The sequence below is a fragment of the Rhipicephalus microplus genome, chromosome X (genome assembly GCF_043290135.1).
Source record: "Rhipicephalus microplus isolate Deutch F79 chromosome X, USDA_Rmic, whole genome shotgun sequence".
Lineage (NCBI taxonomy): Eukaryota > Metazoa > Arthropoda > Arachnida > Ixodida > Ixodidae > Rhipicephalus > Rhipicephalus microplus.
In genome coordinates this window covers 418,986,962-419,275,319 of record NC_134710.1, presented here as the reverse complement: position 1 = coordinate 419,275,319, position 288,358 = coordinate 418,986,962, and the positions used below count along the sequence as shown (strand labels likewise).

At 43.6% G+C, this 288,358-nt stretch overlaps 1 protein-coding gene, 1 long non-coding RNA gene and 1 pseudogene across 3 annotated transcripts; 1 reads left to right on the top strand and 2 right to left on the bottom strand.

Moving 5' to 3' along the window:
• Positions 1-32,038: 32,038 nt before the first annotated feature.
• On the bottom strand, positions 32,039-40,094 carry LOC142776518 (uncharacterized). 2 transcript variants are annotated; one of them, XR_012887601.1, is made up of 3 exons: positions 39,994-40,094; positions 36,509-36,718; positions 32,039-32,360 (listed from the first exon to the last, which is right to left on the bottom strand). It is a non-coding gene; the product is annotated as an uncharacterized LOC142776518 (long non-coding RNA). The 2 variants fall into 2 exon arrangements; XR_012887600.1 differs by lacking the exon at positions 39,994-40,094 and having other exon boundaries at positions 36,509-36,890.
• Positions 40,095-85,749: 45,655 nt separating this feature from the next.
• Positions 85,750-186,211, top strand: LOC119161894 (adenylate kinase isoenzyme 1). The gene is given in 9 exon segments (XM_075876880.1): positions 85,750-85,796; positions 104,405-104,577; positions 113,793-113,812; positions 143,542-143,630; positions 152,890-152,918; positions 164,871-165,034; positions 171,856-171,972; positions 174,581-174,766; positions 183,508-186,211. Coding segments are annotated over 9 exon segments (915 nt in total). The 3' UTR covers positions 183,598-186,211.
• A 725-nt stretch (positions 186,212-186,936) lies between these two features.
• LOC142775474 (uncharacterized) lies at positions 186,937-209,567 on the bottom strand (annotated as a pseudogene).
• Positions 209,568-288,358: the final 78,791 nt, after the last annotated feature.

Below are 288,358 nucleotides of genomic sequence, written 5' to 3'. Positions count from 1 at the left end.
ATTTTGAAACAGTGCCCCGAGCAATGCCCGGTGTCACCCTGAAGTGGGGGGGGGGGGGGCTCCTTAGTTCAGTAACCCTCCGGCTCCTACTGTCCTCTTGGCTCTGGTGACGAGTTGTTGTTGCTCTTCCTCGAGGGCGAGCTTCGTTCGCCTCCCATGTTTCGGTTAGGTCTTTGTTCGTCCGTCCTGCTTCGTTATCAGTCGTGTGTTGTTGCGGATTACGTCTGGCAATACACTGGCATGCAAGAAGCAAGTGCGCCAGGGTGTCCGGTACGTTGCAAAGTGGGCACATAGAGCTATATCTCTTTGGGTAGAGACGGTGCATTAGGGCCCCAAGTGTTTATGTGCTGCTTTGCAGGCGTCTCAGTATTACGCTTTCCTTTTTTGTCAGTTTTGGGTGTGGTGGAGGGTATACTCGTCGCTCCAGCCTGTGATGCTGGACTAACGACAAGTAGGTGTTTTGAACAAGTTTCGTCTCTTCAACGACGGGTAGAATGTCCGATGGGCAGGGGGCAGCCCGGCTGACGTGCTTGTGGGCAGCAGCGTGGGCCGCTTCATTTCCCTGCAGACCCTCGTGCCCTGGCACCCATAATACACAAGTCTATGGGAGTGGAGTGGAGCGAGAGAGAGAAAAAAAAGCTGTCGTGGAGAGGCCTGCTTTCTCGGTGCCGAGGGTAGCAGCAGAACGCAAAGGGAAAGCGCTTTGCACCGCGGCGTCGCTTCTCGGTCATGTGACCAGCTCAGCGCTTTCTCAATCCTCTCTGCTGGCTTTGTGAGGAGAGAGGCTTCTCCGCGCGGGGCATGGCTATAAGGTCGGCGCTGAAGTTTTTAAAGAGCCGCACCCAAGAAGGACGGAAAGGGAGGAAAGGCCCTGACGTCACTCGTTGTGAAGCCGCGATGAAGCCGGAAGTGGGCCATAATAACTGGGCAAATTCTCCTCTCTTGTTTACATCCGAATGTAACGCAGAAGGCACATTTCTCTCTCCGGCTCGGAAAGCACGTCAGCTGCGAAGCGCGCGTCGTGACGATCCAAAACTAACGGAATGGGGCTCAACACTCTGGGCCAGCGCGACACCTTCGGCGAAATTATTTCGTCCCAGTATTAACAGCGAGTAACAGCTCACCGACAACGAAGCAAGTACGAGAGAATGCGCGCTAGATGCACTGACAATGGTGAGTGTTTTCACGTCTTTAATTCAGTCACTGTACAGACAACGCGATCAGTCGTGCGCCTTCTACGGTTGCATTCCGCCATGTGGCCGACGCAGCGTCCGGCCTCTGTGTCCGTGTTCCGCGTGAAACTCACAGGCGTCAGCACTCTGCGACCGTGGTGACTTTGAGCATGGTGCAAGTGACAGTTGAACGCAGTTGCTGTTACGTTGAGATTACATGCAATGCTTGGGGAGAGTATACGCAGCAGAAGAGAAAGGGTGTTTTAATGCGCACATGCAAGCAGTTACTGTACACACACAACATGAAACTACGTATCTGCACATGGTTCTCATTGCGTCTTGCTGGGCTCAACAGCGTCGTCCGTTGTCACAAGCAGGAGCACTACCCAACCGTCACTGACCTACAAGGCATTCGTTGTCATTGCGCTTCGTCATTGGTGCCCAACGAAATTTTGCTGAACACTAATTGCTTCATCCGCGTCATCCTCCACATGACATGAATATTCACTCGTTTTACACACTGTTGAAACCCCGTGATCGACAAAAGGATTTGTAAACGTTGCTAAGAGTACAGTAACTCCCAGGAGAACACTGCGTTAACAATAACGTGGCCCAGAGCATGGATATTGATCGCAACGGTTCAGCACTAGACCTGGGGAGGAACACATGCCACCGCCAGCCAAGGCCGCTCGCTGCTAGACCAGCTCCAATGTGCAACACGTAACCATAGCAACGCCGCCATTGTGCCCAGTGAATATGGCCGCCATGATGTAATTTTCTCCACGCTTTTCACGCAGCACGCCGGCTGGGCTTGCCCTCTCTTACCTTTCCTTCCTCCGTGGCTGCGCCAAACAAGAGTCCAACTCCGCAGAAAACGATATACTTATTAACACACTACGGTCGGTTTTTTGCAGAATATTTGATAGACTAATTTAGTTCGTTATATCCATTTACCGGTCAAATGTACTTCGTTACAACGAGGTTTAAAATGCATGGTTCTCAATGGAGTTTTCAAGGGGAATTTTATTTACTTTGTTACATCCATTATTTCATTATAACGAGGTTTGAGTGTACTTCAATGGTGTCAAATGCTCGTTAACTCGAAAAACTCTGAAGACGGCCATCAGGACTTCGTGCTTTGAGTCGCGCAATCTCGGCAGTTTGGAGGATCAAATACCGCTTGCCACAACCATCGGCAGAACCCTATAGTTTTTGAGAAAGCAGCAGTGTGTGATCATTATGATAGAGAGTGAGGGGGAGGTGGCTATGTGGTGCTTGTCACCACCTGGCGGAAACACTTTGGTTGTCGGTGCATTCAGTGTATACTAAAGTGCACGATGACGACACGGTTTTCATTACGTGGCATTGCAATGTGCAGGAGGCCTCCGAAACCCTCATTATCCTTGGTTTATGCGACAGGCAGTGTGCGCAGCACCAATTGATGGAGTTGAACTGTCATTTTAGCATAAATTCTGATGACGAGGCAGACACAAATAAAGAAGGTTTTCATGAAATAAAGTTTGTGCGTACAAAGTATGGTATTTACTCGCATAATAGACGCACCATCAGTAAGAAGTTGGAGTAAACTTTTCAAAAATTCTTTCAACTCTGTTCTTGCGTTTTAAATCTGCACATTTGTCAAGTAAAAGGCGGCATTATCGTTTACCAATTAATTCAGAATAAAGCAACTATACCTACATACCTTTTAATGAACAGGCGAGAGCTGTCAACTGCACACACAAACACATAAAATTTATCAACACAAAAGTCGTAGGTGTTCTTTTTTCCTATCTTGAGTCCGAGAGCACACATTCATCCTCGCCGAGCGGGGACTCGTTTTCTGTGTCCAAATCATCCTCACCCCACAACATGTCATCCTCATTCGCATCCAGTGCGTTCGAGATACCAGTCTTCTTGAAGCTTTTCCTGACGACTTCGTCGGGGATCGCCGGCCACACTTCCACGATTTAAGCGCACAGCATTTCCGCGGGCCGCTATTTAATCTTACACCAAGAGTCAGCTGATTTTGTCCTCAAGCCATCGATGTGGTGTACAGTCTTTGAACATTCTCCTTGAAAGGCTTATTCAAGGACACGTCCAAAGGCTGCAGTATCGATGCAAGGCTGCCCGGAATCACTGCCACAACTGTGCGTAGCTCCTTAAGCTTATCTCGTACGTGGTCTAGTAGGTGGCCACGAAATCTATTCAGGACAAGCATGGACGGGAACAACAGACCACCCGGCCGCGCTCATTCAACCTTTTTCCTGGACTCTGACGTTCATGTCTTGAGGGAAATTCGCTTTTCGGAGCGTCTTACCTTTAAAAATAACGTAAGGCCGTAGCTTGCGCCCACCCAATGTCACCGCTAGCATTAATTACGGTGCATCCTTTTTTTCAGCGCCAGATGTTCCAACGATGACGCTCCATGCACCTTTCTCCTCCACTGTCGTGTTCTACGGCATATATCAAAGCAAAAAGGGTCTGATCACCATTGCTGATCTCGGACAAAATGAAGTCTTTCTGCTTTCGGAGCTTTATAACAAACTGGCGGAAGTCCACCACTTTGTTCTCATATGCTGCTGGCAAACCCTGGCACAACGTGGTCCGCCTTTGCAGTGCGAGGCCATGGCGCGGCATGAAACGAGTTGTCCATCCGGAGCTGGCTTTAAACTCTTTTGCTTCGATGCGCTGAGCTAGGGCTATTCTGCGCGCCTCAGTCTGCACATTATCCAATGACTCAGCACAGCCGTCTTGTAGCTCCCGCATATGCCGTACCAGTTGCTCTTCGACGTTCAGACACCTGTCGGTCTTGGCACTGCAGAAAGCCCGTCGTGTCTTCTTCATCGCTTTAAGGGGGGACGCGAGTTTGGGATCACGAAAAATGGTAAAAATATCGATTTTTTGAAACTCAAGTTATCAGTTTACGGAACCCTTTTTCTATCTGGTTCCAAAATATCTACACTGAGAACTGCACAGAAGTGCTTTGGAAATTTCGTTTCACCCACCTAGGTGTAGCAAAACCTTTTCTAGAAACGACGAGAAAATAGCGATTTTCAAAAAATTATAGCTTCGCGATGCTTGGGCCGGGAGCCGGCTTCTTAGTCTCATCAAAAAGAGCATTTCTCCGTGTTTAATTTTCTCGCCTGAGCTGGCTCCTCCCTTTAACAAAAAGTGCACAAAAAGCAAATGTTTGAAGCTTGTTTTGAGACCCTTGATTGGCCATGGCCGCCATGTTGCCTCAGCTCGCCTTGCCATTGGCCCGATGCTCGCTCCGGGAGATCGTCGTCTGCTGCTTGTGCGTCGCGAGAACATGGCTATCAAAAATCACTACTTCGTGACGTGTTTGAGGCTTGATGATCACTTAAGACATATTTACGCTTTAGTTACGAGCAGTAAGTGGATGCGCGATCAGGTTAGTACGAGCGGGAGCGTGGTCTACGAGCGCCGCGCGTCAGTGGAGTTGTCTTTAGCCCTGACTCCGCCGACAGCGAGACTGCGGGCTGGAACGACGGGCTAGTGCATTCGTGGTGACGTGCTTCTTCTCAAGCAACGAAGCTGTAAGCGGCCGCACGATCTGAATACCACGAGTGGCCGCACCGGATGCACGATCAGATTACTACCAGCGGGCGCGCGGTCTACGAGTGCGACACGTAAAAGGTGTCGGCTTTAGCCCTGACTCCGCTGACAGCGATACTGCGGGCAGGAACGATGCGCTAGCGCACTCTTGGCGACGAGCTGCGTCTCAAGAAATGTAGTACATCACTCGCTAGCTCCTCTGAATTACATTCAGGCATTTTACGCATCGGCAGCGGACAACACAGTCATGCTTGTCACCTCCCCCCCTTAAGTGCGAAGGATTGCTTGGAACAGCGGCTAGCAGTTTTGCGCGTCGTCATTTGAAAATGCGATGCCAAGTGCAGTGCGTGCCGAGTTTTCGTCATCGTAGTTACACATTTTGCGCATCGTCACCTATCGCCGCCGGCAAGTGCATTACGTGCCGGCGTCACTGTCCACGTGGCCGCGCACTCCACGGTCATATGGAGTGCTGTCAATAAGCTTTTGTGATGTGATTCAGACGTGCTTGGAGCCGTGCTTGATATCGCCACGAACGTCTATGAATGTTCCGAAATGAATGAATTGCTGAAGATTAGAGTTTCCGCGACTGGCTTTATGATGATGTGTTTCACGGCTAGAGCGGCAAAAGAGCATGAATGAATCAGGGGCACAAATCTTTATATGCCCCTTTTGCATCATTAATTATACTGCTAAAATTACGGTGCCCCCATTCTTCTACCCATAACTTTGTTATTTGGAAAGAAGGCACAGGCCGTCATGGTGTGATCGATTTTTCTGATGCAATGAACCTCTCTCTCCAAATAAAGAAAAGTTCTGTGAATATTTGTAATCAAGTACTTAATTAAGCTACTTATAACTTCAGAACAAAAAACATATGTAATAATTTCAGTATATGGTTTTATTCAATTACAATCTTTTCTGTCATCTCTATCACACCACTCCTTCTTTTAAAGAACTTGGTTTGAAATCCACACTTGTTCTTTGTAAATCATGAAAAGGAGTAAATTATGAAAACAAGTCAAATATCACAAGACAAACCTGAAATCACAATTTTTAGGTGTCTTAGAGACGTAAAGAAAAGTTGAAACTTTAAACAAAGCTTTCTCAATACTGTTTTTTTTACATTACGCTCAGCCCCTCCCCATGGTTCAATAAAGAAATAATTTGTCTCTCGTAAAGTACTCGTGGTATCGCTTCAAAATGTTATGAAAGCATTGTCAGGTCATTCTTAGTGTCTGTGCCAATTTTCATCAATATTCAACGAGAAACAAAAAAGTTCATCTACAAAAACCTGTCAAAAACTTCGACAGGCTTTTTCTCACAAGTGTATTTTGGACATTGTGCATTGCTCGTGGAAAGAGTATCACAGGAATGACTGGAGCAATTTTGATAGTTTGTTTTCCTGAATCCCTGAACACTGCTTGTGGGTACAGCAAACTTCAATTTCTCTTTTATGGCCCTGTTTTTTTCTAGACGATGATTTGTCCATGCCACTGTTTCTGACAATATGTCGGCAGCCATGATGATCTCTAAAAAAAAGGTAACTGATTAAAGAATTCTGAGAGTGCCATACCCTGTAGCTTTTTTTCGAGTAAAGATCAACACCATTCGGAGCTTCCTGGTATGTCTTAATACAGCGCTAGCGTTTCCACGAGGAGACCATGTAAATGGACCATTTAGCACTTTGTAACTTGAGACCTACTGAAGGTATCTTGATGAAACTGCACATTTCCTTATTCGAGACACTTTTTAATATGCATGCCAACTGTTATTGCTGTAGGTCAACGAATAAAAAAGTTATTTTCAATGCCACCTCTCCCTTTAAGTTTTTCTTTTTGATCCGTCCAGTACCGAATATTGGTTTCTCCAAAACCAAAATGCTTGCTTGCAGCCCTGTTGCCGTGCTCCAGCGCGTACTGCACTGCCTTCACTTTAAATCCAGTCATGTAGCTTGCGTACTTCCCCATGTTGGAACCAAAGTTGAATACACGGCCGCAACATACACAACCGCTTGCAAAATGGTGTTTCTTTTTCTCTGATGGTGGTAATGGCGATGAAGCGCACGGCGTTCTACAAGTGACCTCCAGAGAGCATGGCGATTTGGAGGGTATAAGTAATTGATGAAACAGCCGTTTTTTTTGCTCATGGACGCTTTTTTTTCATGTTTTATATCGACAAACACGTTGGTTAGGTCATTGCACTTTGAATTTTTGTTATTTGCTCGTCGATTTGCCTTCTTTTTTTCTTCAGAGTACGAGGGCCACATTCCAACTGTACTGCTGAGGGGTATAATTGTTTATGATCGCGGCCAAGTTTGGGGTGTGCCAATTATGCGCGGAATAGAAATAGAATTTTCCGCCACAAAACTGGAGGGGGGGGGGGGTTCACATATTATGCAGGTGTGCCGAATATGCAAGTAAATACGGTACTCATTTTCTTTTTGTTTGCATGGTTCATTCAATCATCCGATAGTTCGAAAACCTCTTGACATTTTCACCCGTCACGCGACAATCGGGTTAACGAGGTTTTACTGTAATATGGCTTATTGGTTCCTTTACTTTGTTGTGAATACGGTTATATCATTTATTACTCCTAGTATGCCTAACGTATGCACCTATCATTTATCAGGGATCCCACGACCTTTTTTGCTGCCTTTGGTTGATATTGTCTTCTGCATTTTTCAGTTTGCAAGCTCAGCGGAAAACATACAGAACACTCCAACAGTGACGAGATTCTTACAAACGAGAGACTGATCCGCCGCTACCACAGGCAAATTCAAGAGCTCAAGGAACAAGTGAAAGTATGTTTGTATCACTTCTTTTTTTGGGTTGTTCAGCAAGTAAGAACAATGCAGTGCCTCAAATATAAAATGCTGCTGGGGTCTTCGTATAACCATATAGCCTGACCTGAATGCTACCTATATTTCACGGTGTTAGTAACCAAAAGATATTAATGGTGTCGCATTAGAAGCGGCATCATAAACAAAAACGCGCGGGAAAAGTGTGCACCGGTTGTCGTATCACTGCCTCCAATGTATAAAAGGAAACTGAAATATGAAGCAGTAGTAATTGAAAAATGAAGAGAAACAAAGGAGTACAGTCGATCCCAGATATATCGAACTCGAAGGTTATCATAAAATAGTTCAGTATATCCATGATCCCGTGAGCTGCGGGTGAATTGAATCCCGGCTTCGCCGGCTGCATTTTCGATGGAGGCGAAAACGATGTAGGCCCATGTGCTCATATTTGGGTGCACGTTAAAGAACCCCTGGTGTTCAAAATTTCCAGAGCCCTCCACTATTGTGGCTCTCATAATCGTATGGTGGTTCTAGGACGTTAAACCCCACATATCTATCTATATCGATAATTTAAAATATAAAATATGTTCATTTAAGGGTTATGTTGAAGCGCCGAGAGTCTCGGAGCTGTTTCCAAAAACTGTGTTAAGCTTCCGCTTTAAGACTTTCCCAGAATATTAAAAGAAAAACACAAAATCCACCGCACTTTATTTGGGATGAAAAGAGTCTGAGCTTGGCTTGCTTCTTTGTCTGAGCCAATAAATTCATGAGGCCATCCTCAATATTGTTGATGATTTCTACATAGGCAAGCCCGGCACCTTTTGAAGCACAACAACAGCGGCGAATAAGGCTAAATGTTGACGCAAGGTCTGCAGCGGTACAGGGTGCGTAGAGACTTCGTCGGCATCATCGTCGCTGCTCTGGTCAGCCTCATCGGCACCGGCGATGTCAGTCACGATTTCTGCATCGGTGCGGTCCGAAACGCCTTGCACACCTACATCAGCACTGACAAAATTGCTCGCTGCGGCCCCATTAGCGATGGCACCCGGAAACGGAGAAAGCTGGTGAAATTCATCCTCGAGGGGACTATGTCGTCATCTGCTGTGACATCACCGTCGCTCCCAAAGTCGTCAGGTGAAGCTAGAAAGCCAGCTTTACCGAAGCAGTTCACAATTGTGAATTGTTTGACATTATTTTCACGCTCCGGTTACCATTTGTATTGCTCTGAGGAGATCGGTTGACAGTTCGACTTTTATGGAAGCAACCCAATCACATTCTTGACGCGGGCGCACACGATAAGGATCCGTAACTATTTTGAAGGGCGACTGAATAAGCGTTGTGTGAACTTGTTCAAACAACGTGATCACCATTCCGACGCGCGCACGAAAAGGGTCTGTAACTCTCTTGGATAGAGACTGAATTGTGATTAGTGTCACGGCTCCAGTGCAGCGCACCGTTAGATATATGGAATATAACGGCGTACAAGTGTTCGATATACGCGCACCTGTGCCCTGTACTTTCACATGTGTTTTTTAAGGAGATTTTTGTCTGTTTGATATAGCCACTAATTCAATATATTCAAGTTCGATATACCCAGGACCGACTGTAAAAATTAAAAACTTCAAATGCTCAAGCATCAATTGCTCGAGAACTGAACCAAGGACCTCCATCGCAGAAACCTCCTACTGTAGTGGTGTGGGTACATTTTAATGAGGTACGTAGGAGGCCTTTCTGAATTTCCCTTATACTAGCTACATTTACTACATTGCCATTTATATATTTGTATCAGTAAGCATAGGCCCAATGCTTGCCTATGAGTAACTCTCTTGCTGTTGGGCGCCATGCAATGCCCCACCAGTCCATAGTGCAGCCAGTGGTAAATGGCAGCAAATTTGAGAGCATTTTAAGCAAGCTTGAGAATTTTTAGTTTGCTAACCCGTACGCAACTGAATTTTTACACTTTGCATTTCTGGGCCGTATAAATCTCCGATAGACAGAGTAGGCGGTAATGCATTACAAGGTACAGCATGACCTGTAATGCATTACTTTTTTTCATTAACATAGTAATATAATTTTACTTTTTCTGCACTTTAGTGGGTAACATACTTCAGCATTTTTAGATTTGGTGAGGTGTCACATTACTCATTAGAATTATTCCAGTTGTCCTGGGATCTTTACAAAAGGCTCCGTCTCATAGCCTCAATTTCCGCAATGCTTGCCCAAGATTTTCAAAAATAAATTCTTTTGTTGCAGCAGCATACTGGTGCCTGCCTCTAGGTACCGGCCAATTTGTCTGTCAATCAGTCAATCAATCATTGTTTATTGGCATCAGAAATATAATGCATAGAGTATAAATATGCAGGAGGAGGTGCCTAGGTTACAAACAGCAGGTGGGACCTCCTGTGTTAATACAAAGAAAAAACTAAAGTAAGAACCAAGAAAGCGTTTTTTTTAAATGTTACAAGTAACAAGGACATTTCGAAGTGTTCAAATACGCACTTTAAAAATTGTTTCTAAACAGGGCAACGATAGGAACAGAAAAAAAGCAGCAGTTATACACCAAATAAACATTTTTTCAATTTTGCCTTAAAAACAATGCGCATTGTCTTTCAAATCATGTGATGGTGAATTCCACAATAAAATTGAAAAATATAGTTCCCAGTTACGAAAGGTTTTGGGAGATTGCGTTTGTAGATTTATTGGGATTACTAAACAAGGCAGTAGGAAATATGTCGATAATAAGGGTGAGGTGGAAAACTTTGAAGATTAGAACGCACACATAATAAATGTACATTTGGAAGATGGGTAATATGTCAAGCTGGCTGTCACACACTTCGGGTGAGGCCCCGCGGATCCGACGTCGACGTGCGGCAGACTCGCAGGCTTCCACTTTACGCTTCGGCCTGCGACGCCTGAAAGGCCTCGAAGTGGCACATTTCGAATTTATTTGCGGGTTGGTCGACCCGTGCGGGGTTGCACGTGTGGTGATGTGTGAGCCTGACCGACGCACTCATAGAGCAGACACCGAGTTTGATTACACATAAACAAGCATTTAATTAAAACAGGGGCAAAGGCAGGAGATTACAAAAATAATAAAGGAGGAAAACTGATACGCACGATAGAAACAACAGCTATATAACAAAATGTGCTAAAATACTACAAAAGATATAGGCTAAAAACAAATATGCGGAATGTTAAACTAATGACATGAATCAAAGGAGATACAAGGCAATAATTACAGAATGCTCATGGTGGCGCTTTTGAATTTCAACGTGCGACGCAGCGCAGAAAACTACAAATAAAAACAAAAGGCTGGTTACAATAATTTAACAGTTTAAAAAAAGTCACAATAAAAAGTTCCATACGGACCAGGCCAGCTCTTGGTGCACGTAGGGGAGTTGACCGGTGCCGCTGAAGGTCTCGCCGGCTTGGTAGACGACGAGGGTGCCCGGAATTGCAGTCGTCTCAATACGTTGCGCGGGTCACTCCATGCTCGCCGCCTACGCGCGACTCGCGAGACCGACGACCGCATTTGTTGCTGGCTGTACGTCAACTGCCCTTCCGATCCAGTTCAAACCACCTCAGGGGCGTACACGCGTTCCCGTCTCATCTGGGAGTAATTTTCCTTGTTTAGATCGCCTGTGCCCCTTCCGGTACCGGTGCAGGGAAGACAAGCTGGCGCCACGCTGGGTCGTTATAGTCGCCGGATGTCGTCCCCCAACACAAAAGCACCCTTCCTTGGTAGGTGGGGCCCGCGGATGCTCCGGAAATTGGAGTCGTTTGTGACACAGCCCCCTTTTCAAAAATATTACTGCGTAATGTTCAAGAAACTCACAAACGCGCAATGTTCGAGAGCTTGCAGTGTTCCTGTTGTGCACCAATGCGTTTTCTTTTTCGCGCACCATTTCACTGACGTGGACGACATCGCAGAGAACACCTGACACACTACGCTTCACGGTCACCATAAGATGAAAGTCATAACTCGCGCACAACGTCATGGCCGCACACATTCGAAAAGAAAATCACAAAAATACTCTACACTTCCAAGCTAAGGCACGTAAGCATCCTTTGATGCCACATATTAAAAACAATACACGCTTTAAGCGGTATTGAAAAGTCACTTATTGACACGCAGCTTTAGAAAAAGATGAATAAGAAAGAAATCGGCATGATCGCCTGTACGCAGTTGTTTGAACCTGCTGCACACTAAAGCACTTCATTTCGAAATGATAATTACAAGGAAAGTTGTGAAGAACATGCACATAACGCCATGATTATCACACATGCGTACCGTGATAGACTGATTATATGACCAACCAGTCTCTTTAAAAAAATTCAACTAAATGAAATAAAAATTTCCCAAAACAGAGCTTCCCTAACTTAACGTGTAGTAAGTTTGAACAACAGAACACGTCAACAAACGCACAGACGACACAAGCAAACCAAAAGATTAACTAAGCTATTAGTCCCCCCATTTATGGAATGCTCCTAAATCGAAAAACAAAAATGAACATTGTTTCAAAAAACAAGTCATTTGCCTTTAAAGTTACCTTTGAGTTCCTATGTACGCAACCTTTATCCGTGCTCGAGGTGGCCGCGCTCTTGGGGGAGCCGTTCGAAGCAACCAGGGCAGAGAAAAGCGTGTACGGCCGCTACATGGATGCCTGTTTCCCGTTAGTCTACCCCGTGGCAGCAAGCCATTGTCGACACCGCGTTCTGCGGAAATAGGCCTTGCAACCACGTCGCGTCGTCTAGCCATAATGCGCTCCTTCCCCGTGCATTCTGCTCCTCGAACATAAGAACGGAGTGGTGGGGGTTGGCTCCTCGGAGCAGCAGGTACACTTGCCTGTCTGACCCCCCTACCCTTCGGGTGTTTTGGGGCATGGGGACGTGCTCGCCTCGCGAATGTCACAACGCGCGAACGAATCTTTCGTTGCTTTGTTGGAACTTCAGCAATTCTCTTTTTTTTGGGTGGCTTTGCACCCTTTGTTTTCCTGTTGCTTTCGCGGCGTCTTTTTCTCTTTGCCCACTGCCCCGTGATCACTTTCGAGAAGTCTGCTTGCATCATTTGCAAAGCAGAACTGGTCTCGTCTGTCTCATCTGCTGTGCTGTCTATATAACCGGGGTCTTTCTCTAACTTACGGACACCCTGACTTACGGGGAACTTGGATGAATGCTGAGCAATGGAAGTGTCTTCCTCGGGGTTGCACCGCTCGCACCTGGAAGAACTACTTGCCCAAACATTGCCCAGCTGACAGTGTGTGTCAACACACGCCTCTGTCCCACTGTCTGTACAGGGGTCCTCGTCTGCCGGGCCGGTTGTACTGTGAACATAACAGTTAGCCGCCATGGCGACGCGCATACAGGGTGGCTGTGCCAAGTCAATCACAGATGGCATTTCTGTATCGACAAGACTTTCCAGGCACAGCGCCTCGTCGCCATCACTGCGGCCTTCAGTGGCCTTTGTGGCCACAACAGGACTTTCAGCAGCTAACTCAGTAGGTTCACTCGCGAACGTGATGTCCGCCTCAACAGTACAGAATTTTTGTCCGGCTCTCAGCGGTCTGGCACCTACGGTCTCTTTGCCCCTTTTGTGCCTTGCATCCCAGGTCTCAACCATGCGTCGCCTATTTTCGATTTTCTGGCGCAGTAGCTGCACATGATCTTGGTAAGACTGCTTGTTCGGGACACGGTCGGTCACGCTACTGGGCGTTCTAGCGGCTAAGCTGAGACCCGACTCCGTCGCACACAGTCCCAGGCGCTTTTCTCCTTCGGAATTCGGAGCCGGGATTTTTCCCTTTCTTGCTCCATCTCGAATTCCGCGAGTTGTCTGAAATATGCGCGTTCCGCATCACGCTCCTCTTTACGCTTAGTGCGCTCTCCTTCCACGAAATCGTACAATTCTCTGCCCTCAAAGCCAAAACCCTTGCCCTGTTCAATCAGCTTATCAAACTCCGTGCCGTCCAATGTTAAAACAGTTGTTCACCAACAAAACAATAAAAGGACGTCTACATATCACGCTCAGAGTTACGTCAGTCTTTCAGACACCACCACGTGGTCGGCCAGTCCTGTCGCGCGGACGCTAGATAATGTCACGCACAGCGGGTGAGGCCCCGCCGATCCAACATCGACGTGTGGCAGACTCGCAGGCTTCCACTTTACGCTTCGGCCTGCGACGCCTGAAAGGCCTCGAAGTGGCACATTTCGAATTTATTTGCGGGTGGGTCGACCCGTGCGGGGTTGCACGTGTGGTGGTGTGTGAGCCTGACCGACGCACTCATAAAGCAGACACCGAGTTTGATTACACATAAACAAGCATTTAATTAAAACAGGGGCAAAGGCAGGAGATTACAAAAATAACAAAGGAGGAAAACTGATACGCACGATAGAAACAACAGCTATAAAACAAAATGTGCTAAAAATACTACAAAAGATATAGGCTAAAAACAAATATGCGGAATGTTAAACTAATGACATGATTCAAAGGAGATACAAGGCAATAATTACAGAATGATCATGGTGGCGCTTTTGAATTTCAACGTGCGACGCAGCGCACAAAACTACAAATAAAAACAAAAGGCTGGTTACAATTATTTAACAGTTTAAAAAAAGTCACAATAAAAAGTTCCATACGGACCAGGCCAGCTCTTGGTACACGTAGGGGAGTTGACGGGTGCCGCTGAAGGTCTCGCCGGCTTGGTAGACGACGAGGGTGCCCGGAATTGCGGTCGTCTCAATACGTTGCGCGGGTAACTCCATGCTCGCCGCCTACGCGCGTCTCGCGACACCGACGACCGCACTTGTTGCTGGCTGTACGTCTACTGCCCTTCCGATCCAGTTCAAACCACCTCAGGGGCATACACGTGTTCCCGACTCATCTGGGAGTAATTTTCTTTGTTTAGATCGCCTGTGCCCCTTCCGGTACCGGTGCAGGGAAGACGAGCCGGCGCTACGCTGGGTCGTTATAGTCACCCGATGTCGTCCCCCAACACAAAAGCGCCCTTCCTTGGTAGGTGGGGCCCGCGGATGCTCCGAAAATTGGAGTCGTTTGTGACACTGGCAAAAAAATACGATGTAATAGCGTATGATGTGAAGCGAAAGTTATGAGTCGCATGGCTTGTTTTTTCAGTACCAACAGCCAAATGTGCACTGGATATGAATTACACCATGATGTTATGCAATAACAAAAATGGCTGTGAATGAATGCATAATGCAGTGCCTTCAGATTGTCGATGTGAACACATTCGTGATCATTGAAATCATTTCACAAATAAAATTATGTTGGTGAAATTTTAAATGCAAGCTCATCATAACTGTGTGTCTGGTTATGTACATTAGGAAAGTAGGGGATGTTACATGAGTTAATTATTATGTAAATGTGAAGAAAGAAGAGTGGATAAAAAGATAACTTGTTGTGGGCAGCGATTGAACCTGCGACCTTGGAATAATGCATCCGATGCTCTACCAACTGAGCTAGTACAGTTAAACCTGGATATATCGAAATTGATGAAGGCTGAGAAAAATTTGTTAAATAGAGAATTTCGTTATATGCAGGTTTGGTATAAAAAGTTTGGAAAATAATTGTGCAAATTAAACGAGAGGGGTACTGAAGAATAGCTGACCGAGAACACCTATTTTACAATAAAAAGACTGCGTTATTATTGCGATAGCAATTACATGGATACACTCCGCGGGTTTTTTCCATCGCCGCCATGTTCTGTAACAAGTCCAAATTTATAACATACCCCGCACATCGTAACTTTCACGAACGGGTAAAAGCGCGCGAGCGCTGCTGAAGCAGAGATTAAATCAGTCGGCCCATTCCTAACATCTGGAAAGTGCCTAAGATAAATAACCCCGCGTGCTCGAACTGCCGTCGAATTCTCAGAGAAAACCACCCGTCTTGAGTGAGCATGAAACAACACGGGGAGGGCGGGGGGAAGCGATCGAGTAGCATTAATGAACTTAGATTTGAAGGGCAGTAGCGATCGCTTGAACACTTGCTGTCTCGGCGAGTATCAGTGCGGTTTCAACGCGAAGTGACTGTGTGAAAACAGCACTTCTTCCTGGAGAGGGAGTATTCGCTCACACCAGCATTTTGTAAGAGTTCCGCGATATCCGATCCAGAAAAGTTGGCTGCAGCCTTATTTCATATACCATTACAGTTTCTTGCTATCGCATTCATTGCATTTCATTCAACGCTACGTCGTGTTGCCAGAACTAATCAGCTAATCGTGAAAGCTACCAGCCTGGTAACTCACGGCGCAAGACGAAAGCACATGACGAGTTCACCTCCAAGGAACCGTCTTGGAGAGTTTCCATGAACGCCTCATCTGACATCCCTTCGATGACGACGACACAGTTGTCTGAAATTAAGAAAAGTCACAGTTTTGTCGCAAGGGAAAGCAAATAATTACTGTAAAAGCAATAACTTTTGTTGGAAAAGAAAAGGAATAAACTTTTGAAGATTAGTACTGCAAAAGAAGTAGAAGTTGAAAACGAGAAAGGGCGTTCGGTCTGGTTTCTTCGCCGATCGGTAGTTTTCCTTTACATCGTGGTGCCGAAACCCTTGTGCGGACACGTCTCCTTTATCGCACAACTCGAGGGGACCTTCTACTCGGCCGCGTCATTTTGTGGGCGGCGAGGACTAAAACGAATCGTTCCTGATCGGCGTAGACCGGACTAGACTTCAACACCGAATCCGATGGATCGCCTCAAGACCAAGCGCTCCACTCGACGAGCCCAGAATACCAAGCTCCTGCAAGAAGCAACGTCACTGCTAAGTGACCCTACCGCGGACAAGCCCAAACTCACAGGTATTTATGACCGTTTGTCAGCGAGCAACAAGAAGCCCTGAAGATCAATGATGCGCTCTAGGAGCACGTAGCGTACGAGGAGCTCGAAGCTGAGCATGTCGCGGCAGCAGAGTATAACGACAAAGCTATAAGCATGCTTGCTGAGATTCGCTGCAAGATAGACGGTTTGCGACATGGAGACAGTACAGCAGCGGCTGCTTCGCAGAACGCAAACACATCACCATCTGACGTGCCAACCGCAATTGGCTCAAGGCTGCCGAACTTTGGCATGCCAACATTTAGAGGTGAGATACATGAATGGTTGGCTTTCTGGGAGCAGTTTGAGCAAACTGTCCACCTGAACAACGCTTTGTCAACAACGACGAAGTTCTTCTATCTACGTCATTATCTTTCAGATGAAGCGGCAGCTGCGATATCTCGTTTTCCTACCTCCGAAGCCTGTTATGCAGACGCCATCGAGTTATTGAAGGAACGCTTCGGAGATCGAAAACGGATCGAGCAACACCACCTATCAGCGCTTCGCAATCTACCTCACATCAAGTCGGGAAGCGACGTCCACGGCCTTAGGCGACTTTACGATGCTGTGCAGCTGAATATCCGTTGTCTAACTGCACTTAATGTTCCTACGCGTAGCTTTTCCGCTATGCTGATTGACATTTTACAGGAAGCCCTACCGTACGACATTATTGGCCTACACACGTGCAAAGCGCAGTCAGGCACTAAGAGAAAATGGGTCTGCCGCCAATGTTTTTGACCCAAGCGTGGCAGCTGTTACATCTGATGCGGAGTTAAAGGAGCTGCTCACCTATACACGTATAGAGCTAGAAAGTCGGGAGCAGTGCAAGCCCTTTGATGACTGGCTGCTGGATGACCGTGCACAGAGGACTCGAAGCGGCAGCACCAGCACGGCTTCCGTACTACACAGCACATTGAGCAGCTGGGTTGAGTGTTTTTTCTGCAAGTTGAAGAAACATGGCACCCGCGCTTGTGATGCGAACCTTGCCATCGATTGGAAGAAAGGAATACTTGCGAAAGACAACCGATGCTATCGATGCATGTCCCGAGGACATCAGGCACGTTCTTGTCGCGTCAAACTCATCTGCTCGAGTTGCCACGGGAGGCATTCGTCAAGTATGTGCGACCCGCACTATACATCGAACCAAGCAGCGACACCTTCTCGTCCAGTTGACTCCTCCGGCAGCACAGTAGAAATGGTGTCGTCACAATCAGTTATGCTGTGTGAGAAAGATTCACTGAGTGGGGGCACAACAAATCACGGTGAAATATATCTACAAACGTTTGGCGCCTTTGTCATCAAAAACGGCACAACAAGGTATTTCCGAGGGATTCTCGATGGAGGGAGCCAGCGATCCTTCGTGACGGAAGATCTCGCCAATACATTACACCTACAGGTGCTGGAAGAAACTCGAATTGCGCTGAATACGTTTGGCTGTTCATCACCAAGTACTGTGGAAAAACGGCAAGTGGTAGAAGTTCCTCTGCGTAGCCAACATAGTTCTGACACCTGCACGCTGCGCGCAATCGTTGTTCCAGTTATCTGCCACGATATTGCTTCCCCGAAAGCTGACAGCCATTTCTTTCACAACCTGCGTCTTGAAGGCAAGGTCATTGCGGACGAAAAGAAGTTTGATGCGGAAACGGCAAATAGCCTCAGCTTGTTGATCGGTGCTGACCTCCTCTGGCAAATCATCTCGGGACGCATCGTCAAAAGTGCAGAAGTTCCAGGACTGGTAGCAATGAATACAGCTTTTGGATGGACGCTACAAGGACCCAGTCACCAAAAAGCCTTTCTTGACTGCAGCTCTAGCCAAATGGTCTGCATTCTGAAAGTGCAAGCAATTGGTGATGACGAATCAACCTCGCAGACCTTGCAATGTTTTTGGCAACCAGAAGCAATGGGCATCGCAGATTCAACGAAAACTTCCTCCCATGAGTCCGTTGCACGATTACATGAAACCATTAGCAAGAAAAGCGACACATACGCTGTGGCGTTGCCTTTGAAGGAAGATAAGAAACCGCTTCTAGGGAACAACCGGGAAATTCCGCTATCACGTCTACAAAGATTAACGCGAAGGCTATCAACGATGAAAGGAATGTTGCAGCGATATGACAGAGTAATCCGGCAATATCTGGAGTTGGGTCACGCGGAAGTGGTGCCTAAGGATACTCCTCGGGATCAAAATAACATACTATATTATATGCCACATCGGGAAGTAATAAGAGAGGAATCGTTAACTACCAAACTGCGTGTAGTGTTGGACGCATCGTCACACACACAAGGTGTACCATCCCTTAACGACTGCTTGGATAAAGGAGTGAACCTTAATCCAGAATTTCTGCAAGTCCTTCTTCGCTTTCGGTGATACCCTGTCACCATCAATTCCGACATCGAAAAGGCAGTCTTACAAATTAAAACTCTATTAGACTCTATGTCCGTAAGCCAACACCGTAAGCTCGTCAAATGGCGCATGACACGGTGTGATAAGTGAAGAAAACGACAACGACGGAAGTGCGGGGCAAGGCGCGTGTAATGTGCGCGTGAGTGTCAGCGAATCAGCTGATGACCTGTGGTGGCCCATAGAGGTGGCGTGCCACGATTGGGCCACGGGCGACGATGCGTGGCAGTGGGCTTTGTGGCTGGGGACGAGCCGAAGGAGCGGCAGACGGGAGACAGCGGGCTGAAGCGTCGGACGCAGGCGAGCCAGGTTCCGGCCAGGGAACGCGGCCGTCCACGCTGCTGCCGTCCAACCACCAGCTGGGGCGGCATTGCCGGCCCGAGTACGGCATCTCGAGGCGCGGCCTGGCCTGCTGTTCTCTTCCTTGCCGAGGGCATCGCGGATCTCGGCGAGGCGTCTCCGCGGTCCGCCGTTCAACACAGCGATGAAAGTGGCCTGGCTAATGGTCATGGTTGCGTCGAGCATCGCGTCTCGGCGCACGCTCTTCGCTGGACGGGCTGGCCATTCTCCGCTTGGAGCATCGCGTCTCCGATGCGGGTTGACTGCTCCGCAGTCGCACTCATGCCATCAAGCGCCGGTGTCACCAGAGCGTCGCACATCGGCAAGAGAAAAGCGAAACGTTCTGCCGGGCGAGACGCGGGTGTGTGCACGGACCACGGAGCCGTGCAATGTCCAGGGTGGCCGAGGATCCAGATCCCAGGGGAGTTGTGGCTGAATCGAGAATCGCTGAGCAGTGCCGGGCCATACCGAGCGACGCGCTAGACTCGGACGCGGGCCGCGAGCTCATGAGCTGCAGTGTGCACCCGAGGGTACCTGGCGGTGCCCTGTCCAAGAAGGAACGTGCGGAAAACAGAGCTCGAGGGTGGAGGCCACGAAGGCAGAAGAAGCGGTGCGCCGCTCGAGAGGACGAGTTCCTGGCAACGTTCCTGGGCCGGACATGGTTCCCGTACGTGTTGGTCAGGTCGAGCACCGGTGTGTCTGTTCGGGGTCGAGTCCGTCAGCCTGTACAAGGTCCAAGGACGGGGCCTGCTGAACGGCTCCTGCCTGGGTGCAGTGGCCGGGACAGGTTCGTGGGCGAGGCCTACCGGGTGTGGTCCTCGTGGACCGTGGCCCGATCCTGGACCTCCGGAGTTGCGACCCTGACTGCTGGGTTGGCCGTGACGTCTGACTCAACGGCGCTGCACACGGTAGCGTATCCGTGCGCCGTCAGCCGTTCCACCCATGCCATGAAATAAAAAGTTCATGTTAATCCTTTCTCGTCCGCTATCAACAAACATAGTGACGAACGTCCCTTAACCATCATAATACACGGGTATTGTTTGGATCAATGTCAAGCCCTTTCTTGCTCATGGCAACTATTTACTGCCATTCAGATAACGCAAGTAAAAATAAAGAGCTCGCTTCTACATTAAAGAAGGGATTTTATGTCGACAATTTATTGGTGGGTGCGGAGACATTCCATTAACGTCGGCGCATCTATGAGCAGTCGAAAGAAATCATGAAAGATGCGGGCATGAAGCTCAGAAAGTGGAAGACCAATGACCATCAGCTGCAGAACATTTTTGACAACCAGGAGGAGCAAGTAGAAGGAGCATCCGGAGAAGCAGGTGCAGTCTTGGGGATGCGATGGGATATAGAAAATGATTACTTCAAATTTTCTTCCAAGTCGGTGGCCCAGTATTTAGTGGCTGGCCAGCTCGACACGAAACGTACCCTACTAAAGGTTGCTTCTCCAATTTATGACCCAGTTGGCATTCTATCGCCATTACCCATCACTGCAAAGCTTTTGTTTCAACTGCTTTGGGTTTTAGGCCATTTCTGGGATAAAGAACTGCCCGCAGAGATCAAGACGCAGTGGGCAGCCTGGTGTGCAGAAGTAATACAGCTCGGCCACATAAAGATTCCGCGTTTCGTGAGAGACGGACTGCATGGAGCACTTATAGAGGCTGAACTGCATATATTCGTCGACGCCAGCCTGAAGGCTTATGGAGCATGTGCCTATTTGAGAGCATTTGATGAAGGTGGAAACTCCGCTACTTCTCTGATAGTAGCGAAGTCAAGAGTGGCACCTATTAAGACATTAACTCTTTCAAATCTCGAGCTTATGGCCACGGTAGTGGGAGCCAGATTGCTAAAATACATTTGCTCCTCGTGGGATTTCAAGCATTTCCATTGCGTCATGTGGACTGACTCCATGGTCACACTGAGCTGGATCCGCGGAAACCATAGCAAGTGGAGTCAGTTTGTAGAGCACAGAGTGACTGAAATAACGCAAGTTACCGAAACAGCGTTATGGCGCTACTGCCCTGGCGAAGACAACACGGTGGATGTACTGAGTAGAGGTATACCGATAAGGACTCTACCTGCATGTCGCAGTAAGACGGTAAGTCGGGCCAGTTGGTTAGGATCCATTGTGAACTTTCTTACAGCGCAACACCAGAAAAAATACAGGACAGGGAAGGAGTAGAACAGAAAGAAAAGACGGCGCTGACTCACAACTATTGTTTATTGGAAAAAACGGCGTGAAAAAAATATTGGCAATATATATAGGTCCCGGCAGCCTACACCACAACATGCGCAGAATACGAGGTGCACCGAGGTAGCGTTATCACACTCATGGCAATAAACAAGCTTGGCCTAAATAACTTAATTCTTTTTCATGCAGTGTGACGATGGTTCACTAACGCACTTGCTACCCCTAATCTTTATATGATATGCCTCAGCGATTTCTCTAGTTATCTGGTTAGGATGTTTGAAGATGATGGTGGTTCTCTCAAAAATGGGACGCCAACCGCATGACCTGCAATGTTCCGGCAGATGAAGTCGCGCGATCCCTTGAAGAGATAACTCATGCTCTCTTAAACGAACATTCACACATCGTTTTGTTTGTCCCACGTACTCCCTGCCACACGATAATGGAATTAAATACACAGCTTTCTTTACGCATGCGATGTACTTGTTTTTATGATTCACGGCGCATTTCCCTTTGGCCTGTTTGTTCCTCAGCGCATTATCAACCATCGGGCAAATGCGACCTACCTTATGTTTGGCGGAAAAAAGAACGTCGACACCATACCTTGAGCCTACATTTTTCAACCCATGCGCCAATTTGTGTACATAAGGAAAAACTGCTCTTTTTCTTTTTCCATCAGAATTTTCTTGAGCTCCTCTGCGTTTCACGAGCTTAACGCTCCGAACCATAGACTCACACACAGACGAAATCACCTTGTCGGGATACCCAGCATCTACTAAGCGTTTTACCTGGTTATTAAAAGCAGTATTCGACACGTGCACACAGGAGTTCCTGAGCGACGCATTTAAAATTGTCTTGGCTCATATTTCCAACACAAATGATCTTTACCAAAAGTTAGCTTTAGGTCAAGAAACTGTAGCTCGTAATCCTTACTGACTTCGTGGGTGAAGGTGAGGCCTATACCATGCTGACTGAACAATTAAAGAATGTGGTCAATGTCCTTATGGTGAATTTCATTGTGGGAAAAAATTACAAAATCATCGACGTAACGAAAAACAGCACTGCAGCATTTACTAAGGTGACCTTCCAGCTGCCTGTCAATGTAGCCTAAAATAATGTCACTAATAATAGGGGCCACGGTGGACCCTATGCAGACACCAGACTTTTGTACATAAAGATCCCCCCGCCACGACACAAAGGTACTTTCAAGGTAAAATGACAAAAGTTCAAGAAATGATTCTAAAGAAATACCACAACCATCGATGAAAGATTTTTCATCGTTGTCAAACACAATGCAGGCTTTTACGCATTTCATAACCTGGCAATGCGGAAGGAAATAATATAAATTTTCCACGTCAACACTGAAGGCACTACGTAGGCTCATCGAGTTATTTTTGAGGTACTCGCACACAGAATCCGAATTCGGTATGCGGAAAGGGTCAACAATATTCAGGCAAGCTAGGTTCTTTTGCAGAAAACGTGAAATATCTAACTGCCAGCTACCTTTTTCCGAGACTATGGCCCGGAAAGGCATGTCTTCCTTGTGCGATTTCACCGTAAAGAAAACTTCTAACTCCAGGTTTTTCGCCCTCTTTACGCTGGCTGCCAAACATGCATGTCGTGCATGTCGCTATTGGTGGTAAGGACCTGAATGGTAGTCCCAGCGAAAATCAGGCTGGCCTCCAGAACCTAACCAGTACAATTTGATAAACGAAGAGGCAGAGATTGAGACGCAACATGTATTTCTTCAAGTGTCGTCCAGAAACTTACACCTGGTGATCGATATAAGGAAGCATAAAGACCCACAGAAGCTCCTGCGCGTCACCGCCTGGGTCTTTCACTTTGTGAATCGATGCCGTGGACTTCAAGCTTTGCTCAGCGAAACAATTTTGGCACGGGAGGTAAGCAAGTCTGAAATGTTTCGGGTCCGATATGTTCAGCTGGAAGTATTCGCGAAGGACGTCGAACAACTGCAGCTTGCACACGCTCTCCCCAAACAGTCTATCCTTGTTGAGTGAAAGCTCAAGACGGGAAGTTTTTCAAAAAACCAGTTCAGAAATTGTACAGACTGGAATTGAGCGACGCTACTGGGGGGCGGGAGTATGTTGGAAAAGAAAAGGAATAAACGTGTGCAGGATAGAACTGCAAAAGAAGAAGAAGAAGTTGAAAACGAGAAAGGGCGTTTGGTCTGGTTTCTTCGCCAATCGGTAGTTTTCCTTTACAACTTTGAATATAATGCTAAGAACGGAAAGCAGATTGAATGGTACAACGTGCTATCACGCACAAATGACGCAGAAAACAATTCACGGGACGAGAGCAAACTAACAACTTTTACCACTCGACACTTAATGCGCCGTTTAAACAAAAACGAGGCTTGAAACACAATCATTGGTACAGATATGAGTAAAAACTAACAAGTGCCCCAGCTGTTACTTCACCAAGTTAGAAAATCGCACTCTTTTCGCAAATGGTGCCTGTCCAGCGAGCGAAGTAATCTTTGTGCACCTGGCAACTAAACCTAATCGTTCCAGTAAAAGTCGAAGGTGCTATTTTCCCCTCCGAAAATAAGCGTGCGTGCACAGGCATCTAACGTGGCCACCCCCTTCCCTCTGCGGGGCAAAGTATGCGGGGGAGATAAGCGTGCGTCAGCGAATCGTGACGGGCTGGGTGCCAAGCACGGGCGACTTTTTTTTTTTTGCTTGAGTTTTCATATTGGATACGTACTTCTACGGGGAATGACGGTGGCGACGGCAATAAACAGCCGGGACTTTCCACATGAATGCTATGGTAATAAAAAAAACAGCAAAGCTGAACGTCGCCAGGGGCCACACCTTGCACGCGCAATAAAACTATGCACACATGCACGGCGTCGAAAACGAAGAACGAACGACACGAATGCCGAGAAAACTATTCTATAAATCACCCCCATATGCAGCGCGGCCCCACATATATGACGCTAACTAAAGCGGGGCACTGCCAACCCGCAAAAGTAGTTTTTTTTTGTTTTTGTTGGGAGTGGGTGGGAGGCACACTCGCGCATGCGCCCGCGGCGACGAGAACGGCAGGCCAGCCCGCCTCGCGCTCACCCGCGTGCAATAACGAGCGCTTGCTCTCCCTGGTGCGTCGTGCGCCCTGTGTCGCTTCGCGCTTCGTCAGCGACGGGGCAGCCGCGAAAGAAGCATGCTCGTAACAAAATGCAGAGCTCAGTTCCTAAATTGTCCGTGGAAAAAATTCGTTATATCAAGGTTTTCTCTAGCTGTTACTTTGTTACACAGAGGTTGCAAATTACATGGAGCAATGTGGGAGAATAGAAAAACGTCCTAATATCGAGAAATTCATTATATGGATGTTCCCTTTAAGCAGCTTTAACTGTATCATAAAAAAGATAACTGCACTACACTGTGTAGCGCAGTTCTGCCTTTTCCTTGGTAATATGCACCTACTCACCCACCAACAAGTTCTTCTAAGTGCAGCTTAAACACTGTTACATAAATGCTGGCAATATTTATGTCGAATATACTGGTTCAAGGGAGAATACTGTATATGTGTGCAAATATATCTTCCCTGAAACTAAGTCGTTAAAGCATTTCTTTAAGACCGCAATACGTATTTGAGATCCTGTCTCCCTGGTGTAGCAAGGCAGATGCATCCAGTCCAAATTTCTTCCATATTTTAGGTAATTGTAACAAGGCACTACATGTTACTGTTGCAAGTGATGTGCAAGGCTGTTCCATGTGCAGCAGTCCATGCCTGAACACCCCAGGCTGTGCTCTAAATGTTCTCTTCTTTTGTACAGTAAAAAGAAGAATTCAACAAAACGTGCTGCTAGGCTAGTTGGTCCATACTTCGAAGAAAGAGACGGCAGCGCACAGAGTACACATAGCAAAAGAGTACAGGGATGAGCACAACCGTGTTGCGCTTGTCCCTATATTCCGTGTCTATGTGTAGGTTGTGTACAATCATCTTTTCCTTCCCAGGAGAACAGTGCTTCACTTAATTATACTTGCAGGCCATAGAAGAGACTCAGTTGACAAAAGCTGTTGAAGAAAAGAACATCCAAATTGATCAACTCAAGAGCGAGGTTTCATCACTGCAGAAGAAATTGCTCGTCTCCACCCTTCCTTAGGCAAGCTCTTTTATAAAACTCAGTTGCTTCTTACTGTGCAGGTTTGTTGTGTCAAGACAAGTATGCCAATATTCGTTATAATACGTGATAATATACTACAGTAGAACCTCGATGATACGAATTTGAAGGGTGCACGCAAAACATTCATACCATCCAGAAATTTTACGTACCAAAAACAAATTAAAGCTGATATTGAAGATGAACAAGAACTTTATTGGCAACTCCCTCTTTTTAAAAAAAATGCCTTTGATTTTCTTTTGCACTTTCCTGCTTTCCCAATCTCTCAATAAAGTGCCCCGGTTTCTTCAATCATGCTGCTAGCATGACGCATTCACACGTGATATCAAAAGGAGTGAAAGTGACGAAACTCATTGGAAATGCCCTCTCTTCGCATTCACATGTGATATCAAAAGGAGTGAAAGTGACGAAACTCATTGGAAATGCCCTCTCTTCGTCGTTGAAGCAGCTGGAAAACTGCGCCGCGAAGAAAAATTATTCCTGGAGAATTCACGCTAGAGAATTCAAGCGAAAAACGCCAGAGCGGTCGGAAAACTACATCCGGGCCCGTTCAAAACGTTCACGCTAGTTATTCCCCTCGTACTTATGCCACCACTACTTGAAAATTCATTCCATTTTGCCCGTTTTCTAAGGATTTCTGTTCGTACAGAGTTTTAGTTATGCAGGCAAAGCACTAATAGGAAACAGTTTACCCCTTTACAAACGTTGTTTTGGAAGGCACACCAGCAGAAACGACGTAAGTGGACGCAGTAGCGGTGACAGATTCAGCCGGCAGTGAATAAAAAAAAAAGACATGTTAGGGCATGCTAACTTGCTTGTTGCAGCACCATCTACTTCTGGTGTTCTCAGCGATCGTAATCCAAGCCAGACTCTCGATGAACCCGTCCTTGTCAAGGTAGTGAGCTTTGACCTGCGGCACGAGTAGTTTGCGATAACGCCGAAGCAATTCACTGCTGACGCCTTTGCCGCCATGTTAAATTAGCGGCTGGTTGTTTACATCATAGAGTTTGCTATAGTTTACATGACGATGTTTGAGAGTTACAGCAGCCGGTGTAACCAAAGCCGTCAAGCAAAAAGACGACTTGGTGTCGCGTGGCGGGAAAATCTGTCTCGGGTCGATTTTTCTCGCGGCGTGTTTTTCCAGCTACTAAAGTAAGGAAAATTCTTGCGACTTTTGCCACATTCACTTCCTTCAAGGCCAAAAGTGAACGGGCCTTCCTCCCACAGACAAGCCGCGTTGCGTCACGTGCGTGCAGTGGTCGATCGCACATTCGTATATTTCGAGGTGGCTGGGAAAACTGACTGTATAACATCCATTCACGGCGTATTTTATATAATGTAGTCCTTCTAAAACAACCTTAAAATGCACATCATCACGAAATTGCAACAACCGTAATCGTATCATAAAGGTTCTACTGTATTTCAATTTGGTTTGAAATTATTCATCGGAAATTTCTCTTCGCTTCGAACCTTAAGTTCACTATTCACACAAGCCTAATCTGTACTGACTGCCAGTGTGACTGAAAAGTGGATGGCGATTAGAAAATATAAATTTTTTTTCCCACTGTAATGTTCCGTCGTTACTGAGTGGGGTGCTTCAGAAAAGACATTGCTTGAGACCAGTGATGTTAGTGTAGCTGATGATTATACAGTCAAGCCCACATGTAACGGCTCCACTTAAAACGAACTTTAGCTTAAAACAAACAATATACACATGACCGTGAAAATATACATTGGTTTAATGGCACAAAATCGCACTTACAACGAACGACTTCGAGTGCCGCTGATCGGTTATAGTGAACAGAGTCAGGGGTCTGCCAACTTCCTGGGAAACCACTTTTGACCACCAATCAGGCATCGGCATGGTGCCCATACATTCTTATTGTTAAACGCCGACTCTGCCTCCGTGACCCTCTAGTTGCCGCTCTTCCCGACCCATGGAGAAAGGAAAGCTGCTTTCACTCCTCCATGCCCCGACTGCTTTTTGTTAGGCACCCCTCCATCCTTTGTCCCCCTGCTACTCTGAGCACCCCACACCGCCAGACGAGGCCTGCGTTTTAACACTGCCACCGATCCTTGGAAGACCGGTCGGCCATCTACCCTGTTTTTGATCTCTGGTAGTGTCGTTGGCATCGCTGGCCTGCAGTGACAAGACCCTTTGCCAACATCGTCGCCACCGACAGTCTGCGTCAAATGCCCGCGTGTACGCTACCCCACCGACTCTGATCATGTGCGATTCGTTTCGTGTTTAGGACTTGTTCTCGCTCACTTAGCTCTCGGCTCAGCATGCCTTCCGCGTGCGTGCGGAAGCGCAAAAATGGCTGTTAATTTGCGCAGAATGAATCGTGAAATATCAAAGTTCGTGAGGCCACGCAAACCTGCCGGCGCAACAAAACGATTTTTCGACCACGGCCGCTAATTCTTCGAACACTTCCGCGCGCAACGATCCAGGCGGCTGTGCTTTCACTTCTGCGCGTGCAGGCACTCTTTCAAGTTTTTTTACATGCGAGTTTGGCAGACCTTTCAAGCAAGCTACCCAACCTACCTCCTTCCCCTGTGTTTTGGTTTTCAAGGTCACCCTCCCACCGCGTTCTCCCCTCTCTTTACCGCAACTCCTTGCCCTTCTCTGGCAAATCTGCACCCCTCTCTTGATCACAACCCCTTCAAAAAAAACGTCGAAAGTGTCACTGCTTGGCTTGAGTGTAATGCGCGCGTTAGGTGCCGCGTTAAGTGCCGCGTTGCGGAGCGCTTGCTCCTAGCTTTTGACCACCTGTAAGCAAATTTGCCGCTTCGGGCGTCCCAGTATTCAGCTGGGAAGATGGTGAATATTTTGTGGGCGGCATCGACAGCTACATGCACGTGAAACTGTTTTCGCGAGGCCAACTTCGTTTACACTGGGCCCGATGCCAAGCCTGAAGCTGCCGAACAGGGCCACTGCGGCAGTGATTTGTCGCAGTGCGTCGTCGACTCCGACCTGGGAGAGCGGGTGGGACATCTGTTGGCATGGTTTAATTACGGCCGATCATGATGATGAAGGGAGGAGGGGGTAGGGCTTTCCTTCTTGGCTATGGGCCAGGTCAGATTTGTACCTTATTGATTAAATTGCGGAGTTATAAAACAGCAATAACAATGGCTGAGATATAGACCAATGCTTCAATTCAATAGCGTTGATAACAGGGGAGTCGTTGTGAGTAACATCTACATCTTCATTTATGCAAGCATTGCGAATCTCGTGTCCATTCGGATCTTTCGAGGTCGCCTGGAATGAAAGGGGTCACTTGCCCCTTTGGCAAAGATTTTTTACACCGAAAGCTAATATGAGATTCCAAATCGGATCACACGTGGCACCGTAATTGTCCTCCACCGCGGCCGCCGGTGCCGGTAGCCACTATCGCACAAAATAGAAACACAGTACCAAGGACACAGGAAGGCTTGAATCCGGGTCCGCTGAGTGCAAGCCCAATATTCTACCACTGAGCCACGCAGGTACGTGGGTCTTGTTCGCAAACTTGCCTTAGGCAGGCTTGAGGTCGGGAAGGAATCGCGTTAATATGAGTAGTAAACCATTTTAGAACAGCGAAAGAACAACCAGGCGTCACGTAGTGTGAATAGCGTAACAAGTGGGTCATCCAATGCTCCAACCCATTAAAAAATCTTGTTCTTGATCACCTATTACCTGTGGCACATACCCACTTGAAGCATAATTCCTTATCGTCGGCAGCTGCTGCATGGGCAATTGGCCAAAAATGCCTTACAAGTGTTTAACGGTTACCACGCTTCTCTGAAGAATGACGAAGGAAAGCATAGCGATCGCCGGCATACAACCCAGAAATTATTATTAATAATGCCGTAGTAGGTACCCAGCAAGTGTGCTAGCAGCAGTTACCCAGTGAGTGTTTTGAAAAGGCTCTGAGAGGCCGCTGTTGTAGCCTTCACTCTGACTGTGCTGTGCCTTCCACGCATGCCTGGCGTGTGCGTTTTTTTTTCTTTGACGAAAAGTGTTTTTGTTTTAACCATGCCGTTCTTGCATTTTTTTGCACGAGTGCACATATATACGCACATACTAAGTGCACGCCCAAGCCTCTGTCAACGCCACTGTTGGGAGTAACTTGGGAGGGCCTTCCAGCGTAACATTGCTTCCAGCGCTCTCACTGAACGTTGAACACACCAAGGGCACGTCATTCAGCACTTTTTAGCGGCGAAGTCTTAGAGTAACATAGTAAACGTAGAGCGGACACTCTCATTGAACCATGCGGCCCACATGACTGCTTGCACTCCTAGCGGCCAGCATTAAACTGTGTCAAGGTTCCTTTTCCGGCCTCGCCATCACGCCACAGTGGTGTAAGTTTTGGTTTGAGCATTCTTGTGCGAAAGTCGGGTGTTTCTTCTACTGTTATTTGGGAGTGCTTTAATCAGCTGCTTTTTTTAAGGTCAAACAGGCTGCGGTCACGGCTATTGCATATACATTGATCTTTTGGCAGTTCTTTTTGGTAAAAAAAAATGCACGCCCATTTAACAAATGAATAGTGTTTATTCAGACAGCACTACTAAACAACCATTATAAACAAACTAAACAGGAGTTTTTAGGTAATCCATTATCACTCTATTGGGAATCAATGCATAACGTTTAGTACTTATACAAACTGCAGTGTATTGAGCTTTTTCTGAAATAACATTTCTATGTAGAAAAAGCACCATCGCATCGAGCAAGCCGTAAAAAAGGTACACAATATTCACAAGCATATTCATTGTCAACACGAGCATTTCAACCACTCAGTAAAAAGTCAGAAGGTTGTAAAAAGTTTATCTATTTATTTTATTTATTTATTTACAGGTACTGCTGGTCGATTGAGCCGTTACAAGGATGGGGCATAAATCTAATCATTGTTTACATGAAATAGCAAGAAAAATCTCACACAAAAAATCTAAAAACCCCAATATGTTATTACCTATAGACAGTGAAGAAATTCTGACATAATAACTATCATGTCAAGCATAAAAAAGCAATGCATATGCAAAAAAAACACAAGCATTTTCAAATCACAATATTTTACTCCACCACCTGCATTATCCGTACATCATTCATCACAAAACATTAACCACCACAATACATGCCACACGAAATTTGTGTGATTCGGTATATTCAATGAAATTTCAAAAAAAGCTAGCATTCACAAAGTTTTATTTAAAAAATTTTCTATAGTCTTGAGTCCGAATTTTTTAACGTTTCACAATTCCGTACAGTTTTTGTGGTTCTAGGAAAATAAGAGTATGCGTATGTGTTCATACGAGATTTGCGGATGTGAACGTTGCTGTGTTAGTCACTTCGTACGTTCTGAACAGGGCGCGGAACGAGGTACTGCGCCACATCAACGTTAAATTTATTTTGAGAAAGCAAAAACAAGAGTTTTTGCCTGGCTACATGCACGACGGTGCTCCAAAATGGTGGGTAAGTTTAGTTGTTGCAAGATTTCTGTCACAGAATTAGTTCGAGAGTATCTTGAAAGAATAAACCTAGCCGCTTTTCTTTGTACTGGCTCAACTTTATTGATTGATATGTAGCATTTTGTATACGTCCCAAAACCAACATATGATTGTGAGAGACGCGGTAGTATAGGACTCCGGAAATTTTGACCACCTGGGGTTTTTTACCATGCACCCAAAGCTGAGCACATGGACCTACAAAGTTTTCGCCTGCATCGAAAATGCAGCCACCACAGCCGGGATTTGATCCCACTACCTGCTGGTCAGCAACTCGCTCAACTTAATTGATTAGTCCTTTCTGATAAGGGTCCCATATGATACTTGCATATTCTTATGTAGGTCTTACTAGAGCTAAATAGGCTGTTAACCTTACTGAGCCTTGATGCAAGAATCAACGTGAATAATCAGACAAGTTTTAAAGAAAGCAACATGAAAACCAAAACTCCATGAGTATTGCTCTTAGAAACGATCTAGCTCTCAGCCCATGACAGCAAGGTTATAGCAATGTTTAATGGTGTAGGCGTCGTCGTCCACAGAATAAACTCCTACTGCTTGGCCATAGGTGCGCTGTAGCTCGATGACTCCTTGTTTCCGGCGGTTTAGGTGAAATTCAGGGTGGGTCTCTACTGAAACGTTCCGTAAGATGCGGTGACCTCACATACGGAATTATTGGAGTATGGAAGACGTATGATGCGGGCTCTGCATAAGACGTATGATGCGGACTCCGCATCTTATGGAAAGACGTATCTTGCGGAAATTACTGAAATGTGTGCATGTTACATCTGAATCTAGTGCAAAGCAATATATTGTGTAAATTGAATAGACGTCCACATCTTGAGTACATGCAATACTGTGTACAAATCACAATATTTCCTAAATGTGCATGATGAGGGATTGAATCATCGGCATCTTACTAATTGTCGTGATGCGGAAGCAAAATTTCCTTTTAAATAAAATACATTACAAAACTACTAAATTAACATGCTAGCGATCATAAATGGTGGTTATTTGCAACACATTATTGCAGTGTTCTATGCAAGACTTAAAGAACTTATAAAGTTATTATTATCAATAGAGAAGCATTAATATACACATCAGCCCTGCTACAATCAATATGTTTTTTATTTGTCTGTATGCTCCAGCTGTGAATAGTGACATTGCAGTGTTGATCGTACACAAATGAGGTGACTGCACCGCAATTTCACGAGCTCCACCTAAGCCACAGGGTGGTGGCACAATGTAACAGCAATTTTAGAACGAAATCTTTAAACATAAATAATAATCATAGCACTGTGAAAGTGTGGCGCTGTGTTTATCTCATGAATGCCTTGTGGAGATCGGCGAAATGCTGCTTGAGGCTTCGGCACCACTGTAAATTTCGAAGGTCACTGTGATAGAACTTATGTGACCTTCATAGGCACCTGGAAATGAAAATAATTGGCACAAATAATGTCAGAGACACATGTTAGCACAATAGTTTACATGCACAAGAAATATAACACACAGAATGAAACTGAAAATTTAAGGCACACAATCCTTCATGGTATGCATATGAGAATAATAGAAGGAATGAGTGTATAAATTAGTTCTGCCACATCAAAAAAAAAAACAGCATGCTTATCACAGTGAAAATAACTAGGTTGTCACGATTTTCAATGGTAGAGATGATCGATTATTATGTCCTTATGAAATTATAATTTAAACGCTTCCTGCACAGTAAAACTTTAGGAACTGCAAGTGAAAGCTCTCAATGTTCATTTAATAGTGTGTGCATGTACATCTGCTGCCTTTATACTATACAGTTTGTGCACAAAATTGGCATCTTGAACAATTTTGAGAGTTAAACCTATGCAACTTATGAAGGTTAAAATCACCATGAAATCAAGCAGGACCAGGCACGTGCCATTAAAAATCTGTGCAAGCCAGATAACTATAATCGAAATGCACACATATAGGGAAGCAAGAGTAACAGAAATTCGGCTGCTGACCCGCATGTCGCGGTATCAAACCCCGGCTCCATTTCCTATGGAGACAGAAATGCTGTAGGCACGTGTGCTCAGATTTGGGTGTAGGTTAAAGAACCGCAAGTGGTCGAAGTTTCCAGTGCCCTCCACTACGGCGTCTCTCATAATCATATAGTGGTTTTCGGATGTGAAACCCCACATATAAATCAAGAATAACAGAAATAAACTGCCAACAGAAAAGTTGGGTGCATATGCTATCTGTAAGTGCTTACACCTTACTACATACAGCATGCTCATTCCATTTTAAATACCGATATTGAAAATAACTGCTCTATTAGGAATGTAAAAGGTAAGTTAGAACTGAACGACTCTACAAAAAGTGACCCTATTATGACATCACGTTTTCTTATAACAAAATTGACTAAGACTCTCAAATATCATTATGCAAGGAAAAAATCTTCAGAAGAACAATCAAGTTTGAAGTCATAATTATTTATATGGCTACTATGACTATAACCAAGAAATCGACCTCAATATGGCTAATGTTAGTTTTAAGGCCTATGTTCACTAGACAATGAACTATACCACAAAAAGCACAGCATTCAGGCAAAGCACCACACAAAAAAAGAAAGCAGTCCTTTTTGTTATTACCTACAATGCCTTTAAAATGGTATTTTTACCTCTACTTTCCGCTTTTTATCTAAGTAACTGGTGTGAAACAAGTTAGCTGAAAATGCACTGTGCCTCCAAAACCTGTTGGTTGAATCTGAATTTTTAAAAAATGGTGAAGCTTGCACTAAATTAGGCTCCACAAGCCTTGGAACAGTGAGACTACATGACTCTTAGGACTACTTTAGTTACTTGTGTTTTGTTTCTGGGCCTAAGCATAAAGACAAGGGCTTAACTGAATTGCTGCTAACAAACAAATGCTTTCGAAATTGCCCGAGCGTCAAAGGATGCTCAGCCATTTGTTGTTTTTTGCACTGGGCTATTCCACACCAAACATACAAACCATACTGCCTGGCGACCATCACAGATGTATAGTTTAAAAATGATGGTAATTTACTCTTCTGAAAATAGTTATTTGCGGAAATGTTTTGAAGAGAAAAGAGTAGTGGTCACGTGGGTACCTTCAGAATTTCGCAGAATGTCGTGCGGGTGTTATTTGTGAGAAAAATTTCAAAGTACCGCTTTTTCTTGCCATATCATATTTGATCTACATATTAGGTAAAGATGCTTCTTAAAGTATTTGAAGTCAAGTAACATTAGTGCAATTTTTCTGCTACATAGGCTTTGAAGAATTCAGCCAAACTGTTTATCGTTTGCATTTCTTGTATGGCAATACTGCATTTTGTATGAATATTTGAGCCACAAATACTCACTGCACAGAAGTCATATTTTACAAAAAAAAATAATGTTAGGTCTAGATTACAAATATCACTATATAATCGTTTTTGTCTACATTGAGATGCAATTTGAGCTGTGTGTTTATCTAATTGAAAATTACTTTTATATGTAAGTTGAAAGCAAATAAACAGTTCTTGTTACATGGCAAGTGTTATCATTACAATTTCTATTTAAATGAGGAAAATGATTTTTGAAGTCTCCTATTGAGAGCCATGGGGAACTTCGGAACGGAAGCTGTCGTACATCAAATGCAGAAAACAGCCATCATAAGAAAACTTCAAAAATTCATTTCTACTTTAAGACAAAGTGTAATCATATAACTTGCCATATAAAGAGAACTGCTTCCTTGCTTTTGATGTGGCGAAAAAATTGCACTAATATTACTGAGCTTCATGCACTATACACAATCACCTTTACTTAATACCAAGACCGAATTTGGTGTAGAAGAGGCAGTATTTTTGAAACACTTTACTTTTTACAAACAACACCCAGACGACATCCTGGGAAGTCCAGAAGGCACCAACGTGGCCTAATATTTTGTTCTCTGCGATATACTTTAGCATTTTGCTGTTTTTAGAAAAATACAGTAAACGAGCACAATATTTTTTTTTCAAAACACATTTAGGGCGGTTGGCAAAATGGCTGGGATGTTTGATGCGTAATTGCCTCACTGCCAGCATTTATTCTTTCGAAGCTCAAGCTATCACCTCTCTGTTACTGCCTCCCTCACATACAATGGCTGCATAGGAAAGAAAAAGAAAGGCAGTTCCGACAAAGTTCACAAGGCAAGATATTTTCATGTTGGATAAATTCATTACCATAAACACCAGCAAAATACCATTCATTTTGAGTAGTCCAAGACACAAGCTATATACCAGCATACTAAGAGCCAAGCACAAACTTTTCAATTGAACATGTGTGGTGATAGACAGGAAGCACTTATTGCAAGACTGATCAGTCTGTAATTAACTAAATGAAGTACAATGCACTGTTCAATCCAACACCACATAGGCATCTTTGCTATAGCAAAGCCATGTGTCATTGATTCATGCACTAGATGGGACATTGCAAATGTAACAAAAAAGGTGAAAAAAGAAAACAAGGAAAAAAAAGAAGAAAAGGGGGATGCAAAGTAGGAGCAGTGTAGCACTACTTTTACTTTGCATTCCCCTTTTCTTTCTTCTTTTTTCTTCTTTTCTATCATTTATCTTTTTTTTTGCTTCCCTTACCCCCAACCTCTGATAGGAGAAAACTTTGTATCAGCGACACCTAACTTGAAAAGAAGCAAGGGCTGCACTCTTCTGCGTTATAGGTTTTTTTTCAGACAAACATTTCCAACAGGCACACACGCCTATACCAAAAGATGATGTCATTACTGACCCCATATAAACTACGCCAAGGATGATAAAGTGACTTCTAAAAAATAGGTCCTCCTATCGCAACATTGGCCAGCCTGTCTGAAGCACTTCTACTGTTCACCCTGATTACCCCACTAGATGTTTCCATCTGTCGACTCACATCTTCATTTTGGATAACACTAAGACGAGCTTACATTGATGAATACGCACGAAAGTTTAGTGATGTATCATGTATCAGATTAAGCAACTCTGTTATAAAATTATTGATAGCTTGCTTCCAGGCTTTTTATACTGTAGCCTGAAACTTCGTAATGTCTTCTATGCACATGAACCAGATTGACAACGTAATGCACAACATGCTTAAGAATACTGCGAAGAACAAGATAACGACAAAACGACCAGCCACCCAAAATTTTCGCTGTACATGTTTATAAAATGTTCATGTACCCCAAACGAGGTGCTTATAATACAAGCTGAAAAAACCTACAAGTAGGGCCTTGGAGTCTTCTGGAAGTAGACGTGTTGCATTTTTTCTGTAGACGGCTTTACACCCATAAGTGAGGAACATAACTCTTGTATAATGAAGAATGTTGGCAGCTATCAGTTATAGAAAAACCTAATGCAGCTAATCTTCCCCGACACATCTGTACATTTAGAGAGGTGACGTAGCTTCTGTGATTGTGGCAGTAACTCCAACAGGACCAGTGCAAAAATTGGCACTACTTGGCTAGACAAATGTCCAAACATGCCTGCCCGACTCCCTCTAGCCATCCCGGCTGAATCTGACACATGATTTCTTAACTGCTGGCTGAACAAAAACAAAACCACTGAAGCACTCACAATACACAGCGTGAAGTTCCTCTGGAGTGGTCAACTTCGTCTTCTGCGATGAAAGAGCAGCACAGTGTACTGATAAGGCACTCCTTGCAATGGTTTTCAATGCCACACAGTGACCTTGCTGTTCCTGTCGAAGAGAGCTTCGGGAACTTGGAGGGTGCTTGCTCTTTTCTGGGGGCTGCTGCCGCTCCTCGTTTTCTGCTCAAGGTCAACCTGCGTAAAGTTGTAGACGAGGCTTTAAGAGTTGTATATAATGATATACAAATTTTCGCTGAACACACATTTCCTCGTGGCACACTGAGGAATTTCTTATAAAACTTAAGGCCTCGCATATGCAAACATTTACAATCGATCCGAAGATGCACTCGACTCTAAAGAAGCAAGTTTGTTATGTAGTGTATAAAGAAAGGTCATTCAGCACAACCACAACTACAGTTGCACACGAAAACGACATTTTACACGATCCTGTTTATATACATGGTCCATTTTATTTTATTTACACGGTCCACTTTACACGGTCCTGTTTTACACGATCTGGTCTGCATGAACTCTTCAACCGGGAACCATATAGGTTGAAAGACACACACAGACTTTGAGACAAACCTAGTTTCCCGTGGAGCATCCTCTTGCACTATAACAACACACCTCAATCTAGTTAGCTGGTCAGAACGAGGTGAAAACAGCTCGCACTTGAAAAGCACGGGCAGAAGGAATGATGCCTGCACCCTGTGCTTTCTGTACATTCTTGTTGAGGGTGCAGTTTTCACCTTATCCTTATGCCATTTCGCATTTATAACATTGTTCGCTGCATAATCTCTGTGGCGTTAAAGTGTGTGATACCGTCATGTGTATCCCATGTAATTTATAAATATAGAATACAAGATCGCTTGATTCAAAAATAACAAAGTGCATCCAGCGCCATGTCCTGTAGCCATTCTTTAGGCAAGTGGCAGAATGATTTATTCTTCAAAACATATCTTACTTGTAACTACTACAAAGAGCTAACTCGTACACTGGCACAATCTGTTTGCCTCTTCAGAATATAAGGTACCTTTTTTACACCAGAATATCTTCAAGAAGAATAGAAGTGTTGTAATTATGAAGAAAGAAAAGTAGAAGAAAAAAAGATAACCTGCCCTGTACAGCGACCGAGCCTGCGAACTTCGAATAACATGTCCGATGCTCTATCAACTGAGCTACCATGGCGGCTATCCCTCTTCCATTTTGTACGGTATATATGTGCATTTATACATGGAAGAGTCAGTCAGCGCTGCCTGTTACCATTATGGCGAGTGTGCGACACCTTTTTTTTGTCTACTGGTAATTCCATTACGATTGCAATTACGTTACAATTACTTCCAATATCCCTATACTTCTTTGGCAGAATTATGCATCTGTCAGTTCTCAGAAAATCTGCTAGTCAAAGGAGGAGGCAATAGTTCGCCCTCCCACCTAAATGCATGTACTTGAACACATGCACAACTGATCAAAAAAAAAACAAGTCATACACCGCTAAGATTACTGAGATTCACTGTTTCAGATTCATGAGTAAAGGAAAGAACTATAAATTTAAGGGTTTGTTGTCTTTGTTGAACACATTATAATGAGAACTAGCAGAAAATGATGCCAAACAAACTATAGGGGATGTTATCAAAAGTAACTTTAACAAAATTGTGAAAAGAAAAGTGAACAAAAACGTAACTTGGCAACGTTTTTTGACAATTGAATTGACATTACTTTTTATAACATCCCTTTATTTTACTCGGTAATGTTGTCGGGTAATTCTCATTATTAGAGTGGTGAGTAGGCTGACAAAGAAAGTATATGGCATTGATACTTCTTTTGAACACCTAAAAGTTTGAGGAACTTAAAAGAGTGGAAGCTACTTTGAGTAGACCAGAATATTTAGTTGGAGCGAAAAAAAACGTACACACATTTTTAAAAGGCTTTTTAACCTATTTTGAGACATAAAAGTGTATGCTGCCAGTAATGTTAAGTACCATTACTTTTGTCACACTATGCACTGTAGCAGGTGTAGTTAGAGTGGTGATAGTGAAGGATTAATCAAGCACGCTACCAACAGCGTTCACATCAATTGTCGCGTATTTTAAAAATAAACCTGCTGTATAGTAAAAAAAATTTTAGAGCATTTATGATTTTATCCAAATCAAGTTAAACCGACAGGGTAAGCAAACCATTTGCATAAAATCAAAAGGCATAAAGTGATTCATGTATTACAACTATGTGAACAATTTCAGCAATGCAGGGCAAAGTGACAACAGTTCTATTAAAAACCCCTCTCATTATAACATGCATGAAAAGCACCACACCAGAATATTTTATAGTGCATGTAATATCGAGACTACTAGACTGTCTATTGACCTTTTAGAAGAAGGGTATCTCCTTCACATTCAAGGGGCAACCACTTAGCCTTTTCCTGAGCTTTTCTGTGAATATTTCCTGAATTTCAGATATCATTAGGATTGATTTAGAGTAAACAGATTTTGCTTACGCATTGAAACCTAGTTCTGTATGTAACTGCAATTATGAGTGCCAAACCATCTCCAATTAATTTTTAACATTTAACTCATTTTTTAACTGCAGCAGCACAACTAGCTATGGGTGCCCAAAAAGTAGCTAGAAACAATACCTTTACCTCTTTGAGCCTTTTGGAAGTGTTCAGCTTCTCAGTGCTCACCTTACAACATTTTTTTTAAATACGTGTTTGTATGCCCACTGCTCTTGCTCCTTGTACAGTGAAAAGGAGCACATGGCAAGAAGAGACAAGAAAGAAGCATAGCGAAAAAAAGCGAAATAAGCGAGGACCTCTTTTGTATCGTACAATGTGTGTAACATTACTATTGCGACAACATATAGACAAATTATCACGGCTATGTATCCATTGTAGATTCATACACAGCTGCAACACCACGACTAAATTTCAACCTTGTGTTGGTTTAGGATCCCTTTATAGTGGCAAGCTAATGATATCTGCATTTGTTTGGCACATATTAAGATGCAGTGAAATGCGATATGGTAATCTCATTTAGAATGCACGTCATGTGGCTTCATTGTATATGTTGCCACAAGTAACTCTGGCTGCAAAGCAATATGGCAGAGCCTAAACAGACGTCACCGACCACTCCAATCTGAACTTGCCTTTGCTACTTGCCCATTATCATCCCAGCAAAAAATGAATGATTGAATCTGCTACAGATATGTGCTAGCTTATGCTAAGCACCAAGTATGAAGAATGTTTTGTCATTATTGAGATCAGTTATTTGTTCAAGAACACTTGCTTTCAAGCACAAATACATTGCTGTCGAAGCATCAAGACTCAAATATAAAGCAAAAAGAAGTGTCTCTTTAAAAATTACAGGCCATAAGGTGCAAGATAAATATTTGACACACTTGGGATGTAAGGCACGCACAAGAAGTGCTGCCATATTATACTTTTCCTTGTGTTGAAACCTGCTTGTTTTACTCACCCAACACATTTGTAAAGATGCCGTGAAAACACCAAGGAGCTGATGCAGCAAGGTTGAACACATGTCTAGGGATTTCACCATTCCTAGGCAGCCCTACAGCCTCCACAGTCCTGCAACCATATGTAAGATAAATATAGTTCTACCCAAAGTTCTTGGTTTACAGACACACATGCAAGACGCATAACCACTCTATAGGAAGTTTGCATGATAATGCGCTGGGTAGCAAAACGGATGCCAATATCAAGTATCCCGGCCTGCCGCTTCTTTCTTTCCGTTCTTAATTAATCAATCCATGGTTATTAAATGTTCCCCCAATGTGAAGTGTACTGGCAGTCCGGTGAAGAATTGCAATGTATTTAGAACACAGTCCAATTCATGGCAAGTAAGCATGCAATAGCGTTTTGTCTGCTCTTCGAGAAAAGAGCATGAACTTTAGCTATAACCCATGTTTTTTATACACACCATTCAATTTGATATAAAAGTTGTGAGCATTATGTAAAGGAACACGGATTCATGTTTAATCAAAAATTTTTTATAATGTACTGATATGAATGCAATTAACTGAATATGAAACGATAAATTTTGCTCGAGAATTTAGAGTTATGAACACTATCGCACTTGCCTGCTGCATCTTGTTCAAAACAGCGGCAAGATAGGCTAGTTTGTGTAGGTGAGTAGTAATGAGCAGTGCAAAGTACCAACAAGAAACACCAGTAACAACAGTATGGGGCAAGCACAGACTGCCAACTGTATAATTTATTACACAAAAGTTCGCCTGAATATCAGTCAGACAACTTGTGCAAATGAAGGTCCAGTTGGGCATTAACAAGTTACGAAATCAACAATGCCTGCTTTCACTAACAGGAGCCTCATTCACATAAAGTATGCAGCGATAGGCCCCTTCCTACTGAAACGTTTCGTATGAAATCTTACGGAAAATATATGGACTCCGTAACATTTCCTTATGCTACATATGGAAAACCTAAGGAGTTTTATGGAAATATACGGAAGGTGTATGGCATTTACGGAAAGCTTCTTATGGAGTATACGGAAGGATAAGGAAATTGTATGGCGTATACGGAAGGCTTTTTATGGAGTATACGGAAGGATAAGGAAACTTATGGAGCATACGGAGAGTCATTATGGAAGATATGGAAGGATAAGGAAAGTATATGGAGTGTACAGAAGCTTTCATAAGGAAAATGCAGAATGTAAGGTCTTACAGAAATTTACAGATTTTGTAAGGTGCTTACGAAAATGTGCAATAGTGTATGAAAGGCATGTGGATTGTTGCAAAAATGTGGAAAGTGTACAGTTGTTTTCACATTTTCATTAGGAAATCCGAGCTCTATAAAGTTTTAAATGAATTCACAGTGACATATATAGTGCAAAAGAATAACGCAGGCTAGTCTGTGTTGTCAGTCACCGCTGTTCGCCCTTTTCCAGAATGAATACAATTTCTTCAGATGACCAGGTGCTAAATTCTGTCAAACGGAAAATGTGTCATTCACAAGGAATGACAATAACTGTCAATTTACTTGCATGCTGTCAAACAAAAACAAATCAAGCAAAAAGCATAACTTCAAGGGCTTGTTTTTTCGTAGAAACAATAATAATGAGAACTAAATTCAATGTGAAAGAACTTGTCAATATTAATGAAACTGTTCTCATTAACATTGGCAAAGAGAAATGTCATTTTAAAATATCGACCATGAGCTTAGCTCTCCTGAGCACCGACAAAAGAAATGAAAATCTATGAAAACTAATTGCATGTAGCCTAAAAATAATTTTTATTGATAGTATGTGCTCCTAAACTATAAATACAGCTATACACAACTTGCCACAGCTTCACGAAAGAAACGAGGTAGGGGCAGAGGGAGTGGTCAGAAAAATAATTAAGTATGAGAGCACAACTGATATGTACGAACATATATTGGTGCTTATTATTGATGCTCGGATGGTCGTGTATAGAGCTGGGTTGTTTTGAGATTTTCAAAAGCATTGTTTCAGACCACCATGCAGATTACGCTTTAATTGTAGTGCTACATAAGACACAATTTATGGGCCAGCTTTAATGAATAAGAAGAATATAGGTTAAAGAAATGCTTTAAAATATATCATATCATGGCTGCATGGACGCATACAAGCTATGTAAAGCGCAATAAAGTGAGGACGCATGAGCTTCTCTTGATGCTTCAGTTCTACATAGATGCTTCAACTGTGCTGCAAAGAAATATAACCAATATCTGTGTGTGCAACATTGTCCATTTTAAACTATCTAAATGTATATATATAATTCCTACTGCGAGTTAAGCTACGTAGCACTCCATAACTCTTCCTTTTATTAAAGGCAATTTTTCAAACAATCGACGTTATTCATTTTCTGTCTCATGACTTCGTGCCCGCAATTCTTGGTTTGGCTCGATCACAATTGTGCAGCCCTTATTTTGGAGAAATCAAAAAACATCAACCAAAATATATTTTGGAACTGCTTCTCGGTGATATCGCCTTCCCTCAGCTGCCACAGCTTGAGATGAGTCATATAGCAAGTCTCGCGCATACCTAGGGCCTACCCTTGAAGAAACTGGTCCGGCTGTGAAATGCTCAGTTTTATCTCAAATAAATTTTTTGGTTTGAGTTATCTCACTTCTCGAGTCCCTTCACAATCAAGCAGACCCAATGTTCCCCTTAGTCCTTACTATTGGTATATTATAAAATAAATTGAAAAATAATAATGAAAATAAAAATACTAATAACTGTTGCGCAAAAAACACAGTTCCACATACGTACTTGAACGCAATATTGCTTTTATTTTGTTTTAGAACCTAAGGCATTAGAAAAGATAGCAGTACAATAAAAACGTTGAAAAAAAAAACCCAAAAAAAATTGACTTGGCGAGACTCGAACCTGCGCCACTCAGTTGAGCTCGTGTACGTGAACTGAGGACGTTAGCTTGCTAAGCTAATCACGGTGGAGGTTGGTCTGCGTTTAAGTTATGTATATAAATTTGCTTTTTACACGCTATGTGTTGGCATATTTATGTACGATATGCGATCGTATCTATTGTTGTGTGCATATGTTTTGTGATTGTATATACGTCACATGCTTTTCGCATGTCTTTCAACTATAGATTGCTGCCCCGCCGCGGATGAAAAGAAGTATTTTTACACCCACACACATGCTTGAGCAGTTGAAGGTTGTTTTCCGGGGCTCTCTTGCGATTGAGTCGGCCACCACAGAGAATTAGAGTGATACGCCTATAATCCCTGCATCTAGCTGTATTCCACTTAGTAGCTCTATCGCTTGATGACAAATCGAGCGCGGGGCGCGACGCTATTGCGCACGACCATGCCTCGCGTAGCGGCGATGTCAGCTGATTGCGCCGGCCGGCTTGCTTCGATTTGCTCCAGAGCAAAGAAATGTCATACCTTGAAAGAATGCGTACTGCACTATGTCAAAATGTTACTGCTTTGTAGCCATCCTATGATTCTTTGAGAGTTGATAACTCTGATATCACTACTGTAGAGCTTTGCGTCGGCGGCACGCACCGAACGTGAAACCGCACTACGTTAGTCGTAGAAGCAGTAGGAGGCTGTCGTCTGCTAGAACAAAAACAAAACAGACCTTTGAAAATATTCATAAGTTGTAACTTGTTTTTTGAATAACCATTTATCACTTTTAAAGTTATTTTGCCAGATAACGTACTTTTTTTTCAGTTTATAGCAACGACCGATGTTTTTTTTTATTTTCCTCACACAGATATCCAAGTCAAATCCATTCACAGCTAAAGCCACATGTTGTTTGTCTTCTTTGTTAACGTAGGCATACGGTTTCGTTGCATCTCTCATGTGTTCCCGCTGCAACACACGAGAGCACGAAATGTTAAATTTACGCAAGGAAGGGCCGTTCATCGTTCGTAAGATGTGCTAAGATTGCGCCCTATTCCCGCGGTTGTTCGAGTGCGGATCAAGTGCGAGTCGTCCAAGGAATCGGCGGGTTGGGCGGGCGCCCAAAGGACTCCGAGGTGACGGCTGACGCCTGCGGTTGCTTCCCTCAGGACAGTGTGAATGAAACTAAAGGTAAGGAGGACACTTTTTTATGTAGACGAAGTATGCCACTCAGTGCAAGTGTGTGTTGCTGCACTCGAACGAGGCGTCGTGAAACGGCAACTTTACGCGCCTTTGCGAGTGCGGTTGCCGATTTGCTTTGACAACGCTAACGCCAGCAGAGCCATTGGGCATCGGCGCGGCCTTACTGGAGCTAATTCGAGACAACTGCGGCAACATGCATGTGTATGGTGATCGATTTTTTCATATGTGCAATGTAGTGAGGAAGACGCACATGGCGCTTGCTACGTTGTTGATTAAACGTAGCCTGCAGTGCCATTTGATGCAAAGCAGCATTTTGTTTACGTTCGCGGGCGATACAATTTGTAACTTGGCTCGATTCACCTAGCCAACCGCCTAAGTGGGTTGATTAGCATGCATTCACGGTAGAGCGTTATTATGCCCCTAAACAGTGGTGTGTGCTTGTTAAAAGATATAATGTGTGTACCTAGTGTAGAGAGAGAGAGAGGTGTTCGTGCAATCTGCATATGTACCTGCAAGACGCTTTTGCTTGTAACTAATAATGTACCGGCCAGCACCTACATTGTACGCCTGACTTTGAAGAAAACTTGCATGCACAATGTGAGATTTTGTAATCTGCCAGAGTTGCTTTTTATAAAATAATACACTGCCAGCATGTTCAAAATATGTTTCGCTGCTGTGTGGCAGGAGTGCGGTTATCACGCTGTTGTGTAGTTGCTGATGCAAGCACTTATAGTTTTGATGCGTTAATATTTCTCATCTAACTCATCAGGTGTTTGGCTGTTTCAGCACAAACAAGATATCTTCCAGCCCGGTGACCCTGCAATTTTTTTCTGCACACAGCGCAAACACCGAGATGTACCCACTCGCAGATGGTCGCGTCAAGCGCATATTTACCTTGACTAAAATGTCGAATCAAGTTTTTTCATCGACCGGTCCCTGCCCTGAGTGCTAACGTCTTGGCAAACAAGACACATTGTTATGGACACTGCACACACCACACACAATATTCACAGATGAACCGATATTCTCAATACCTTTCAATGCACACTACATGCCGCAATCAACAGTGCACATTTTTGAAGGCTATGCCGCTGTTCCTCGCACAGGCCATTACGTGTGTTCACTTCTTCAAGATAAACAGACAGCGTAGCAAATATTTTACCACACAGTTTACCACACAGCTAGACGTTTGCTGACACATACTACAGCTAATGTCGACATTCTAACGTGAAGTGTAAGCTTTGAAAAATTAAAACTTGCCCCAAACACCGCACGACTGTACCGGGCTGAGCCACCAGCGGGAGTGTTTTTCCAGCCACGCCTTTTACATGTGCCAGTGACATCATGCTGTGACGTACCTTGGTAGGGGCCTATCGCTGCATACTTTATGTGAATGAGGGTCCTGTTAGTGAAAGCAGGCATTGTTGATTTCGTAACTTGTTCATTCCCAACTGGACCTTCATTTGCACGAGTTGTCGGACTGATATTCAGGCGATTTTTTGTGCAATAAATTGTACAGTTGGGAGTCTGTGCTTGCCCCATAGTGTTGTTACTAGTGTTTTTTGTTGTTACTTTGCACTGCTCATTACTGCTCACCTACAGAAACTAGCCTATCTTGCCACTGTTTCGGACAAGATGCAGCTGGCAAGTGCGATAGTGTTCATAACTCTAAATTCTCAAGCAAAAATTATCAATTCATATTCAGTTAGTTGCATTCATATCAGTACATTATAAAAAATTATCGATTAAACATGAATCCGTGTTCCTTTACATAATGCTCACAACTTTTATATCAAATTGAATGGTGTGTATAAAAAACATGGGTTATAGCTAAAGTTCATGCTCTTTTCTCGAAGAGCTGACAAAACGCTATTGCATGCTTACTTGCCATGAATTGGACTGTGTTCTAAATACATTGCAATTCTTCACCGGACTGCCAGTACACTTCACATTGGGGGAACATTTAATAACCATGGATTGATTAATTAAGAACGGAAAGAAAGAAGCGGCAGGCCGGGATACTTGATATTGGCATCCGTTTTGCTACCCAGCGCATTATCATGCAAACTTCCTATAGAGTGGTTATGCGTCTTGCATGTGTGTCTGTAAACCAAGAACTTTGGGTAGAACTATATTTATCTTACATATGGTTGCAGGACTGTGGAGGCTGTAGGGCTGCCTAGGAATGGTGGAATCCCTAGACATGTGTTCAACCTTGCTGCATCAGCTCCTTGGTGTTTTCACGGCATCTTTACAAATGTGTTGGGTGAGTAAAACAAGCAGGTTTCAACACAAGGAAAAGTATAATATGGCAGCACTTCTTGTGCGTGCCTTACATCCCAAGTGTGTCAAATATTTATCTTGCACCTTATGGCCTGTAATTTTTAAAGAGACACTTCTTTTTGCTTTATATTTGAGTCTTGATGCTTCGACAGCAATGTATTTGTGCTTGAAAGCAAGTGTTCTTGAACAAATAACTGATCTCAATAATGACAAAACATTCTTCATACTTGGTGCTTAGCATAAGCTAGCACATATCTGTAGCAGATTCAATCATTCATTTTTTGCTGGGATGATAATGGGCAAGTAGCAAAGGCAAGTTCAGATTGGAGTGGTCGGTGACGTCTGTTTAGGCTCTGCCATATTGCTTTGCAGCCAGAGTTACTTGTGGCCACATATACAATGAAGCCACATGACGTGCATTCTAAATGAGATTACCATATCGCATTTCACTGCATCTTAATATGTGCCAAACAAATGCAGATATCATTAGCTTGCCACTATAAAGGGATCCTAAACCAACACAAGGTTGAAATTTAGTCGTGGTGTTGCAGCTGTGTATGACTCTACAATGGATGCATAGCCGTGATAATTTGTCTATATGTTGTCTCAATAGTAATGTTACACACATTGTACGATACAAAAGAGGTCCTCGCTTATTTCGCTTTTTTTCGCTATGCTTCTTTCTTGTCTCTTCTTACCATGTGCTCCTCCTCACTGTACAAGGAGCAAGAGCAGTGGGCACAGAAACACGTATTTAAAAAAAATGTTGTAAGGTGAGCACTGAGAAGCTGAACACTTTCAAAAGGCTCAAAGAGGTAAAGGTATTGTTTCTAGCTACTTTTTGGGCACCCATAGTTAGTTGTGCTGCTGCAGTTAAAAAAAAAGTTAAATGTTAAAAATTATTTGGAGGTGGTTTGGCACCCATAATTGCAGTTACATACAGAACTAGGTTTCAATGCGTAAGCAAAATCTGTTCACTCTAAATCAATCCTAATGATATCTGAAATTCAGGAAATATTCACAGAAAAGCTCAGGAAAAGGCTAAGTGGTTGCCCCTTGAACGTGAAGGAGATACCCTTCTTCTAAAAGGTCAATAGACAGTCTAGTAGTCTCGATATTACATGCACTATAAAATATTCTGGTGTGGTGCTTTTCATGCATGTTATAATGAGAGGGGTTTTTAATAGAACTGTTGTCACTTTGCCCTGCGTTGCTGAAATTGTTCACATAGTTATAATACATGAATGACTTTATGCCTTTTGATTTTATGCAAATGGTTGGCTTACCCAGTCGGTTTAACTTGATCTGGATAAAATCATAAATGCTCTAAAAATTTTTTTACTATACAGCAGGTTTATTTTTAAAATACGCGACCATTGATGTGAACGCAGTTGGTGGCGTGCTTGATTAATCCTTCACTATCACCACTCTAACTGCACCTGCTACAGTGCATAGTGTGACAAAAATAATGGTACTTAACATTACTGGCAGCATACACTTTTATGTCTCAAAATAGGTTAAAAAGCCTGGTAAAAATGTGTGTACTTTTTTTTTCGCTCCAACTAAATATTCTGGTCTACTCAAAGTAGCTTCCACTCTTTTAGGTTCCTTAAACTTTTAGGTGTTCCAAAGAAGTATCAATGCCATATACTTTCTTTGTCAGCCTACTCACCACTCTAATAATGAGAATTACCCGACAACATTACCCAGTATAATAAAGGGATGTCATAAAAAGTAATGTCAATTCAATTGTCAAAAAACGTTGCCAAGTTACGTTTTTGTTCACTTTTCTTTTCACAATTTTGTTAAAGCTACTTTTGATAACATCCCCTTTACTTTGTTTGGCATCATTTTCTGCTAGTTCTCATTATAATGTGTTCAACAAAGACAACAAACCCTTAAATTTATAGTTCTTTCCTTTACTCATGAATCTGAAACAGTGAATCTCAGTAATCTTAGCGGTGTGTGACTTTTTTTTTTATCAGTTGTGCATGTGTTCAAGTACATGCGTTTAGGTGGGAGGGCGAACTATTGCCTCCACCTGTGACTAGCAGATTTTCTGAGAACGGACTGATGCATAATGCTGCCAAAGAAGTATAGAGATATTGGAAGTAATCGTTACGTAATTGCAATCGTAATGTAATTGCCAGTAGGCAAAAAAAAGGTGCCCACACTCGCCATAATGGTAACAGGCAGCGCTGACTGACTCTTCCATGTATAATTGCACATATATACCGTACAAAATGGAAGAGGGATAGCCGCCATGGTAGCTCAGTTGATAGAGCATCGGACATGTTATTCGAAGTTCGCAGGCTCGGTCCCTGTACAGGGCAGGTTATCTTTTTTTTTCCTGCCCCGCCACGGTGGTCTAGTGGCTAAGGCTGCTGACCCGCAGATCGCGGGTTCGAATCCCGGCTGTGGCGGCTGCATTTCCGATGGAGGCGGAAATGTTGTAGGCCCGTGTACTCAGATTTGGGTGCACGGTAAAGAACCCCAGGTGGTCAAAATTTCCGGAGCCCTCCACTACGGCGTCTCTCATAATCATATGGTGGTTTTGGGACGTCAAACCCCACAAATCAATCAATATCTTTTTTTCCTTCTACTTTTCTTTCTTCACAATTACAACACTTCTATTCTTCTTGAAGATTTTCTGGTGTAAAAAAGGTACCTTATAATCTGAAGAGGCAAACAGAATGTGCCAGTGTACGAGTTAGCTCTTGTAGTGGTTACAAGTAAGATATGTTTTGAAGAATAAATCATTCTGCCACTTGCCTAAAGAATGGCTACAGGACATGGCACTGGATGCACTTTGTTATTTTTGAATCAAGCTATCTTGTATTCTATTTTTATAAATTACATGGGATACACATGACGGTATCACACACTTTAACGCCACAAAGATTATGCAGCGAACAATGTTATAAATGCGAAATTGCATAAGGATAAGATGAAAACTGCACCCTCAACGAGAACGTACAGAAAGCACAGGGTGCAGGCGTCATTCCTTCTGACCGTGCTTTTCAAGTGCGAGCTGTTTTCATCTCGTTCTGACCAACTAACTAGATTGAGATGTGTTGTTATAGTGCAAGAGGATGCTCCACGGGAAACTCGGTTTGTCTCAAAGTCTGTGTGCGTCTTTCAACCTATATGGTGCCCGGTTCAAGAGTTCATGCAGACCAGATCGTGTAAAACAGGACCGTGTAAAATGGACCGTGTAAATAAAATGGACCATGTAAATAAACAGGATCGTGTAAAATGTCGTTTTCGTGTGCAACTGCAGTTGTGGTTGTGCTGAATGACCTTTCTTTATATACACTACATAACAAACTTGCTTCTTTAGAGTCGAGTGCATCTTCGGATCGATTGTAAATGTTTGCATATACGAGGCCTTAAGTTTTATAAGAAATTCCTCAGTGTGCCACGAGGAAATGTGTGTTCAGCGAAAATTTGTATATCATTATATACAACTCTTAAAGCCTCGTCTACAACTTTATGCAGGTTGACCTTGAGCAGAAAACGAGGAGCGGCAGCAGCCCCCAGAAAAGAGCAAGCACCCTCCAAGCTCCCGAAGCTCTCTTCGACAGGAACAGCAAGGTCACTGTGTGGCATTGAAAACCATTGCAAGGAGTGCCTTATCAGTACACTGTGCTGCTCTTTCATCGCAGAAGACGAAGTTGACCACTCCAGAGGGACTTCACGCTGTGTATTGTGAGTGCTTCTGTGGTTTTGTTTTTGTCCAGCCAGCAGTTAAAAATCATGTGTCAGATTCAGCCACGATGGCTAGAGGGAGTCGGGCAGTCATGTTTGGACATTTGTCTAGCCAAGTAGTGCCAATTTTCGCACTGGTCCTGTTGGAGTTACTGCCACAATCACAGAGGCTACGTCACCTCTCTAAATGTACAGATGTGTCGGGGAAGATTAGCTGCATTAGGTTTTTCTATAATTGATAGCTGCCAACATTCTTCATCATACAGGAGTTTTGTTCCTCACTTATGGGTGTAAAGCCCTCTACAGAAAAAATGCAACACGTCTACTTCCAGAAGACTCCAAGGCCCTACTTGTAGGTTTTTTCGGCTTGTATCATAAGCACCTCGTTTGGGGTACATGAACGTTTTATAAACATGTACAGCGAAAATTTTGGGTGGCTGGTCGTTTTGTCGTTATCTTGTTCCTTGCAGTATTCTTAAGCATGTTGTGCATTACGTTGTCAATCTGGTTCATGTGCATAGAAGACATTACGAAGTTTCAGGCTACAGTATAACAAGCCTGAAAGCAAGCTATCAATAATTTTTTAACAGAGTTGCTTAATCTCATACTCACTAAACTTTCGTGCGTATTCATCAATGTAAGCTCGTCTTAGTGTTATCCAAAATGAAGATGTGAGTCGACAGATGGAAACATCTAGTGGGGTAATCAGGGTGAAAAGTAGAAGTGCTTCAGACAGGCTGGCCGATGTTGTGATAGGAGGACCTATTTTTAGAAGTCACCTTGTCATCCTTGGCGTGTTAGTTTGAATGGGGTCAGTAATGACATCATCTTTTGGTATAGGCGTGTGTGCCTGTTGGAAATGTTTGTCTGAAAAAAAAACCTATAACGCAGAAGAGTGCAGCCCTTGCTTATTTTCAAGTTAGGTGGCACTGATACAAAGTGTTCTCCTATCAGAGGTTGGGGGTAAGGGAAGCAAAAAAAAAGATAAATGATAGAAAAGAAGAAAAAAGAAGAAAGAAAAGGGGAATGCAAAGTAAAAGTAGTGCTACACTGCTCCTACATTGCATCCCCCCTTTTCTTCTTTCTTTCTCTTGTTTTCTTTTTTCACCTTTTTTTTACATTTGCATTGTCCCATCTAGTGCATGAATCAATGACACATGGCTTTGCTATAGCAAAGATGCCTATGTGGTGTTGGATTGAACAGTGCATTGTACTTCATTTAGTAATTTACAGACTGATCAGTCTTGCAATAAGTGCTTCCTGTCTATTACCACAGACGTTCAATGGAAAAGTTTGTGCTTGGCTCTTAGTATGCTGGTATATAGCTTGTGTCTTGGACTACTCAAAATGAATGTTATTTTGCTGCTGTTTATGGTAATGAATTTATCCAACATGAAAATATCTTGCATTGTGAACTTTGTCGGACCTGCCTTTCTTTTTCTTTCCTATGCATGCATTGTATGTGAAGGAGGCAGTAACAGAGAGGTGATAGCTTGAGCTTCGGAAGAATAAATGCTGGCAGTGAGGCAATTACGCATCAAACATCCCAGCCATTTTGCCAACCGTCCTAAATGTGTTTTGAAAAAAAATATTGTGCTCGTTTACTGTATTTTTCTGAAAACAGCAAAATGCTAAAGTATATCGCAGAGAACAAAATATTAGGCCACGTTGGTGCCTTCTGGATTTTTCAGGATGTCGTCTGGGTGTTGTTTGTAAAAAGTAAAGTGTTTCAAAAATACTGCCTCTTCTACACCAAATTCGGTTTTGGTGTTGAGTAAAGGTGATTGTGTGTAATGCATGAAGCTCAGTAATATTAGTGCAACTTTTTCGCCAGATCAAAAGCAAGGAAGCAGTTCTCTATATATGGCAAGTTATATGATTACACTTTGTCTTAAAGTAGAAATGAATTTTTGAAGGTTTCTTATGATGGCTGTTTTCTGCATTTGATGTACGACAGCTTCCGTTCCGAAGTTCCCCATGGCCCTCAATAGGAGACTTCAAAAATCATTTTCCTCATTTAAACAAAAATTGTTATGATAACACTTGCCATGTAACAAGAACTATTTATTTGCTTTCAACTTACATATAATAGTAATTTTCAATTAGACAAACCCACAGCTCAAATTGCATCTCAATGTGGACAAAAACGATTATAAAGTGATATTTGTAATCTGGACCTAACATCATTTTTTTCGTAAAATATAACTTCTGTGCAGTGAATATTTGTGGCTCAAATATTCATACAAAATGCAGTATTGCCATACAAGAAATGCAAACGATAAACAGTTTGGCTGAATTCTTCAAAGCCTATGTAGCAGAAAAATTGCACTAATGTTACTTGACTTCAAATACATTAAGAAGCATCTTTACTTAATATGTAGATCAAATTTGATATGGCAAGAAAAAGCGGTACTTTGAAATTTTTCTCACAAATAACACCCGCACGACATTCTGCGAAATTCTGAAGGTACCCACGTGACCACTACTCTTTTCTCTTCAAAACATTTCTGCAAATAACTATTTTCAGAAGAGTAAATTACCATAATTTTTTAAACTATACATCTGTGATGGTCGCCAGGCAGTATGGTTTGTATGTTTGGTGTAGAATAGCCCAGTGCAAAACACAACAAATGGCTGAGCATCCTTTGACGCTCGGTCAATTTCGAAAGCATTTGTTTGTTAGCAGCAATTCAGTTAAGCCCTTGTCTTTATGCTTAGGCCCAGAAACAAAACACAAGTAACTAAAGTAGCCTAAGAGTCATGTAGTCTCACTGTTCCAAGGCTTGTGGAGCCTAATTTAGTGCAAGCTTCACCATTTTTTAAAAATTCAGATTCAACCAACAGGTTTTGGAGGCACAGTGCATTTTCAGCTAACTTGTTTCACACCAATTGCTTAGATAAAAAGCGGAAAGTAGAGGTAAAAATACCAATGTAAAGGCATTGTAGGTAATAACAAAAAGGATTGCTTTCTTTTTTTGTGTGGTGCTTTGCCTGAACGCTGTGCTTTTTGTGGTATAGTTCATTGTCTAGTGAACATAGGCATTAAAAACTAACATTAGCCATGTTGAGGTCGATTTCTTGGTTATAGTCATAGTAGCCATATAAATAATTATGACTTCAAACTTGATTGTTCTTTTGAAGATTTTTCCCTTGCATAATGATATGTGAGAGTCTTAGTCAATTTTGTTATAAGAAAACGTGATGTCATGATAGGGTCACTTTTTGTAGAGTCGTTCAGTTCTACCTTACCTTTTACATTCCTAATAGAGCAGTTATTTTCAATATCGGTATTTAAAATGGAATGAGCATGCTGTATGTAGTAAGGTGTACAGATAGCACATGCACCCAACTTTTCTGTTGGCAGTTTATTTCTGTTATTCTTGATTTATATGGGGGGTTTCACGTCCGAAAACCACTATATGATTGTGAGAGACGCCGTAGTGGAGGGCACTGGAAACTTCGACCACTTGCGGCTCTTTAACCTACACCCAAATCTGAGCACACGTGCCTACAGCATTTCTGTCTCCATCGGAAATGGAGCCGGGGTTTGATACCGCGACATGCGGGTCAGCAGCCGAATTTCTGTTACTCTTGCTCCCCTATATGTGTGCATTTCGATTATAGTTATCTGGCTTGCACAGATTTTTAATGGCACCTGCCTGGTCCTGCTTGCTTTCATGGTGATTTTAACCTTCATAAGTTGCATAGGTTTAACTCTCAAAATTGTTCAAGATGCCAATTTTGTGCACAAACTGTATAGTATAAAGGCAGCAGATGTACATGCACACACTATTAAATGAACATTGAGAGCTTTCACTTGCAGTTCCTAAAGTTTTACTGTGCAAGAAGCGTTAAAATCAGAATTTCATAAGGACATATTAATCGATTATCTCTACCATTGAAAATCATGACAACCTAGTTATTTTCACTGTGATAAGCATGCTGTTTTTTTAATGTGGCAGAACTAATTTATACACTCATTCCTTCTATTATTCACACATGCATAACGTGAAGGATTGTGTGCCTTAAATTTTCAGTTTCATTCTGTGTGTTATATTTCTTGTGCATGTAAACCATTGTGCTAACATGTGTCTCTGACATTATTTGTGCCAATTATTTTCATTTCCAGGTGCCTATGAAGGACACATAAGTTCTATCGCAGTGACCTTCAAAATTTACAGTGGTGCCGGAGCCTCAAGCAGCATTTCGCCGATCTCCACAAGGCATTCGTGAGATAAACACAGTGCCACACTTTCACAGTGCTATGATTAATATTTATGTTTAAACATTTCGTTTTAAAATTGCTGTTACATTGTGCCACCATCTTGTAGCTTAGGTGGAGCTCGTGAAATTGCGGTGCAGTCACCTCATTTGTGTACGATCAACACTGCAATGTCACTATTTACAGCTGGAGCATACAGACAAATAAAAAACATATTGATTGTAGCAGGGCTGATGTGTATATTAATGTTTCTCTATTGATAATAATAACTTTATAAGTTGTTTAAGTCTTGCATAGAACACTGCATTAATGTGTTGCTATGTAATCACCATTTATGATCGCTAGCATGTTAATTTAGTAGTTTTGTAATGTATTTTATTTAAAAGATAATTTTGCTTCCGCATCACGACAATTAGTAAGATGCCGATGATTCAATCCCTCATCATGCACGTTTAAGAATATTGTGATTTGTACACAGTATTGCATGTACTCAAGATGTGGACGTCTATTCAATTTACACATTATATTGCTTTGCACTAGATTCAGACGTAGCATGCACACATTTCAGGAATTTCCGCATGATACGTCTTTCCATAAGATGCGGAGTCCGCATCATACGTCTTCCATATTCCAATAATTCCGTATGTGAGGTCTCCGCATCTTACGGAACGTTTCAGTAGGGCTACCGAGGTACGTCACAGCATGATGTCACTGGCACATGTAAAAGGTGTGGCTGGAAAAACACTCCCGCTGGTGGCTCATCCCGGTACAGTCGTGCGGTGTTTGGGGCAAGTTTTAATTTTTCAAAGCTTATACTTCACGTTACAATGTCGACATTAGCTGTAGTATGTGTCAGCAAACATCCTGCTGTGTGGTAAACTGTGTGGTAAAATATTTTCCATGCTGTCTGTTTATCTTGAAGAAGTGAACACACGTGGTGGCCTGTGCGAGCAACAGCGGCATAGTCTTCAAAAATGTGCACTGTTGATTGCGGCATGTAGTGTGCATTGAAAGGTATTGAGAATATCGGTTCAACTGAGAATACTGAGTGTGGTGTGTGCAGTGTCCATAACAATGTGTCTTGTTTGCGAAGACTAGCACTCATGGCAGGGACCGGTCGATGAAAAAACTTGATTCGACATTTTAGTCAAGGTAAATATGCACTTGACGTGACCATCTGCGAGTGGGTACATCTTGGTGTTTGCGCTGTGTGCAGAAAAAAATTGCAAGGTCACCGGGCTGGAAGATACCATTTGCTGAAGCTGCATGTATGAATCGCCCTGACGAGTACGCAAGCTCAATAAAGGTATTACTCGTTTTATCGAAGGCCTCACATTTCTTCATGGAATAAGCAGAGATTCTTGTTTCACATATACTCAGTACCTTTACCGCTCGATATTCATGAAGTGACAATGCAAACAACAAGTTTGTGTGTTAGGTCCTAAGGGAGCGATGTAAATATGCAAATAAGTTGTAGGTGCCAGATGCAGCGATGTAACTGCACAAAAAATTACGTATATATTAGGCTACAGGTTTAGAATCGCATACATCTCAGTGGTCTGTCAAGAACGTCACAAACAGCTTCCTTGCCAACCAGCCCTTGCACAGAGGGAGGGAATGGCTGGCACGGTGCTCGAAGTGACGTCACACTATTTGCAAATATAGAGAGGTTTCTTACTTAGGCAACATTATGCACAATATATTTTTTAGATGCAAGACTGTACTCATCCACATTGATCATACTGATGTCTTTTGTTGTTACTTTGTGCGGTGAGTTACTAGGCATTTAGTCACCATGATCTTTAAAAGCTAATTTCAGTGTTCTCTCTCATATTGCTGACAACTGTGTTGTTGCAGAATATGGGCAAAAAAGCAACACAGAAAGGCTGTCACAATACATACACCAACATGGGTATTCTCCTGCAAACAAAAGTCGGCACTGGTCCTGTCATTACCCGTCTTCCTTCTCTCTTTGCCTTGTTTGTGCTGAAACAGCCAAACACCTGATGAGTTAGATGAGAAATATTAACGCATCAAAACTATAAGTGCTTGCATCAGCAACTACACAACAGCGTGATAACCGCACCCCTGCCACACAGCAGCGAAACATATTTTGAACATGCTGGCAGTGTATTATTTTATAAAAAGCAACTCTGGCAGATTACAAATACTCACATTGTGCATGCAAGTTTTCTTCAAAGTCAGGCGTACAACGTAGGTGCTGGCCGGTACATTATTAGTTACAAGCAAAGGCGTCTTGCAGGTACACTTGCAGATTGCACGAACACCTCTCTCTCTCTCTACACTAGGCACACACATTATATCTTTCAACAAGCACACGCCACTGTTTAGGGGCATAATAACGCTCTACCGTGAACGTATGCTAATCAACCCACTTAGGCGGTTGGCTAGGTGAATCGAGCCAAGTTACAAATTGTATCGCCCGCGAACGTAAACAAAATGCTGCTTTGCATCAAATGGCACTGCGGGCTTCGTTTAATCGACAACGTAGCAAGCGCCGTGTGCGTCTTCCTCACTACATCGCACATATAAAAAAATCGATCACCATACACATGCATGTTGCCGCAGGTGTCTCGAATTAGCTCCAGTAAGGCCGCGCCGATGCGCCATGGCTCTGCTGGCGTTAGCGTTGTCAAAGCGAATCGGCAACCGCACTCGCAAAGGCGCGTAAGGTTGCCGTTTCACGACGCATTGTTGGAGTGCAGCAACACACACTTGCACTGAGTGGCTTACTTAGTCTACATAAAAAAGTGTCCCCCTTACCTTTAGTTTCTTTCACACTGTCCTGAGGGAAGCGACCACAGGCGTCAGCCGTCACCTCGGAGTCCTTCGAGCGCCCGCCCAACCCGCCGATTCCTTGGACGACTCGCACTTGATCCGCACTCGGACAACCGCAGGAATAGGGCGCAATCTTAGCACATCACACGAACGAGGAACGGCGCTTCCTTGCGTAAATGTAACATTTCGTGCTCTCGTGTGTAGCAGCGCGAACACATGAGAGACGCACCCACACGGTATGCCCACAGAAACAAAGAAGACTAACAACATGTGGCTTTAGCTGTGAATGGATTTGACTTGGATATCTGTGTGAGAAAAAATAAAAAAAAACATCTGTCGCTGCTATAAACTGAAAAAAATGTATGTTATCTGGCAAACTAACTTTAAAAGTGATAAAAGGTTATTCAAAAATTAAGTTACAACTTATGAATATTTTCGCGGGTCTTTGTTTTGTTTTTGTTCTAGCAGACGACAGCCTTCTACTGCTTCTACGACAGACGTAGTGTGGTTTCACGTACGGTGCGTGTCGCCGACGCAAAGCTCTACAGTAGTGATATCAGAGTTATCAATTCTCAATGAATCATAGGATGGCTACAAAGCAGTAACATTTTGACATAGTGCAGTACGCAATCTTTCAAGGTATGACATTTCTTTGCTCTGAAGCAAATCGAAGCAAGCCCGCCGGCGCAATCAGCTGATGTCGCTGCTACGCGAGGCATGGTCGTGCGCAATAGCGTCGCGCCCCGCGCTCAATTTGTCATCAAGCGATAGAGCTACTAAGTGGAATACAGCTAGATGCAGGGATTAATGGCGTATCACTCTAATTCCCTGTGGTGGCCGACTCAATCGCAAGAGAGCCCCGGGAAACAACCTTCAACTGCTCAAGCTTGTGTGTGGGTGTAAAAGTACTTGTTTTCATCCGCGGCGGGGCAGCAATCTATAGTTGAAAGACATGCGAAAAGCATGTGACGTATATACAATCCCAAAACTTATGCACACAACAATAGATACGATCGCATACCGTACATAAGTATGCCAACACATAGCGTGTAAAAAGCAAATTTATATACATAACTTAAACGCACGTACCACATTCAGCGCGAATAGCTTAGGAAGCTAACGCACTCAGTTCACGTACGCGAGCACAACTAAGTGGCGCAGGTTCGAGTCCAGCCAATTTATTTTTTTTTTGTTTTTTTTTCAACGTTATTATTGTACTGCTATCTTTTCGAATGCCTTAGGTTCTAAAACAAAATAAAAACAATATTGCGTTCAAGTACGTATGTGGGACTGTGTTTTTTGCGCAAGAGTTATTAGTATTTTTATTTTCATTATTAATTTTTTTATTGATTTCATAATATAACAAAATTAAGGACTAAGGGGAACAATGGGTCTGCTTGATTGTGAAGGGACTCGAGAAGTGAGAAAACTCAAACCAAAAAATTTATTTGAGAAAAAACTGAGCATTTCACAGCCGGACCAGTTTCTTCAAGGGTAGGCCCTAGGTATGCGCGAGACTTGCTATATGACTCATCTCAAGCTGTGGCAGTTGAGGGAAGGCAATATCACCGAGAAGCAGTTCCAAAATATATTTTGGTTGATGTTTTTTGATTCCTCCAAAATAAGGGCTGCACAATTGTGATCGAGCCAAACCAAGAATTGCGGGCATGAAGTCATCAGACAGAAAATGAATAATGTTGATTGTATGAAAAATTGCCCTTAATGAAACGAAGAGTTATGGAGTGCTACGTAGCTTAACTCGCAGTAGGAATTTTATATATACATATAGATAGTTTAAAATGGACAATGTTGCACACACAGACATTGGTTAAATTTCTTTGCAGCACAGTTGAAGCATCTATGTAGAACTGAAGCATCAAGAGAAGCTCATGCGTCCTCACTTTATTGCGCTTTACATAGCTTGTATGCGTCCATGCAGCCATGATATGATATATTTTAAAGCATTTGTTTAACCTATAATCTTCTTATTCATTAAAGCTGGCCCATAAGTTTTGTCTTATGTAGCACTACAATTGAAGCGTAATCTGCATGGTGGTCTGAAAAAATGCTTTTGAAAATCTCAAAACGACCCAGCTCAATACACGACCATCCGTGCATCAGTGATAAGCACCATTATGTGTTTGTACATATCAGTTGTGCTCTCATACTTAATTATTTTTCTGACCACTCCCTCTGCCCCTACCTCGTTTCTGTCGTGAAGCTGTGGCAAGTTGTGTATAGCTGTATTTATATTGTAGGAGCACATACTATCAATAAAAAATTATTTTTAGGCTACATGCAATTAGTTTTCATAGATTTTCATTTCTTTTGTCGGTGCTCAGGAGAGCTAAGCTCATGGTCGATATTTTAAAATGACATTTCTCTTTGCCAATGTTAATGAGAACAGTTTCATTAATATTGACAAGTTCATTCACATTGAATTTAGTTCTCATTATTATTGTTTCTACCAAAAAACGAGCCCTTGAAGTTATGCTTTTTTTGCTTGATTTGTTTTCGTGTGACAGCATGCAAGTAAAATGAGAGTTATTGTCATTCCTTGTGAATGACACATTTTCCGTGTGACAGACTTTAGCACCTGGTCATCTGCAGAAGTTGTATTCATTCTGGAAAAGGGCGAACAGCGGTGACTGACAACACAGACTAGCCTGCGTTATTCTTTTGTACTATATGTCACTGTGCATTCATTTATAACTTTATAGAGCTCGGATTTCCTGCTTAAAATGTGACAACAACTGTAGAGTTTCCACATTTTTGCAACAATCCACATGCCTTTCATACACTATTGCACATTTTCGTAAGCACCTTACAAAATCTGTATATTTCCGTAAGACCTTACATTCTGCATTTTCCTTATGAAAGCTTCTGTACACTCCATACACTTTCCTTATCCTTTCATATCTTCCATCATGAACTCTCCGTATGCTTCATAAGTTTCCTTATCTTTCCTTATCCTTCCATATACTCCATAAAAAGCTTTCCATATATGCCATACATTTTCCTTATCTTTCCGTATACTCCATAAAAAGCTTTCCGTATACGCCATACAATTTTCTTATCCTTCCTTATACTCCATAAGAAGCTTTCCGTAAATGCCATACAACTTCCGTATATTTCCATAAAACTCCATATATTTTCCGTATGTAGCATAAGGAAATGTTACGGAGTCCATATATTTTCCGTAAGATTTCATACGGAACGTTTCAGTAGGGGTGTTTCACGGTAGATCTTACTAGCTTCTTCGGAAGAATTCGACGTCATTTTTTCTTATTACGGTGGAGCCAGTAAAGCTGTCTCCTGATGCCACGACCATTTTCAGCGGTGAGCCTGCGGTTTTGTGATAGTAAAAGTGCCTCAGTTATTTCATATATGTATGCTTCATTCATTCGGCCGGAACATGGAACGATAATGCTTAGGAAGATTACTTTCGAAATTCTAGGTATTGACATTACCATTTTTCAAAACGTTTTACAACACTAGGGCACACGGCTGACCCAAGATATAAACAATTAACACGTTACCACGGAAAGCATCGCCCGTCAGCGGAAGTCAAAGAGAGTGCCTTTCGTCGCGCAGCCGATGCAGAAGGAGAATTGAGTGGAGAGAGCGTTATATACACTCACTCACGACACGTTCGGTTAGTATTGCATAGGAAGAGAAGAGGAGAGTATCTACCTATTACTTCTGCCCTTCTCTTCCACTCCCTCTTCACTTGCGCCCAGAGGAGGAAATATTTGGAGAAAGAGGTCACCATGTCACTCTATCGGCTATTAGAGATTGCGCCACAAAATCGCACGCAACCGCGGCCAATGACAGGATAAGCCGTGACCGTTATAGAGCTCGTTGAAAACTCGTATGAGCCGGTCAACCCGGCACCCGGCTTGAGATGCTTTTTTGTGTCTCCAGTGGTCGCAAAGCGACGAAAAGAAAAAGGCTAACAAGGCGGCAAGTTTTAGCCGTGTGTCGCCAACTTCACTGTGGTGCTTCCGTAAGAGAACCGTGTGGCATGCACTGTTCCACTGCTGCCCGCGTCTGTTTATGGTGTGTGCATGGTGTATTTGCAACTGCATTCGCGCGATCGTACATCTGCTGCAGCGTCGTTCTTGTTGAAAGTTCCATGCCGCCTTCGGGCGTCTGTTTTGACTGCTGATGGAGTGGTGATGCCGCCTGCAGTGATTATTACGGGCCTACTTGCAATTTATATCGGCTCTATGAATCAAGGAGGAGGGGCGCAGTACTCGGGATATTCTTGGGTGATATGGATGTGTGTGCTGTGCTATTGATTATTCAATCGCGGAGGCCAATTTGTGAGTATTCCAACTTGATCACTTCCGCAGGGGCTGATTGAGATAGGTCATTTGGGGCAAACATCTATTTTGTGAAATTTTACCGACTTTTTGATCATGGTGCGTGTTTTCTGTTTTTTTTACTCTCACTTTTGTGGGTGGTATGGCGAAAAATATTCCGGGCAGATCGTATTTCGCCGTGCCCGTGCTACAAGCGTATTTTCGCCATTCTTAAGGAAGAGTTGGATTGTGGAGTTCTTGCAGAAAGTGGCCTTTGTTTTGAAAGAGAGACGAAGAAAAAGTCTGATCATTTTAGCTATCAAAGTTTTCTATCTTTACTATGTCCCGTTCTCCCAGCAGTATGCATGTCTTGGGCAAACTTGTGCCTCGCTCGCCATCGTTACGTGCGTCTATGCAAGATTGAGAAAATGCGAAGGGTGTCTTTCAGCTTTTTTGTTTACGTTGGAAACAACAGAGGTCATAGCGGTATATTACGGCATGTTAGCTCTACTCTTCTTAGTACAATATCTTGAAACTGTTCGTTGATTCTGTTCTCGAATTTACCAGTCTTGCAATGAATCAGCTCTAACTGCACTTCTATTGGGAAATAATAATTAATGAGTTCCAGTTCCGAATGCGGGATACATGTAAAGCATAAATGAAAACACACTTTTCAACTTCTCTAACGATTACGTTACAATTTGGAAATTGAAATTTATTTAGATTCCCGGTGAATTACACAATCAAGAAAGAAGCGTGCTAGCCAAGGGTGACTGAGTTAGCTGTAAGTGGAATGCGGATCATGTTTACACTTCACACGCACGCCTGCGTAAATATGAATTGCAAGTGAGCACTAAATGCCCACGAAAGAAGGTAAGGAGACGTTGATGAATTGAGGTCGAGCTTTTCTCCTGTATGAAAAAAGTGCTCGTGAATTTACGATATCGTGTTAGGGCTAGTCACGGGAAACGCGTTTGAGTTCTTGTAGCTTGGTTATTTCTCGTTAGTATATAGGTGGTGGTTTCGACCAGTTTTTATTTCAAACAGTAGTTGTCGGTATGCTTTATGTGTTATTGCACAATAAAACCTGATTCCTTGGTTTAAGAGGTGTAGATTTTTTGAATTACTCGACGTGTAGCAGCAACGCTGTCATACGCGCTGGAAAGCTTACTCGAGGATACAGCAAAGCGCTTAAAAAAACGCTTTTCATCATGTCATTGTGGCCTTGGAGCAAACAGTAGTAGATTACCAGAATGTAAATTATTTCGATTTGCTTACCTTTTCTTGTTGAATGCGCAAAACATGTGTACCGCTGTAGGCGGTGGGAGAGAACGGTGCTGTGGTACGTGATGCAGGGCCAACAGGACGTCCAGGTATGGTCAGGCCTAGCAGCGATGCTAGTGAAGTCGCCGTGGCCAAGGTAACCACCTTTTTTAATATCCGAAGAACTACACTGTAAACAGAAATAAGCCGAGATGGGAGTAAATGACCTTGTCCTCTAGCGCACGCCCCATAAGTAGAACCATTATGAATTACCAACTAGCCCACCTTTCCATTCTATTGCACTATGGGAGCACAAGATCCAGGAATATTAGTGCGTGCGTTGTGGCTTGCATAAGGTCACAAAACCTGTATTTTGATTTTGAAAGACCACTCAATGTTGTGGTTGCTTGTGGAGTGATAACATGTGTTGCGTTGAATGCATAGTTTGCTGCAAAAAATACGCACACAAAATCAGGGAACCATTCCAGCAATTTGGGAGTAGCTTGGTTGTGTCACATCACTCACGCAACTGATATAACTGGCTTCTCGGCTGGGGGGGGCAGGGAGGTCGTGACAGAGATCAACCGGACAAATGAGGAGTGTGGCCTGTGTGATATACTATGTGCTGCCCCACTATTGTGAACTGTGGAGCTTGTTCCGAATGTGTGGAATGTGGTGCTTGTTCTGCTCAGCGACGAAGTTTAATAGAAAATTCATCGCTTGAAGAAAGGCTGACCTATCGTCACTATTGGGGGTGCAACACCTAAATTTGGCTAGAAATGATTCAATCTAGCTGTAGTGAAACTTCTGTATCATTTCGCGCACTATTTGTATACAGGCACATTGATTAGATACTTTCAGGAAGATGTGTGTTGAAGCTCCAGATGACAACAAAAGCCGTTGTGTTTACATGCGCATTGCAATATTCTTCTTGAAGAATACTTGTGATAGCTCATTTTTCAATGGTAAAATATGCCAGATCTTATCAGTGCTTTTTTTGGGAATTGTACCTGTGCAAGTCAATGAGGCCACTCGATAACAGAAGGGCTGTCATAGCAGTTCGCCAACTGATGATTAAGCTAGTGGTATTGCCGACTCTGTAGTTTGTCCTAAGCCGCCATAGAAACGGCTTTCAGTAATAATTGTATACAGTTTAGTGCTCTTGTGAAACAAGAAAGCTTGCTGCGCTCATGTAAAGCATGAGCCAGAATAAACAGTACAGAATAAACAGTAAGTCGTTTGAACTAGTTATCCAAGATAACGTGTGCTCAACTCCACAGCGCAGCTGGTGGCGCTGCCAGCATGTTGCAGACCGGCATTCCTTTCCCTTCCTCTGCTCCGCCAACAGAGGCGTGGAGAAGGGGGGAAAGGGGACCGGTCCCCCTACTCTACCGAGTTGAACGAACAATAAAGTTAGTTGGTATAGACTTTCAGCCACACACTTCCTCTCTATGTTGCTCACAAATTGTGCATGTATATAAGTCTTCAGTTTGCTGCGTCAGTTGTTTGATTCACCTTGCCGTTCAAGATCCCTTCGTCTTCAGCATTGTGCTCGTATTTGTGAAGAAGCACGTGCAGTGACGTGCTTTTTCACAGTAGCGCATTTGTGCGACTATCTCCATACATCTGGTGCACCTGTTGTGATAATGCACGTGCGCCGCATTCAACGAGAGAAAGGATGCAGCTGCAGTGCAAATATACTTGACATTGTCCCGATGAACTATAGTTTCTGTCGAAGGTGTGCTTCGGGCATGGTGTACGTACACCATCTGGCTGAGGTTGTTGTGTTTATAAAAAACGTGAAACGCGCACTGTTTTTCGTACGAGGTCTGTTAGAAAAGTATCTGACCTTATTTTTTTGTGAGCACCTGACGGATTTGAAGCTTGCATCAGCAGACCTTAAACCTTTGCGCTCATGCAGGAATTTTTTCCTGTCTACCAATAGCGTCAGTCACTGAGATGCAGCGTTTCAGTGAGGTAGTGCGCAGTGCTCTCATTGGTTTTTCATTGCAAGGAAAAAGACGAAGTGACTGGGTCACAGCCAAGTGGAAACCATTGGGACGATAAAGACGGCTTTTGGTGACGACGCAATGAGCCAGACACAGATTAAGAGGCAATACAACTGGTTTAAAGATAGCTGCACGTCGGAGGAGAGCGAGCCATGCTCCGGTCGACCATCAACATGCCAAAGTGACCAGGCCATTGACGAAGTGAACCTTGTGATGTTGGGGGAATGTTGTGTGACTATCCAGGAAAATGCAAAAGAGGTGGGCGAAATTTGTGTCAGAACTGCTCATGGTTTAGTAAAAACAAGTTCTGTTTGTTTCACAGGGCATGCTGGATTTCACAAGCGGTGACCCTGATTTCATGAACACCAGTATCACTGGTGAGGAGTCTTGGTTTTACTGGTATGACTTGGAAACCGAATCCCAGTCATCGCAATAGAAGCATTCGACGTCACCAAGACCAAAGCCGGCCAAGTGCACAGCAATGTCAAAGTGATTCTGAGTGCCTTTTTTGACTCCCGCAGTGAGGTACATCAGGAGTACGCACCACAATGTCAAACGATCACCGAAAAGTACTTACTACAGGGATGGCCTTCATTGCCTATACGTGATGCTGTGCGGCACAAGAGACCTGAGTTGTGGTCATCAAAAAACTGGTGCATCCGTCACGACAATGCTCCTGCACATTTCCCACACTTGGCTCAAACTATTTTGGCGAAAAGTCACTCCTGTAGTTCAACAGGCTCTTCACTCTCCTAACAGGGCCCCCTGTGACTTCAGGCTGTTTCCCAAGCTCAAGAGGACACTGAAGGAAAGCGATTTCAGGCAAAGGAGGATATTTTGGTTGCAACAACAGTTCAGCTAAACTCCATTCAGAAAGAGGCCTTCTCAGAATGCTTCCAACAATGGCAGCACCGCTGGGAGAAGTGTGTGGAGTCTCAAGGAGACTACTTTGAGGGTGATTAGGTTTCCAATGCTCCAATTACGCCAGTTTTTTTTCTTCTTCCACTAAAGGTTCAATACTTTTCTAACAGACCTCATATGTAGTATCACATGGTGCTTATGAATAAAGGAGTAAAACTGAGATGGAACAGAGCAAAATGTTCAACACGGAAAATATACATGGTGGAATTTCGCACGAGCATATAGGTACTTGCAAAAAAGTCGCTGTGCAAAAAGTAATGCAGCATAAAACAAAATGCAGAGTAGTATAGTTTTTACCTTTGACTGTACAGAGAACAAATTACAAAATTGCTCTGTTCTTTTTCCAAAAGCAGAAAAAGATTTTACAGCCTACATGAACCTTACATGAACCAATATATGAATGCCTCGAGCAAAAAGGAGGACCGCGTAGTGAATTTGTTTAAATCTCTCCGGTCTGGACAACTGTGCGTGATCAAATCGGGCAGACAATTAGTAAATACATTGGATAAAGCCTAAGGATCATTATTCTTGAGTCTGGCACTGTATCACACGCCTGTTTTACCAATGAACTTTTTTTCTTCCAGTGAGATCAAAAATGGCGAAAAGCCAATCTGGAAGACAGAAGAAAACAAAATTTACACGGAGTCTGAAAAAATCGACACAGTTCACGCATACGGTTTGTTTTCTTTTCTTTTTCTTTTTCTGTTATAGCTCTGTTACAGAAGCTTGGGCAGGCTTGCATGTTTTATTTGTTCAGCTGCATTTTCTGCATACCTTCTACTAAGTTGCATTTGTTTCTGTTCATATTGTTTTGGCTGAGAATGAGCTGGAAGCTTAACATGGTTAACAGTCGTTACCCAGGGATTGTTGCTGGAACCAGTGTTTGAGCAAAAATACTTGTCTTCGCCAGTGCAGAAGTTGCCCTGCTTGTATCAGAGGGTAATAATTAGAGGCCACATTTTTAGGCACTAAAAAGTGTGTTCTAGGAGCTAAAGTCAGTCAAGTAAACCTTCAAAATCCTCAATATAGGCAGAATAAAGTTATAGAAAAATTGAAATACTTTGAAACAAAGACGTCGGTGACTTGTATCTACAAGAAGAAAAAATGATAATGTTTACGTTAGCAGAAAGACACCAATGGTTGAACAAGGCATGCATTTCCCGCGATTCACAGAGTATGGTCTTTGGTCGTATTGTCTAGAATTGTGATTCAAGTGTCTACTGTCCAACACTCTCCTGGGTCTCTTTTGTTTTGTCATGGCTGGGAAGGGCAGCGCAGGAGCAAATAACCAGACCACCAATACACCAGAAGGGAGCGATGCCAGAACTAATGGCGTAGGATCAATTTTTCTCCTGTCAGTGAACACCTTAAAGAGCCACTCACTAAGCATTTCGAGTTGGCAAGCGCAATAAATGCACTTGGCACTCGGGATCATGTCTGTTAAAATTTCAAACGCTACATGTTGCGGAAAAACTGTAAATTTCTACTGAATGGCACTTGCCTTTCTCCCGGGCGTGCGCCCCAGATGGAAGGGGTGCCGTACAGCAAGGAATGGTCCGGCTTTTACGTCGCTCCTTTACGTTTACATTGGTGCTTTGACGTCGCTCATCGTACACTCTTCGTTAGAAGTTGGTTAAATGCTCGCTATATCTAGAAAAACGGACGAAAAATGTCCAGTCTTCTGATTAAAGCCTGCATTTTAACATACCTCAATAAGAGCATACAACTTGACAATATATCAGTTAATTTGTGTACCAATGTGTAATTTGTGTGTTCTGTTGTGTAACATGAATGAGTACTTTGGTTTGGACAAGCTGCTTGATATTATTTTGAAAGGGAAGCGCAAAGACTGAGGGGAAAAAAGACAGCGCACTTTGCCTCTGTCTTTATCTGTCCTGTGCCTTTGCCCTGCCCTTCAAAATGAATACATTAAATATGAGCTGAGAAAAATAACAAAACACGCAAACAGGTTGTCAGCTTGTTATTAGTTTTATTTTTGTTTTCCATTGCCACGAGATGCTATACACTAATCGGCCCTCGTTTCGGGTCCACCTCGGTGGACAAGTGCACTCCTGCGATGCTCTGCTGCTGATCCGAAGGTCGTGGGTTCGATTCTGGCCGCGGTGGCCGCATCTAGGTGGAGGTGAAATAGTAGATGCCCGCGTATTACGCGATGCCAGTGCACGTTAAAGAACACCAGGTGGTCAAAATTCCCAGACCCCTAATGCGGCATTCCTCATATTCATATAGTGTTTTTTTTACGCAAAACCACAGATCCTACCACTACTACTACTACTACTACCACTCTATTTCTCTTGTGTTCGTCTGCTCGTCTTTCATGGATCGTGCCTACGCCACGCCTGACAACGCTGAGCTTGCGTTTAGTGCGTCGTCTTTGACCGGTTTCAGGGGAGTGACATTGTGTATCGCAATCACAATACATGATCCATGCCAGCCTGTAAAAAGTATGTGCACCCACAGATCCATCTCACAGAAACGGGTAATACGCAACACAGAACACCAAAACGACAAAATATCGATGGCTGCATGTACGACTAGGCTGGGGTGCATCATGCGCGCGTGACCTTGCTTAAGCATAATGTTCTTGCTGCCTATGCACCATGTGGTTGGTCCTCCAGCCCCAATACTGAAGAGAGCAGGGAAGAGATAAGGCTTGAGATGGCTATATATGGGCTTAGAGGCAAGATATTCGCACCTGCCACTTCGCATCCTGGTTTTCTGGCTCGTAGTGAACCAATTTGAAAAAAAAATCACTATGGTAGAACGCTTTTCGAAGGGCACGAAAAAATTTCTAGTGTCTAACTACAACTTTTTAAACCACCTTAACACAGATGGTTCGGGAAGTAAATTAGAAACAAAACAAAAGCCACGTGCAAATAAAATTTTTTACCGGTAGGCGCTGTAGCCGATGGGTTACAAGGTAAAAAAAAACACGCCTTCATTGATGCAGCACACTTTTTTTATTTATTAGCCATGTCAATCAGGCGTGAAACTTACAACGAATTACTATAAAAGTTATATCTGATACGACACTCTGAAATTTCAATTAATATTGTGTGAAAGGGACTGTATGGTACAATCAATCCTGAATTCAAGTTTTCCCAAAAAATACTTGACATAGGAGCTGTAACCGCAGTTTAATTTGACTTGATGACAGCAGGTCCCATTCTAGTTCACCTTTCATACTGGTACAGCTGTCACTTTTTGAGTAATGGCTTAGGACAAACCTCGCGCCCTTGTTCTGTAGTTTTTCATGTTTGTCATTTGAAGACATACGCCAAGGGATCTCATACGGCACAAGCGTATTCAGTCATAGGATGGCTCCGCCGCGGTCCATGGTCTAGTGGCTAAGGTACTCGGCTGCTGACCTGCAGGTCACGGGAGCAAATCCCAGCTGCGGCAGCTGCATTGCCGATGGAGGCGGAAATGCTGTAGGCCCGTGTGCTCAGATTTGAGTGCAGGTTAAAGAACCCCAGGTGATCAAAATTTCCGCAGCGGCAGTCATAGGGTGAATATATGCACCCTTGATTGTAAACATGCCGGTGGTTTGCCGTCTAAAGTGTAAAATTTGGGCCGCCTTCACCACCACTGCATCAACATGAGCTTTACATGTGTGGCCCTCCATGGTTTTTCATTCGTTGCTACCTACCCGTGACTTCACAGAAAAATCTGATGTTCTTTTCCCACCGGAACACCCAGGTTATCAGGAGGGGTTCAATTTCTACAGGACACTGAGCTCTCTGTAGAAGACGTTCGCCAGGCCCTCGGCCTTAGACCCCAATCTTGATTTCATATCCCATCTTTAATTTTCTCTCCTTATTCTCTTGCCGACGCTACGACATGCTTCCACTCAGGGCTGCAGAAATAGCATCTTTTGCACTCCTCATGCTTTTCTTCCAATCGCTCGAAGCATGTCAGCTCTGTGGCGTATATTGGACAGCGAGTGCCATTTCACTGTGGTTAGAAGTTGTTTTGCAAAAGTTGTTGGAACTAGAGGACCTTGTTGAACCTCGTTGTGTTTGGAAATATATATGTTGCCTTTTTTACATAAATAGCACTTTTAAACGATGTTTGAAAAGAAAAATTGGACTCACATAGCGCTCATAAGGCACGGATTTGGGAAACAGGAATTTAGAGGCACTTACAGGCATTTAGGCATGAACACCAAAAATTGGCAGGCCTGTGCAATATGCGCTAAACCTAAATGAATCGATGTGAGGCTACAATCCTCATTTAACCGTGAAGTGGGACTTCGTGGCTGTGTAGATTTCTCTTGAAGGAGTGTTTTCCACTTTGCTGCTGCAAAACCATTTCTACAGGTTTCCACATGCAGATTTTTATGCATGTATTCAATCACATTGAATGACTCAAAATTTTCAATAATTTAAATTCTGGTGGAAGCGAACTTGAGTGTTGAATTATTCATTCAAGTATTTCGACGCATTCTAATATTCGCACTGGCCTACTCTTGTAGAACCTACTACAAGTACACTTGCATGCTACCTACATTACCAATCATCCTAATTATTATTAGGTAAGGAAGTGTGCACAATCGCATTAGCATTTGTCATTTTTCAGAGAAGTGAGGTACCTGCTACACATCTGCAAGACATTGTGCACACTTTGTTGATGCTGCGGCTGACGACAATGAATATTTAGGTCTGAACCTTTTGAGATGGGTTGGAAGCATTCAATGACCCACTCATTATGCAATTCGCATTGTGTGTTGCCAGCGTGTTACTTTATTGTTTAGATTACACATTTTAACCTGTTGACGAACAGAAAGCCTGCATAGAATCAGTTTGCAATGGTGTTTCAAACACGGGGGTGGCTCTGCGATAAAATACTAGGCTGTCACGCAGATGGACCGGGATTGAATCGGGTTTGGTCGTGTGTAGTTTTTAGTTATTTTGTTTTTTCCTGTTTTGCAAATAGTGGTTACGGACATCAGTGGTGGTGGTAATGTCGAAAATTTCATTGTTTAGAGTGAACTTTAGGGATGAACGAATATGCGACTACTGCTAATATTCGCGGTATTCGAAGTAAACGAATATGTGTACATGCTATAACCTCGCATTTAACCTTTTTGTAAAAGGGGCTTCACCGCAGTATAGCCGTACTGTGCCGAGAAACCAGCCTGCCAAGCAAAGAGCGCATTGTGGCTAATTCACATTTGAAGGTTAAAGAAGGTTAAATGTGCATATCCACTTCACCACAGTTCTGCTTGAAATCTGAAGGAGTGTTCTGAGGGCGCACATGCACCAAGTATAGTAATTTGTAAGAGGCAACATATTGTACCAGTTATAACTTTCACCATACTGCTGTTCAAGTCTTGTTGCTGTTCAAAGTTTCTTCCACTTCCTTTCGAGCGGAAAAAGTGACGTGCACCCATGTCTGGCTCACGTCACACATAATCTTTTGCTAGAAAGAGCTTTGTTACTTTGAAATTTCTAGGTTCCGGGTTACAGCTGCAAGTGGAGGCTTTTGGAAACTTTTTTAATGATTTATGATAAAAATATGTTCTCAATTAGTTTTATTCTCGGTCAGCAAGGTAATGTTGGTTGCGTCGTGGTCCGCCCGCTCTCCTATCAAACCCGCCGGCTAGATCTGAAGGATACACAATTGCTTGTCATTAAATTGACTAGCACAAAAGTTATCAAGTGCATGCAATACCATGTATTATTTGAAGAGGACTGAAAAGCATATGCATCTTGAATAAAAATATTGGTCCTGTGTCACAGTCACAATTGCCGGAAGTCGAAATGATGACGATTACAAATTACAAATCGCTTTTAGGCAAAATAAAAACAAGATTTGTAGGCTAATATAGTAAATTAGTCTTCTGACCAGGCATTTAATCGTTAATAGGCATTTAATTGTTAGATAACTTGAAATTTGTTTTCGCATTCTTTAAAGGTGACCATCACGTTACATCATGCGTCATTTTCTCAGGCTTTAGAACCTAGTGTAAGAGTCGTTATGAGAGCTGCCTTCCATTTCAGTACGATGATCGTTTGCTTGCTTTGTTGCCTTGCCCATTATGCCAAGAAACTGGTAAAACAGCAACACTGTTGCAGAGGGAAGAGCAAAAACAGTTGTTTTAATGAGCACAACGGCGCACATAGCTTGATGTGCTGACTTCACTGTCTATTGTTTTTTTGGCTGCATGATCAGCAGTAATTGGAATTTATCAAATTTTTGCAAAGCAATGAAGAGCTCCATGTGCCTAATGTTCTTTTGTCTGTCCTCTACTTTTTGAGTGTTTTGCAAGACTGAGTATGACAAAAATTTGAGCTTCTGTTTGCAAACTGAGATTTGGACTGAGAGGTAAAACTGTAACTGTTAACTCTCGTTAATGTCGGTGATGGACAAACTATAAACAGGTAACTTAGTGCTATGTCACTGCTTCAGTGCTTACTTTCAAGCTGTGGCACTGTCATTTCCTGGTTACATAGCCACATTCATTTTTGCAATAAGCATGTCCCTCAGGTATTTTTGTTTTTGGAGGTGGGTACCACGAAAAGGTTTTTAAGCTTTCTTTATATAGAATTAAGGGACATGAAATGCAGCTGCATACCAAACTACCCAAGATGAAATTGGGGGTTTTTATATTTCTGCAGATAATTACGTGGTTTTCTTGATCTTATCTTTTATTTAGTAATTTCACAGAACACTTACATCAATTTACATTTCAGAGGCCACTCAACTTCAGGGACTCCAAACTGACTCGCATTCTTAGAAACTCCCTGGATGGCAACTCGCAACTGCCATAGTATGCAGAATCAACCCACGCAGCATGGAGCAGACGCTGGGCACACTTAAGGTGAGACAGAAGGAACTTTACGTGAAAGTTTTTTTTCACAGAAGTATGGCAGCCAGGCCGGGCCTGGCTGCCACCTCCTTGGCTCTTGATATGGCTATAAGCTGCACTTCGAGGCTCAGCACCTCAAGACTCGGGATGATAAGTTGCCCACTTTTTTGTCATTGACAGTTTTGGTGCAATAAAAGTGCCCTTTATTATTGTATTACCTGCATCAAATTTATGGTTGAAGGACTTATGTCTAACAAGCCAGCGCGTTGATGATAGAGCATAGTAGCTCCAGCAATGAGAAACTCGATTCAAAACGGCGTGTGTGTGCTGGAGATGGCGTTTCTACAAGTGGGCTTCTTTTTCAAGGAGGGAAACAGCAGTCACATTCAACATTAGCAGTCACTCAAGCATGATTTCATATACATATTGCATTTGCTGGCACATTGCTGGTTCAGTGAATGTTAGGCTTTGCTTACAAGCGTTTCAATTCTACATGACAGTGGTGACACGCTCGCACACGAGTTTGTGAGTGTTTTATATAAAACTTAATACATGTATCAGTGATACTTCTTTTATGTAGCACGGGAATAAAGCTTTGTTGTCAGGACGGTAGCTCGAGTCATTGTGTGTAAACTCTAAAAAAATATCAAGTAAAACGGGTGTCTTTTTGTCCCACAACAATAATCGTAATCAGGCTTGCTGCGCTTCCTTTCTTGAAAACTCAGCGCTGGCCACTTTCCTAACGAGAATGCAATGTAACCCCTGATGATGAGAATGTCGATCGTGACCGGATTGCACTGGGCGCGGGGCGATAGGCCAAGGATGGAACGCAAAATAGATGACGTTTAGTGTTGTGGGACAAAAAGACACCTTTTTTACTCACTCTTTTTTAGAGTGTATAGTAAGATGACCGTTATTCTTATTCTTTTATGTGTGATGTTGCCTTAACTTGTTTTGCTTTTCTGTAAAAGTGTGGTGTATGAAAGAAATATGTAAACATCAGCTTTGATAAGTTAGTGCATCATGCATTGAATTTCACTGTCCTGTCATAAGTTATGTCTTTCTCTATGCATGAATCAACTACACAGAAAGACGTATAACAGTAAAATCTCATTCATCCTGATCACGTTGACTCTGAAATTTGGTAAAGTTTGACTCGCGGCGTGGTCCCGGAAACTGTGAATACACTCAAACCTCGTTATAACGAAGTTGAAGGGGAGCCACATATATTTCATTATATCTATTATTTCGTTATATTGATTATAATAGTTTGTGGCAATGTGGGCTAAGATGGGCGCATACCTATAAGCATGCAAAGAAGGAAACCGCCTTGCTGCCCCATGTACAGCTACGCGACCACACGTGCCACGGAAAATAAACTGAGTCGTATCTCTTTAATTCGAACTTTCGGGTGATTCAAATTCACGCTGAGGTCCCGTAAAAGCTATATGTATTCTAATGGGCGAAAACGCCCTGTAATTCGAACGCGCAAGCACTTGCGGTGGTTTATTCGAACACACCGCTCTCCAAAAATGCTCTTAGCACCATGCCCAACTCTATGGCAGCACCTCTCAACGCTGCGCGCGAAGAAATAAAAAGAAAAGAAAACACTGTGGTGGATTGTTTTCTCTCTCTCAAATGCCGATCTGCGACGTGCCTGTTCTGCGCTTCTCCATTTTCCATCCTGCATGTAGAAACCCTTCTCCTTTCAAGGCCATGCATGGAGCGAGAGAGAGAAGTAAACGTTTATTTTGAAACAGTACCCCGAGCAATGCCAGGTGTCACCCTGAGGTGGGGGGGCTCCTTAGTGCAGGAACCCTCTGGATTCTACTGCCCTCTTGGCTCTGGCGACGTGTTGTTGTTGCTCTTCCAGGTCCTCGAGGGCGAGCTTCGCCTCTCATGTTTTGGTTAGGTCTTCATTCGTCCGTCCTGCTTCGTTATCAGTCGTGTGTTGTTGCAGATTACGTCTGGCAATACAGTGGCATGCAAGGAGCAAGTGCGCCAAGGTGTCCGGTACGCTGCAAAGCGGTCACATAGAGCTATATCTCATTGGGTAGAGACGGTGCATTAGGGCCCCATGTGTGTGTGTGCTGCTTTGCAGGCATCTCAGTATTACGCTTTCCTCTTTTGTCACTTTTGGGTGTGGTGGCGGGTATACTCGTCGCTCCAGCCTGTAATGCTGGAGTAACGACGAGTAGGTGTTTTGAACAATTTCCGTCTCTTCAATGATGGGTGGAATTTCTTGTGGGCAGAGGGCAGCCCGGCTGACGTGATTGCGGGCAACGGCGTGGGCCGCTTCATTTCCCTGCAGACCCTCGTGTCCTAGCACCCATAATACACAAGTGTATGGGAGTGGAGTGGAGCGAGAGAGAGAGAAAAAAAAACTGTCGCGGAGAGGCCTCCTTTCTCGGTGCCGAGGGTAGCAGCAGAACGCAGAGGGAAATCGCTTTGCACCGCGGCGCCGCTTCTCGGTCATGTGACCAGCTCAGCGCTTTCTCAACCCTCTCTGCTGGCTGTGTGAGCACGGAGGCTCCACCGCGTGGGGCGTTGGTATCAGGTCGGCGCTGGAGTTTTTAAAGAGCCGCACCCAAGAAGGAAGGTAAGGTAGGAGAGGCCCTGACGTCACTCGTTGTGAAGCCGCGATGAAGCCGGAAGTGGGCCATATTGACTGAGCAAATTCTCCTCTCTGGTTTACATCCGAATGTGAAGCAGAAGGCACGACTCTCTCTCCGGCTTGGAAAGCACGTCAGATGCGAAGCGCGCGTCGTGATGATCCGAAACTAATGGAATGGGGCTCAACACTCTGGGCCAGCGCGACACCTTCGGCGAAATTATTTCGTCTCAGTATTAACAGCGAGTAACAGCTCACCGACAACGAAGCAAGTACGAGAGAATGCGCGCTAGAGGCACCGACAACGGTGAGTGTTTTCACGTCTTTAATTCAGCCACTGTACAGACAACACGATCGGTCGTGCGCCTTCTACGGTTGCATTCCGCCATGTGGCCGACGCCCCTAGTGTCCGTGTTCCGCGTGAAAATCACAGGCGTCCGCACTCTGCGACCGTGGTGACTTTGAGCATGGTGCAAGTGACACTTGAACGCGGTTGCTGTTACGTTGAGATTACATTCAATGCTTGGGGAAAGTATACGAAGCAGAAGAGAAACGGTGTCTTAATGCGCACTTGCAAGTTGTTACTGTAGACACACAACATGAAACTACGTATGTGCACATGGTTCTCATTGCGTCTTGCTGGGCTCAACAGCCTCGTCCGTTGTCACAAGCAGGAGCACTACCCAACCGTCAGTGACCTGCAAGGCATTCGTTCTCGTTCCGCTTCGTCATTGGTGCCCAACAGAATTTTGCTGAACACTAATTGCTTCATCCACGTCATCCTCCGCATGACATGAATATTCACTTGTTTAACACAGTTGAAAGCCCGTGATGGACAAAAGGATTTGTAAACGTTGCTAAGAGTACAGTGACTCCCAGGAGAACACTGCGTAAACAATAACGTGGCCCAGAGCATGGATATTGTTCGCGATGGCTCAGCACGAGACCTGGGGAGGAACACATGCCACCGCCAGCCAAGGCCGCTCACTGCTAGACTAGCTCCAATGCGCAACACGTAACCATAGCAACGCCGCCATTGTGCCCAGTGAATATGGCCGCCATGATGTCATTTCCTCCACGCTTTTCACGCAGCGCGCCGAACAAGAGTCCAACTCCGCCGAAAGCGATATTATATTAACACACTACGGTCGGTTTTTTTGTAGACGATCTGATAGACTAAATTAGTTCGTTAGATCCAATTACTGGTCAATTTTACTTCGTTACAACGAGGTTTAAAATGCATGGTTCTCAATGGAGTTTTCAAGGGGAATTTCATTTACTTTGTTATGTCTATTAGTTCATTATAACGAGGTTTGAGTGTACTTCAATGGTGTCAAAGGTCGTTAACTCGGACAAGTCCGAAGATGGCCATCAGGACTTCGTGCTTTGAGTCGCGCAATCTCAGCAGTTTGGAGGATCAAATACTGCTTGCCACAACCATCGGCAGAACCCTATAGTTTTGGAGAAAGCAGCAGTGTGTGATCATTATGATAGTGAATGAGGGAGAGGTGGCTATGTGGTGCTTGTCACCACCTGGCGGAAACACTTCGGTTGTCGGTACATTCAGTGTATACTAAAACGCACGATGACGACACGGTTTTTATTACGTGGAATTGCACTGTGCAGGAGGCCTCCGAAGCCCTCATTATCCTTGGTTTACGCGACAGCCAGTGTGCGCAGCACCACCTGATGGAGTTAGACTCGTTTTAGCATAAATTCTGATGACTAGGCAGACACAAATAAAGAAGGTTTTCATGAAATAAAGTTTGTGTGTACTAAGTATGGTATTTACTCGCATATTAGACGCACCATCAGTAAGAACTCGGGCTAAAATTTTCAAAAATTCTTTCGACTCTCTTCTTGCGTTTGAAAGCTGCACATTCGTCAAGTAAAAGGCGGCATTATCGTTTACCAATTAATTCAGAATAAAACAAGCATACCTTTTTAGCATTTTAACGATTACGTATCTCTGCAATTAGAATTTATGCGGATCATTTCGTTATATAGAGTGTTTTTGTGCTTTTTACTCATTTTCAGTTTTTAACTGATCTTATTTTAAGGGGAGTGGCTACTCTTACCTTTATTCAGCATCACATCGCTGTTCAAGTGAATGCCGAAACGCGTGCCGTGGTCAAGTATGACGTACACAAATTAGCGACGGACAGGTCAGTCTCCCTCCAAATAAATAATGCCTCTGCACATCTCTGTTGCGAACGTCGGCGTGGAGTTGTTGTCAAGGAATGGTGCAGAACGAAATTCAAAATATTTATTCTTACTGCTAGCAGTTGCTCTTTAGAAAATGGGGATTTTTATAGCTGGTACATTATCTCCACAGCAGTACAATGGTTGTCTTGATCGTGGTCCACTGTTACAAATTCATGCTGGGATATGAGAACTGTACCTAATATTCAAAAGTGTGAGCAAATGTCGGTGACATACGCTCTCCTGCTGACTTGGATTGATTGATTCATTGATTGATATGTAGGGTTTAATGTCAAAAAACCACTATATGATTATTAGAGACGCTGTAGTAGAGGGCTCCGTAAATTTCGGCCACCTGGGGTTCTTAAACGTGCACCCAAACCTGAGCACATGGGCCTACAACATTTCCGCCTCCATCGGAAATGCAGCCGGGATTCGAAATCGTGACCTGCGGGTCAGCAGCAGAGTACCTTAGCCACAAGACAGCCGCTGCAGGGCTCTCCTACTGACTTCTGCACCTGACTTTTGTACTTGATGTTCAACATCAAATTACGCAACCACTAATCAAAGATCCACCAATAGATTTTCAATTTTGATCTTTTTCCGTCTCACGGCCTTCGGTTTGTTTCTTTTTTGCCATGCTTTCCTAAAATCATCAGTTCAACTTGTTTGGTAGAATATGAGCATCAACATACATCGGCCAGTGTTTCAGAAAGCTGTCCCGCATGCACTAGTACTCTTTTATTTAATGCATAACACAGTGTCATACCTCGACAACTGATGAACGGAAAGTTGTTTGTACTCTTTTATTGAAGTCAAAAGAGTAACAATGCGACTGCACACTCCAGTGTATGTCTAAATGCAGAGATGTATATATGATATATTGAATAAAGTGTGCCATATAGCACTGGAAAATGTTTGCGTCTCAGACCATCTTGTAGAAAAACGACCATCACAAGAAAGCGGGACGAAATGGCGACATGGCATTTGTGCGACGCGGACGCTCAGCTGGCGTGGTGACGGCAGGGGGGGGGGGAGGGGGACGGCGTTTTTTTTCCGCGCTCACGCTTATGGCTGAACGGTTCTGCTTAAGTTGACGCCGGCTCCTAGCGCCAGGATGGCGCGACGGAGACAGCGGCTCTCCCCTTTTTTCTTTTTTTTCCCTTCTTGCGCCTTCTCTTACCGGCTGTATGCCTGAATTTTGTGCCGCGCGGATATCACGGGTATTTTTTATTGCTGGGCTCCCTAGAGACAGGATTTTAGTGAGTACGCAGGAGCGCGCTGCCTATGTGCCGTTCGTTATCCGGTACCTGACTTTGAGTGTAATTTGCATTTATCGTTGTACTGACCTGGGTAAGAGTGGTCATAAGCAACCAGGTTCGAGTACGCGTTGCGTTTGTTTGAAGGAGGCATTAGGCTACCGCTTGTCTCTTGCTAAATGTGTGGTGCGCGGGAGTGTGACGCCCCCGCAAACACGGACGGAACCCCAGCCATTTCAAGATGTTTAAGTTCATTTCTTAAACCCACAAGAAAAGGAAAAGAAAACCTTCGGGGTAACGAATAGGCATTTCGGAGTGGATTAACTGGAAGGATTATTTCTACTATGATCGCTCCACCCCCCCCCCCCCTCAAGTATACACGAGGACGGGGTGGCACCTTGTTGTCTACAGACAGTGTGACAGTGTACTGTGACAATAATCCGCGCGCACCCTTCAGATTTGTGGCATTGGGGAACAGCAGAGCACCTTTTGTTGGTTCGGTGAATGCGACTCTGCTGCAGCGCCTGTGCCGGGCCTAGCCTGACTTTCCGTCAGCCTCCGTGGTTCCAGGGCTCATTACTGCGTTCTGCGTGGATGGCCACCCGCGTGGTTGAATGACGAAGAAGCGGCGGCTGCGGAGAATTTTGCGGGAGACACCAAGCTGCATAGAGACGTTGAGACTTGGTCTGGACAACGGGTCATCAGGTACCAGAAAGCAGGGCAATTGGTTCGGCTGAAAACATTTCGGCACAACACTGGAAACTCCGGACGGTGGCCATCACAGGCGACGCTCTTTGTCGGAGCATTGAGACCATTGTTCGCCCGTCGTTCACGTGTCTTCGGACAGCTCGCCTACCTCTCTCTCTGAGGCTTGAGTTTGTACATCGTTACTTCCTCGGCTTTGTTTGGGAGAGGGTTTTTCACTGGTGTAGGCTGCGGGGGTGGCCGTCGAAGATGATACACACCGACTGACAGAGAAATTTGTCGTGTCGAGAGTGGCAATTGGTTAGCTGCCACGGAGGGGCGGAGTTGGGTCCTACAAGAGGGGACTACGGAACGGCGATCGGCGAGATACGATGCGATGAGCTCGAGATGGTAGAGAGACGGAATGCAAAACGAAGATAACGGTTGAATAGATAGCAATGAGAGTCGATGAGATGATGACTGAGGCAGAGATGATATGACGAGGAATGAAAGTTAGAGATGGGAAACGAGGAAGCGAGTGATTGCGGGACGTTATGAAAGAAGATTAAGATGGAAATCGCTGAGAGACAAAGAAGACGATGAAGACTAACAACACGGACCATTCGTGAGACGAACTTTATGCACCCTATTTAGACGAGCTTTGTAGGCAGGGAAGCGGCGCGTTGAGACATTGCGTTGTTTTATTCATTGGTAACTTCATCATTTGTGTCGTCGTGTGTTTTTTCTATATGAATACCCTTGTAGTGTTGCAGTTATTTTCTTTATGCGCCTGCCCTGTGTCGAACGTCGCGATTGTCTACATAATGTGTTATATTTTGTGTAGTGGTTGATGTACGCGGGTATACGATGTTTGCAGTTAGTAATAAATTAAATGAATAAGTAAACAGGAACAGGTCGTAGCGTCACTTACTTCCCGGCCCAACACGAATCCCTGTATGTGGGAAGTGATTGAGACACATAGCCAAGAGGGAACCGGATAGACAAGGAGTTGAGTGGTTTTCCCTCTCATTGGTAATCGGTGGCGTAGCGGGGGACGTCTAGAGTGGTGGCAGCGGTGCGATATTTCCTGGGGCAACGGTGCGACATTTCACCCTCGTACTATGGAAGGAGACGCGGCAAAATGAACGAGCAGACTACCAAGATGACCGACAGAAACGACCAACTAGAAATGAGCGCGTTAATGTTAGCGAGCATGGTTTCATTGTTTACGGGAGGTGATACGGGGCCGGATATTGGGGACTTCTTGAAACTTTTGGAGCAGGTTGGTCGCTCTAATGGATGGCGGGATAGTGATCGGGTCTGCATAGCACGATGCAAGATGGTATAGGCGCGACGCATGATTTTGCGTGGTGGGTTGATGGCATCGCTGCGGCTGCAACTTTTTCTGAGTTCAAATATTTGGCCCTCAAGAGGTTCAATACAGAGCCACTTATCTTCAAAATGGAAAGGTTTTTAAACGCGAGGCATAAGGCAGATGAGGAGGTGTGGTTATTTCGAGTCGCTTGCGCATGTTCGGGACCGCCACCCTGGCGAGCTCCGATAGTCAGGATCCGGTGAAAGCTTCACTGCGCCACGAAATTCTGGCCGAACGATTGCTTTCGCAATTTTTATTAGGCTTGAGGGATTTGGTCCGCAGATTTGTTCTTTCTCGGGACCCGAAAACGTTTGACGAGGCCATTGTTATTGCGGTCAAGGAAGAAGAGAATGAGAAAGTGTCGTGGAGCCATACGTTATCCGTTCGATACGTAGAAGAGAACAAGGATATTCATGAGATGCATAGCCGCCTTGACCGCCTCAAAAAATTTGTGGAGATCTCGGCAGTACGCAAAAAGGTGAAACAAAATTGGCAGGAATTCCCAAGGCAGCTCCCTTATCCCGACGGGTGCTATAACTGTGGCAGGTTTGGTTACCTTTGGCGAGAATGCCACCGATACCGGCAACGAAAGTGGAATTCGACGGGTGGCAGCCGCATTCACAAATCCAATGAGATGGTGACAAGATTCGAATCTGGAATTCTAGACGCAACTCCTCCTCACGACGGTGACGCGTAGAGGTAAATCGAGATCGTAAATATTCGCGAGGAACAAGCTCCGTAAAAACGAGTCGCGGCTCGCTGTGTGGGGTTAATGTGGTTAATGTAACTTCCGTGATCGAGGAGGATGTTCCGCCATTAAGCGAGTGTGTGTTCGGAGGAACGCTCGCACGCTGGTGCCACTGGGTGAAACAAAAGTTGTCGAGGTTGCTAGAGCGGACACAGACGGTTTAGCTGTGGTTTCTACCTCTAAGGTCTCACGAGACGATCAGGCATTACCTTTAGGAGTAGCAGATTTGGAGTTGGACGAGAATGAGTTTTCTGAGGATACAGTTGTCGGAGTCTTGTCGACACGGTGGTAGACCAAACGTTAGAGAGAGTAGATGAGATTTAGGAATGCCTAGATCGCAACGGGGTGGTTTTTGTGGGGCCAGAGGGGAACTGCAGCACACTCAATGTACACCGCAGCAAACCCAGGCATGCGCAGCGGTGGTCTTATAAGATAGCTTCGCATATGCCCCAGTCCGCGACTGAGTTGAGTAGGTGGAAGTTCGGACCATCCAACGAGGGTCCGGGACTCAGAGTCAGAGAAGAGGTCTGCATACAGGTAGACGCTGAGCGCTCGGGGATCGGCTAGGGTCATAAGAGTCCACAATTTTGTATGCCATTTTATGTTCTATAATTTCTACTCGGTCATTGTGCATGTTACTTTAGTGAAGACCTTGTGTCGAAGTTTAAGTTTTTTTGTTTTGATTCGGCTTGTACACTTGTTTTATTTCGTTGATTTTGTTTTGAAAGGAGGCAGGTGGCCTCACTTGGTCATTGTGCACACTACGAAAATGACGTGAAATAACCTCAAAAACTGGGTAAACCATTTGTCCTCTAGCGCACTACCTTTCCTGGTTTTTTTTACCACCTACTATCCAGGTAAAAATTTACTCTCGTGCTAACTGAGATTTCGAACGTAGGGAGAGTAGTAATTATTTACCCCGGTGAGGTTTTTGGCGAGTATAGAGAGAGTAAATATTCACTGCCTTCACAAGGTTTTTGAGGTGAATTCTGGGAGTGATTTCTGGTGGTAAAAAAAATAAAAATTGACGGGGGCATTCGCCCAGAGTCGAATAATTTATTAAATAGCAGAATTGATTGAATTTATTAAACGGCAGAATTGGTGACACATAGATTTACATGCACACAAACACGCACACAAAACAATTGCAGAATAATACACCACTCGAACAGACTGCACGCGTTGCTCAGCTACACTTTGACAATCCGGTATATATAGGCGCGACTTTTTGACCGGCCCTGTAGGACCGGTAGGAGAGCTCTTTTTTTTTGCATTGATTAACAACAATGGTTGAAGGTGCAAGCGTAAACTTAAGGTGGGCTGCAGGGAAGTAAATGTCACATCGACATTTTATTATAAATCTACCCAATCTCACCTTTTTGAGTATCCAATAATTACTTGGCACACCGGGCTCATGGCCCCACGCGTGTTAGCACTGCTGATCCAGAAGTCCTTAAAATATACATAAGTACGCACAAACCATGGTGGCTCAATGATTTTCATTGAGCGACGGTGCACAAACACAGTAGCAGCACGTATACTCATCACAACGGGCGTAGAGGAGCGGTGCATGCCTGCAAAGAAGCTTCTTACCGACGGCGTACTAGGCCTTTTCGAGGAGCACGGCTATCCAATGAAAAACAGCTGGCGATCACAGAACAAATATCCTGTGCAAATTACGTCGTCATTTCAGACACAAATGAACACGTGACCGCTATCTTACGGGGATGGGGCGGTGTATGCATACTTCCACCGAAAGACTACCGTCCGGGTTTTATTCGTGCTCACTGGAAGCCGCTTGCTGGTTCCGTCTGCCTCGTATTGGCTTCGCGCTACATGTTTGAGAACAGTTGGTGCATGAGGTGGGCAATTCGGGTAGCACTTTACTCACGTAGACATCGCCTACTGTGGAACAAAATATATGCGGTGCTTCATTCACTGGCCTAAGCGACACACTCCCACAGGTCACTGGCGGCCGCGGCTCGGTGCCGACGACAGAGTTAAGCATTTCGCTTATTGCTTCTCCAGTAGGCAAGCAGGGACCATGACACCAGAATTATTTTGTTACCACTGGCAGATATTCGCGATTCGGCTCGGAAGCGAGATATCCGCGACGTGCAGGTTCGGAGGCGCTCATAAGCGCATGGTCGCTCGATGATGTAGGAAACACGAGATCCATAAGCCCAACCAGGCACACAAATACCGAGCTTCTTGTACCATCTGTCTCCAAGGCACCACCGCCGAGCAAAAGCCAACAATTTGCGAAAATATGCAGGACAACTTTCCAGAGCAGGTTTTCTTTCTTTTTTTTTCTTCTTTTGAGATCCCCCTGTATTTTTTTTATTTTCGTTCCCAGAATGCTGTTCTCGCTTTTTGTGCTTATGCTGCCCCCAGTTCCAGTGAAAGTGCGTTGACTCGAGGTCAGTCCTGAGGCACAGCGATGCCAAGAAAAAAAAAAGATCTGTGTTCCTCGCGTACCTTTAGGATTCACTGAGAGGGTCACAATGGGGGGTATGGGGCAAAAGCCATCGAAGCAACTGCACCTTGCAGTCACGTGGTAATAAACTCTGAAACTCAGGTTAAAAATCACGTGATAGAAAACTCCCTACGTGGTAAAACTGTATTTTGACATCCTTTTACTACTTGCCTGAGAGGTGGTGGTAAAACTATGTGATGTACCACCTTTTACTCCTACACGAGGTAGTAATTTTTAACCCAAGAGAGTTTTCAGAGGTCATGAGCCACAAAAACCCCAAACTCGGATAGTTTTTGCTTACAGTGTGCATGCGAATTCACCGTAGCCAAGGTAACCACCTTTTTTTAATTTCCGAAGAACTATTTTACCAACTAATTATTTCAAAATATTACTTTTATAGCGTAAGATGCGGCTCGGGCTTGTATACTAATTTTCAAAGCCACTAGAGATAAATATAAAAAAATGTTAGCATTTAAATTATTAACAATGAAGCAATTAACAAGCTTATACTTGGGTAAACTCAAATATTAAAATTATTATGATTGTTTTTTTATTTGGCTGAGGAATAAACGTAAAGCGTGTTGCTTTCTTCGGAGCTGCTGTGACGTCATTTACTGCTCCTGTTCTTTCGTGATAGGATGCTGTACACCCCGCCGGTGGAAATTCAATTCAACGACAGTTTCCTAATAATGTCAAATTACTTCCCCATAATATATTGGATGGTTTACTACAAGATCACCTGCGCCGTATTACAACGAGCGTTATTATTGCTACATACGCATCGCAATACGACGAAAAGTCAGGGGTTGGTATTTTCAGCCCGATTTTAAGTTAGATTTATTCCCTTCGACTACCCCATTTCATACCCGTTTTTGTGGCTGAGTTTCTGGCAGTGGTGGTCGCTTTACGCAAGTTAGATAAAGCAATTACATCAGCTGTCATAATAACGGATTCCCTATCTCTCTGTGCGGCACTTTCCGTTGGTGCTGATAATCACGTAACGAAGGCGTTCCGGACACTTGTACCTGCACATTTGAGAAGAGTACGATTAGTTTGGGTGCCTAGACATAAAGCTTTCTTTCTAAATACAATAGCCGATTTCTTAGCTAAGTCGTCAATCAGCGAACCTATTCTACCGCTCTGTACATCATCCGCTTAAGTGACTGCTGCTCAATTCCGCAGACGTATGCTTATGCAAGTCTTTAAAGGTTCAGCCCTAACAAACTCTACAGAATATCGCCATTTATTATATCCCTGGCGAAGAGACTTTTGCCGCACCCGAAAACAAGAAGTAGCTATCACAAGGCTGCGTTGCCGGGTACCGAATCTAAATTTCTATAAACACAGGTCTGCTCAGGCACCTTCGCCTCCGTGTGCATTCTGTGATGAACTGGAAACAATAGACCATTTCTTTTTGACCTGCAGGCGGTTTAACACATTACGAAAAACCCTAATAGAAATACCTGTACGTGGTATTGGTATGGACTTATCTCTGCCTGTCATTTTGTCTTTTGGAGCTTCCATTTCTGGTTTCTCTAATGCGACAGTATGCGCGGCCGTCCGGGACTATATTGATGAAACTAACAGGTTGACTAAGTAACCAGTTTCATTATCCTAACAGGTACACATAATTATATACGTATAAAATCAGATTATTGCTCTATTCTAAGAATAAATTTGCTTATGTAAATAATGTATGCATTACATTAAGCACCACACTTTCCTAGGCTATCGGTAATCTTTCTGTTAAACCTCCCTCGTTTCAAATCAGAAAAGTAAATTTCGAAACCACTCGATTCTTGGCCAATCCACCATAGTGGGTATGCGCCACTAATTTAGGAGAACAACAACAACAACATCGGAAAGGTGTCGCTGATTTTCCTTCGGATGTCCTACCCTGGAAATCCTGTTCTCTTTAGAGCGAGGTCTTTTATTGACTCTATCACCGGTAACTGAACAACAATTTAGCATGCCGAACATCAAGGTGGCAGTGAGGGTCAGGCCGCTCATTGCGAGGTGAGTTCTCAGCATAACTGTGAACCACGGCACCGGGTGTCAAGCGAACCTAGCCATGTCGGCCCGATAGCCGCATCTGTTGGTAAAAAAGTCCCCATAGCCACATCTGCGGGTAAAAAAGTTGGTAACTACGACTGCAACGGAGGCACAGTAATGGAGGCACAGGTAATTAATCTCTGTGCTTGACGTTAGCAGGCACGTTAGGCTTAGGTCACAGGCTCGTAGCCAGCGGGGGCTACGACCCTGTGACCTAAGCCTAAAGGTTCTGTTTGGCATTGCATATCTCAGTCGCCAGACTGGTACCAGATTTGGCAGATTAATTTGCCCCTGTAGTTGTGACTTCTCTGTGAGTGCTTTATGTCGTCCGTGGCGCATTTGGCCTGCCGTGCATTTCGCGTTTGCGACGTTGGCCGTTTTAATTAGAGGAATGAACCGCGTGTTGCAGGATTCGGGGGGTGTTTTCTTGCTGCGTGCGCAAGTGTGCAAATAAAGAGGAGGAAAGATGAAGCGGAAGGACAGGGAGGTTAGCTAGTTCTTAGACCGGCTGGCTACCTTGTGCTGTATAAATAAGAGATCGGAGCATCTCAGTATTCTAGGGGAAGCGAATTTGTGAGCCGCGCTCGTGTCGCCGAAGCACAGAATATCTCCTTAGCGGTGCGTATATACCTAGTCGAATGCGCACAAAGACGCATCTTCTGGCAAAACTGAATAGAGTCACAGCAGGCGGTGCGCTTCCCTTTTCTGATCGTGTCCGATGATCATATTTCAGAAGTAGGCTCTCTTCACTGCTAATCGTGCCGCATCGGTCATGCGTGACGACGGGGATGCTACACAGTAAAAATTTTTACACCCAAACGGGTGTTAAAAGGGTGCTTTTACAAGAAAGCACCCTTTGCAACACCTTTTAACACCCATAATTGGTTGATTGAAAAAAAGCACCCATTTGTTTGGGTGCTTGCCTCGATAGCACCCTAAAATAGGCTCTAAGGGTGCTTTTGTGCCTCAGAAGGGTGTAGGTGACGCTTTATCAGATAGAATATGCAGCATAAGAAGAACACATAATTATAATATTTGGAATTTTACTTCTCAAAAACCTCGATATGATTATGAGGGTCGTCGTAGTGGAAAGCTCCAGAGATTTTGACCATTTGGTGTTCTTTATGGGGCGCTGATATCGCACAGTGCATAGGCTTCCAGCTTTTCGCCTCAATCTGAAGTCGACTGCCACGGCCGGCATCGAACCCGCGACCTTCGGATTGGCGGCCGAGCAGCGTAGCTACTGCACGAATATGTGGACCATGCGTTAAATGACGGCCTAGACTTAGAATGTGTGAAGGTGCTCTCCGAATACAGCCGAATGCCAGCAGAAGCAAATCGCGTTTCTTCTAATTGGCAATTAACTGCAATCCACGTTACGAAAGCTCACCTTAGCGTTGGTTATAATCTACATGTTTGCTGTAGATTATATACAGGAACATAATGTTCGCCCGAGTATGGGTGTGTGTGCGTGAGCCTGCGCATGTGTTCGCGTGTAAGCGCGATTGTGTGTACACCCGTGCATGTGTGCGTGCGCGTGTATGTGCGAGTCCGTGCTTGTGTTAAGCGTGCCTGAGCACATGTGTACGCCGATGCATGCGTGCGTTTACGGTCGCGTGTGTGTGTTGCCGTATGTGTGTATACGTGTATGTGTGTGCGCCTGTGAATAAGTATGCGTGTGTATCAGCCCGTGCGCCCTCAAGTTTTGTGTGTGTGTGCGGGGGGGGGGGCACTGCTTCTTAGTGTTTAAGGTCACACACCTGTTGAGACTGGGAGTCTATATGAGAGGTGGCTTAAGAAATGGTGGTGGTCAACGCACTGTACACGGACTATTCAGTACATGGAAAACAGCTGCACATTTTCGTACCTCATCGTTGCTTACGAACTTGCTGTGGTAGCTGATTAGGTCCGCTGAGGCGCTTCTACGCTCGAAAACGTGGGTTATGACCAATTCACACGGAAAGCTGTCACTGCACTAATGCACAACCATCGTTTATATTAACAACGTCTAACAAGAACGTGCCCTGCCTTTGCTACAAGTGCTTAGCTAGCTCATTGGGCAACCATATAGATTTATGTGCTGATCATGTGGTCAGCAAAAAGTTTGTTATAACAACCTCGGCACGTTTCGTGGTGCGTGACAAGCCTTCTAAACATCCGCGACTGTGGATTAATTTGTTCCAACTTCGACTACGCATTCAGTGTTTGCGGCACCATACGCGGAATCGCCAGACACAGACAATGCGAAAAAAAATTCCTTTGGAAAAAGGTGTAGCGATGCTCTCCCGCTAATGCTACCGAGGACGAAATAATTATTGTTTCTGGCCATTCCATGGTGCACTTTGTTTTCCACAAGTTTTGCTTCACTATTTTTCGCCCGCTGCAATCGCATTCCGTCAAAATACTCAAAGAACCCGAGGCTGGTAAATAACCTGCGTCGCTGTGCGACTGGCTGGAAGGAGAGTTGCCATATACAAGGAGTCATTCCGCGTCGAACGGCCGTCCGCCATATGCGCCATAGCGTTTGCCTTTAGGCGCCGTCTTGGCGGGTTTCCCGCTCACCCCGGCCAGCGTTGCTCCCACAACGGCGGCGTAGATAAGCGAATAGTTGCGTCAGCAAACACCTGCGTTGACAGCTGCGGCGCCGCCACCAGTGCCTCCTCCTTCTCTCTCTCAACGTTGCCCTCTCTGTCTCATTCGTCTTTGAAATGCGTTGCGTTGGTCTGGGGTCTTGGTCGCTGTGTGCGTTCTAGCGAACAGGCGCATATTCAATGGTGGTCACGCATGACACCGTGTTCGAAGTGACGCTCGGATTAAGGAATATTCATGGAGTGGCGGACACGGACAACGTGGGCCTGTTAACGGTGAGTGTACTGTTTTCGTAGGTAGTAATCATACAGCGCTAGCTGGGCGCCTGCAGCAGCTCTGCCGAAGTAGGCTGCCAGCCATTTACAACAGCATGCGTTCGCGGGCCTGTAGCAGATGCCCGATTAAACGTGTGACTTAACGAGTTCATACTGCTATGCGCGATGTTGTGTAAGTGCCTGCATCACTTATACAGTGAGTGATGTGATCACTTAACAAGTGCGGGATTAGTTGCTGATCGCACATTGTCTTCACGCTGCACAAAGTGGTTGATATTGTTTTAAGATGTGCTTCGGGCTACATCGTAATAACATTTCTATTAATACTTAAATGTGCAACGTGCTTCTGTAGGTGTAAGCGTAAACAAAAAGAAAAAGAAAAAATTATATACAGAGGCGCACTGTACGAAATGGCTTTTTTTTCGCTTAAAGACGCTATAGTTGGAGGTGCTGATATGCCACGATGCTTCCAGCACGTGCGCCTCGGTCTTTTAAGCTATTTAGGACAAGTGTCACCAGCAACAGGGAAAGATCTAGCAGACATCCAAAGGCGCGTTGTTGTGGCCATCGCCGTGCGTTGTTTTCCCTCGTTTCTGTTTGCTGTTTTCGTGCTTTGCCTTCATCTGCGATAACGTTCGGCGTTATAACAGAATCGAGAGAGTATACGTGACTGTGGGAGCTATGTGCGGTAGCTCTAGCATAAGCCATAGCTGCTGCAACGTAGACGGCGTCCGCGCGCGTTGGTGTCGTTCGAGCGCTCCTACTTGCTTGATTGTGTTTAACTGAGTATTTAGGCACGGGTTACGTTTGTAAATCCCGTGGTCAATAATCGCTGAAAGTGTGCCCCTGATTGCCATCAGAGTATGGGCTTGGTTGTCGAAATATGCCAGACGCTTTTTCTGAAAGCAAGCTTTGAAGAGTTTTTTTAAAGAAATACTTTCATACGTGCTAGTCAGTGCCTATTGCAGGCCCGCAACTCTTTAAAAACTGGACGAGCGATCACATCTTTTATCATATTACAATGAATTGAGATGATTGAATTAGAGATGACGAATTTCTGTGCTAGATTAGGGGCACAAAACACATGTTCGCAGCCCTACGTCTAGGAAGCAGGCAAATAGGAAGCACATCGTCAAATTTGGATTAGATTCCATTGACGGAGCGTCTTGTGAAGGTAGAAAGAACAAGAAAATGGTTCATTTTTGATGCCCTTATAGAGGCAGTCAGAATTGCTCTGATTGGTGACTTGTAACAATTCCTCAGATTGTTAGAGGCGTGATTAGAGTCAGTAAATCTTTTACCTTTTTTTTGCAGACCTCTTCGCTAGTGCCACGCCCAAGATCATTTGTTCTCATGTAAAAGAGAAAGCAGAGATGTCTTCACTGTTTGTACATGAAGAGGTAAGTTTCCTGTGCGTTTTGATTAATGCTACATGTTCTGAACATTGCACTTTAAGAATTGTTTTTCACACTGGCTTACTACCCTAGAAAGACTTTGATTCTGAGGTGAGTTCAGGCTTTCGTAAGTGCCATTTTTGAGCTGTTGTCTTACACTTCACCTCATTTCGGGAATTTGCTGTATGCTGGAAAACTCTTATCTTTATCATACGAAATTATTGGAATGTATGGGTTGTATGCTTCGAGTTCAGTGTAATGTCAATTACACGCCATTTCGAAGGATACACACTACACATTCTTTATATATGGTTCTGCCAGAACAGCACGAACATCCTTTTATGGGAAGTCTTATTTGCTCTTATTACACGATGAGAGGGTGCTTCTGACGTCCTGCGTAGTCCACCCCGGCCCCAGCCTAGAGCAAGCCTACTTACTGAATCTCCACATGAATAACCGAAAAATCTTCCTTGTCAGTAATGACGAAGAAGGAGTGACAGCACTGATGAGTTGATTTTCTTATTTTCAACATTGTCTACGGCCGCAAGGCCTTTAACAACCACCGTTATTGAGCGGCTTTTTCTCGGCTTGAGTTTGGAGTTTATGAAAGAAGTTGTTCAGGCAGTACGACGCTGAAAATTTTAGTGTCACAATGCCTGAACAACTTTTTCTATTTCAGTGAGAAAAAAAAGTTTTCTTCATGTGGCTGGCCTATAACTTCCTGGCATAATGCCGTCTGTGTGCTGTTTGTGGAAAATTTTGTTTTAAAACTACCGCTTATTTTTTTTGAAGCAAATTCGGTCTACCTGTTAAGTAATTGTGCTTCTGTAAGGTATTCGAAGCTCAATAATAATAGTGCAATTTTTTTTGCCACATTCGCTTCCGAAAATAAAGCCAAATGTGTTATGTTTGCATTTTTATTGCAACATTGCACTTTGTATGAATATCTTAGCAGTGAATACTTACTCCACAGAAGGTATACTTTGAGGAAAAAATATTTTTAGACCTCTCAAGCTGCTGGAATATACGAGAAAGTATCACGAGTTTCACAAAATTGTAATTTTTGTCCATATTGAATTGCAATTTGCTCCATGTTGTGATACAACGAAAACTCATCATTATACCTAAATTGTAAGAAAATGAAATTCTTTCTGTAATAAAAATCTTATCACAAAAAGGACAGGAAAGAGCGCTGTCAACTGAAATTTATTGAAGGTGCTACGAGCGTTTTTATACTGAGCACAAGACCAGGGCTCATCTGCAATAACACATGTGTGACCATGGCAAAATAGTTTTAACCGAGAAAAGAATACTCTTTTTCAGAAAAGATAAGGGAAGGTGTACTGATGCATTGATCCTTGGCCTTCTTGATAAAGAGTTTGAAAATCTTTCATTTTTTCTGCTTGCTTTTTTTTCAAAAACCGTGTTTTATGAAACCTAGGACTACACTTACATTCTTTACGGTGTCCGGCCATGAGACTACTATAGCCCTTCTTAACATTTAAAGCATGCTGTCTTGCTTGATCATTGAAGCATTGCCCAGTTTGTCCTATGTTTACTTTTCCACGTGTTAGCGGTATCTCATACACATTAGATTGACATTCAATAAACCTATTCTAGTGACGAATGGTGCAAGATTGACTATTCCTGTTGCTGTAAGTACATGAACTTTTGAAAGCTTGCAAGGGGTGGAAAACAACAATGTAATATCTGCTGGCTCTTTTCCTAAAATTGTGAGACACCTTATGTACGTAGTACCGTGTGACATGCAAAGGTGATTGATCATTCTCTTTTTCTTTTGGTCCTGTTTCCTTTAACTTTACTTGCTGCAGGAGGGTTTCGCAAACAAGTGTGATGATGCTGTTGGGGTACTGGCTGGTGCTATCAGCCCAGGAGTGCTAAGAATGTTCTGCCTTTTGATAGTGGGCATTCAAAATTAGTAGGAAGAGGAATTGATACCACATATATTCAGGCCACCCATCAGAAGTCATGTTTGCACAAGGGTGATGTCAGGCCTAAAAACCAGATAAAAAGACTAAAAGTTGCTGGGTATCCCAACAGAGTCATCACACCCGTTTGCAAAACCCTCCTGCAAAAAGTAAAGTTAAAGAAGACAGGACCAACAAAAAACAATGACCAAAACCTTTGCATGTTATACCACATCACGTGTCTCACAATTAGAAATAGCCAGAAGATATAATATTAGTGTGTTGTTTTCCACCCCTTGCAAGCTTTCAAAAGTATGTGTACTAAACAGCAACAGGAATAGTCAATCTTGCCCCATTCGTCACGAGAATAGGTTTACCTAATGCCAATTTAACGTTTGTAGAAGTATTTTTTATCAGGTAAACCAATGATCAGTGCATCACTACACGTTCACTTATCTTTTCCGAGAGGGAGTATTCTTTTGACAGTTAAGATTATTTTGTAGTGCTCACACGTGTCGTCGCGCATGAACACGGTTCTTGTACTCCGTATGAAAGCGCTCGTAGCACATTCATTAAATTCAGTTGACAGTCGGTGCTCTTTCCTGTCCTTTCTGTCTCTTCCTAAAGTTGTCGCGCTGTGACTAGCACACAACCACGATGAACCAACTCTCCCTAATTAAGCTCTTGTTACGTAACACGTAGACCGAGTTTCATATGGAAAGAAGGAGCGGTGCTTTTAAAATAAAATTTTTCACATACAACACCTAGACGACATTCCAGGAAGTTCTGAAGGCAGCAACGTGACCAAATATTTTCCTCTGTTAAATATTTCAGAAGTTCATTATTTTCAATGCAGCGCGAGTTTTTCGAATACATTTGAGATGGTTGCCAAAATGGCTGGGACATTTGGCATAAATTGACCCAGCTGTGTCATTAGCCATAATTATGCATTACCTCTTTTGTTTTTGTGTGTCCTGACTCAGTTTTGTGTTCGTTTTTAGCTTATTGTGTTTCTTATAATTGTATTGGTTTATTAGGTATTCGCTAAAGTTATATGTGCGAAAACCCGTATATGTTTGCAAGTACATAATTTCTCATAACCAATTGTTATACATCCTAGAATACAAAGCTTAAACCACTCTGATTGTATGCATTTGAAAACACTATCCATATAAATTTTTGTGTGCATCACTTTTTGGGAACGATTGTGTACATGAAGGCGTATATAGTAAAATCATGGTGATTGTATATATTTGAAAGAATAATAAGTATATATTTGCCTGTATTTCATTTCTATTAACTGATTGTGTACATGAAGGAGTATTAAACTGGAAACCACTGGGATTGTAGATACTTGAAAGAACTATAAGGATATATTAGCGTGTATTTCATTTGTAGTCTCTGTGTACTTGAAGCAGTATACTAAACTGAAACCAGTGTAAATGTATGTTGCAAAGAATTGTCAATGAAGTGAAACTGAAAAAATATGATAAACATTTGAGGTGTTGCATGTGTAGTGTACGTATACGTGAACGTATATCAGGTGAAAAAGTTGTGTGGCAGAAAAAAAGTTTCTGTTTTATTTGCCTAAAAAATAAACGCAATATGCAAAAGCAGCAAGGCTTCATTTTCTGTAACGCGCATTATGCATATACTATGAAGTATATATAGATCCAGCACAAGTTCATACACGATTGTACGCGTTTATATTTTTGCCCACACGCAATGAATGGAGCTCGACAGGCGGCGCACCATCGATAATCAGGACCACTTTCTTCAAGTAGTGTGTAATCAGTGCATGCTGATATCTATTAGTGCAGTCTAAAAGAATACTGCCACCCCTGCCATGGGCACTCAACACCCTTGTGCACCCTTCTCGCAGCCTCCTCAGAGGGTGCTAAAAAGTGAAGAACATCGCAGGCACCCTTCCTTAAGGGTGTTTTTGTAACACCCTACAGCTTTTTTACAAGTACACCCTATTTTAAGGGTGCATGGTAAAGCACCTTTTTTGGAAGGTGCTGAATTAACACCCGTAGGGTGTCGTCCACGGGACAAGCTCATTTACACGCTTCTGGGTGTAAAAGTTTTTACTGTGTACGCTTCCTCTAGCTGTGTCACCAGAAGACATATCGTTTGGACTCTATTCAGTTTCGCCAGAAAACGGGTCGTTGTGCGCAGTCGGCTAGGTACGCACAGCTACGGAGGTATTGCGTGCTTCGGCGACGTGGCTCACAAACTCAGTTCCGCACGTTCATGCGCGCCGTCCCTAATACTGATCGAGACACGACCTCTTAATTACACAGCAAGAGAATGCGCCCCGACTTCTGCAACGCGTGGTTAATTAAAACAGCCAACATCGCATTCGCGAACAAGTTCATCGCACGCACACTCACGAAATGCACGGCGGATGATGCGTCGTTTCCCTAACTCTGAGACACGAGCTTTTATTTGCACAGCTGCGCACACAGCAAGAGATGGCGTCCCGACTTCTGCAACGCGTTCCGTTAATTAAAACTGCCAATGTCACTCATCCATTCGCGAAATGCATCGCGGACGACTAAAGCCCTCAAGGAAAAGTCACTACAACGGCAAAATTTTGCCTCAAATCTGGCGGCAGTCTGGCAACACTGACCTCAAGTCTGGCAACAGCTTATGCAATGCCAAACATAACCTTGCCGCCAGCGAGTGGTAAGGTACTCCAGGCCCGCGCCCCCACAATTTTTTTCGTCATTCATGCGTAGCACAAAATGAGCATTTGCTTGCCCGGTCTCCCCTTTAGAAGAAGAAAGTGCCCTCCCCTATTAAATAAATGTATCTTGCAACCCTGACTTATGATAGTAAATGCTTAGAAATCGGGGCTGCTGGCGTATGCGCACCTTCCTTCGTGACTGTTGCTGGCGTCAGAGCCTCATAATGGTCGTATTTCAACACAAAGCAAAAAGGAGGCACACAGCACGAGCGCTCAACTAACAACTGGTTTATTCTTACGTTCGAAGGACATATAAGTACACAAGGGTGCGCATGTCAGCAGGAATAAGATGAACCATTATGAATTACCAACTAGCCCACCTTTCCATCCTATAGCACTCTGGGAGCACAAGATTCAGGAATATTAGTGTGTGCGTTGTGGCTTGCATATGGTCACAAAAGCTTTATTTTGATTTTGAAAGACCACTGGATGTTCTGGTTGCTTGTGGAGTGCTAACATGTGTTGCGTTGAATGCATAGTTTGCTGCAAAACAACACGCACCAAAAATCAGGGAGCCATTCCAGCATTTTGGGAGTAGCTTGGTTGTGTCACGCCACTCATGCAACTGATATAACTGGCTTCTCGGCTAGGGGGGCAGGGAGGTCGTGACAGAGATAAACCGGACAAATGAGGAGTGTGGCCTGTGTGATATACCATGTCCTGCCACACTATAGTGAACTGTGGAGCTTGTTCCGAATGTGTGAAATGTGGTGCTTGTTCTGCTCAGCGACGAAGTTGAATAGAAAATTCATCGCTTGAAGAAAGGCTGACCTATCGTCACTATTGAAGGCGCAACACCTAAATTTGGCTAGAAATGATTCAATCTAGCAGAAGTGAAACTTCTGTACCATTTCGCGCACTGTTTTTGAACAGGCACAATCATTAAATACTTTCAGGAAGATGTGTCTTGAAGAAGCTCCAGATGCAAACAAAAGCTGTTGTGTTTACATGCGCATTGCAATATTCTTCTTGAAGAATACTTGTGATGGCTCCTTTTTCAATGGTAAAAGATGCCAGATATTATCAGTGCTTTTTTGAGAATTGTACCTGTGGAAGTCAATGAGGCCACTCGATAACACAAGGGCTGTCATAGCAGTTCGCCAACTGATGATTAAGCTCGTGGTATTGCCGACTCTGTAGTTTGTCTTAAGTCGCCTTAGAAAGGGCTTTCAGTAATAATTGTATACAGTTTAGTGCTCTTGTAAAAAAAGAAAGCTTGCTGCGCTCATGTAAAGAATGAGCCAGAATAAACAGTACAGAATAAACAGTAAGTCGTTTCAACTAGTTATCCAAGATAACGTGTGCTCAACTCCACAGCGCAGCTGGTGGCGCTGCCAGCATGTTGCAGACCGGCATTCCTTTCCCTTCCTCTGCTCCGCCAACAGAGGCGTTGAGAAGGAAGCGAAAGGGGACCGGTCTTCCTACTCTACCGAGTGGAACGAACAATAAAGTTAGTTGGTATTGACTTTCAGCCACACGCTTCCTCTCTATGTTGCTCACAAATTGTGCATGTAAATAAGTCTTCAGTTTGCTGCGTCAGTTGATTGATTCACCTTGCAGTTCAAGATCCCTTCATCTTCAGAATTGTGCTCGTATTTGTGCAGAAGCACGTGCAGTGACGTGCTTTTTCACAGTAGCGCATTTGTGCGACTATCTCCATACATCTGCTGCACCTGTTGTGATAATGCATGTGCGCCGCATTCAACGAGAGAAAGGATGCAGCTGCAGTGCAAATATACTTGACATTGTCCCGATGAACTATAGTTTCTGTCGAAGGTGTGCTTCGGGCATGGTGTACGTACACCATCTGGCTGAGGTTGTTGTGTTTATAAAAACGTCAAACACGCACTGTTTTTCGTACGAGGTCTGTTAGAAAAGTACCTGGCCTTATTTTACTGTGAGCACCTGACGGATTTGAAGCTTGCATCAGCAGACCTTGAACCTTTGTGCTCATGCGGGAATTTTTTCCTGACTGCCAATAGCGTCAGTCACTGAGATGCAGCGTTTCAGTGAGGTAGTGCGCAGTGCTCTCATCGGTTTTTCATTGCAAGGAAAATGACGAAGTGACTGGGTCACAGCCAAGTGGAAACCATTGGGACGATCAAGACGGCTTTTGGTGACGACGCAATGAGCTACACACAGATTAAGAGGCAATAGAACTGGTTTAAAGATAGCTGCACGTCGGAGGCGAGCGAGCCATTCTCCGGTCGACCATCTACATGCCAAAGTGACCAGGCCATTGACGAAGTGAACACTGTGATGTTGGGGGAATGTCGTGTGACTATCCAGGAAGAGGTAGGCGAAATTTGTGTCAAAACTGCTCATGGTGTAGTAAAAACAAGTTTCTGTTGTTTCACAGGGCATGCTGGATTTCACAAGCAGTGACCCTGATTTTATGAACACCAGTATCACTGGTGACGAGTCTTGGTTTTACTGGTATGACTCGGAAACCGAATCCCAGTCGTCGCAATAGAAGCATTTGACGTCATCAATACCAAAGCCGGCAAAGTGCACAGCAATGTCAAAGTGATTCTGAGTGCCTTCTTTGACTCCCGCAGTGTGGTACATCAGGAGGACGCACCACAAGGTCAAACAATCACAAAAAAGTACTCACTACAGAGATGGCCTTCATTGCCTACGTGATGCTGTGTGGCACAAGAGACCTGAGTTGTGGTCATCAAAAAACTGGTGCATTCGTCACGACAATGCTCCTGCACATTTCCCACACTTGGCTCAAACTATTTTGGCGAAAAGTATTTTGGCGTAGTTCAACAGGCTCATCACTCTCCTGATATGGCCCCCTGTGACTTCAGGCTGTTTCCCAAGCTTAAAAGGCACTTAAGGAAAGCGATTTCAGGCAAAGGAGAATATTTTCGTTGCAACAACAGTTCAGCTAAACTCCTTTCAGAAAGAGGCCTTCTCAAAATGCTTCCAACAATGGCAGCACCGCTGGGAGAAGTGTGTGGAGTCCCAAGGAGACTACTGTAAGGGTGATTAGGTTTCGATTGCTGCAATTACGCCAGTTTTTTTCTTCTTCCCCTAAAGGTTGGATACTTTTCTAACAGACCTCATATGTAGTATCACATGGTGCTTATGAATAAAGGAGTAAAACTGAGATGCAACAGAGCGAAATGTTCAACAAGGAAAATAGACATGGTGAAATTTCGCACGAGCATATACTTGCAAAATAGTCGCTGTGCAAAAAGTAATGCAGCATAAAACAAAATGCAGAGTAGTATAGTTTTTACCTTAGACTGTACAGAGAACAAATTACAAAATTTCTCTGTTTTTTTTTCCTACAAGCAGAGAAAGGTTTAACAGCCTACATGAACCTTAAATGAACCAATTTATGAATGCCTAGAGCAAAAAGGAGGCACGCGTAGTGAATTTGTTTAAATCTCTCCGGTGTGGATAACTGTGTGTGATCATATCGGGCAGAATATGAGTGAATACAATTAATAAAGCTGAAGGATCATTATCTTTAGGTCTGGCACTGTATAAGACGCCTGTCTTGCCAATGAACTTTTTTCTTCCAGTGAGATCAAAAATGGCGAAAAGCCAATCTGGAAGACAGAAGAAAACAAAATTTACACGGAGTCTGAAAAAATTAACACAGTTCACACATACGGTTTGTTTGCTTTTCTTTTTTCTTTTTTTGTTATAGCTCCGGTATAGAAGCTTGTGCAGGCTTGCATGTTTTATTTGTTTAGCTGCATTTTCTGCATAACGTCTACTAAGTTGCATTTGTTTCTGTACATATTGTTTTGGCTGAGAAGGAGCTGGAAGCTTGAAATAATACAGTCGTTACCCAGGGATTGTTGCCGGAACCAGTGTTTGGTCAAAAATACTTGTCTTCGCCAGTGCAGAAGTTGCCCTGCTTGTATCAGAGGGTAATAATTGGAGGCCACATTCTTAGGCACTAAAAAGTGTGTTCTAGGAGCTAAAGACGGGCAGGTAAACCTTCAAATTTCTCAATATAGGAAGAATAAAACTCTACAAAAATTGAAATACTTTGAAACAAAGACGTCGGTGACTTGTATCTACAAGAAGAAAAAAATGATAATGTTTACGTTAGCACAAAGACACCAATGGTTGAACGAGGCAAGCATTTCCCGAGATTCACAGATTATGGTCTTTGGTCCTATTGTCTAGAATTGTGACTCAAGTGTCCACTGTCCAACACTCTCCTTGGTCTCTTTTGTTTCGTCATGGCTGGGAAGGGCAGCGCAGGAGCAAATAACCAGACCTTCCAATACACCAGAAGGGAGCGATACCAAATCTAATGGCGTAGGATCAATTTTTCCCTCTCAGTGAACACCTTAAAGAGCCACTCACTAAGTTTGTGCATTTCGAGTTGGCAAGCGCAATCAATGCACTTGGCACTCGGGATCATGTCTGTTAAAATTTCCAACGCTACATGTTGTGGAAAAACTGTAAATGTCTACTGAATGGCACTTGCCCTTCTCGCGGGCGTGCGCCCCAGATGGAAGGAGTGACGTATAGCAAGGAATGGTCCTGCTTTTACGTCGCTCCTTTAAGTTCACTTTGGTGCTTTGACGTCGCTCATCGTACACTCTTCATTAGAAGTTGGTTAAATGCTCGCTATATCTAGAAAAACGGACGAAAAATGTCCAGTCTTCTGATTATATCTTGCATTTTAAACATACCTCAATGAGAGCATAGCACTTGACAATATATCAGTTAATTTGTGTAACAATGTGTAATTTGTGTGTTCTGTTGTGTAGCATGAATGAGTACTTTGGTTTGTAAGTTTCATGCTTTGAAACTTATTATTTTCATAATATTTTGAAAGGGAAGCGCAAAGACTGAGGGAAAAAGACAGCGCACTTTGTCTCTGTCTTTATCTTTTCTGTGCCTTTTGCTGCCCTTCAAAATGAATAAATTAAATATGAGCTGAGAAAAATAACAAAACACGCAAACAGGTCGTCAGCTTGTTATTAGTTTTATTTTTGTTTTCAATTGCCGCGAGATGCTATACACTAATCGGCCCTCGTTTCGGGTCCACCTCGGTGGGCAAGTGCACTCCTGCGATGCTCTGCTGCTGACCCGAAGGTCGTGGGTTCGATTCTGGCCGCGGTGGCCCCTCTAAGTGGAGGTGAAATAGTAGATGCCCGCGTATTACGCGATGCCAGTGCACGTTAAAGAACACCAGGTGGTCAAAATATACAGACCTCTAATGCGGCATTCCTCATATTCATGTAGTGTAATTTTTACGCAAAACCACAGATCCTATCACCACTACTACTACTACTACCACCACTCTATTTCTCTTGTGTTCGTCTGCTCGTCCTTCATGGATCGTGCCTTCGCCACGCCTGACAATGCTGAGCCTGCGTTTAGTGCGTCGTCTCTGACTGGTTTCAGGGGAGTGACGTTGTGTATCGCGGTCGCAATACATGATCCATGCCAGCCTCTAAAAAGTACGTGCACCCACAGATCCATCTCCCAGAAAGGGGTAATACACAACACAGAACACCAAAACGACACAACATCGATGGCGTACAAGTACGACAAGGCTGGGGTTCATCATGCGCGCGTGACCTTGCTTAAGCATAATGTTCTTGCTGCCTATGCACCATGTGGTTCGTCCTCCAGCCCCAATAACGAAGAGAACAGGGAAGGAATAAGGCTTGCGATGACTATATATGGGCTGAGATGCAAGATATTCGCACCTGCCACTTCGCATCCTGGTTTTTTGGCTCGTAGTGAACCAATTTGAAACAATCACCAAGATAGAACGCTTTTGAAAGGGTGCGCAAAAATTTCTAGTATCTAAGTACAACTTTTTAAACTACCTTAACAGGGATGGTTCAGGAAGTAAACTAGAAACAAAACAAAAGCCGTGTGCACATAAATTTTTTTACTGGTAGGCGCTGTAGCCGATAGGTTACAAGGTCTAAGAACACACGCCTTCATTGATGCAGCACACTTTTTTTTTATTTGCAAGCCATTTCATTCAGGCATGAAACTTACAAAAACAAATTAATATAAAAGATATATCTGATACGACACTCTGAAATTTCAATTAATAATGTGTGAAAGGGACTGTTTAGGTACATTCATTTTCGAATTCGAGTTTTCCCAAAAAATGCTTGACATAGGAGCTGTAACCGTAGTTTAATTTGACTTGATGATAGCAGGTCCCATTCTAGTTCACCTTTCATATATTGGTACAGCTGTCACTTTTTGAGCAATGGCTAAGGACAAACCTCACACCCTTGTTCTGTAGTTTTTCATGTTTGTCACTTGAAGACATATGCCAAGGGATCTCATACGGCACAAGCGTATTAAGTCAAAGGGTGGCCCCGCCGCGGTCCATGGTCTAGTGCTAAGGTACTCGGCTGCTGACCCGCAGGTCACGGGAGCAAAACCCAGCTGCGGCAGCTGCATCGCCAATGGAGGCGGAAATGCTGTAGGCCCATGTGCTCAGATTTGGGTGCAGGTTAAAGAACCCCAGGTGATGGAAATTTCCGTAGCGGCAGTCATAGGGTGAATATATGCACCGTTGATTGTAAAGATGCCGGTAGTTTGCCGTCTGAAGTATAAACTTTGGGCCGCCTTCACCCCCACTGCATCAACATGAGCATTACATGAGTGGCCCTCCATGGTTTTTCATTCGTTGCTACCTACCCGTGACTTCACAGAAAAATCTGATGTTCTTTTCCCACCGGAACACCCAGGTTATCAGGGGGGGGGGGTTCAATTTCACCAGGACACTGAGCTCTCTGCAGAATACTGCCGCCAGGCCCTCGGCCATAGATCCCAATCATAATTTCATATCCCATCTTTAATTTTCTCTCCTCATTCCCTTGCCGACGCTACGACATGCTTCCACTCAGGGCTGCAGAAAGAGCATCTTTTGCACTCCTCATGCTATTCTTCCAATCGCTCGAAGCATGTCAGCTCTGTGGCGTATATTGGACAGCGAGTGCCATTTCACTGTGGTTAGAAGTTGTTTTGCAAAAGTTGTTGGAACTAGAGGACCTCGTTGAACCTCGTAGTGTTTGGAAATATATATGTTGCCTTTTTTACATAAATAACAGTTTTAAACGATGTTCGAAAAGAAAAATTGAACTGAAATAGCGCTCATATAGGCACGGATTTGGGAAATAGGAATTTAAAGGCACTTACAGGCATTTAGCATTGAACACCAAAAACTGGCAGGCCTGTGCAATATGCGCTAAACCTAAATGAATCAATGTGAGGCTACAAGTAATCTTCATTTAACCTTGAAGTGGGACTTCGTGGCTGTGTGGATTTCTCTTGAAGGAGTGTTTTGCACTTTGCTGCAGCAAAAACAGTTCTACAGGTTTCCACATGCAGATTTTTATGCATGTATTCGTTCACTTTGAATCATTCAAAATTTTCAATTTTTAAATTTGGGTGGAAGCGAACTTGAATATTGAATTATTCATTCAAATATTTTGATGCATTCTAATATTCGCACTGTCCTACTCTTGTAGAAGCTACTACAAGAACACTTGCATGCTACCTACATTACATATCAACCTAATTATTATTAGGTAAGGAAGTGTGCACAATCCCATTCGCATTTGTCATTTTTCAGAGAAGTGAGGTACCTGCTACACATCACCTGCTACACATCTGCAAGCCATTGTGCACACTTTGTTGATGCTGCGGCTGACGACAATGAATATTTAGGTCTGAACCTTTTTAGATGGGTTGGAAGCTTTCCATAACCCACTCATTATGCAATTCACATTGTGTGTTGCCAGCGTGTTACTTTATTGTTTAGATTACACATTTTAACCTGTTGACGAACAGAAAGCCTGCATAGAATCAGTTTGCAACGGTGTTTCAAACACAGGGGTGGCTCTGTGATAAAATACTAGGCAGCCACGCAGATGGTCCGGGATTGAATCGGGTTTGGTCATGTGTAGTTTTTTTCCGTTTTTGCAGATAGTGGTTACGGACACCGGTGGTGGTGGTGATGTCGAAAATTTCATTGTTTAGGGTAAACGTTAGGGATGAACGAATATGCGACCACTGCAAATATTCGCGGTATTCGAAGTGAACGAATATGTGTACGTGCTATAACCTCGCATCTAACTTTTCGTAAAAGTGGCTTCATCGCAGCGTAGCGCTACTGTGCCATGAAACGAAACCAGCCTGCCAGGCAAAGACCGCATTGTCGATAAGTCACATCTGAAGGTTAAAGAAGGTTAAATGTGCATATCAGCTTCACCACAGTTATGCTTGAAGTCAGAAGGAGTGTTCTGAGGGCGCACATGCACCAAGTATAGTAGTTTTTAGGAGGCAACATAATGTACCAGTTATAACTTGCACCACACTTCTGTTCAAGTCTTGCTGCTGTTCAAAGTTGCTTCCACTTCCCTTCGAGCAGAAAAAGTGACGTGCACACATGTCTGGTGCACGTCACACAATCTTTTGCAACAAAGAGCTTTGTTACTTTAAAATTTCTAGGTTCCGGGTTACTGCTGAAAGTGGAGGCTTTTGGAAACTTTTTTATGATTTATGATAAAAATGTGTTCTCAATTAGTTTTATTCTCGGGCAGCAAGGTAACGTTGGTTGCGTCGTGGTCTGCAAGCTCTCTTATCAAACCCGCCGGTTACATCTGATGAGTACAAAATTGCTTTTCATTATTATGACAAGGAAAAATGTTATCAAGTGCATGCGATAGCATGTATTAGTTGAAGACGACTGGAGAGCATATGCATCTTGAATAAAAACATTGGTCCTGTGGCACAGTCACAATTGCAGGAAGTCGCGATGATGACGATTACAAGATTCAAATCGCTTTTAGGCAATTTATTAACAAGATTTGTGGGCTAATCTAGTAAATTAGTCTTCCGACCAGGCATTCAATCGTTAATAGGCATTTATATGGTAGATAACTTGAAATGTGTTTTCGCATTCTTTAAAGGTGACCATCACGTTACATCGTGCGTCATTCTCTCAGGCTTTAGAACCTGGTGTAAGAGTCGTTATGAGAGGTGCCTTTCATTTCAGTACTATGATCGTTTGCTCGCTTTGTTGCCTTGCCCATTATGCCATGAAACTGGTAAAACAGCAACACTGTTGCAGAGGGAAGAGCGAAAACATTTCTTTTAATGAGCACAACGGGGCACATAGCTTGATGTGCTGACTTCACTGTTGAGTGTTTTTCTGGCTGCATGATCAGCAGTAATTTTTGAGTGTTTTGCAAGACTGAGTATGACAAAAATTTGAGCTTCTGTTTGCAAACTGAGATTTGTACTGAGAGATAAAACTGTAACTGTTAATTCGCGTTAATGTGGGTGATGGACAAATTATAAACAGGTAACTCAGTGCTATGTCACTGCTTCTGTGCTTACTTTCAAGCTGTGGCACTTTCATTTCCTGTCTACATAGCCACATTCATTTTTGCAATAAGCAAGTCCCTCAGTTTTTTTGTTTTTGGAGGTGGGTACCACGAAAAGGTTTTTTAAGCTTTTTTATATGGATTTAAGGGACATGAGATGCAATTGCATTCAAAACTATCCAAAACGAAATTGAGGGTTGCTATATTTCTGCAGATAAATGCGTGGTTTTCTTGATCTAATTTTTTTTTGATTAAGTAATTTCACTGAGCACTTACACCAATTTTCATTCCAGAGGTCACATCACCTTCAGGGACTCCAAACTGACTCGCATTCTTAGAAACTCGCTGGGTGGCAACTCGCACACTGCCATAGTATGCAGAATCAACCCACCCAGCATGAAGCGGACGCTGGGCACACTTAAGGTGAGACAGAAGGAACTCTATATGAAAGTGTTTTTTCACAGAGGTATGGCAGTCAGGCCGGGCCCGGCTGCCGCCTCCTTGGCCTCTGATATGGCCATGAGCTGCATCTCGAGGCTCAGCAACTCAAGACTCGAGGTGATGAGTTGTCCATTTTTTTGTCGTTGACATTTTTGGTGCAATAAAAGTGTCCTTTAGTATTGTATCACCTGCATCAAATTTATGGTTGAAGGACTTATGTCTAACAAGCCAGAGCGTTTATGATAGAGCATAGTAGCTTCAGCAATGAGAAACTCGATTAAAAACAGGGTGTGTGTGCTGGAGATGGCGTTTCGACAAGTGGGCTTCTTTTTCAAGGAGGAAAACAGCAGTCACATTCAACACCAGCAGTCACTCAAGCATGATTTCATATACATATTGCATTTGCTGGCACATTGCTGGTTCAGTGAATGTTAGGCTTTCCTTCCAAGCGTTTCAATTCTACATGACAGTGGTGACACGCTCGCACACGAGTAGGTGAGTGTTTTATATAAAACTTAATATGTGTATCAGTGATACTTCTTTTATGTAGCAGGAGAATAAAGCTTTGTTGTCAGGATAGTAGCTCGAGTCATTGTGTGTACACTCTAAAAAATATCAAGTAAAAAGGGTGTCTTTATGTCCCACAACAATAATCGTAATCAGGCTTGCGTGCGCTTCCTTTCTTGAAAACTCGGCGCTGGCCCCTTTCCTATCGAGAATGCAATGTAACCCCTGATAATGGGCATGTCGATCGTGACCGGATTGCACTGGGCGCGGGGCGATAGCGCAAGGATGAAACGCAATATAGATGACGATTATTCTTGTGGGACAAAAGACACCTTTTTTATTCAGTCTTTTTTAGAGTGTATAGGAAGATGACCGTTATTCTTATTCCTTTATGTGTGATGTGGCCTTGACTCGTTTGCGTTTCTGTAAAAGTGTGGTGTATGAAAGAAATATGTAAACATCAGCTTTGATAAGTGAGTGCATCATGCTTTGTATTTCACTGTCCTGTCATAAGTTATGTCGTTCTCTATGCATGAATCAACTACACAGAAACACGTATAACAGTAAAATATCATTCATCCGGATCAATATGACTCTGAAATTTGGTAAAGTTTGACTCGCGGCGTGGTTTATACATTCAAACCTCGTTATAAACTGCGTATACATTCAAACCTCGTTATAACGAAGTTGAAGGGGAGCCACAATTATTTCATTATCTCTATTTTTTCGTTATATTGATTATAATAGTTTCTGGCAATGTATGCCAAGATGGGCGCATACCTAAAAGCATGCAAAGAAGGAAAGCGCCTTGCTGCCCCATGTACAGCTACGCGACCACACGTGCCACGGAAAATAAACTGAGTCGTATCTCATTAATTCGAACTTTCAGGTGATTCAAATTCACGCTGAGATCCCGTCGAAGCTATATGTATTCTAATGGGCGAAAACGCCCTGTAATTCGAACGCGCAAGCACTTGCGGCGGTTTATTCGAACATACCGCTCTCCAAAATGCTCTGAGCACCGTGCCCAACTCTGCGGCGGCCCCTCTCAACGCTGCGCGCGAAGGAATAAAAAGGAAATAAAACACTTTGGTGGATTGTTTTCTCTCTATGAAATGCCGATCTGCGACGGGCCTGTTCTGCGCTTCTCCCTTTTCCGTCTCTGCACGTCGAAACCCTTCTCCTTTCAAGGATGCATGGAGCGAGAGAGAGAAGGAAACGTTTATTTTGAAACAGTGCCCCGAGCAATGCCCGGTGTCACCCTGAGGGGGGGGGGGGGGGCTCCTTAGTCCGGGAACCCTCTGGCTTCTACTGCCCTCTTGGCTCTGGCGACGAGTTGTTGTTGCTCTTCCAGGTCGTCGAGGGCGAGCTTCGCCTCCCACGTTTCGGTTAGGTCTTCGTTCGTCCGTCTTGCTTTGTTATCAGTAGTGTGTTGTTGCAGCTTACGTCTGGCAATACACTGGCATGCAAGAAGCAAGTGCGCCAGGGTGTCCTGTACGCTGTAAAGCGGGCACATAGAGCTATATCTCATTGGGTAGAGACGGTGCATTAGGGCCCCATGTGTGTATGTGCTGCTTTGCAGGCGTCTCAGTATTACGTTTTCCTCTTTTGTCAGTTTTGGGTGTGGTGGAGAGTATACTCGTCGCTCCAGCCTGTAATGCTGGAGTAACGACGAGTAGGTCTTTTGAACAACTTCCGTCTCTTCAACGATGGGTGGAATGTCTTGTGGGCAGGGGGCAGCCCGTCTGACGTGCTTGCGGGCAGCGGCATGAGCCGCTTCATTTCCTTGCAGACCCTCGTGTCCTGGCACCCATAATACAGAAGTGTATGGGAGTGGAGTGGAGCGAGATGGAGAAAAAAAAAGCTGTCGCGGAGAGGCCTTCCTTCTCGGTGCCGAGGGTAGCAGCAGAACGGAGAGGGAAATCGCTTCGCACCGCGGCGCCGCTTCTCGATCATGTGACCAGCTCAGCGCGTTCTCAATCCTCTCTTCTGGCTGTGTGGGGACGGAGGCTCCGCCGCGCGGGGCGTGGGTATAAGGTCGGCGCTGGAGATTTTAAAGAGCCGCGCCCACGAAGGAAGGAAAGGTAGGAGAGGCCCTGACGTCACTCGTTGTGAAGCGGCGATGAAGGCGGAAGTGGGCCATATTGACTGGGCAAATTCTCCTCTCTGGTTTACATCCGAATGTAAAGCAGAAGGCAAGACTCTCTCTCCGGCTCGGAAAGCACGTCAGATGCGAAGCGCGCGTCGTGACAATCCGAAACTAATGGAATGGGGCTCAACACTCTGGGCCAGCGCGACACCTTCGACGAAATTATTTTGTCCCAGTATTAACAGCCAGGAACAGCTCACCGACAAGGAAGCAAGTACAAGAGAACGCGCGCTAGATGCGCCGACAACGGTGAATGTTTTCACGTCTTTAATTCAGCCACTGTACAGACAACACGATCAGTCGTGCGCCTTCTGCGGTTGCATTCCGCCATGTGGCCGACGCAGCGTCCAGCCCCTGGGTCCGTGTTCCGCGTGAAACTCACAGGCGTCAGCACTCTGCTACCGTGGTGACTTTGAGCATTGTGCAAGTGACACTTGAACGCGGTTGCTGTTACGTTGAGATTGCATGCAATGCTTGGGGAGAGTATACGAAGCAGAAGAGAAAAGGTGTGTTAATGCGCACATGCAAGTTGTTACTGTACGCACACAACATGAAACGACGTATGTGCACATGGTTCTCATTGCGTCTTGCTGGGCTCAACAGCGTCGTCCGTTGTCACAAGCAGGAGCACTACCCAACCATCACTGACCTTGCAAGGCATTCGTTGTCGTTCCGCTTCGTCATTGGTGCCCAATGAAATTTTGCTGAACACTAATTGCTTCATCCCTGCCATCTTCCGCATGACATGAATATTCACTTGTTTTACACACTGTTGAAACCCCGTGATAGACAATAGGATTTGTAAACGTTGCTAAGAGTACAGTAACTCCCTGGAGAACACTGCGTAAACAATAACGTGGCCCAGAGCATAGATATTGCTCGCAACGGCTCAGCGCGAGACCTGGGGAGGCACACATGCCACCGCCAGCCACGGCCGCTCACTGCTAGACCAGCTCCAATGCGCAACACGTAACCATAGCAACGCCGCCATTGTGCGCAGTGAATATTGCCGCCATGATGTCATTTCCTCCACGCTTTTCACGCAGCGCGCCGGCTGGGCTTGCCCTCTCCCACCTTTCCTTCAACCGTGGCCGCGAACACGAAACTCCGCAGAAAACGATATACTTATTAACACACTACGGTCGTTTTTTTGTAGACGATTTGATAGACTAATTTAGTTCGTTATATCCATTTACCGGTCAATATTACTTCATTACAACGAGGTTTAAAATGCATGGTTCTCAATGGAGTTTTCAAGAGGAATTTCATTTACTTTGTTATGTCTATTATTTCATTATAACGAGGTTTGAGTGTACTTCAATGGTGTCAAATGGTCGTTAACTCGGACAGGTCCGAAGATGGCCATCAGGACTTCGTGCTTTGAGTCGCGCAATCTCAGCAGTTTGGAGGATCAAATACTGCTTGCCACAACCATCGGCAGAACCCTATAGTTTTGGAGAAAGCAGCAGTGTGTGGTCATTATGATAGTGAATGAGGGAGAGGTGGCTATGTGGTGCTTGTCACCACCTGGCGGAAACACTTCGGTTGTCGGTACATTCAGTGTATACTAAAACGCACGATGACGACACGGTTTTTATTACGTGGAATTGCACTGTGCAGGAGGCCTCCGAAGCCCTCATTATCCTTAGTTTACGCGACAGCCAGTGTGCGCAGCACCACCTGATGGAGTTAGACTCGTTTTAGCATAAATTCTGATGACTAGGCAGACACAAATAAAGAAGGTTTTCATGAAATAAAGTTTGTGTGTACAAAGTATGGTATTTACTCGCATAATAGACGCACCATCAGTAAGAACATGCGGTAAAATTTTCAAAAATTCTTTCGACTCTCTTCTTGCGTTTTAAATCTGCACATTTGTCAAGTAAAAGGCGGCATTATCGTTTACCAATTATTTATGAATAAAACAACCATACCTACATACCTTTCAATGAACAGGCGAGAGCTGTCATCTGCACACACACACATAATATTTATTAACACAAAAGTCGTAGGTGTTCTTCATTTTCCCTATCTGGAGTCCGAGAGCACAAATTCATCCTCGCCGAGCGGGGATTCATTTTCTGTGTTCGAATCATCCGCACCCCACAACATGTCAACCTCACTCGCATCCAGTGCGTTCGAGATACCAGTCTTCTTGAAGCTTTTCCTGACGACTTCGTCAGAGATCACCTGCCACACTTCCAAGATTTAAGCGCACAGCATTTCCACAGGCCGCTTCCTAATCTTACCACCAAGAGTCAGCTGATGTTGTCCTCAAGCCATCGAGGTGGTGTACAATCTTTGAACATTGTCCTTGAAAGGCTTATTCAAGGACACGTCCAAAGGCTGCAGTATCGATGCAAGGCTGCCCGAAATCACTGCCACATCTGTGCGTAGCTCCTTAAACGTATCTCGTACGCGGTCTACTAGGTGGCCATGAAAACTGTTCAGGACAAGCATGGACGGGAACAAGAGGCCACACGGCCACGCTCATTCAGCCTTCTTCGTGGACTCTGACATACATGTCTCGAGGGAAATTCGCTTTTCGGAGCGTCTTACCTTTAAAAATAACGTAAGGCCGTAGCTTGCGCCCACCCATTGTCACCGCTAGCATTACGGTGCATCCTTTTTTTCAGCGCCAGACGTTTTCCAACGATGACGCTCCATGCACATTTCTCCTCCACTGTCGTGTTCTGCGGCATATATCAAAGCAAAAAGGGTCTGATCAGCATTGCTGATCTCGGACAAAATGAAGTCTGTCTGCTGTCGGAGCTTTACAACAAAAGGCGGAAGTCCACCACTTTGTTCTCATATGCTGCTGGCAAACGCTGGCACAACGTGGTCCGCCTTTGCAGTGCGAGGTTATGGCGCGGCATGAAACGAGTTGTCCATCCGGAGCTGGTTTTGAACTCTTTTGCTTCGATGCGCTGAGCTCTAGCTATTCTGCCCGCCTCAGTCTGCACATTATCCAATGACTCAGCACAGCCGTCTTGTAGCTCCCGCATATGCCGGACCAGTTGCTCTTCGACGTTCAGACACCTGTTGGTCTTGGCACTGCAGAAAGCCCGTCATGTCTTCTTCATCGCTTTAAGGGGGAACGCGACTTTGGGATCGCGAAAAATGGCAAAAAATTGATTTTTTGAAACTGAAGTTTTCAGTTTATGGAACCCTCTTTCTATCTGGTTCCAAAATATCCACACTGAAAACTGCGCAGGAGTGCTTTGGAAATTTCGTTTCAATCACCTATAGGTGTAGCAAAACCTTTTCTAGAAATGGCGAGAAAATGGCGAGTTTCAAAAAACTATAGCTTCACGAAGCTTGGGCCGGTAGCCGGCTTCTTGGGCTCATCGGAAAGAGCATTTCTCTGTGTTTAACTTTCCCGCCTCAGCTGGCTCCTCCCTTTAATAACAAGTGCAGAAAAAGCAAACGTTTGAAGGTCGTTTTGAGACCCTTGATTGGCCATGGCCGCCTTGTTGCCTCAGCTCGCCTTGCCATTGGCCCGATGCTCGCTCCGGGAGATCGTCGTCTGCTGCTTGTGCGTCGCGAGGGCATGGCTCTCAAAAATCACTACTTCTTGACGCGTTCACGGCTTGATGATCACTTAAGATATAATTACGCCTCAGTTACGAGCAGTAAGCGGATGCGCGATCAGGTTAGTACGAGCGGGCGCGTGGTCTACGAGCGCCGCGCGTCATTGGAGTTGTCTTTAGCTCTAACTCCGCTGCCAGCAAGACTGCGGGCTGGAACGACGCGCTGGCGCATTGTGGTGACGTGCTTTTTCTCAAGCAACGAAGTTGTAAGCGGCAGCACGATCTGATTACCACGAGTGGCCGCACCGGATGCACGATCAGATTACTACGAGCGGGTGCGGGGTCTACGAGTGTGACACGTCATCGAAGTCGGCTTTAGTCCTAACTCCTCTGACAGCGAGACTGCGGGCAGGAACGATGCGCAGGCGCACTCTTGGCGACGTGCTGCGTCTCAAGAAATGTAGTACATCACTCGATAGCTCCTCTGAATCACGTACAGGCATTTTACGCATCGGAAGCGGACAACACAGTCATGCTTGTCACCTCCCTCCTTCAGTGCTAAGGATTGCTCGGAACAGCGGCTAGCAGTTTCGTACGTCGTCATTAAAAAATGCGATGCCAAGCGCAGTGCGCGCCGAATTTTGGTCATCGTAGTTACACATTTTGCGCATCGTCACTGATCGCCGACGGTAAGGGCATTACGGGCCGGCGTCACTGTCCAAGTGGCCGCGCACCCCACAGTCATATGGAGTGCTGTCAATAAGCTTTTGTGATGCGATTCAGACGTACTTGGAGCCGTCCTTGATATCGCCACGAACGTCTATGAATGTTCCGAAACGAATAAATTGCTGAAGATTAGAGTTTCCGCGACCGGCTTTATGATGATGTGTTTCATGGCTAGAGCGGCAAAAGAGCGTGAATGAATCAGGGCAAGAATCTTTTTAAGCCCGTTTTGCATCATTAACTATACTGCTAAAATTCCTGTGCCACCATTCTTCTGCCCATAACTTTGTTATTTGGAATGAAGGCATAGGCTGTCATGGTGTGATCCATTTTTCTGATGCAATAAACCTCACTCCAAATAAAGAAAAGTTCTGTGAATATTTGTAATCGAGTACTTAATTATGCTAATTATAACTTCAGCACAAAAAATATGTGCAATAATTTCAGTATTTGGTTTTATTCAATTACAATCTTTTCTGTCATACCTATTACACCACTCCTTCTTACAAAGAACTTGGTTTGAAATCCACACTTGTTCTTTGTAAATCATGAAAAGAAGTAAATTATGAAAACAAGTCAAATATCACAAGAAAAACCTGAAATCGCAATTTGTAGGTGTCTTAGACACGTAAAGAAAAGTTGAAACTTTAAACAAAGCTTTCTCAATATTGTTTTTCTGACATTATGGTCAGCCCCTCCACATGGTTCAATGAAGAAATAATTTGTCTCTCGTAAAGCATTTGTGGTATTGCTTCAAAAGGCACTGTGAGGTCATGCTTAGGCTCTGTGCGAATTCTCGTCAATATCCAACGAGAAACAAAAAAGTTATTCGGAAAAAACCTGTCAGAAACTTCGACAGGCTTTTTCTCACAAGTGTATTTTGGACATTGTGCATTGCTCGTGGAAAGAGTAGCATGGGAATCACTGGACCGATTTTGATTCTGTTTTTTTTCCTGAATTCCTGAACAATGCTTGTGGGTACAGCAGTCTTCAATTTCTGTTTTATGGCACTGTTTTTTCTAGACGATGATTTGTCCGTGCCACTGTTTCTGACAATGTGTCGGTAGCCATGATGGTCTTTAAAAAATAAGATAACTTATTAAAGAATCATGAGAGTGCCATACCCTGTAGCTTTCTTTTGATTAAAGATCAACACCATTCGGAGCTTCCCGGGATGTTTTGTTACAGCGCTATAGATTTTCCACGAGCAGACCATGTAAATGGACCATGTAGCACTTTTTAACTTGAGAACTACTGAATGTATCTTGATGAAACTGCATATTTCCTTATTCGAGACACTTGTGAGTATGCATTCCAAATTTCATTGCTGTAGGTCAACGAATAAAAAAGTTTTTTTCAATGCCACCTCCCCTTTTAAGTTCTTCTTCTTGATCCGTCCAGTACCGAATATTGGTTTCTCTAAAACCAAAATGCTTGCTTGCAGGCCGGTTGCCGTGCTCCAGTGCGTACTGCACTGCCTTAACTTTAAATCCAGACATGTAGCTTGCGTACTTCCCCATGTGGGAACCAAAGTTGAATACACGGCCGCAACATACACAACCGCTTGCAAAATGGTGTTTCTTTTTTTTTCTGATGGTGGTAATGGCGAAGAAGCCCACGGCGTTCTACAGGTGACCTCCAAAGAACATGACGATTTGGAGGGTATCAGTAATTGATGAAACAGCCATTTTTTTCACTCATAGATGCTTTTTTTTCTCAAGTTTTATATCGACAAACACGTTGGTTAGGTAATTGCACTTCGAATTTTTGTTATTTGTTCGTCGATTTGCCTTCTTTTTTTCTTCAGAGTGCGAAGACCACATTCCAACTGTACCGCTGAGGGGTATAATAGTTTATAATCACGGCGAAGTTTGGGGTGTGCCAATTATGCGCGGAATTGAAATAGAATTTTCCGCGACGAAACTGGAGGGGGGTTCACCAATTATGCAAGTGTGCCGATTATGCAAGTCAATACGGTACTCATTTTCTTTTTGTTTGCATGGTACATTCTATAATCCAAGAGTTTGAATACCTCTGGACATTTTCACCCGTCACGCGACATCCGGGATAACAAGGTTTTATTGTAATATGGCTCATTGGTTCCTTTACTTTGTTGTGAATACGGTTATAACATTTATTTACTACTACTATGCATTAAGTATGCACCTATGATTTATCAGGGATCCCACGACCTTCTTGCTGCCTTTGGTTGATATTGTCTTATGCATTTTTCAGTTTGTAAGCTCTGCGAAAAACGTACAGAACACTCCAACAGTGACGAGATTCTTACAAACAAGACTCTGATCCGCCGCTACCACATGCAAATTTAAGAGCTCAAGGATCAAGTGAAGGTATGTTTGTATCACTTTTTTTCTTGGGTTGTTGAGTAAGTAAGAACAATGCAATGCCTCAAATTAAAATGCTGCTGGGGTCTTCGTATAACCATATAGCCTGACTTGAATGCTACCTAATTATTCACGGTGTTAGTAACCAAAAGATATTAATGGTGTCGCATTAGAAGCGGCATCATAAATAAAACGCGCCGAAAAAGTGTGCACCGGTTGTCGTATCACTGCTTCCATTGTATAAAAGAAAACTGAACAATGAAGCAGTAGTAATTGAAAAATGAAGAGAAAAAAAGGAGTACAGTCGATCCCAGATATATCGAACTTGAAGGGGATCATGGAATAGTTCAATATATCCATGATCCTACGAGCGGCAGGTGAATTGAATCCCGGCTGCGCTGGCTGCATTTTCGATGGTTGCGAAAAGGCTGTAGGCCCATGTGATCATATTTGGGTGCACGTTAAAGAACCCCAGGTGGTCAAAATTTCCAGAGTCCTCCACTATGTTGGCTCTCATAATCATTTGGTGGTTCTAGGACGTTAAACCACACTTATCTATCTATATCAATAATTTAAAATAGAAAATATGTTCATTTAAGGGTTACCTTGAAGCGCCAAGAGTCTCGGAGCGGTTTCCAAAGACTGTGCTAAGCTCCCACTTTCAGACTTTCCCAGAATATTAAAAAGATAACTCGAACACCACCGCACTTCATTTGGGATGAAAAAAGTCTGAGCTTGGCTTGCTTCTTCGTCTGAGCCAACAAATTGATGAGGCCATCCTCAATATTGTTGAGGCTTTCTACATAGGCAAGCCCAGCACCTTTTGAAGCACCACAACAGCGGCGAATAAGGCTAAATGCTGACGCAAGGTCTGCAGCGGTACAGGGTTGCGTAGAGACATCGTCGGCATCATCGTCGCTGCTCTGGTCGGCCTCATCGGCACTGGTGATGTCGGTCACTATTTCTGCATCGGTGCGGTCCAAAACGGCTTGCACACCATCATCAGCACTGACAAAATTGCTCGCTGCGGCCCCATCAGCGATGGCACCCGGAAACGGAGAAAGCTGGAGGAATTGATCCTCGAGGGGGACTATGTCGTCATCTGCTGTGACATCACCGTCGCTCCCAAAGTCATCAGGTGAAGCAAGAAAGCCAGCTTTACCGAAGCAGTTCACAATTGTGAATTGTTTGACATTATTTTCACGCTTCGGTTACCATTTGTATCGCCCTGAGGAGAATGGTTGTCAGTTGGACTTTTATTGAAGGAACCCAATCACATTCTCGACGCAGGTGCACACGATAAGGATCCGTAACTATTTTGAAGGGCGACTCAATAAGCGCTGTGTGAACTTATTCAAGCAACGTGATCACCATTCCGACGCGCGCACGAAAAGGGTCTGTAACTCTCTTGGATAGAGACTGAATTGTGATTAGTGTCACGGCTCCAGTTCAGCGAACCGTTCGATATATAGAATATGTCGGCGTACAAGTGTTCGATGTACGCGCACCTGTGCCCTGTACTTTCACATGTGTTTTTAAGGCGATTTTTCGGCTGTTAGATATAGCCACTAATTCAATATATCCAAGTTCGATATACCCAGGACCGACTGTAAAAATTAAAAACATCAAATGCTCATGCATCAATTGCTCGAGAACTGAACCAAGGACCTTCATCGCAGAAACCTTCTACTGTAGTGTTGTGGGTACATTTTGATGAGGTACGTAGGAGGTATTTCAGAATTTTCCTTATACTAGCTACATTTACTACATTGCCATTTATATATTTGTATCAGTAAGCATAGGCCCCATGCTTGCTTATGAGTAACTCTCTTGCTGTAATGCGCCGTGCAATGCCCCACCAGTCCATAGTGCAGCCAGTGGTAAATGGCAGCAAATTTGAGAGCACTTTAAGCAAGCTTGAGCATTCTGAGTTGGCTAACCCGTACGCAACTAAATTTTTACACCTTGCATTTCTGGGCCGTATAAATCTGCCATAGCCAGAGTAGGCGGTAATGCATTACAAGTTACAGCATGACCTATAATGCGTTACTTTTTTTCATTAACATAGGGCCAACATATATATTTTTACTTTTTCTGCACTTAGTGGGTAACATACTTCAGCATTTTTAGATAAGGTTAGGTGTCACATTACTCATTAGAGTTATTCCTGTTGTCCTGAGAGCTTTACAAAAGGCTCTGTCTCATAGCCCCAAATTCTGCAATGCTTGCCCAAGATTTTTAAAAATAAATTCTTTTGTTGCAGCTGCATACTGGTGCCTGCCTCTAGTTACCGGCCAATTTGTCCGGCAATCCGTCAATCATTCTTTATTGGCATCAGAAATATAATGCATAGAATGTAAATATGCAGGAGGAGGTCCCTAGGTTACAAACAGCAGGTGGGACCTTCTATGTTAATACAAAGAAAAAACTTAAAAACGAACCAAGAAAGTGTTTTTTGAAACATTACAAGTAACAAAGATATTTCGAAGTGTTCAAATCAGCACTTTAAGAATTGTTTATATACAGGGTAACAATAGGAAAAAAAAAGCAGCAGTTGTACACCAAATAAACATTTTTTTCAATTTTGCTTTAAAACAATGCGCATTGTGTTTCGAATCATGTGATGGTGCATTCCACAATAAAATTGAAAAAAATAGTTCCCAGTTTTCTATAACTAGTGTGAACGATAGGTAACGAAAGGTTTTGGGAGATTGCGATTGTAGATTTATTGAGATTACTAAACAAGGCAGTAGGAGTTATGTCGATAATAAAGGTAAGGTGGGAAACTTTGAATATAAAACGCACACATAATAAATGTACATTTGGAAGATGTGTAATATGTCAAGCTGGCAAGAAATTACGATGTAATAGCGTCTGATGTGAAGCGAAAGTTATGAGTCACATGGCTTGTTTTTTCAGTACCAACAGCCAAATGTGCACTGGATATGAATTACGCCATCATGTAATTCAACAACTAAAATGGCTGTGAATGAATGCGTAATACAGTGCCTTCAGATTGTCGATGTGAAAACACATTCGTAATCTATGAAATCATTTTACAAACAAAATTATGTTGGTGAAATTTTAAATGCATGCTCATCATAACTGTGTGTCTGGTTGTGTACATTAAAAAAGTAGGGGATGTTATATGAGTTATTATTATGTAAATGTGAAAAAAGAAAAGTGGATAAAAAGATAACTTGTTGTGGGCAGCGATTGAACCTGCGACCTTGAAATAATGCATTTGATGTTCTACCAACTTAGAGCTAGTACAGTTGAACCTGGATATATCGAAATTGATGAAGGCTCAGAATAATTTGTTAAAAAGGGGATTTCGTTATATGCAGGTTTGGTATAAAAAATTTGGAAAATAAATGTGCAAATTAAGCAAGAGGGGTACTGAAGGATAGCTGACCGAGAACACTTATTTTACAATGAAAAAACTGCGTTATTATTGCGATAGCAATTTTATGGATACACCCCGTGGGTTTTTTTCCATCGCCGCCATGTTCCGTAACAAGTCCGAATTTATAAGATGCCCCCGCACATCGTAACTTTCACGAACGGGTAAAAGCGCGTGAGCGCTGCTGAAGCAGAGATCAGATCAGTCGGCCCATTCCTATCACCTGGAAAGTGCCTAAGATAAATAACCCCGCGTGTTAGAACTGCCGTCGAATTCTCAGAGAAAACCACCCGTCTTGAGCGAGCATGAAACAACACGGGGAGGGCGGGGGGAATTGATCGAGTAGCATTAATGAACTTAGATTTGAAGGGCAGCAGCGATCGCTGGAACACTTGCTGTCTCGGCGAGTATCAGTGCAGTTTCAACGCGAAGTGACTGTGTGAAAAGAGCACTTCTTTCTGGAGAGGGAGTATTCGCTCACACCAGCACGTTGTAGGAGTTTCGAGATATTTGATCTAGAAAAGTTGGCTGCAGCCTTATTTCATATACCATTACCGTTTTTTGCTATCGCGTTCATTGCATTTCATTCAACGCACCGTCGTGTTGCCAGAACTAATCAGCTAATCGTGAAAGCTACCAGCCTGGTAACTTGTGGCGCAAGACGAAAGCACGTGACGAGTTGACCTCCAAGGAACTGTCTTGGAGAGTCTCCATGAACGCCTCATCTGACATCCCCTTGGTGACGACGACACAGCTGTCTGAAATTAAGAAAAGTCACAGTTTTGTCGCAAGGGCAAAGCAAATTATTACTGCAACAGCAATAACTTTGAATATAATGCTAAGAACGGAAAGCAGATTGAATGGTGCAACGTGCTGCTCACGCACAAATGACGCAGAAAACAATTCACAGGACGAGAGGAAACTAACAACATTTACCGCTCGACACTTAATGCGCTGTTTACACAAAAACGAGGCATGAAACATAATCATTGGTACAGATATGAGTACAAACTAACAAGTGCCCCAGCTGTTACTTCACCAAGTTTGAAAATCGCTCTTTTTTCGCAAATGGTGCCTGTCCAGCGAGCGAAGTAATCTTTGTGCACCTGGCAACTAAACTTAATCGTTCCGGTAAAAGTCGAAGGTGCTATTTTACCCTCCGAGAATAAGCGTGCGGGCACAGGCATCTAACCTCCCTACCCCCTCCCCTCTGCGGGGCAAAGTATGCGGCGGAGATAAGCGTGCCTCAGCGAATCGTGACGGGCTGGGTGCCAAGCATGGGCAACTTTTTTTTTGATTGAGTTTTCATATTGGATACGTACTTCTACGGTGAATGACGGTGGCGACGGCAATAAACAGCCGGGACTTTCCACATAAATGCTATGGTAATAAAAAAAAAACAGCAAAGCTGAACGTCGCCAGGGGCCACACCATGGACGCGCAGTAAAACTATGCACGCATGCACGGCGTCGAAAACGAAGAGCGAACGACACGAATGCCGAGAAAACTATTCGACAAAGCACCCCCCCCCCATACGCAGCGCGGCCCCACATATATGACGCTAACTAAAGCGGGGCACTGCCAACCCGCAAAAGTAGTTTTCTTTTTTGTTTTTGTTTGAAGTGGGTGGTGGGGGGCACACTCGCGCATGCGCCCGCGGCGACGAGAACGGCAGGCCCACCCGCCTCGCACTCACCCGCGTGCAATAACGAGCGCTTGCTCTCCCTGGTGCGTCGTGCGCACTGTGTCGCTTCGCGCTTCGTCAGCGACGGGGCAGCCGCGGAAGAAGCAGGCTCGTAACAAAATGCAGAGCTAAAATCCAAAAGTGTCCGTGGGGGAAAATTCGTTATATCAAGGTTGTCTCCCGCTGTTACTTTGTTACATAGAGGTTGCAAATTACATGGAGCAATGTGGGAGAATAGAAAAACGTCCTTATATCGAGAAATTCGTTATATGAATGTTCCATTTAAACAGCTTTAACTGCATCACAAAAGGAATAACTGCACTACACTGTGTAGCGCAGTTATGCCTTTTTTGTTAATATGCACCTACTCACCCAGCAATAAGTTCTTCTAAGTGCAGCTTAAACACTGTTACATAAATGTGGCAATATTTATGTCAAATATACTGGTTAAAGGGAGATTACTGCATACGTGTGGAAATATATCTTCCCTGAAACTAAGTCGTTAAAGCCTTTCTTTAAGACCGCAATACAGTCGAACCCCGCTACAACGAATGCCACTTCAACGAAATTTCCGCTACAATGAAAACTTCACGGTTCCCCGTCAGCAGTCCACAGGAGCCAATGCATAAGTATAGTCGCCACAACACATTTTTTTCTTCTGCTGTCCCACTTCAACGAAATTTCACAACGCAATTCCAGGCTCAGATATTTATTGCTATGCAGCAAACACAATCTTGAACATTTTTTATGTGTTTTTTGAATTTGGAAATTCGTCGGCGAAGTCCCAAACACGCGTTGGCACCACCAGAAACCATCGCTGTTCAGCAAGCACAGGTGCCGCCATTGCTCGAGAGTGATGGCAATGACACTGCCCTGCTTTCACCAATGGCTTGCTTTTGAGCTGCAGACGATCCTAAGCTAAAGCTCAGTCACTGAAATCATGGTTTTCTTCATGCTGCCCCTACTGAAACGTTCCGTAAGATGTGGAGACCTCAAGTATGGAATTATTGGAATATGGAAGGCGTATGATGCGGACTCCGCGTCTTATGGAAAGACGTATGATGCGGACTCCGCATAAGACGTATGATGCGGACTCCGCATCTTATGAAAAGACGTATCATGCGGAAATTACTGAAATGTGTGCATGTTACGTCTGAATCTAGTGCAAAGCAATATAATGTGTAAATTGAATAGACGTCCACATCTTGAGTACACGCAATACTGTGTACAAATCACAATATTTCTTAAATGTGCATGATGAGGGATTGAATCATCAGCATCATTCTAATTGTCGTGTTACGGAAGCAAAATTACCTTTTAAATAAAATACATTACAAAACTACTAAATTACCATGCTAGCAATCATAAATGGTGGTTACATTGCAACACATTAATGCAGTGTTCTATGCAAGACTTAAAGAACTTTAAAGTTATTATTATCAATAGAGAAGCATTAATATACACATCAGCCCTGCTACAATCAATATATTTTTTTATTTGTCTGTATGCTCCAGCTTTGAATAGTGACATATCAGTGTTGATCGTACACAAATGAGGGGACTGCACCGTAATTTCACGAGCTCCACCTAAGCCACAGGATGGTGGCACAATGTAACAGCAATTTTAGAACGAAATGTTTAAACATAAATAATAATCATAGCACTGTGAAAGTGTGGCGCTGTGTTTATCTCATGAATGCCTTGTGGAGATCGGCGAAATGCTGCTTGAGGCTCCGACACCAGTGTAAATTTCGAAGGTCACTGCCATAGAACTTATGTGTCCTTCATAGGCACCTGGAAATGAAAATAATTGGCACAAATAATGTCAGAGACACATGTTAGCACAATAGTTTACATGCACAAGAAATATAACACACAGAATGAAACTGAAAATATAAGGCACACAATCCTTCATGTTATGATTATGTGAATAATAGAAGGAATGAGTGTATAAATTAGTTCTGCCACATCAAAAAAACAGCATGTTTATCACAGTGAAAATAACTAGGTTGTCACGATTTTCAATGGTAGAGATAATCGATAATTATGTCCTTATGAAATTATGATTTAAATGCTTCCTGCACAGTAAAACTTTAGGAACTGCAAGTGAAAGCTCTCAATGTACATTTAATAGTGTGTGCATCTACATCTGCTGCCTTTATACTATACAGTTTGTGCACAAAATTGGCATCTTGAACAATTTTGAGAGTTAAAACTATGCAACTTATGAAGGTTAAAATCACCATGAAAGCACGCAGGACCAGGCAGGTGTCATTAAAAATCTGTGCAAGCCAGATAACTATAACCGAACTGCACACATATAGGGGAGCAAGAGTAATAGTAATTCGGCTGCTGACCCGCATGTCACGGTATCAAACCCCGGCTCCATTTCCGATGGAGGCAGAAATGCTGTAGGCACGTGTGCTCAGATTTGGGTGTACGTTAAAGAACCCCAAGTGGTCGACGTTTCCAGTGCCCTCTACTACGGTGTCTCTCGTAATCATATAGTGGTTTTCGGACGTGAAACCCCACATATAAATGAAGAATAACAGAAATAAACTGCCAACAGAAAAGTTGGGTGCACGTGCTATCTGTAAGTACTTACACCTTAGCACATACAGCATGCTCATTCTATTTTAAATACCGATATTGAAAATAACTGCTCTATTAGGAATGTAAAAGGTAAGGTAGAACTGAACGGCTCTACAAAAAGTGACCCTATTATTACATCACGTTTTCTTATAACGAAATTGACTAAGACTCTCAAATATCATTATGCAAGGAAAAAATCTTCAAAAGAACAATCAAGTTTGAAGTCATAATTTTTAATATGGCTACTATGACTATAACCAAGAGATCGACCTCAACATGGCTAATGTTAGTTTTTAAGGCCTATGTTTACTAGACAATGAACTATACCACAAAAAGCACAGTGTTCAGGCAAAGCACCACACAAAAAAAGAAAGCAGTCCTTTTTGTTATTACCTACAATGCCTTTAAAATGGTAATTTTACCTCTACTTTCTGCTTTTTATTTAAGTAACTGGTGTGAAACACGTTAGCTGAAAATGCACTGTGCCTCCAAAACCTGTTGGTTGAATCTGAATTTTAAAAAAATGGTGAAGCTTGCACTAAATTAGGCTCCACAAGCCTTGGAACAGTGAGACTACATGACTCTTAGGACTACTTTAGTTACTTGTGTTTTGTTTCTGGGCCTAAGCATAAAGACAAGGGCTTAACTGAATTGCTGCTAACAAACCAATGCTTTCGAAATTGCCCGAGCGTCAAAGGATGCTCAGCCATTTGTTGTTTTTTGCACTGGGCTATTCTACACCAATTATACAAACCATACTGCCTGGCGACCATCAAAGATGTATAGTTTAAAAAATGATGGTAATTTACTCTTCTGAAAATAGTTATTTGCAGAAATGTTTTGAAGAGAAAAAAGTAGTGGTCACGTGGGTACCTTCAGAATTTCGCAGAATGTCGTGCGGGTGTTATTTGTGAGAAAAATTTCAAAGTACCGCTTTTTCTTGCCATATGAATATTGATCTACATATTAAGTAAAGGTGCTTCTTAAAGTATTTGAAGCCAAGTAACATTAGTGCAATTTCTACGCTACATAGGCTTTGAAGAATTCAGCCAAACTGTTTATCGTTTGCATTTCCTGTATGGCATTACTGCATTTTGTATGAATATTTGAGCCACAAATACTCACTGCACAGAAGTTATATTTCACGAAAAAAAGTAATGTTAGGTCAAGATTACAAATATCACTATATAATCGTTTTTGTCCACATTGAGATGCAATTTGAGCTGTGTGTTTGTCTAATTGAAAATTACTTTTATGTGTAAGTTGAAAGCAAATAAACAGTTCTTGTTACATGGCAAGTGTTATCATTACAATTTTTGTTTAAATGAGGAAAATGATTTTTGAAGTCTCCTGTTGAGGGCCATGAGGAACTTCGGAACGGAAGCTGTCGTATATTAAATGCAGAAAACAGCCATCATAAGAAAACTTCAAAAATTCATTTCTACTTTAAGACAAAGTGTAATCATATAAGTTGCCATATGAAGAGAACTGCTTCCTTGCTTCTGATGTGGCAAAAATTGCACTAATATTACTGAGCTTCATGCACTACACACAACCACCTTTACTTAATATCTAGACCGAATTTGGTGTAGAAGAGGCAGTATTTTAGAAACACTCTTTACTTTTTACAAACAACGCCCAGACGACATCCTGGGAAGTCCAGAAGGCACCAACGTGGCCTAATATTGTGTTCTATGCGATATACTTTAGGATTTTGCTGTTTTCAGAAAAATACAGTAAACGAGCACAATATTTTTTTTTCAAAACACATTTAGGACGGTTGGCAAAATGGCTGGGATGTTTGATGCGTAATTACCTCACTGCCAGCATTTATTCTTCCGAAGCTCAAGCTATCACCTCTCTGTTACTGCCTCCCTCACATACAATGCCTGCATAGGAAAAGAAAAGAAAGGCAGGTCCGACAAAGTTCACAAGGCAAGATATTTTCATGTTGGATAAATTCATTACCATAAACAGCAGCAAAATAACATTCCTTTTGAGTAGTCCAAGACACAAGCTATATACCAGCATACTAAGAGCCAAGCACTAACTTTTCATTTGAACATACGTGGTGATAGACAGGAAGCACTTATTGCAAGACTGATCAGTCTGTAATTAACTAAATGAAGTACAATGCACTGTTCAATCCAACAGCACATAGGCATCTTTGCTATAGCAAAGCCATGTGTCATTGATTCATGCACTAGATGGGACAATGCAAATGTAACAAAAAAGGTGAAAAAAGAAAACAAGGGAAAAAAAGAAGAAAAGGGGGGATGAAAAGTAGGAGCAGTGTAGCACTACTTTTACTTTGCATTCCCCTTTTCTTTCTTCTTTTTTCTTCCTTTCTATCATTTATCTTTTTTTTGCTTCCCTTACCCCCAACCTCCAACAGGAGAACACTTTGTATCAGCGCAACCTAACTTGAAAAGAAGCAAGGGCTGCACTCTTCTGCGTTATAGGTTTTTTTCCGACAAACATTTCCAACAGGCACACACGCCTACACCAAAAGATGATGTCATTACTGACCCCATTTAAACTAACACGCCAAGGATGACAAGGTGACTTCTAAAAAATAGGTCCTCCTATCGCAACATCGGCCAGCCTGTCGGAAGCACTTCTACTGTTCACCCTGATTACCCCACTAGATGTTTCCATCTGTCGACTCGCATCTTCATTTTGGATAACACTAAGATGAGCTTGCATTGATGAATACGCACGAAAGTTTAGTGATGTATCATGTATCAGATTAAGCAACTCTGTTAAAAAATTATTGATAGCTTGCTTCCAGGCTTTTTATACTGTAGCCTGAAACTTCGTAATGTCTTCTATGCACATGAACTAGATTGACAACGTAATGCACAACATGCTTAAGAATACTGCGAAGAACAAGATAACGACAAAACGACCAGCCACCGAAAATTTTCGCTGTACATGTTCATAAAATGTTCATGTACCCCAAACGAGGTGCTTATGATACAAGCCGAAAAAACCTACAAGTAGGGCCTTGGAGTCTTCTGGAAGTAGACGTGTTGCATTTTTTCTGTAGAGGGCTTTACACCCATAAGTGAGGAACAAAACTCCTGTATAATGAAGAATGTTGGCAGCTATCAGTTATAGAAAAACCTAATGCAGCTAATCTTCCCCAACACGTCTGTACATTTAGAGAGGTGACGTAGCTTCTGTCATTGTGGCAGTAATTTCAACAGGACCAGTGCAAAAATTGGCACTACTTGGCTAGACAAATGTCCAAACATGCCTGCCCGACTTCCTCTAGCCATCCTGGCTGAATCTGACACATGATTTCTTAACTGCTGGCTGGACAAAAACAAAACCACTGAAGCACTCACAATGCACAGCGTGAAGTTCCTCTGGAGTGGTCAACTTCGTCTTCTGCGATGAAAGAGCAGCACAGTGTACTGATAAGGCACGCCTTGCAATGGTTTTCAATGCAACACAGTGACCTTGCTGTTCCTGTCGAAGAGAGCTTCGGGAGCTTGGAGGGTGCTTGCTCTTTTCTGGGGGCTGCTGCCGCTCCTCGTTTTCTGCTCAAGGTCAACCTGCATAAAGTTGTAGACGAGTCTTCAAGAGCTGTATATAATGATACACATATTTTCGCTGAACACACATTTCCTCGTGGCACACTGAGGAATTTCTTATAAAACTTAAGGCCTCGCATATGCAAACTTTTACAATCGATTCGAAGATTCACTCGACTCTAAAGGAGCAAGTTTGTTATGTAGTGTATATAAAGAAAGGTCATTCAGCACAACCACAACTACAGTTGAACACGAAAACGACATTTTACACAATCCTGTTCATTTACATGGTCCATTTTATTTTATTTACACGGTACATTTTACACGGTCCTGTTTTACACGATCTGGTCTGCATGAACTCTTGAACCGGGCACCATATAGGTTGAAAGACACACACAGAGTTTGAGACAAACCTAGTTTCCCGTGGAGCATCCTCTTACACTATAACAACACATCCCAATCTAGTTAGTTGGTCAGAACGAGGTGAAAACAGCTCGCACTTGAAAAGCACGGGCAGAAGGAATGACGCCTGCACTCTGTGCTTTCTGTACATTCTCGTTGAGGGTGCAGTTTTCACCTTATCCTTATGCCATTTCGCATTTATAACATTGTTCGCTGCATAATCTCTGTGGCGTTAAAGTGTGTGATACCGTCATGTGTATCCCATGTAATTTATAAAAATAGAATACAAGATCGCTTGATTCAAAAATAACAAAGTGCATCCAGCGCCATGTCCTGTAGCCATTCTTTAGGCAAGTGGCAGAATGATTTATTCTTCAAAACATATCTTACTTGTAACTACTACAAAGAGCTAACTCGTACACTGGCACAATCTGTTTGCCTCTTCAGAATATAAGGTACCTTTTTTACACCAGAATATCTTCAAGAAGAATAGAAGTGTTGTAATTATGAAGAAAGAAAAGTAGAAGAAAAAAAGATAACCTGCCCTGTACAGCGACCGAGCCTGCGAACTTCGAATAACATGTCCGATGCTCTATCAACTGAGCTACCATGGCGGCTATCCCTCTTCCATTTTGTACGGTATATATGTGCATTTATACATGGAAGAGTCAGTCAGCGCTGCCTGTTACCATTATGGCGAGTGTGCGACACCTTTTTTTTGTCTACTGGTAATTCCATTACGATTGCAATTACGTTACAATTACTTCCAATATCCCTATACTTCTTTGGCAGAATTATGCATCTGTCAGTTCTCAGAAAATCTGCTAGTCAAAGGAGGAGGCAATAGTTCGCCCTCCCACCTAAATGCATGTACTTGAACACATGCACAACTGATCAAAAAAAAACAAGTCACACGCCGCTAAGATTACTGAGATTCACTGTTTCAGATTCATGAGTAAAGGAAAGAACTATAAATTTAAGGTTTTGTAGTCTTTGTTGAACACATCATAATGAGAACTAGCAGAAAATGATGCCAAACAAACTATAGGGGATGTTATCAAAAGTAACTTTAACTAAATTGTGAAAAGAAAAGTGAACAAAAACGTAACTTGGCAACGTTTTTGACAATTGAATTGACATTACTTTTTATAACATCCCTTTATTTTACTGGGTAATGTTGTCGGGTAATTCCCATTATTAGAGTGGTGAGTAGGCTGACAAAGAAAGTATATGGCATTGATACTTCTTTTGAACACCTAAAAGTATGAGGAACTTAAAAGAGCGGAAGCTACTTTGAGTAGACCAGAATATTTAGTTGGAGCGAAAAAAAACGTACAGACATTTTTACCAGGCTTTTAACCTATTTTGAGACATAAAAGTGTATGCTGCCAATAATGTTAAGTACCATTACTTTTGTCACACTATGCACTGTAGCAGGTGTAGTTAGAGTTGTGATAGTGAAAGATTAATCAAGCACGCCACCAACTGCATTCACATCAATGGTCGCGTATTTTAAAAATAAACCTGCTGTATAGTAAAAAAAATTTAGAGCATTTATGATTTTATCCAAATCAAGTTAAACCGACTGGGTAAGCAAACCATTTGCATAAAATCAAAAGGCATAAAGTGATTCATGCATTATAACTATGTGAACAATTTCAGCAATGCAGGGCAAAAGGACAACAGTTCTATTAAAAACCCCTCTCATTATGACATGCATGAAAAGCACCACACCAGAATATTTTATAGTGCATGTAATATCGAGACTACTAGACTGTCTATTGACCTTTTAGAAGAAGGGTATCTCCTTCACATTCAAGGGGCAACCACTTAGCCTTTCCTTAGCTTTTCTGTGAATATTTCCTGAATTTCAGATATCATTAGGATTGATTTAGAGTGAACAGATTTTGCTTACGCATTGAAACCTAGTTCTGTATGTAACTGCAATTATGGGTGCCAAACCACCTCCAAATAATTTTTAACATTTCACTTTTTTTTAACTGCAGCAGCACAACTAGCTATGGGTGCCCAAAAAGTAGCTAGAATCAATACCTTTACCTCTTTGAGCCTTTTAAAAGTGTTCAGCTTCTCAGTGGTCACCTTACAACATTTTTTTAAATACGTGTTTGTGTGCCCACTGCTCTTGCTCCTTGTACAGTGAGGAGGAGCACATGGCAAGAAGAGACAAGAAAGAAGCATAGCGAAAAAAAGCGAAATAAACGAGACCTCTTTTGTATCGTACAATGTGTGTAACATTACTATTGTGACAACATATAGACAAATTATCACGGCTATGCATCCATTGTAGAGTCATACACAGCTGCAACACCACGACTAAATTTCAACCTTGTGTTGGTTTAGGATCCCTTTATAGTGGCAAGCTAATTATATCTGCATTTGTTTGGCACATACAAAGATGCAGTGAAATGAGATATGGTAATCTCATTTAGAATGCACGTCATGTGGCTTCATTGTATATGTGGCCACAAGTAACTCTGGTTGCAAAGCAATATGACAGAGCTTAAACAGACGTCACCGACCACTCCAATCTGAACTTGCCTTTGCTACTTGCCCATTATCATCCCAGCAAAAAATGAATAATTGAATTTGCTACAGATAAGGGCTAGCTTATGCTAAGGAGCAAGTATGAAGGGTGTTTTGTCATTATTGAGATCAGTTATTTGTTCAAGAACACTTGCTGTCAAACACAAATACATTGCTGTCGAAGCATCAAGACTCAAATATAAAGCAAAAAGAAGTGTCTCTTTAAAAATTACAGGCCACAAGGCAAGATAAATATTTGATATACTTGAAATGTAAGGCATGCACAATAGGTGCTGCCATATTATACTTTTTCTTGTGTTGAAACCTGCTTGCTTTACTCACCCAACACATCTGTAAAGATGCCGTGAAAACACCAAGGAGCTGATGCAGCAAGGTTGAACACAGTCCAGGGATTCCACCATTTTTAAGCAGCCCTACAGCCTCCACAGTCCTGCAACCATTTGTAAGATAAATATAGTTCTACCCAAAGTTCTTGGTTTACAGACACACATGCAAGACGCATAACCACTCTATAGGAAGTTTGCATGATAATGCGCTGGGTAGCAAAACGGATGCCAATATCAAGTATCCCGGCCTGCTGCTTCTTTCTTTCCGTTCCTAATTAATCAATTTATGGTTATTAAATGTTCGCCCAATGTGAAGTGTACTGGCAGTCCGGTGAAGAATTGCAATGTATTTCGAACACAGTCCAATTTATGGCAAGTAAGCATGCAATAGCATTTTGTCAGCTCTTCGAGATAACAGCATGAAGTTTAGCTAAAACCCATATTTTTTATAAACACCATTCAATTTGATATAAAAGTTGTGAGCATTATGTAAAGGAACACGGATTCGTGTTAAATCAATGATTTCTTATAATGTACTGATATGAATGCAACTAACTGAATATGAAACGATAATTTTTGCTCGAGAATTTAGAGTTATGAACATTATCGCACTTGCCAGCTGCATCTTGTCCAAAACAGCGGCAAGATAGTCTAGTTCCTGTAGGTGAGTAGTAATGAGCAGTGCAAAGTAACAACAAGAAACACCAGTAACAACAGTATGGGGCAAGCACAGACTGCCATCTGTATAATTTATTACACAAAAGTTCGCCTGAATATCAGTCAGAAAACTTGTGTAAATGAAGGTCCAGTTGGGCATGAACAAGTTACGAAATCAACAATGCCTGCTTTCACTAACAGGACCCTCATTCACATAAAGTATGCAGCGATAGGCCCCTACCGAGGTACGTCACAGCATGATGTCACTGGCACATGTAAAAGGTATGGCTGGAAAAACACTCCCGCTGGTGGCTCAGCCCGGTACAGTCGTGCGGTGTTTGGCGCAAGTTTTAATTTTTCAAAGCTTACACTTCACGTTACAATGTCGACATTAGCTGTAGTATGCGTCAGCAAACATCCAGCTGTGTGGTAAACTGTGTGGTAAAATATTTGCCACGCTGTCTGTTTATCTTGAAGAAGTGAACACACGTGGTGGCCTGTGCGAGCAACAGCGGCATAATATTCAAAAATGTGCACTGTTGATTGCGGCATGTAGTGTGCATTGAAAAGTATTGAGAATATCGGTTCAACTGAAAATACTGTGTGTGGTGTGTGCAGTGTCAATAAGAATGTGTCTTGTTTGCGAAGACGTTAGCACTCATGGCAGAGACCGGTCGATGAAAAAACTTGATTCGACTTCTTAGTCAAGGTAAATATGCACTTGACGCGACCATCTGCGAGTGGGTACATCTCGGTGTTTGCGCTGTGTGCAGAAAAAAATTGCAAGGTCAACGGGCTGGAAGATACCATTTGCTGAAGCTGCATGTATGAATCGCCCCGACGAGTACGCAAGCTCAATAAAGGTAAAACTCGTTTTATCGAAGGCCTCATATTTCTTCATGTAATAAGCAGAGATTCTTGTTTCACATATACTCAGTACCTTTACCGCTCGATATTCATGAAGTTACAATGCAAACAACAAGTTTGTGTGTTAGGTCCTAAGGGAGCAATGTAAATATGCAAATAAGTTGTAGGTGTCAGATGCAGCGATGTAACTGCACAAAAGATTACGTATATATTAGGCTACAGGTTTAGAATCGCATACATCTCAGTGGTCTATCAGGAACGTCACAAACAACTTCCTTGCCAACCAGCCCTTGCACAGAGGGAGGGAATGGCTGGCACGGTGCTCGAAGTGAAGTCATACTATTTGCAAACATAGAGAGGTTTCTTACTTAGGCAACATTTTGCACAATATATTTTTTAGATGCAAGACTGTACTCATCCACATTGATCATACTGATGTCTTTTGTTGTTACTTTGTGCTGTGAGTTACTAGGCATTTAGTCACCATGATCTTTAAAAGCTAATTTCAGTGTTCTCTCTCATATTGCTGACAACTGTGTTGTTGCATAAATTGGGCAAAAAAGCAACACAGAAAAACTGTCACAATAAATGCACCAACATGGGTATTCTCTTGCAAACAAAAGTCGGCACTGGTCCTGTCATTACCCGTCTTCCTTCTCTCTTTGCCTTGTTTGTGCTGAAACAGCCAAACACCTGATGAGTTAGATGAGAAATATTAACGCATCAAAACTCTAAGTGCTTGCATCAGCAACTACACAACAGCGTGATAACCGCACCCCTGCCACACAGCAGCGAAACATATTTTGAACATGCTGGCAGTGTATTATTTTATAAAAAGCAACTCTGGAAGATTACAAAATCTCACATTGTGCATGCAAGTTTTCTTCAAAGTCAGGCGTACAATGTAGGTGCTGGCCGGTACATTATTAGTTAAAAGCAAAGGCGTCTTGCAGGTACACATGCAGATTGTACGAACACCTCTCTCTCTCTCTACACTACGCACACACATTATATCTTTCAACAAGCACACGCCACTGTTTAGGGGCATAATAACGCTCTACCAAGAACGTATGCTAATAAACCCACTTAGGCGGTTGGCTAGGTGAATCGAGCCAAGTTACAAACTGTATCGCCCGCGAACGTAAACAAAATGCTGCTTTGCATCAAATGGCACTGCAGGCTTCGTTTAATCAACAACGTAGCAAGCGCCGTGTGCGTCTTCCTCACTATATTGCACATATGAAAAAATCGATCACCGTACACATGCATGTTGCTGCAGTTGTCTCGAATTAGCTCCAGTAAGGCCGCGCCGATGCGCCATGGCTCTGCTGGCGTTAGCGTTGTCAAAGAGAATCGGCAACCACACTCGCAAAGGCGCGTAAGGTTGCCGTATCACGACGCCTCGTTCGAGTGCAGCAACACACACTTGCACTGAGTGGCATACTTGGTCTACATAAAAAAGTGTCCCCCTTACCTTTAGTTTCTTTCACACTGTCCAGAGGGAAGCGACCACAGGCGTCAGCCGTCACCTCGAAGTCCTTCGAGCGCCCACCCAACCCGCCGATTCCTTGGACGACTCGCACTTGATCCGCACTCGAACAACCGCGGGAATAGGGCGCAATCTTAGCACATCACACGAACGAGGAACGGCGCTTCCTTGCGTAAATTTAACATTTCGTGCTCTCGTGTGTAGCAGCGCGAACACATGAGAGACGCACCCAAACGGCATGCCCACAAAAACAAAGAACACAAACAACATGTGGCTTTAGCTGTGAATGGATTTGACTTGGATATCTGTGTGAGGAAAATAAAAAAAAACATCTGTCGCTGCTGTAAACTGAAAAAAATGTATGGTATCTGGCGAAATAACTTTAAAAGTGATAAACGGTTATTCAAAAAACAAGTTACAACTTATGAATATTTTCGCAGGTCTTTGTTTTGTTTTTGTTCTAGCAGACGACAGCCTCCTACTGCTTCTACGACAGACGTAGTGCGGTTTCACGTTCGGTGCGTGTCGCCGACGCAAAGCTCTAGAGTAGTGATATCAGAGTTATCAATTCTCAATGAATCATTGGATGGCTACAAAGCAGTAACATTTTGACATAGTGCAGTACGCAATATTTCAAGGTATGACATTTCTTTGCTCTGAAGCAAATCGAAGCAAGCCGGTCGGCGCAATCAGCTGATGTCACCGCTACGCGAGGCATGGTCGTGCGCAATAGCGTCGTGCCCCGCGCTCGATTTGTCATCAAGCAATAGAGGTACTAAGTGGAATACAGCTAGATGCAGGGATTAATGGCGTATCTCTTTAATTCCCTGTGGTGGCCGACTCAATCGCAAGAGAGCCACGGGAAACAACGTTCAACTGCTCAAGCTTGTGTGTGGGTGTAAAAATACTTGTTTTTATCTGCGGCGGGACAGCAATCTATAGTTGAAAGACATGCGAAAAGCATGTGACGTATATACAATCCCAAAACGTATGCACACAACAATTTATACGATCACATATCGTACATAAATATGCCAACACATAGCGTGTAAAAAGCAAATTTATATACATAACTTAAACACTGTGTTCCCTTCAGCGCGTATAGCTTAGCAAGCTAACGCACTCGGTTCACGTACGCGAGCACAACTGAATGGCGCAGGTTCGAGTCCCACCAAGTTTATTTTTTTGTTTTTTTTCAACGTTTTTATTTTACTGCTATCTTTTCTAATGCTTTAGGTTCTAAAACAAAATAAAAGCAATATTGCGTTCAAGTACGTATGTGGGACTGTGTTTTTTGCGCAACAGTTATTAGTATTTTTATTTTCATTATAATTTTTTTATTTATGTCATAATATAACAAAATAAGAACTAAGGGGAACATTGGGTCCGCTTGATTGTGAAGGGACTCGAGAAGTGAGAAAACTGAAACCAAAAAATTTATTTGAGAGAAAATTGAGCATTTCACAGCCGGACCAGTTTCTTCAAGGGTAGGCCCCAGGTAGGCGCGAGACTTGCTATATGACTCATTTCAAACTGTGGCTGTTGAGGGAAGGCAATATCACCGAGAAGCAGTTCCAAAATATATTTTGGTTGATGTTTTTCGATTCCTCCAAAATAAGGGCTGCACAATTGTGATCGAGCCAAACCAAGAATTGCGGGCACGAAGTCATGAGACAGAAAATGAATAATGTTGATTGTTTGAAAAATTGCCCTTAATAAAAGGAAGAGTTATGGAGTGCTACGTAGCTTAACTCGCCGTAGGTATTTTATATATACATATAGATAGTTGAAAATGGACAATGTTGCACGCACAGACATTGGTTAGACTTCATTGCAGCACAGTTGAAGCATCTATGTAGAACTGAAGCATCAAGAGAAGCTCATGCGTCCTCACTTTATTGCGCTTTACATAGCTTGTATGCGTCCATGCAGCCAAGATATGATAAAGCATTTGTTTAACCTTTAATCTTCTTATTCATTAAAGCTGGCCCATAAGTTGTGTCTTATGTAGCACTACAATTGAAGCGTAATCTGCATGGTGGTCTGAAACAGTGCTTTTGAAAATTTCAAAACGACCCAGCTCTATACACGACCATCCATGCATCAATGATAAGCACCCTTATGTGTTTGTACATATCAGTTGTGCTCTCATAATTATTTTTCTGACCACTCCCTCTGCCCCTACCTCGTTTCTGTCGTGAAGCTGTGGCAAGTTGTGTATAGCTTTATTTATATTGTAGGAGCACATACTATCAATAAAAATTATTTTTAGGCTACATGCAATTAGTTTTCATAGAGTTTCCTTTCTTTTGTCGGTGCTCAGGAGAGCTAAGCTCATGGTCGATATTTTAAAATCATATTTCTCTTTGCCAATATTAATGAGAACAATTTCATTAATATTGACAAGTTCATTCACATTGAATTTAGTTCTCATTATTATTGTTTCTACCAAAAACGAGCCCTTGAAGTTATGCTTTTTTGCTTGATTTGTTTTCGTGTGACAGCATGCAAGTAAAATGACAGTTATTGTTATTCCTTGTGAATGACACATTCCTTGTGAATGACACATTAATGTGAATGACACATTAAAATGACATATTGTCATTCCTTGTGAATGACACATTTTCCGTGTGACAGACTTTAGCACCTCGTCATCTGCAGAAGTTGTATTCATTCTGGAAAAGGGCGAACAGCGGTGACTGACAACACAGACTAGCCTGCGTTATTCTTTTGTACTATATATGTCACTGTCCATTCATTTATAACTTTATAGAGCTCGGATTTCCTGCTGAAATTGTGACAACAACTGTAGAGTTTCCACATTTTTGCAACAATCCACATGCCTTTCATACACTATTGCACGTTTTCGTAAGCACCTTCCAAAATCTGTATATTTCCGTAAGACCTTACATTCTGCATTTTCCTTATGAAAGCTTCTGTACACTCCATACACTTTCCTTATCCTTCCATATGTTCCATCATGAACTCTCCGTATGCTCCATAAGTTTCCTTATCTTTCCTTATCCTTCCATATACTCCATAAAAAGCTTTCCATATATGCCATACATTTTCCTTGTCTTTCCGTATACTCCATAAAAAGCTTTCCGTATACGCCATACAATTTCCTTATCCTTCCTTATACTCCAAAGAAGCTTTCCGTAAATGCCATACAACTTCCGTATATTTCCATAAAACTCCATATTTTATCCGTATGTAGCATAAGGAAATGTTACGGAGTCCATATATTTTCCGTAAGATTTCATACGGAACATTTCAGAAGGGGCTGTTGAGTGTAATCGTAGAACGATGCCTTTTCCAATGCCAATTTATCATTTCGTTCACGATTGGCCATTGTGGCAACTAATCATGAGCGGCTGCTTGTCCGTGTTATCAACAAATCAGAATAAGGCAAAAGTCACCGCTCCACACTACCCTGCCTCCATTTCGGCGTTGTCGTATACACTAACGGTGAACAGCTGCTGGTGTTATCGTTTTAATCAAACTTTTTGGTTTATCCACAAAAGCGGTAGTAGGTGTTGTTTCAGCATGCTTTTCACGATAGCCTCGCTATGCATCGGTGAGAATCGCGTCGTGGTGCTGCTGTGAAAGAATAGAAAGCAGCGCACACTTTTTGATTTTTTAGAGCAAACGTTTCTTTCTTTCTAGTTCAGATCAGCTATATTTTTTCGATTTCACTACAACAAAATTTTCACTTCGACGAAATTTTTTCTGGGCCCCGTCAGTTTCGTTGTAGCGGGGTTCAACTGTATTTGAGATCCTGTCTCCCTGGTGTAGCAAGAAAGAAGCATCCAGTCAAAATTTCTTCATATTTTAGGTAATTGTAACAAGGCACTATATGTTACTGTTCAAGTGATGCGCAAGGCTGTTACATGTGCACCAGTCCATGCCTGAATACCCCAGGCTGGGCTCTAAATATTCTCTTCTTTTGTACAGTAAAAAGAAGAATTCAACAAAACTTGCTGCTGGGCTAGTTGGTCCATACTTCGAAGAAAAAGATGGCAGCGCACAGAGTACACATAGAAAAACAGTACAGGGATGAGCACAACCGTGTTGCGCTTGTCCCTATATTCTGTGTCTATGTGTAGGGTGTGTGCAATCATCTTTTTTTTCCCAGGAGATCAGTGCTTTACTTATATAGATGCAGGCAGGCCATAGAAGAGACTCAGTTGACAAAGGCTGTTGAAGAAAAGAATATCCAAATTGGTCAACTCAAGAGCAAGGTTTCATCACTGCAGAAGAAACTGCTTGTCTCCACGCTTGCACAGGCAAGCTCTAGTATAAAACTCAGTTGCTTCTTACTGTGCAGGTGTGTTGTGTCAAGACAAGTATGGCAATTTTCTTTATAATACGTGATATTATACTACAGTAGAACCTCGATGATACGAATTCGAAGGGTGCTCGCAAAACATTCATACCATCTGGAAATTTTACGTACCAAAAACAAATTAAAGCTGATATTAAAGATGAACAAGAACTTTATTGGCAACTCCCTCTTGATAAAAAATAGCCCTTGATTTTCTTTCGAACTTTCCTGCTTTCCCCATCTCTCAATAAAGTGCCCTGGTTTCTTCAATCATGCTGCTGGCATGACACATTCACACGTGATATCAAAGAGAGCGAAAGTGACGAAACTCATTGGAAAGGCCCTCTCTTCGTCGTTGAAGCAGCTGGAAAACTGCGCCGCGAAGAAATATCATTCCTGGAAAATTTGCGCTAGAGAATTCAAGCGGAAAACGCCAGAGCGGCCGGAAAACTACATCCGGGCCCGTTCAAAACGTTCACGCTAGTTATGCCTCTCGTACTTATGCCACCGCCACTTGAGAATTCATTCCATTTTGCCCGTTTCCTAATCATTTATGTTCGTACGGAGTTTTAGTTATGCAGGCAAAGCACTATTAGGAAACAGTTTACCCCTTTACAAATGTTGTTTCGGAAGGCACACCAGCAGAAACGACGTAAGTGGACGCAGTAGCGGTGACAGGTTCAGCCGGCTGTGAATAAAAAAAAAGATATGTTAGGGCATGCTAAGTTGCTTGTTGCAGCACCATCTACTTCTGGTGTTCTCAGCGATCGTAATCCAAACCAGACTCTCGATGAACCCGTCCTTGTCAAAGTAGTGGGCTTCGACGTGCGGCACGAGTAGTTTGCGATAACGCCGAAGCAACTCACTGCTGACGCCTTTGCCGCCATGTTAAATTAGCGGCTGGTTGTTTACATCATTGAGTTTGCTATAGTTTACATGACGTGGTTTGAGAGTTACAGCAGCCGGTGTAACCAAAGCCGTCAAGCAAAAAGTCGACTTGGTGTCGCGAAGCGGAAAAATCTGCCTCGGGTCAAGTTTTCTCGCGGCGTGTTCTTGCAGCTACTAAAGTAAAGAAAATTCTTGCGAGTTTTGCCGCATTCACTCCCTTCAAGGCCAAAAGTGAACGGGCCTTCCTCCCACAGGCAAGCCGCGTTGCGTCACTTGCGTGCAGCGGTCCATGGCACAATCGTATAATTCGAGGTGGCTGGGAAAACTGATCGGATAACATCCATTAACGGCGTATTTTATATAATGTAGTCCTTCTAAAACAACCTTAAAATGCACATCATCACAAAATTGCAACAACCGTAATCGTATCATAGAGTTTCTACTGTTTTTAAATTTGGTTTGAAATTATTCATCGGAAATCTCTCTTCGCTTCGAACCCTAAGTTCACTATTCACACAAGCCTCATCTGTACTGACTGCCAGAGTGACTGAAAAGTGGGTGGCGATTCGAAAATATAAATTTTTTCCCCACTGTAATGTTCCATTGTTACTGGGTGGGGTGCCTCAGAAAAGAGATTGCTTGAGACCAGTGATGTTTGTGTAGCTGATAATTATACAGTCAAGCCCACATATAACGTCCCCACCTAAAACGAACTTTAGCTTAAAAGAAACAATATACACATGACCGTGAAAATATACATTGATTAAAGTCACAAAATCGCACTTACAACGAACGTCTCCGAGCGCCGCTGATCGGTTATAGTGAACAGAGTCAGGGGTCTGCCAACTTCTTGGGAAACCACTTTCGACCACCAATCAGGCATCGGCATGGTGCCCGTACATTCTTATTGGTAAACGCCAACCCTGCCTCAGGGACCCTCTAGTTGCCGCCCTCCCCGACCCATGGAGGAAGGAAAGCTGCTTTCCTTCCTCCATGCCCCGTCTGCTTTTTGTTAGGCACCCCTTCATTCTTTGTCCCCCTGCTTCACTGCCGTGCTTTCACTTTTGCGCGTGCAGGCACTCTTTCAAGTTTTTTTACATGGGAGTTTGGCAGACCTTTCAAGCAAGCTACCCAACCTACCTCCTTTCCGTGTGTTTTGGTTTTCAAGGTCACCCTCCCACCACGTCCTCCCCTCTCTATATCACAACTCCTTGCCCTTCTCTCGCAAATCTGCTCCCCTCTCTTGATCACAACAAACTCAACAAAATGTCGAAAGTGTCACTGCTTGGCTTGAGTGTAATGCGCGCGTTAGGTGCCGCGTTGCGGAGCGCTTGCTCATAGTTTTTGACCACCTGGAAGCAAATTTGCCGCTTCGGGCGTCCCAGTATTCAGCTGTGGAGATTAATATTTTGTGGGCGGCATTGACAGCTACATGCGCGTGAAACTGTTTTCGCGAGGCCGACTTCGTTTACATAGGGCCCGATGCCAAGCCTGAAGCTTCCGAACAGGGCCACTGCGGCAGTGATTTGTCGCAGTGCGTCGTCGACTCCGACCTGGGAGAGCGGGTGGGACATCTGTTGGCATGGTTTAATTACGGTCGATGATGATGCCGACGCTGCGGAACCGTGCACGGATTGGGGCATTGTTAATGAAGTACGTGGCGAGAGCGATTTGGAGGAATCGGATTGCTAGAACGACGAAACTTTTGAGCCAGAGCCTCATGCAGCTCATGCCACGGGCCTCGGCGAATGAGCACCCTGCCGTTTGAAATGAACTCGAGACCGCCCTTATCACTTCTGCTCTTCGAAACACGTGCATCACAAACTTTTGGGGGTACCCTGGTTTGCCCACTACTCCAATGAACACTTCCACCTCCGTGCTCGATCGAGGAAAGTCCAGACTTGGGGCGAGGCAGGCTGTCCACTGTCATCGAAAGGAGCGAGTCATTCAAGGGTATAGATTTTCTCACTACTTCTCAGTCCAGTTAGTTTTGAGACTCGTAATAAAAGGAACAAAATTTCAAATGAGAACAGAGTAGTGCCAGCAGCACACAGAATGATATTCATTTAAATTGAACTGAGGGTGTCTTTTTATTCACTACTGGTGCTCAAGTAGATTCTTTGCATGGTGTTTTGAGTATGAGAGCTCTCTGAATTTTTTCGTGTGTACACAATGTATTGTAATTTGTGTTACGTAGTGGTATTTTGAGTCTCCCCCCCCTCTTGCCACTGCAATGTCAATGGGCACTGAGGGGGGTACGTGGTGATCAAATATATCAATAAAAGTTATTTGAACAAATGAATGCTATTACTAAAGCTTTTGAAGTAATTTTGCAATGTTGAATAGCTGCTTTTTACATTTTATCAAAAGTGTTGCTCCCGTCATAGCATTCAAAACTTTAGCATTAGAAGCAGAAATTTACCATTGGAAACAATTAGACAGATTGTTTCCATACACAGAGTGTACTGTGTGCGAGTGATCTTTGTGTAGTTTATGGAGTCTGGCTCTGTAGTCTTCTGCACTATGTAATCTCTCATACATTGTGTTCATGCTATACCCACAGGAATGAAAAAGGTTTGGCCCAATTTATTACCTTATTGGGTGCAGTTTTGAATCATTTGTAAGCTGGTAAAAATATGCCTGTTTATAAGCACTAGTGGATATATATTGTCAAGACCATGTGAAGTATACAACGCTAAGCAACCTTGATACATCCAATTTTAGATATAAACACCTCTTTTTACTGTGTAATTCCTAGGCAGGACTGCACCTACATTTTTCAAACCAAATATGTGAGAAATGTTATTCATGTAACACACACACTCTCTTTCTTGAAGCACCCGCCAAGTGAAGCCGTTCCACCATATTGGCGCTGCAACCTACAATTTATATCACAAAGCAAAGAGTGTTTTTCAGCACATGCAGTGCGAAAACTTCTTCATTTATCACTTTTATGGCCAATGAAGACATTAGACCTTGTGCCTGGCTAGCAATCACATCTAGTGATATTTTTGCTAAAACACATCGGCAGCTCAGAGTGATACTTCGGGCCAGCTGTATTAGCACACTTGGCAGAGTGCTATCTCTTGTGGTCCATAGACAGCAAAATTCCATGAAAAAGTGCCTCTGCAAACGATCTTCTTAAATGTGCCTCTTTCTGCACTAGATTGCATGTAAAGAGCAGTGCAGACTTTCTCCTCCGTCAAAGAACCCCCCCTCCCTTCAGCAAATGGTGTCACGGTATTGTTGTGACATCGTGGGCAATTGGCCTTGTGTCACATCCATGAGAGAAACCACAAAGCTTGTCCAAGCGTGTCACAAAGTAGCCGCAACATTACGTCGACACAGTGACACACTTGGCGGGAGGTGGGGTCCTTTCACAGCGCAGAGGCGACTGCTCGTGACTCGTGGCTGAGTATAAGACTTCCAAACATTATCCCTGTACTCTAGCCACTGCAGCTGTGCACATTGAGCATGGGCTCGGAGGCTATGGATTGACACAAAACTGTAGAGATGGCTTCATCCACAGTACTGCAATCACTAAGTGATTGCAGTACTGTGGATGGAGCCATCTCGTTGGCACAAGCAGTTTGACGTGTTGAAAAACTGAACGTATGCAGCACACTTGCACTACGAATTATGAACACCAGAAATGCAAAGACAATGGGATCAGGATCAAACGTGGAGAATGGTGAAGCACCTGTCATAGTGATGATTAGCTGATGCCAATGCAACAGGTTTAGGCAAACCTGTTGTCTCAAAGCCCTTGATTTTGCTAAGTCTTCTTGAAATATACCACAGCTGCTTTATTTTTAATTTGAAGTACAGATTTACGAGGTCATGCTTTTGTTCGTGAGAATCCTAAAAAAGTCATGGTTGTAATTCAGATGACCAAATCATGCAGTGTTATCATTACCAGATGAGAGGCATTTGCAATGTGAAAAAAAAATATATACTATTCAGCACAAGAACCCGGAATTTTCTCAGGGTTGGGGGAGGGTCAGTTATACTTTATGTACTTTCATCCGCGCAAGCAAATGTGAAATTTTTTATTTGGATTTGAACTCTCTCTCTCTCAACCCCTTGGCTACGCCCATGATACTATTCATGTATGAGCCACAACCAAAAAATTTCTAGATTTTTATTTGAAACTTTGGTCTTACACGAGTGTGTACAATAAATTTCTTATGTTTAAGTTACATATCTTCAATTCAAAGCTTACAAAAAGTGCTGGTTCAGTCATTAGGCCAGGACAGAGGTCACTTTAAGGTGCGAACCATTTTAAATGCGAGGGCGTTTCTTAGTGGAGCATGTCAGGAGTCTTTCAGGGTCTGTGCCCCGGCAGGTTTTATCTCTCCACTCTGACTCGCTTTCCCATAGCAACAGCTGCAGGTGTTCAACACCGACTAAATTTCAAGGTCGAAGGGCTGCTGCAGTGACGTCAGAAGGTGGGGGCTCAGTTACGCCGCGAATGCTGCGGAAAGCCAGTATTTTGCTCACGTTTTAGGAGAACCAACGCTCCTGTTGTCGCTGCTGCTGTGGCTAGATTGGGCCGAATAAAAGATGTGGAAAAAAATCTTACTGAGCATGCTCAGCAAGATTTCGGGGCGTAACTGGGCCCCCACCCTCTGACGTCACTGCGACAGTCCTTCGGCCTTAAAATTTATTGGGTGTTGAGGTGTTGCAAGCGGAGTAGCGGAGAGTGAGTGGAGAGGAGGAACGCTCTTTGGCATGCGACGCATCACTGGAGCTTGGCGGAGCTCCCGTGTGTGTTGAGAGAGTGTAAGAGAAGGTAGGTGCAGTGATTCACCGCTCCTTCTCTTGCGTTCACTCTCTCTCCTCCGTGCGCCACACTCTCCAGTTCGCTAGCTTATAAGTATACATGCATGGAGTGAAGTCCGCGCCTCACTCCACACCATTCCCTGGCTGATCAATGTGTAAATAAATAGTTACGGTACAAATCCTCATCTCGTCATAAATTTACGCCATTAAAATACTACGGCATACCCTCGGCGCAAGAAATGCATTCGAATTTCCTCACAATATCCTTTGGGAAGGGAGGTAACTTTTTTTACGGAGAAAAACGTATGAGTTTTCTTTGCTTAAGTTTTCTGCAATATTTCATGCAGGCTTCCCTCGATCCCAGTGCACTGTCCGCAGCTCTTGAATGTTTACACTTGCATAGCTTTGAGGAAAAAAACAAAAGCAAAATTTTTACATGTCAATGAAACTTCTGCATGCAAAGCACGAGCATTAACATTCGCTCTCGAGTTTGATTTCATGAGTTGCGATTCTCGGTTGCAGCACATATATTCCAGAAGCAGGTTCTATATCTGTGCATGTTAACGAGTCTGTGTTAATGATTAACTAAGGGGCTTGTTAAAAAAACTGTGGTTCACAGAACATACTCATGTAGGAGCTGCTTTAGTACAGGACCAGGTTGATTGGCAGATTGGGAGCGGCCCTTGCCCTGCAGGGAGCTTAGTTAAGGTGATGGTGATCACCCAGCCTTTGTAGTTTGTGCCCTTCTTTGTGGCCAGACTGCAACATTTTTGCTGAACTTGTGGTTGCAGCTTAGATTTGCACGTTTGACATTTGCTTTGCAACTAGGCAGTGTATTCACCCAAATGAAGCAACCACGATTGTAATGCTACCAGTGACTTTTCAAGGGGAAAAATTGAATAAAAACGGGACTTTTGTGCATTATTGTACTTTTTAGACAACTTGAATTTTGGTATTCGATTGTAACGTGAGGGTTGGCTTCAGGCAGCAAAAATCTGGAAACACTTGCGTTACAGTCTAGTAAATATGGTGATAACAAAATCAAAAAAGAAAGAAAAACTAGACATCAATGATTAGTGATGAATAGTTCGCTATTATCGCTATTATTACTCAATGCTAAGCACTATAATATTAATCCAGAGCTGCAGGTAACTCAGCAAACCTTGTGGTTTAAAAGCTCCAAAGAGCATGCAGTGTCCTCATTTTGAACAGCTAGTGGACTGAAAAAATATTCAAGCAAAATGCAATTCGACGTAAAGGGAGCTCGTTTAGGTATGATTATCTCTAATGACACACATGACACAAAAAGAGAGAGTGATAACTTCTGTTTGCTTGCGTATTTTTCACGTTCAAGAATATGATCTTCTGCTGGGATGAAACAAGTAGTTCAGTTCGTCAAGCTGATTCTTAGACTGCTGTTACTTGTGTGCTGCCACCCGTTCACTTATTCGGGCCAAAAAAAGTGTTACACAGTAAGAGCTAGTTCATTCAACATTCCCTTGTTTATTCAGAATATTGGATAATTCAGACCGGTTCTCTCGTCCTGGTATATATATATATATATATATATATCACAAACATAAACCATACATAAATACATAGCACATATCAAATATAACTCTCGAAGCACCGCGAGACATTAAAGCATCGAAAACGTCATTCGGAAACATGGCCCAAACCTGCCCCTATACTGACCATACCGAGAATAGACATACATTATAGATGTCCTAGATTAATCCACAATCGCATTGCTGGTTCGTAATAACTTATTAGATCAGAACATATTTCGGCTTAAGACACAGCGTCTGAGCCACATTTACATAAGGAACGATGTTACAAATTAAAAAAACTGTCGTTCCTAATTCCTGGATTCATGTATTTTTCAAGAAAATGAAAGTGCATTGATGAAACAGATATTTTTAAAGTTTTTTCTTGATACTTTCGATAACTCTGCATTTGGTTGATTAAAGCAGTTTTTCCAGCCCCGTTAAATTTTAATGACACTGCTTTAAATGTATCAATAATTAGCGAATGACATCTTCTGTTTTGAAAAGAGAGAACTGACGAACATTCACTTGTAGCGAGATGGCACAACTAAATCCATACGGATCTGTCTAGCCTCAGGCTACGAATGAATGTTTGTCAGTGATCTCTTTCGTCACCCTTCCGCCATCTTGTGAGATTCTGCTGAGCTCATTTTAAATGTTATGTTCTGTAGCTATTTCTCCTGACGACTTTAAAAAGAAGCTTCAGAGAGAAGAGAGGATTCGAAGGTCGGCTGCTCTTTAAACAGGTGACTTTTCAAACGTAAGTGCTTTCGTTTGAGCAAACAGTGAAGTAACTTTCCTTTTTTTGTGAGGAGGCAATATTTGTTCACCAGTTCATATATAGTACGTTTATCTGCAGATCCTCTGAGGGAATCGTACAATAATTTTGGGATTTTCTGACTAGTTATATCTGGTTATAAAATGCCTTGATCTACTGGTGTCCATTTATGCACTACTTATTACAATTATATGCCTATAATTATCCAGAAGCCTGAATGTTTTATTACACATCATGATTAACATGGTAAATGTTTTTGCCCAATCTGAACTATTCCTATGTTAAAACATTTGTTTGACGGCTCTAGGAAATATTTCAGAATTGTGATGCGGCATGCTGTAACACTTGGGATAAGTAATTTCCAACAAAGGCTGTGATAGATATACACACATGAAATCACTCTTCACTCACTGCATGCTTTCCACAGTTTGTCACTGAGATCAAGAAATCTTGCTACATAATATAATAAAATGCATAAAGAGAAATCATGCATAAGCGATTATTTTTAATGTGCATAGTCGCTGACAAACACGTCCTAAATTTTTCGAAGTTGCCACCAATACCATGGCTTCCATAGTCCCCAAATATGTAAGGTATAGTACTTCTTTTATCGGTGCTTTCAAGGCAGTAAATTAACATTTTATATGTATACTAGTACTTCAAAGCAGGCTAAGGGCGTGGGCTCAACCTTTTACATTTCACTTCAACACATGCATTTCAAAACGTTGCCTGCATATCATTCCTGGCATTCTCATTCTGTCTTTATCATATCATATATAAGCACTGCAAGTGACCTATTCTTTTTCTACACAACCCCAAAAGTGGGGATATAGTCTCCTTCCATTGACCATAATATTTCTGTTGGTCACAAGATACTAGTTGAGAGAAATATACACTTTATTCAAGGTTATTTTCATATTGTAAATGAGGCCAACATATAAACAGCCATGAGTAGCTGAATAAATATAGTATTTACTTGCGTAATGAACACACCTTTTTTCTAGAAAAATCGGAGAAAAGCTGGGTAGCATTTATTTTGCTGGGAATATATTATGAAAATTTTTTCGGTATGAGCAAAAAATGCGGTAATGCCAAAAATTTAGGTTGCTCAGCTTCTTTGCTGCACTTCACTCATCTTTGGTGGTTGAATGCCCCATCTTATGCAAGCTGTTCCCACACGGCCCCGCCGCGGTGGTCTAGTGGCTAAGGTACTCGGATTTTGGTGCACGTTAAAGAACCCAAGGTGGTCGAAATTTCCGGAGCCCTCTACTACGGCGTCTCTCATAATCATATCGTGGTTTTGGCACGTTAAACCCCACATATCAATCAATCAATGTGTTCCCACACGACTCATGCACGCATTAAAAGCGTTTCATGGCTATCTATTCTCGCAATTGTTTAACTGCTACAGTGGTATCTGCTGCGATCTTGAGGGGTGCCCAGAAGCGTGTGCTATAGCCCCGTGTCGCACTTAGCCAACTTCATGGCAACCTCGTACGACGACCGCGTCGCCGCCGTTTGCATTGTAGCAAGCAACCAACATTGCAGCAAGCTACCACCAAAGCATTAAAACAAACCGTCGATAACAAGATTAACGACTAAATACGGCAACTGCCTTGCTCATAACCGAAGCGAGAATCGGGGACAATGTTGTGGAAGTAGTCACGATCTTTTCTAGGTGTCGCAGGTTTTCCAGAAACTTTTGACGCGATGATGACGAATGGCCCTTTGCGACAGCCAATCCTGTCGTTGCCGCTCGAAAATTGCATGCATGTGGTTGGGCCTTAAAGTCTCGAATTTGCAGGAAGCGACCGTCGGTTGGCACGGGAAGTTTCCTCACCTTCGCTTGCTGTGTGCTTGTCAGCTATGATGTCTCTACACTCGCACCGTTCGTGAACCCTGCTGTGGCGCATAGATATTTAAAAAGACTGTGTACGTGCCACGCACAGAAACTATGCGGCGGTGCGCGAAAGTGGGGAGGCTGGGAGCCGAGGGGGGTTGGCATGATAATAAAAAATGGGAAAGGCTCAATAGGCAAGTCTTTAACCGGGACTGCAGCGGACAAGTGTAAGGGGTGCGTTTTTTACGGGGGAAATGAAATAAATCCAAATTTTGACAACTGAAGTTGTGGGTGTTTATTATGTGAGAGCATTGATTACGCGTGTAAATACGGCATTACATTCGTGTAATGAATCTTCTAACAGCTATACTGCTGATGACCTATAGCTACGAATTTCAAAGCTTTTCATTTTGTTCCCCTGCAAAGGTCCGCACCCATTAAGGCAACTGTGCAGTGTGTAGGGCATAGATATTGGAGTCAGTGGCAGCTGAATGCAGAAGCGTTGTGTTGGTTCACAGGATATGGTGTTTCACTATGGGGATTCATGTATGAAATTAATTCCCATTTGTGGCAATTATGTTCGAATGGGGATGGAAGGCAAAAGCTCTTGAATACTTCAATTTACAAAGTGAATGGTATAAAACCAGTGAGGTTCAGAGTACTTGGGCCCTTGATCGAAGAGTGCCGAATGATCAGATTTTCACCTTTGCACATAAATGTCCATGATTTTTGTCCCCGAAAACTTCAGCATGCGCGGCTCACCGTGAAATCTTATTACTCACAGGTCCTTACTGACAAGTGAAGTTATATTGATGCTTTGTAAGGTGACTAAAATGTTTTGGCTCTCTCTTATAGTTTCACAAAACTGCATGAAGTTGTAAAAGGTGCCAGGACACCCAATTTTCTATCATATTCTGTGTTACATGGTATCCTTGAGCATTCCTAAATGAGATCATGAAATTTTGGTGCATTTATTCAAGCACTTAATTTATAATTGAGTGTCTTTATGAACACGCTAGTGGCTTGAGATTTGGGCAGCGCTGGTGCACTCTAGGGTAGTGATGTAAGAAGCAGTGCAAGGGCCTGCATTCAGTCGAGTGTTCAATTTTCTGATGCGCATGTACTTGAAGTATTCAAGGTTTCTTCAGATTGGCACTGAAGTATTACTGTTTGTAGCGGCTGGAGCTTCGGGGGAAGATGACTGCTCCACTTCTTTCAACAAAATCACGTCACATGTGCTATGGCAAAATGTCTGTCGCCAGCAGTGAGTTAAAGTTCCTAAAAGTTACTAAGTTTTCGTCATTCGTGTCAATGCACCAGGCACCTTCTTTCCGCTGTGCGTTGTAGGATGCAAATGAAGTTAGTTGAGCTGCAAAGATTGAGGAACATGGCTATTGGACGAAAAAGGGCTTGCGCAATTTTTCCGCTAGAGCACCCGAGGGCGCTTCGGTTATATTTGACACAATATAAAACGTTTGGGAAATGACGAATATGTATTATAGCGATATATGGCAATGTAATGTGTAGGGATGCAAGAGGCGTGTTTTAATGGTGTCTGACAGCATGAAAATGTATGGTTTGCAATTTCTTAGTGTGCGAAAGTGCTCACTTCAAGGCTTGTGAAAATATTGGAACGCTTCAAATATTTGAAAGAACAATAAAGTATTCGAATTCACTTTGATTCAAATTTCAAATATTGAAAATTTCGAAGTATTCGCAATGAAAGAATAGGTGTATATTAGTCCTCATGTAACTGCCTGTAAAGATAGTTTCATTGCAGTGTAAGAATGCTAAGGCGTGAATTCACTTATTCAAAAAAAATACACTTTGCCATGAAGCCCCCCCCCCCCCCCCTCAAATTTAAAGGGGCCCTGCAACACTTAATGAGCATGAACAGAAAATGCTGCTGATCGCAAGTCGAGGCTACCGAGTAACTACCGAGAACACGCAAGCCAATAATAATAGCTAAGCACGCATCTTACGATTCACAATAAATTCTTCTCAAAATTAGCTACAAATTGCTCTTTTCTCGACAAATGATGCTACAAGATCAAATATCACTCATAACAGCCACTGTACCTGCCACTGGCCCATTTGGGCATGGCACGCTCTGTCGTTACTGGGGCAACTGCGAGATGCTGTCACTTGTAGCAACTGCAGCGTAGAACAAATTTTTGCAACTCCAAAAACTTAATTCGAGCGCACACGAGACACTCACACATTCACCCAGGCATCAAACATAGAGAAAAAAATAAGGACCACTGTGTAAGTGCGCCTTCGCTATCTTTGTTCCCAAGTGAATCCCAGTTCATGAGCTCTGGGCTGTTAGAGGGAAAAATTGTATGTCTTGATAGTATGTGCTGTTGGCCTTCTATGATGTTATTGCATGTGCCACATGTTACCTTCAAATCAATTCATCATATTAGGAAGCTTACGGGCTCGTTATGATAGCTTTTATGCTTAAGTATGAGAAATTTTAAAGTGTTACAATTTAAACCCTACAGAAAGTCAAATCATACTATTGTTGAGTTCTTTCCCCTTCCTTTGAGTGAAAAAAAAAGATGCATTTGCATAGAGGCCCTATTTCAGTTTAAAAAAAAAATATTGTGCAGGTCAGTTGGGTCACAATAAATATGCCTATTTTCTTTGTATGCCATATATACTATTCGAATGAGATTAGAAATTATTCGACCACAATCACTGTTCGCTTGTAATTTCCTTTTAACCTAAAATTCACCATTTGCACAAGTCTACTCACTTGTGATGGCAGCATCCCTACAAACTCAGCGGCGCTAAGAAATCGCTAACCTTTTAAAGTGGCACACTGGTTTCTTAGGGCATCATGCGAGTGCCATCTTGTTCGTTCGCACCTTCATTAGTGCTTGGTACGTGGTCAACCACATCTCAGTCTGCCCATACGGTAGTTCTGGATTTTTCGGTGTGCCACTTACTGTGCCAATGATGGCAAACTCGAGCACAACTGCGGAAAGTTGTTTTTACTACAGCGTAAAAACATCTGTTGTTTCCTGCTGGACCCGCTAGAGGCACTGCTGCAGCAGCTCCTAGGAGAAAAGGCAGAGGCAAAGGGACGAAGTTGTCGTTCCTTTATATTTTTAGTGGCTTTGCGGTTTGTCCAAACGGAAATATTTTTTCATATACAGCCCACTTTTCATATCTATACAGTTGGCTCCCAATAACTTAAAATCACTTAATTGGAATTGTCGCTTCATTGGAAGTGGAATGGAGGTCCCGTCAATTTTGCATGCAATTCAATAGAAAGAAATGTTCATTAATTGGAAGCTAGAAGTCTGAAAATTCAGTTAATTCAAATTTTTAATCAAATTTCCGGAGAAAATTGTAAAAATATTTGATAAATTTGCTAATTTTAAGGTGCAAAATAACGATTTCAATGTAGCCGGCACTCGACGGCTTTCCAGCAGACCACAGCACCACAGTTCAACACTTCCTGTATCTTACCGGCGCCGTTGGCATCGCAGTAAATCCCCTATACCTACGGAAAAGTACAGCATTCTTTTGATCTGCGCCGCTTTCTTCTCTACCCGCCAGAGCTTCTCGTCTCTTCGGGTAGATGTGGCGAAAAACCGGTTTTTGCGGCTCGGCGCCATGTTGGATGCGCCAAAGCGCCACTGTGTTGCTTGTTCGCGCATGCAAAGTTGAGGACGTGCGAAATGCACGCGTGCATCTCACTAGTCGTTTTTTACGATGCCGGGTTGCTCTGTAAAAATCTGTAAATGTCTTACGATATTTGCTTAGTACTTTCGCAACATATCTCCCATTTCATTAAAATATGGAAATGAAAAAAAACATTTCAAAAAATATACTTGTTGAGTGCAATTTTCGGTCAAGCGCCCGCCACTGAACATGCGCGTTTTAAGCGTGACACTTGTATACAATGAGTAGGGGGATGTTTTTGGTTTGATAAGACTAGTTCTATCTTTATTTGTTTATTATTATAGACAGAAAACAGATTATTTATAAACAATGCATTGAACGATTGAGGAACGTCATATCATTCATAGATGTGAACTGCAGCAATGCATGATGGGGCGTGTTGTCGTGAAATAGCAGAAATATGATTCAGCAGTTGCCTGCATACCTGTTTTTCACGTGAAAGCCTTTCTCTCAAAAGTAGTTAATGTTTCGAATTTCATGATTATCGCGGCTGTTCTCAAGCACAGCCCCTGTCTGCAACAACGTCTCGTGCACTCCTTATGAAATGAACCGCTGGCACTTGCAAAAAAAAACGATTTGTCACAATACATATGATGATGTGCCAAAGTTTTCATTGCTTTGAGGTGATGCTGTGCATTGAGTTCACAAAATACATCGATATGGGCACAAAGTAATTTCGACAGTGTTGACGCGACTGCGTTTTTCGAATTCTACACCAGAGCACCGTCTTGGTCGCCAGCAATTAGAAATGAGTTACCTTGAGCAAGCATGAGCTTTATCACCCACATTATCTGCAACTCCCATGAAAACATGTGAAACCTAAAGAAAATGGTAACAAACTGTACCGAAGAGGACAAACATTTTAAAACGGCGTACTGGAAGCACAAATTATTGGACAGGCAAAGAAGAGGTAGCATGTGAAACGTCACGAAGTTTTGAGCAAGCACTTTCATGGACTTTGTTGACATTGCTGCAGTTATAAAATATCGAGATAGTTTGTACATACGGGAACTATTTATTTCCAAACGGTTACGTATATCAGGGCCACATACGCAAGGAAACACTACCCTGAAAAAAGAAGTTTAAACGACGTGCGATTCGCTACAGCTTGTGCATGACTTGCAGCAGCCCTTCTGCCGTAATATTGATGGTGAGCGCATCCAGTCTTGCTGAGAAAATCAATGCAGAAGAATCATTACATAAAGCCATATGCGAGGCACGGCCACAGCTGTACAGGGGCGGCTCTAACTAATGCAGCAGCGGGGGCACACCACCGGCTCGAAAACAAACTGCAAGCTCCTGGCGCGTAACAGGGGGCATCATTGTCGCAATCGAAAGGAAAAAAAAGCAATGCACCAGAGAGGAGGCAGCAAGGAGAAGAGTAGATGGCGGTACGAAGTATGGGGCTTTACATCGCAGCTGCTTAGAGCGCCTCAGACCATGAAGCGGTGAGGCAATTCTGCGAGCGGCCTGTGCAGTGACAAGCGCTGAGCCTAACTGTTTATCTCATTAAGCGGACAGCGTTTCCACATGCAACGGAAGTCTACATGTATTTCAGGTGCAGTCATGACTATGGCAACTCGCGGGCCCTATCGATTGCTAGACTTAGCGACGAAAGTCAAAATTTTGAAACAAGTGGAAGTAGCAGGCACCCCCAAGCAAGATATTGCCTGGAAATACGGCATCAAGCATAACACCCTGTCAAACATCCTCAAGAGCAAGGGCTCGTTGCTGGACACGTTTGAAAGTGAAAATGACCAGTTGAAGTTGTCTTGCGAGAGGATGCGCACTGGTGCCCACCCATAGTTGGAGCAAGCGTTGCTCGTCTGGATTCGGGAGGCACGAAGCAACCAACTTCTGCTCAAGGGTGAGATCAATGCAGCGAAAGCCTCATGGCTTGCGACCATGCTAGGCATCGAGAACTTCGCTTCGCCCGATTGATGGATTACACGCTTTAAGCAACAACATGATATAGTGTTTAAAAGCGTGAATGGAGATAGGGCTGCCGTCAACGCGGCCACATTTGCAATGTAGAGAGAAAGTAAGCTTCACAGCTACTTGGACGAATATCAGTGGTAAGATATCTTCAATGCCGATGAGACGGCACTTTTTTACAGAATGTTGCCAGAGAAGACGCTGACCTTCAAAGACGATGACTGCGCAGGAGGTAAGCGGAGTAAAGTGTCAGTGCTGATGGTGGCCAACATGACAGGCTCTGAGCGATGTCGCCTGCTCGTAATCAGGAAAGCCGTTAAGCCTAGATGTTTTAAGGGTGTGAAAATGTTGCCTGTAGACTAGGCGTCTAACAGGAAAGTGTGGATGACCGCAGACATATTCAACGATTGGCTAATGAAATTGGATCGCAAGTTCATGTTAGCAAAACGCAAAGTGTTGCTGCTTGTGGACCAGTGTAGTGCACACATATTGTGCCACCCTTGAGTGCCATCCATCTCGCTTACTTGCCAGCGAACACTACATCAGTGTTACAACCTATGGACCAGGGGATTATAATGAACGTGAAAGTACTTTATCGGAAACATCTTCTTGAGCGGACGGTGTTGTGTATGGACAATTCAACTCAATATGAGGTGAGCCTTCGCAGTGCTATACATACGCTGGTGTGAGCGTTGGGTCGCGTAAGGAAGAGACCATGGCGAACTGCATTAGGGCGTGCGGTTTCATTGCAAGTGCTGCAGATGATTCGTTTTATACCGCAGGGGAAGAACACACAAGTGAGATTGAACTTGACAGTCTCCTGCCAGCTCATGGTGACGTCTCTTTCGAAGAATACGTTGCTACTGATAGTGCTGTAGAAACGTGCAGTGCGTTGACGGACGCTGAGATCATCAAGATGGTTCGGCCTAGCGAGGATAGTCATGAAACTGAGGTAGACGACAACGAAGTTGAAAGTGAGCCACAACCGCGAGCTGCTGATGAAACTGCGGGCCTTGACCTCGCGCAGCGGTTTTTTGCTGCTGACAGCATCGCAGAGGAAGCTTTTAGGCACATATACAGACTGCAAGAGTTCTTTCTGCTGCAAGATTTAGCAGGCAAAGGCAAACTTCAATCACCGATTTTTGCACAAACTGCTTTGAAATAAATGTATTTTTGATTTGTTGTGGTTAATTTGAATTTTTTGCCAGTCCCCATGAACTTCGTATTAATGAGAGTCAGCTGTATAGGCATATCAGATCCTATACTTCGTTTTTGTTGAAAACCACATATTGTTGGGTGACCATGTCTCACCCCTTCAAAGCTTCCTTTAGATCAAATAAACGTAGGTCAATTTACATAGCAGATTTTCTGGAAGTGTCACAGAGATCAGTACTTCAATCAAATCCGTTAGTCTGTCATAACGTGTGTCGTAAAGGCTTTTCAGGAGATCGTGTGAACCCACTGGGTGCATGGAATTGAAAATAGTCCTGCTTGCACGCTGCGATCTATTCTCGTCACAACTGGCAAGGCAGCTGCCGCTTTATGGCTTGCATAATATTTGTTATAACAGTGCATAACACCACACACTGAATAGGCCGTAACAGCCTCGAGGTGTTTGTGTGAACAAATGCTTCTAAAAAATAAGTCAGAGAGGAAACTTGTTTCTCATGCTAGCATTATGATGGGCAAACGTCTTTTTGTGTCTTCTGAACATCTTCCACAGGAACTCGCCCTGGCATGTTTCTCAAACCTAATTACATTCTTGTTTTGCAGACTTGCAACAGCCCCGCATGTGCAAAAAGGTAAGCGATGCTGACCATGTTTCATTGCAAAATGAAAAATAATGAAATGGTAAACATACTAAGATGGTAATGCTTTTGTGACTTAGTAACATGTACACCCACGCGTTTTTTAATCTGAACGCGCGAGCGTCGATCGCCGAGCTGATCAGCGCCACAAAGTGGAGCGCGGCGTAAATGAAAGTGAATATGCGCATGCGCGCTTTGAGCAGTTCTGAGCAGCTGTCGTCTGCTAGGCTTTTCCGGGAACTGGACCCCATGCCCGCTTTTTATGAGCACCGCTGTTGTCATTCCTTTTTTTTGAGAAATAACGCCACTGGAAACAGTGTTTCAGCAAGTTGACTTGTCTTCGTCAGGGCAACAGCGTTGTCTTGATTAAGAAAAGTTCATATTTCAAAACATTGCATGCATTGACATTCTCTGTAAAAATGTTTAGAAGCATTTTGCCTATCACGTGTATTTGAGTGACAATGTTAGAAGTAAAGACTCACAAATTTTGAAGCTGTGACCACAAGAATTTTATGAGCAGGAAGCAGCCTATAATTACATGTCATATTTTGAACTACACTCCAAAAGTAAAAGAAACTAAAGCTATGTAGCCGCGCCAACTCAAATTCAAGCCTTTCAATAAACGCAATTGCCTGTCAGAAGCTCCGCTGTAGTCTTGACTAATTAGTCAATCGACACTGCACTTCCGTCAGTCCAGCCAGGCTTGCAAAGAACGGGGTTTACTCACATGTACTCATGCACAATCAATACCTACTTAAATAATGAGTCCCAATTCGTGTGCTCACCCTTGCCTTTAGGAAACGCTGAAAAACATTCACAGAACTAGAGTATCCTGGGTTAGCACATCGTAGAGACACGGAAAACACGTGTTGCCCGATTAAGCCATCTTAGACAAATGCATAATTGACTTGGCACAGCTCACTGCAGCTTCCGTTGCCTGTCCGCCAGAACTTGCCATTTTTATCTTTTCCGTAGCTAACACGCCAACAGAGCGCGATCCAACTTTTAATATTGCTGAGCGAAGGGCAAGGAGCGGAGGCAAGCGCTATGAACCCAAGTCAGTCACTTCCCGCACATCAAATGAATTAAAATCCACAAAATAAGGAATAACAAAAGACATAAAAACAAAAGAGAAGTTCTTTACAGGGGTTTAGAAGTGTATACGTATGCGTGTAGAAGTGTATGCGTGCCATACTCTTATGGCTTCCGAGCTAGCACGCACACCAGCGATCACGACCACACCATTAGAAGCAAAATTCACAGTTGCTGCTCGAGCAACAACCCTCTCTTCACACCTCCCCTCCCCCCATATTGTTCACATCTGCATCTCGTTAAAGCGAGTGGTGTGTTTCCTCTCCGCTTGGATGGTACGCCTCTCGAGCAGGGTGATGTTATTGCACGCGACCTCCGAGTGAGAGAAGGGCCGGCTTGTTCAATCTCTGCTACAGCCATATTTGTCAGTCCCGCTCGAGCATTTTCTCCCGCGGATAGAACATATGACGCGTTGGGGTATGCTATCAATATGGACTTTATATGGCACATGACGGCTACTTCGAAAACCCATTAGGAGTGACTGCTATCGCGATAATATGGTGATTGCACAATTTCGTGGACAATGCATCTTTACACAAATGTCGCTTTAAAGTGATTTGTAACGGGCTATGCTCTGAATGTTATGTCTCAATCTCTGACTTCTTCGAATTCGCTCAAAGGGGCCTTTTTCTGGCTGCTCCAAGCTTGCTCCAAAAAGTATTTCTGGGTGCTCCAACCTTACTACACAAAGCACTTTTCCCTGCTCCCAGGACTGCGGCCAAGCCCATGTATCCTGTTTCACTCTGAGCATTGCTTTTAACTTTAACCGACTCCTTTTGGTGAACAGATGGTTTGCCATACAATTTCAAAAATTCTGAAACAGCAGGCAAGTATTGTTCTGCTAAGACTTATAGTACTGGACCTTCACACACATCACTCCCACAATACGTCAGACGTATATCTGACCTTGAAAAGAGGCAACACTTTTTCCGTCTTGCATGCTTTTGTCAGTTGTTCGTTTGGTTCGACTACACTTATATTATGTATGGACATCAATGATTAGCACATCATGGCATTTGTCCTTCAAGAAACCGTCGTAGGCTTTCACTCCTTGTATTTAACAGAACCTGTCATGGTATTTTTGTGGCTAACTTGGTGCACTGTTAAGCTCGAAATAGTGGGTTCCTCTCTTAGCCACAGGGATGAATTGCGAGAACATATGTTGAAACACAGCTGCTATAAAAATGGTTTGCTATAGACTTGTGCAAATAATTGAATGCTGCAAATTTTCAAACAAATATAGCAAATTTTAAATATGATTATAATCAAATTTAACTTCTAAAATTTCAAATTATTCAGAGAACGAGTAGGTGCATATTATTCCACATGTGACACTTTGTAAAAGCGGCTTCACTGCAGCTGAGTTGAGCCAAGCCGTGAAACCACCTAGTCAAGTGCACTTTATTTCGCATAACTTCCTGCAATTGTGGTTTCACTGTAATGAAATAGTGCTAAGCCGTAAAAGCATGTCTTCAGAGAAAATTCGCCTTCCTGCCAAGCCCTGCTTCAAGCTTCAATAAGAATGTTACGCTCACATCAGTTCATAATTTATGTTTGAAAACTTGTAATAATGAATTATATGCTCTGAGTAGAGAAAGTTTTAAGAAGTAACATATTTTACAAGCTATCACTTGCATTTTACCAAAAGTCAAATTCTCTACTATTCAAAGTTGTTCCTACATTAAAAAAGATGAAAAAAAGAGACAAGTGCATAGGCCTTGTATTAGTAGACCTTCTTTAAGCAATTCCACAAGGCCTCGCGTGGGCACCAGACACTTTGGGAAAAGTGCGTACGCCGAGTGAACCCGCTCTTCCGTCGCCCACTGCTCGTTGGCACCATGCGAGCACAAAACGAAAAGAACATGCTGCCGCTTGTTGAATAGATAGGTCCGAATGCACCTGCATGTATATCTATGGATGAAATGTGAAATGAATAACGCAGTCAGTGTAGGTATCTGGGCGGGTGTACATCGAACGTAGCAGATTAGCGGCATGCGATTTGTTGCGCACTGATACATGTGATCAAAACATGCTATTGAAGGGAATGTGAACTGGAACACTGAATTCATAGTTATTTTACGATGAACCGCTCACAAAGTGCTATGTCATTAAATACCATCGTGGTTAGTTTGGGCCATTAAAAACAAACTGTGAAGTGTTAAGCTAGAGTTTTTTCATTTTTGTGAATGTCACTCACTCAAAAACGGTAAAGATGTTCTAATTGTGTTTAAAGACGACAGGATGGAACAAACATTTATGTGCAAGATACCTTGCTCTGATAATCTGCGGTTTCTTATTGGATGATTAAGTGTCACTGCGGAGCATGTTTGCTGGCAGTGTATCCGTCATTGAGTGAAACTACTATTGAATTTTAGTCTGCGCATTCAAATATTGTCCATTGAAGAATAATGATGTACTTACGCTTGGTGAAGAATAAAAAAAACTTGGGAACATTACATAAGCAATATTTTTTTTTTGCTGCAAGAAGGCGCGGTGTCCTTCCTATATCATATTGCATCCGTTCGTGAGCAGCTCATTCGCTCTGCAAACAGATTAATTCAGACAACCTTCACCCTCAAAGAAACTGAATATTGCAATTATTTCATGCATACGTTCTGCACAGTCTGAATAAAAGTTGAAAAGCGATACGAGGCAAGGAAACGCCCCATAAGTTTAGTAACATTCCTTCCGTAGAGCGCAAAAGGTCACAGGGGTCTGCAGTGGGTAGAGAAAAGTACTATGAGAGGCATGTCAACTGTTCTTTCTATTGTTGTCTAAGAGTTGCTAACCGACTTCCTCATGTGTTCACATATGAACATCAGTCAGACTGGTTGATGTATCAACACGTTCCTTAGATATCATCAAAATTAACTGAATGGAGCCATCTCATCTCACCTCGCATTTGCAATCATGCAAATGGAATTTCATCTTTGAAGGCATGCTAATCGTGCACAGTCACCCTAACCACCCCCGCAGGGGCGTCTGTGCAAGCAGGTGTTTGGTGTCTAGCGACACCACAGACCCGAGCTGATGGAGGGGTTTCGACTCCCTCCCATGCCTTGTCGTGCGTAGCTGAGCCGTGTCTGGAAAAAAGGGGATCCTGGGGGATTGAGCCGACGTCGGGTGATTGGACCTTTAAGGCTCCCTGGCAGAGGCAACACACCCCTTCGGCTCTGGCTTCACTCAGACGGCACCCCTGGGCTTACCCGCCCAGGGGCAATCAGAGGTCGCCTTTTCCTATCCACCCTCTCATACCTTTTTCTTTCCATCTTCTTTCCTTACTGTCCTGTCTTCTAATCCTTTCAGTTGCTTCCCAGTTTTCTTAAATGGCCTGGGTTAACCTTGTGTTCTACATCAAGCCTTGGATATATTATATTGGGTTATAGCAGCTATGTATAGCTGGCGTCTACATGTGTTACCCAAGCATTGTAGAGTCCCCTTGTTGGGCTCGATGGTGAGTGCCTACCATAGCTGCTGAATCATAAAATTTTCCTGGGTACTCCCTTCCCTCTACTTTCTGATCGCTCTCTCAAAAAGAGTGTGCACCGAAGTGACATCGAGCTTTTTTCGCACCGTACAAAGACAATTTCCCCCGGTATCATGTAATCCACAGCGAGCAAACAAACAAGCCAGCGAGAGGTGTCTTATCTTTCCCTAAGATAAGCAGGGATAAGTTATCTTTCTTTAAGATAAGCAGGGATAACAAATAAATGCCAACCAAGCACCTTATCCTCACATTCGACTCGAGCAGGCTGCCAGAACATATTGGAACAGGGTATATGAAAGTTTGTGTCAGCGCATACATACCTAATCCCAGAAGATGTTTCCGGTGCAGAGATATGGTCACGGATCTTTGAGTTGCCGAGGACGGCCAACGTGTGCAAAATGCAGTGAGCATGAACACTGCTCTGATGATTGTAACAACACATCCCACTGTGCGAACTTTGATGATGAACATCCTTCTTACTCCCGATCATGCCCTGCATAGAAAAAGACAATATAACTTTCAAATTCAAAGAAAATGTATAGTTCAAGAAAGCACGAAAGCAGTTCTCAATAGTACAGCACACTACATTTGTCAATGTGACACGCGAGGGGGCAGTGTCATAATGGCCAATGGCTTCCGCTCTGACCTTGTGTAGGGATCCAGCGGCTAAGCGACCTGTCCCCCAGTGGGATGCAGCACCTGCTGCTGCTCTGCCCTCAACTAAAACCAACAGCCTAGTGGCTCAGTGTCCTCCACGGCCTCTTATGAGTCGAGGCTGAAACAACAGTCTGCGCACACTGTGGGTTCATCCAGCGTCTCCATCTAGGCGATGGATACATCACCAGTCACCTCAACACCGATGGTGTCAAAGGAGCGGCACCGCTCCCTTGAGCATGCTGCTAAAAACAAACATCGTATAACAGCTCTTCCAAAAGAGGGTCATCCAGCGTCTCCAGCAAGGCGATGGATAAATCACCGGTCGCCTCAACACCGGTGGTGTCAAAGGAGCGGCACCGCTCCCGTGAGCGTGCTGCTAAAAACAAACATCGTATAACAGCTCCTCCAAAAGAGGGTCTGCCATGAAACAAATCACGATGTACAGAGTACTTTACCCTCCTAGGTAATAATGGCTGCAGAGATCCTGCAGTTTAATGTTAAAGGCCTTTTACATAACCTAGATGACGTGTGCGAACTAATAGGCACGTTTAATTCTAAAGTGCTAAGTATACAGGAAGCACATCTACAGCCAAAAAACACAAGATTCTTAAATCAATGTGATTTTTTGTAAGGACCGCACCGACCGCCTTGCCTTGTCAGTTGGGGTAGCTATCATTGCAGTAAGGTCCATTGCAAGCGAGCAGTTATACTTCAAACTTCTTTGGAGGCAGTGGCCAGTCGTGCCTCTTGCTTAATATAACCATAACTATCTGTTCTCTATATATCCCCCCCCAGATCAAGTGCTTAGCAGAGGTGATCTTGAAGACCTAGTGAACTAGCTCCCAGAGCCATTTATTTTAACTGGCGATTTCAATGCACACACCTCACCGTGGGGAGACTCTCGATGTGATGCACGGGGTCCACTTGATAGCGCGGTATCTCTTGAACTCTGGCACATGCCTTCTCAACAAAAAACAACCAACATATTACAGCACTACACACAACACTTATTCTGCAATAGACCTAACAATCTGCTCAGCCACTCTTTTACTCTGCCTAGATTGGGAGGTGGTTCAAAACCCCTGCGGAAGTGACCACTTACCTATCTGCCTCAAGACCACAGAAGAGCATTCTATACCACATAACCCGAAGTGGAAATTATCATGTGCAGATTGGGAAAAGTTCTCTCGTGTAACTTGTATACATACGAATGCTTTTAATGAATTTGACATCATCATCATCGTCAGCCTGACTCTGTCCACTGCAGGACAAAGGCCTCTCCCGTGTTCCAGCAGGTAACCCAGTCCTGTGCTTGCTGCTCCAATTTATACTCGCAAACTTCTTAATCTCATCTGCCCACCTAACCTTCTGTCTCCCACTAACTCGCTTGCCTTCTCTGGAAATCTAGTTAGTTACCCTTAATGACCAGAATTATCCTGTGTACACGCTACATGCCCGGCGCATGTTCATTTTCTCTTGTTGATTTCAACTATGGCATCCTTAACCCCCGTTTGTTCCCTAATCCGCTCTGCTCTCTTCTTGTCTTTTAAGGTTACACCTACCATTTTTTTTTCTAATGCTCGCTGCGTCGTCCTCAATTTAAGCTGAACCCTCTTTGTAAGTCTCCAGGTTTCTGCTCCGTAGCTAAGTACCGGCAAGATACAGCTGTTATATACCTTCCTCTTGAAGGATAGTGGCAATCTACCTGTCATAATGTGACAGTGCTTCCCAAATGTGCTCCACCCCATTTCTATTGGCCCCGCCGTGGTGGTCTAGTGGCTAAGGTACTCGGCTGCTGACCCGCAGGTCGCGGGTTCGAATCCCGGCTGCGGCGGCTGCATTTCCGATGGAGGCGGAAATGTTGTAGGCCCGTGTGCTCAGATTTGGGTGAACGTTAAAGAACCCCAGGTGGTCAAAATTTCTGGAGCCCTCCACTACGGCGTATCTCATAATCATATGGTGGTTTTGGGACGTTAAACCCCACAAATCAAATCAACCATTCTTATTCTTCTAGTTACTTCAATCTCGTGGTTCCGCTCCGCGGTTTTCACCTGCCCTACGTAGACATAGTCTTTTACAACTTGAAGTGCACTATTAACTATCTCGAATTGCTGCTCTCTCCTTGTCCAACTCCGTAATCATGAGTTGCACTTCGTCCCCTGAGTTACTCAGCATTGCAATGCCATTGGCGAAGCACAGGTTATTAAAGTACTCTCCATTAACTCCTATTCCTACCTGTTCCCATTCTAGGCTTCTGAAAACCTCCTGTAAGCACGTGGTAAATAGCACTGGGAATATTGTGTCCCCCTACCTTACACCCTTCTTGATTTGTATTCTGTTGCTTTATTTATGAAGCACTGTGGTAGCCATTGATCCCCTTAGATTTCTTCCAGGATGTTTATATATACTTCCTCAACAATCTGATTCCGCAGTGTCTGCATGACGGCTGACATTCCTACTGAATCAAACGACTTCTCGTAATCTATGAAGGCTATGTATAGTGGTTGGTTATATTATGAGCATTTCTCTATTACCTGATTGATAGTATGAATGTTGTCGATTGTTGAGTAGCCTGTTCGAAATCCTGCTTGTTCTTTTGGTTGATTAAATTCTAATGTTGTCTTTACTCTGTTAGCAATTACCTTTGTAAATAGCTTGTATACTACAGAGAGCAAGCTGATCAGCCTGTAATTTTTCAGCTCTTTGTCATCTCCTTTCTTATGTATTAAGATGATGTTAGCATTCTTCGAAGACTCTGGTATTCGTCCCATCAGGAGGCACCTCGTAAACAGGTGGCTAGTTTTTCTAACACAATTCGTCATCCATCTTTCAGCAGATCTGATGTTACCTGATCCTCACCAGCAGCTTTGCCTTTTTGCATGCTCTCCAAGGCATTTCTGACTTTTTACCACAAATTTTCGCCATTACCACAGCTTTCGGGTTCTTAAAACCTAGAGAAATATGCTCCATTCGTTGGCATTTGTAGCAAACTATCGGCTTCTTGGCCCCGAACGCCTTTTTCTGTTTCCCCTCCACCCTTTCTTCGGGTGCTTCTTCCTTTCGCTTGTTCTCGTCACCACTTCTTTTGGAGTCTAATCCCTCCTTCAGCATATACTGACTCGACTTTGCCCATCGCGGAGGCTTGTCGGCATGATATTTACTGATCTCGCTCCAAGGGACATCCTTGCTTTCGAGAGCACGGCGATTTACGTACTCCTCTGCGAGCTCTGCCGCTCTCGTGATAGTATCTACTCTTTGCCTATCCTGAACCCAGTATTTAATGTTTTCGGGTAGACGCCGAGAGAACTGCTCAAACGCAAAGCACTGCAGAGTCTTTTCCATGTCACCAAGCGTGCCCTCCTTTTTAAGCCATTCCTCAAGATTTACCTTTAAGGTGTATGCAAACTCTGGGTATGACTCGTTTCTGGATTTCTGGATCTCACGAAATTTTCGCCTGAACGCTTCCGCTGACATTCTGTACTTATTGGGCAAACTCGCTTTGACTTTGTCATAGTCGTCTGCATTTTCGCTTTGACTTTGTCATAGTCGTCTGCGTTTTCCTTCCCCATGAGGGCTATAATGTCAGCTACTTCACACGGCAGCAGCGTAAGCAAGCGCTGCGGCCACGCGTCTTTAGCAAAATTTTCCCTCTCACAAGTGCGCCCTAAGTACACCAGAAACAGACCAATGTCCCCTCCTACTGCATAGGATCGCATCAAATCTATCATTCGGCGCTCTCTTCCTCGTGCCACTGGGGTAGCTTCGTTCGTTGATTGAGCCTTCGCTAGTTCAACTTCTAGGCGTTTCCTTTCCATACGATCGATACGTTTTCTTTCTTTTTCCTACAGAGTCTGTGCTCGTCTTTTCTTTGCTTAATGTCCTCTAAGCATTCGCTGAGCTCCTAGTCATCTGCGCCGGTCTGCTCGGTAGCGTCAATGATCTCCGGCTTTCTTGTCGTCTCGGCAATTTGCAGGCCCAGATCTTGGGCCAACTCTAACAACTCTGGCCTTTTAATCCCTTCAAATTCATGGCTATCCTTGGTGCTGCTAACTCTTAACTAAACAACTTTGACGTACTCTCAGTGCTTCCATCAACAGATACCAAATCAGTGCTTTGTTTACAATCTTACGCAAAGCCTGGTGATATCTCAGCAAAGAAAAGCAGCCCTCTCATCCTATGCAGTCGTGAATTGGGACGCGTTCCTTCCAGTGTTGTCAGTGATGCTGCAAAAGACTTTCGTCCAACGCTAGGTCCTCCAGGCCGCCGGTCTCGGAATTTCCTTCTGGTCGATGAGCTCGATCCCACCACTGTCAACGAGTTGTGACTCGGGTTCGGTATGTCTCGTCGTTGGTAGCTGGCCACACCATCTAACTCGTCCCTTATAACAAGGAGCAATGCTTGTACAGGAAAACAGAGAACAGACGTTTATTTATACTAGAAAAAGGTCAGTAAAAAGTTTAGTTACATAGTGGCGTTCTTCGTACATGCCGAGCTCTCTACTCAAAAAAGCACCCCAAATGAGCCGGGGGGATATAAAAGGTATGTTCTCCCTAGATTCCTAGATTGGGGAATGCGTACAGATGGCACTGTCCAATCACGGATCACACATAACCGGCGAGGGTGACGGGCATGCACAGCCCACGTAAACGTCCAATATTGAAGCGTGGTCTCTGCATGGCTATGTGGCACAAACGTGGCTCTTCCTTGTCGATGTGTGCCACTGGGCGAGGGGTCTGAAGCTCATGACAGCATCCATCAAAAGGGCTGCCGTAAACAAGCTTAAACTGGTCGGCCAAACTGCCCGCTTAATTAGCGGGGCGATTTGCGGCTGCCGCTGTCATCTTTTAAGGAAGATGCCACACTTGTAGTCGTCTCCTGAACTGCTTACGGCGTCGTGGCGGCAAAACGCCTCACCCTCCGGCCAAGGGGGAACAATACATGGTAGACATAGTCCGCCGATCGGTCGGCGACTTGTTTGAAGATCAAAAAGAACGCTGTTCCCTTGTCAGCCCCGAAACCGATCATTAAAATGGGTAGAGTTGCACGAGGTGCTTTGCCATGTGAAATCAGCTAAGATAAAAAGTCCACCCATTGCAAAGTGTTCACCTTTAATTAATCGGGAACGTAATCAACAAGGTGTGCGCCTGCGTTTATATTGCCTCGTTGACGCGTAGTGGCTACTACTTCGCTGATTCACAATATGATGACTCGTGGAGTAGTGCGCACTCAAATGCTCCGGCAGTATGCATACACTCAAAGAGAGTCAACAATAGGCAGTGTTACACGGACAGGCATTCAATTCCTTGCGGTATGATTGAGATGCTCACTCAGAAATGAAGTCTGGCCTGTATATGAGAAGAGAACGCGAACAGGCTCAGATTACGCTATAGCGTTCTACTCTTGAAGATGACGCTCAGGCATCCTCATATTTAAGATCAACCTCCGTGTTGCCATTTCCTCGTTCTGATGAAAGAGGAACGCGGAAGTGTATGTGTAGTTTGAAAGCACTACAAGTGGTCCAATATTTCTAATGGAGATCGCTTATAACTCTGCACGTGAGTTTACCATCTGGTGTATCTTAATATGCACTATTATCTCATGGTACACGGACCTCTAACGTTTAATTTCCATGGTAATGCGACCGCCATTGATGGAATCGAACCTCCTCCTTTCGGGTCTGTCACCACGCACCAACGACAAGTGTACCTGTAGGTGTCATTATGCGTTATGAGAGGTGGCATGTACGAACCCTTTCGATGTCCTGACTCTCGGGTGAGTTTTAATTTTAAACTTGCACCGAAATCAATGTAAGGGAGCATTTTTGCATTGTTGACTCTATCAAAAATGATAGGAAGACAGCTGAGCAGATGTTACTTCTGGGGTGGCTGACTGCCCGGTTAGAATATTTGACTTTTATTTCGAAAGTTGCGTGCTTGGCCCCGGCCACTGGCATGAAATTTTGAATGATCGACTGTTGTGCTGTGTCACTTCAGTAAAAAAAACCTGAGGTAGTCAAGATCATCCGGAGTCTTTCACTAAGGCGTGTCGCGTCGCGCACAGCCTGAGTCACTTTAGGTCCAATACCAGAGAAAATCCAAGAACTAACATGAACAGCCGATACTATAGTTGACGTTAGAAAAAAAAACTTGGAGTTCGCTTGAAGTTCCTTTTGAAGTGCAGAAGTCGATCGCATAAATGAGCTCCGTACGTATCACCTTCTTAATTGCTAGTTTACCTTCAATCCTTGGTATACGGTACTATCGTTTCATAAAGAAACGAATAAATGACCATTTAGAACTATCCCAGAGTGCCTACAGCAAGTGTACTTGTGAAATTTGTAAACAGATGATGGTTGCAGGAGCTGACATTTCGACAAGTGGACTAGTCTTTTTCAAGACTGATTTCCTTTGCCTTTGTGTATATATGTTTTGTACCTTCTTCACCAATCCTAACAAAGGAGGAGAGCATACAAAACCTTGTCCCTTTGTGGCTTCATTGAATAAACCGACAGTACCACAGTTTGTGCTTGGTAGATGCATACATATAAAATGATTGCGCTGACGCACTCGATGTGTCATGACCAGTTTAACTCGTGCCGCAATAAGCAAAAATAACAAAACATTTGCTTTACCCATCATGGGAGCGGCAACTAGGTGTCTTACATAAAATCGTCTATACTATTGTCGCAAAATGCGTACCGGTCCACGCAGGTGGACCTGCATCCGGCAAGAGCACGCAGTGCGACAAAATGGTGGCGAAGTACGACTTCACATACTTCTCGTCGGGTGACCTGCTGCGGGTTGAAGTGGCGTCTGGCAGTGACCAGGGCAAGCAAATCACCGACATTATGAAGTAGGGAGAGCTTGAACCACTTGTAAGTGACTCATCCTTAAAGGGACTCTCTACCGTCCTTCACTGCTTTTCTGTTTTGTGTTGAAATAAAAGCCTACCATGTGAACTGTCTAACCATGCAGCAGTTTGTCTAGAAAGTGGGTAGAAACTTTTCAAACAAAATTTTTCTATTCGCGTTTGATCGCCTTCCAACGGTCGGGTAAATTTTCACAACACTGGTCAGTGGCTGATTGATATGTGGTGTTCAACGTCCCAAAACAACCATATGATTATGAGAGACGCCGTAGTGGAGGGCTCCGAAAATTTCGACCACCTGGGGTTCTTTAACATGCACCCAAATCTGAACACACCAGCTTACAACATTTCCGGCTCAATGGAAATGCAGCCGCCGCAGCCGGGATTCTATCCCGCAACCTGCGGGTCAGCAGCGCAATATTTTAGCCACTAGACCACGGCGGCGGGGCACTGGTCGGTGGCGGCGACGGAAATTGTACTGCCGGTGAAAATGGAAAACTGTAACCGCGTGCAGTTTTTGCAGGCTTCAGAATAAAACCAATACTTTGGCGGTCGTTTGAACTGCGCACCCACATTTTGTTGTTCTTATGAGTGGCGGTGGGCACCGTGCTCGCGTTTCTCCACTGTCTGCAAGCAGAAATGTAGGCAGACATGCAGGCAAGTGAACAAACAGCCTGCAGCGCCACCGGGCGCCTTTAATGCGTGAGAAAAAAAAGCAAAAGTTAGTATTTGGCGCAACCTAAAGCTACCTCAAGTGCATAAAGTACAATTTCAAGCTTTGCATGTTTTTTAAGCAAAATAAATCTACTTGTGAGGATTCATTCTCCTACCAGTGAATTGACTTCATTGCTTGAAAATTTTGATCATAGCTTAATCCTACATCAAGACAATAAGAAAATGGGGCAGCAAATAGAAAATTGCTGGGTATTGCAAGCGATCATTTTTTGTCGACTTTCAACGTCAAGATAAACTTATAATTTAATTTTTATGAGTCAAATGCATTTTTCTTGCCATCAATGTGATGCACAATAATCTTATTCGGGCCCCAATCACAAAAAGTTTTCCAAGCGGCGGACAGTTCTTTAAATAGGCTTTGCATTACTTCTCAGAGTAACTGGTGTGCAGTAACGTACATGGTGGCCTCCAGCAGTGGTAGGAGCAATTGTGCAGCTCACGATGCTCAATTAACCCAATGACCATGAATGCGAGTACACGGTGCAGCCATTTCTGTGCATATTGATATTTCACTAGAGAAAAGAGAATGATTTCTAGAGGACTTTGAGAAAAAAAATTGGGGGATCCTTACCCCCGAACGCGGAGATGTTACTTGGCTCGCGACTTCAACTTGACTTGAGCAAGTTGGCGTGAAGTGAGCAGCGGACTTCAAAATGCCCAAGTCAGCCTTCGCGTTTCGTAGATGCTCAGGCTGTCTTGCTTAGTCAAGTCAAGAACGAGCTTTAAAGCAGAAACATGCTGCTCGCCTGCTAACGAGGGTAATAATGAAGTTCGCTTAAGGCACGCATTACAGCAAAAAAAGGCCATACGTTTTGAAATAACTATAAAAACGAAGGGCCACAAGCATATTCTTGCCATTTTACGGCTAACGGGCGGCAAGTGGTGCCTGCCGCCACAGCGATGCCCAGTGTTGCTTCTGTAAAGCGTTCGTTGCTCGCTGGTTTTAGTGGCCACCCAAGTGCGGCGCGTATCTCTACGGTTGCTTGTTTGGAGGCGAAACAAGCATCGCATTGGGTTCTTTCGTCGTTTTTTTTTCTCAATCGAACGCCATGGCATGTATTTGTGCTGACCTGGCTCACGAGGTGACGCGATTTTCACGGTATTTGCCTTTCTGTTCGCCTGTGTGCATGCCTTAATGGGCTAGGTCGCAGTTATTATGAAAAAAAAAACAAGTTCTGGGAACAAATGTGATTCGTATCCTTTGTTGAGCTTGGTAAACAAGAGATAAAGCGGGGGTCAGGACGTCGCCCTCAGCAGAATTCTGTCTCGCGGGGTGCAGCAATGTATCGCTGCATGATGGTGACGCGAATAAAAAACCCGTGATAAGGGCACCTCTTTTTATGTGTGTGTAATTTTACGTAGCGTTGTGTTACAAGCGATGCCTTTCTGAGCGAGAAACAGCGCCCTACATAGGACGAAAGGATAGACAAGGCACACGCACACAGCACCGAGCCAATTTTTTTTTTACCGAAAGAGACTCAAAATGTCGTCGTGTTATAGAAAAACAGAAAAAGCCTTTGCGGTTATGGAACACTTCGGCGTTGTCGACATCGGGGCCAATAATACGCACCTGTGTGTAGTCGACACAACCTGTAACGCAAGGGAACTCAGCCACTTCATAACAGTCCGCTGGCTGCGGAAAGCGCACGAGCATCGCGTATAGGTGCTTTGCGATGAGTAGCGTAACTTTTCCGACTGCACGGCACACTGTCGACTATGGAATGCGGACGAAATTTCCGGTTACTGGTTGGTATGTGCCAGCGCTGTAAAACCTGAGAGCCATCAGTAGCTGTAACACTAGATGCACGGGCTGTCTTCGGTTGTCCCCACTTTCAGGGAGCGGCAACATAACGAGCAGCTGTCCCACGGCGTTCTTCACGAATCTGTACCTAGCGTGGAATTGTTGCTCATCGTACAACACCATCGGAATTCCTTGGTCACGTAAAGCGGTTCCAAGAATCTTCGGCAGGCAGTGCGCCTCAAAAGATGCTACACTTATGGCAAGGCAAGCAAACTCAAAAGTGGCCACCTTTCACGCGACGTCCATTCAAGAGGTGGCCATGTTGGAATAACGCACGAAGTCGCTTTCAAGCTAGCCCCGCAGCTGACTTGAAACTTGTCCTGACTTCGACCGAGCCAAGTCGCCTTCAAGTCATCCGCAAGTTCGAGAAAGATTTATGGCGACCGGCAAGACTGTCTTGAGTCAAGAACGAGTCAAGTACGTGTCAAGTAACATCTCTGCATTCGGGGGTTAAGCTTTGCCTTTAAGAGTTCGAACCCAAGAGGGATATTCTTTCCCTACTGCGTACTTCAAGCACTTATTGCATAAAAAGAGAATAGGTGCAGTAACGTGTGTGCCTTTTCTACTGTATGGGCGAACAACTTTTCAACCTAGAAGTCATTATTTATTTCAAATGCACGGACACCCGTGGCAGTGTACGCTTGTACCACACATTATTATTGTAATATTTCTTGTTGTATTGTTAAGCATGTATATAGGACGCGTGTGTTTCTAAAGCATGAAACTTGCTTTCTTTGCATTTCTAAGCAGATGAAGAGATTTTCACTGTGTTCACAAGGAGGGGCGTGGCTGTGCCGTAGAACACCCGCTTGCGACGCAAACGACCCGGATTCGATCTCCAGTCAGAGCTAGAACTTTTGTATATATAGTTTATTCACATCTTTCTCTATTTTTTGGTCACACAGAAGTTTTTTTGCTCACAACAAATGACGCTGGTACCAGAATTTCTGCAAAACGTGTCAATAATCGCAAAATCCAGGCCGCATTCTATGCTATAATGTTAGGCTGTCGTGTTATCAGGGCCTTTTACTACGGACCGGCAGCCTTTTCTGACCGTGCTAAAAAGTGCTGCAGGGCCACTTGAAGTTACCGGCAATGGAGTGCATGAAAACGCTCTCAAAGGGCCATTCTCCATTGTTCAACGACGATGGGGTGGTTTTCTGATCTCTTTCGCTACCCTTCTCACAGGTGATGCATTATCCTTAGACCTTAGTTCTAAAAGCACCTAAACAATGTCAGCATATACCGCTAAAGCCTATCAGGATTTCGGGCGTATCGGTTACACGCTATTATCACCTCTTGCGCAGTTCTAAATACACAAAATGATGTTTGATCCGTTGGTCACGCACAATATACATGCAAGACTGGGGCGGCTGCATGGCAGAGCAGTGCAGGAGACAAATCACATTTGATATATAGACCATTCCAGAGCAAGTATGCTATAGACGTCACAGCAAGAATCTGCGTTACAAAAGTGAGCAACAAGGACAAGACATATAAAAGAAAATATTGCACTCGTTTTTTTTAATTTTGAGAGCCTGGTGAGTAGCCCTTTAACAATTTTTCTATGGCTGGAGGCTTCAGCAATGAAACGCGGGTGAATGAACGTTCTTCATTTGATATTTTTTAAATGCAAATGCGTTTCTTAGTCGGAATATGTCAATATTCGTCCGGATCTGTCTACCGCCTCTCCCATAGCAATAGCTGCGGGCGTGCACGTCCCTAGCGACCGGAGCCTCTACCATGTCACGCTTCAGCGTCGGCAGCTGTCACCAACAGCTAGGGGCATGCGCGCTTATTCTCGCCCTTAGCAACCGGAGCCCCCACCACCTTGTTACCTTGAACGTGACTTGCCACCGCCTCAATGCAGTGCGTTTGAAACGTGTTTGTGGCATTTGTGCTGCCAGCATTTGCGTAGCATTTCTGTTGATAAGATGCTGGCATTAAGGCCGTCAGGTACAATGACAGATGCAGTGCTTCGCCGCTCCTCTCACCGTTCGCTCTCTCTCCTCCTTGCATTCCACTTTCTTGTCTGCTTGCATCTCACTCTGGACTGTTCGCTAGCTGGGTGCCTATCAAAGACATCCTAAAATGTGAAGATCCAGAAATGTGGAGATCCGGAATTGTGTACCAACCCCGAGCCGAGAACCCTCTTTTATTCATTTCACAGTATTTTTTCACCGTGCACGCTAGCTACAAGAGCTGGACACGCATACCGTGTTTTTCGCGACAGAAAAATGCCACCTGCTGCGAACGGCGCTCTTGGCTGCACAGTTAAAAAAACAATATTTTTCTAATTCTGGAATCTCACATGCAAAACACTGTTATGAACGATGCGCAATGCATTCACATTTCCTGACAATTTTCTTCAAGGAGGAGGGGGGGTAGTTTTTTGTCAAAGCTACGGGTACTGGGCTATTAGGACGTCCGTGCAATACTCGGCTGTTTCCAACGCACATTGTAAACCGGGAGTATATAATAAGGCACTTCTGCGGAAGCACGCCAGGTGGAAGACGTCTCAAAACTTCAGAAAAGGGAAACGTCGTCAACACCTCTGTTGTGGGGATAACAGATGTATACAGCTTTCTAGGTATAAGAAACTTCGCTGTTAAAGAGCGTGGCCCTGCTGTAGCGCTGGCATCCAGGAGCAGCATCTTCCCTGGACACCCGTTTTTCTTGTTTATTTTTCGTTTTCATAAGCTGGGAAAGCAAAAAGTAAATTTTTCAGGTTTTGTTTCGTAGATGCTCAAAATTCGGCTCTAAAATTGCCTAATTTCAATGGACAATAGACATGACATGCTATATCTACGCAGAAAATAAGACATTCATGATTCTGGGTAGGCTTAGAACAGAAAATGCATTTACGGCGAGAGATTCGTTAACTTCGGTGTTGTGGCTTAGCAGGCGTTAGATAAAGCAGGGATAGCAGTTCGTAAGAGTTACAAGTGGACGCAGAAATGTCGGTCACCCGAATGTGTCGGTGTTTAGTGGTTAGCATTCACTAAAGGACACGTGCAACTCGATATTGTCATGAAGTATAATGCGTTGACGAAGGCAGCAGTCGGCGTGTCCAAGGTGAAACTTTGTTTTTCCGTCGATAATCTCTCAAGCGGCCAAGCGCTTCGGCGTTTATATGTGTGCTATAGACGATTCCGGAGTTATCGCTAGAGGCCGCGCAAGTTCCAGAACAAACTATAATGTTTGTGTTTTGCGCATAATCTTATAGGAAAGTTCTAGTACTATTTAGATAGTTTCCAGTCAATCGGATGCTGTTTGCGTCAGTCCGAAGTTACACGTGTTACATAAAAATTGAGTGAAAGGAGCACATGTGGAAATATAATTGGCAAAGTAGAACCACGAGCTTGCGTTCGAGGGGAATGTACCCATGCTCGGACCCCTTCTGTACAGAGACGGCCAAAAGCACTGGAAATTCGTGCGTCAGATATAGTTAGTTTATCCGTAAAGTTATGTTTTTTGACAGAAACTACGACTAACAGTTTGAGGTGCAGCATTATACAATATATGGCTCTTCTTACACGCCTGTCACATTCGCCGCATCTGCGTGTGCAGGCGATACAGTCCTTTCCATCTGAAACATTCTAGAGCAGATTCTAATAGGCTGAGTTCGTGGACGACAGATGCAGGTAAAGGTCACAATCCAACCATACGTGTAGGTGCGCGACACGCGAACACCTCCTCCTGCCCAAACTGGAAGGGTGGGGGTTACCCCTTCAGGAGGGCCGTGTTACATGCTGAGAGAGTTGTATTAGACGCTATGAAATATGTGCTCAAGATAAAAACAATACAACTAACCCTAAATGAGCCGCCGCATGGGGCAACGTTTCTTGCCATGATGATTTTTAGGGTTGGTGTGTACTAGCATTCGCACGGTATTATGAATTTATTAAAGAGCGCGCAAAACTAAAATATCATCATCATTCTATGCTTTGTTGTGCTCTTTAGTTATTAGCCGAGTTTAACAGGTAATAAAAAACATTTCGGTTAGTTTTGATATTCTCGGCATACGTTGTTGAGCGGGTCTACCACATGGAGATTAAGAACGATATTGATTATTAAGCAGATTTGCTTCATATTGTTGGCAGAAATTATACTGGGTATGCAGTGATACCCCTGTTCTTTAACATGCAGATATCGTCAGCATGTATGTATGTTCATATAAACAATATTCGCAACTTCCTTTGCCCTGTTAATCATCCCACTGTTTGGGAATTACAGGTGCCAGAAATTCGAGTGCTTATATATTTGACGAGCACCTCTTTTTCGTATTGCAGGATATGATCATTCAACTGATAAAGGAAACAATCAAGAAAGACTTACTGACAGCCAAGGGATTCCTCCTTGATGGTTATCCCAGGAATGTCGAGCAAGGGGAGCGCTTCGAATCTGACGTAAGCTTTTTGTCTACGTGCAGCTCCGTGCTATAATTGTATTTTACATATAAGGTAGCCTGTCCACATCAAGGAACGTACGCCATTTGTGTTCACCTGTTCATATTCCTGATCGTCATACGAGAAGATCGAAATTAAGCATGACAACTCACCATGCTGTTTAATCAATTTGAGGACTATATTTTGATAATGCCCTTGCGTGTGGCTCCTGCAGCGTGTCAAACGTTAGTAATGCAAGTAGTCGAGTTGTATTGTGTGCTGTTATTTTTTTAGAATATATGTATATTCTTTATGTTGCTGCGCGAATGCCTAGAGTGCTAAGAGAAAAATACCGCTAAGACAAAGCCGAGCTTCCAGCTGGATTTTTTTTTTGTGAACACGCGCTATTCATTTGTGACGCTGTGATGGCACACATGAAATCGCTTTGAAAAGCAGTGTATATAAACAGTGATGAATTCTCTGGGACAGTCCTTTCTTCTAAGGTGACTATAAGGCGAAGACCTTCTTTTTTCTTTTCTGTACATGAATTGATCCTTCACTGCCTCTCTCCGCGAGCTTCTTGCACTTAATGTGGCTCTGCACTGCCTCTAGGATAGGAGTCGTTGCAAACTGTGGGCAGCTCACCTGCCTTTGCATTGCCTCCGTCATCGGCGCCAACGAGTGATGAATCGACATCGTCTTATGATGCCATGATGACACCATAATAATATGTCAAAGTTTGGTGATTTAATGGCAGTCATGGCATCAGGTGATGATTTTTGTCTTCACACGTATTAACGCAGACAGTCAAATTTTGCTTCTATAGAGGAATTGAAAGTCTTGCCCCTTAATATGTTACGAGAATAGACACACCCATAAATACATAGCAATTTTAAAAAAGAAAATGCGTCTGTACTACACCTCGTACTACACCAGTGGCTTAAAATGTGTCCATATCGAATGGCTCTAGTCGAAATCTGGTGCTTTTGTATACGCTGCCATAGATTCCGTATTTTGCCACTAGATGTTTCAAGGGTGGGATGGAGTTCCCTTCACGATGACGGAGTAAAAGTTCGAGGATCTCGAATGAATTCTGTGGAACAGAAGAAAACCTCATTTGGGACAGAGGCGAATTTAGGATGAAGAGTAGGAGGCAGGAAGACGCGGTAAAGTGAATGGTCTTCGAACTGGGTGAAAGTTGCCAAGGTTCTTTTTCGGTTTTCCCTGCAAACTCTAATACCGCAGTTCAAGAAGGACAAGTAGCCCTGAAAACATACCAAAAGAGTCTCCATCTCTGCACGATGGGGAGCAACACAAGCAATTTTCACCCTAATTTTTGAAAAAAAAACTTTGGTCTTTGTACTATTACAGCAGTTTTGCATTTTTGGTGAATACTTCATACAAATCTTGTATACGTAATAAACTATCTTTCAATGCCAGACCTGTCACAGCAAAAGCACTCTGAAACGCAAAGCGCACCAAGGGAGCGCCATGGAGCACATAACTTGCTACCACGATTACTACTATGTTAGACAATAATCTTCTCTTTCGTAGACATTTTTCTATTTTTGTTTCCTATGCGACTTGACAACCAATGCGCCTATGGCAATTCGTGTATTTACTGTAAGTATACACATGCCAATCCTTAAGTATAAGCACCTGACCACTGCTGAGGTCTACAATCTGCTCCTCTCTATGAATATATTTCAGTGAAACGTGTATGAAATGTATTACACAAATTTCCCCGAAATTATCTAGCATAAGTTGAACTGAACAAGTTTTGCTGTAGTTCAGAGGCATGTGCTTTTATAAGTATGACTATATACAGCAGAGCTAATTTGGTGCGTGCCAAGATATTATACCTTTTGCCCTCTGCAAAATCTAGTTGGAACATAAAGAGCCTTTCCAGGATTTCAGGACATATGTACAGTTTGCCTTGTTTTGACAGAAGCAATGATGACTTGCCGTAAGTGAATGGGAAGGAGGCGAAATATACGTATATCTGACGGAAAAAGATAGGTATCAAAAAGTAATCCCGGTTCTATAATGTACTGATTTTTCTGCTAAAAAACTCTGCAAACATTCTGCTAAAACATTTGTCACACTACAAGGCGTGTGACTTCCTGGGACAGTTGAATACAGCCCATTAGAAGTACCTGGGCCATATTGTGAAGAAATAAATTCTCGGGGGAAGCCACGCGATTTGTATTTCGACACTACAGTTTAACCAGAATGTCCTTTGCGAGTCTCTGCTGTACAACCTGGAGTTCTTCTTCCTGACTGGCTTTTGTCGAGTATGATTTTCTTTTCGCCTATCTGCACTTCAGTTACTGCTGACAACCGCTGCCACAAGTGATAGACAGTGCTACGTGCACACGTCTTTAATAAATCGTGGTCACAATGCCAATTTCACTGCCTTCACGGGAAACGAGCAAATCGCATGTCGGCGAAGGAGGACGTGTCTTATACGCAAGTTGTGTGATCTGTAGACAGATAGTAGCAATATATCAGTCATCACCGGATATTTCTAATAGAAAACAAACAAACAGTCGAAAGATTGATGTTATGAATATGATGCTGAATAATAAATATGAGCAGTCACATATTTATTGCACATAAAACTCTGCAGGTGTGCAAGTGCACGAACCTGATCTACTTCGAGGTGTCAGACGATACGATGAAGGCCCGGCTTCTGAAGCATGGCCAGACGAGCGGCCGTGTGGACGACAATGAGGACACCATCGTCAAGTGCATCAAGACCTTCCATGACGAGTCAGAGCCTGTGCTTCAAAAGTACAATTCTATCGTTCACAAGGTGAGCTTATGGTTTCCTTTCGAAAAAAAGACTGTTTCTTTGCTTGCTGCGACAGGAAATTACGCAAGGCCCACACTCGACACCCACATTTCATTACGCTGAAGTTTGTCATCAAAATTTTGGCAGCTCACCTAGGTTAAAAACGAGTGAAGGTGACTCGATCATAGAGCTCTGAAACACTCTTTTAAGTAATTGTTTGATAGCTTCATTAAAAGAGCTTATTGTGTCACAAATTCACTGCTACTTCTAGAATCTGTCAAGTACAAGCATACAGGCATTCAGCGCTTATGGCGCTTTCACTCCCTTTTTGTACTTGGGAGCGTGCTGAAAGCTATACAGAAAAAGGGGTCACAAGGGGGCAAAAAGACGACGCCTTCGTCAGTGCGGGTCACGAGCTTGAGCACTTTCTTTGAACGCCTAGCATCCTTTCAGTGTGGTCGCGAGCTTGCGAGCAGACATATGGGGGCATCTTGCAGCGGACATCGTAGCTAGGCTGCTCACGATGCTCAAACCAGCCAATGGGTTTATCCATGATTGGTCGGGAGAATAGGGAATGCTTTTTCTGGTTGACATAGAATGAGTTGTATATTCTAGGCTCGTGCCACGCTATAATTATCGGCTTGCGTGTTTTCAGGAACTAATAATACCAATTGGCAGTATTTTCTGGCCACGCTCAAAAAGGGGTGCAGGACCATTTGAATGGACCTACAAAAGCAAAAACACTATAAACTGCGGATGGGCTTTGTGGTCTTTCAAGCGACAGGATGGTTTTTTTAACTGATGACATACGTGAATGCTACACTGCTCTTATGCTTTTCAACTCTGATTTGAGCCTGGCAAACTTATCGCATATCCTGAAGTGGCGTCATTACGCATTCAGTTGGGTCCCTCATGAATTGATTCACGTACCAAAATTGTTGAGAACTTTGAAGGAGTAATAAACTTGTGTCTCCTGATGTCGGTTTGAAGAATGCGAATATTTCTTCTTGTTCATGCTTCTTTTTTACTACAGACAATTTATGTATTCAGTGAGCCGAATCTACAGTGCCTTCTCCAATACCTTGCCTGCACAGGAGGTTAAAGAAATAGGACGAAGGTTCTCTATATTGATCGGCTTTCCGTGTTTGGGAATAAAGGTACTTTCGGCCGATTTCCATTCCTGAGGCAGTATGCCATCGACCCAATACTTATTACGCAGATAAATAAACATATTCAGCATGTCGTCACTTATGTTGGCCATCAAGTACTGGTCAGTCTGACATTTCACCTCTTTCTGGTAATCTTTCTGGTAAGAATGGTAATAGTTTGAATTCACCTAGATTTAAAAAAGTGAAAGGCATAAACTGATACATAAGAAGCCAATATCTAAGCTGGTGTTTAGAAGTAAAGTACAGGAATTGATGGTTTCGTCTCAGATTAGATTCGCGGCTGTAAATTAGATCTCCGGTTTCAGCGTTGGGAAAGTGAACAATAGTCTTACTGGTATCATCAAAGATTAAAAAATGGAAGTCGGAGGTACAGTCACTGGACAGGGCAATGGCAAAGTACCCTCGGAGAAGAAGAGTGTCGTTGACCAAGCCAAAAATGTAACCGACAAAATACAGGTAGTGGCACTTTCGAAGCTAATTAATAGGAGTAAGGTAGGTGACATCAGTAGGTATAACATTGGGAGAATCAAGCAGGTTGTAAAGAACGGCGAAATCTTAAGAGCTGCAATGGCAAATTTGTGCATAAACAAAAATCCGATGTATGCATTAAAGGACAAGGAAGACAATTTCATGACCATTATGGATAGGGCGGTTGAGGTGGCGGAGGAGTTAGTTCTACAGGGAGCTGTACAGAAGCCGAAACAACCAGGATGATATCGTAGGAAGCAATAATAACCCCAGAGGAATTCGACAATCTATCAATAACAAAGCGGAAGTAACGATTGCCCTAGAATGCAAAGAGGCAAAGCTGCTGGTGAGTATAAGTTAACAATGGACCTGCTGAAACATGGCGGAGAAATTGTGTTGGAAAAACTGGATACCTTATGTACCAAGTGTCTCTTGATAGGATGGGTAGCAAAATCTTCGAAGAACGCGAACGTCATCATCATCATCATCATCATCATCATCATCATCAGCCTGACTACGTCCACTGCAGGACAAAAGCCTCTCCCATGTTCCGCCAGTTAACCCGGTCCTGTGCTTGCTGCTGCCAATTTATACCCGCAAACTTCTTAATCTCATCTGCCCACCTAACCTTCTGTCTCCCCCTAACCCGCTTCCCTTCACTGGGAATCCAGTTAGTTACCCTTAACGACCAGCGGTTATTCTGTCTACGCGCTACATGCCCGGCCCATGGCCATTTCTTCTTCTTGATTTCAGCTATGATATCCTTAACCCCCGTTTGTTCCCTAATACACTCTGCTCTCTTCTTGTCTCTTAAGGTTACACCTACCATTTTTCTTTCCATTACTCGCTGCGTCATCCTCAATTTAAGCCGAACCCTCTTTGTAAGACTCCAGGTTTCTGCTCCGTAGCTAAGCACCGGCCAGATACAGCTGTTATATGCCTTCCTCTTAAGGGATAGTGGCAATCTACCTGTCATAATTTGAGAGTGCTTGCCAAATGTGCTCCACACCATTCTTATTCTTCTAGTTACTTCAATCTCGTGGTTCGGCTCCGCGGTTATTACCTGCCCTAAGTAGACATAGTCATTTACAACTTGAAGTGCACTATTACCTATCTCGAAGCGCTGCTCTTTTCCGAGGTTGCTGTACATTACTTTCGTTTTCTGCAGATTCATTTTAAGACCTACCTTTCTGCTCTCCTTGTCTAACTCCGTAATCATGAGTTGCAATTCGTCCCCTGAGTTACTCAGCAAAGCAATGTCATCGGCGAAGCGCAGGTTACTAAGGTACTCTCCATTAACTCTTATCCCTAACTGTTCCCATTCTAGGCTTCTGAAAATCTCCTGTAAGCACGCGATAAATAGCAATAGGGAGATTGTGTCCCCCTGCCTTACACCCTTCTTGATTGGTATTCTGTTGCTTTCTTTATCAAGCACTATGGTAGCAGTTGATCCCCTGTAGATTTCTTCCAGAATGTTTATCTATACTTCATCGATGCCCTGATTCTGCACTGCCTGCAAGACGGCTGATATTTCTACTGAATCAAACGCCTTCTCGTAATCTATGAAGGCTATGCATAGTGGTTGGTTATATTCTGAGCATTTCTCTATTACCTGATTGATAGTATGATAGTGGTCGATTGTTGAGAAGCCTGTTCGAAATCCTGCTTGTTCCTTTGGTTGATTGAATTCTAATGTTTTCTTTATTCTGTTAGCAATTACTTTTATAAATAGCTTGTGTACTACAGAGAGCAAGCTAATCGGTCTGTAATTCTTCAAGTCCTTGTCATCTCCTTTCTTATGTATTAAGATGATGTTAGCGTTCTTCCAAGACTCTGGTACTCTTCCCGTCAGGAGACACCTCGTAAACAGGGTGGCTAGTTTTTCTAACACAATCTGTCCTCCATCTTTTAGCAGATCTGATGTTACCTGATCCTCACCAGCAGCTTTGCCTCTTTGCATGCTCTCCAAAGCTTTTCTCACTTCTTCTATCATTACTGGTGAGGTGTCATCTGTCTTACTGCTAGTTCTCATAATAATAAAGTCGTGGATGTCCCAGCTACTGTACAGATCTCTGTAAAACTCCTCCGCCAATTTAACTATCCTACCCATATTGGTGGTTATTTTGCCTTCTTTGTCCCTTAGTGCATACGTCCGATTTTTGCCTATCCCAAGTTTTCTCTTCACTGCTTTGACGCTTCCTCCGTTTTTCAGAGCGTGTTCAATTCTCTCCATGTTATACCTTCTTACGTCGGATAACTTACGCCTATTAATCAACTTCGAAAGCTCTGCCAGTTCTATTTTTTCCGTTGTACTTGAGACTTTCATGATTTGACGCTTCTTAAAGAGATTCTTCGTTTCGTGCGAAAGCTTGCCAGTGTCCTGTCTAACTACCCTGCCTCCAACTTCCACTGCACACTCCGTAATGATACTCGTCAGATTATCACTCATTGTATCTATGCTAAGGTTGGTTTCCTCACTAAGAGCCGAGTACCTGTTCTGAAACAAGACTCTGAATTCCTGTACTTTTCCTCTCAGTGCTAGCTAATGACTGGCTTCTTGCGTATCAACTTGTGTCGTTTCTTTCTCAAGTCTAAGAGAATTCGAGAACGTACCATTCTATGGTCACTGCATCGTACCTTGCCAACCAATTCCACATCCTGCCCGATGCCTGGGTGTGCACTCATTATAAAGTCTATTTCTTTCTTATTTTTGCCATTAGGGCTCCTCCATGTCCACTTGCGGTTTCCTCGTTTTCGGTAGAAGGTATTAAAAATCTGTAAATTATTGCGTTCTGCGAATTCTATTAGTAGCTCTCCTCTGGCGTTTCTAGTACCAATGCCATAATCTCCTACTGCCTCGTCTCCAGCCTGCTTCTTCCCTACTTTTGCATTGAAGTTGCCCATCACTATAGTATACTGTGTTTTTACCTTACTCATTGCCGATTCTGCGTCTTCATAGAAGCTTTCAGCTAAAGCGTCATCATGGCTGGATGTAGGCGCGTAAGCCTGTACCACTTTCATCTTGTATCTCTTATTCAGTGTAATACAATACCTACAACCCTTTCATTATTGCTATAGTATTCATCTATGTTGCCAGATATGTTTCTCTGAATTAGGAACCCCACTCCTAGTTCTCTTCTGTCAGCCAAGCCTCGATAGCAAAGGACGTGCCTATTCTGTAGCACCGTATAGGCCTGATCTGTCCTTCTAACCTCACTGAGCCCTATTATATCCCATTTAACACCCTCTAGCTCCTCGAATAGTACAGCTAGACTTTCCTCACTAGATAAGGTTCTAGCGTTAAACGTTGCCGAGTTCCGGTTCCAATGGCGGCCTGTCCGGATCCAGAGATTCTTAGCACCCTCTGCTGCGTTGCAGATCTGGCCGCCGCCATGGTCAGTTGCTTCGCAGCTGCTGGGGACTGAGGGCCGTGAGTTATTTGACGTATGCATGTGGGAGGTAGTGGCCAGATACTGCACCAGGGCGGCCAATCCTTCTGTGGTGAGGGAGTGCGTTCCCGGCGGTGGTAACCGATGAGGCCGCACCCCAGGCCTCGTAATGCAGTTCCATCACCACGCGGATTTTTTTTCATCCGGTTGGAAACTGGGCGGCACGGGGATTTGAACCACGGACCTTTTGCATGCGAGGCGGATGCTCTAACCACTACGCCATCGCTGCTTCCTACTGCCGTAACACACTGCATTATATGAAATCTGGTACAAGATGTCCACAATGTAACAAAGCTTCCGAACATTTGAATCTCGGTTCTTGTGAAACGGAAATTTTGCGTTTGTGTAAGAAATAAATTTGGCGAAACTTCACAATAGAAAGACAGCAATAGGACAAACAGAAATGTAGCGAAAGAATTACACAATCGGGAAGCTTACACAGGCAGACCGCACTGCAGAATTGCTGTGACTACTTCCAGCATGATCCCAAGATTCAATTAATTGGTGAAGTGACCGTTACACCTCTTCCATTTATTGCCATGCTGCCAACAAAACATGGGATCTAACCCTCCTCATGATAACAAGGACTCTCTAAATGCTGAATCACTGTTGTTTATATAATATTTGTATAGACCCAACACTTGCGTTGGAACATTTTCATGTTTGAGTTTATCTGCAAATATAGACCGATGTTTTGCAACTTAGTTGCAGTGTCGAACATTTCCTCCATCAGGGCTGTGTTATCAGGAGCATAAATGCCCCTTATGGGTACGTATTTGTCACAGTGCTAAAACAGCCTTTTTTCACCTAATACGGTCACTTTTACTCGCGTTTGAAGCTTGAAGCTCTTTGCCGCTTTTTCGTTCTCATTTCTAGATTTCTCAACTTATCTGCGCATTCTCGAAAAGCTCTGATTTGTACCACGAATATTGTCCCTAATAACAAAATAATTCAACATGTTTTTCTATATTACTCTATGATGGCTTTCGGTTGTCTATTTACGAGATTTTAAGAAAAATCGAATATGGGTTTTTTTCTTATTTAAAATTTAGTGGAGTACACTTTTGTCAATATGAGAACTTTGAGGCAATATATAATAATTTAAATTTGCCCTACTGCAACAATAGTTTATGTTCCTAATGAACACACTATTTTCTTGACACATGTCAAGTCTGAAAATGCTGCTTGCAATACTTTCGGAGAAAAAAATGGGAAATACGTAAATTATTTTGAACTGTCGCAAAATTAGACATTTTTAAAAGCTATTATCTTTCGGTCTACAAACTTGAAACCGTATCAATTCATTCTTCATCAGACATACATTTCAGGTAACAGATATCTTCTTCGAAACAGAAATATTTGTCTTTTTATGGCATCTGCAATTTTCGAAAATGACAGGTGACGAAATTGGTGCCTTCATGTTGGTGAGGTTTGATATATTTTTTCTCTTCAGTTATGCCGTTAATCATAAAACGAAGTTGACTTTCGGGCTACCTGGTGAGAGGTGCACGAAATATAAAATACTCAATGAAATCCAAAATATCAACATTTGGACCCGTGTCGATCTCTCGTGGAATCAGCCATTGGCAATGACTTGGTCATTTCGGCATGCCGATGGCAGACCGAAGCGTGGCTCACCATCCAACATTGTGCGGTCATCCGCAAACAAGTCACACCACTCCTCAATCTGTGTGCGGCTCCCAGTGTCCTGACCGAAAGCTGCCATGCCCCTCCAAATAGTTTCCACCCGGCTGCCACCCAGCCTCCGGCGAAACCCGACGCAGCAGCCCTCCTCCAGTCGCTCCGTCATACTCCCCTCGTGTTCTCTGTCGTTGAACGTCATCATAACCTATAAAAAAGAAAAGTTAGACTTCACAAATTACACCGACCAGCTAGCTTATTGTCCACTCTCACTAAAATATTAAAAAAAATAACAGCTAGTAGAATTAGGGCGACATTAAAGTTCAATGAAACAAAAAACCAAGCAGGATTTCGTACAGGCTGCTCCAGAATAGGCTATGTTTATACTATTGATTGATATACGGGGTTTAACGTCTCACAACCACCATATGATTATGAGAAATGCCATAGTGGAGGGCTCTTGCAATTTCGACAGCCTGGGGCTCTTTAGCGTTCACCCGAATCTGAGCACATGGGCCTGCATCACTTCCCCCTTTATCGAAAATGCAGGTGCCCCCGCAGCCGGAATCCGATCTCATGACTTGCGGTTCAGCAGCCGAGTACTTTAGCCACTAGACCACTGCGGTGGCGCGATATTCATACTATCCATCAGGTGATAGAGAAATGCTCGAAATATAACCAAGCTCTATACATTGCCTTCATAGATTACGAGAAGGCATTTGACTCAGTCGAGACATCAGCAGTAATGCAGGCACTACAAAATTAGGGCGTCAATGAGCCCTACATTATCAATCTGGAATAAATCTATGGAAGAGTCACGGCCATTATAGTTCTCTCTAAAGAAAGCGACATAATCTCTATAAAGAAGAGTGTAAGGCAGGGAGACGCAATCCTTCCAATGCTCTTCGCCACGTGTTTACGGGAGGTTTTCACGGCCCCAGATTATGAAGAGTTAGGGATCGAGCTAATGGAAAGTATCTCAGTAGCCTGCAATTCACTGATGACATTGCCTTGATGAGTAACTCAGGGGACAAATTACAGGTCACGAATACTAAACTGGACATGGAAAGCAAAATAGTAGGTCTGAAAATTATTATGCATATAATTAATGTGTAACTGTCTGGGCAGAGAACAATGCTTCATGATAGTTGGAGAGACTTCTGTAAGTTGTAAAGGAATATATCTATTTAGGACAGGTAGTAACTGCCGAGTCCAACCATGAGAATGAAGTAACAAAAACGATAAGGATAGGGTGGATCACATTCGGTGAGCATTCCTAAATAATAAATGGTAATCAACCACTATACCTCAGGCAGCATAACTGCTGGTCATGTAAAGCAACTGCCTGGATTCCTTCAGAGGGAAAACGCTCGAGAGGGAAACAGAAAGTTACGTGGACCAATGAGATTAAGAAGTTCGCAGGTATAATGTGTAAGCAGAAAGCACAAGACCAGGTTGATTGACAGATCATGAGAGAGGCCTTCGTTCTGCAGTAGACGTAGTTAAACTGGTGATAATGCTCCGAAAACAAGGTGGAAAAAAGGACAATTGATTGGCTTTATGCTAAGAACTGGCGCATTTGTCCCATCACAAACTTTAAGGTTTCATTATTTCCGGTTGCAGAAAGGTTGCGAACCTGTTTCTACAAAATATTGAGTTTTTGGAAGATTATATTGTGTTCATATTTACGTTTCTGGGAGCCTAAAACTGTTTGGCCTACCTAGTTTTGGGGCCTAAAACACTGTTTTCTGTTACTAAAAATCCGGGCTCAAGTCATGAAACACATACATGCAAGTAATGAGCGGTTATAATGCGAGTCAACCAGATCAAATTCAAGACTGAGTTCGCGGTCAGCTCACCTGTACAACGTGAGGTACCCCAAAGTAGGGTTATATGTATATTCTGCTTGCTATTAGTGTGTGTGTGTGTGTGGGTTTAAAATACATGGGGCACGCTATTATACTTTAAACTTTCCTAGTCACTCCTTAAGGTTCGCTGCAAAGTTTCGATAAAGTATGTTGTGTTTGTATTTCAGATCTCAGCTGAGGACGACCCGGACAAAGTGTTCGCATTGGTCACGGCTGTCATGGACGACATTATTAGACCTGAACAGTCAAGCAATTAAAGATTAAGTGTCTGCTGCATGTTGGTCTTTACTTGCAGTACCTTCGATCTGTAAGCTTCAGATGACTTGTATTACCATTGGATTAGTCTCTGGCGCATTCTCTCCGCTCTTTCCTGTAGATGATCAACTCGGCTTTTATTTCTAGAAATTCATAATTGTTAGGGAATCGGTAGCACGTCAGTGACTTTGACATAAATGGTGGCATGCCGAGTGCTTGAAATAGTGGGCCCAGAAGTATACTTAAAGAGGCCCTGCAACACTTTTGGAGCTTAATCAGAAAACGCTGCCGATTGGTAGAGCCCCCGGACAACGCCCGAGCCAAATATTACAGTGCAGCATGCGGCCTTGAATTCCCAGTAAATTACCAAAGTCAGCTAAAAATTCCTTTTTTTTATGTCAACCAATTACTGAACATGCTCAAAAATCACTCCTAGAAAGCCCATCTATGGCGCGCTCCGTAATCGGGGCCAAGCTGTGCTCCGCTGTCCTGCAGTTCTGCAGCTGGTGCCAGCGAGAAGTGGACCTCACACATAACCAGAGTAGCTGTAACATAACGACTCTACTATAACTGTATCGGTTTTCCAACGATACAGCATTCGCTCACTCACTTGGGCCAGTTTTGCAGTTTTCTTATCAAGAGCATCCTCACTTGCACTGTCTTCGCACTCGACGCGAAACCGTTGAAGAATATTCAAAGCTATCTACTTTTCCAGCTTGGGAATACCACGCACATTCGAAGGAAGGCTTACTGGTCACTCAGCTTGAGGGCCATTTTGCACAACTGCTGGTGCCAGCGACAAGTGGACCTCACACGTAACCAGAGTAGCTATAACATAACGACTCTACTATAACTGTATCGGGTTTCCAACGATACAGCATTCGCTCACTCACTTGGGTCAGTTTTGCAGTTTTCTTATCAAGAGCATCCTCACTTGCACTGTCTTCGCACTCGACGCGAAACCGTTGAAGAATATTCAAAGCTATCTACTTTTCCAGCTTGGGAATACCACGCACATTCGAAGGATGGCTTACTGGTCACTCAGCTTGAGGGCTATTTTGCACAGACACAATCAACTCAAGTGACACCATGTTTTCGAGAAGCAGCGCATCAACACCTCACAAAAAAACTTCGCAGAGATGTGTCCGTGCGGGCCGTGTGTCTTAATTTCACTAATGATTTAAACACTGCATGCTTTCAAAAAGTCAATCTTAATCGTGTTTTCAATTTCTGTGAGTGTAGCTTGCGCAATAGTATTGAATCTTTGAAATATTTCAGGGAGTATTTTCTGTGCCTCTACAGCCCTGATTGGACGAGAGCTCTTCCTTTGGATGCACTCCCAACAGCTTGTGAAACGGATTATGGGCTGGAGCAGAGAAGAAGGTTAAATTCTATTTTGGTGCAATCTCTTTCAAGAGGCCATTATGTAAAGTGTGGGAAAGTTGCTGCAATAACATGGTTTTGAAATTAAGCAGCACTGGTAGACACCTACTGCCATGCCCAACATGGAGTTGCTACAGGTCTCAAGAACCTGCAAGCGTCAGTTATATACGACCACTACAATCTAATTTAATATCTATACCCAAGGCTCAATACAACACACATATAATCGTTGCCACCAAAAACATTGAAAGCAAATAGAAGAGAGAAGAAGACGGGAAACAATAAAATTAAGAGAAAGAGATAAATATATATGTAGAGAGACGAGAAATGGTGACTGCTGGTTTTCCTTGGGTGGGTCAGCTCAGGAGTGCTCTCTAGGTGAAGCCTGGGTCAGGAATGTGTTGTTTCTTCCAGGGGACCTCGGAAAGGTCCAAGCACCCAGCTGTAGCCTAACTCCCACCACACCTTTCCTCCAGACACAGCTAACCCACACACGGCTAGGCGTGAGGGCGTGTCACCAGCCACTGTGACGTCATAATTATGACGGCATCTACTAAAAACTTCATCATTCCTGATTGGTAAAGGGAAAGTAAATTGTCTTCCGAGAAAGCCAAAACTTGACATACCAGGTTTCAGGAAATTTCATTCAAATTTCAGCCTGTCCGGTGGCCTGCACGAAGTCTTGTGACTGATTCTTATTTCTCATATGTCCTCCCTGCTATAGTCTCTGAGGAGATTGGCAGTATTGTTAAATAAATAACAATAGTGGTTGGGGCTTAACTTCCCATGACCAAGATACAATTACCAGAGATGCCATAGTGGAGCGCTCTGAAAATTTTAACCAACTGAGATTTCTCAACATGCGCACCTAGCTAAGCCCACGGGCCTCAAGCATTGTCACTTCCATCGAAAATACGCCCGAGATTCAACCGGGCTGTGACGGATGCCTCGTAGCTAATTGTATAATTAGTGCCAGGTAATAGTCAGAATTAAGAACAAACATAATAGATAGAATAATGACGTTTATTATATTAGAAAGGCAAGTAACTTGTACATCAGCACACTTTTCACTATTTTATCATGGCAAGTAACAGTATTTGAGCATGTACAGTTGTTTTCATTTATGTTTTGTCATGTCATGAAAGCAAGTTTTCATTTATGTTTTATCACGTCATGAAAGCAAGTGCCAATATTGTGCAGATTTGTGAATAAATGATTAGTTGGATGTAAGGACTTGTGTTGTCATTACCTCTTTCTGTCCATGTTTGTGCACACTTCAGTGTTCTAATTTGATAATACTGTATTGATGCCCCTTCCTCCCCTCCACTGACATACACAAAATCTTAGTCATTCTTACCGGCATTTTTGTTCCTTTGTGTTGTGCATACCCTTTCTTGGGATCTCATTGCATTCATGAAGAACACTTACAGAAATTTGGGAACCTTGCCCCAGTATATACTTTTCAGGACACGACCTGCAAAGACGTGTTTCTTTTTACTGAAGCAGCAGCATCACAATGACAAGTTCATACGATACTTGGACCTTCTGAACTAATAGCACCCTTGTGAACGAATGTTGAAGCACCCGAAAGTTTAGCTGAAAGCTTATCGATGGCTGCAAGAGCATTGTTCATACCATATGTACTTTCTTAAGCCCATGCATTAAAGAATGCATGGGTAAAATTTATACATGTCATTTCTTGTTTACTTCTTCCAACAGTTATGTTCGAACTTGATAAACTGGTGTACTTTTCTCCTTTTAAGCATTCAACAGTGGCTACTCAAACACAAGGCCAAAAACACATTAATTGCTTCGATCAAAGGTTTAGCAACAGTCTTGATGATCTAGGGGACTACTGCCAGCTCAGATCTTTAAGTGCACTGAGGCCTTCCTTACGAAAATGGTAATGTCTATTTTTTCTAAATGGTTGCTCACTAGAAGGGCACAGTGTGTGTTTTTCAGTTGACAGCCACATTGTCACTGCCTTGTTCTTTTCTGTTGTCTGTGTCAGTATGCCTCACCTTGTTTCGTGTTGAATCACAGTCAACTAGCTCAATTTTCTGTGATGTACATGCAATAGATATAAGAACAAATGCAATTGATGTAAATGTGGGGCACGTTTTACCAGAGTACAGGGAATCTACTGAAGCCCTATCACCTCAACAGCAATGCTAAAGGTTGTGTTGGCAATGGTGTGGAAACTACTCAATTCCAGAAGTGATCCTAATTTCAAAATGAAAAAAAAATTATGAGAAAACCACACCTGAGAGAAAGGGCAACATGCTTTCGAGCATGTAGCCCACTAAGAAAAAATGCTAGAGTACACGGTAACCAGACTGTCTGACCTTCACACAAGTGTACTAAACTGCTATGTAGCCAGTGCTGGCAGTGCACCGGTATTGATTACAGCTGATGCTTATTACTTCAACCTTCATTCGTGCACCGTTGCAAAGTAAAAGGCAGTTGAACTTCTTGAGTAGGTGCATTGAAAGGTATGAAGCAGTTATTATATATCATTGATGATTGGTTGATATGTGGGGGTTAACGTCCAAAAACCACCACATGATTATGAGAGACGCCGTAGTGGAGGGCTCCGGAAATTTCGACCACCTGGGGTTCATTAACGTGCACACGGGCTTACAACATTTCCGCCTCCATGAAAAATGCAGCCGCCGCAGCCGGGATTCAAACCCGCGAGCTGCGGGTCAGCAGCCGAGTACCTTAGCCACTAGACCACCACGGCGGGGCAGTTATTCCATGTGAACTAAGGACACATTATTCAACGAGACTGCTTAACATGCACAACACTTCTATAATGCATTACCTGCATAGTTCATAGTGATGCCTAGTATCATTGAAAGACTTGCTGTATTCGGACTAGGTAGTATTGCAAGCAACAAATGCTTTTTTTCTAAGCTTTAGTTTGTACCCCCTTTTAAACACACAGACAAAACAACGCTGTTTTAAATTAGGTTCAGCTTTTTATCTCTTTTTTTCGCACAACTGGACTGGATCAGCATATCGTGGTTCATACAACGCCTCTCACCACCTATCTAATTATATCATTTGTTATTTTGGAAGCAACAAACACGTGAGTTTACAAACACTGTTGGCACCAATTGTTCTTTGCGCAGCTGTACCCGTCACAATAAAACATGCTTTTTCGGCAGTACGCACAGGTGTTACGCGTCATAAAATTGGAGAGTCCACTGCAAGGCCCACTTTAATTTGTTACAACGCAAAGCAATACACACCACGGCATCCTGGTCTGTATATACATAAAGACATGGGGAAGGGTTCGAAGAACCACTACTCTGCGCGGCAACCAACATAAACGAGTCGAGCAGGAAATGTGGGCTTAAAACAACATATTTCACATGCCTTTGGGACGAGGCAACGTACTAGTAAGCTGAGTCCACAATCGGTGATTCACATTATTCGCCAACCACCTGGCGACACTTTCTTCCTCCAAAGCCACGAAAAATTTGTCTTTCATTTGATCCGGCATCCCAAAATCGCGATATGCGCAAGCAGAGCATACGGCCATGCCGGCGCGCGCGCGATAACCCCGCACATGCTGTTATTTCGGCGTAATCTTTAAGTGTTTACACTTAAGTTTACACAGCGCGCACACATTACACAAGTCTGTCCGCACCGGTTACTGACGGCCAAAACACAGGCCACCACGCTTTTTTTTGTCGTCTGCTCGCGCGACACTGGGAGAAAAGCAGCAATGTTTACGCGTGCATACACTCTGGACGATTGGAAAAAAATGAATAAAAGCCTCTTTTTGAATAAACTTAAAAGTCTAATGACGATCTTTTGCTACCGTCTCCTCATGCCAAGCTGCGATAGAAGCGTGCAGGTAGGTGCAGTTTGTACAACAGCGAAGCGAGGTTTCTTGGTGCAAATGAACCATCACGATGGTGTGTGTTGCGTGTCTTCCTGCGAATCAAGGCAAGAGCAGACTTCTGATGTGACTTTTCATGAGTTTCCAGTGACCGAGGTTGGTGAAAAATGGATCAAGGGGATTTCTAGAAAGGGCAATTGGGCGTTGTCTGCCATGCTTAAAATGTAATATGGGTTGCAAATGACTACGTGTCTTTAAAATAGTGAGTTGCTGGGCTGGTTGGGGGTGCATTTCAGACTGAGACGCATATGAGCGCAAAAAAAAGGTAAACCAAAAACCTCAAGAAAGTAAACGACGACGTGCTATACTCACAACTTTTTATTAGCAAAAAAAAAAGAAAAGATGACAAGAGTGCACATATGGAAGCCATGTCACTACATGTGGTTATGCAACTAGGTTTTCCAACACACCCACTGTGGGAAGAAGCAGCTTCTTCGAGATCGCTTTGGTAGTTTAATTACATCACCAAAAAGAGCAGAGATCAATGCATAAGTGAATATTTATCCTCTATCGCTGATTAGTTCGACCACGAACTTGAATTCATGTGCTACCGCGTGTGATATAAACGTGTTAGTTTACCCGTCTACGCGCATTCATGACAAAAGGACATATACGTGGAAACTTTTCTCCTAATGAAAAGTTGTGAGTAACGTGTTTCCTTGTCTTCTTTCTTGTGGTCATCCGTTTTATTTAGTGCTAATGTATCTCAGCCAGTTACGTGTGTCACATGGTTAACGAGGTGAAGTCATACGCTCACTTCATAACTGTGTTTTTTTCACTTCGCCACCAAGGTATAAACTTCTAATTGCATGATATACTCCTTGGAAAAGCACAAAAAGTTTGTATTTTATTCACAATATTTCAATGAATGTTCATCTTCTTCCTTTCAAGGCGCTGGCAATGAAGTTTGCCTCCCAAATGACAGGTCGTAGGTGTGCAGTGTGCACTTTGCTCCAACCGACTATAAGCTGGGACTAAAGATAAAAAGGCTGGAAGCGAATGCTGTGCCGTCAGTGTTACCACACTATCCAAAGTACACGGTGCCCCACGTGGCAAAAGTCCGCCACACCTTGAAACGTTCCAATGTTCAGGAACATAGACCCTGCCCAAATAAAAAAGTGACTAACAATGTTTAATGCTTGACGTCTCTCCACGGCTCTTGCATACAAATTGGACCCATGAAAACGAATTTCAAAGAAAGGCGTATAACAGAACACAATTTTTTAATGCAGGAAGAAAACAGGTTCAGCCACGGCGCGCAGCAGAGCTTGACATCAAGCGACATATGTCATCAGTACCATCCGCAAACACAACTTCGGGACCATCCTCAGACTTTATGCACCCTCTCACCAAATTTGAACGCACAGAACCACCTGAAACTGCACCTGGCGACAAAGTAAAAAAAAGATCGACCGACGCTGATTGACCACGCAAACAACTATAATCAGTCAGTGGGCATGGCGATGTGAAATCAACTATGCTCACCAAGCCTGTCCCGTTTATTGCCCAGGTGCTGCTGATCGGTGGCGTGTTGTCTGGCTCTGCTGGAGAGCCCCCATCGCCTCCGTTCCCTGGCTCAGCCTTCTTCTGGCTACCCGCTTCGCGCATGCCTGCTTCATCCTCCCCCGAATCGAAGCAACTTTTGATCACCTGGCCTATCAACCGTGTGAAAACTACGTGACGCTTCGCTCGACTACGTCACCAACGACAGCAGCTATAAAGCATGGTCTCCAACGCTTCTACTTCAGTGGGCATGGCGATGTGAAATCAACTATGCTCACCAAGCCCGTCCTGTTTATTGCCCAGGTGCTGCTGATCGGTGGCGTGTTGTCTGGCTCCGCTGGACAGCCCCCATCGCCTCCGTTCCCTGGCTCAGCCTTCTTCTGGCTATCCGCTTCGCGCATGCCTGCTTCATCCTCCCCCCCGAATCGAAGCAACTTTTGATCACCTGGCCTATCAACCGTGCGAAAACTACGTGAAGCTTCGGTCGACTACGTCACCAACGACAGCAGCTATAAAGCATGGTCTCCAACGCTTCTACTTCAGTGGGCATGGCGATGTGAAATCAACTATGCTCACCAAGCCCGTCCTGTTTATTGCCCAGGTTGGTAGTCCCTACTGCTCGGTACGATCTAACAACAGGTTCCTTGTTATCCTGCCGTGCCCACGGACATGTGTGACTATGGTGTATGACTGCCATCTGGTTTGTAAACTCTTGCTCTGCGGAGATATTGAGACTAACCCTGGCCCGCATGCTGATACTTTAAAGCTCATTCTAGAAGGACAGGAAAAAATCTTTAACTCGATATCTGAATTGAATGCACAGTTGCTTGCATCAAACGAAGCTATAGCCGCACTTAACTCTCAAGTCGCCGAAATAGCCAAGTCTCTTCAGAGCATGAAGCCTATACCCTCAAACAATGTTGCCTTGGATGACACGCTAACGCTTCTACGTTAATCTGTTACCCAACACTCTGAAGAGCTTGTTGATCTTGAAGATCGCAGTCGGCGTTCAAACCTTGTGGTGTTTGGCATATCTGAAGTAGAGAATGAATCCAACGCTGATCTTCATACTCGAGTAATCAGCGAAGTATTTGATAAAAAGTTGGGTGTGAAATGTACCTTTTTCGGAGCGTGTGTGAAACGCTCCGAAAAAGGAAGTTGCTGCGGGACAGTGCCAAACCAGATAAAGACAGCGGCAAAAACGTGTACCTTCTCAACGATAAGCTTCACATTGACAATGACGTGTACATTTGGGATGATGTGAAAAACGCGCGTGTCAAAATTTATTCCACTGTTCGCCCCGAAGTCAGTACATGACAATCTACTGCCATCCCCCCGAATAATTTTTGTCCTTTGAACATCAATGCAAGAAGCATTGTAAATAAAGCTAGTGAACTCGAATCTGTCCTGCTAACCCATAATCCTGACGTGACCGTAATATCGGAGACTTGGCTTCATGATGGAATACCCGACTCTGATATTGTTCCCCCTTCCCACCACATTCATAGGCGGGACAGGCCTTCGCACGGCGGAGGCGTTGCTGTTGTTCTTAGGTGTAACGTAAGTGCTGATCCGTTAGATCAGATTGACGGCCATGAAAGTTTATGCCTGCGTATAAGCTGTAATGGCAGGTCATTTATTTTAATTGCGGTTTACAGGGCGCCTTGTGCTGATTCCTCCTTCTTGACTAAACTATATGATCATATAATCAGATTCTCTAAAAGTAACATTAATATTGCCGGAGATTTCAACCTACCAAATATTATCTGGCCCTCTTTATCTTCCCCCTCTTCCGATGACCACTTGGTTTTCGACATTATGCTTGCATGCAATCTTAACCAAGCCGTAAACATTCCTACGCGAGTACAAGGAAATTCTTCTTCAATTCTTGACCTTGTGTTTACAGTGCCACCTTGTCTGAAACAGATGTTGCAGTGGTAGACTGTTTGTCTGATCATAAAATTGTAATTTTTACGTGTCAACTGGGTGGACGATTAGGGCATGATTCCGACAAAAAAACTGTAAAAGACTTCAGTAGGTCTAACGACGAAAGTGTTCTTGATTGTTTAGATTTTGAACTCGACAACTTCGCCGATAACGATGTAAACTTACTATGAGACAAGTTCCAAACAATTTGCCATTTCTGCATCGATAACTTTATTCCCGTGAAAACGAAGAAGGTGCGCCACGCAAACCCGTGGATCAATCGCGATATCATTCATTTAGTACGCAAGATCAAAAGGTTGAAAAAACGTAAGGTAAACAATTCTTTATCCAGAACCCTGCGCTAAACACTAGTGGATAAAATTCGTGCGAGTAAGCAATTTTTCTATTCCACCACCTTGCCTAACTTTATTAAAACTAATCCTTCAAAATTCTGGCGTCACATAAATGCGAGAGGGCGTGACGACATTAATAGCATAATAATAGGAAATCAAACTATAACCGATAAACAGCTGATTGCGAATGAATTTAAATGTTTCTTTCAATCCGTTTATTCTGATTCAGTGCCTTGTAATGATATTGCAGAGCTACGTAATGCAACCGGACTAAACTCTGACTTTATCAGTTATGAAGGAATAGTTGCAATGTTACTTAATCTTAAATTGAATTCCTCTGTAGGCCCTGATAAGATTCCAAACATGTTTCTCTATCGGTATGCCGAATCCATAGCTAAATTTCTAGTTGTTATATTCCGTCTTTCCTTTTCTGAAGGTGTTGTCCCCGCCAAGTGGCGTATTGCACGTACATTTCCTGTTTTTAAATCTGGCGATCGAGCCATCGTTACTAACTATCGCCCTATTTCGCTTCTCAATTCATGCAGCAAACTCATGGAGCATATTATTTCCAACTATCTGGTCGACTTTTTATATTCCCGCAATATTTTAACACCCTTCCAGCATGGTTTCCGTAAGGGCCTATCTACTACCACTCAACTCGTTTCTATTGTGCATACCTTTTATTCAGTTCTCGACAAGTCCGGCCAAGTTGACGCAGTATTCCTAGATCTAAGCAAAGCATTCGACAGGGTTTCGCATTCAGGTCTTCTCTATAAACTTAATACACTTAATGTCCCGCATCTTCTAATAAAGTGGATTGCCTCATATCTTGAACATAGAAAACAATTTGTTGATGTCGGTGGTCACGTTTCAGATCTTGGATCAGTTAACTCCGGAGTGCCTCAGGGAAGTGTCCTGGGGCCTTTATTATTTCTGGTATATGTAAACGACATAACCTCTTGTGTGCACGAAAGCGTTGCTATTCGTTCATTTGCGGACGACTCTCTTCTGTACAGAGCTGTTGAATGAACTAATGACCAAATTACCCTCAATGACAGCCTGAATTTAATATATAATTGGTGTGACACTTGGGGAATGAAGCTTAACCAAACTAAAACGGTGTACATGCGTATAACTAATAAAAAAATGTCCCCTTATGTTCAATTACTCTGTAAAGGGAGTCGAAATTTCTCAAACCAATAGCTTTAAATATCTCGGCTTAACATTTACAAATAATCTAACCTGGTCAATGCATATCGACAAAATCTGTGCATCAACTCGGCGTAAGCTCGGCCTCTTACGTCACAAACTAAAAAAAACCCCCTCCCATGTTAAACTTCTTGCATATAACACGCTAATCAGGCCTCGTCTTGAATACGCGTGTATCGTTTGGGACCCGTTCACTAAAAAAGACAATAACAAACTTGAACAAATTCAGAGGCTGGCTGTACGGTTCATATATAATCATTACCGCCGACATGACTCGCCTACCTCTTTAATGCAAACTAACAACATCATGACCTTACAGAGCCGCCGTAAAGTAACAAGACTAAAATTTCTTTATCCGCTTTGGAACCGTAAACTTGCACTCGACCCCGCTCCTTATCTAAACCTTTTGCCCCATAGACCCACCAGGAACTTTCACCCTTTTAAATTTAACTCGATTTTTGCACGCACAAACAAATTCAAACATTCCTTTTTCCCGCGCACCATTAGTGATTGGAATGCCTTACCATCTGAAACCTTCTTATCAAATAATGTTCTTCAGTTGTTTAACCTGCTCGGAGAATAAATTCTTAACGGTGCCTTTATCCTGTGATTGGTTTCTCATATCTAGTTGTGTATATCTGTGCTACGCTACTGTTATGATCATTGCTGCCTTGCTTCGTTTTTTTTCTTTTTTCTGTTTTGATTTTTACCTGCTTATGTGCCATGTGTCTGAAATATGCATTGATTAGTCCTCTCCTGTTCTCTGGTGTTTTATTCGATTGTTCATTGCTTATTTCTTCTTGCTCTCCATTTGTATTTCTTTTTTTGTTTAAAACTGGTTTTAATCATTGATATACAAACAAACCACTCCTGCTTGGGTCACCCTTGGCCTGCAGTATTGTATAAATAAATAAATAAAAATAAGGAGATGCGCCGTGTGATGACTTCCGCAAAATCATTGCACCGGAAATGCCAAACCATGGCAAGGAATAATGCTGAATTAAAAGCGCAAATAGCCAAGCTGAACCGTGCAGTTGCAGAGGTTCATCTGCTCTCCAAAAGAGCAAACGCTGCAGTCTTGTAGGTAAAGTACGTTGTTTGCTGTTTCGTTTCAAAACAGTTGCGGAGTGTTTTTTATTGATTATTCATGTACCTGTGATCTACATTTGCCATTTGAGACGAAGGTAATTATGCGCGAAATTGTCTGTATTGGGTTGTTTTCCATGCGCGCTGGATGCCGCGGCCACTGTCAAATGTCATAGGCCTTGCACTTTCTTGTGCAGACAGTAAATTCAATCCAGCTTAGTGTGCGACAACAAATCTACCATCGTATACACGTATAGCCGGTATCATGAGTTAAATAAACGTTTGGAGGGCCAGCACTTTTTACAACCTGTCTCTGTCATCGTTCTTTCTTGTTTTGCATGGTGATACATGTTTTTGTATATTATTTGTGGTTCCATTTGAAAAATAATGCTCTGAAATGTCATGTAAAATGCAAAAGAAGATTCTCAAAGTCACATAAAATAAAATGATTTAAGATACCCGTAACATTTACTCAAACCGTGATGAAACTCTTCTCAAACCAGCGGCAACCCATGCATTTCTATGCATCCTCCGGCGCTCAGCTGGGGTAAATCTAGCGCCCCTATGCGGCGAAGTTCGGCATCCGAGCCGGCGCAGGCAGCTCCGTAGACCGTCGCCAGCTGGGCAGGTCAGGAGTACAGAAGGTCGTGGTTTCACTGTGGTCACTTTCCTTCCTCCGTTACCGTAGTACAGTTACAGTGTACTAGACAAGAAGGGGGCAGAGGAGTGAACGAGGCGCCGCGCCGTATCTCGGAAGATTCTCCGGCGGGTGACAGTAGCGGCGGCGCTAGAGTCGCATGGTACTATAGATTTTAGAAACGTCTGCATTGGAAGCGCGCGCGAGTAGCCCGCGAAAGCGTGTATTTGCTTGTTTTCAGCGCGTTTAATGCGTTTCAGAGCCGTTTTCAGTGTATGCACACCTGGTAAGCGCAATAGTGCGTGAGTGAATATGCAGACACGCATAAATTGGGTTGGGACATTCACTGTTTCAAGAGCCTGCCGACAAAGAAAAAGAAAACATGTAGCAATATCAGAATTTGCAAGAATCCGCCTTGCTTTTCACTCAAGCAGCGCTTTAAGCGGCGCGACATCATAAGTTGCCACTGGCGAGCTACAAAAAGGGAAGTATCAAAACCGCGAATAAATCATACGTTCATTTTGTTGGCAGTTTCTATGTCTAGAGCACTCTTCCTCATTTAGGTCCACACGACCTCGATTGTTTCATGAGAAACCCGATTATAAGTAATGCAGTAACCCCGTTTATATTGGTGACGACTTAGTTTTATCATCTCACTTTGGTGGAAGATAATCATTAGTGCTTTCCGAAAGGCTTTCTAGTTTTAACCGCGTGCTTTCGCGCTCACTTTACTTCTTTTATGTAAGCTCCAGGGAGCCGAGCTGAAAGAATGCATGTACCTCCTAGTCAAGAAATCTATGCGAAAGGGGTTATCCTAAATAAATTACAGAGTGCCAGTTGTATGATATACATAGCCCGTCTGTTACTCTGCTTAAGTTTACTGTAACCAGTTCTCATTTTGTATCGACAGCTTAAATTGTACTGCTTTCGTAGTATTATATTGACGTAACGCCGTTGCAAGCGAGAAATTTATGACGATGTTTAGGATTATAGGTGTATTTCTTTTATTAAGTGTCAAAAGTGTAGGCAGGCGTTGGTGCATTTTGTTTTGAGAAATGTAACTTGTATATGTACACAGTAAACACACATGCACATATATATATATACATATTGACAGTACACGCATTTAAGTCACACGTCACCGCCCCCTTAACAATATCCATGCAATGCCCCATAAAACAGCCGCTAATTTTACGCCATGCATTTCTTTGTCCAACTACATTAGCCTTGAACTAGTTTTGAGACATCATTTTATCGAAAAGGTGAAATTTACAGTGCGCATTAGTACAGAGGCACGCTATATTAAGCTTCGCTATTTGTAAACGTTCGGCACAGGGCTAGCCAGAAATTTTTTGTGGTGCCGCTGAACGACTAACTTCGGCAATTGGTGGTCGTTCTGAATACGTCTAAATATTTTACTATACCCTGAAAAGTTCAAACTACGAAAAAATTTTGTGGTGTAGGTTGTTCAGATTTCTTTCCTCACCCCTCTACTAACGGCCTCCTGCACTAAAAAAAAAGTTCGAGTAAAAAGGGTGTCTTTTGTCCCACAACAATAATCGTCATCAGGCTTGCGTGCGCTTCCTTTCTTGAAAACTCGGCACTGGCCACTTTCCTATCAAGAATGCAATCTAACCCTGATAATGGGCAAGTCGATCGTGACCGGAATGTACCGGGCGCGGGGCGATAGCGCAAGGATGGAACGCAATATAGATGAAGATTATTGTTGTGAGACGCAAAAACACGCTTTTTACTCGCTCTTTTTTTTAGAGAGTGGTTCTGCGTACGTTTGACACGGTATTTTTTTTACCTCACAGCTTTCTAAGCGCAGCTAACGTCCAATAAATCGACTCAGTTATTCTTAATATTGTTGATTGATTGATATGTGAGGTTTAACATCCAAAACCACTATATGATTATGAGAGACGCCGTAGTGGAGGGCTCCGGAAATTTAGACCACCTGGGGTTCTTTAAAGTGCACTTAAATCTGAGCACACGGGCCTACAACATTTCCGCCTCCATCGGAAATGCAGCCGCCGCAGCCGGGATTCGAACCCGCGCCCTGTGGGCCAGCAGCCGAGTACCTTAGCCACTATACCACCACGGCGGGGCTATTCTTAATATTGTAGACGCCTGTTCAACGAAGAAAGAGTTCATAGAAGAAATCAGAATAAGACGCACCCTTTCTAAATAATTTTAGATCTCTCACAAGGACTTTTATGGAGCTCAAATTCAGTAGATGGGCGTGTCATACTTCAAGGGTTATGACATCATGTTCTAGACATGATTGATAAGCAGGTACGAAGAAATCTGCATGAAAAAAAGCGCACCCGAAAAGCTGGAGCTTCTAGTACACTCTAGTAGAGTGTACTAGAAGTGTCGAGTGGCGTGACCGCGCCTCGTTGCCTGATCCCCTCCGCGTTGCCCGCAGCGTCGGCGCTGCAGTCGAATAGTACTGAAAGAACTGCGCGCCGCGCGCAGGAACTGCCATGTGCTTAGGCTCCTCCGTCGGGCTTTCTTGATGCAGATTTTGTCGTACCTGCCCATCATTCATGTCTAGCACATGACACCATAGCACTTTAAGTATGACACGCCAATCTACTGAATTTGAGCTTCATAAAAGCCCTTGTGAGAGATCGAAAATAATTCAGAAAGGGTTGTGTCTTATACTGATTTCTTCTCTCCTAACTCTTTTTTTGTTGGTTAGGCGTCTACAATAGTCTAAATAACTGAGCCGATTTATTGGAAGTTATCTGTGCTCTGAAAGCTGTGAGATTAAAAAACAATTACTGTGTCACACGCACACAGAACCAGAAAGCCATAAATAAAAAGGGGAAAGGAAGGGAATCTGAACCCCCTACACCACAAAATGTTTTCGTAATTTAACTTTTCAGGGTATACTAAAATATTTACACGCATTCACAACGGCCACCAAGTGCCAAAGTTAGGCGTTCTGCTGCCCGCTTCACCCCCTCAAAAAAAAAAGAAATCCTGGGTAGCCCTGCTCCAAACGTTTACAATTGGCGAAGCTGAATATTCACCTTTTCATAAACGCCTCCCTGGGTGCCGCCATAGCCCTCCCTGTACTGTGCAAATTGGCGTGTCCCCTCGAAAATGCACTGACAACGCTGCGCCCTTAACCTTTGTACTGCCACGCACAGCCCATCATGGCGGTGTTTTTTTTCCTTCCCGTGAAAAGGTGTATAGCGTGGCTCGGCAGTAATGCGCACTGTAATTTTCACCTTTTCGACAGTATGAGGTCTCAAAACTAGTTCAAGTCTAACAAAGTCGGAAGAGAAATGCAAAATGCACCGCCTAAAAATAAAAATAGTAGCTGAGATGTGCTAAGGAGCATTGCATATATATATATGAGTGTGGTGCGTGTGTGTGTTTTCACTGTGTGCATATAGAAGGAAGGTTAATTTCTCAAAACAAGATGCACCAGTGCCTGCCTACACTTTTGACACTTAATAATAGAACTACGCTTATAATGCAAAACATCTTCATAAATTTGCTCGCTTGCAATGGTGTTACGCCAATAGATTATTTGGAAAGGAGCACAATTTAATCTGTCGATACTAAATCAGACCTGGTTACACTGAATTTACACAGACAAACAGATGGGCTATATATACAATTGGCACATTTTAGTATGTTTGTGTGTTGTTTTTTATAAGTTCAATATGTATTAGGCCTTTCGCAAAGCAACAATTATTATCTTCCGCAAAACTGGCATGATAAAACAGAGTCGTCACCGATCTAAATGTTGCGACAACGTTCCTATACTCGGGGTTTCTCGTGAAACAATCGAGCGTATGTAGACTCATATGAGGAATAGTGTGTTCTGCATATCGTAGAGACTGCCGACAAAACGAGCATATATATATTATTCAATCACGGTTTTGATACTTCTTGTCTCTTTGCAGTTCGACAGTAGCCACTTATGATGCAACGCAGCTCAAAGCGCTGATAGAGTAAGAAGCTAGGCGGATCCGTGCAAATGTCGATTGACAATCTTTTCTTTTTTCTGGGTCGGCAGGTTCTTGAAACAGTGAATGTACCCATGCAATTTCGGCGTGCCTCCATATTCACTTGTGCACCATGACGCATAGCAGGTGCGCCCACTGATAAAGGCTCGGAAACGCATGAACAGCACTAAAAACTAGCAATTACGTGCTTACGCAGGCTCGGGCGCGCACGCTCCCAATGCAGACGCTCCTGAGATCTTTAGTACCATGAGACTACAGCGCCGCTGCTACTGTCACCCACCGGAGAATCGGCCGAGATGCGGCGGCACCGCCTCGTTCACTCCACTGCGCCTTTCTAGTACAAGCGTAGCACCAGTCGCACAGCTAACACAACAAGCAAGCGCGAAAAAAAAAGAAAAACAGGCCGGCGAATTGGCGAAACTGAGTATGAAGCAGCGGCGCAGTCGTGTTTTCGTTCACCTCCTGTAGCAACGTCTCCTAGATCTCCTGTGCCTGCCGAATTATCGGCGGTCACTTGGAAAACGGTGGTTGTCAGAACTACGGTGGTGGCGCCACTCAAATAGGGTTGTCTTCAAATAGATTTTTACGTTTTTGGAGCTATATGCCACAAAATGAACGTAAAAATTTTTAAAAAAGGCGTAAACGTAGTTGTAAATAACTCTGCGCAAGTGACGCCGTCATTCAACAAGCAACTTTTCAAATACAAGGCAACCTCTGAAATTAGTAACAAACGCCACAATTGCCGAATTTAAAGGCCAAGTACAAAGACCTTATTCCTACGTAGGCACCGCCATCATAGATGACTGGCGTTTTGCGCTCATTCGGCAGGCACAGGAAGCCTAGGAGGCGTTGCCCGTAGCTACGGTTACAGTGTACTAGAAGGAAAAGTGTCGCGCAGCGATGGAAAGAGGGTCCTTCTTGCGATGACCGCTTTGCGCGCCATTAGAGGGCGCTACTGGCCACAGGAGTGCTACGTTAGCTGCGGTGATACCTCTGCGAGTGGTTTGCGCGGCTGATTTTTGTATTGTTCCGAGTTGTCGTGCAAGTGCGGCTGTTTATGCGAATGATAACCACTGCAACGCCACCTAATTATGAAATCTAGCCCTTCCATACAGGCAGCCTAACAATTTAGTGCTGTCACCACTTCTTGCGCAAATTGTTTAGACAACAGACGAAACGGACACGGACGGGTGCAAACTTCCGTTTGCGTCTGTTCTGTGCCTACGAAATTTTGCGACAGAAGTGGTAATTATGGAACACCAACTAGTTCGAACCCACACCTTGTTAGTGCTGTCGTCCAGTCGAGCGTGTTTTTTTATTTCAGGAATATTATCAAGCAGTGATACCATCAAGTGGTATTGGATAAATTTTAACGCATTAACTCATAAAGCTTAAACATCTCTATTTAATGCATACGAGTCTCTGTGTTTGGTCATGCATGTTTAATATCTTTTATATTGTTTCCCATGCTAAGCAGCCGAGAAGCTTCAAGCGAATGCATCTGCATGTTGCTTCTACTTTTGCGACTGGTCACGCACAAGCAAAGATACCGACAAACAAACCTAATTCAGAACTTTGTTTTTCATTCAAACATTTTTTCAGCCCAGCTGCTCCTTTCGATTAAACCAAAATATCTTCACAACGAGACACAGATTTATTGAAAAAATTAAGATCGTGGTTTTCCACGTAGAAACGCAGAAATTATCTATTAGTAACCCCACCTGTCAAGAAAGCTGCTCAATTACATCGCTTCAGCATTAGGTGTTTCGCTAGTTGCCCCTTAGAGCTGCGCTCCTTGTTCAGTGACTTAGCATAGAATCGAAAACGACGAAGTACATAAAATTTCACTATACTCAGTGTCAGCTCTTTGTGATGTGCGTCACACCCTTTGGCAGGTCAACACTTTGGAGGAACATGGCAAAGTCTCGCATGCTTTGTACGTTCATTTTCTTTGAACTGAAGAAAACGGTAAATGACTCTTCTAAAGCGCTTACAAGACCGGAATGCCCAGAAAATGGGCATAACAGACGGCCATAATCACAATGTCTAATGAAGTAATTATTAGTATTTGAATGACCCTGCTCTGTGCTCTTTGTCAAGAGCCCATTACATGTACTACAAGCAGTTTTTCTGGCAACATTCCTAGCCACATAGCCTGCAACATAATGTATTAGGCGGCTTGAGCTGCGGTGAGTGACACACCTGCTATGATCTTCAGGTGGAAGAAAATTCAAAACAGCTTCAACGTCATCGAGCTTCACATCATCGACAAGGCAGTCAAGTGCATTGATGGGGTTTTGCTTGTCCTGGCTTAAGCTGGCATTGCAATGGCCAACTAGTGAATTGATCACTTCAGGGCTGCAGTTTCCTGTCTTTGGTGGCTGTGATACACCATAAAACGCCTGTGCATTCACAATCACCAAGAATTGGGTAGGTGTTGGGTGATCGTTGCAGCCGTTGCAATGTCGCACAATCCCAAACAAGTTTTCCAACTTGTCCTGGCTCAGCCTACAGGCTAGAAGATAACGGAAACTGCACTGTGAGCTAAGGTACTCACTGATGTCCAGAGTTTAGCGAATGGTAACCCGTAGGCCCTCGGCAGTGCTGTTGCTCAAAAATCCGTATGTTGAGCTATGAGAGTGCGACTCCCACTCGTTGAGAAACACTAGAAACTCCCTTAAAAAGCCGGCTTCAGGAGATTTTGGTCTCAACGCTGTTGCTGGCACACGCGACGTAATTATTTTGATTTATTATGAATATCTCAAAATGAAAGCTTCTGTCACATTTCCCAGGCCATAGAGTCTTTCAATTTGTTTTCAGTAGAAGAACAGTCCTTTAAGTACCTCATCACTAGAAAAGAAGAGTGCTGGCCATGCTCTCTGTTCTTAAAACCGTTGGGAAAAAGATGCAGCCTGCTAAGATGCAGCATAACTTTCAAGGTTAAACTTTCAATATCTAATTTCCATGCTTCCTTGATGTAATCTGCATGGACTCGTCCCGCCGGCGTGTTAAACCCAGTTTCCGGAAAAGCATTTCTAACATCCTTGAGCAGGTGCGGGAAATCAAGAAAAAATGAAGGGCAGGGTTGTCATCCACAGGATGAGTGCACTTGGACTTGGAGCTTGAGGCAGATTCTGTATTTCCAAATAAATTTCGAAACAGTGTGATTCACGGAGTTTATGCTTGAAAGGAGGGAATGTTGTAACTGTACAGTGGGGTATAAAAACCAGAAGTAGATAACAAATATTTAATATTTTTCACGACAAGCAAGCATCCTACTCAAAAGTAAGCGAATCTTACCTTGTACGCCGAAAATCCTCCGCATACTATGGTTCCAACTTGCACCATCACAAGTCACTCCGTCAACATGCAGCCCAGCATTTTCACAGAGTAACGTGTACTAGAGGATGATCTTTGCAAAAATGTTGGCTTTTACGTTGCCCTTGGTCGCATATATGCCAAGTAGTTGCATCCAGTTACCTGAAAATGAGAAGCATGATTGTTATACTATTGTACATCTCGCAACATAATCCACAAGAAGCATTAACACTACGGCTCAATACGACAAATTTTAAGAGAGCTTTCATGCTCAGGCTTTCGTTGTACTCCATACCTGTGAAAGGCTGAAATACTACGTTTAGCCCGTGATCTGTAAGTTCTTTTACGGAGCCTTCAGTCTCGAACTGACCAAGATCAACAAATCCTTCTATGGAGCCTGAAAGAGGTAAAGACGCAAGCCGAGATGAATGAACACGCACAAACTAACAGCACATACGGTGAAACACATGGACGACCCAATTAAAAATAATGAAACAGTTTACCTGTTCACACTTACCAGAAGGCTTGACATCAATGTGTTCAGACAGCTTGATTTCGTCAAATACTATGATGCCATGCCGACTGTGCTCGTCCATGTCTTTCGTTTTTTCTTGGAGACCTTTGGATACACTTGGGTTAAAACCAAAGCCCCTCTGGAAGTGCTGTATTGCCCTCTTTAGACAAGTGTGGCCTGGGAAAGCCAGAATGTCATGCTTTCTCATGTGTTCGTACAGCTTAGGGCTTCGCATGCGCATCAGCACGCACTCAAGAAGCCATTCGTTTTCATACCTCATTCCTTTTTGTGACTTTCTCAGTGCTGCTTCAAAACACGCCTTGACAGCTGCTCGCTGCTTCTCAGGAAGGCCTCTAATTCTTTCAGCTACCACTTTTTCAGATAACTGCTCATTTCTTTGTTTTCATATAACTCAAAGTAATTCTTGCTTTGCTAAGCTTGGCTTTGTTCTCCATAAATTACGCCGTATATTACGAGGACTTTGTTTGGCAGATACCTTTTGACGCCGTCTTCTGGAAAGCCGGTTGAGTATCAGCTTCCTCTGATACTTACAGTGAACACAAGAACCGAGGGCATCTGCTACGACAAGCGTGCAGTTCTTCGAAATTAACTCCCCTTTAAACGAATGGCATTTGCCAGCTAAAACTGTAGCTAAAGGCTTCATTCCCACTCCAGGGCACAAAGTCAACTTGCTTACATTGTTTACCAGTACCTCTGCCTCCTCTCATGTTACGAGTTCCCCTTGGCGCCACTTTTTTCCTCTGATCAGAACTTCGGCGGTCGCAGCACTTTCACCAGCTTGCTTTTTAATATGAATGAGTCTCTTCAAAGCTACTTTGCTATGCTCGACAGCGCCGCCTTCTAACTCAACATAAAGAAATGAGTCCCAAACACATGGCAAAAAAATTTCAGACCACGCACTTGGAATGGTGAGCTTTGAAAATGAGAGACCTTGGCATTCTTGTTCAGGAGCTTCATCAATTGCACCGTCTCGGTCAACATCGTTCGAAAATCCTTGACATTCCTGTTCAGGAATATTATCGAACGAACTTTCTCAGTTTACATCGTTGGACGCAACTTCTGCCACCGTGTTGTTCTCACGTCTTATTCGCTTCGGTTTGGGAAGAATATGTTCGCTAAGTTGCGATCCTTCCATTTCTTCGGCAGCGCCTTTGAAAAATACTTGGGAGCATCCGGGAAAATAGTCGGAATGGCATCCTTTGATAAGAATGGTCGATCTCGGGGGATCTCAATGATCTTACCGTTGATTGTGGTCTGAAAAGTTCGCTGTATGAGCCTTGTCTCGAAGTGCCACTCACAATCAACGCTGCTCTTGTCGAGGACTCAATCACCTCTCTTGATGTTCCGTGACCATTCTTCTCGGCGATCAGCTTCAGGCGGCACCCGAAACAAGGAGCGCGCCTACTTACACGAGCGATAGACGCTGTTACAATTTGGCACAAAACAGAAGCCGTCTCGCTTGTCCCGCCTTCTCCCTGTCATTTTTTTTTATTCCCGTAGACAAGCGTAGACACCACCACCACTTTTTCACTCAACTACAGCACAATGGGGCAAGAAATACCGGCGACGAGGCACAAGTCATGCGTAAACATCACAGACTGGCAATACAACACGTGCTAAACCAGAGGAGGCACTGGCTAAACACACACGCTCCTCTGGCTCGCAGCGTCTCTAGCATCCCCAAGCTGTACCAAAGCTGCTTTATCTCTGCGGGGGGCCCCCTCGCCTCCATTGTAACGCGCCGCGCACGGCACACTTCTCCTTCTAGTACACTGTACTATGGTATGACATCAGAACGTCTTGTGCTGAAGCAGCCAATCCGCGTGTAGGCACGGTTGCTATAGCTCTGCACTGTGCACCAAAGTCTTCTGACAAGACCATGGCACAGTGTCTAGAAATATACTACCTGGTGTGCTCAGCACGGGCTAGGAGATGGCCCCACAGCTGATGAATGCTGGCAGCGCCCGCATGGTGCGCTGCTGTGCGAGTGGATGCATTTACGTTCAATCCTTGCGCTCCGCAAGCACTGCGAAACCTAGCTGCCGGAGGGCGAACCGCGCGAGGCCAACTATCGTTTTTCTGCATTTTAGGAGTGTTTTTTACACAATTCGTTAATGTATATTAACTACTCGATTGCTTTCACAGTATTGGTGCTTTGCAATACCAAATGAAGATCATTTCATGGCATACATTTCGCCGTCCGCTACTGCCCGCAAAGAAAGACGCAGATCGCACGTAATTTGGGAATCAATGCTATGCAAGGTTACTCTGTTGTAACTTTTTATTAAGTGAAACAATATAAAGTGGCGCTAAATATATGCAAGAAATTGGATAGTCAACACTGGAACCAGCATTGGCGTTTCACGAACGTTTGGCTCTTCTTGCAAAGTATTTCGAAGACCCTAAGTTAAGGGGGTGATCGTGCGGGCACCCAGACGTAGGCGATTCTATAGATAGATAGATAGATAGATAGATAGATAGATAGATAGATAGATAGATAGATAGATAGATAGATAGATAGATAGATAGATAGACGGACGGACGGACGGACAGACAGACGGATGGACGGATAGACGGACAGACATATGGATGGACAGACAGGCAGATGGACGGACGGATGGATAGACAGGCAGAGAGACGGGCCGACAGATGAACGGACGGACAGGCACACGGACGGACGGACAGACAGACGGATGGACAGATGGACAGATAGATAGATAGATGTTCAAAGAGGTTGCAGTACGCAAAGAAATTAATTTTAAAAACAATTGACAGTATAACCACCAAAGTTATTTTTTAAAATGTGCTTTGTTCTTGAGATCAAGAATTATCACAGAAGACCCTAAAACCTTTACCTTTTAGCCTGCATTCCATTAGGATTCGAGTGAAAACAAAGAATAATAACATGCCAATGAATAATCTCACACTCGCCGCATATGATACTCAAAACGTTGTTGAAAAGGGAGTCCAACGTTGACATGGGAGAAACACTGTGCGAATGAAATTCGAAAGGGTATTTTCGATTTTTAGATAAATAATCATATTTGAAATTTTGCCTAGATGGCAATTTTATTCCCGACACCTTTCTCCCTATCCGAAAAGATAGGTCGATAGGACCACTTTCAGAATGCTTTTATCACACGACAGCCTTCGGATTCAGCCTTCTGTCTGCCCTTTTAATCCTACTTTTTCATTCAAGAAACCGCGCTGGATGCGTTTTGCGGGGAACAAGACTCATTTTCCTTGTTCGACCGATAACTTCTTTGACACAGCGGCACAATACACGTCCTTTCTTTGCATTGCCGCTTAACTTTTAACATCTCAGGGTGTTGTAGTGTACTTATGGCACCGTCGAACTTCACAGTAAATCAGATGGCAGCTGTCACACATTGATTTTAAGCGTGGCGAGGCTCCGGCAGCAACAGGATGAGAGGACTTTCGCGCGTTCGTTCCCCCTCTCGACACGCAGCGCCGCTTGTGGCATCTGAGTGCAGTCATCACATCCGCGGCCACCCACTCTCATACGGAATTCGCGCGCTCAGCACACTAGGCCGTATATTTATAGACACTGTAACTATGGTTAGGGTCCCCAGAATATTGGCTAGTCTGCCTTTCGCCGAGGAGAGAGAGCACGCTTACCGAATGACGCGGGTGGTGGCGCTTAGAGCAGTCCTCATGCTGAGGAGCGGCGCTTCACCGACCAGCTGTGTGTCGCCAAAGCGCGGGCGCACGTTCAGCTTCACCATTTCTTGGAATATTTTTTTTCCTGCAGCGCAATTTCGCCCATGGCAAATACTAACCGGTTCAATCGACACGTTCTCACAAGTTTTCGATCGCAAAGGCTTGCTTTACCGAGGCTCATTTATCAAAGGAATGCATGGTACTGTGTGTAGGTTGTTTCTTAGGTGGCTCGGCATCAATTTACATTGAAAGAACCAGTTCACTTTTTTTTCAATAAATTTAATGGCATGAGCATAGAAACAAACTTAAACGCGGGAACAAAAGTAGCTATGAAAGCAAACAAACATGAAAATCTGCACATGTAGAAAAATATTTGGATCTTCTCATTTTCAAATGCTTCAGCTGCTATTTTTTGCTGTTCTCTCATTGTTCAAGGCCTTCACAAAAAAGCGCAGCCGTAGAAGATTGTTAAACTTTACTATTTGGCAAGTAATTTGCTGTGCATGCTCTGTGAAGCTCAGTGCAGGCAACTTTACCTGCATAATGAAATCGGCAAAGTCAAGAATGCTTTGCTCGTGTAGCTTATTTACGCTGAAAAATGTCGTGAAGCTGTTCTCAAGGACAGTTATAATATCCTTAAAAGTGACTGAAGGATACATCAAATGTCCATTGTTGAAATTTGACGTGAATTCAGAAGCATCATCGTTTTCCACAGCATCGCGCTTTTCCACAGAGAGCAGCAATTTACACTCAATACAGGAAGTCTTCCTTAGAATCTTTCTTACTGTGTACCCTGCCACATAATAAATTAGCATTTCAGGGATTTTTGTCATCACAGAAGATGCATGGTCCAACTAACTGATATTGCACAAAGCTAAGCGTTCCAGTGCATTTTCAGCATCACCAAACATTCCTCCATTAATCAAATTATCCAGAACAGCAATCTCGCTTTCCATCTGACCGGGGGATGTGAAGCCACAGCAGTGATAACTTATGGGGCACAATTTCCTGATTGAGGTGGTTTTGCAAAGTTGTAAAAGGTCGGTGAACGAACTATCACTAAAACTTGTGCTGCAGTTGGATGGTCACTGGTTTCCTCAGACTGTCTGACAATCCCAAACAGATTTTCAAGTCTGTCCTGACTCTAATTTGCTGAGAGTGTGTACTTGAAACCGATGTTCTTAAGGTACGAGACTAAGTTCAATGTGCTTTCAAAGGTCACTCGGCGACTTTCCGCAGTAGTTGCACTCATGAAGCCACCAACAGTGGTCTTTGCGTGTTCTTGCCATTTTGTCAGGTATTGCAGAAACTCTTTCAAGAACATGTAGTTTGGTGATAGCATGGACAAACATGCTTTTAGTATTCGAGCAGTCATTATTCTTATCAGTTTGTTCATTTTTTAAACAAAATTTCCTGTTGGTTCCACAAAATTATAAGTTCTTTCCAAATGAGAGCTATAGAGGAAAAGACCCCAGATTATCTCACCACCAAATATCTGAAAGGCTGGGGCAACCCTCATTTTTTTTGAAAGAGTTGGGACGAATGTGACTGCTGGTTATCTTTGGCATCACTTTAAGTGAAGCACTCTTGCTGTACATTTTCCAGGCTTTCTCAATGGGGCCTACATGCACACGTCCTTGAGGAGTGTTGAACCCTTTCGACACAAATGCGTTTCCAACATTCTTGACAAGATGGGGGAAGTGTGACATAAAGTGCAAATGACGATTTGCGTCAACTGGATGTGGAGCCTTGCATGGCGTTCTTGTAACTGCACCAGTGAATAAATACACACAAAATAGATAGAAATGTTGTGTATTACCAGAACAAATTTGTAATTTATTTTAGATGTTACCTCTTATGCCAAAGAGCTTCCACATTGGCATGTTTCAGCTGGCTCCATCGCAGGTAACATACTCTATATGTACGCCAGCTTTTTCACAGAGGATGGTGGCTTCTACGATGATTTTCGCCAATGTATCGGCTTTGACGTTGCTTCGCGATGCAAACACTGCGAGCACTTGAGTCCATTTCCCTAAGTAAATACCGAGAAAAGAATTTCATTTTTCTAAAGCAATACTTGATGTGCAAAAAAAGAAAGAACAGTCATATTTTACCCTGAAAAGGCTGAAACAAGACCATCATGCCGTGATCAGACAATTGCTCCTTCTGAGATTCAGATGTTAATTGTGCCAGATCGACAAAGCCCTCCAGTTCACCTGAAAGGGATACATTAAATGAAGCCAGTGAAGCACGCCTCTGTAACATTAATGTATAAGTACCTGAAAGAAACTTACCAGTTGATTTCACATCCAAATGCTCAGACAGCTTGATTTCGTCGAACACAATGCCTCCATGACAAGAATAACTATCCATGTGTTTTGTCTTCTCAGCGAGGGCGCTGAAGATGTTCGGGTTGAACCCAAATCCAGTCCTGAAGTTCATTATGCATTTTTGCAGGCATGTCCGCCCCGGCAGAGTGGGTATATTGTGTAGTATTATGTGTTCATATAGCCTTGGACTTCTCATTCGCATTAAGATGAATTCTGTCAACCATTCATCAGCATACTGCATTCCTTTTGTGGACCTTCGCTTTGCAACTTCAAAGGAAGTTCGAACAGCAAGCTGTTGTTTAAAGTGAAGGCCCCTGATTCTCTTCTCGAACTCTATCGTTGACAGTTGTTGTATGTCTGTTTTCATTTGTTCCACTTCTTTTTGCAGCTTTGCCGTCTTTTTCTTCATCAGCCACATGGCCCGAGTCTTAGAAGCAAGTATTTTTAGAAGCAAAAGCGGAAGTCGAGCTTGCTTTCTTTTTCCTGCGAAACATCAAGTTTTGAGTCAATTTTCGCAGATATTTACAAGCTATGCACATTGATTCAGAAACCACAGCACAGTTTGCAGCAAAGTAATGTCCATTAAAAGTAGAAAATGATTTGATCTGCGGCTTCAGTCCACTACCCGGGCACAAATTGTAATTTGCATCATTTTTCAGTAGTTCTTGAACTTCTATTACAGACTGCACCTTTTGCTCCTGGAAGTTTTTCCCACGAATATAAATAAATGCTCTTGCTAGACTATCTTCAGGGCTACTTAAGTCCAGCATCACACGCTGACCCACATGAATATTGTCTAACAATCCATCATCGCTTTTGTGGCACTCAGCAAACGTAGTGTTGTCTCTTGCATCACTAAAGTAAACTTTGGTCCAAGGAGGTGCAACTTGAAGCTCAGCACATTTTAAAAACATCGAGTTACCGACTTTTTGTTCTCCTAGCTCCACATGATCACATGAAACTTCATCAGCATCACGACACTGCCTTTTTGCTGGTGGTGGTCGGGACCAAGGAGCCTGCTCGCATAAGTTGCACTCTTTTCTCTTCTGTGGCAAAGGCTTGGACAAGCATTTCGGAGCGTCCGGAAAAAACAGTTGGCCCAGCCTCCTTGGCAAGGAGAGGTACGTTCCTTGGAATCTCTTCCACCTTGCCCCGAATGACTATTTTGAATGTGCGCTCGATGAACGAAGGTTCAAAATGCCTCTCGCAAACAACACACGCGTCGCCCAGCGTCTTGTCACCACGCTTTACGTTTCGCGCTCATTGCTGCAGTCTCTCTGGCTCTTTCGGTGCATAAAAATGGAGAACTTTGTCTTGCACGAGTAGTATCCGCTGGTACAGCCCGGTATGAAATACGTGCTATCGCGCTTCTCAGGATTTCGCAAGGACATTTCGTTAGCTCGAAAAGACTAAGCACAAAACACAATTTAAAGCATGTTCTTCACATCGTATTAGAAAGAAAACACCCGTGATGAGGTCCACGTAGTCCAGCAAACACGCCGTCGAAGTTGTTGTCGTAGTAACACGACGGACGATCTGCAGCACCACGCCCCGCCGCAGTGGTCTTGTCGCTAAGGTAGTCGGCTGCTAACCCGCAGGTCGCGGGATCTAATCCCGGCTGCGGTGGCTGCACTTACGATGGAGGCGGAAATGTTGTAGGCCCGTGTGCTCAGATTTGCGTGCACGTTAAAGAACCCCAGGTGGTCGAGATTTCCGAAGCCCTCCACTACGGCGTCTCTCATAATCATAGGGTGGTTTTGAGGCTTTAAACTCCACAAATCAATCAATCGATCTGCAGCACCAAAGCACAACACAGGGAACAAGCAGGCGAAAGCAATGAGCGGGTGACATTCAGAAAACGCGCAGCGCCCCCTGCGGGGTCATTTAGAAAGCGTCAGCCATTCCCCATACGGCGCGCCATGCGGACGGTGGACTAGCCAGTATTCAAGGGACCATACTATGGCACTTCTAGCCACCATAACGAGACCTTCAAACCTAGGTAGAGTGGCTGGAATAGGAAAGCGTTATGAGCGGCAAGCGGTGCCTATGGAGCGCACTGATGCCTCCGAAGAGAAGCCACGTGGGGGCGCGCGCAATCGTTTACACGATTGCGCGATGCGGCTGAGCGAGGCTGAACGAGTGCAGGTCGTGCAAGGTCGAGCAGGTTCGTTGGCGAAGGAGCAGCACGCAGCAAGAGATAAGTTTTCCTTTAATTCTTTGTGTTTGTGACCTCCATTATTATTTTTTCTCTCCTAATCAATAACTTGCGTTGAGAGTACTGTAGGTGTGGGACACGGGCAACTTTGCAGTGACGTTGACCACGTGAACGGGGTAGGCGGCTGTTTTGAAGAAGTTCGGGGTGCCAGGTTAGTTGTTAAACAGCTAGAGCCTAACTCGAAGGGGACCTAGTGAGAGTCTACTAGCGAAATTGAACACGTGTGTGTGCGGGCTAGGTGGCAGCTTCTAACAGTTGTTGAGTTAGGAGGGTTAGCGGAGGCGGATGGATAGCGGGATTGGGGTTCAACTTAGGGCTGTCAGGCGCTTGGTCCGATGGTCAGGTGGGCGATGGTTAAGGAGGCTAGAAAAACCACGTGCGAGAGTGAGCTGGTGCAGTGCGAAGAATGCAAGCGCTGGTGCTACTTGGACGAGACAGAATTCTCGAGTTTGGAAGACGCGCAGATGACGAGCTTCGTGTGCAGGCTGTGCGAGACACTAAAGGTGGCCGTGCAGCGCATGGAGGCTAGCATCCAGGGGCTTCAGGGGAAGTTCAGGGTGGAACGGGATCAGAGGTTAGAACTCCAAAAAACAGCTCGGAGCGTCGCGTGAGTGGTAGGAGACATCCGCCAGCCTATTAGAAAAAATGAAGGGTGACCTTTAAAAAGAACAGGAAAGGCGAATGGAGCTCGAGCAGCGGGTAAAGAAGCCAATGGCTCTTTGCCCTGACCCCGAGTGGTATGAGACAGAAAACGTGGTTAGCAGAGAAGGCGACAGGCGGGAAGAAACAAGCGAAAAGGGAGGTCAGGGGGCCGCAGTGTCTGGCCGCAGCACGGACTGGCTCCGAGAACATACAGCTCTGTGTCGCGGCAGCCTTCGAGCAGGGCAGAAACACAGGACAGACGGCAGAGGGAGAACAGGTGAAGCAAACAGGGGCGCCATCACAAACAGGAATCGGAGCGTAGAAGGGTCCTAGTGGTGGGGGACTCTAACGTGGCGAGAGTTAGGGATGACGTCTTCACGACTATGAATGAAGATGGGAGAGTGAGGGAGGAAGTCCAGTCAGAAAAGAGCATGGTGGATGCACTGACCAAAGCTGATGAGGTTGTAAAGAACAGCATGGAGGGCGAAACTCTCGTCATTATTCATGCTGGGCTCAATGATGTGTTGAAGGGCAAGGATCATAACAGTCAGAAACAGAGAATGGGATGCGTAAGCTCCGAGAAGCCTCTGGGAGTGTGCATGTGGCCATATCGCAACGTTCCATTTCTAAAGTTTTTTAATCGCCCAATACATTAAACAATTCTCAGCGCAAACCACGCCTCCAGTTTTCGAGAAGCTTCAGGGCTGTAGTAGATCATTTCGATAAGATCACGCCCACTCCGCGAACTGTACAGATTATTCTAGAACCTACGTCCCCGCCTGTCACAGCCCCAGAAGTCTGGGGGAAGTCTCGTGGGACTGAAAGGAGGGTGGTGGAGGCCAATCGTGTGATCAAGGGTATGAGCCGGCAACTCGGATACAGCGTAATGAAAGTTGACCAAGGCGAGCCCGGCGCTTGCCCCTTTGCACAGGATGGCATTCACTACAGTGGTGCGATGAGCAGGAGGGTCGGTAATAGAATGGGTCGTCAAGCCACAGCTATTTAGGGGGACCCAGAGCCCCGAGGCCAACAGTGTAGCCAAAGACAGTTCTAAAGGGGCACAAATATTCAGGCCCCATGGAGTCCGTGGGAGAAGAAATCGACATAAGCACAAGGGCCGTGCTAAGTCAGACATAGTCTATATTGACATGCAGGGTGGCAAGAATAGGTTAAAGTGGAAAGAGATAGAAGAGCAGTTGATGCAGGAGGAGCTGATGGTATATGGGGCTGTGAAGACACATCTTCAGGACATGGAACAACCACCTTGATTTCCGGAATACGTATGGGAATAATACAATAGAACAGAAGGCAGCAAAAAGGGGGGTGGAATTGGTGCAGTCATACATAAGATTATGGGTTGGCAAAGAGTCAAGCAGGGATGCATGGAACGTATAGTTAAGAGGGAAAGTAGCTGGGCAGGTGACACTCCTTGGTTTAGTGTACTTGTGGACGGGAGCAAAGGCCAGAGCGGAAAACCAGGCAATGGTGGAGTGTATATCAAAGGACTTTGAGGAATTAGGAGGAGACTGCGAGATAATTATACTAGGAGACATGAATGCGCATATAGAAGTTATAGATTGGTATACTGACGCGACAGGCAAAATGATCATGGATATGTGTGAAAGGCATGATTTGATCATTTGCAACAGTACTGTGAAGTGTGAAGAGCAAATAACATGGGAGGTAAGAAGGCTGCAGTCAACAATAGATTACGCACTGATGTCACATATGATGTATGATAAGCTTAGGGGAATGCACCTAGATGAAGGTGGCTCCAGAAGTCTGGGTAGTGATCACAAACGTATCAAGCTAAGTTTTGGAAGAGCAGCAAAAAGGGGGAAGGAGACAAGATGAGCAACTTCAGGAAAGTTTTCATTCAGAAAGGCAAATAGAAATTGCTACTAAAGAAATTGAGAAAGAAATCACTGAGGATAATAAAACAGTGTGGACATACACAAATCTAATCAGACTGTCTGGACTAGAGCTTGCTAAGGCACGTGAAAAGTCACCCCGGAAAAGAAGACACAAGCCCAAGAGTTGGTGGGATGAGGATGTTAAGAGAGCCATAGAAAAACGTCAGGAAGCCACTAGGGGACACAGACATGCTAAGCAGCGTGGTGAACCGAGAAATGATGTTGAAAGAAAATGGGACATCTTTCTAAGTTCTAGAAGGGAAGCATCCCTACTGATTTTTGTTAAAGAAAAGGTGCTCAGTGGCTAGCAGAAGTGCATAAAAATGACAGAAAGCCAGCTGCAAAATTTTAGAACAATCTAAACTCCCTAAAATATGAAAGAAGCCTAGAGCAGAGGTTTTTAACTACAGCTCAAGGTGCTAGGCTAGAAGGGGACGAAGCTATTGAATATATAAGAACAAGGGTGACAGAAGGTATTCAACGAAGAAGTGCCTTATGCACCACAATAGACAAGGATGGATCAAGGAGCGCAATGGCTCCATTTTCAAAACGAGAGTGGAATGATGAGAAAAGGGTTCCTAGTAATACATTAACAGGCCTAGATGGCATTCCAAATATGCTGATAAAGACACAGGGTCCGAAGTCTGAAGTCTAAACAGACTTTGAGAGAGGCAGTGAGCAGAACAGTAATCGATGGTGAAGTCCCCGATGGATGGAAACTTAGCAGGATGAGCATAATCTATGAAGAAAGGGGGACAAAGCTGACATAAAAAACTACCGTCCTATAACAGTGACATCAGTGGTCTACAGGCTGGTGATGCAGATTATAAAGGAAAGACTACAGGCATGGATAGAGAATGAGAGGGTGGTGGGGGAACTGCAGAATGAGTTTCGGAAACACAAGAGGTTGAAAGACAATCTGTTCTCACTGATGCAGTGTATTGAAATAGCAAAATGGAACTCAGGCCCCTGTGGCTATCATTTTTGGATATCAGGGGAGCGTGCGATAGCGTGGTTCAAGAGGACTTGTTGGGAATACTGGACACACTGGGTGTGGAAGAACGAGTCACTAATCTTTTAAAGGAAATCTATAAAAGTAACGAGGTAGTTATAAAATGGGAAAAACAGGTATCCAAGCCCACAGAGGTGAAACGGGGGCTTAGGCAGGGGTGTCCTCTGCCACCCTTGTTATTCATGACGTACCTACAAGGATTAGAGGCCAATTTATAGGGAAGTGGACTTGGCTTCAACCTCTCTTTCGTCAAACAAGAAAACTCATTGATCAGGCACTACCAGCATTAATGTACGCAGATGATATAGTGCTCTTGGCCGACAACATGGAAGATTGGCAGAAATTGACGAACATCTGTGATAATGATGGAGATATGTTAGATTTCTGATTCAGTAAGAAAAAATCAGCAGTCATGAATTTTAATGGTATTGAAGGTTGTGAGCTTAAGATGCAGGAAGCCACGCTAGAGATAACAGATAAATACAAATATCTGGGCGTATGGATAAGCAATGGGACAGAGTACCTAAGGGAACACGAAATATAAGTGACGACTAAAGGTAACAGGAATGCAGCAGTGATGAAAAATAGGGCACTGTGGAATTACAATAGGTATGATGTTGTGAGAGGAATATGGAAATGGGTCATGGTTTATTGTCTAACGTTCGGCAATGCGGGTTTGTGCATGAGATCAGAAGTTAGAGCGAGATTAGAAATTAAGCAATGTGGAATAGGTAGGCTTGCTTTAGGAGCTAACGTTAATACACCAAATCAGGGAGTACAAGGTGATATGGGATGGTCATCATTTGAGGGCTGGGAATCTAGCAGCAAGATAAATTTCGAGAATCGACAGAGAGAAATGGGGGAGGAGCGTTGGGATAGGAAGGTTTAAAGCTTCTTGTACAAGAAGAATGTCGATACAAAATGGAGAAAGCGAACCAGAAAATTGACTAGTAATACTTAGAAAACAGCAGGTGGCCAAACCAAAAAGAACTATCGGTTAAGAAGAAAGTGAAGGAAACGGAGACTATCATGTGGAGAATCGACGTGATAAAGAAGTCCGCACTGGAGATCTATCAAAGTTTTCAGCAGGAGATTGCCAAGAAAATGATGTATGATAATACTCGGGGCAGTTCTCTACTCTTTGAGGCCAGGACGGGAGTATTGCGAACTAAGACATATCGGGTCAAATACGAAGGGGTGGACACGGTATTCAGTGCATGTGGAGAGGAGGAGGAAACTTCCAAACACTTTATAATCTTCTGTAAAGGGCATCACCCTATAGTTCAGGATGATGGCGCAGAGTTTTTCAAAGCACTGGGGTTTAGGGACAGAGAGGGCAAAATAGACTTTAAGCGGGTAAAATTAAGTAGAAGTAGGTTATCTGATTGGTGGCTAAAGTCAAGGCTTGAGTAAAAATGGAACCCTTCCCTGCAAAGTACCAGTCCTAAACTTCACTATTTAAAGGAAAAAAAATATAAATCTAGTGGTTAGTTCACTAAGTATTACGGCTAGGTGGCGTTAGCCGCCACCCGATCTAAAGCGTACAGCCACTTCCATCCATCCATCCATCCATCCATCCATTCATCCATCCATCCATCCATCCATCCATCCATCCATCCATCCATCCATCCATCCATCCATCCATCCATCCATCCATCCATCCATCCATCCATCCATTCATTCATATATTCAACGTTGTTTCCACGTTTCCGACAGTTTCGTCGGGCGCGTTTGTCCTCGTTTTTCAATTGCGGGGGCCCTCTGATGCCGATGCTTCTGTAGGCACTCTCATGGCGCGAAAACAAAGTCATTGCTTTGTCCTGGGGTTCACTACAGGCTACAAGTCAGCTAAAAAGAAGCATGCGTTGTTCGATGTTCCGAAGGACGATGCTCTGTTAGCGCAGTGGCGGAGAGCGATCCCGCGCTCTGACAAGCTACTTCAAGAAAACTCGGCTGTGTGCGAGCTGCTCTTTGGCGAGGGGTACGTCTCCCGGCACTTCGAGCACACTGTGTTTCGCAAAATTGTCCGCATTGAAAGGGGTAGACCCATATGGGCGTGTTGCCGTTAAGAAGGGGGGGGGGGGATGTTCAATTCAGGGCACCTCCTTCCTATTAAATAAGTGCATGAGGCAAATTTTACGCCCCCCTTTTAGGTGACTAAAACACTGCGCTCTGCTTAGTGAATGTAAAGAACATATTTAGTGCCCCCCTCCAAAGTGGCCACCTCCCTTCGCTCCTCTCGTGCGGACGCCTATGGGTAAGCCTTTTGGAGAAGCTATCTTTGCATTTGTAGACGCCTTTACATGACTTTTTCAAAGTGGTTTAGCTACAACGAGCTTCACAGTGACAGCTTAAAAGAGCTTGTTTCCTGCTTGAAAAAAAAAAGATGTCAAACTGGGCGTTGAACAACAAGGTCCGAACCTCACTAATCAAGTAAACGAAATTTTTCTGCTCGCCCATTCGGGTTTTTACACAAAGGTACTCCGCAAGGAGTGAGCATCTTCCTGTGAAAAGAGGAAGTACCTGAAGCTCAGGCGCATCACCTAGGCTTGCAGCCCAATGTTATGAGGGGCGCTTGTGAACTCTAAATTTTTTCTTGGTGATAAAAAGCATGTGCGATAAATTATTAGGAAAACAATGTTGTGAACAGATAGTCAGTCACTACTCGGAAATGCATTGTATGACCTGTGTGACGAAAAATAAAGGTTTTAATCAAGATACCGCTCGTGATTGCCGTCTCTGATTGTGACGTTTTGAATCATGGGGCTTCATTATATATTAGTGCTTGAGAAAATGATGGTAGCCATTGAAGGTGTTGCATGCATTGGCTAACAACTGAGTTTATGGTTCATCTCTTCTACTTCACTTCTGTAAAATGTTTCAGTGCCGTCACGCGCTCACTTTTGGCAAATTGCCGACCCGACAATATTTCACATCAGTCGTGCATCCGCGTAGGCATCCTGTTTTTCAGTAGGTAATTACGATATTTTCCCGGTCGCCATTTGCGGCTGTGTATGAGCCAGAAAATATATTTTAAATGTTTCAAATTGCCCGCGCGCGTGGTTGTTGCCGTCTCTGCGCAGCGCATAGCCGCCTCGGGTGCAGTGGCTAGAATAGGAAAGTGTGATGAATGCGCCGGCTAGTGCGTAACGTCTTGGGAAGAAACCGCCAGATGGCGGTGGCACACGTTTGCACGTCACCCAAATGCGGCGATGCGCTGCGCAGAGATTGCAATCAACCACGCGCGCGGGCGTTGTGAAACATTTAAAAAAATTTTTTTGCTCGTGCATGGCCTCAAATGGCGACCGAGAAAATATGTTAATCAGCTTCTGGAAAACAGGATGCCTACGCGGGCGCGCGACGGAACTGAAATATTCTCAGGTCGACAGGATTCCGAAAGTGAGAGCGTGAATGCACTGAAACATTTTATCGATGTGAAGTGGTAGAAGAGTGAAATGATGAATTCGGTTGTGGGTCATTGCTTGCAACACTTTCTATGGCGAACCATCATTTCCTGAAGCACTAATCTGTAAATAAAGTCCCATCATTCAAAACGTCATACTCGGAGACGAGAATCACGAGCGGTATCTGGATGAAAACCTTTTATTTTCTGCACCCTGGTCATGCAACGCATTTCCTAGTAGTGACTCACTATCTGTTTACAACAATTCATTTTAATTATTTGGTCGCACGTCCTTTTTTAACCCCAAGAAAAAAGTTTTATAGTTCACAGGTACCCCACAGAACATTAGGCTGCAAGCCTAGGTGATGCGCCTGAGCTTCACGTACTTCCTCTTTTCACGGAAAGATGCCGCTCCTTGTAGAGTACCTTTGTGTAAAAACGCCAATGGGTGAGCAGAAAAAACTTGGTTACTTGATTGGTGAGGCTCGGACCATGATGTGCGCCGCCCAGTGTGGCATTTTTTTTCAAGCCAAAACAAGCTCTTCCAAGCCATCACTGTGAAGCTCATTGTAGCTAAACGACTTTGAAAAGGTGATTTCAAAGGCGTCAACAAATGCGAAGAGCTTCTCCGAAAGGCCTACCCATAGGCGTCCGCATGAGGGGGGCAAAGTGGGCTGGAAACCTGGGAGGGGGCGCTAAATCTGTTCTTACATCGACTAGGCAGCAGAGCACTATTTTAGTCATCTAAAAAAGGGGCGTAAAATCTGCCTCATACACTGATTTGATAGGAAGGAGGCGCCCCGCAAAAAACCTTTACCCCCACTCCCTCCTTAACGGCAAACACGCCCATGGGTTTACCCTTTTGAACGCGGACAATTTCGCCAATCACAGTGTGCTCGAAGTGCCGGGAGATGTATCTCTCGCCGAAGTGCAGCTCGCACACATCCGAGTATTTTTAAGCAGCTTGTCAGCGCGCGTGATTGCTCTTCGCCACTGCGCTAACAGAGCTTCGTGCTTTGGAATATCGAACACCGCTTGCTTTATTTAGCTGACTTGTAGCCTGTAGTGAACCCCGGGACGAAGCAATGCCTGTTTTCGTGTCATGAGAGTGCATACAGAAGCATTGGTGTCAGAGTCCCACCGCAATTAAAAAAGCGAGGACGAACGTGCCCGACGAAACCGTTGGAAACGTACAAACAATGAATGAACGATTGCGCGCGCCCCCACACGGCTCCTCCTCGGAGACTTCAGTGTGCTGCGTAGGCTCCGCTCGCCGCTCATCACACTTTCCTATTCTAGCAGCTGTACCTCGGATGACGTTCAAGCGTGTGCCAGCGCCATCGGGTGGTTTTCTTCCAAGGCGTTACGCGCTAGCCGGCACGTTCATCACACTTTTCTATTCTAGCCACTGTAACCTAGGCAATGCCCACAATGTTGCCGACTAAAAAGTAGCCGTCGTCTTGCGCACGTGCGAGAAATCTGGGGACGTTTGCGTCGTTTTGTTTAGGTACAATCGAGAAAGACGATATTTCTTGCATTTGTCTCTAGATTCGTAGGCGCTGGCGCGCTGCTGTGTCAAGATCGTGCCCTGCTGTTCTCTTGCCTTGCTCGAGCGAAGTTTTTCTTACATCGTGCTTTGTCTTCGCGAATCGTACAGCGCTCTTGTAGACAACGTAGCACGCAAATCACTGCCCCGTAGCCACTTCGTCTACACCGGGGTGACTGTACTACTTCCTCGATCGACAGACGTAGTGAGCTGCGGAGCGTTACCTTGCCACAAAAGGTAAGCAGTCAATTGTTTAGTTGTCCTCTGCGAGGTTGATCACTATCCAATATGTAATGACCAGAAATACCTTTCATATCTGACAGCGTGACATAATAATTAAGAGCTATGCTGCCGGGATTCGAGAACACTTTCCCCGAGGCTTCCAATGTAGATAAGTATTAAAGTGCTGAATTTTTCGGCGCCTGTTATAGCATCCTGAAGAAATGTGTAACTTGCTCCGAGTCATCCTCTAATCACGCTGATATGCGAGAATAGCGAAAGTAAACAGTGTGTCGCGTCGGCCATTTAGGATTGGAGAATAACGCTGGTGTAATTCTAATTACCTCAAATGATTACATTGAAATATACATACTGTTACGGTTGTGATGGGTTTAATTACACTGAAAAAATGTCAGAGCTCTACCGTCACTGCGGAATCACCATCGCTCGAGAGCATCCGATCTCTTCTTCTTCCTCGCTCTTTCAGTCCGCGTTACGAATGGTCCGTGATGAATGGTCCTGAGTACTTAGAAAGAAACTTCTGGCAAAGTCCCTCCTTTCGAACGGGCGTCCACTGCCAGACCAAATCACCTGTAGCGAAAGTCACGGGCGGGTGTTTTGCGTTGTAACGGTCTTTCGCGCGAGCGTGGGCGGAAAGAGTTCAGAGCCGAGCAAGTCGACTAGCTTCTTCGGCGCGACACAAAGTCTGCGCGACACTGGCGTTTTCGTTTGTCGAAAAAGGAAGTATGGTGTCAAGGAAACTTTGGGGATGACGAGCACAGAGAAGAAAGAAAGGCGCATAACCTGTGACTTCGTGTTTCGCGGTAATAAAGGCGTATGTAACAAGAGGTAATACGGCATCCCAGTTCTTGTGATCTGCTGCGACGCACATTGAAAGCATGTTGATGATGGTACGTTTGGTGCGCTCAGTGAGGCCGTTGGTCTTAGGGAGGTATGGCGTGCAATGGCGGTACTGACAACCACAAAGCCGTAGCAACTCTTCGACAAAGTCAGCGGTAAACTGCCGGCCGCGATCACCACACGAGGGGCCCCGTGACGGAGTATGATCGAGTGCAGAAGAAACCATGACACATCAGATGATGTGGCTGAAGCAACCGCCATTGTTTCAGTATACCACGTCAGGTAATCTACGCACACAATAATCCAGCGGTGGCCGGTGGTAGACTAGGGGAAAGGGCCCAGTAAATCTATGCCGACTTTTTCGAATGGTGATGTCGGTGGCTTAACCGGCTGCAGTGGACCCGCCAATGGTGTGGTAGGTTGTTTGTGGCGTTGGCAGACATCACAACTTGCGACGTAGTGATTGGTGGTCTTCCAGAGTCGAGGCCAGTAAAAACGTTGTTGGATACGGTGAAGCGTTCGGGCAAATCCAAGGTGCCCAGACGTGAAGTCATCATGCATGGCTTGGAATACCGCAAGACGCAAGCATTCCGGCACGACGAGGAGTAGTGTGGAACCATGGCTAGAGTAATTCTTGCGTTATAGTAGGGCGTCATGAATCACGAATGGCGTGGTGCATTTAGAGCTACGAGCCACATCAATGATTGGTTTCAGCGAAGGGTCACGCTGTTGCTCTTGACGGAAGACGTCCAAATTTAGGAAGATGGATGAGATTGCGACCAGGTAGTTGTCAAAATCATCATCATCAGCATCCACAGTCGGAGATGGAAGACGAGATAAGCAGTCGGCATCTGCGTGACATCGACCGCTCTTGTAGGTCACAGAATAATTATATTCTTGAAGCCGTAAGGCCCAACCAGCCAACCGACCAGTTGGATCGCGTAGTTTGACGAACCAACAAAGAGAATGATGATCTGTAACAATCTTGAACTGCCGATTGTACAAATGAGGTGTGAACTTTTGGACGGCGAAAACAACCGCAAGACATTCCAGTTCGGTGGCCATATAATTCCTCTCCGCCTTAGTCAATGTACGACTTGCATACGCCACTACGTGCTGGCGGCTGTCGTGATACTGAACTAGCACGGCACCAACATCGATACCTCTAGCATCTGTAGCAGTTCCGTGAGTGCCTCCGGGTCGAAATGGCGCAAGAGGGGCCCGGAAGTAAGCAAATACTCATCTGCTCGAAAGCAGCCTCACACTCAACGGTCCATCGGAATGGGGCGTTTTTGCGGAGCAACTCTGCCAGGGCATGAGATACCTCGGGCGAAGTCTTTGATAAACCGACGAAAATAAGAACACAGGCCTACGAAGCTACGGAGATCATTCACAGACGTTGGTTGCTTGGAGTCTCGGACAGCACTGATTTTTTGCGGGCCGGACCGTATACTGTCCCTGTCGACTAGATATCAAAGAACAAGTGCTTGACACTCACCAAAATGACACTTCTTTGCATTTAAAACGAGACCAGCTTGTTTGACGCTATCTAGAACAACGCTAAGTCGATGGTTGTGCTCGTGGAATGTCTTGCCAAAAATAATTACATCATCGAGATAACACATACATATCTCCCATTTGAGACCGCAAAGGATGGAGTCCATGAATCGCTCGAAGGTAGCTGGGGCATTACATAAGCCAAACGAAATAACGTTGAATTTAAATAACCCATCAGGCGTGACAAAAGCAGCCTTCTCTTTGTCAGACGAATGTATTGGTATTTGCCAGTATCCAGACCTTGACGGACGAAAAGTATGCGGTTGAGTGCAGATAATCAACGGCATCGTCGATGCGTGGTAGCGGATACAAGTCTTTCTTTGTGATGGCGTTGAGACGGCGGTAGTCTATACAAAATCGCCAAGAGTTGTCTTTCTTTTTTACCAATATAACAGGAGCTGCCCAAGGACTGCTTGACTCTTGAATAACGCCTTTCTGCAGCATGTCGTTGACCTGATCGGCGATCACTTGCCTCTCTGACGGGGATACGCGATAGGGTTTCTGGCGTATCGGTGTAGAATCTCCCGTGTTGATGCGGTGGTGCCTACGGGATTCGGGCAACATGGAACAACGCTTCCCTACTGAAACGTTCCGTAAGATGCGGAGACCTCACATACGGAATTATTGGAATAAGGAAGACGTATGATGCGGGCTCCGCATAAGACGTATGATGCGGGCTCCGCATAAGACGTATGATGCGGACTCCGCATCTTATGGAAAGACGTATCATGCGGAAATTACTGAAATGTGTGCATGTTACGTCTGAATCTAGTGCAAAGCAATATAATGTGTAAATTGAATAGACGTCCACATCTTGAGTACATGAAATACTGTGTACAAATCACAATATTTCTTAAATGTGCATAATGAGGGATTGAATCATCGGCATCTAGCTTACTAATTGTTGTGATGCAGAAGCAAAATTACCTTTTAAATAAAACACATTACAAAACTACTAAATTAACATGCTAGCGATCATAAATGGTGGTTACATTGCAACACATTAATGCAGTGTTCTATGCAAGACTTAAAGAACTTATAAAGTTATTATTATCAATAGAGAAGCATTAATATACACATCAGCCCTGCTACAATCAATACGTTTTTTTATTTGTCTGTATGCTCCAGCTGTGAATAGTGACAATGCAGTGTTGATCGTACACAAATAAGGTGACTGCACCGTAATTTCACGAGATCCACCTAACCCACAGGATGGTGGCACAAAACACAATGTAACAGCAATTTTAGAACGAAATGTTTAAACATAAATAATAATCATAGCACCGCGAAAGTGTGGCGCTGTGTTTATCTCATGAATGCCTTGTGGAGATAGGCGAAATGCTGCTTGAGGCTCCGGCACCACTGTAAATTTCGAAGGTCACTGCGATAGAACTTATGTGTCTTTCATAGGCACCTGGAAATGAAAATAATTGGCACAAATAATGTCAGAGACACATGTTAGCACAATAGTTTACATGCAAAGAAATATAACACACAGAATGAAACTGAAAATTTAAGGCACACAATCCTTCACGTTATGCATGTGTGAATAATAGAAGGAATGAGTGTATAAATTAGTTCTGCCACATTAAAAAAACAGCATGCTTATCACAGTGAAAATAACTAGGTTGTCATGATTTTCAATGGTAGAGATAATCGATTATTATGTCCTTATGAAATTCTGATTTTAACGCTTCTTGCACAGTAAAACTTTAGGAACTGCAAGTGAAAGCTCTCAATGTTCATTTAATAGTGTGTGCATGTACATCTGCTGCCTTTATACTATACAGTTTGTGCACAAAATTGGCATCTTGAACAATTTTGAGAGTTAAACCTAAGCAACTTATGAAGGTTAAAATCACCATGAAAGCAAGCAGGACCAAGCAGGTGCCATTAAAAATCTGTGCAAGCCAGATAACTATAACCGAACTGCACACATATAGGGGAGCAAGAGTAATAGTAATTCGGCTGCTGACCCGCATGTCACGGTATCAAACCCCGGCTCCATTTCCGATGGAGGCAGAAATGCTGTAGGCACGTGTGCTCAGATTTGGGTGTACGTTAAAGAACCCCAAGTGGTCGACGTTTCCAGTGCCCTCTACTACGGTGTCTCTCGTAATCATATAGTGGTTTTCGGACGTGGAACCCCACATATAAATCAAGAATAACAGAAATAAACTGCCAACAGAAAAGTTGGTTGCATGTGCTATCTGTAAGTGCTTACACCTTACTACATACAGCATGCTCATTCCATTTTAAATACCGATATTGAAAATAACTGCTCTATTAGGAATGTAAAAGGTAAGGTAGAACTGAACGACTCTACAAAAAGTGACCCTATTGTGACATCACGTTTTCTTATAACAAAATTGACTAAGACTCTCAAATATCATTATGCAAGGAAAAAATCTTCAAAAGAACAATCAAGTTTGAAGTCATAATTATTTATATGTCTCCTATGACTATAACCAAGAAATCAACCTCAACATGGCTAATGTTAGTTTTTAAGGCCTATGTTGACTAGACAATGAACTATACCACAAAAAGCACAGCGTTCAGGCAAAGCACCACACAAAAAAAGAAAGCAGTCCTTTTTGTTATTACCTACAATGCCTTTAAAATGGTATTTTTATCTGTACTTTCCGTTTTTTATCTAAGTAACTGGTGTGAAACAAGTTAGCTGAAAATGCACTGTGCCTCCAAAACCTGTTGGTTGAATCTGAATTTTAAAAAAATGGTGAAGCTTGCACTAAATTAGGCTCCACAAGCCTTGGAACAGTGAGACTACATGACTCTTAGGACTACTTTAGTTACTTGTGTTTTGTTTCTGGGCCTAAGCATAAAGACAAGGGCTTAACTGAATTGCTGCTAACAAACAAATGCTTTCGATATTGCCCGAGCGTCAAAGGATACTCAGCCATTTGTTGTTTTTCGCGCTGGGCTATTCTACACCAAACATACAAACCATACTGCCTGGCGACCATCACAGATGTATAGTTTAAAAAATGATGGTAATTTACTCTTCTGAAAATAGTTATTTGCAGAAATGTTTTGAAGAGAAAAGAGTAGTGGTCACGTGGGTACCTTCAGAATTTCGCAGAATGTCGTGCGGGTGTTTTTTGTGAGAAAAATTTCAAAGTACCGCTTTTTCTTGCCATATGAAATTTGATCTACATATTAAGTAAAGGTGCTTCTTAAAGTATTTGAAGCCAAGTAACATTAGTGCAATTTCTACGCTACATAGGCTTTGAAGAATTCAGCCAAACTGTTTATCGTTTGCATTTCCTGTATGGCAATACTGCATTTTGTATGAATATTTGAGCCACAAATACTCACTGCACAGAAGTTATATTTTACGAAAAAAAAATAATGTTAGGTCAAGATTACAAATATCACTATATAATCGTTTTTGTCCACATTGAGAGTCAATTTGAGCTGTGTGTTTGTCTAATTGAAAATTACTTTTATGTGTAAGTTGAAAGCAAATAAACAGTTCTTGTTACATGGCAAGTGTTATCATTACAAATTTTGTTTAAATGAGGAAAATGATTTTTGAAGTCTCCTATTGAGGGCCATGGGGAACTTTGGAACAGAAGCTGTCGTACATCAAATGCAGAAAACAGCCATCATAAGAAAACTTCAAAAATTCATTTCTACTTTAAGACAAAGTGTAATCATATAACTTGCCATATAAAGAGAACTACTTCCTTGCTTTTGATGTGGCGAAAAAATTGCACTAATATTACTGAGCTTCATTACTGAGCAGTATTTTTGAAACACTTTACTTGTTACAAACAACACCCAGACGGCATCCTGGGAAGTCCAGAAGGCACAAACGTGGCCTAATATTTTGTTCTCTGCAATATACTTTAGCATTTTGCTGTTTTCAAAAAAATACAGTAAACGAGCACAATATTTTTTTTTCAAAACACATTTAGGACGGTTGGCAAAATGGCTGGGATGTTTGATGCGTAATTGCCTCACTGCAAGCATTTATTCTTCCGAAGCTCAAGCTATCACCTCTCTGTTACTGCCTCCCTCACATACAATGCCTGCATAGGAAAGAAAAAGAAAGGCAGGTCCGACAAAGTTCACAAAGCAAGATATTTTCATGTTGGATAAATTCATTACCATAAACAGCAGCAAAATAACATTCATTTTGAGTAGTCCAAGACACAAGCTATATACCAGCATACTAAGAGCCAAGCACAAACTATTCAATTGAACATGTGTGGTGATAGACAGGAATCACTTATTGCAAGACTGATCAGTCTGTAATTAACTAAATGAAGTACAATGCACTGTTCAATCCAACACCACATAGGCATCTTTGCTATAGCAAAGCCATGTGTCATTGATTCATGCACTAGATGGGACAATGCAAATGTAACAAAAAAGGTGAAAAAAGAAAACAAGGGAAAAAAAGAAGAAAAGGGGGGATACAATGTAGGAGCAGTGTAGCACTACTTTTACTTTGCATTCCCCTTTCCTTTCTTCTTTTTTCTTCTTTTCTATCATTTATCTTTTTTTTGCTTCTCTTACCCCCAACCTCCAACAGGAGAACACTTTGTATCAGCGCAACCTAACTTGAAAGTAGTAGTGCGCGTTACGTTAAGTTATTTTTTATCAAAAAATTTGCCTGTTATACAAGCTTCTCAGTTTGTTAAGATGTTTACATACATGATGCATAATGGTCTTTATTACGCATACAAATTTTGTACATCTCATTTGTGCGAAATAACCTGTGCATTCCATTATTCTACATTATTTCCGCTTGCGTTATGCACTGTTTCATGATTTTTCTGCTAGATGTGATAACCGAAAATGTTTAATAGAAATGTGAAATTAGAGATGTTTAAATGCATGGTAGGTTGTTTTTGGCTGTCGAGAATTGGGGCAAGGACCTTTGTCAAGCTGCTGTATAGCAGCTTTTTGTTCTTGTCCTCGTGTTCATTATCTTGCTGTAATGAATGCCAAATAAAATTGATTGATTGATTGATTGATTGAAAAGAAGCAAGGGCTGCCCTCTTCTGCGTTATAGGTTTTTTTTTTCAGACAAACATTTCCAACAGGCACACACGCCTATACCAATAGATGATGTCATTACTGACCCCATTTAAACTAACACGCCAAGGATGACAAGGTGACTTCTAAAAATAGGTCCTCCTATCGCAACATCGGCCAGCTTGTCTGAAGCACTTCTACTGTTCACCCTGATTGCCCCACTAGATGTTTCCATCTGTCCACTCACATCTTCATTTTGGATAACACTAAGACGAGCTTACATTGATGAATACGCACGAAAGTTTAGTGATGTATCATGTATCAGATTAAGCAACTCTGTTAAAAAATTATTGATAGCTTGCTTCCAGGCTTTTTATACTGTAGCCTGAAACTTCGTAATGTCTTCTATGCACATGAACCAGATTGACAACGTAATGCACAACATGCTTAAGAATACTGCGAGGAACAAGATAACGACAAAACGACCAGCCACCCAAAATTTTCGCTGTACATGTTTATAAAATGTTTATGTACCCCAAACGAGGTGCTTATGATACAAGCCGAAAAAACCTACAAATAGGGCCTTGGAGTCTTCTAGAAGTAGACGTGTTGCATTTTTTCTGTAGAGGGCTTTACACCCATAAGTGAGGAACAAAACTCCTGTATAATGAAGAATGTTGGCAGCTATCAGTTATAGAAAAACCTAATGCAGCTATCTTCCCCGACATATCTGTACATTTAGAGAGGTGACGTAGCTTCTGTGATTCTGGCAGTAACTCCAACAGAACCAGTGCAAAAATTGGCACTACTTGGCTAGACAAATGTCCAAACATGCCTGCCCGACTTCCTCTAGCCATCCTGGCTGAATCTGACACATGATTTCTTAACTGCTGGCTGGACAAAAACAAAACCACTGAAGCACTCACAATGCACAGCGTGAAGTTCCTCTGGAGTGGTCAACTTCGTCTTCTGCGATGAAAGAGCAGCACAGTGTACTGATAAGGCACTCCTTGCAATGGTTTTCAATGCCACACAGTGACCTTGCTGTTCCTGTCGAAGAGAGCTTCGGGAGCTTGGAGGGTGCTTGCTCTTTTCTGGGGGCTGCTGCCGCTCCTCGTTTTCTGCTCAAGGTCAACCTGCATAAAGTTGTAGACGAGTCTTCAAGAGCTGTATATAATGATACACAAATTTTCGCTGAACACACATTTCCTCGTGGCACACTGAGGAATTTCTTATAAAACTTAAGGCCTCGCATATGCAAACTTTTACAATCGATTCGAAGATTCACTCGACTCTAAAGGAGCAAGTTTGTTATGTAGTGTATATAAAGAAAGGTCATTCAGCACAACCACAACTACAGTTGAACACGAAAACGACATTTTACACAATCCTGTTCATTTACATGGTCCATTTTATTTTATTTACACGGTACATTTTACACGGTCCTGTTTTACACGATCTGGTCTGCATGAACTCTTGAACCGGGCACCATATAGGTTGAAAGACACACACAGAGTTTGAGACAAACCTAGTTTCCCCTGGAGCATCCTCTTGCACTATAACAACATATCTCAATCTAGTTAGTTGGTCAGAACGAGGTGAAAACAGCTCGCACTTGAAAAGCACAGGCAGAAGGAATGACGCCTGCACCCTCTGCTTTCTCTGCATTCTCGTTGAGGGTGCAGTTTTCACCTTATCCTTATGCCATTTCGCATTTATAACATTGTTCGCTGCATAATCTCTGTGGCGTTAAAGTGTGTGATACCGTCATGTGTATCCCATGTAATTTATAAAAATAGAATACAAGATCGCTTGATTCAAAAATAACAAAGTGCATCCAGCGCCATGTCCTGTAGTCATTCTTTAGGCAAGTGGCAGAATGATTTATTCTTCAAAACATATCTTACTTGTAACCACTACAAGAGCTAACTCGTACACTGGCACATTCTGTTTGCCTCTTCAGATTATAAGGTACCTTTTTTACACCAGAAAATCTTCAAGAAGAATAGAAGTGTTGTAATTGTGAAGAAAGAAAAATAGAAGAAAAAAAAGATATTGATTGATTTGTGGGGTTTAACGTCCCAAAACCACCATATGATTATGAGAGACGCCGTAGTGGAGGGCTCCGGAAATTTTGACCACCTGGGGTTCTTTAACGTGCACCCCAATCTGAGTACACGGGCCTACAATATTTCCGCCTCCATCGGAAATGCATCCGCCACAGCCGGGATTCAAACCCACGACCTGCGGGTCAGCAGCCGAGTACCTTAGCCACTAGACCACCGTGGCGGGGCAGGAAAAAAAAGATAACCTGCCCTGTACAGGGACCGAGCCTGCGAACTTCGAATAACATGTCCGATGCTCTATCAACTGAGCTACCATGGCGGCTATCCCTTTTCCATTTTGTACGGTATATATGTGCATTTATACATGGAAGATTCAGTCAGCGCTGCCTGTTACCATTATGGCGAGTGTGGGACACCTTTTTTTTGCCTACTGGCAATTACATTATGATTGCAATTACGTTACGATTACTTTCAATATCCCTATACTTCTTTGGCAGCATTATGCATCTGTCCATTCTCAGAAAATCCGCTTGTCACAGGAGGAGGCAATAGTTCGCCCTCCCACATAAATGCATGTACTTGAATACATGCACAACTGATCAAAAAAAAAACAAGTCACACACCGCTAAGATTACCGAGATTCACTGTTTCAGATTCATGAGTAAAGGAAAGAACTATAAATTTAAGGGTTTGTTGTCTTTGTTGAACACATTATAATGAGAACTAGCAGACAATCATGCCAAACAAACTATAGGTGATGTTATCAAAAATAACTTTCACAAAATTGTGAAAAGAAAAGTGAACGAAAACGTAACTTGGCGGCAAGTTACTAATGGGTTGACATTTTTTGACAATTGAATTGACATTACTTTTTATAACATCACTATATTTTCCTGAGTAATGTTGTCGGGTAATTCTCATTATTAGAGTGGTGAGTAGGCTGACAAAGAAAGTATATGGCATTGATACTTCTTTTGAACACCTAAAAGTTTGAGGAACTTAAAAGAGTGGAAGCTACTTTGAGTAGACCCGAATATTTAGTTGGAGCGAAAAAAACGTACACACATTTTTACCAGGCTTTTTAACCTATTTTGAGACATAAAAGTGTATGCTGCCAGTAATGTTAAGTACCATTACTTTTGTCACACTATGCACTGTAGCAGGTGTAGTTAGAGTGGTGATAGTGAAGGATTAATCAAGCACGCCACCAACTGCGTTCACATCAATGGTCGCGTATTTTAAAAATATACCTGCTGTATAGTAAAAAAAATTTTAGAGCATTTATGATTTTATCCAGATCAAGTTAAACCGACTGGGTAAGCAAACCATTTGCATAAAATCAAAAGGCATAAAGTGATTCATGTATTATAACTATGTGAACAATTTCAGCAATGCAGGGCAAAGTGACAACAGTTCTATTAAAAACCCCTCTCATTATAACATGCATGAAAAGCACCACACCAGAATATTTTATAGTGCATGTAATATCGAGACTACTAGACTGTCTATTGACCTTTTAGAAGAAGGGTATCTCCTTAACATTCAAGGGGCAACCACTTAGCCTTTTCCTGAGCTTTTCTGTGAATATTTCCTGAATTTCAGATATCATTAGGATTGATGTAGAGTAAACAGATTTTGCTTACGCATTGAAACCTAGTTCTGTATGTAACTGCAATTATGGGTGCCAAACCATCTCCAATTAATTTTTAACATTTCACTTATTTTTTAACTGCAGCAGCACAACTAGCTATGGGTGCCCAAAAAGTAGCAAGAAACAATACCTTCACCTCTTTGAGCCTTTTGGAAGTGTTCAGCTTCTCAGTGCTCACCTTACAACATTTTTTTTAAATACGTGTTTGTATGCCCACTGCTCTTGCTCCTTGTACAGTGAGGAGGAGCACATGGCAAGAAGAGACAAGAAAGAAGCATAGCGAAAAAAAGCGAAATAAGCGAGGACCTCTTTTATATCGTACAATGTGTGTAACATAACTATTGCGACCACATATAGACAAATTATCACGGCTATGTATCCATTGTAGAGTCATACACAGCTGCAACACCACAACTAAATTTCAACCTTGCGTTGGTTTAGGATCCCTTTATAGTGGCAAGCTAATGATATCTGCATTTGTTTGGCACATACTAAGATGCAGTGAAATGTGATATGGTAATCTCATTTAGAATGCAAGTCATGTGGCTTCATTGTATATGTGGCCACAAGTAACTCTGGTTGCAAAGCAATATGGCGGAGCCTAAACAGACGTCACCGACCACTCCAATATGAACTTGCCTTTGCTGCTTGCCCATTATCATCCCAGCAAAAAATGAATAATTGAATCTGCTACAGATAAGTGCTAGCTTATGCTAAGGACCAAGTATGAAGGGTGTTTTGTCATTATGGAGATCAGTTATTTGTTCAAGAACACTTGCTGTCAAACACAAATACATTGCTGTCGAAGCATCAAGACTCAAATATAAAGCAAAAAGAAGTGTGTCTTTAAAAATTACAGGCCACAAGGCAAGATAAATATTTGATATACTTGGGATGTAAGGCACGCACAAGAGGTGCTGCCATATTATACTTTTCCTTGTGTTGAAACCTGCTTGCTTTACTCACCCAACACATCTGTAAAGATGCCGTGAAAACACCAAGGAGCTGATGCAGCAAGGTTGAACACATGTCCAGGGATTCCACCATTCCTAAGCAGCCCTACAGCCTCCACAGTCCTGCAACCATTTGTAAGATAAATATAGTTCTACCCAAAGTTCTTGGTTTACAGACACACATGCAAGACGCATAACCACTCTATAGGAAGTTTGCATGATAATGCGCTGGGTAGCAAAACGGATGCCAATATCAAGTATCCCGGCCTGCCGCTTCTTTCTTTCCGTTCTTAATTAATCAATCCATGGTTATTAAATGTTCTCCCAATGTGAAGTGTGCTGGCAGTCCGGTGAAAAATTGCAATGTATTTAGAACACAGTCCGATTCATGGCAAGTAAGCATGCAATAGCGTTTTGTCAGCTCTTCGAGAAAAGAGCATGAAGTTTAGCTAAAACCCATGTTTTTTATAAACACCATTCAATTTGATATGAAAGTTGTGAGCATTATGTAAAGGAACACGGGTTCATGTTTAATCAATGATTTCTAATAATGTGCTGATATGAATGCAACTAACTGAATATGAAACGATCAATTTTGCTCGAGAATTGAGAGTTATGAACACTATCGCACTTGCCTGCTGCATCTTGTCCAAAACAGCGGCAAGATAGGCTAGTTTGTGTAGGTGAGTAGTAATGAGCAGTGCAAAGTAACAACAAGAAACACCAGTAACAACAGTAAGGGGCAAGCACAGACTGCCAACTGTATAATTTATTACACAAAAGTTCACCTGAATATCAGTCAGACAACTTGTTCAAATGAAGGTCCAGTTGGGCATGAACAAGTTACGAAATCAACAATGCCTGCTTTCACTAACAGGACCCTCATTCACATAAAGTATGCAGCGATAGGCCCCTACCGAGGTACGTCACAGCATGATGTCACTGGCACATGTAAAAGGTGTGGCTGGAAAAACACTCGCGCTGGTGGCTCAGCCCGGTACAGTCGTGCGGTGTTTGGGGCAAGTTTTAATTTTTCAAAACTTACACTTCACGTTACAATGTCGACATTAGCTGTAGTATGTGTCAGCAAACATCCAGCTGTGTGGTAAACTGTGTGGTAAAATATTTGCCACGCTGTCTGTTTATCTTGAAGAAGTGAACACACGTGGTGGCCTGTGCGAGCAACAGCGGCATAGTCTTCAAAAATGTGCACTGTTGATTGCGGCATGTAGTGTGTATTGAAAGGTATAGAAAATATCGGTTCAACCTAGAATACTGAGTGTGGTGTGTGCAGTGTCAATAACAATGTGTCTTGTTTACGAAGACTAGCACTCATGGCAGGGACCGGTCGATGAAAAAACTTGATTCGACATTTTAGTCAAGGTAAATATGCACTTGACGTGACCATCTGCGAGTGGGTACATCTCGGTGTTTGCGCTGTGTGCAGAAAAAAATTGCAAGGTCACCGGGCTGGAAGATACCATTTGCTGAAGCTGCATGTATGAATCGCCCCGACGAGTACGCAAGCTCAATAAAGGTATAACTCGTTTTATCGAAGGCCTCATACTTCTTCATGTAATAAGCAGAGATTCTTGTTTCACATATACTCAGTACCTTTACCGCTCGATATTCATGAAGTGACAATGCAAACAACAAGTTTGTGTGTTAGGTCCTAAGGGAGCAATGTAAATATGCAAATAAGTTGTAGTTGTCAGATGCAGCGTTGTACCTGCACAAAAGATTACGTATATATTATGCTACAGGTTTAGGATCGCATACATATCGGTGGTCTATCAGGAACGTCACAAACAACTTCCTTGCCAACCAGCCCTTGCACAGAGGGAGGGAATGGCTGGCACGGTGCTCGAAGTGACGTCACACTATTTGCAAACATAGAGAGGTTTCTTACTTAGGCAACATTTTGCACAATATATTTTTTAGATGCAAGACTGTACTCATCCACATTGATCATACTGATGTCTTTTGTTGTTACTTTGTGCTGTGAGTTACTAGGCATTTAGTCACCATGATCTTTAAAAGCTAATTTCAGTGTTCTCTCTCATATTGCTTACAACTTTGTTGTTGCATAAATTGGGCAAAAAAGACACACAGAAAGGCTGTCACAATAAATACACCAACATGGGTATTCTCCTGCAAACAAAAGTCGGCACTGGTCCTGTCATTACCCGTCTTCCTTCTCTCTTTGCCTTGTTTGTGCTGAAACAGCCAAACACCTGATGAGTTAGATGAGAAATATTAACGCATCAAAACTATAAGTGCTTGCATCAGCAACTACACAACAGCGTGATAACCGCACCCCTGCCACACAGCAGTGAAACATATTTTGAACATGCTGGCAGTGTATTATTTTATAAAAAGCAACTCTGGCAGATTACAAAATCTCACATTGTGCATGCAAGTTTTCTTCAAAGTCAGGCGTACAATGTAGGTGCTGGCCGGTTCATTAGTTGTTACAAGCAAAGGCGTCTTGCAGGTACACATGCAGATTGCACGAAAACCTCTCTCTCTCTCTCTCTACACTAGGCACACACATTATATCTTTCAACAAGCACACGCCACTGTTTAGGGGCATAATAACGCCTTACCGTGAACGTATGCTAATCAACCCACTTAGGCGGTTGGCTAGGTGAATCGAGCCAAGTTACAAATTGTATCGCCCACGAACGTAAACAAAATGCTGCTTTGCATGAAATGGCACTGCAGGCTTCGTTTAATTACCGAGTAGCAAGCGCCGTGTGCGTCTTCCTCACTACATTGCACATATGAAAACATCGATCACCATACACATGCAGGTTGCCGCAGTTGTCTCGAATTAGCTCCAGTAAGGCCGCGCCGATGCGCCATGGCTCTGCTGGCGTTAGCGTTGTCAAAGCGAATCGGCAACCGCACTCGCAAAGGCGCGTAAGGTTGTCGTTTCGCGACGCCTGGTTCGAGTGCAGCAACACACACTTGCACTGAGTGGCATACTTGGTCTACATAAAAAAGTGTCCCCCTTACCTTTAGTTTCTTTCACACTGTCCTGAGGGAAGCGACCACAGGCGTCAGCCGTCACCTCGGAGTCCTTCGAGCGCCCGCCCAACCCGCTGATTCCTTGGACGACTCGCACTTGATCCGCACTCGGACAACCGCGGGAATAGGGCGCAATCTTAGCACATCACACGAACGAGGAACGGCGCTTCCTTGCGTAAATTTAACATTTCGTGCTCTCGTGTGTAGCAGCGCGAACACATGAGACACGCACCGAAACGGCATGCTCACAGAAACAAAGACGACAAACAACATGTGGCTTTAGCTGTGAATGGATTTGACTTGGATAGCTGTGTGAGAAAAATAAAAAAAAACATCTGTCGCTGCTATAAACTGAAAAAAAATGTATGTTATCTGGCTAAATAACTTTAAAAGTGATAAACGGATATTCAAAAAACAAGTTACAACTTATGAATATTTTCGCAGGTCTTTGTTTTGTTTTTGTTCTAGCAGACGACAGCCTCCTACTGCTTCTACGACAGACGTAGTGCGGTTTCACGTTCGGTGCGTGTCGCCGACGCAAAGCTCTACAGTAGTGATATCAGAGTTATCAATTCTCAATGAATCATAGGATGGCTACAAAGCAGTAACATTTTGACATGGTGCAGTACGCAATCTTTCAAGGTATGACATTTGTTTGCTCTGAAGGAAATCGAAGCAAGCCGGCCGGCGCAATCAGCTGATGTCGCCGCTACGCGAGGCATGGTCGTGCGCAATAGCGTCGCGCCCCGCGCTCGATTTGTCATCAAGCGATAGAGCTACTAAGTGGAATACAGCTAGATGCAGGGATTAATGGCGTATCACTCTAATTCCCTGTGGTGGCCGACTCAATCGCAAGAGAGCCCCGGGAAACAACCTTCAACTGCTCAAGCTTGTGTGTGGGTGTAAAAATACTTGTTTTCATCCGCGGCGGTGCAGCAATCTATAGTTGAAAGACATGCGAAAAGCATGTGACGTATATACAATCCCAAAACATATGCACACAACAATAGATACGATCGCATATCGTACATAAATATACCAACACATAGCGTGTAAAAAGCAAATTTATATACGTAACTTAAACATCAAGCTATCTTCAGCGCGAATAGCTTAGCAAGCTAACGCACTCGGTTCACGTACGCGAGCACAACTAAGTGGCGCAGGATCGAGTCCCGCGAAGTTTAATTTTTTTGTTTTTTTTCAACGTTTTTATTGTACTGCTATCTTTTCTAATGCCTTAGGTTATAAAACAAAATAAAAGCAACATTGCGTTCAAGTACGTATGTGGGACTGTGTTTTTTGCGCAACAGCTATTATGATTTTTATTTTGATTATTAATTTTTATTTATTTCATAATATAACAAAAATAAGGACTAAGGGGAACAATGGGTCTGATTGATTGTGAAGGGACTCGAGAAGTGAGAAAACTCAAACCAAAAAATTTATTTGAGAAAAAACTGAGCATTTCACAGCCGGACATGTTTCTTCAAGGGTAGGCCCTAGGTAAGCGCGAGACTTGCTATATGACTCATCTCAAGCTGTGGCAGTTGAGGGAAGGCAATATCACCGAGAAGCAGTTCCAAAATATATTTTGGTTGATGTTTTTTGATTCCTCCAAAGTAAGGGCTGCACAATTGTGATTGAGCCAAACCAAGAATTGCGGGCACGAAGTCATCAGACAGAAAATGAATAATGTTGATTGTTTGAAAAATTGCCCTTAATAAAAGGAAGAGTTATGGAGTGCTACGTAGCTTAACTCACAGTAGGAATTTTATGTATACATATAGATAGTTTAAAATGGACAATGTTGCACACACAGACATTAGTTAAATTTCTTTGCAGCACAGTTGAAGCATCTATGTAGAACTGAAGCATCAAGAGAAGCTCATGCGTCCTCACTTTATTGCGCTTTACATAGCTTGTATGCGTCCATGCAGCAATGATATGATAAATATTAAAGTATTTGTTTAACCTATAATCTTCTTATTCATTAAAGCTGGCCCATAAGTTGTGTCTTATGTAGCACTACAATTGAAGCGTAATCAGCATGGTGGTCTGAAACAATGCTTTTGACAATCTCAAAACGACCCAGCTCTATACACGACCATCCGTGCATCAGTGATAAGCACCATTATGTGTTTTTACATATCAGTTGTGCTCTCATACTTAATTATTTTTCTGACCACTTCCTCTGCCCCTACCTCGTTTCTGTCGTGAAGCTGTGGCAAGTTGTGTATAGCCGTATTTATATTGTAGGAGCATATACTATCAATAAAAAATTATTTTTAGGCTACATGCAATTAGTTTTCATAGATTTTCATTTCTTTTGTCGGTGCTCAGGAGAGCTAAGCTCATGGCCGATATTTTAAAATGACATTTCTCTTTGCCAATGTTAATGAGAACAGTTTCATTATTATTGACAAGTTCATTCACATTGAATTTAGTTCTCATTATTATTGTTTCTACCAAAAAAACGAGCCCTTGAAGTTATGCTTTTTCTGCTTGATTTGTTTTCGTGTGACAGCATGCAAGTAAAATGACAGTTATTTTCATTCCTTGTGAATCACACATTTTCCGTGTGACAGACTTTAGCACCTGGTCATCTACAGAAGTGTTATTCATTCTGGAAAAGGGCGAACAGCGGTGACTGACAACACAGACTAGGCTGCGTTATTCTTTTGTACTATATATGTCACTGTGCATTCATTTATAACTTTGTAGAGCTCGGATTTCCTGCTTAAAATGTGACAACAACTGTAGAGTTTCCACATTTTTGCAACAATCCACATGCCTTTCATACACTATTGCACATTTTAGTAAGCACCTTACAAAATCTGTATATTTCCGTAAGACCTTACATTCTGCATTTTCCTTATGAAAGCTTCTGTACACTCCATACACTTTCCTTATCCTTCCATCATGAACTCTCCGTATGCTCCATAAGTTTCCTTATCTTTCCTTATCCTTCCATATACTCCATAAAAAGCTTTCCATATATGCCATACATTTTCCTTATCCTTCCGTATACTCCATAAAAAGCCTTCCGTATACGCCATACAATTTCCTTATCCTTCCTTATACTCCATAAGAAGCTTTCCGTAAATGCCATACAACTTCCGTATATTTCCATAAAACTCCATATTTTTTCCGTATGTAGCATAAGGAAATGTTACGGATTCCATATATTTTCCGTAAGATTTCATACGAAACGTTTCAGTAGGGTTGTTTTGGGCGAAATCAAAGACTCCCGCGTAGCGTGTAAGCACCTCCTCGAGGACATTCTGCTCGGAAGAAGGCAACGACTTATTTATCATACGTTTCATCTCGGTTGAGTAGTTGGGCGCAGTCTGACTGATGGCTGGAGACTCTGAGAACATTCTGACGTCAATTGTGGCCTGCTCCTCGAACGTTCCCAGTTTGATTCCGGCTGGTAGAACAACAGGCTCTGAGGCTGCGTTGAGCGCCCACAAGCAAACATGTCCGTCGATGGCTATAAGGACAGACCGTGGGACCAGCACATTCTTCTTGATGACGTTTGCATGATCAGGCTCCACAAGTCCAGTGCAGGGTCCTGAGTAGACATGAGAAGATGCATACAGGTAAAAACACTGCTGTCCGACCAGGAATTGTCGCATCTTCAGAAAACGAAATCACATCGATGGGCAGAGTCGGAAAATCGTCAACTATTGCAGCTGGCAAGGTACTTTGTAGAAGAATCTCTCCAGTTCCACAGTCAATCATAACACCGCAGTCATGAAGAAGGTCTATCCCTAAAATGAGGTCATGAGTTGTGCGAGCCAGTACAGTGAATTCAACTCGGAAATTTTGTCCACGGATCGTGAGTACAACTGAACAAATACCAACAGGGCATAACGCTTCTCCTCCAACTCCACTAAAAGTTTCTTTACAATTCCTCGCCAACATAACTTTGTGACCCAAGAAGCGATGTTTGAAACGAAGATTCCTAACCGAAACAGCAGCACCAGTGTCTTCAAGAGCGAGAGTATCTACACCGTCTATACACACACGCACTTTGTTCATCAACATCACAGCAGAAGGAGGAATTGGCGACACTGACCGTCCCGCGACCGCACCTCCGTCGGTCGTACCAGTTAGATTCCCAGCTGATGCGGGGAAGGTGACCGACGACGCGGAGACGGCTACCGGCGGGACCGTGTCGGAGGCGGCGTCAGGCTTCGATCGAAGACGGGGGACTCGCGGTGAAATTCGTTGGGCCATTGCTGTCGCGGACGGTGGTCGACAGGGTGAGAGGTCCAGGTTTCGTGCATACGAAGCGGGTACGTCGAAAAACGTGGCGGCACAGGCGTTTCGTACATACGAGCCGGATACGTCGAAAAACGTGGCGGTGCAGGCGGCCGTCTGGGACAGAAGCGCGAAATATGCCCTGGGAGACAACATGTGTAGCAAACGGGGACTTGTCGGCTTATTTTGGCAGGAGCAGAGGTGGCAGAAGTACGCGGAGACGGGTCGTGCTCTGCAGGAACATTTTGGGATGACGCATAGTAATCCTCTGGTAGAGGCCTGGTTGACGATGGTTGGAGGTCTGCATTGGCACGTCGAGATAATGACATCCGGTGGTGGCCGTGGCTCGTCGGGGAAAACGGAAACCACGGGGTAAAATCTGCAGTTTCCGTGCGTGGTCGGTTTTCGACGTGGCGCTCTGGTATTCAGTAGGGAGGTGGTTCGGGGCACGCGGCGAACGAGCACTGGTGGTGAACGTCACCTGCTGGAAGTCGTACGAGCTCTTCTCGAACTACCTGACGTACGAGGAAGGGAATGTCTTCGCAGGTTGCGACGTCCCTACTTGCAACAGTGGGAACGTTGTCCAGGCGCCCGAACTTGGGTAAAATTCTCCGGGTCTTCAATGCCTCGAATGCGCGACACTGCTGCCTGAAAATAGAAGGAGTGTTCAAGTTTTATTTTGTTAACGAAAAATTGTACACGTCCTCGGCGATGCCTTTTAACAAATGACCGACTTTGTCTTCGTCAGACATATTTGCGTTGACAATCCCGCAAAGCTTTAATATTTCTTCAATGTAGGTTGAACACGTTTCGCCGGGCAACTGAGCCCTACGTGACAGCGTTTGCTCAGATTTCTTTTTCATGGAACTCGTGGCCCCAAAGCAGGCCTTCGGTTGCTTAACAAATATAACCCAAGTGGGGAGGACCTGTTCATGGTTCTCAAACCAAAGCAAGGCTGTCCCGGCAAGAAAAAAATACTACGTTCACGAGCTTCGCCGGCGCGCCCCATTCGCAGTAGTGGCTCACTCTGTCAAAGTGTTTTAGCCAAGCGTCCACGTCTTCGTCAGTTCTACCTGAGAGTATTCGTGGCTCAGCTGCCCAGTAGTCTGGTTGTCGAGGTCGACGGCCACCTTGTGCCGTGTCGGTGGCACTGGTGGATGCAGCAGCGTAGTACGTCAATGGGATTGCTGTGTCGTAGTTCATGCTTATGTTGTCCGAGGGCAGGCCAGCTAAGCGTCTGCTTCTTCGAAGAACTTCTGCTGCGGGGTCCAGGATGGCAAGTTACCCAGCAGCTCCACCAAAGCTGTTACGGTTGTGATGGGTTTATTTACACTGAAAAATGTCAGCGCTCTACCGTCACTGCCGAATAAATCACCATCGCTCGAGAGCTTCCGACCTCTTCTTCTTCCTCACTCTTTCAGTCCGCGTTACAATACGTACGGTTTTGTGGAACTGTACTGCACTTAGTTCCCATAAGAAAAAAAATCATTGCTTCAAGCGCGTTAAAAGAACAAACACCTTTGTTCTCTGGAGCGCACGTACAAAGGCAGTGAGGCGGAAATTGTGAATTTCAGTTTAGTCAACTTGTATTTGTATTTCTGTGGACTTCTGTGAAGCCGAACATGTGAATGCTAATTAGGTCATCTTGTAAATGACTTTACCCCGTGCTTCTCCGCAGCGCACATGCATAGCAGTGAAACCAAACTTGTTAATGCATTGCATTGTTCGCTTTTCTTGCAGAAATAGAGGTGAGTGTTCCAAGTTAAAAACAGTGTGTATTTTTCTTAACGTTATTAAAACGACTTAATTTTTCTTAAATTATATGGAGGCATTTGTCATTGACTTGCCACCAAAATCCTAAACTGTAATAATACGGAAGAACACGTCATCTTTTGGTGCTCTCTACACACTGCTGTACCAGGAAATCACCATGGAGGCTACGCCTCATGCAAATACATACTGGGCGACAGAAGGGCCAAGGAATGAATCTGTAAGCAACTATTCAGTCGAGCTGACATCCTCAACGCCCATAGATTGGGATCACGCATGACCCAAATTCACTGACACACTCACTGCTACGCTCCATAGTGTACCAAGACAAGTGCCCCTGGAGCGTAGAGGTGCCAACACTTACACATATTATGTACGCGTGTCCTTCATGTTTCAGCGAAGTGAACTCAATATATACCAATACAATACCACATCGGTCGTTAGAAATGCAACTTTCTGAGAAGGCCTTGAAGATTCTTGTGGCTGCCTTAGACCAGGCCCTAATAAGCAGGTAGTTGATGAAGCCCTAAGAGCCCTTTACTCTGAAGAACGCGTCAGCTATATAAATGTTCCCTTTATTCTCGCTACAGCCCAACATATTCAAGCTTGTTTGGACAACTCGCTTTGCTAACATCTATGCCTTCTGCCTGCTCGGTGCAATGGCTTCTCAACTTTGCGGGCGGTGGCGTACCTTCTTAAGCAGGCTGTCTGCAACTGAAATTAGGTGTAGCTCGAGATGGCCAGCACCAGTCAGCCTTTCAGCTTGACACTCAAAGGCTTCAGAAGTACATTGTGGGCAACGTTTGCCCAGAGTGCCTGTGGCACGAGGTGCCAACAGCTCGTTTAACAAGGCTGACTTCAAAGGCAGTAGTGGTATGTTTGTGCATGCTTCATAGCACCAGCAGATGCAGCACCTGCAAAACGAAACCGGATATCTAAAAATATAATTTGGCCATTTACTGAAAGTTCTTGGGTTAGGCTGAATGGGCTCATCTCATTGAAAAACACATCAAGTTGCACTTTGTTTCGTAGTTCTAAGTCATGCAGGTCACAATTTAAAACTATTATGTAATCATATGATACATATTGGAATATGGAATGGAATGAAAAAACTTTATTTCGGTCCTGCAGGACGCGCTTAGCGCGTAGCGGGCGTCTCCCACGTAGGGACCGACAGGGAGTACCTGGCGGCCGCTTCGTGGGCCTGCTGGACGGCCCATCGCTGGTCGGCGAGAAGTGAGCTCCTGAGGGACCTCTCCCACTTGCTTGAGGTAGAGTCGGGAGGAGTTGTTCTACACTCCCAGAGCATGTGTTGGAGTGTCGCTGTGTGTCCACATGATGGGCATGTGTCGCTGGGGTATGCATCGGGATAATAAACGTGAAGCGTGGCAAGGTTTGGGTACGTGTGTGTCTGTAATAGGCGTAGGGTTAATGCCTGCGGTCGGTTAAGTTTCGGGTGTGGGGGTGGAAAAATGCGGCGTTCCAAGTAAAAGTGCTTTGTAATTTCATTGTACGTAATTGGTGCATCCCGATTGGTATCCAACCCAGCAAGATGAGGTTGCCCTGTGGCAGTGCGGTCGGTAAGTGCACGCGCTGCATCATGGGCGATCTCGTTGAGGTTGGATAGGGCACCCGGCACCTGGCCGAGATGGGCGGGGAACCAGATGACAGTGTGGTGCTTCAGGGCACTCGGGTCCGCATTGCGCAGGATACGTAACCCCTGGTCGGAGATGACTCCGCGTTCGAAGGCTTTGATGGCCGGCCTGGAGTCGCTGTAGATGAATTCCCGTTTGCTGTCGAGCATAGCTATAGCTATAGCTACTTGCTCCGCTACTTCGGGGTTTCGGGTGAGGATTGTGGCTGAGTTAAGAGTCTGCTGCGCGGATGATACTGCGACCGCGGCGAAGGCTTGGTTGTTGCGATAGGCAGCGGCGTCCACGAACGAGACGTTGTCCGCTTCCATGTCTATGCGCTTGAGAATGGCGGTCGCCCGCGCAAGGCGCCTGCCTCTGTTGTATTCGGGGTGTACATTTCGAGGTGTGGGAGCGATCGTAGTAAGGTCGCGGATTTCACGGGGAATTAGAGTCAACTCTGGGGGGTCCCTGGCCCTCGAGGAGAAGAATATGGCTCGCGCAGAATATGGCGGCCCGCCTTGGTTGTAGTGAGTCGGGTCAATTGCACACGTTCCTGAACTTCGGCGATCTCTTCTAGCGTGTTATGTACGCCAAGCTCGAGGAGTTTGTTCGTTGGAGTGGTGATAGGGAGGCCAAGGGCTCGTTTGACCACCTTGCGAATAAGCGCATTGAGTTGATCGCGCTCAGCACGTAGCCACTTGTGTATAGCGGCAACGTACGTAAAATGGCACAAAACAAACGCGTGTACGAGACGCAGCAGGTTGTCTTCTTTGAGGCCATGGTGCCTGTTGGCACCATGGCCTACGTACGAGTCGTATGGCATTCTCATTCTTAGTCCTGAGCTTGTGTACTGTTTGGGTGTTGGTTCCACGGGACTCAATGATCATGCCGAGGACCTTGATGGTGTCTACCCTGGGTATAGTACGACCATCTCTGGTGTGGAGGGAGATATTGCGTTCCGCCGGAGGTTTCCACCCTTTGGGCTTGGCACCCCGGCGTTTGGGCAAATATATCAACAGCTCCGACTTCGCAGGTGAGCACCTGAGATCGGTGTGGTCGAGGTAAGAGTCGGTGATGTCGATAGCCTCTTGCAGGGCGGACTCAATGAAGCCATCCGACCCTGTGGAGCACCATATGGTTACATCATCCGCATAGATAGTGTGGTTTAGCCCGTCTATTTTTGAAAGTCGTTCGGAAAGCCCGATCATCACGAGGTTGAAGAGCGTGGGTGAGAGGACGGATCCCTGAGGAGTGCCCCGCTGTCCGAGCTGCACTTCTTCCGACACTAGGTCTCCTACGCGGAGGACGGCTCTGCGCCGAGTGAGAAAAGAGCGGATAAAGTAGTAAAATCGACGACCTAGGCCGAGGGCTGCGATCGCTTTCAAGATTGACGAGTGCGTTATGGTATCGAAGGCCTTTTCTAAATCGAGACCGAATATTGCACGAGTGTCCCGAGTGTTTCCGCCATCTAGAATTTGATGCTTTAGGAGTAACATGGCGTCTTGAGTGGATAACCCGGGTCGGAAGCCAATCATGTGTTGCGGGATGTAGTCGTTATCTTCGAGGTATCGACCAACCCTGTTAAGGACGACGTGCTCAGCCACTTTGCCCACGCACGACGTGAGAGATATGGGGCGTAGGTTATCTAGGCTCGGCGCCTTTCCCGGTTTGGGTATGAGAACCGTGTGAGCTAGTTTCCAAGCATCGGGTATCTCACCCTTTTTCCATATCTCGTTGATAGTGTCAGTGAGGTAAGTGACGGAAGAATCGTCCAGGTTGCGTAGGAGCTTGTTGGTGATGCCATCGGAGCCAAGGGCTGAGCGGCCATTGAGCTCATGCAGAGCTCGGTGCACATCTTCAATAGAGAACTCGGCGTCTAAGTTAGTGTTGTCGCTGCAAGAGTAATCAGGGTGAGGGGTCACAGGGCCCGTGGGGAGCGGGAGATATTTTTCCACGAGGTTCTTGACAACATCTTCCGGTGACACTGTTCGTTTAGCCTGATGAAGTATCTTCACGATCGAATGACGCTGATTTGTGCGGGTGTTGGTTTCATTGAGGAGGTGTTTGAGTAAGTTCCACGTTTTGCCATTTCGAACCTGACCATCAATCGAATTACAAATTTCGTCCCACTGCTGTTTTGAAATGATGCGGCAGTGATCCATCATGGTCTTGTTCAGCTGAGATATGCGTTTGCGTAACCTCCGATTAAGGCGCTAGCCCTTCCACCGGGCCAATAGAGACTGTTTGGCCTCTAGTAGGTGGGCGAGACGACTGTCCATCCTTTCGGTTGGAAGGTCTGTGTTGATAGTTTTCGTTGCCTTGTTTACATCAGCTTTGAGCTGGGCCGTCCACGTCTCGAGGCTCGGTGGGGTATTGGGAGGAGGTCGTTCTGCGCGGGTCTTACGGAGGAGGTCCCAGTCGACCCACGTGTACGACTTGGTCTTCCTGCTTACTGTGGGGAGGTGTACAGCCAATATGAAGTGGTCACTACCGAGATCTACCGCGAGGTTGGACCAGTGGGCGTCGGAGATATTCTTGACGAAGCATAGATCCGGCGTAGTATCTCTTTGCGTGGACGTACCAGTGCGAGTGGGGAAGGCCTTGTCCGTAATGAGAATAAGGCCCATGTCATTCGCACTTTTCCAAAGCTCGTTACCTTTGGGTGTGTCGTACGTGTAGCCCCAGGCGCTATGCGCAGCGTTAAAATCGCCTGCAGTCACTAGCAGGTTAGGCCCCGCGAGGCGGACAGCTTTCTGGAACAAGCGTGTGAATCTTTGTCTATGGTGGCTGGGACTACTGTATACATTGAGCATGTATACGCTTTGTTGTGATATGTTTCCAGGGATAATTTCGACCATAACGTGCTCAATTTCGGGCACATTGAGACTGTGCGCTGTGCAGGTAATCTTGTTAGCGACCAAGGTGGCGATACCGCGTCCTCCCGAGGGGCCGGGCAACCACTGATATCCGGAAAACGTGGCGGTTGGTACTACAGTCTCTTGTAATAGCATGATGTGAGGTTTGGCCTCGTGGCTACAGAGGTATTGCTGCAGGAAAGCTTTCTTGTGGGTGAAGCTCCTGCAGTTCCATTGCCAGATTCGCAACTCGTCAATTGGCCTGGCCATCTTGAAGCATTTAGGAGTTGGCCTGAGCACCCGGCGGGTGCATAAGGGCCGCGTGATGCGGTGGACTGGGCATGGCTGTACGTTGCGACAACGGCTTATCCGTGGCAACGGCAGGGGCGACGACGTGATCAAGATATTGCTCCACTTGGCCCAAACGATTACCGTGTACCGCGAGAGTAGACTGCACGAGAGCCATGCTTTCGCCAAGAAAGCGAAGGCTTTCCTTAATCGCCGATAGCGTGCTCCTAATGTCGTCTAACTCTTCCTTTAAAGCTGGCTGGTCGTGGGCGACCGCGCGTTTCTTGGGTGCGCTCTCGCCGTCGTCGTTACCAACGCCTACGGGTTGCGGCTGCAACGGAGTGACTGCATTGTCGTCGTTCTCGGTTGGGGGCACAGCAGCGCGTGCGTTTCTGTCAGTTTTTAGTTCGGCAATTGCGAATGTGAGTTTGCGTATTGTTTCTTTCATCATCGCATTTTCGTGCTTTAAGATCGCTATCTCAGAGGTGTTGTGTGTATCATGCTCTGGGAGTGAACCCGACCCTACCTGTGATGTAGTGTTTCCTTTTCTCCGGACGGCGTCCGCCCAAGTGAGAGGTCCCCGCTTATTCTTGCTGACGTTGCCTGGCGATGGTGGTGCCGATGGGCTAGGCGATGGTTGACGCGAGACCCCGGTGAGACTGGGGTGAGGCCTGGAACCGGCATGAGGCCCGGAACCTGAGTGGGAGCCGGAGCGTGACCCGTGCCGGCAACCTGAACCGGAACCGTGACGTGAACCAGAACGAGACCTGGAGTAGCCTCGCGATATAGATCTGGTTGGGGTCCCACTTCGCGCGCTGCGGGAGTGGGTCTGAGGGCGGCTCCGGGACCTCGATACACGCATTGTGCGGTTCCTTGGACGACTCCGGGATCGGGACCGGGATCGGCTGCCATCGGATCGACCATCTGTAGAAAGCTTCGAGGCCTGGTCGTCGTCAGTGGTTGGGTTGAACTCGTTCATTGCATCGTAACTGTTGTGTCGCGTCGAGTGTACTCGCTCCCATCGTCGTCGGCGCACCACGTATGGAATGTGGTAGCGTTCTTTACATTCCCTGTTGGCAGTGAGGTGGGTTCCTCCGCAAAGCTTGCATGTTGGTGTGCAGCGGTGTTCCTTTTCGGGGTTTGGCACGCTGCAGCCTCTGCAGATAACGTCTTCAGGGTTCGGGCACACGTCCGCTCGATGGCCGAGCCGACCACAGTTGTAGCAAATATCTATCTGTCTACGGTATAGTGTACATTGAAGTAGCACCGATCCGTATCGCACAAAATTGGGCACACGATGTCCATCGAAGGCCACGATCACTGCAGTGGTACTTCCGATACTCTTGGCAGCCAAAGCTAGTGGATTGCGGTCGTTGAATATCTTCGCATCAATGTCCGCCGAACCGTCTTGCACGGGAATCCCTGGAATGACACCTTTGCATGTAGAATGTGGTGCTGCTTCGTAGGCACTAACTTCATATGTCTTGTCAGCGATGCGGATTTCTTTAACGCGCACGTAGCGATTAGCATTTTCTCTATTCGGCGTGCTTGCTACTAAGATATTCTGTTTAATATTGGGGCAGAGCGTGTCTGCTTGCTGTTCCGATGGGCTGATACCTGCCGAAGTCGAAATGGCTTCAGCGATTGTCGTTGGGCCAACCCTAGCGATGTTAAGACCCCCTCTGGGCCTAATGATGATGCGGATGTCATTCTTTGGTAGGTGAGGCATTCGGTTTTTTCGAATAATCTTGTTCTTCACATTTTCTCTGTTGCGGGGCTTGTGCTCATTGCGTTTCAAAGCGCTATATGACGGCACATGTTTGGAGCCTTCATTTTTTGCTCGGTGACACGAGGCGGTCTGCCAGCCTTGGTCTGGCGTGATTTCTTCAGGGTCAATGTCTTCTCCTGTCACTTGGTACTCCATCGCTCAGCGAGACAGTGCGGCAACGGGGCGCGCGAGCAAGCACGCGCCACGTTAGAGCAAAGAAGATACTCGTCAGGGCTAGCTGTCGGTGGGCAAGCGACGATGGCGGAGGCGAAATAAAATGCAAGAAGCAAGCACTCACTGCGCCCAAATTGTGTCCGCAGAGTCCCCGTGTCTTCTGGAAGTCGTTGCACTAATATGACGTTGAAATCACAAAGTGGCGTCGCAAAAACGTTGAAAAAAGCAGGAGCCGTAGTGGAAGCGTTTGCACACTTCAGCTTCTTCTTCTTCCTCCAAAATCTATTGGAATATGCTAAGAACATTTTTATCGGTGATCGGACCATTGAGTTCACTATTGAAGTGAGCAAGAAGTCAGTCTCTAAGAATCGAGCAATGCTGGAACTAGTGCATACGCCTTGCTTCTGTAGGTGTGGGATCTCTTCAAACATTACATATGTACACTTCTAATAAAAGCTTGGAATTTCTAAGAAACCGCTAGCAGAAATCACTGCAGAGTTTTGGAAAGCAATGAAACCGTGTTCCTTAGAATGCTCAACACACTCAAGTATTAGGTTATGATGAAAGGTATAAAAAAAGTTCTTTGATGTCAATAGATAAAGCCTGATAGCACTTGTGAGTGAAAGTGTCAAAGACATCCGAAACCTGGTTAGATTTAGTCACGATAAAAAGGTCATTTATTCTAAAAGCTTGAGATTACGCTGATTCAGATTGAGGGACAATGGTCTAAAAAGGTACGTTGACCTTGTGCATTTTTGCACTAAAAGAAATTTAAAAATTGTTTTTGCTCCTATCGATTGCCTTAACCAAATTTGTAAGGTTAAGCTTGTCACACGGTATTTTTGCATAAGACTTTTGTTTACTCACTGAAACATGGCAGTTAGAATCGACTGCAGAAATCGCTTTTCTTGTGTTTGATTCAAATATTTTTTCTCTGTAAAACCATAAAACCACCTTCCTTGTCGCCAAGGAGAATGTGGATAGAGTGGTCGCGGAGAAAAGAAGCCGCTCATCAAACGGTTGGGTCGGGTTTAATGTTCTTGCAGCTGTAAAGAATGTTTACACCTTCTGAAAGAGAACGTGCACTATCATCGGCAGAGGCTTCATGCGAAACCTTACGTAGAAAAGAAAGCTGTGCCGGCCTTGACTCCCTGAGTGCCACAACAAACTTTGCTCCAAGGAAAGGAGCACAGGTTACGACGGCTGTAAAAGTTTTTTCATCGATGATGTGCGTATCGCATTGTGACTCTTACCTGTGTGGGGTAAACTAGCTCCTCAGTCTTTTTCAGAACAGTATCAATATACGTGCTATTCCCCAATAATTATTGTAGAAAATTCAGCACTCATTGTCGCCAATTGTATTCGGTTCATTGTGTCTTTCTACACTGTAGTGCACCAAAACTCTTATTGTTTCACGAGTACATTCAAAGACAAAAACTGTCGCCAAAGTCTTTGAGTCTCACTATTTATGTTATGAAGGTGCATAATCATCTCTTTCAAGTACATGTGTGGTGAAACGTGCACCTCTAACTCTCATACGCCCTTCTGTGATCGGCCTCTGCAAAGAGCTTCCGAGGTCATGTTAGCTGAATGTAACAAGGAAAAGTTTTATCAGCACCTTTTTATTTTAAATTATTGGTCTGCATTGACTAGTCAGTTTTTTTTTCTTGTTTATAAAAAGAGTGTGCTCATTATCACTTTTTCATATGAGTGATGTAGTTGATGACTAAAGAACATTCACAGTAATACGATGAAAGAACATACGTGATAAAGCATGTGTGTCCCTGTGTGGCGAGATTGTTGTTATGTAAAGTGGGACGGAGTGAGTAGAAAATACTCTGGGCAAATTTTCATAGCTTAAAAAAGCTGTATGTGTCGCATTATGCCTACTTTATCTTAAAAAAACGATACCTTAATAGAGCTTTCTCCTAAGGTTTGTTTTTGCATCTTGCTGTTTTATTGAATGTTACAATTGTACCATGCTCTCAAACCCCCCCCCCCCTCTTTTTTTATTTTTGAGTACACCACAGCACCCCATCGGAAGATAATAGGCATGACCTTAGCCCTACATGCTGCAATTTATTCTGTAATGCAAACACGATTCATTCATATGGATGAGGCAATAAGAAAGTAAAGCAAGCTTCAACAATGCACCGGTCTCTCTACTCATTTACTGCAAAAGCAGCATTCTTCCAAGTGGTCTAAAGGGAACTGTGAGGAACACTACGTCAATAATTACAATTTTTCATTTGCTTTTGTTTAAATATTCTATTGATTATATATGCTTCAAATTTGCTGTACGGTCTTAGTGCTGACTATGTGAAGGCATCTGAGAAGGCTTGTCCAACATAAGAGAGATGAATGCACCTGAACTGCCAAAGGGTGTCAAGAAGAAAACGTTTTATTCACATTGAATGCATGTTTCATATAGCTTAATGTAAGAGTTCTCAGGCGTCAAAGTGACAGGAAAAGTTAATAATATATTAACTTCTTATGGTCACAAGCTTTAACTTGAAACTAGACAGAAGTACCATGTCTAAATATGAGTTGACCACCTGACGAGAAGTGTCTTGACCAATTATGTGTTAAAACTGTGAAGTACAGATAATCTTGATTGCAGTATTAGTGACATGGCAGGGGGGGGGGGAGCCTTACACTCTAAAAAAATATCGAGTAAAAAGGGTCTCATTTTGTCCCACAACAATAATCGTCATCAGGCTTGCGTGCGCTTTTTTTCTTGAAAACTCGGCGCTGGCCACTTACCTATCGAGAATGCAATGTAACCCTGCTAGTGGGCACGTCGACTGTGACCGGAATGTACCGGGCTCGGGGCGATAGCGCAAGGATGAAACCCGATATTTATGACGATTATTGTTGTGGGACAAATAGACACCCTTTTTACTCGCTCTTTTTTTAAAGTGTAGTCGAGGGCCCCACTGGCCTTAGCCGCCCGTTCAACACTTGCGCCTCCCTCTGCTCCAACAATTGTGTCAGGGTCATTTCTGTTTGTGTCAAGTGTGGGGGATGCTTTGAGCAGCCCCAGAAAATGTAATAAAGTGCAAAACTTCCTCTGCAGTAGGAGCAGGAATTCAGGTAGCACAACGAGAACATGGCACGTATTTTTTTAATGGGATAAACTGCAGTGTAAATTTTACTCCTGTTCATGAGCTTGTTTTCAGTTAGGTATTTGTGAAGAGAGGCGTACACTTGTAGGGTAAAACACTGATGGCCAAGCAGGTCCATCGCAAATGTTGGGTTGCGATTTTTTTAAAGTGTAGAGACTAGAAAATCTGCTGAGGTGGCCAGTGTGACTGCTCAGAAATTTCGTCCTGCACATACATCATCCAACCTCTTTTGTAGTGCCATCTGCTATGTTAGAACCCTACTGACCGCTCAGTTCATTGCTTCATGTATGCAGGTATGCGCAATGTATGTAAAGTGTTTAGCCTCAACAACTAATGCTATAGGGCTATATTATTAGAGTGAATAAAAACTGATCTCTGTAAAGTAAGGGGGAAATCACAGCTTTTTAATCAGCTATACCTGAAAAAGCTTCACAAAAACTTCATATTCTTTATTCTACCTAGGCTTTTGGTTTAACTTTGGCTCGTACGGTGCGCTAGCCCTCTTTTTGACTTATAGGCAGCGTAAGAGCACCATTAACCTTTACCACATTAAGCCTCCTTGCAGATTGCACGAACACCGTTATGTTGATTTATACAAAATGCATTAATGTGGCTGTCTTTTAACCATACCATATGTAATTGACTTAAACCTGCTTGTGGTTATCTTAGGGTGTGTACAAATGCCTGGAGCCTTTGAGAACATTTGAAATTGCATAGTAGTTTTCCAGGGCCCTTCGAATTCCTGAATCTGTTTTCGTTCCCAGAAAAATGTTCAATTTTCGGCATATAATTTCTGGTATGGACCAGAGCAGGTGTTGTGTATATGTAAATGTTTGTCAGGTTACTTTGAGAGCACAGGCCATGCTCCTGTACTGGCTCCCACTAAGTGTTTAACCCTGTTTGTTTCCTGCTATTAGTTTTATCTCTTCACCTGGTCCACTTACAACTTTTCTCTGGGTGAGTTGACTTCACCTAAACCAGTTCTGTAATTTTTTACTCTCCCATATCAAACTCTGTCATAAAAGAAGCTCATGAGGTGAAATTACACATCTTCTAGCTCAAAGAGTGTCCACTGTTTCTATGCAGCCCAAGCTTTAATAAAGTGTTGTGTGTGAGCCAAATAGTAATTTTGTATTCTTAATTTCTAAATAACCATTTTTCCAAACCATGTTTGTTTAGAAGCGTGGTTATTGCAAAAAAGATTTTTACTTGGGACATCGCTTTATATCCTTAAGAAACCTTCCGTAGTGCCTTGAAAGTCTCTTGTATTTGGGCTACTGAAACCTGTACAGACCCTGCTACCTCTCAACCCTACATTAAACTAATGAACATTTCTTGTCATTCATATTTATGAGAATGAACGCAATAAGGTTTTTACCTACATTTTAGCGTGTGATAAAATAGCCTTTATTTGTGCAGGTGTGAAAAGAAAGCTTTTATTTGTGCAGGTGCCCGTGCTGCAAGTTCTCTAAATTGCACAAGCACAGACACCCAGCATGTACGTGCACTCCATTCTATTGTGTAAGAATTCTTTTAGGCTAGGTGTTCTAAACGTTTTAGTCTAATTGTGTGAACGGTTTCTATTGCGCAAAAATAAAGCAGTCTTTAAAACTGAAGTTGTGACTGTCCCTAATAGATACCTGCGATACAGTAGTGGTGCAGGCTCTTCTCTTCTCACAATATGTCCCTAATAGATTACTTCGATTTCACCTTGTGCAAATATTAGCTTAAAATTTATTTGAACTACAGAACAAAAAGAATGCACTGACCAGTTGAAACAAAGAGTTCATGATGTTTTCCCATCCAGAAAGAAGCCCTATTGACAACAAATACATAACCAGAACTGGTTAATTTTGTTTAGCAGATGAAATATCATAAACATTTGGTTTGAAATAGTCTCCGTCTCTCGCTATTCTTTTCCGAGTGCAAACGCTCGCTCAACTGCTGCATTTTTTCTTCAATATTGCGTAAAAGACTAGGAGCAGCGCAATCAACGTTAAGGTCTTTTCAGTGTGTTCGAATAAAGGAAGAGGTCCACAAGAGCCTTACCATGGGGACAGTGGCTCATTGTTTTCACTACATTGCATTTTTCTAAATAAAGCTTTGAAATACAGTTTCTGTGATATCGCACAAGAAGCAAGAGCTGTTTGCTGAGCGCGGTAGCTTGTAATGTTTTAATTGCCACAATCTTTCAAGAGTAGAAAAATTATCTCGATGGAGCCATTTATCTGTAATTGCAATCGCAAGTTGAATAATGGAATGGAGAAAAAAGTTCAAGAGCAAACTTTTGAACTTTGCGCCGAATACCCACTGCCCAACAGTTAGCTCGAGGTCGCATATCCCAACAATCTTTTATTTATTTATTTATTTATTTATTTACAGCTAGTTTCTACAGATCAAAATGTTACAGAGCCTCAGCTAGGGTGAAAAATTTTGAGACTAAGATCTCTTACTTCAACGCCTTGAGCTTAGCCAAATATTTTACAGTAATAAATTTTGCCATGTAGAGAAAGTTTGCTTTGTGCATGTACGGTTGGCACCCACGAGTGACAGGTCAATCAAAGATGCTTATAAAATAGCGATTGCAGTTTCGGTTCTTGATTGCGCGAAGCGCTACCTGCCTCCTGCAAATAGGTGTCATGGCAACTTCCTGTTTACCTTTTTGGCTGTAAGGCGTGCGTTGAACGTCGAAGCTTCAGTGCTGTTCTACATTACGTTGTGAAATGTATATGCATACAGACGTGGCTATCATACTTTGCACCATCCGGAACATTGAGTGTCAATATTTGATGTGCGAAACTTCGCCCACTGGTCGTCAGAAGGTAAGCAAAACGCCGCTGCTTCCTGCACAAACTTGCGCCACAGTCAGCGTGTTGAAGCGGATATCTGTTGCTTTTACGGCTACAGCAGTCGTTGCATTTTATGAATGATGCTTGGCCGCTTGCACGTTGCAATAGCAATCAAGGTTTGGGTCTTTATGCGAAAGAACGTGAGCTGCGCAAACACTGACCTCAGAGAAAAAAACAACGTACCTCTTCGACGTATGTCCTCACGTATCCATCGATTCCTGCGAACTAGCGCAAATTTCTGACTAATTTTGTCAAACCATATCGGAGTCGTTCGCAAGCAGGGTCAGACATTGCCTTAGCCCCCCCTTCTCCTACTTTTCTGCGCACAGAAAAAAAATGGCTTAATATGTGCTCCTTGGAGTGGCCCGTGGTTGCATTAATTGCAGCAAAAGCGAGAGTTGGGCTCGTTGGTTTGGGTTCTCTTTGAAACGGCGCAAAGACTAAACACAGAGAAGACAGCGCTCGTGTTGTGTAGTCTTCTGTGTGGGTCGTCTTTTGCTGTTTTAAAATGAAGTTGCATGAAATGCATTGTTTGCACGTTTTCTGCACCGCTCGAGGTCATTGAGGCTTTCGACACAGCGGCAACAGCGAGCCCGCCTCGCACCGGCTGCTGTTGTTCTGTGCTGGCATCAGCCGTCGTTGTTTTCTCGGTGCACTTATAAGCAAACCAGCTTCTGTTTTCGCCACTATTAGCACAACTAAGTGTGGACAGCAAATGTAGCCAACCATCTCGAGCACACGTGAACGCGATGGTTGAAAAAACAGACGCCCACACTCGTTTTTTAATTTTGCAGGTTCATAAATTTGTGCGTACGCATGCACAGCTCAACAGGCGGAAAATACGGCGGCATGCTCGTTTATTTACAATGACACGATATAAAAATCAGTTCGGAAAAATTGTGGGCAATTACTTTACTGCAGTATTCGACGTTCTTAAGTATTGTTGCAAAAATTTTTTTTGGTGTCTTAAAAAGCGATTCAAAGTTACCATGGTGGGTAAAACCATCATGAATACAATGCTGCATGAATTAGAACCAACAGACGCTAATACAAAATAACATCCAAGGGCGTTAGTTGTAGCAATTATCATATAATTGTGAAGTGGGCAAAAAGACCATTTCCTGCGACATATAATTACTACAGATAAAATCTTTTACACTCTTTTTTCCATTATTGTTTGTTTTCATTATTATTGTGTCTAACAACAAAAAGTAAGCCCTTGAATACCTTCCTCAGTACTGCACAGATTGTATTGAACATCTGCTGAATGCTGGAAAAGGAATGGTGCTTTCTCATCCTTCGCATTGGCGTGCACCTTTCCGTCACAATGTGCGTTGTAGTGAACGCAAAATGCCAATTCTGCACCCATTCTGCCAAATGTTTTTAATTCTACAACATATACAATAGCGTGACAGGCCAGCCTAGGTGCTAGTAACTTTATCGAACAAGCATGGAGGTCGATGGCCATGTACTTTTTAGGAGTGGAAATGTAGGAAAATGTGTAAGTTGAGGTGTCACAATGCTTGGTACTCCTTAATGGAAATAGAAAGCAACATCAAAGTCGAAGTGTCAAAATGTCACTCAAACCTTTTCGTCAATTCATTACTGCCAAAAAGAGCATCTGCATAGAACTACCCGCTCCGCTCAGGTGCCAACAACCAAGACCATGAATATTTTCAAGCTGTCTAGCGTAACATCTAGTAATATAAATGTATTAACCACTCTCCTTTCTACACTGGTATTGAGAGTATAATAAATTATTTATGTTTAGCTCATGTATTTTGTTGATGCAGTTGAATTAAAATTGCATGCTTGCACTTGTTTAGAAGGGCATACAAAGAAAATGCTGCTTTTAGTATTTCCATAGCTTTCTGCATAGCCACCAATTCACCAAGTTCCAGAAGGTTCATTTAGATATATACTGTCATAGTTATATAAAAGTACATAAACACTGTGGATACACTTTTTATTTTATTTTTCTTCTGTTTATTGCAGCTCCTCTAAAGCTGACTCGCATACATCATTTCTTGGAGCCATATGCTGCTTCAGTTTCTTACACTTGGATCTTCAGCAAACGTCGACCTTGCTCTCAAGCTTACAGCGCCAATAGAGAGCACAGAGTCTACAGGTCTTCCTTTGGCCAGATCAATTGGAGGCCTTATGTAACATAAGCATTGTGAATGCTGACTTAGCATATTGCTTCCTCAACATACTTTTCATAGAGAGCCTGCAAAAAAAGAGGGGGGGGCGATGAATACCCAAAAGGGCGGTGCCACCTTACAAATATTGAGGCATCCCTTTCAAAGACAGTACAATCGAAATTTAATACGACAGAAATAAAGCAATTGGGGAACGATTTGTTCCTAGAAGTAATGAACAACCAGTTAAAAAGCAATTTGCCACTTTCAAATAAAAGAAAACGAACTTTTGACTGTGTCACTGTGAAAAATGTGTGGCACATCACAAAGACATGGACTGAGAAAGATAGCGGATCATCCCGTCGCATTTCCTATTGTTTTTGTGTGCCATACTTTTTCAGAATTTATCAACAACCAAGCCTATCTTATATCTTGACAATTTATCTTACATAGGTTTTCCTATAGTTCTGACACTAATATAAAAACAGGCTGTGGTATATTGACATAAACTACAACAAAATCATTGCCATCTTATCTGCCCGAGAGTGGTTCCCTCTGCCTTTCAGAACGGCACTGATATTCTCTATCAAATATGAAATAACTTTTTCAAATTCAGGCCAGATCACAGAAAATGGTGCGACATGTATGTCCCACTGACTCAGGAGGGTCTTTCAAAAAGTAGGAAAAAATTGTCTTATGAAGGCACCATCTCACGATTGTGTCAGCAGATATTTTGATTATGAAAACACAACTTTCGCTCTTTCCTTCGCTAGTATCCTCTCTCAAAGCCACTTTGCCCCTTCGCTGAGCACCCTTCTTGGTGCTTTTCGGTCCGTCACCTTGTTTTTTAGGCCTCCTTGATTTAATCCCCCCCCTCCCTTCACACCCATGCACTATTTTTTTTTACCTCATATTAACGCGATGGCGTTAAAGAGTTCGTGTCGCAAATGACACCGTCGCACTGTTGGCTGTGAGCGAAAAATCAAGGAAGAAGCAAATAAAATAATATAAGTTTTGGTCCAATTGAGGATTGAACCCATTCGTGTGGCAATCAGGTGTCCTATCCCAAAACCACGATGTTACTAGCAGCTGCTTCGGGAAAAAACACCACATGAATGCCATGTAGTATAAGGACTCTAGTAACGCATTTTCTTCCACAGGTGTCACGACGAAAACAAGCCCATTCGGCGATTTGTAGGCACATTTAGGAGGCCATCAAACTATGTCAAAAACGCCGGGATAGTGCAGCCATCGCCGCTAAAAAAACACAGAAACTTCCAAACAGCTCAAAAAATGGACAACGACGTCCATCTAGCGGAAAACATATCATGCCTTTCCAGAGGAGTTGATCAAGCAAACAGCTAACGCTAGATCGTGTGCTGCCATCTGTGAGGCAGCACACGATCTATCGTCTCTTAAAGTCTCACAATGCCATCTGTGAGGCATTGTGAGACTTTATGCCCTTTCAAGGAAATGCCATTTCAAAAACCACTACACTTGCGTAGATTGAGCTTTGCATTCTCACGACACCGTTAAAGAAGTTAAGTACTGTAGTTGATATTCCACCGACCATAAGGCTATGCTTGTGGCGGTTGGTTGGAACAGGCCTCCAGAAGAACAAGTCGAACAATTGCCAGATAACTAACGCAAGACAGATAACAGAATGTGACCATTTACGAATACAAGTGTCACGTCTACGCGCAGTTCATAATACAGCACCATGTGACTATATCACTGCACATCTTTTTCATGAAGTTATTATGAAAACGTTGTTAAATTGATCAAAAACCTGTACCATTACTATAAATACGTCACACTTAAGCGCGCGCGCGCGCGTGTGTGTGTGTGTGTGTCTGTGTGTGAGTGTGTGTGTGTGTGTGTGTGTGTGTGTAACAAAACATATTAATAAGTATGCACTTAGTGGTTGAAGGGCACACTAGCGTCCGGTTTTTACTATCGCGTTCAACTCTTAAAGGCAACTCTTAAGGGTCCCTCAAGTTTTTTCCTCTCTACCCCAGTCTTCGTTCCCGCGGCCAGTTTATTGAAAGCATTGATACAACATGCCCAGATTGTGACACCGTATCTACGTTAGCTCACATGCTCTAGCAGTGCTGCTTATCGCGAGATTCGTGGCACATAACTGAAGAGGAATGGAGCTCTGCGCTCAGGAGCTCAGAACTTGCACGTCAACTCTGGGCTGTCTAGAGGGCCCACAACGAAGCGGTGACGCTCGGCTCAGCCGTTTCGACGTGGGAGCGGCCCACTGCTCTACCTCCTTGAGGTAGTGTTCCTGAGACCTTAAATAAAGTTCTGTGTTTGTCTGTCTGTCTCTCCTTAATTCTCTTCACTCTCACTGTCCTTTCGATTCGCTCGCGAGTGTGCAGTTGAGGTGTAATCACATGACAGGTAGTTATCGTGCACTCTACGCCACATTTTCTTACCTTTCTGTCTTTTCGAAAAGATTAAGCCCCTCCCCTCCACTATCACGTGGCATGCAGGTGTACATGTGGTCTCTGCGTACTTAGAAAAATGTTTGCCGCGGGGAGGTTGCACACGCAGGAAACACAAAGAACAGCGAGGGCATGAATACGATATGCGTCAGAATGAGCTGTGCGTCACAAGGAGGCCGGAAAGGCACGAATTGTTTTTTTGGAATGTGCGGCACATCGATGGCTCATAGTGCCATTACGTGTGGCATCATTGATTGTGATGACATTCTGCATACGATGCACGTGTTTGTTTGAGTGTTTGAAAAAAAATATTGGAGGAGATTTAGGGGCCCTTCAAGGAACTGCCCCATACAAGCACTAGGTGGGCTCTCTTTTTCCGATGATGTCAGCGATGGCCTAGGCCCTCTAGGCAGTCGGGTCGGAGCAGCCAAACCAGCCTGCGTCCAAGTCTTTCGGAGATGGGTAGGGTAAAAGGGGTTAGGTTTAGAGCTTTTGGCACAACCATACCATGAGGAAAATGTTAGAAAATTTTCTCAAAGTGCTGGCACTTCCCCATGCACGTGGCGTCAATGTGTATACTATTCCTAGGCACAAAACAGTTTTCGTATGACAACAAAGGACGATTCACGCCTCTGCCTTCCAGAGGACACTATTGGGTTTTAGGTATATGTGACTACAAGAGTTGATAAAATTGCATGACCTTCTTAAAGGTATAGCTCAAAATTGATAGGGGTGAAGACAATGCCTGGAGAGCGAGTGGGCTGCCCCGCCGTGGTCGTCAATTGGCTAAGGTCACTGCGAACTGCTGTGGCTGCTGACATAACATAAGAAAACTTCTTGAGGTGCTCGCGTTCTTTTTTAGGGGACGAGAAGGGGAGGCAACGATAACAAGCAAAAATCTTGGCACCGATCGGTCATGAACGGGAGTCTGACGTTCGTGGGTCCAAGTGGGTGAAACGCAATCTTTTCTCGACCAAGAACGGTGTTTTCGCAGCTCAGAATTGATAGGGGTGAAGACAATTCCTGGAAAGCGAGTGGGCTGCCCCGCCACGGTTGTCAATTAGCTGAGGTGACTGCTAACTGCTGTGGCTGCTGACTGTTCGTTCGCAGGATTGAATCGCGGCTGCGGCGGCTGCACTTTCGATGGAGGCGAAAATGCTGTAGGCCTATGTGCTCAGGTTTAGGTGCACGTTAAAAAACTCCAGGTGGTCGGAATTTCCTGAGCCCTCCACTACGACGTCTCGCATATTCATATGGTGGTTTTGAGACGCTAAACCAACACGGGCCCTTTTTGTAAAGTTCATGCAAGAAAGGTTGATAATGATCAAATATGGTGGACGTTTTCATTTCAGCCTATAGAACTTACTTCTAAAGTGCTCTGCGACTACTTACTTCAAGGTTTTTTACTGAGATTTAGCTCATGCAGGTCCTCCTCTACTATTGTACTTTAGCAAACTAGTTCAATGAACATCGTTGTAATATTTATTTTGTCTTTGCAAGAAACAACATGCCACGTTTTTACCTCGTATACTGCTAGTACTCAAAGCAGCCGCGAAAGTCTGTAAGGTATGTTTTAGTCGATGCACGTTTTGATGCTCTATATAATACTGGCACATTCATTTGAGTGGAGAGGGAGCGATAAGAATTAAGTTAAAAAAGAAGGCACAGCATATTACGTTTTTCTAAGCCCCAAACCGCAAATCTACCAGAATAAAAAAGTCAGTGAAATATTGTTTACTAAGGAGACAGATTCATGTAAAATGCGATACCAATGGAGTAATATGATGATAAAGAATATCAATAAACAAATTAGAAAAAATTCAAAATTTTGGCAAAGGCGGGTACAAGAAAGTGCCAATTTCTTTATATATTCAGGGAAATCATTTTCAAAAAGCTTTGACAATGTCCATGCGAAAACAGCTGTGCGTGTATACAGTTATAGATTTATGCTGTGGCCACACTGTCCCTTATTTGAGGCGAATCAGCGTACGAGCATGCTTTTCAGGGATTTCCAGCATTTCATGCAAGAAGCTGGTTTGAGATAGCATTCTCTTGTAGCAATTCGGTGAAATGTGTACTCACTGTACAATTTCTATAAACAGATAGTGCCTTAAACAACTTTGTGCTTTTTTTCGTCCAAGATTAATATTTTGATGTTAAAAACTCCTTTTGCTTGACAATATTCACAAAAATGACTCACAGCTTCCAAGCTATGTGTTATTGTGGTAGCAATAATATGGACAGTCTCGGCTGATTTTTGGCGTCCCTGCTGCGATCATTTACTTATATGTATGTATGCATGTATATATACACACAACAGGGAAGGATGCGCTAGCCTCCCCTTTCTGCGGAGCGAACACCGCTTAGTCGTCCGCACAAGCGCTCGTTTCGTGAGCGAATAGGGAATGGAGACATATGGTTGCCGTGCTATCGCGGCAACGATCAGCACCCGGCTCTTGCCCGCACAGAGGCGAGAGCTTCTACGGGCTGCACTATCAACACGAAAAACGATCCCAAAAGAGTACTTGAAATGGCCGTCTACATATACATGGGCTCTACACATATTAAACTGCCACCAACGGCGAGACACGACGTATAGCTTTTAGTACAAGCATGTGCTGTCCACAGGAGGCGCTTCTTTTTATTGCCGCTACTAATACGAGCTTCGTTGTGGTCGTCTAGTGTGACCATTCCGCAGAAAACTTGGTTACTTAACAAGCGCACGTTTACTGCAATTAGTGTTGCTCCTAAATATGCTAGCCTTGCTTCGTAAAACATTAGATTATGTTGCTATCGTATTCAATGCTTCGCCCTTTTAGCAAAACTGGGACTTTTTATAAAGCGCTGATAGTCAAATTTATGAGGAGTGTGCGGACACTGTCCTACCTAGTACGCAAGCGAGACGAATCCATTAGGGGGCGACTTCGTAATTGCTGGCCCCTTATATTATGATAGACTATGCTATTCTTTATGCTCCCTAGTGCTCCTAAAATCATTCCTCACCCTCGTTTCCTTTTTCAACCCTTTGCTATAATATACACTATGCGAAGCTTTGCTATGCTGGGAGCTTTGGCATATATTTGCTTTTTTGGGTGCATACCTATGGAGTTTTTGCGAACAACTCATGGCAGACCATTCCGCTGAAAGAGCTATGCTTTACTGTAACATAAATCGCGAAGCTTCCGTGGAACACACAGCAGACTGTTACAGTGAAACCTTGAAAGGAGCAACCAATACTAGCATACATGCCTGGTACCAACTAGGCCATTTTTCATTTTGCGTGCACAGACCCGTGGGCATGATACGAATGCTGCCCTCACTAGTTTCCCACCTAATACCTTCTTTTTTGGTAGTGCTAGAACACCAAAGTATTACACTCATTTAAAATTACAATTGCTTGGCAGGTAAATGCACACCAAAATAGCAAAAAAGATAAGCAATTACGATCAAGTAAAAAGGACTGAATGCCGATATACAGGCTCCTAGAAACTTTCTTACACTGATGGGGCTGATCTTTAACCTTCATTTCTGTTGTTGGTGCGATAAAACGTGACCAAAAGTTTAAAATAGCGAATATTTTATTTTGTTTACCTCCCTAAAATAAACATATATGCAGAAACTTTTTTATATACAAGATATGTGCTGCATAAGTATGAATTATTGTGAAATAGTGAACTGTTTTAAAACATGTTTATTGAAGGATTTATGGTTTTACTATTGGGTCTCACCTGGCATGAACTTTCCGCAAGACTGCAGTAACAAAGCAAAATGAGTTTTCATCAAAAAAGCAACTGCTTTTTAAAGTATGGTGTTTTTATTGTTCTAGGCTTGGTCTGGCCCTCGTGCCACTTGGCATTTACTGCATGTCCATGACTTCGGTGTACGCTTAAGCTTACCACATTTTAAGGCAAAGTTTGCTGTACACAGGGAACACTGAACAATACGGCCTGACATGACACCGTGAGAATAACATGCTTATTTGGCACACTTTATCTGCTTCAGAATTCATTTAGTCTGCCGTTCAGAAAAAATGTTGGAGATAAAAATTCTTGCTGCTTTAGGCTCTCCAAGTGACCAGAATGATTTGTTGAAGCTGATAAGCTCAATTGCTAGGGAAACCCCTGTATATACTATAAAGTAGGCACGGTGGAGGCTTGTGGCAGCCATTTGGGCTAGTACTTGGGTATAGTAGGCATGGTCTTGTCTCAACTGTAAATAAGTATTCAAATATCCTAGACACTTTCATCCATCTTTAAGAGGAGTGCCTTTTAGGGATGCAGGGCACTTAATATCTACAACTGATTTCCAACAAGGTTCACAGGAGGCGAATTCATCAGGGGAAGCAGCGAGAATAGGTAGTGTTTTCATCACAAAAAAACCACACTCCATTAACTGAAAGCATTTGTGCTTTTTCAGCTCATCTGATACAAAGGCCTCTTACCTTTTGGCTCTATTGAAACACTCCAAGAGATGCTCGAGACCCTGAGTGTCTTTACGTAATTCATATTTTCAGCCACAATGCCACTGATGCAACTTTTAGAAACTAGCGCACGATGTAAAAAATAGGCCGTAATTTGGCCTTTCCGTTTGAGCTGTTCGTGACTGCCCATGGGTAACTGCTCAATTTCAGTGCAGCATTCCTTGCTTAGCTGGACATTTCTTGCACTGTTTAAGTCTGGGGGGTAAACAACAAGAGGGAAGGCAGGGAGGTTAACCAGGTACATGCCCGGTTTGCTACCCTACGCTGGGTGAATAGGAAGGGGGCATAAAATGAGAGAGAGAGAGACGAAAGAGAAGAGAAAGAGAGAGAGAAAAAAGAAAGAAAAAAAGCAGGATTATCAGTCAATCGGCTGGCGCGTATGCAGCGGTGGCACTACACAAAAGGTAAAGGTGATCACATAGGCCTGTAGTCCTCAGAAAGCACAAGACAGCTTTGACTGCTTTTAGAGCCGACGAAAGGCGATGACGGTGTTTTAGTAGCATCTGCCCAGAGAGTGGCCGATCGTCCAACTGTCGCAATGCGTCCGAAAGCTTCTGTCTTTCAGAGGCAAATCGAGGGCAATGGCATACCAGATGGTCGATGTCTTCTTTGGTGCAGCAGACGTCGCATTCCGCATTGTCGGTCAATCCGATGAGGGTTCTATATGCCTTTGTGAAGGCAACCCCCAACCAAAGGCGACAAAGAAGTGAAGCTTCACGTCGACGAAGTCCGGATGGAGATCGAAGTTCCAGTCGAGGGTTTATTTGTTATAGTCTCGTATGTCTTATGCTTAAGGTGTTCCACTCCTGCAGACTCAGACTACGTGCCAGGTGACGAAGTTGCTTTGCAGCGTCAGTCCTTGACAAAGGAATCGGAAGGGTGTGTGCTTCTTGGTGCGATGTGCGAGCCGCGTTGTCTGCGGAATCGTTGCCACTGATCCCACAATGGCCAGGAAGCCACTGAAACTTGACCTCGTGGCCTGTTTCTGTGACGTGGTGAACGAGCTTGACAACTTCGTAAGTTAATTGTTCATGGCAACCTCGTCGAACGACTGACTGCATGCTCTGTAGTGCTGGTTTTGAGTCGGAAAACACAGTCCATTTACTCGGTCTTTGGGATTTGATGTACTCTATGGCGCCACGCAAAGCCGCAAGTTCTGCCGCTGTGGACGTAGTGACATGTGACAGTTTGATTCGCAGAGTGATTCCTCTAGCTGGAATCACCACCGCACCACCAGAACCAGACGCTGTGGTTGAACCATCGGTGTATATGTGCACGTGGTTGTTGTACATTTCGTGCAGATGGCTCTAGGTCAATTGTTTTAGGGCTGATGAAGGCAAATTTGATTTTTTCTGTGTTCCTGGAATTGAAACACGTACTTGTGGAAGTGTCAGGCACCCCGGAAGATACACCAGTTTCTCAGCAGGCGTGAAACCTGACGTAAATGACGCACGATGAGCACAGACAATTGCACTATATTTTGTGCGGGGCCTCTCAGTAGCGAGGGTTGCCAATTGGTGGGAAGGATTCCTAGCATGTTGCCTGAGGTACGTACGCATCGTTTCAATGGTGATGTGCGTCATGATCGAGTAGCCCTGTGCAATGGCAATTGTTTCAGCTGTCGATGCGCAGCGGGGTAAACCAAGGCATATCCTAAGCACTTGGGCTTGGATATTTTGGATTGTGCGCAGGTTAGTTTCGCACGTGTTAGATATAACAGGTAGGCTATACCGCAGGAATCCAGTAAATAATACCTTGTACAGCTGTAACATAGACTAGACAGACATTCCCTAACTTTTCCCAGCAAGAAACCTGAATAAGTGACAAATGGCAGTCAGCCGCTTTTCACGTAGTTTACGTGTGGTGTCTAAGACAGGTTTCGGTCGAGTACGACTTCCAAGAACCTGTGACTCTGGCTGCATGACACCAACTGCCCGTTAATCAATATGCCGTAAGCGGACATTGGTTTTCTGGTGAAGGCCACGACTGCACACTTATCACTTGCGATTTCACGCCCTTGTTTGCGTAAGTGGTACGATGTCACTGATGCTGCCTTCTGAAGTCGAGCGCGAAGTTGAAGTCAAGTCACACCTGATGTCCACACACAGATGTCATCAGCATAAATGGAAAGTCGTACACTGCTTGCTTGCTTGCCAACTAGTCCAATGAGTGTTAGGTTGAACAGCGTCGGGCTAAGGACTCCGCCTTGCGGGACTCCTCGGCTGCAGTAATACTCGGGTGTCATGCCATTCTCTGTCTGCACGTGAACTGATCTATTCTGTAGGTAGCTCTGAACCCACGTATATATCCTGCCACCGAGTCCCACTCGTTCTAGTGCGCTGAGAATGGCTTCGTGGGTGACATTGTCGTAGGCCCCTTTAACATCAAGAAAAAGAGCAGCAGATATCCGTTAGCAGGCCTTCTGGTGTTCTACATATGTCACCAAGTCAACTACATTGTAAATCGACGAGCGGCCTTCTTTTAACCCCGGACATGGCATCTGGATATATATCGTAGAACTCTAAGTACCAATCCAGACGCGTTAAAATCTTCCTTTCCATAACTTTTCCCACACAGCTCGCGAGGGCAATCAGGCGGTAAGAGGAAATGTCCAAGGGTAACTTGCCGGCTTTGAGAAGTGGAATCAGGCGACTTGACTTCCATTCTTGTGGAACCATGCCAGTTTGCCAGGAGTCGTTGTACAGCTGCAAGAGTGCCTGCCGAGCTTGATCTCCTAGGTGACACAGAGAGCGGTAAGTGATGCCGTCAGGTCCTGGCACTGAAGAACGTCTACACAAAGCAAGCGTAGCCTTTAGTTCGTCCATTGAAAACGAAATCTCTATTCGGGTATCACGTGAGGATACAGAAAAGTCGGGCGTCTTTGTCCCAGTTGAATTTGAGCCGCAGGCAATCCTTCGAGAGAAGGAATCTGCGACATCAATCTCTTCGCAGCGTAAGTGAAGTGCCAGAAATTTTAGTGGGTAGCGCGGAGTAATGGTTGTACGAAGACCCCGGACAATTCTCCTAATTAGTGACAGAGGCTTTCTGGGATCCAAAGACTCGCAAAAAGATACCCATCGTTGCTTGTCCAACTTGTCCATGTGACGCTGTATTTTCTTTTGTGTGCGTCTGGCCACTCTCAGATCATCAAGTGACCTCGTGCGTCTATAACGTAGTTCTGCACGACGACGAATCGCTCGGAGTTTCTCGAGATCAATGTCCATATCAGTGCGAGATGAGCTCAACGGAAGCGAACGCGTCGTTGACTGTAGGACACTCTTTATTGCGTCCTCTAGGTTGAAAGGTGAGGCGCCAACATAGTCTTCCATGATTAACTTGTATTTTTGCCAATCGGTGCACTGGACGGCTCTGGAGGACTTGAGACTTAGAAAGCCATCAATCTTCAGGTATGTTGGAATATGGTCACTACCTCTTGTTTCCAAATCCGAAAACCAGTGCACTCTGCGTGTGAACGAGCGTGAGACGAAAGTGAGGTCCAGGCAACTGCTATAGGCCGATCCGCGCAGATAAGTAGGGCTGCCGTCATTCGCGAGGATAAGTTCACATTCAGAAGCGAAAGACACTAACTGTCTACCTCTAGTGTTGACCCTGGATCTTCCCCATAGGTAGTGGTGGACATTGGAGTCACCAGTTACCACCCATGGCTGGAGAGTCGAATTCGAAATTCCGCGCAAGCGCTCTCGGTCTAGACGACTTGATGGATGTAAGTAGGCTCCGATGATGGTGATTGTGGTCTTCTTATTTTTTACTGTTAGGCAAACGTACTGGTTTTCTTCGTCAGGGGGTACAGGGTGATGAACATAAGTCGCGTCGTATGAACACAACGACCTTGCTGCGCTCTCCGTGGGTAGAAGACATAAAGCACTCATATCCAGACAGTCTCATCTGGGCTGACAGGTTCGGTTCACAAATCAGAATTATGGAGAACTGGTTCGTGAATACATATTGCCGGAACTCGGACATACGCGCCCTAAGTCCTCTGGCATTCCACTGAAGGACAGATGCGTTCTTGACCTCCTCGCGAAAGGATAACACGTTGCGGGCCATTGTTTTACCTTAGAGCTGCAAGCAACGGACTTAAGGTGTCCAGCACTTGGAGTGCGCTTTGCGCTGATGGGGTGTTCATGTTGCTTAGAAGCATGCGCATTGCGCTCATAAGCGTCTGCTTATGACCTGGCGTTGATGACCTGGCGATCCACCCACCGGTAGCAAAACAGGGTACAGGCGGGCTTCAAGGGGCTGTGACGCGTCGCCCCAGTGGTGAAGCTTACTCTGCCGGGATACTCCCAACACGCTGCGTGGGGACCCCCGTTTAAGTCTGAATTTTCATAAATGTCCCCCACTGCTGACAATGACGAACAGTGCTCGTTTTTAGCTTTCCTTTCTTCTTCTGCAGTTTCCGGAGGAGGATCTGTGTCCTCACTGCCTGTTGTGCAGCTCAAGACAACTGTGCTGGAGGAAAATGTCTGTAAATGAGCCAAATAAAACAGCGTTCACTGATGTTGCAGGCCAAGCAGATTTATTAAGGAATGCATTATTTTCAACAGAAAAAGGAAATGAAAGTAATTGGGGACAGGTGAATGACATGATTTTAGCTTTCCAAAACTTGACGAAGCCAAAGAAGTCATTACTCTGTGCCAAGTTTGTTCTTTCTGATCGGAAGAATGGTGATTGAAATACATTGTCTATGATGTAAGTTTTGAAGGCTTGAAGTTTCACCAGAATTAGCTCTCATATTACATTGACGTTCTGCAGGAAGGTGTGCACTTGATCCCAGCTCCATGTCGCGATAGGCACTTGTTGCCTTGCGACATGTTCAGGAACGTTTTGTCCAGGCCTTGGATTGAAAAATTACATTTTACAGACAGGTGCAGCTTGAAAATACATACCTCTGCTATTTTATAAAAAGAACATGAACACAAGAACATACGTTTGAGGGAAGACAGTATAAGCTGCACATAAAGATACCAATTGTTGAAGAAAAACCTACCCTGCTCTAGAATTTGAACGCAGAATTGTAGACTTTCTAGGATGGTTGATTCAACATAAAAGCTAACCAGGCTGCTAGCAGATCACATTCTGAGGACATTTAATTCACAACTTTAATGCGCAGGGGCCCTTAATTTTGCTGTTTTCTTATATTCGAAATTACGTACATGCATACATTGATTAAGACCTCACTGTGGCCCCGCCGCAGTGGTCTAGTGACTAAGATACTCGGCTGCTGATATGCAGGTCGCAGGATTGAATCCCGGCTGTGGCGGCTGCGTTTCCGATGGAGGCGGGAAGGCTGTAGGCCCATGTGCTCAGACTTAGGTGCAAAATCAAGAACCCCAGGTGGTCAAAATTTCCGGAGCCTTCCACTACGGCGTCTCTCATAATCATATCGAGGTTTTGGGAGGTTAAACCCCACATAATAATCAAACCTCACCGTAGATTTCTTCGACACTTTGGGCCATCTGCACGCTGTCTCTGTTGGGGAAGGATTGTTCAGCCCATGTTTTATTGCTGATTCTATGGTAAATAATAGGCAGCCACGTGTGTGCAGCATCCTTCTAGTCTGAAAGAAAATGTTGGCACACAATTTATGTTTTAGCGAGCACTCTTAAGCACACAAGTTTTAACCCTTAGTACCTTGCACCACAAAATGTACACATTAGCTAGCTTGTCTAGAATTAAAAACTAAAATTAAGTTGATTTCACTTATTCACGCGACAAGCTGTTTGCATAGTTTTAACCAAACAAAAACAAATAACTATTACTGTAGTTTTATATACTGAAATTGAGATACAATAAACGCTGGGATTTATGTGCCAAAATCGCAAGATGATCATGAGACACTCAGCTGAGGGGCACTACTGAATATTTTGTTCACCTTTCCATCCTAAATAACAAGCGCGTCACTGTCAGCATGTTTTTTATCTTTTTTTAATATTGCTGCCACCGGAAGGCACCCACCATGGGCGGCTATGACACCCGCATCTTGTTTCAGAAGCGCGAAGCCGCTGAGCTTCCGCGCTCAATCATGGGCACGTGAAGATGGTTAATGTAAATTGCGCTGTCGAGTAGGCAGCAGACTGTGCTTACCCACCCATGCACGTTCACTGAGCGCTGACAACAGTACTGTCCCTTTTGACGATGCACCATGGCCGGTATATTTTGGAGAGCTGCTGGCGGGCATCCACTGATGCAGTTAACAAGACGACGCCGACTCCCCGCTTGCCTGCCTTGAAAGACATCACGCGTTGGACTTTCCCACTAAGGAAAGGATTGTAAGCGTCGTTCAGTTTGTGGCTTTTGAATTGTTTCTTGGTGTAAAAACAGGCTGCTTTCACCAAATAAACAAAAATACCGCTGCTGTGCGAGAAGGAAAGCTCCTTGAGCCTGACTAAAAACGGCATTGCACAACATTGTCTTCTAGTGGGTCCAGCAGCTGTGGACTATTGAATGACAGCTTGCTTGGTACCGATCCTGTGCGGTCATGTCGAGGCCCTTACATTATGCACCTGTCATGCTTGTGAAGCAGTGCTGAGGTGCAAACGACAGCTCATACTACCAAGAAACATCAGCGATGTGGTGCACGCCACGTGCTTGCACAGGAATTTTCGCTCCACAGGCGGGTGGAAGTTGCTTGCTGAAGGCGTCGCGGGAACACCAATAAGACGCGCGCGTGATTTGTTTACAAACATGAAAAGGGTGTATAGACTACTGCAGAATGTCGGTGTTCCTGCGCTTTGAGCTGTAATTTTCTGTGCTAAAAACGAGTGTAAAATGGCTTCGGAGGTTTGAAGCTTTGAGCGTGAGCCTTCGCCTACCACATTTTCAATTCGAAGCGATGTCGCCTCCATTCAACGTAGGCTTCTACCAACGAGTTCGTACATTGCAGCTAATAGGCGGAACGTTGCTTCTAAAAAATTGACTGTAGTTTTCGTTACAGCGTAGACACAATATACGATAACCAAAACATCGCGTAGAGCCTATTAAGCAGTTCCTATCCGCACTGTGTTTGTTTTCAACAAAGGTATTCATCATCACTGAACGCTTTTCGCACTAGCCGACACACTAAGGTGATGTGAAACCATCTGTACTTACATAAATGTATAGATTGTACGACGCTGAAACACTCGTGAGATTCGGTGAAATGGTTTTCGTGTGTTTGCAAGCTATAAGCAAGCGTTCACTGGTTGGTAGCAGTGTGATGTAGTTTCGTGCCGGGCAGCAGCAACGCTCACGCATTTTGCTGTCAGCGGTGTCCTTTACGTTCATGCATAAGACAGAAACTTGAACGCGCGTTGCTGTGGTGATCAAAATAGAACGTTGCAGGCTGAGGTGCTGCTCGTATTGCCTAACTTTTCAATTCTTGATCTTTGTTCTGCTTCTCTGGCATGGTCAGGGCAGCATCCTAACACACACATTCTTTCTAGAACATTGTGATACTCGTTTGAAAATAAATAAGGCATTTTAAAATAAATAGATATAACATCTGAAAGCGTTCTCCGCACTTCTCGGTTCCATTCCTATTAACAATATCTGTTGCATCATGAAGTGTCGGGTGAGGTCTGCGGCATTGGGGAACATTTTTGGCTGCAGACAACATACAAAGCGTACAACAACAAGTTCAAGTAGAATTTTACAATTTTGGCTGATATCTGCGACTTCATAAAGCAATGGGTGCGCTTTGTGAGTGTACAGAAAATTTTGGAATCCAACAACGTCAAAATGTCTTCAATAGAGTATTTACTGCAGTCTTATGAGGAATATGTGTGACATCATGAAGTGCCAGGTACAGTTTGTAGCGTCAGAGCGTATTTAGAATAAAAATAGTCAAAAGCATTTTACGCAGTGCTTGCTTCTTATTCTATGTCAATATCTGTTGCATCATCAGGAGGCAGGTGTTGTTTATTGTATTATAGGATATTTATAACACACACACACTTGATCAGAAAGCCTACTGCAAAGGGCTGAATTGCATCCTCATAAACGTAATTTGCCGCATCATAAAGTGTCGGGTTCACTTTGGTGCATAAGATTATATTTAGGCTGCAGACAACTCTCAAGAGTGGTCGTGTCGAGGGTTCAGGCGCCATCTTACGACTGTAATTTGCGATTTTATGAAGATTTGGGTGGCGTTAATCTCTTTGGAGAGCATTTTGAATGCAGACAACGTCTAGAAGGCCTTCATACAGGATTTAATCACAGTTTTAGTACCAATATCTTTCACTTCAAGACAGACAGACAGACAGACAAATAATTTTATTGGGTCCTGAGAAACGCTGCTCCTTTAGAGCAACGTCGCGAGCCGCTCCCACACAGGAACCTGGAGGCCTAGCCTCACCGCCGCATCGTGGACTCTCTGGGCAGCCCGTAGCTGTGGGACTGTGCCTTGCGAAGTTCAGAGTGCACCTGAAGAAGTTTGAAGCATATAGTTGGTTGCGTCAGGGCGTATTCTCACTACAGAAAATGCCCTAAAGTATTCTACGCAGTGCTTGTGTCCCATCTTATGACTAATATCTGTTGCATCATCAGGAGCCAGGTGTAGTTTATTGCACTAGAGAATATTTCTACCACAGATATCATCCAAAAGCTTTCTATGCAAGGCTCAATTGTAGTCTTACGACATAAATCTGTCCCATCATGAAGTTTCAGGCATGATTGTTAAATAATGAGCGCAGTAAAATATGAAGTGTATGTGTACCGAATGTACCAGCATATTCACGATAATAATAATGAATCTGGTAAGGCAGGTGTATGAATATGGTAATTTTATAATTAGCCTTGGTGATTGAAAACGTGACTAGAAGGTGGCCGCCCTCTTAGTCACTGAATTTCAGGAGGGGGCACCAGGGGAGCCCCTAAATTGACATAATAGGGAAGGGGAGCACAGCGAAAACCTTTGCGCACTCCCTTAAGGAGTACCCTGCGCGCGCCTTTGATAGACGTACAGTATCCTAGAAGTGAGTATTCGTTAGCGGGAGCAGCGCATGCAACGATCTTGATTTCTGGCGCATACCGCACTAGTTACTTTGGTCACTGCGATGATAATTACATCTAGAATAGTCAATACTGTGGCTCGTGAAGCACAATCAATATTAAAGACGACAGGCTTTCTTGGGGACCTTCGAAGCAAAAATTTTGGTCTGTCTGTCTGTCTGTCTGTCTGTCTGTCTGTGTGTCTGTCTGTCTACTCTTAACGGCATCAGTTATTTGAAACAGCCGACCCCATCCGCAGCGCCCACCAAGGTCGCTCAAGGTTGAGCGTTCATGCTTGTGCACTTGTCGATTATGAAGCAATTTTTGCGCATGTCTGGGGCATCATAACAACACACATATTCTGCATGTGCGTCTTTTACTAGACAATCTGTTCTCACTGACGCAGGGCAACGAAACAGCAGAAAAGGAACACAGGCTCCTGTGGCTAGCATTTTTGGATATCAAGGGAGCGTATGATAGCGTTGTTCAAGAGAACTTGTGCTGAATACTGGACACACTAGGTGTAGAAGATGGAGTCACTAATATTTTAAAGGACATCTATAAAGGTAATAAGACAGTTATAAAGTTACACCTTGAAAGTATGTCAAAAAGCTTCAAGTAAAACAGTTTTGAATTTCTTTGCGGTTATACATTTACAGCTGATCGGGCTATGAAAAAAAAGATAGCCCTCACACGTAAGGCTTTTTGAAAAGCACATATTTGTGATGAAATAACAGGGCAGATTACTTATAGCCACAGCTTTATGTTACAAGTTCCACTTATAATTCGCGTTCACTGCTATAACATTTATTTTATACTGGCATCAATTGAAAATAAAAAGGTTGTTCAACTGCTTTTTGAAGATGCAAGATATGTCTCCTGCATCCACTGCACCGACGAAATGGCGGCAAAAGTTTCGGTAGAAAAATATTGCACATATAAAGAAAGTAAGAGTACAATAAAAAACAAAAACTGCAAATAAAAATGTGCTAGATCAGTACTACCACAACCCAAACCATGTCTGAGAACAAAAGGTGCCAAACAAAATCTGGAGAATCAGGATGGGTGAAGACATGGGATATGATGCACCACTCACACCTTGCTCTATCGTTTCTGTTCGCTTATTATGAAAAAAAAACGTTGACATAGTAAGAACGTATAATTTATGAATGAATGTGAACTCTTACAACCTATGCCAAAATGCATTCGTGCATTGTTGAAATTCATAGTTCCCTTGTTGGACTAACAAATGTCATGATTTTTACATTTGTCTTTTTTAAGGAGACATTTAACAAGCCAGAACATGTATATGCACCTTTGGGTACTTGGAAAGGCCCAGAAATAAATTGAGTCCACATTTGCGATTTGAGTAGGATAAGCATTTTCAAATGGAGATTAAAGCACCTGACCCATGGTGCTGCTTGATAGCAAAGTTTCAGACTCATTAGGTTGTTATATAACACCTGCTGATGTTCACAGGACCAATCTCACACTTAACAATACAGTAAGTACATAGAACACAACCTCCCGCTCTTTGTTCTTGTGTAATAAAAAGTTAATATTGAGAAGTGTTGCTCTTTTTACAGCAACTGAAAATGAGCAATTATCCATGGTACGTTCACACAGCATCTCGGGTAATTTTTTCGAATCACTCTGTCTTGGCTGAACTCGGTAAAGTACGCCCAACTGTTGTTGGCTACAGTATACATCATATGGTGCATATAACAAGACTCCATCGCCAACAAAGTTTGAATAAAATTGTATCATTGTTTTTCTTGGTGCCATTGAATGATTACACACTCTCAGTTGAAAGCTTTCTTTTGCAATAAAATCAACAAGCACACTAAATATTGGTTACTGTCATTTTAATATATAGAAAGGAACTACTAGAAATTTTAAAAGCAGAAGCACGGCATCTGTGGGAAATAATCAAGACCATCAAATTCACAGAATTGTGTTAAAAATGGTAAGTGATCATTGTATAGCTGATAAAATCACTTTCCTAAGGTGAAGTAGCCAGCTGCATTACATATGCTCTCATATTTTGCACTTATAATCTGCCAGCAGGAATAAAATTCCTCGTAGTTAAACACCATTTGATTCGGAATGTTCAATTCGATATATTTGCACAGCCTTAGACAATTTGCAGGGTTGGAGTTTTCATGGTGCATATATTTTTTTATGTTGGCTTTTCATGTTTCCCGAAAAAAGCTTCTGTGCCATGTTTTAAGAAAGCCTTCATAGAAAGTGCTCTAATCATCCTACAAAGTTTTTGCCAAGCAATTGCATTGTTCATTTATACTTAATTTCAACAAGCATAGCTGTTTAGCTATGCGATTTATGTAATACCCCTCTTTGGTCTAGACCACTCGAAGTGTAGAGGTGGGTTGGTAAATGTGAAAGGTGTCCAAAGTGAATAGAAAAAAATTGCCTTATTGTTGTTAAATTGCAGGGCATGTCAGTCAAGAATAAATATGAGATAAGGATTTCAGGCAGCGGTTGGGACAGAACAATTACTGAGTGCACACAGTTGGTATAATCAGAGTTGGCCAGTGTTTGAACTTGTTGATGATTCGAATGTACTAACAGCTATATCCTTGATATAGTGGTGAACTATGTAGCCAAAAGGACTAGTATTGTGTGCTACCCATGTTAAGAGTAAGACAGACAGTTAAAAAGTAGTGAATAATCAAAATGCGATTCAGCTTCTGTCATCCATAGTTTGAGTAGTGTATTTGATGAATATGCACCTTTGATGTAAAAATTGATTTATTCTTCTGTGAACGCAAAGTATAAATCTTTGAGGGTCATTTAAAATGTAGGGGTCATTTGGTTCGAAAGTGGTAAATATCAATGGCAAAAGTTTATATTGGTGGACTTAGTTTAGCGAAAATAAACTTCACTTTTCTACAGAATCACTGCTACCTTCTTAACACTTTTCGTACCACCGCCGTAGTTTCATTAGTCAATCTGCAGTAAAGATTTCTACCTAGTAAATGAACATGTAGCAAACGGTGATCTTGAATTTCTCACTCTTTGAATCTTACCCCGAGCCACTGTTTTAAGTTAGAGAAGAAGAAATAATTGAGTGGTGCTGGCTGAGGACAGTAGAGCCCGCGTTTCTACCAGTGTTCCCAACCAAAATACTTCATCTTCCCATTGGTTCTGACCCTGGTGCAAGGATGCACGTTGCCAAGTAGGAGGGTGATTCTTGATGAAAATTTGGGATGTCATCAATGTTTATCATACTTCTTGTGGCGATTGCTTCACAGTATACGTCAGCTGTAACTGTGGCCCATATTTTATGAAATTAAACAATAAAAATGACCTTTTTCACTTGGAAAAAGGTACCCATCATTTTCTAACTGGACTAGGCTAATTGCTTGATTTTTTGTTTTTGAGAAAAGGAGTGGAGGCACCACTACAATTGTTTCTGGAATTGCGTACACTATCAAGAGTCGTCACCTGCGCAACAATGTGCGAAAACGAATCATCTTTGTGGTAGCAGTCCAAAAACGCTTGTCCACTTGATGTCTTTTGGTGTTTGAGAGTGTCGGTAAACATTTTTGGAACCAAGCTTGAATCAGCTTTGTGATATCTGGGCATATCAGCTACAATTATGCAAACTGTAGTGAAGCCAAGAAGGGGAATTTCGTCTTACAGACCACTATCCGTTAGTTTTTTATATATTGCAATATGCAGCCGACTTGAACAATTTGCTTCTTCTCGATGCTTGGCGTGGCGCTTCATTATTTGTCCTACATTTTTGTGCATCCATTTTGGAAGTCTCAACACTGTGTTTTTATACTTGTTTTATTCTTCACAGTTGGTCCATAAACAAAGCACAAGTTCCCGTAAAATGGAAAAGCTAGTGAATATTTTGCATGCAAAGTGTAATTGCTGTGTGCACCTCACAACAGATGGGAGCAACAATATTCGCCAACACTGTGTCTGCGTTCCCCGACAACGAGACTACTACTGAGCGAGAACAATCACTTAGGATCTTTCGCTGAGAGGCAGCCGATTGTGTTGGGCATATAACTCTTCAGTATGACGTGCAAATATTGAAGGATTATGGAATGACGCTTACTTTATGAATAGCCGTCGTAGAAAATTCTATTATACATACTTGACTGAAAAGAATACTCACTGCCTATTTTTCCAACATTATTGCTTTCGTGACTTCCAGCACTTTTGAGCTGTCTAGTGTTACTAGTGTTCTATTTGTTCCCATTGTATTTTTATATGTCATGTGCAGTGTATTGTGAGTGCTGTTCACTGGTGCATAACTTTTTTTACAACGGAGTGCTTTTTGAAGTGTACAAAGAGGCATTGATTATTTCGTGTATCAGCTGCTCAACAACGGGCGAGCAAGGGCAGCTCATTCTCTGAACTTGTCATCTGTGACAACTTTCACAAGAATGTTGATTTGCTGAGATGTCTGACTCAGGCTCTCATTGTTCGTAAGTTGTTGCTCAAATAAAGTGTCTGTCCCTGCAACTTTTTTACCTCTCTTGAAGCGTTAACTATGTTTTCTTTTCAACATGGTCCTGTAAATGGTATTTTTCCAAGACTTCCGTGCTTAGCACACCTACAAGCTGATCTACTTAGTCGTAAAAAGATCGGACGCGCAGGCAAGACGACAGGAACTAAACACAATATCAAGAACAACTTTTAATGCAGAGATTCCTAGCACAACAGCGTGGGGCAATTTCTTTTTATTCAACGCGATGTGCCATTCGCCAGTGTGTTGTGAAATAACATATTGCGGCTCAGGCTAATCGTACTAACACAGGACTTTTTGGGGGCATGTGTGGTGAGAAAGACAACGGGCAGCACGGTACCAAGTACGATGCAAGGGGTGTCCAGTGTAAATATTGTTGTCTGACTGAACAAGACAAGAGAGAAAGTTGCACAGTTTCAGTAGATAATTTAAAAACAGATGGTTATTGCTGTTTTATTTAAATATATATGGTTGTTGGCATGCATTCGCAATACCCATTGCCTATAAATGGCGCATCGTGCAATCCAAGGTGGCCCCAATGCTTTCAAAAAAATTCGGTGCCATTATCTTCGACAACAGGCTGAACAAATGTTCAGCCGTTTCCTCCTCTCCATACGCACTCCATACCGCGTCTATGCCTTTGTATTTTGCTTGGTATGTCTTGGTCCGCAATACTCTCGTTCTACCTCGAAGAGCAGAGAACTAGCGCGCGAATCATCGTAGAACTTTTCCCTTTAAATTCCCTGCTAAAATGTTCGGTAGGTCTCTAGTGATGATTTTGTAACCATTCCCATTTTCCACGTGCTCTTCTCTGTTTTTTCCACCTTCTTCTCAACCAATGCTTCCTTTTGGCTAGGTATTCTGCTGCTGTCAAAATACTTGCTTGACAATTTTCGAGTTCGTTTCCTCCATTTAGTATCCACATTCTTCCTGTACAAGAAAGTAACTGAAAACTTTTCTAGCCCAAAACGCCTCTCTCATTTTTTGTCAATCGCTCCACAAATTCTATCTTGCTGCTAGCTTCCTTGCGCTCAAACGATGTCCATGATAATAGTATTAGCAGTGCTATCTCTAGGTCGCAAAAGTTAGTTCACAACGCCACCGCTACCCTAAGTTTCTTTTTTGTCAAAGATACAGTTTTCCTTCTTAAAATGATAGTATATAGGCGTTCTGTCGTACTGCGTTGTCGACACGAAACCTGCACGATTCGCGAAGCTCGGTCAAAGTCGCTCGAGCCGGGCACTAGCTTGAAAATCGGGCCTCACCTCCAGCAGAGTGGTGTTGGCGGTGTTCAAAAAAAAAAACACCGCTGCTACGAACGGCGCCACCACGGAACATCCCTAGCTCAAAAAAATATCAAAAAACCTTTTCTTAGGTAAGTATTCTGCAAGGTCAGTCTAAATTGGTCGCGAAAGTCGGAACGAAAAGTGGTCTGAAACCCATTGCGACAGACATCAACAACCGCGTGACGATTGAAGCACGACAATGCAAGGGGGGGAAAATAATGAAAACTAAAAATTATTTAAACGTTTGTTTTCAACATTTTAAAAATTTTATTCGGTACAAAAATTAGTAGATACTTTAAGAAAGCGTTGGTCTTTGTGGTTGAGCACCATTTTTTTCGTTTGGTTTCATAAACAGCGGGTACATGCAGGCTGTCGGGTAACATAGGCCAACGAACGTTGGGGCGTATCAAGGCAATATGCTTGTGTTTAGTTCTGCGTGATTTTGATTCGGCACATTACCAGGTCAACGACGCATCGCTCACTTTTCCGTGGTGATTTCGTGCGTAGCTTCACAAGTTTACTTATTCTTTATCTGCATTTCATAGCTCAACTAGCTCACATAATGTGTAGATAGCCGCTTCTGTGAATGCCGACTGTTTTCGCTAGCACACGGCCAACATGCTCTCGCCTTTGGTGACTGTGAACGTGACAAGCTAAGCAACAAAATGTACTCTAGGGCTGCCAAAACTATATTTTCAAAACTGCTGCCTCGCTGCAGTGGTTTTCAAGGTTTGAGCAACGCGACTTTTCGAACTAATATTCTATTGCGCTCGTGAACAACTGTTTGACTATTACCTCTGCTAACTTTCTTGTGCATATTGCAAGTACGCCACTTGGCTGATAAAATAACATTGCTTCCTCAATCATAGTTATTTGTGTTTCTTTTATCTCACATGCAATTAACTAGATACAATTAAGGCGCAATAAAATTGCGTAATAATAAATTCACGTAGCAGGTCAGCAATTCGGAAAATGTCAATTTCGCGCCATGTAGGGCAAATGTGCAACGTCGCTACCACTTCCGGTTGTGACGTTTTATTATTATTTTTACTGTTAAATATGCTCTCCTCAAGTAGATGACGACGAAGGCAACGAGCCGCTGACTACTGGATCGATGGGCTTCTACAGCTACCAGTCTACATATACCTTGGATTCTGTACGACAAATAGGCGCTCGCACAACCGACGACTATGTCAAAGCAGTATTTGCTATCATAGTGGTTCTTAACTCGGCTAAGTTTGTGATGCCCTCTCGTTGTCACAGTTCGTGATTACTTCCCGCTCGTGCTAAAATCTCGTCACTTGCATAAGCTTATTACATGGGAGCCATGCTGTTTAACCCTCGCTTCTCACAATCATTTTGTCGGCTGCTCTGCAATCTCTGATAACGTTGTTCTATGGCTCACATATATGTTTCAGCCATTCTTTCGTTACCTATTATCTTTTATTAGCGTCGACTTTCATTAGGTAATTATCGAATTGTTTAGAAGAAACAGTGGCACATTCGGATTGTTAGAAAAAGACATCGATTGTCTAATGTCTTGTGCGCTCCGTAGCACAGGGTAATAAGCCCTAAAAACAATTACAACTCACCTAACGATCGGCCAATACCCTGCATTGGGTGATAGCCAAGAGAAGAGGTGAAGAAGAAAAAGAAGGAATAAAATATTGTTCAAATTATCACCATGTGACCTACTAAACACTGTAAATTATCCGTTAAAATATGCCTGGATTCTTATTGAGTGGAAATTAGCTAAAATAGTGCCGACACAAAAAATAAAAGGATTCGGATATGTCATAGAAAACAATCAACCCATTTCTCTTACATTCAATATGGTGAAGCTCATTGAAAGAGTTCTACATAAAAGTAATTTATTATGGATGGAGGAAAATTTGATATTAAACCCAAATCAAATTGGCTTCAGAACAGATTGTTCAATCTGGTGTGCACACGCAGATTTAGAAAGCTGCATTCAGCTTGCTCGCAAAAGAAGACAACATGCGGCTTTAGTGACATTGGAGACACGTGGCGTACCACAGGGGGCTGTCCTGTCACCAGTTTTATTTAACATTTTCTCAAGCTGCATTCCATCAACTAAGCATATTCAGTTATATGTGTACGTGGACAATATTGCTTTCTTTGCAATACCGACCTTCAATCCCTATACAAGAGTCTACGAAATTATCTCAATATGAAAGAAATATGGCTTAAAAATACTCATATGACCCTGAACGTAAAGAAAAGTGTACTTCTTGCATTCTCTTTTCTGCAGCCTATCCACATCTCGTTAATGTACAGTAATAAGCTCATTCCGCAGGCGAATTCCCTTAAATATTTGTGCATCCTATATAATGACACATGATGTTGGAGAAGTCACATCGATGATGCGTACTCCAAGGCAACACGGGCAATGGGGTGGCTACGGAAGCTCGCAAACCGTAAAGCGGGTTTATGAAGAGATGTGCTAATAATTATATATAAACTATATGTGCGACCGATCATGGAATTCGCATGTTTATTATTTTCTGGCAGTGCAGCTTATAAAATAAGACCCCTAATACTGCTGGGAAGAGAATCCTTGCATTTGTGTCTGGGTCTACCAAAATTTGTTGCAAATAACGTGTTGTATATGGAAGCTCGACTACCCTCTCTGCTAAATAGGTTTAATCTTCTTACTTTGCAAGCATTCCTAAAGATATACAGTTCACACCATAGACTCTCATTTCACGCTTTCATTCAAGAACCGACTTTATTTTTCGAAGCACATTGGTCGCGACTACACACCCCGCAAATAGTATTTGCACAAGCACTAATACAGCAACGAAATGTAAAAATTAAACATATTGGTCCAATACACAAACTAAAGTTAATGCTTAGCATACAGTTTGATGATATTTTGCCTCATAACGCGAAACAATTGGCACATAGGTATTTCAATGACCAGTTAGCAGATTATCTAGCTCACCTAGAGATAAGCAATATCATTGCGACTGATGCATCTGTGTCAAAAGAAAAGGCTGGGGTTGGCATCTTCTCTCCTTTTTTGAACTGGTCCTTTTCAATTCGACTTCCAGATTATACCACTGTATTCATTGCAGAATTCTTGGCCCATGTTCTTGCCCTACGCAAATTGCCCTCAAGCGAATCATTAGCAGTTATCATTACAGATTCGTTATCAGTTTGCGATGCACTTTCTGCGGCAGTAAATGCAGAGCTGATGAACACGTTTTGGCATTTAGTAGCAAAAAACGTAAAAAAACTGCATTTGCTATGGGTACCGGGTACCAGGCCACCACGGATTATATTTGAACGAAATGGCGGACTCTTTAGCAGCAGTATCACTGGGTGGGCCCACCATCCCAGTTTTGCCAGATACGGCTTACGTGACAGCGCTAAGGTTCGGGAATGCTTGCCTGCAATGGGGAAAAGGTAATTTGGATAAATTCAAAGATTTCGAGCATTTGGGCTATTGCTGGGATAAACAGTGGTGTGTATTTCGCCAGTAAGAGGTTACTTATACCAGATTGCGCTGTGCAGTTTCATAACTAAATTATTACCTTAACAAAGCTCAACTCACGGCATCACCGCTGTGCGTTTGGTGCAACGAAATTGAAACAATGGAACATTTCTTTTTATTCTGCCAATGTTATTCTTATCAAAGAAAAAAATTTTTAGTAACCCCATCACACAAGCTAGGAATACAAGTAAATCTAGCAGTAATTTTATCACTTGGCGGAACTTCATTTGGTTACTGCCACAGGGATGTATGCTCCATTGTGTTTGATTACATCGACACAACTAAAAGATTACTGTGCTAGTGAACCTCAAGCTTTTCAGATCTTTATTTTATAATTCGTAGTTATGTCTATCAAAAACAAGAGATGGCTTGACCACTTGCTCAGCAAACATTTTAGTTTTTTTGGTAGTATTATTTTTAAACTAATTTTTCAGATTGGTTTCATTTTCAATTTAGTTTCATTCAAGTATCCTGCCGCCCGGTTCTTGGCTTATCCCCCTCTGTGGGTGAGCGCCATCCATAAGAGGTCATCATCATCATCACCATCATCATCATAGCTAAGGCATATGATAGTGTAGAACATTCAGTTTTATAGACAAATTAGGGAGCCACGATCTCCCAAAATTTATAATGGCATGGGTGAGGGAATTTTTGAGAGGAAGAGAGTTCTATTGTTTTAAGGATGGGTGCGCATCGTCAAAATGCAAACAAACCCGTGATGTCACCCACGGCGCTGTATTATCGCTAGTTCTCTTTAACATCTTAATCAGCACTATACCGCATTGCCAGGACGTGAAGGTGTTTGTATATGCTGATGATATGGCAGTTTGCACGGCACATAGTGACATATATTCTTTATATCAAAATCTACAGAGATATGTCATTATGCTTGAAAGATCGCTAGATGAAGTCTGCATGACCTTAAATGTAAATAAGAGTGCAGTATTGATATTCCCGTTATCAGATCCCATCTCGATTTCAATATGTTAAAAACAAGAGCCCATTCCGCAGGTGGAATCTCTTAAATATTGGGAGTAATTTATAATGCCAACCTAAACTGGACTCCCCACATAGAAAGCATAGCATCTAAAGGCCAACGCGCCTTAGGAATTCTTCGTAGACTGAGCAGCCGCGGATATGGTCTGCGTAGAAGCGCAATGGTGATGATACATAAAATATATGTGCGACCAATGCTAGAATTTGTGCTCGTATTGTTCTCAGGTGGCCCTGCTTACAAAATAAAGTCACTGGTTATGCTTGAACGTGAAGCCTTGAGATTGTGTCTAGGACTTTCTAGGTTTGCAACAAAACATATGTTTTGTATCAGGAAGCACGATTACCTATATTGCCTAGCCTTTTTCGTATCCAAACGGTTCATACGTTTCTGAAATTTTATAGTTATGCGTCAAGACGATCTGAATATGCTTTTATAAATGACCCAGACAACTTTTTTTTTGCCCATTGGTCACGGTTTCGAACACCTCAGATTGCTTTTGTCCAGAAACAACTAGATAGGATGAATGTAAAGATTCGAGTTGTGATAGCAGCGCAGGATACAAATCAAAATCTTAAGATAGAATTCGATGAGAATTTCCCCTCTAAGCCCAAATTACAATCCTATAGGGTCTTAAAAAGTCGACTGCAGGAATACCTTGCACACGCAGAAACGAATAATATTATAGCCACAGATGCTTCAGTAATGGATGAAAACACAGGTGTAGGTATATACTCCCATTCGCTTGACTGGTCTTTTTCATTAGGATAAGCGGATTTCACCTCCAATTTTGAAGCTGAACTGTTGGCAATAGTTCTAGCGCTGCGAAAGCTACCTTTGAATGCCGATAACGAGATAATAATCACGGATTCCCTGTCAGCAGGTACGTCGATTACGGCGTCAGCAAAATCGATGGCCTTAAAGACGCTCCTTATGCTATTCCCTCCGCAGCTGCAGCTAATGAAATTAGTATGGTGTCACAAACGACTCCAATTTTCGGAGCATCCGCGGGCCCCATCTTCCAAGTAAGGGCGTTTTTGTGTTGAGAGACGACATCCCGCGACTATAACGACCCAGCGTGGCGCCGGCTCGTCTTCCCTGCCCCTGACCGGAAGGGGAACCGGCGGTCTCAACAAGAAGAATTACTCCCAGATGAGACGGGAACACGTGTACGCCCCTGAAGAGGTTTGGACTGCATCGGAATAGGCAGTTGACGTACAGCCAGCAACAAGTGCGGTCGTCGGTGCCGCGAGTCTCGCGTAGGCGGCGAGCATGGAGTGACCCGCGCAACGTATTGAGACGGCTGCAATTCTGGGCACCCTCGTCGTCTACCAAGCCGGCGAGACCTTCAGCGGCACCCGTCAACTCCCCTACGTGCACCAAGAGCTGGCCTGGTCCGTATGGAACTTTTTATTGTGACTTTTTTAAAACTGTTAAATTGTTTTAACCAGCCTTTTTTTTAAAACTGTGTAGTTGTGTGCGCTGCCACGCACGTAGAATTCAAAAGCGCTACCATAATCTTTTCATGTAACTTTTCTTGTATCTCCTTTGATTCATGTCATTAGTTTGTTAACATTCCACGTATTTGTCTTTAGCCTGTATTTTTTGTAGTGTTTTAGCACATTTTGTTTTATAGCCTTTCTTTCTCATCGCGTATCAGTTTTCTTCCTCTGTTATTTTTGTTAACTCCTGTATTTGCCCTTGTTTCCATTAAATACTTGTTTATGTGTAATCAAACTCCGTGTCTGCTCTATGAGTGCATCGGTCAGGCCCACACATCAACACACGTGCAACCCCGCACGGGTCGACGAACCCGCAAATAAATTCGAAATGTGCCACTTCGAGGCCTTTCAGGCGTCGCAGGCCGAAGCGTAAAGTGGAAGCCTGCGAGTCTGCCGCACGTCGATGTTGGATCGGCGGGGCCTCACCCGAAGTGCGTGACTTTATCTGGCGTCCGCGCGACAGGACTGGCCGACCACGTGGAGGTGTCTGGGAGACAGACGTAACTCTGAGCGTGCAGTATGTAGACGTCATTTTATTGCTTTGTTGGTTGACAACTGTTTATAGCAATGGACGACACGGAGTTTGAGAAGCTAATTGAACAGGGCAAAGCTTTTGGTTTTGTAGGCAAGCAGTTATACAACTTCGTCGAAAAAGAACGAAATAGACTTAAAGAGGAGCGCGATGCAGAACGCACTAGGTACATGCAAAATATGCAACTGGAGATGGAACGCGAAAAAGAGCGGTCCAGACTCCGAATAGAAGAAGCGAAAGAGCGCTTGAAATTAGGACCGCTCACTACGCAGTCGGACCCCTGCTCAGGCTCTGGAATTTCTAATAGTGCGACCGTTCATGCCCCGAACAAGTTGGCACAGTCATACCATGAGTACGTTGAGAAACTGCGCCTGAAGATTCAAAGCAGGCGGCGCGAGTTTGAGGCTTTTGATTTAATGCATAAAAGATGCTAAGAGCCCGAATGTGTAGAGCCGCCGAAGGCTGGGCAGGCTGGTAGTACTTGGGAGGCGGACAGTAGGTTCATTCCTGAACCTAATATGTTAGCGGTAGAAAGCGCTTTTGTGGCAAAAGGGGCCAATGAAAGCTGGAGAAATGGTGACGAGGAGCTGTGCCGACAGGGCTCGAATGGTACAGAAAAACCCTCTGCTGGTGACTCTCCACAGCCACCATGTACGTTCGTCTCTATGGCGGCTGACACTGAAGTCCGCAGTACTACCAGATCGGCAGGCGAGAACCCCTGTAAATACAGTGGGTCAGAGCCATGTGCTGAAGTGCATTGTATACTGGACAGTACAATTGTAGATAGTTCTTTCAGGTGGAAGCGGCGCAGCCCTGAGGAATCCATTTGCATTGTTTAGGAGCCGGTTAAGCTGTCCTCAAGTGAGGATAGCATTGATTCAAGAAGCAATAATCCCGGCTGTGTTCACAATGTATTAATTCAGACCAACCAGAGTAGTTATGCTCAAGATTTGATGGAAGCAGATGCTCCAAAAAAGTGCACAAGGAAATGTGCCAAACGAAAAAGACGCCGAAAAGTACACAAAGCAGCCAAGGCGGTAAGAAAACCCAAGCAAATGAGACGCCCCAAACGTGACACAACGCAACAAAAGATTCTTTTGCGCTTGGTGACATTCGCAAGGCGAGCACGTCCCCATGCCCAAAACCGTCCGAAGGGTAGGGGGGTGAGGCAGGCGATTGTACCTGCTGCTCGGAGGATCCAACCCCCACCACTCCATTCTTGTGTTCGAGGAGCGGAATGCATGGGGAAGGAGCGCGTTATGCCTAGACGACACGACGCGGTTGCGAAGCCCATTTCCGTAGAACGCGGTGTCGACGATAACTTGCTGCCACGGGGCAAACTAGCGGGAAACAGACGTCGGGGTAGCGGCCGTCCACTGTTTTGTCTGCCCTGGTTGCTTCAAATGGTTCCTCCACGAGCACGGTCACCTCGAGCACGGGTGAAATTTGCGTACATCGACACTCAAAAGTAACCTTAAAAGCAAATGACTTATTGTTTGAAACAATGTTCATTTCTGTTTTTCGATTTAGGAGCATTCCATGAAGGGGGGGACTAATGGCTTAGTTATTCTTTTGGTTTGCTTGTGTCGTCTGTGCGTTTGTTGACGTGTTCTTTTGTTCAAACTTACTACACGTTTAGTTAGGAAAGCTCTGTTTTAGGGAAATTTTCATTTCATTCAGTTGAATTTTTTCAAAGAGACTGGTTGGTCATATAATCAGTCTATCACGGTACGCTGTGTGATAATCATGGCGTTATGTGCATGTTCTTCACAACTTTCCTTGTAATTATCATTTCGAAATGAAGTGCTTTAGTGTGCAGCAGGTTCAAACTACTGCGTACAGGCGATCATGCCGATTTCTTTCTTAATCATCTTTTTCGAAAGCTGCGTGTCAATAAGTGGCTTTTTAATACCGCTTAAAGCGTGTATTGTTTTCAATATGTGGCATCAAAGGATGCTTACGTGCCTTAGCTTGGAAATGTGCAGTATTTTTGTCATTGTCTTTTCATGTGTGTGGACATGACGTTGTGCGCGAGTTCTGACTTTCATCGTATAGTGACCGTGAAAGTGTGGTGTGTCGGGTGTTCTCTGCGGTGTCGTCCACGTCAGCGAAATGGTGCGCGCGAAAAAAAAACGCATTGGTGGACAACCGGAACACGGCAGGCTCTCGAACATTGGGCGTTTGTGATTTTCTTGAACATTACGAAGTAGTATTCTTAAGAAGGGGGCTATGTCACAAACGACTCCAATTTTCGGAGCATCCGCGGGCCCCATCTTCCAAGCAAGGGCGTTTTTGTGTTGGGAGACGACATCCGGCGACTATAACGACCCAGCGTGGCGCCGGCTCGTCTTCCCTGCTTCTGACCGGAAGGGGAACCGGCGGTCTCAACAAAGAGAATTACTCCCACATGAGACGGGAACACGTATACGCCCCTGAAGAGGTTTGGGCTGCATCGGAATAGGCAGTTGACGTACAGCCAGCAACAAGTGCGGTCGTCGGTGTCGCGAGTTTCGCGTAGGCGGCGAGCATGGAGTGACCCGCGCAATCTATTGAGACGGCTGCAATTCCGGGCACCCTCGTCGTCTACCAAGCCGGCGAGACCTTCAGCGGCAGCCGTCAACTCCCCTACGTGCACCAAGAGCTGGCCTGGTCCGTATGGAACTTTTTATTGTGACTTTTTTTAAACTGGTAAATTGTTTTAACCAGCCTTTCTTTAAAACTGTGTAGTTGTGTGCGCTGCGACGCACGTAGAATTCAAAAGCGCTACCGTAATCTTTTCATGTAACTTTTCTTGTATCTCCTTTGATTCATGTCATTAGTTTGTTAACATTCCACGTATTTGTCTTTAGCCTGTATTTTTGTAGTGTTTTAGCACATTTTGTTTTATAGCCTTTCTTTCTCATCGCGTATCAGTTTTCTTCCTCTGTTATTTTTGTTAACTCCTGCATTTGCCCTTGTTTCAATTAAATACTTGTTTATGTGTAATCAAACTCCGTGTCTGCTCTGTGAATGCATCGGTCAGGCCCACACATCACCACACGTGCAACCCCGCACGGGTCAACCAACCCGCAAATAAATTCGAAATGTGCCACTTCGAGGCCTTTCAGGCGTCGCAGGCCGAAGCGTAAAGTGGAAGCCTGCGAGTCTGCCGCACGTCGATGTTGGATCGGCGGGGCCTCACCCGAAGTGCGTGACATATGGGTAGTTGGTCATTGCAGCTTAGAAGTAAATGAATACGCCGACTCTCTTGCACGAGCAGCATTGGAAGCGCCAGTACTACCCGTCCTTCCCGAAGTGGCCAATAAAACTGCTACAAGATACAGAAAACTTGCGTTTCATGCAGACGCTATGGAAGCAATAATGTCAACACGAGAACTTACTCACTTAAGATTTCCATGGAAAATTCATTGGTGTCCTACAAGACAATTGGAAACTATAATAACCAGATTTTGATGTCGTGTCCCCCCTTTATATTTCTATTCACATAGGGCTGGTCTGGGGATATGATCGCTATGCAAATTTTGTTCAGAATCTGAAACAATAGAGCACTCTTTTTTATCACGTCGCCGATACAAATTGCTCAGGAAAACACTCTTAGTCCTCCCATTCGCTAGCCTAGGGCTGAACTTCGCTAAAGAAAATATACCTTCCTTCGGTGCTGCCGATCTGGGCTTCAGCCCCGAGAACGTTTTCTATGCAGTTTGCAAGTAC